Source organism: Trematomus bernacchii, unplaced genomic scaffold, assembly GCF_902827165.1.
Source record: "Trematomus bernacchii unplaced genomic scaffold, fTreBer1.1, whole genome shotgun sequence".
In the NCBI taxonomy this organism is placed as follows: Eukaryota; Metazoa; Chordata; class Actinopteri; order Perciformes; family Nototheniidae; genus Trematomus; species Trematomus bernacchii.
Genome location: NW_022987973.1, coordinates 12,009,473 through 12,235,314, shown reverse-complemented (window position 1 = coordinate 12,235,314; position 225,842 = coordinate 12,009,473). Strand labels below are relative to the sequence as shown.

The window sequence follows — 225,842 nt, the reverse complement described above, 5'->3', positions numbered from 1 at the left end:
CAAGTCCCAAGTCACTGTGGTGAGAGTCAAGCAAGTCAAGTCAAGTCATTGCTCAGGTCAAGCAAGTCAAGTCAAGTCAAGTCATACAAAATTCTGATGAATAAGCCCAGTTTCTGCATTTAAATCAGTTAAAAGACAGTGGTTATGAAAATGGATTCAACCCACACTATGATCTTCATTACATACACAGTTAATCATTTGAAATCTAATTTAGACCGATGACAATCATATCAGATTCATATTAACCCTAGAACTGCAGACAATATAGCTAGGACTCAATCAAAAAGTCTGTTCAAAAAGGCAGAATTCCAGGTAAGAAAATCATATATGGCATTTGCCATTACACATATTTAATTTAAACTTCTGTTAACACTAGAACCGCCAACAGCGTCAGCACCTACATAGATATCATTTTCAAATCATTTAATTTGTTCCTCTTCATAATTTCCTTATAAACTAAGTAGGACGATTTAAAACTCAGTTAATTGGCTTAATTTAGAAATTGCTTCAGTTTATCATCATAACAGATCAAAAAGTTCAGATTCATTTTACAATAAATCAAGGAATGATGCACTTCTACAAACAAACACAACATAATTAAAACATTTAAACAAACTACTAAAAGTAGATGAACTACATTATTCAAAAGTTTACAGTAACTTCTGATAATAACACAGGGGAAATAAACGAGGCATCTCTTTTCCTCTCTCTCCCTCTCCTGACAGCCCGTCAGTATCAGGGTTAGTACAAATCAATCCCTTGGAGGTTCTAGTGTTCATTTACCGTTTTGTCTTCTCTTTGCAATGCTTAATCGATTTGAAACCAAGTCTAACGTAGCTTAAACTTAACGTTAGCTTTCTGTGGGGTTTTTTGTAGTGACGAATGAAGTTGGATGTTGTGGTGGTCGTGTCACTGATCTTTATGTTGCAGACCCTGCATACCGCTGTTCTCTTCTTATTAGCGTCATCGACAACATAGTCCTTAGCCCCGTTCACACCAAGTACTTTCCTGTACTTAGTTCCGGCACTAATGGCGCGTTTCCACTACACGGCCTCGCTCGGTATGGCTAGGCCTCGTTAGGACTGGCTCACTTTATGGCGCATTTCCATTACAGTTTAGGAACTGGGGTAGTATCGTAGTATCTATAGTAACGCAGTGTAGGCGGAGCCGTGACGTCATCTTCAATGAGAACCCCAGAAAAACAACACAGCCGTTAGCTGTTAGCACTCAGAGCTCACAGCTCCTCATATATGTTCAGAAACTAGACAAAAGTTAAACAAGTACAAACCACAGACTGCCTGTGTCATGGCGAATACAGTCGCTGCTTTATTTATGTCTGTATAGGCCGTTGTTGTGAGTGTGGCCGGTCGGAGCATATACTGCGTTAGCTTAGCCAATCTCCATTTAGAAAACACGCATTTTAAAAGGTTTTTCGCCTGCCGTCTGTCTGCAGACTTGACAAAGCATTAATTCATGGTTTTTACTAACCGGTATCAGTATGTTGTTACTTCGGCATCATTTTGAAACGTGTATTACAATTAAATCACGGTCAAATATGTCCATCTTGTTGTAGTTGTAGCCCCCTTGCCAGCGATGCTCTCTCTAGTTTAGCATACTCAGCCCGACTCAGCCTCGTTGTCTCTGGCCCTAGACCCACGATTTTATGAGGCCAGAAAAACTGTTAGGATTAGGACCCGCCGGCCGGTACTAGGCCAAGTGGAAACGCAACCAAAGACGGGCCGCTGACGTCACAGCCCTCTTAAACCGTGCTCCGCGCTGTAGTGGAAACGCGCCATTTGGAGGTCCTCTACCTGAACCCCTGCAGCCATGAGTGGCTTTTAACTTGGAATAAGCCTGGTGACCCTCAATAAAACAAAATATTAAACCTAATTAAAAATTAAACACTATACCCTGCCTTCTTCATTGTAAAACCACGTTGTACATTTTACACATATATAATCTGTTCAATATTTAATATTTAATATTTAATATTCCATATGTCATATATTTTTGAATATATATATTTGTATACATAATATCTACATGTATGTTTTCTATTTCAACATGTATATTTTCTATTTTCTTTTCTTTTCTTTCTATTCTTGTTTATTTGTAGTTTTGTTTTATTGTAAAATGCCTTGTCTTTTATGCTGCTGCAACAAAAACAATTTCCCAAATTGGGATCAATAAAGTACCATCTTATCTTATCTTATCTTATCTTAATTACCAACATCCTATTGGAAAATTATTGGGCCCTTAGATATCCTATCAACACCCTTAAAGGTGGGGTAGGTAAGTTTGAGAAACCGGCTCGAGATACACTTTTTGTTATATTCCATGGAATGCTCTTAACATCCCGATAGCAATGAATATCTTAAGTGCTTTGACAAAAAATCCATAAAAAAATGTCATCTGTGTAGTGTCTCTACTTTAAAGAGTCCTCTCCTGCTGATGTTCAGGTGTACGTAGTCCCTCTACTTTAAGGAGCTATCTCCTGCTGATGTTCAGGGTGTACTGTATATCAGTATGTAGTGTCTCTACTTTAAAGAGTCCTCTCCTGCTGATGTTCAGGTGTATATCAGTATGTAGTGTCTCTACTTTAAAGAGTCCTCTCCTGCTGATGTTCAGGTGTATATCAGTATGTAGTGTCTCTACTTTAAAGAGTCCTCTCCTGCTGATGTTCAGGTGTATATCAGTATGTAGTGTCTCTACTTTAAAGAGTCCTCTCCTGCTGATGTTCAGGTGTATATCAGTATGTAGTGTCTCTACTTTAAAGAGTCCTCTCCTGCTGATGTTCAGGTGTATATCAGTATGTAGTGTCTCTACTTTAAAGAGTCCTCTCCTGCTGATGTTCAGGTGTATATCGGTATGTCGTGTCTTTACTTTAAAGAGTCCTACAATTAGATGGAAAACAGCTGCAAAGAGACAGAAAATTACAACAAAGAGACAATTAATCACCATAAAAAAATATTTTAGTAGAGAAATGTTTTCATTGAAGTTAATGTGTTGAAGGGAATCCTGTAAAAAAAAGTTTTATTCAAAATGGCACTTTATCAAAATGCAATTGAGTGCAACTTCAACGTAACTGTATTTTTGGTTCCTATTAGATAAGATGTACTTTATTGATCCCAAATTGGGAAATGTTTGCGTTGCAGCAGCATAAAAAACAAGGCATTGCACATAATTAGAAATTAAAAGAGTAGAAATAAAGATTTCAAAAATTTGAAAGATATCAAAATAGAAATTAAAAAGTAGAAAATATGCATTTGACGTGAAGATGAAACATAATAGAACATGTTGCTTACTTCCCATTGGAATTAATAAAGCATTTCGATTGTTTACATTTCTTTATATTATCTAAACACAATTGCGTTTCTAGGCAACAGCATGGTTCCATTCTTACTTCCTGTCAGCTGATGTCCTTCACTCGTTATTTGGAATGGAACCATCAGAATGATGACATCATCTTTTGCTTTCATGTAGAATTCTGAATTCTGCATTGATCTTCTAGAATTCATCAGAGCACCAGAGCAGCAGAGCAGCAGACAGAAGCAATTTGTCCAGCTAGTGTCAGATCATTGCAGAAATAGGTTTTGTTGCAAGCAAACATTAGGGATACTTGCAGTGTTTTTTAGCGAGATAATCTTCACAAGTGAACTCAACTTTTGTGGGATTTTTGTGACGTTAATTCAGTCGAACAATTACATTTAGTTTGCTAAACAACAGGTCATTTCGTCACAGCAGTAGAGATGGAGATGAACAATAGAGATGAGCTGGCAGTCTGGCTCGAGATTCTGGAAAAAGAAAATCAGGAAATGGAGTTGTTGCTGGAGCAGGAGAGGACTCCCTTAAGGGATAAGTTTGAGATTGAAGGCGCTAAAAAGAAGGAAGCGATGCTCAAAGCATATACAGCAGCTTTGCAGTTTCAGCACAATGTGAAAGTGAAAGCCCAGGAAGAGGTCGAAGCCGAGATGGCTGCCTTGAGAAAGGCAAACCAGGAACTCAAACAACTGAAAGAACCCTGTGTTGAGGAGCAAGATGTAGAGATGGCTGCTTTGCGTGAGACAAATCAGGAACTCCAACAACAGAAGCAGCGTTGTGTGGAGGAGAAGGATAAAGAGATAGCTGCCTTGCTGAAGGAAAACAAAACACTGAAACAAGAGAAGGAGCGTTGTGTTGAGGAGAAAGATGCAAAGACGGCCGCCTTGCAAAAGACTAACCAAGAACTCAAACAACAAAAGGAGCGTTGTCTTGAGGAGAAATCTGTAGAGATAGCTGCTCTGCGTGAGAGAAACCAGGAACTCCAACAACAAAAGGATCATTGTGTTGACAAAGCTGTAAAGATAGCTGATTTGCGTGATAGAAACCAGGAACTCACACAACTGAAGGAGCGTTGTGTTAAGGAGGAGGCAAAGATGGCCGCCTTGCAAACAACAAACCAGGAACTCAAACAACAAAAGTTGCGTTGCGTTGAGGAGAAAGATGCAGAGATAGCTGCTTTGCTGAAGGAAAACCAAACACTGAAGCAAGAGAAGGAGCGTTGTGTGCTGGAGGAGGCGAAGGTGGACAAGAAAGAGGTTGTGGAGGTGAAAGTGGAACCAGAAGTGAGGCACAATGTGCAAATGAATGCCCTGGAAATTGAGCAGAAAGTCTTGCGCGGAAACAATGAGGAACTGAACATGAAATATGGAAAGCTCCTCAAGATGCACGAGAAGGACAAAGCAGTGATGGCCACCTTGAGAAAGGCAAACCAGGATCTCAAACAACTGAAAGAACCCTGTGTTGAGGAGAAGGATGCAGAGATGGCTGCCTTGCAAAAGAGAAACCAGGAACTGGAACAACAGAAGGAACGCTGTGTGGAGGAAAAGGATGCAGAGATAGCCGCCTTGCTGAAGAAACAGCTGAAAAAACCACCACAGGCACTCTCCGTGGTGAAGGAGGAGCTTGTGGAGGTAAAGGTGGAGTTGGAGGTGGAACAGGAAGTGAGGGTGGATCCACCTGAGCAAACCAATGAGCCGATCCCAACAACGCAGAGGAGGACAACACCACGGTGGAGAAGATTCATCAATTCCTTTTCTTGTATCCGCCCAAACATCAACGATGACTAAAAAGGAAAACATAAGACTCAAAGGCAGCCCTGACATCGGCTTTAAAAACTTTAAAAAACAAACTCACAACATCAAAAATTAGTAAGACATTAAAACATTTCAAGTACAGTCTAAAGCTCAAAGTGAGTGAGCAACAACATATACTCACAGCCAGTCAGGATATATATTTAAACACTTAACAGTTATTAGATCTGGTTAGACATCAACAAAGGTTCCAGAAGAGACTCACAGTGATGTGCAGTTTTAGCCACTAGGGGCAAAAAAACAACCTTAATTTTAAAATAAATAAACTATTCCTTTGCTTCTAGCACCCCTAAATAAGAGGAACATTTAGTCATTACAAGCTATCAGGTTTATGTTATATCGTCATGTTTGGTTTATAGTGTTCATTTTCATATTTAAGTTATATTTTTCATATTTACTTAATAGTTCATTTTTATATTTATGTTATATTTATCATGTTTAGTTAATAGTCAATTTTTATATGTATCTTATATTTTTCATATTTACTTAATAGTACATTTCTATATTTATGTTTAGTCCATTGTTTTCTTGTTAAGTTAAAGTCTTGTCAATCAATAAAAAAATAATAATGATAATGATAACAATACTGACACGTTTGATTTATTTCACGTTTGTTTCTCCTGTCTAAGTTTAGCTTCTTGCTTTTAATTTCAAGTCACCAGAGATTTAGTCTGAGAATTCAACTAATAATAACAATCAATACAAAGACATTCAAATTCAAAATAACACTAGAATTCTTTCTCGTTTGTTCCTCCTGTTTTTGTCTAGTTACCTTTGTATTGAGTGACTTTAGCTCACCTGGCTCTGCCCTGATCAATACACTGACTTAAAGCTACTTCAGTACTTACTTTATTACCTTGTTTACATTCAACAATTATCATAATAAATATAAACAAATTAAAAAACAACACTATGTATTTGATTTCTTTCAAGTTTGTTTTAGTCAACTATTTGATTTTAAATGCAACAGCACCAGCAAAAGTAGATTTTCTTTTACATTTCTGCTGATGTCCAGGTGTACAGTATATCAGTATGTAGTGTCTCTACTTTAAAGAGTCCTCTCCTGCTGATGTTCAGGTGTATATCAGTATGTAGTGTCTTTACTTTAAAGAGTCCTCTCCTGCTGATGTTCAGGTGTATATCAGTATGTAGTGTCTCTACTTTAAAGAGTCCTCTCCTGCTGATGTTCAGGTGTATATCAGTATGTAGTGTCTTTACTTTAAAGAGTCCTCTCCTGCTGATGTTCAGGTGTATATCAGTATGTAGTGTCTCTACTTTAAAGAGTCCTCTCCTGCTGATGTTCAGGTGTATATCAGTATGTAGTGTCTCTACTTTAAAGAGTCCTCTGCTGCTGATGTTCAGGTGTATATCAGTATGTAGTGTCTTTACTTTAAAGAGTCCTCTCCTGCTGATGTTCAGGTGTATATCAGTATGTAGTGTCTCTACTTTAAAGAGTCCTCTCCTGCTGATGTTCAGGTGTATATCGGTATGTAGTGTCTTTACTTTAAAGAGTCCTACAATTAGATGGAAAACAGCTGCAAAGAGACAGAAAATTACAACAAAGAGACAATTAATCACCATAAAAAAATATTTTAGTAGAGAAATGTTTTCATTGAAGTTAATGTGTTGAAGGGAATCCTGTAAAAAAAAGTTGTATTCAAAATGGCACTTTATCAAAATGCAATTGAGTGCAACTTCAACGTAACTGTATTTTTGGTTCCTATTAGATAAGATGTACTTTATTGATCCCAAATTGGGAAATGTTTGCGTTGCAGCAGCATAAAAAACAAGGCATTGCACATAATTAGAAATTAAAAGAGTAGAAATAAAGATTTCAAAAATTTGAAAGATATCAAAATAGAAATTAAAAAGTAGAAAATATGCATTTGACGTGAAGATGAAACATAATAGAACATGTTGCTTACTTCCCATTGGAATTAATAAAGCATTTCGATTGTTTACATTTCTTTATATTATCTAAACACAATTGCGTTTCTAGGCAACAGCATGGTTCCATTCTTACTTCCTGTCAGCTGATGTCCTTCACTCGTTATTTGGAATGGAACCATCAGAATGATGACATCATCTTTTGCTTTCATGTAGAATTCTGAATTCTGCATTGATCTTCTAGAATTCATCAGAGCACCAGAGCAGCAGAGCAGCAGACAGAAGCAATTTGTCCAGCTAGTGTCAGATCATTGCAGAAATAGGTTTTGTTGCAAGCAAACATTAGGGATACTTGCAGTGTTTTTTAGCGAGATAATCTTCACAAGTGAACTCAACTTTTGTGGGATTTTTGTGACGTTAATTCAGTCGAACAATTACATTTAGTTTGCTAAACAACAGGTCATTTCGTCACAGCAGTAGAGATGGAGATGAACAATAGAGATGAGCTGGCAGTCTGGCTCGAGATTCTGGAAAAAGAAAATCAGGAAATGGAGTTGTTGCTGGAGCAGGAGAGGACTCCCTTAAGGGATAAGTTTGAGATTGAAGGCGCTAAAAAGAAGGAAGCGATGCTCAAAGCATATACAGCAGCTTTGCAGTTTCAGCACAATGTGAAAGTGAAAGCCCAGGAAGAGGTCGAAGCCGAGATGGCTGCCTTGAGAAAGGCAAACCAGGAACTCAAACAACTGAAAGAACCCTGTGTTGAGGAGCAAGATGTAGAGATGGCTGCTTTGCGTGAGACAAATCAGGAACTCCAACAACAGAAGCAGCGTTGTGTGGAGGAGAAGGATAAAGAGATAGCTGCCTTGCTGAAGGAAAACAAAACACTGAAACAAGAGAAGGAGCGTTGTGTTGAGGAGAAAGATGCAAAGACGGCCGCCTTGCAAAAGACTAACCAAGAACTCAAACAACAAAAGGAGCGTTGTCTTGAGGAGAAATCTGTAGAGATAGCTGCTCTGCGTGAGAGAAACCAGGAACTCCAACAACAAAAGGATCATTGTGTTGACAAAGCTGTAAAGATAGCTGATTTGCGTGATAGAAACCAGGAACTCACACAACTGAAGGAGCGTTGTGTTAAGGAGGAGGCAAAGATGGCCGCCTTGCAAACAACAAACCAGGAACTCAAACAACAAAAGTTGCGTTGCGTTGAGGAGAAAGATGCAGAGATAGCTGCTTTGCTGAAGGAAAACCAAACACTGAAGCAAGAGAAGGAGCGTTGTGTGGTGGAGGAGGTGAAGGTGGACAAGAAAGAGGTTGTGGAGGTGAAAGTGGAACCAGAAGTGAGGCACAATGTGCAAATGAATGCCCTGGAAATTGAGCAGAAAGTCTTGCGCGGAAACAATGAGGAACTGAACATGAAATATGGAAAGCTCCTCAAGATGCACGAGAAGGACAAAGCAGTGATGGCCACCTTGAGAAAGGCAAACCAGGATCTCAAACAACTGAAAGAACCCTGTGTTGAGGAGAAGGATGCAGAGATGGCTGCCTTGCAAAAGAGAAACCAGGAACTGGAACAACAGAAGGAACGCTGTGTGGAGGAAAAGGATGCAGAGATAGCCGCCTTGCTGAAGAAACAGCTGAAAAAACCACCACAGGCACTCTCCGTGGTGAAGGAGGAGCTTGTGGAGGTAAAGGTGGAGTTGGAGGTGGAACAGGAAGTGAGGGTGGATCCACCTGAGCAAACCAATGAGCCGATCCCAACAACGCAGAGGAGGACAACACCACGGTGGAGAAGATTCATCAATTCCTTTTCTTGTATCCGCCCAAACATCAACGATGACTAAAAAGGAAAACATAAGACTCAAAGGCAGCCCTGACATCGGCTTTAAAAACTTTAAAAAACAAACTCACAACATCAAAAATTAGTAAGACATTAAAACATTTCAAGTACAGTCTAAAGCTCAAAGTGAGTGAGCAACAACATATACTCACAGCCAGTCAGGATATATATTTAAACACTTAACAGTTATTAGATCTGGTTAGACATCAACAAAGGTTCCAGAAGAGACTCACAGTGATGTGCAGTTTTAGCCACTAGGGGCAAAAAAACAACCTTAATTTTAAAATAAATAAACTATTCCTTTGCTTCTAGCACCCCTAAATAAGAGGAACATTTAGTCATTACAAGTTATCAGGTTTATGTTATATCGTCATGTTTGGTTTATAGTGTTCATTTTCATATTTAAGTTATATTTTTCATATTTACTTAATAGTTCATTTTTATATTTATGTTATATTTATCATGTTTAGTTAATAGTCAATTTTTATATGTATCTTATATTTTTCATATTTACTTAATAGTACATTTCTATATTTATGTTTAGTCCATTGTTTTCTTGTTAAGTTAAAGTCTTGTCAATCAATAAAAAAATAATAATGATAATGATAACAATACTGACACGTTTGATTTATTTCACGTTTGTTTCTCCTGTCTAAGTTTAGCTTCTTGCTTTTAATTTCAAGTCACCAGAGATTTAGTCTGAGAATTCAACTAATAATAACAATCAATACAAAGACATTCAAATTCAAAATAACACTAGAATTCTTTCTCGTTTGTTCCTCCTGTTTTTGTCTAGTTACCTTTGTATTGAGTGACTTTAGCTCACCTGGCTCTGCCCTGATCAATACACTGACTTAAAGCTACTTCAGTACTTACTTTATTACCTTGTTTACATTCAACAATTATCATAATAAATATAAACAAATTAAAAAACAACACTATGTATTTGATTTCTTTCAAGTTTGTTTTAGTCAACTATTTGATTTTAAATGCAACAGCACCAGCAAAAGTAGATTTTTTTTTACATTTCTGCTGATGTCCAGGTGTACAGTATATCAGTATGTAGTGTCTCTACTTTAAAGAGTCCTCTCCTGCTGATGTTCAGGTGTATATCAGTATGTAGTGTCTTTACTTTAAAGAGTCCTCTCCTGCTGATGTTCAGGTGTATATCAGTATGTAGTGTCTCTACTTTAAAGAGTCCTCTCCTGCTGATGTTCAGGTGTATATCAGTATGCAGTGTCTCTACTTTAAAGAGTCCTCTGCTGCTGATGTTCAGGTGTATATCAGTATGTAGTGTCTTTACTTTAAAGAGTCCTCTCCTGCTGATGTTCAGGTGTATATCAGTATGTAGTGTCTCTACTTTAAAGAGTCCTCTCCTGCTGATGTTCAGGTGTATATCGGTATGTAGTGTCTTTACTTTAAAGAGTCCTACAATTAGATGGAAAACAGCTGCAAAGAGACAGAAAATTACAACAAAGAGACAATTAATCACCATAAAAAAATATTTTAGTAGAGAAATGTTTTCATTGAAGTTAATGTGTTGAAGGGAATCCTGTAAAAAAAAGTTGTATTCAAAATGGCACTTTATCAAAATGCAATTGAGTGCAACTTCAACGTAACTGTATTTTGGTTCCTATTAGATAAGATGTACTTTATTGATCCCAAATTGGGAAATGTTTGCGTTGCAGCAGCATAAAAAACAAGGCATTGCACATAATTAGAAATTAAAAGAGTAGAAATAAAGATTTCAAAAATTTGAAAGATATCAAAATAGAAATTAAAAAGTAGAAAATATGCATTTGACGTGAAGATGAAACATAATAGAACATGTTGCTTACTTCCCATTGGAATTAATAAAGCATTTCGATTGTTTACATTTCTTTATATTATCTAAACACAATTGCGTTTCTAGGCAACAGCATGGTTCCATTCTTACTTCCTGTCAGCTGATGTCCTTCACTCGTTATTTGGAATGGAACCATCAGAATGATGACATCATCTTTTGCTTTCATGTAGAATTCTGAATTCTGCATTGATCTTCTAGAATTCATCAGAGCACCAGAGCAGCAGAGCAGCAGACAGAAGCAATTTGTCCAGCTAGTGTCAGATCATTGCAGAAATAGGTTTTGTTGCAAGCAAACATTAGGGATACTTGCAGTGTTTTTTAGCGAGATAATCTTCACAAGTGAACTCAACTTTTGTGGGATTTTTGTGACGTTAATTCAGTCGAACAATTACATTTAGTTTGCTAAACAACAGGTCATTTCGTCACAGCAGTAGAGATGGAGATGAACAATAGAGATGAGCTGGCAGTCTGGCTCGAGATTCTGGAAAAAGAAAATCAGGAAATGGAGTTGTTGCTGGAGCAGGAGAGGACTCCCTTAAGGGATAAGTTTGAGATTGAAGGCGCTAAAAAGAAGGAAGCGATGCTCAAAGCATATACAGCAGCTTTGCAGTTTCAGCACAATGTGAAAGTGAAAGCCCAGGAAGAGGTCGAAGCCGAGATGGCTGCCTTGAGAAAGGCAAACCAGGAACTCAAACAACTGAAAGAACCCTGTGTTGAGGAGCAAGATGTAGAGATGGCTGCTTTGCGTGAGACAAATCAGGAACTCCAACAACAGAAGCAGCGTTGTGTGGAGGAGAAGGATAAAGAGATAGCTGCCTTGCTGAAGGAAAACAAAACACTGAAACAAGAGAAGGAGCGTTGTGTTGAGGAGAAAGATGCAAAGACGGCCGCCTTGCAAAAGACTAACCAAGAACTCAAACAACAAAAGGAGCGTTGTCTTGAGGAGAAATCTGTAGAGATAGCTGCTCTGCGTGAGAGAAACCAGGAACTCCAACAACAAAAGGATCATTGTGTTGACAAAGCTGTAAAGATAGCTGATTTGCGTGATAGAAACCAGGAACTCACACAACTGAAGGAGCGTTGTGTTAAGGAGGAGGCAAAGATGGCCGCCTTGCAAACAACAAACCAGGAACTCAAACAACAAAAGTTGCGTTGCGTTGAGGAGAAAGATGCAGAGATAGCTGCTTTGCTGAAGGAAAACCAAACACTGAAGCAAGAGAAGGAGCGTTGTGTGGTGGAGGAGGCGAAGGTGGACAAGAAAGAGGTTGTGGAGGTGAAAGTGGAACCAGAAGTGAGGCACAATGTGCAAATGAATGCCCTGGAAATTGAGCAGAAAGTCTTGCGCGGAAACAATGAGGAACTGAACATGAAATATGGAAAGCTCCTCAAGATGCACGAGAAGGACAAAGCAGTGATGGCCACCTTGAGAAAGGCAAACCAGGATCTCAAACAACTGAAAGAACCCTGTGTTGAGGAGAAGGATGCAGAGATGGCTGCCTTGCAAAAGAGAAACCAGGAACTGGAACAACAGAAGGAACGCTGTGTGGAGGAAAAGGATGCAGAGATAGCCGCCTTGCTGAAGAAACAGCTGAAAAAACCACCACAGGCACTCTCCGTGGTGAAGGAGGAGCTTGTGGAGGTAAAGGTGGAGTTGGAGGTGGAACAGGAAGTGAGGGTGGATCCACCTGAGCAAACCAATGAGCCGATCCCAACAACGCAGAGGAGGACAACACCACGGTGGAGAAGATTCATCAATTCCTTTTCTTGTATCCGCCCAAACATCAACGATGACTAAAAAGGAAAACATAAGACTCAAAGGCAGCCCTGACATCGGCTTTAAAAACTTTAAAAAAACAAACTCACAACATCAAAAATTAGTAAGACATTAAAACATTTCAAGTACAGTCTAAAGCTCAAAGTGAGTGAGCAACAACATATACTCACAGCCAGTCAGGATATATATTTAAACACTTAACAGTTATTAGATCTGGTTAGACATCAACAAAGGTTCCAGAAGAGACTCACAGTGATGTGCAGTTTTAGCCACTAGGGGCAAAAAAACAACCTTAATTTTAAAATAAATAAACTATTCCTTTGCTTCTAGCACCCCTAAATAAGAGGAACATTTAGTCATTACAAGTTATCAGGTTTATGTTATATCGTCATGTTTGGTTTATAGTGTTCATTTTCATATTTAAGTTATATTTTTCATATTTACTTAATAGTTCATTTTTATATTTATGTTATATTTATCATGTTTAGTTAATAGTCAATTTTTATATGTATCTTATATTTTTCATATTTACTTAATAGTACATTTCTATATTTATGTTTAGTCCATTGTTTTCTTGTTAAGTTAAAGTCTTGTCAATCAATAAAAAAATAATAATGATAATGATAACAATACTGACACGTTTGATTTATTTCACGTTTGTTTCTCCTGTCTAAGTTTAGCTTCTTGCTTTTAATTTCAAGTCACCAGAGATTTAGTCTGAGAATTCAACTAATAATAACAATCAATACAAAGACATTCAAATTCAAAATAACACTAGAATTCTTTCTCGTTTGTTCCTCCTGTTTTTGTCTAGTTACCTTTGTATTGAGTGACTTTAGCTCACCTGGCTCTGCCCTGATCAATACACTGACTTAAAGCTACTTCAGTACTTACTTTATTACCTTGTTTACATTCAACAATTATCATAATAAATATAAACAAATTAAAAAACAACACTATGTATTTGATTTCTTTCAAGTTTGTTTTAGTCAACTATTTGATTTTAAATGCAACAGCACCAGCAAAAGTAGATTTTCTTTTACATTTCTGCTGATGTCCAGGTGTACAGTATATCAGTATGTAGTGTCTCTACTTTAAAGAGTCCTCTCCTGCTGATGTTCAGGTGTATATCAGTATGTAGTGTCTTTACTTTAAAGAGTCCTCTCCTGCTGATGTTCAGGTGTATATCAGTATGTAGTGTCTCTACTTTAAAGAGTCCTCTCCTGCTGATGTTCAGGTGTATATCAGTATGCAGTGTCTCTACTTTAAAGAGTCCTCTGCTGCTGATGTTCAGGTGTATATCAGTATGTAGTGTCTTTACTTTAAAGAGTCCTCTCCTGCTGATGTTCAGGTGTATATCAGTATGTAGTGTCTCTACTTTAAAGAGTCCTCTCCTGCTGATGTTCAGGTGTATATCGGTATGTAGTGTCTTTACTTTAAAGAGTCCTACAATTAGATGGAAAACAGCTGCAAAGAGACAGAAAATTACAACAAAGAGACAATTAATCACCATAAAAAAATATTTTAGTAGAGAAATGTTTTCATTGAAGTTAATGTGTTGAAGGGAATCCTGTAAAAAAAAGTTGTATTCAAAATGGCACTTTATCAAAATGCAATTGAGTGCAACTTCAACGTAACTGTATTTTTGGTTCCTATTAGATAAGATGTACTTTATTGATCCCAAATTGGGAAATGTTTGCGTTGCAGCAGCATAAAAAACAAGGCATTGCACATAATTAGAAATTAAAAGAGTAGAAATAAAGATTTCAAAAATTTGAAAGATATCAAAATAGAAATTAAAAAGTAGAAAATATGCATTTGACGTGAAGATGAAACATAATAGAACATGTTGCTTACTTCCCATTGGAATTAATAAAGCATTTCGATTGTTTACATTTCTTTATATTATCTAAACACAATTGCGTTTCTAGGCAACAGCATGGTTCCATTCTTACTTCCTGTCAGCTGATGTCCTTCACTCGTTATTTGGAATGGAACCATCAGAATGATGACATCATCTTTTGCTTTCATGTAGAATTCTGAATTCTGCATTGATCTTCTAGAATTCATCAGAGCACCAGAGCAGCAGAGCAGCAGACAGAAGCAATTTGTCCAGCTAGTGTCAGATCATTGCAGAAATAGGTTTTGTTGCAAGCAAACATTAGGGATACTTGCAGTGTTTTTTAGCGAGATAATCTTCACAAGTGAACTCAACTTTTGTGGGATTTTTGTGACGTTAATTCAGTCGAACAATTACATTTAGTTTGCTAAACAACAGGTCATTTCGTCACAGCAGTAGAGATGGAGATGAACAATAGAGATGAGCTGGCAGTCTGGCTCGAGATTCTGGAAAAAGAAAATCAGGAAATGGAGTTGTTGCTGGAGCAGGAGAGGACTCCCTTAAGGGATAAGTTTGAGATTGAAGGCGCTAAAAAGAAGGAAGCGATGCTCAAAGCATATACAGCAGCTTTGCAGTTTCAGCACAATGTGAAAGTGAAAGCCCAGGAAGAGGTCGAAGCCGAGATGGCTGCCTTGAGAAAGGCAAACCAGGAACTCAAACAACTGAAAGAACCCTGTGTTGAGGAGCAAGATGTAGAGATGGCTGCTTTGCGTGAGACAAATCAGGAACTCCAACAACAGAAGCAGCGTTGTGTGGAGGAGAAGGATAAAGAGATAGCTGCCTTGCTGAAGGAAAACAAAACACTGAAACAAGAGAAGGAGCGTTGTGTTGAGGAGAAAGATGCAAAGACGGCCGCCTTGCAAAAGACTAACCAAGAACTCAAACAACAAAAGGAGCGTTGTCTTGAGGAGAAATCTGTAGAGATAGCTGCTCTGCGTGAGAGAAACCAGGAACTCCAACAACAAAAGGATCATTGTGTTGACAAAGCTGTAAAGATAGCTGATTTGCGTGATAGAAACCAGGAACTCACACAACTGAAGGAGCGTTGTGTTAAGGAGGAGGCAAAGATGGCCGCCTTGCAAACAACAAACCAGGAACTCAAACAACAAAAGTTGCGTTGCGTTGAGGAGAAAGATGCAGAGATAGCTGCTTTGCTGAAGGAAAACCAAACACTGAAGCAAGAGAAGGAGCGTTGTGTGGTGGAGGAGGCGAAGGTGGACAAGAAAGAGGTTGTGGAGGTGAAAATGGAACCAGAAGTGAGGCACAATGTGCAAATGAATGCCCTGGAAATTGAGCAGAAAGTCTTGCGCGGAAACAATGAGGAACTGAACATGAAATATGGAAAGCTCCTCAAGATGCACGAGAAGGACAAAGCAGTGATGGCCACCTTGAGAAAGGCAAACCAGGATCTCAAACAACTGAAAGAACCCTGTGTTGAGGAGAAGGATGCAGAGATGGCTGCCTTGCAAAAGAGAAACCAGGAACTGGAACAACAGAAGGAACGCTGTGTGGAGGAAAAGGATGCAGAGATAGCCGCCTTGCTGAAGAAACAGCTGAAAAAACCACCACAGGCACTCTCCGTGGTGAAGGAGGAGCTTGTGGAGGTAAAGGTGGAGTTGGAGGTGGAACAGGAAGTGAGGGTGGATCCACCTGAGCAAACCAATGAGCCGATCCCAACAACGCAGAGGAGGACAACACCACGGTGGAGAAGATTCATCAATTCCTTTTCTTGTATCCGCCCAAACATCAACGATGACTAAAAAGGAAAACATAAGACTCAAAGGCAGCCCTGACATCGGCTTTAAAAACTTTAAAAAACAAACTCACAACATCAAAAATTAGTAAGACATTAAAACATTTCAAGTACAGTCTAAAGCTCAAAGTGAGTGAGCAACAACATATACTCACAGCCAGTCAGGATATATATTTAAACACTTAACAGTTATTAGATCTGGTTAGACATCAACAAAGGTTCCAGAAGAGACTCACAGTGATGTGCAGTTTTAGCCACTAGGGGCAAAAAAACAACCTTAATTTTAAAATAAATAAACTATTCCTTTGCTTCTAGCACCCCTAAATAAGAGGAACATTTAGTCATTACAAGTTATCAGGTTTATGTTATATCGTCATGTTTGGTTTATAGTGTTCATTTTCATATTTAAGTTATATTTTTCATATTTACTTAATAGTTCATTTTTATATTTATGTTATATTTATCATGTTTAGTTAATAGTCAATTTTTATATGTATCTTATATTTTTCATATTTACTTAATAGTACATTTCTATATTTATGTTTAGTCCATTGTTTTCTTGTTAAGTTAAAGTCTTGTCAATCAATAAAAAAATAATAATGATAATGATAACAATACTGACACGTTTGATTTATTTCACGTTTGTTTCTCCTGTCTAAGTTTAGCTTCTTGCTTTTAATTTCAAGTCACCAGAGATTTAGTCTGAGAATTCAACTAATAATAACAATCAATACAAAGACATTCAAATTCAAAATAACACTAGAATTCTTTCTCGTTTGTTCCTCCTGTTTTTGTCTAGTTACCTTTGTATTGAGTGACTTTAGCTCACCTGGCTCTGCCCTGATCAATACACTGACTTAAAGCTACTTCAGTACTTACTTTATTACCTTGTTTACATTCAACAATTATCATAATAAATATAAACAAATTAAAAAACAACACTATGTATTTGATTTCTTTCAAGTTTGTTTTAGTCAACTATTTGATTTTAAATGCAACAGCACCAGCAAAAGTAGATTTTTTTTTACATTTCTGCTGATGTCCAGGTGTACAGTATATCAGTATGTAGTGTCTCTACTTTAAAGAGTCCTCTCCTGCTGATGTTCAGGTGTATATCAGTATGTAGTGTCTTTACTTTAAAGAGTCCTCTCCTGCTGATGTTCAGGTGTATATCAGTATGTAGTGTCTCTACTTTAAAGAGTCCTCTCCTGCTGATGTTCAGGTGTATATCAGTATGTAGTGTCTCTACTTTAAAGAGTCCTCTGCTGCTGATGTTCAGGTGTATATCAGTATGTAGTGTCTTTACTTTAAAGAGTCCTCTCCTGCTGATGTTCAGGTGTATATCAGTATGTAGTGTCTCTACTTTAAAGAGTCCTCTCCTGCTGATGTTCAGGTGTATATCGGTATGTAGTGTCTTTACTTTAAAGAGTCCTACAATTAGATGGAAAACAGCTGCAAAGAGACAGAAAATTACAACAAAGAGACAATTAATCACCATAAAAAAATATTTTAGTAGAGAAATGTTTTCATTGAAGTTAATGTGTTGAAGGGAATCCTGTAAAAAAAAGTTGTATTCAAAATGGCACTTTATCAAAATGCAATTGAGTGCAACTTCAACGTAACTGTATTTTTGGTTCCTATTAGATAAGATGTACTTTATTGATCCCAAATTGGGAAATGTTTGCGTTGCAGCAGCATAAAAAACAAGGCATTGCACATCATTAGAAATTAAAAGAGTAGAAATAAACATTTCAAAAATTTGAAACATATCAAAATAGAAATTAAAAAGTAGAAAATATGCATTTGACGTGAAGATGAAACATATAGTACAGCGGATAAGCACAACAATTGTGCATTTTATGAGAAAAGCATGACATTTCTAACATAGTTAGTGCATACCATAAGGTTTATTTTCAGATGTGGAGGGAAGTCAGATTTGACCTGTGAGGACCGTGAGAGGTCAAATCCAAGATGGCCGCCAGTCTCTCGGGTCAAATGTTCAAACACGTTTAATTTTGGAACCAAACATTGTAGAAAAACATTTAAGGTGTCATATCCAACTAAATTAGGGATGCCCAATCATTTGATGATACTTTTGAGATCGCCAGAATTCAAGAAAATGCATTTAGGTGAAGATAAAGGTAGAAATTGACCAAAAATAAGCTGTCAATCAGTTGAAATTTGGTGTGTGTGTGTGTGTGTGGTCACCCAGCGCTAGCATTAATACAGAGACTGGAGGAATATGGCTTTACTTGGCACAGTCTGCATGCTGAAGCAAACATTTGTTTTTGTCTTCAAATACATACTTACATGATTGTGACGAGCATAATATTTGCTCCCCGCCCAACTCTCTAAGTGCTTGAACTCCGTGACAGGAGGATGAAGTATGTATAAATGGATGGAACTATCAACAAAACAACAGCGTTTTATTCCCCAATGTCATATTTAATAGAAAAATAATGATGCACCACTTATTGGAGAAAGAAGAATGGGGAACAGAAAGGTTTAGAGAGGGACAACATGCTGAAACCTTGCAACTTCAGTGCCAGAGAAAAAAGGTACTGTGAGTACACTTGTGGTTATTGTCCTCATGTTGCACATAGAAAATTCAATTAAGATGTTTACCGCATGTGGGCAAAAATCCATCAATCTTTCAATTTTCTAAAACTTGTTATATCCTTAGAGTCATTTAAAATGAGTTTTTTTCTCCATGCCATGGAGTCTAAATGGGTAAACCTTTGTATTTGTAATTGTACAGCCATGCTAGGACAAACAAATCCCCTTTGCCAATGTTCTCTCTGCCACACACACAACATACATAACCCTTTCTTTGCATGACCTCTAAATGTCCATGTGAGCCACTAAAGAACAGAAAAAAAGCTGCGCTACCTTGGCTTTATAGGTGGACAGGCAGGGAATCGAACCCCAACCCTCTATAAGTGGAAAGGGACAGCGGTGAACCTTATAGTTGAGTGCAGCCCTTTGTTAACAGCGAGGGTTAAGAGAGCTGTTTGTGCTCTACATGGAACTGTTTTCCATCTCCCTCTTTGGTTTACATTATTATTATTATTTTTCTATTAAATATGACATTGGGGAATAAAACGCTGTTTTGTTGATAGTTCCATCCATTTATACATACTTCATCCTCCTGTCACGGAGTTCAAGCACTTAGACTTAGAGAGTTGGGCGGGGAACAAATATGATGCTCGTCACAATCATGTTAGTATGTATTTGAAGACAAAAACAAATGTTTTCATCAGCATGCAGACTGTGCCAAGTAAAGCCATATTCCTCCAGTCTCTGTAGTAATGCTAGCGCTGGGTGACCATAAATCCACTGGAATATACCACACACACACATTTTGCAAATTTCAACTGATTGACAGCTAATTTTTGGTCAATTTCTACCTTTATCTTCACCTAAATGCATTTTCTTGAAGTCTGGCGATCTCGAAAGTATCATCAAATGATTGGGCATCCCTAATTTAGTTGGATCCACCCACCCACACACACACACACACACACACACACACACACACACACACACACACACCTTATTTTTGGTCAATTTCTACCTTTATCTTCAACTAAATTCATTTTCTTGAATTCTGGCGATCTCAAAAGTATCACCAAATGATTGGGCATCCCTAATTTAGTTGGATATGACACCTTAAATGTTTTTCTACAATGTTTGGTTCCAAAATTAAGCGTGTTTGAACATTTGACCCGAGAGACTGGTGGCCATCTTGGATTTGACCTCTCACGGTCCTCACGGGTCAAATCTGACTTCCCTCCACATCTGAAAATAAACCTTATGGTATGCTCTAACTATGTTAGAAATGTCATGCTTTTCTCATAAAATGCACAATTGTTATAATATGAGAGCTTATCCGCTGTACTATATAGTAAATGTGAGGTAAAGTGTGTCGCCAATGTAACCGGTTAAAACTCAAAGTGGCGATGAGGTCTTAAAATGTATTAAATTTGATTCAGGATTCCTGCATATACCCTGTTTCTACAAAAACGTGTTGACCAGCATAGTTGAATATAGCTATCCAACTTCTAAGCACAAAAAATCATTTAAAATGCCATTTATCAACACAGTTGCATGATATATATATGTATATATGTATATGTATATATGTATATATGTATATATATATGTGTATATATGTATATGTATATATATATATGTGTATGTATATATATATATATACATATATATATATACATATATACTTAATCCCAGTATTTTTGGTGTGAACGCGACATAAGGGGTACTCACGGAACTAAACGCGAAAAGTACGGTGAAAAGTACTCCGGTGTGAACGCGGCTCTTGAATCCAAACTTCACTATTTTTGGAGTAACGCTAGCCGCTGCCATGTTAACTGACACTCCTGCCGTCTAGTGGGTTGCCAGGTTTGCGCGCATGGCGCTATAATCACCCAATCACGTTTTTCGAAAAAACTAAACGTAATATCTCACGACAAAAACAAACGCAAATATTTAATTTTAAACAGACAAGTCCTTTCAAGTCATCTGTCTCAAGCTTAAATCAAGTCTCAAGTCATGAATACCAAGTCAAAGTCAAGTCAAGTCTTTTATCAATGTTAGTCAAGCAAGTCTCAAGTCAAAAAATATGCGACTCGAGTCTGACTCGAGTCAAGTCATGTGACTCGAGTCCTCACCTCTGGTAGTTACCATGGAAACATGTCCTTAGTTCTGAATTAGCCTTGGAGTTGGGAAGTTTTAAGGCTTAAACAAAGTTTGTCTTTATTTATGTGAAAATATATACCTTGCTTCACCAGTTTATGGGCAACATCAACACTTCAATAAAACTACAAGCCAGTCTTTTTATGATTATCACCTCCATCCTGTTAATCATGTGGCCCATAAGGAACACACTAGGTGGTGCTATAACACTGACACTAGGTGGTGCTATAACACTGATCAGTCACACTTTGTTCTCTTTGCTCTCAATGGCTGACCAACTGATGTTATTCATTGCTGCGTTTGGCAATGCTGCTGCTACATTAACTACTTGCAAATACATCGATTTTTTACAATATTTTGAGACAACCTATTGTACATAAATGTCTAAAGATTTAGGTACATACACATTTATCAAAACAACTCTTCATGCAAACATCCATCATTTGAAGGGAAGCTGCTTGCACTAATCACAAGCAGAAATTGTGATTTAGGATAAAATATGTCTCACTCTTTATTCTGTTGAGTAAATGTTGTCTGCATTTAAGTGGTTTAAAAGAGACGGTTCTTAAACTCCTCTGCTCATAAAAGATCCAAGCTATCTAGGTAATAAAGAAGAAAACATAAACAAGGATGTTTTCATAGTGTCTGAAACGTTTACATTTTTTAGATTATCACATACATATCAGTGTACATTTCTTGTCTGGGGCTCAACCCTGGACTCAATTTCCCAGTTCACCTTCTTTCTCAGGTCGGCTTCAGCACATGCGTTTGCATCCTACTTTTCTTACATTGTCTAAACTACAGGTCACTTCAGACTCTAAATTTGAACTAAATCCAACATAAAATATTGTATGTTTTTATCTTTTTGTTCTCAATTTTTAATCAGAAACTATGGTAGATAAACAAAATGTTGTGTTTAGATAAATGTTAAGACCCCTGCTTTAGCTGAAAGGATTTATATTTGAATGTGTTGCTCATTAGTTTTTCTGTAACCCCACTACAAGCCTACAGCATGATTTCTGCTTTTCATCTGTTTATTTTCTACAGATGCAGTGTTGAGAATGAAGGAAGGAATAACCAACTCAGAAATAACAAGTTTGATCAACATGGAGGTTCTGCTTATGTTGTTTATATAAAGTGGTTTGATGTCCTTTCCACAAATCACAGGCATTCTTAAGGTGTTATTCATATACTATTCATGGAGATTTTCTTTTGTTTTGGTCCTAGAAAACCAGGATTAACTTTGAACATGTCAATCGCCATCTGTTCAACTTGATACCCTCTATCCCTCTCACATATATCCATACACAAAGTAGGTTGTGTGTGTGTGTGTGTGTGTGTGTGTGTGTGTGTGTGTGTGTGTGTGTGTGTGTGTGTGTGTGTGTGTGTGTGTGTGTGTGTGTGTGTGTGTGTGTGTGTGTGTGTGTGTGTGTGTGTGTGTGTGTGTGTGTGTGTGTGTGTGCGCCATGGTTGTTGTAAGTGTGCAGTTATTTCAAGTGTGCCAACGCCCTCAGACGCTGCTTTTGTGGCTAGCTTATGCATAATGAAACAACAGTGAGCATCCTTTCACTAATCTGCTTAGAGTCAGCATCTGCCTCATCTTCCTCTTTCTGTTATTGGATCTGCATTGTCCCACACATACACACATACTGTATGCAGGCACTTGTACAGACACTGTTTGATGCCAAGTTTATACTTGGACACATATTTTTATATCTTAGTAACATTTTTGTGCTTAAGATTAGTTAGACCTCCAAGGTTTGAGGGCCTTTTTCAACAACATTAACACTTGCACACACATACAGTTACACACACAAGCTTGTGGTTTACCACAGGGCGTAGCCACTTTAGCTAAACTGAAATAATTGTACGTCATAAACGTCTTTCCAGCATTATTTCCCTATGTGATGCCGTGCATGCAGCTACAAAAACTGTATTATTATCCTTCCCCTATTTTTACTTGCTGATAGGATACTACTTTGGTTGGTATGTCATGATAGTGGCAACCCTTGACTCTTGCATTGTAGTCTTATATTACAGCAATTTGACTGGTGTTACATCTGTACATGCAAATGTATATAACCTGCTGGGATAAAAAATGTATGTCAAGTAAAATCCCAAATCGCCCTCCCATCTCCCCTAAAGCTGCACAAACATGCAGCTGACAGGATGTGGCCAACATAAAGGACCTACATTATTGCTGTTTTCCGCTGTCATGAGAGGTTATACAGCTAGCTAATACCATGGTTATTATCTAGCCACACAGTTTTAGTGGAGATAGTCAAAGGCACAAAAAACGTGTTGCAAAATGTGTCACTGATATGCACGCACAGGCAAGAAATGCCCATTTAGTCAGTGGTGGTAAAGACTCAGATACTATACTTTCATGTAACATGTAATCAAAATATACTGACAAATAAAACATGCTTATTAAAATAACTTAAAAGCTGGTCGAGGTGGAACTCATTTTAAGTATTTACAGTTAAGTAGTTCAGTCCAGTGGCTCCCAAACTAAGGGTCAGGCCCCTCCAGCATCACTATGAGATAAAGAGAACAAAACATAGTTCTGCTTAACAAATCTGTACTCAATTTTGAACATTTCTCCAATTATTATTTTGTTTGTGAAGTATTGTATAACTTTAGACATTGAATCAAACCATGTGAAAAGTTTAGACTGGAAATGTCTTTTTGGTGTAACTGCTACATATCATAGACATCTGAAACGTGAAAAAAAAAAGCGGAAAAGTGGTCAAAAGCCATAAAAAGATTAGGAAAAACTCGATTGAACCACTGAACAAGTACCTCAACATTTTACATAGTACTGCATTTAGCAGTTAGTTACATCTCACCACTGGATGCACTTCCTACTACTGCATTCAGTTTGCTTTAGTGCATACCAGGATTGTTCGTGTATGTCAGTTCTCCCCTTGCTGACGGTAGCAATGAGACATAGCCTAATTAGATTTAGAGCTGTTCTAAAGGAGTCACAGCTAATCCCAACACTTCAGCTTGCAGCAAAAACACTGCAGCTAACCGTCGATATTAGTAAGACTGTCCGACTGTGCTTTTAGTCCCACATCTCTGCTGGGTTGGGCTCGGCCAGCTGGGTTTGCAGAGTCCTCCCAACCAGAGTCAGGCTATTCTGAGGAATGTGGTCATGGTGATCCCAGAGGCGTAGCCCAATAGGCTCAAGTGTGGGCTGATGATGACCATGTGTATTTCACCTGAATGGATGTTAAACTTTCCAGACATCCCTCCCATCAGTGCCTTTAATTAAGAACATTTCTCCATTGTCCCTATAAATATCTTGTTTGCATTTGCTCACTTTTGTCTGACACAAGTATAGTTTGATAACAGTTTTGCGGTCATGGTTAAGATATTTTAATTATATCTGTGAAAAGAGACAGCCCCAATCTTCTTATCCTGGTGGCATTTGACCATTCAAGAAGGGATTGACCCTGAAATTCAGATGATGTTAATCTGCGTGTTTGAGTATGATTCCTCCCATGTGTCAGTATTGATGTACACTGTTATGGAGGAAATGTGTGCTGTCTTAAAAGCAGAGCCCATCGCTTAAATCTTAAACGCAAGCTGTCATTTAGCAGTGAGGGACTTTCTTTTTGCTTTTTGCATCTCACACGTCACTTAAGGCCATGTTAGCCTATATAATAAAATGACCCTGACCCAACCTAAATTAACATTTTACTGAATGAAACATTTAGGTTAATTCATTTAAAGGTGGGGTAGGTAAGTTTGAGAAACCGGCTCGAGATACACTTTTTGTTATATTCCATGGAATGCTCTTAACATCCCGATAGCAATGAATATCTTAAATCTTAAAAAATCCATAAAAAAATGTCATCTGTGGAAGCCGTAGTACTGTAAAAAGCACGACCAATCATTTTAGCCGGCCCGGCTAAAACAACTGGATGGCCTACCTGCCTGTCAGCCTTCCATCTGTGCACAAACTTATCTCGTGCCCTCATTGGTTATGTGCACGTTCGTGTGTGTTGGAGGAGGGGCTCTATAAGGAAGTGGCAGATATTTTCCGGTTGTGTATTTTCAAATTCTAGCGCACTCAAGCTGGTTTCTCCAAAATTACCTACCCCACCTTTAAGGTTCCACGCAAAGTCCTGAGATGTCCTCACTTCTTGAAATGGAAGTGAGGCTAATCCTTAGTCATTTACGGCCTGTAAAGCTCAGATCATTGGAACAGTAATAGAATATTTACTCCACAGAAATACCAGTCTAAAGCTGTTTTGTTGCTTTTTGAATCTGCAGTCTATTTGATGTAGAAACAATCTGGCGATATCCAGTAAAGTTAGGCCCAATGCTGCTGCATGTGGGGCCCATGGAGGGGGAGAGACACTGAACAGCCACTGATGGTGCTTTGCCAGTTCTCAGATAAGAGAGGTATAAATAAAATGCTACGAGTATTATACGAGTATGGTCATCTAGCTCTGCCAGGAGCTACAGTTATGTATTTTATATAATTCAACATTATGAGCTAGTTCTTGTCAATTCAGAGTCTAGCCATTCTCATGATGTTGTAAACCAGTATGAGGGATGATTGATCCCATCATGACAACATAAAGACATGTCTGTTGGTTGTTGTCTGTCACCTATGTGATGTGTATGGTAGATGATGCTAAAGTAGCAAAATGTGAAGATTGCTTGCAAACACATTGCTCTGGTTATTAAGTGAGGAGATTCACTTTTAACTTAAGGGTAAACCACACTGTGGCACTTTGGAGCTAGACAAGACATCCTGTTTCGAGAAACTAGCTGCAATAGGTTGTGAGACAGGATTTTACTTAATCAATTCCTGGGATATTACCACCATGAGTAATCCAGTCAGAGTATATTTTTATTATGGGAATATTTCTGATAACTGGTGTGCAATATCAAACCTTGGATTTGTACCTGGACCAGTTTATATTTTAGCATTGTAAATATGTTTAGATGTGCACCTTACTGATATGTAATTTGTTGTTTTCTCACTTGTTCCTACTTTGCACTGCAACTGAGAATGTTGCTTGTGATTTTTCTTTCTTACCTAAACACATGGGATTCTGGTTTATATCTGGATATTGTTTAAAGAGAAACTTCGCTTATTTAGTGGTGGAATGTGCAAATGAGCAATGTTCGATTTCCACCATGGCAAGATGCATCTGCAACCTTTTTTGTTCATTTCCACAATATGTGTTTTTGTATCTTTTAAAAATCATGTTAGCAGAGTGGGCGGGACTTGGACTGTCTCCAGTTTCCCCATTGACACTTCCTTTCTTGTGTTAGTGGCACGGATTCAGCACGGATTACCCTCCATACCCATGTGTGGGCGGTGTTGTTTGGAGCCACACCCCCACTGGCGTTGCTGCTGCTGCTGAGGAGCTGGAGCTGAGTCTGCCCGCTTGTTCACCAGCAGCAGCCTGCAGAAGCAGCGATTGGGACCGGCGTGTGATCGCTGCCCGGCGAGCATAGATGTGCAAAACCCCTGGATTATCTGCGCGCTGGAGCCATTACCGACCACCGTGGAGGACTGTCTTTATCTAACCGTCAAAAGGGAAAGAGCCTCGGGGACAGCATGGCGGTAGAAGAAGAAGGTCTCCGGGTTTTCCAGAGCGTTAAAATAAAAATAGGTAAGAAAAGAGAAATCCCTACCCCCAGTCTGAGCGTCTCAATGGATGGCTCAATGCTAACGGGCCAGGCAGACAGTGAGGGCTGGAGGCTGGACAGATCTGTCCTGTTCCTGCTGCCATTGCAGTTCAAATCACACGCGTTCCTCTCACGCTGTTAACCGCAAACTGTAAACATGAAAAAGGAAAACAAAACGGGTGATAAGAGCTTGTGGAAATTTGGCAGCTGGCAGGAGAATCGTGTGTTAGAGGTATGGCAAACATAGAGACTTGGACTGCTGGCTGATAATAATGCTGTGCGACATAAAGGCTCCACAGTTGCACATACCCAGATGCGTTTTGGGGACACTTCAAATCAAATAAACCTTTATTATACCTTAGTTTCAGCCCCCCATTCATGTTATTGCAAACTCGTTTTTCTTTCTGGCCTCAACCTCCAAACATGCAGCTTTATGCTTAACTGTCTAGCTATTGATTGTTAGCCCAGATTTCTATTTTTAGATATAGCTGGTCTCCAGTGAGCTGCCACTGGTTTGTGGGAGACATGTGGTGCATGCATATCTTGTGAATGGAGCTATGAGGCGGTGTGCAGAAAGACAAAAAAATGGTCATGTCAGTAAAAAAAGTAATGTATGTATCAAATGGATTACAAGACACATTTATAACTATTCTAATACCTTATTATTATTTTATAATAATAACAATATTATTCTTCAAACAGAAGAGAAAAGCCCCCCTTAAGCTTACTTTTAAGATACACTCTTGACTTGAGGTTATGGTTACACAGCTTCTTTTCCAACATTTGGTCAATTTATTTTGTGACTTCAAATAACAGGTCTAACTTACAGTCAAATATTCAAAAACATTTAGTGATTATTTCAGAGCTGGGATCAGATAATTTGTTGTTGAAAAAGTATTTAAATGATAGATTGAGGATCATAATGATTTTTCGGTCAATCAACTAATTCATTACTTGATCATCTGTTTCAGCTGCATTCATAGTAGGCCTAAGTGTTTATTTGGTCCGAAATTATTTAAAAGGCCACACTCGATAAAATTTGATATTTTTTTAATCCTATAATATTCAAAACAAACAATAACTTCCTTTGTCTGCTTTGATCTGTTGTCTTGGGTCAACATGGGACTTTGTTAACGTCTGCTGTAGTTTCACTGACATCTGGCGGGCCATTCACTCTGGCTGTGCTGTCCCACTTTGTTTTGACTACAAACAGACAGGAGGGATGGGCAGAGAAAACAAAAACACACATACAAGCTGAGTGAGGATACCAGCTAGCGTCAGACAAAAAACCTTTTACAGTTGATCGGCTGTATTTGTAAGCTCCTTACCTTCTGTTAAAACTGTCTGTAAACAACTGGGGGGAGAACCACCCTGACTCGAGTTTATCAAATAGTTGAGCCATGGTGAGTTGATATGCTCAGATCTGCAGCTACACGTGTCATTTGATATCACAAAGGCCTCGTTAGATTGCACTTTCTGAATGAAATTACAATCTTCCAGCAGTGGTCAGTTCCTCTGAATGAAAACTGAATGTGTGGAGGACCCACATCTTTCCTGGATACAAGCCTGCTAACTGAACACACACACACACACACACACACACACACACACACACACACACACACACACACACACACACACACACACACACACACACACACACACACACACACACACACACACTATTTGAACAGCTGGGACAGAAGTATTGAATCTGCACTTGCAAACTGCCAATTCATTTTAAGAGGACCTCCATTACAGTTAAATTCAGGTGATTCACTGCACATGGTAGTTCACAAAAAGCCAATGGACAACATTGCATGCATGGGAAAATAGCTTGACATCATTATACATAATGCATCAATGTGTAAATAGCATTTTGCCATCAATATAAAGCTACTTTTACTTACTAACTAGATGTACTTCAACAATTATTAAATCAAGAAAAAAAAAAAATATTTAAAAAAAATGTCAAGGAAAAATGCAAAATAAATAGCTTTTTCAGCCTCTTACGTAGGAGTATCTGCATTTTTATCCTATTATTGTAAATTGAATATATGTTGGTCTTGGACTCTAAGTCGGACAAAACAAGATAGTTGAAGACATTATCCTGATCTGTTTTTATCAATCTTATGACATGTTATAGACTAGATGAATGACAAAACAAATGATTGACATTTATCGATAATGAAAAAAACGGTAATTGCATTAATAGAAATACATGTAGAGCCCTCAATGAAAAAGGTAGAGCATTGTAAACAGTCCTAATAAAGTGCGTTAAATGGAAATACCTAAGAAAAGTACAATACAAGTACAGTAGTTTGGTAAATGTACTGCGTTCCACTCCTTCGCCAGAAAAATGACATTATGTTACCAAGAAAAAAAGTTTACAAGCTTTGTAAATATGTCCGGACTTGTTCTTTAGAGTTAACCGATGAATAACATTTATGTTGTCGTCACTTCCAAGCCTGGACTCGAGTCTCCTCAGTTCTTCTGAAACGTCGTACAGTGCTGACAGCACTAGTTACCTAGCAGCAGTAATACTCGCTGTCAGTCCCATCCCCACGGCACTCTGCTCCTGCTAATGTCTGTGTAACGCTTGCATCACATTGTTTTCATTACAGTCCTCTGGCTGATGACTCAGAGCTTACAACCTGCCAGATATTAGTAGAAGAGACAGAGAGATAGAGGATTTATTATTGTTATGCTCCAGAAGGGGATGACTTTCCTCGGTTTCCTGGAGGAACACACGATCATCGGAAACCGAACAGGGCTACTGGGCCCGAGTCCGTTCTGTCTGGCAAACACAGGAAACAGGAAACTACCCCCAATTCACTTCCTGATTGGCTGGATTAGACTACAAAAGAATTGTGTTTTTTCCTGCATGGCAACAAGCTAATGCAAAGCAGATGTATGGAGACACAGAGTGAGGGACAGAGGTGGCGTCTCTCTTGCAGGGGCAGGCTGTGCTTCATCTGTCAGCGTCTGGGTCTCCGTCAGTGCTAAGACAGAGGGGGGTCTCAGTGGCACAGCTGGAGTTGGGACTTTGCACTAATTAACAACAACATATGTGCATTTGACTTCTCTGTCAATGCTAGAAACACCATTTGACAAACCTTGGGTGGAGTGAAAAAGACATCAAACAATTTACAGTATTGGTTTAAATATGTAAAAAACGAATAACTTAAAAGGGGAACTTGGTCCATTTTCAATACCCATGTATGTTATTTCAATTATCAGACAGCCAAAAAAGTTAGTGAACGTGAACAGATTTTTCTAAATCCAAAAAGTAGAAAACTAATTTGTAATATCACCAATTATAAAGTCTGGAACAGCTCCATAATGAATTGGGAAATATGTTATAGATGACATTAAGACATTTTTAGGCCTTGGAAATGACATATTGGAATCTTTCATTTTAGTGGTGTTCCCCTTTAACATCTTAAAAAACACTGCCAGTATAGTTCAGTGAGTTGCGGTACATGATGAAACAAATGATTGTCGGTGCATTTGCTGTTTAATCCCAGGTTAAAGGTTTAGAGTAAGAAGAGTTCAGCGAGTGCCAGGTAGCAGGTGTTGTGCCAGTCAGAGGATATAAGTTATTGGATTGGCCTGAGAGTAGATCTCCATTCAACATGGCATCAGGTCTCCTCTTAAGCTACTCAACATGCACTGCTGAGGTCTTATAGTGTTGCCGCAGCACTGTGCTGTACAAATAGAAGAGTCGTTTTCGATTAAGTGAACCACACAGTGGAAGAAACACTACATTACATAGTGTGTGCAGAGATGACGTGTTGTAGCTAAAGAAACAGGATTGGGCGACTGAATTCGGTGGCTTGGGCTGGATGGCTCGGGTCCGGGCGAGGCTGAGAGGGAAAAGTCTACAGTGACAGAGCTACCCCCCCTCCTTCCTTTGACAGCTGGCCAACAGAGGTTCCCAAACTCCCTCCTGTCCAGAGTAAAGAGGAGACATGGAGCAACAGGGAGAGGGAGGGGAGGAACATTTTGTGTGTGGAGGACTCCCGCTCTTTTTTGGGTTATGGGTTAATTTTAATTAAGGCAAATAACAAGCATAATTTAATTGAAATATATATATATATATATATATATATTGCATTCCAACCCTCATGTGTTCATATGGGCTTGTACAGTATGTATACATGAGTGTTGACTGTTGAGACGAATACTGTGTTTCGGGTACAGCAGCTCTCAAATCACACGGTTTTGAGCCATCCACGAGAACACAGTACCAGGAATACAGGAAGTAACGCTATAGACCCAGCATGCAGGGTCAGCGGGGTAAATAAAGGGTTGCTGCCCGCTCCTTCAGTATGTCCTTCACTTGCCCTGAAGTTGACGCAATCCCTCTTGCAACGACCTCTACTTGCTGACAATTAAATGAGCATGAAACATTCACCATGCTGTGAAAGAGAGAAGAAAGTGTCAGAAGAAAGTTACTATATTGTTTCCAAGTAAAATGTCAGTAATGTCTGCAACAAATGTCTCCACACACGGAATGAATCAGATATTGCAACAGTGTGACTACTCTCCTCTGGCAGTACAAGCAATGTCAGCTTGCCACATACATGGATTTACAAACAACCTGTTCTGCCTTTCCTGTGCATACAAAAGATTTCATATCTTCTCGGCATTGTGTGTGTCAAGTCTGTTTGTGTAGGGGAGAGTTGTTCCAATTCCACAGCTTTATTTTGGTTCCCAGAAGTTTAAAAATACAAACAGAGTATTCTGATAATTCTGTAAATGTTTGAGGAGGCTGGAGGGAGTTTCGAGGTTTAACAGACCAGAACACAAGGCCATGCAAAGTAGTGAACCCATCTACTTGTACCTCCATCATGACACCACACTGGTCTGAAAGATTACACTCACATCCTGAATACCAGGTTTCTGACCCTGATATCTGACATGCGAGCAGATCACAGAGCTTTCTCCAAACTGTGTTACTTCACGGCATATGCCCCTTTGTTAGCATGTTTTTGTATTTTTGTTTCTCTCAAGTTTTCCATAGAGACTAACTGATCTGTTTGAACATTAGCTCTAGGACGCGCTAGATGGAGAGGGAGTTTGATCAGTAACTGAACGCTGGTTTATTACAGAGACCGTGGCGTTCAGCACACTCAGTCTTTGAACACCATTTTTTTCTAACTATGTTCCTCATGCTGCTCAACTACTTCAGCACAGCTGATGTTCGATTTTTGTCAAGCAGTATTGCTTCCAAAGTGTAGTTTGACACAGTAGGCACAGCAGTAGGTGCTGCTATGACCAGCTTATAAACCAAACCAGCTGATACGTAGGAGAAATGCAACTATTGGCGCTCACACTAAAGCTGCTGACTCACCATTTTTACTACTTTTTACTATATTGTGTGCAGTTTATATTTATTCAATCCAGAACACATTACTAAAAATAATAGTCAAGAAAGTCTGGAGCGTTTTAGACACACAAAAAAATATGGTATTACCTGGTCCTGAGGTTACCCTCCTAAGGGCTCTAAAGCTCTTCCTCAAGTTGTGTCTTTAAGCCTAAAGCTGTTTTTGGCAAAACTGTGATTGTCAGAAACAAATTTGGACAGTGGTTAAGAAAATCATTCTACATTGGTTTACAATGTCAATATCTGACATCCCTTCAGATGACATCAAAACTGACCACAGAGAACTGAACTTTTAAAGCCTTCAAATGGATAAGGGTTTGTTACTGAAAAGAAAACAGGTGGAGTGGAAATATAAGGGTGATAGCAGGTTTTCATTGATAATGGGTTTCGAGTAAGCAATAGGGCATTCAAAGTGAATTTGGCTGCCACATTTTTGTTTTAGAGTTTTCATGTTCATACTCCAAGTTACAAGTGCTAACCTCGAATTAATAGAGTTAATGACAAAAAACAGATGTTCCTTAGGCCACCATTATTGAAGACTAAGGAACTTTTTTTAAACGTTCCTCAAATTGAGGAAAACCATTTTTAAACTTGTGATGTCATCTCTATTTAAAGTCTCTGGACCAAGCCGGCGACCACGTCGAAAACACTGCTGCCTTTTTCACTAGGAAGTAAACCCAAAAGCGGAAACTTTTGTTGTTGTTGGTCCAAGCATGCAAGTGCAAGCATGCTAAATACGGTTTTCAGACTTCCAGACTTTCACATTTCCATTGTTACTAATGGCTCCAAGACTTACTTTGACAAAACAAACTCATGTGGCCATTATGCCAAAATTAAACATAATTTAAAGCATCATGGGAAGTGTAGGATTCAGGGTTTTTGGAGCTTGGGCCACTTGTTGTTTTAACGATTATTGTTTGAATCGGTTTCTCCCAAGTGCCCTAACTTTTTAAAAGTGCAATACTAAATCACAGGAGAAACCCTTTAAATGTACTTTGGGATCTGCATATTGTTGTTGAATGTTGCTGTCATTTTGTGATATTTTGAAGAATAATTGCGTAAGAAATGAGCTGAATACGAAATTAAATGCAAGTTGCAGCCCTTATTTGATTGAGTGACAAGGAATATCTCGCTGTGGGATCTAATTCACTGCGGTGAATATCTGATGGGTGTGTGTGTGTGTAGTGTTCTTATGTTACGTCACTTTCAGAAAGACAGTAATGTCTTTCTGAAAGACTCTACTTAGGACCATCAAAGGAACTGAGTAATAACTGGCATAATAAATTGTCCTCTTACAAGTATCAGGTTTTCTTTCCATTCTCACAGTCACACACACACACACACACACACACACACACACACACACATACACATACACATACACATACACATACACATACACATACACACAGAGACAGACAGACACAGGGGTAACTGGGTTGTTCACTGCTTTTAAACTACATCTTGTATCCAGTTGAAATTCCTTTCTCCTCATCTCATTTCCTGTTGTAGCTTTCTCCGAAGCCAACCACTCTCAAGTTTTCTATCTGACTGACTTCTCTCTCTCTCTCTCTCTCTCTCTCTCTCTCCCGCCCTCTCTCACTCTGCAGTCTTCCTCCCCTCTCACCCTTTATTGAGTACACTGCTTGTATTTTTCTCACTAACCACCCCCCTCCCTCCTTCCTTCCCTAAAGCCTGTGTTTCCCAGGCCTGCTAGTCAAGCTCTTAGCCACGGAACGCATTCACGCCTGTGTATCCTTGAATGTGTTCATGTCAGAAAAGATTAGAATAACTAGTGGAGTGGTGCTTCTGAAACTGTACACACAAGGTTGGCGAATTGGAAACTAGTCAACAGAGGAGGAAGAGAAACAAAGCTTCACATTCACTGCGTCCATTGTGTGCTTCAATCACTCTGGTTCCCTCACTTCTCTTTCCTCTGCAGGAATGAAGTGTGGAGTCAACATTTTTGATGCTATCCCCTTCAATGTTGCCCCCTTTGGTTTGTTCTGTGATTCTCTGCAGCTCTGCTCAACGCCCCCATGTTTTGCATGCGCACCACCCCAGCAGACACACACACACACACACACACACACACACACACACACACACACACACACACACACACACACACACACACACACACACACACACACACACGGCAGTAGAGTTTTTGCACTGTTTGTTTTTGCTCAGATACTAGGGCAAGATATTCTCCAAGGGTAGCTGCAGTGATGCTTGATGAAAAGAGAAAACTGCTGTTATTGTTGTTGTTGTTTATTTTTCTGCTTATTTTGAATCTTGAGGGGAGATAAACACACCCTCTGGAGAAAACAGAGAGAGTTAGAGAGGGAGAGATGAAAAAAAGGGGAAGCAACCATAAATAGAGGAAAGTGAAATCAGGTTAAAGCTAATTTGGAAAACGAAACGAAAAGGGCAATTCAACACTAGATGAAAAATCTAAAAGAAAAGGGGGGTGGGTTTTATGCGAAAATGGAAAGAAGAAAACGGCAGAACATGGACCACTATGAAAGAAAGTATTAGAGAAAGATAGACATGCTGACACAGAGGATTACACGCTCTGGTTTCATAATAAAGTCTTTAATCTAATGTGTTGAATGGCAGGTTACTGGAGAGGCTTATCCTTTCTTTTGTAATAGACTCACTCTCACTCTCCATCGAACATCCTAACATGCAAAACGCGTTTACTCAACCATGACTGTTGTAGTAAACTTCCCCCAAAATGACAAACTTTGCTGCTCATCAACTCTTCCAGGTGTCCTTTACCACCTAAACAGGAAGTGTTACGATATCTCTGTATCTGTGGTATTGACTAGTGGTGTTGCATCTTATTAGCCATATAACTACAGATTGCAGTGCTAGTCAAAATGATCTATTAATTGCATGATATCAAAGTTGGAAAAACAGTTGTGAAAGGGATTGCGGTTTGAAATTGTTTGTTTGTTGGCTGTCTTGCTGGGAGTTAGATGGCTGTTTGATATCAGTTTTTTAATTACTGACTTTATCCGTCAGTTTTATACACTGATGCCAACTGACAATATCTGGTCTGTATTAATGTAACCCTAGGAGGTTGCACTTGGATCCACCTACGCAGCAAACATTTCACCTGCATTACCATACATCAATTAAACAGTGAGCAAATTGACAACATCTAGATGTTCATTGTGATGGATTACTTATCTCAGGCAAGTTTCAAGTCTCTGCAAGTTGATTTTATGTCATATAGGCTTGAGTAGAAACCTCTGGCTGCTGGAAAAACACAAAGAAATCCACACATCAATCTAAGAAAGGTTGGAAAAAGGTCAGCAGCAGTAATATACAAATTATACAGTTGCAAAAAAGATGCATAAGATATGCCAAACTGCTTGAACTGTCATTAGATTTGGAATAGTACGTAAGATGATGCTTAAAATATATAAATTGTGTGTTTTTGGCTTTCCAGTTGCTGCAATTTTGGCACAGAGATTTAAGTTGACTCTGTGAGTTGAGTCTTTAAACACACACAAAAACAAACACACACACTGCTGAGAAAGCTATGGTAATCCCATGATGTTTTGATTACTAAGAGTGCTTGGATGCTGCAAACTATCAGAGAGACCTCAGGTCATGAGTGAGAGCTGGAGGAAAACAGAGATTGGAGAACAGTCTGGAGCAGGAGAGGTGAAAGAAGAGGATTACAGGAGGAAGATAAAATTAACAAGAGGAGTATTGGAGGATAGGAGGAGACAGGAGGGAGATGTAATAACAATACGAGGTGAAGGGATAAAGAAGGAGATAAGAGAGCAATGCGTCATCTCTCACACGTAAACACAGACAGCGTAGGTCAGATTCTGAAACAACATATCAAAGCAGTGGAGCACGTGTTGTGTCTTACAGCTCAGGTGTCTTTCTGATTTATGAATGAATGTTGTTATTGTAAAATAGTTGTGTAATGATCCCCGTTCTGTATGAATCAGCCTCCAGAGATGCAGCCATAACACTGTGTTGTGTTACTAACCCCACAGAGAGACACTAAATCACCTCTGTTTATCTCTGCAGGTTTTATTTATCCTCTGTGTAGAGTTATGGACCAAAGGTAGAGATGAACCAACTACTTTTGTCCCCGGCCATTTGTCACTCTTATTGCCAATCTAACTTATGTATTTGACAAAGAAGTAAACAACACATTGAGCTAAATAGATACTCCTGACATTGTTTAGACAAATCCTATGAAATTAACCACAGGTGATATCCAAAAATACAACGTGTCATTGCATGTTAGTGTGTACTTCATGACTAGTGTGATTGCTCACATCCTTTTTCTTCTTCCTGCTCTGCATTATTTCAACACCAACTCTTATTCTCAAGTATTAAATGGATTGTTTGATAAGATTGAGTTCTCGTGAAATCCTAAACCTTAGTTTGTAGAGCTGAATGGATGCAATGTTCAGTATGTCCTTACATTACATTTATAATATATACAATTTTGAAGTGACAGAAAACATAAGTTTGACTAATTGTTGGACTCGATAGTGCACATTCAGCAAGCAGTCTTATGATACAATTGTCACCTATCTCCCCTACTCAAACACCATGCCATGCTCAAAGTCACTACATCTTGTGTAGAAGCTTTACTACTACTACTATACTATATATAGTTGTATAGTATAGTTGAATAACTAGTTACCTTGTGTAACAACATAAACCCTTTTCTTTGAAAAAACTCTAGAAATCCTTATTGGCAGTTTTTTTTGTGCAATATAAGTTTTAGATTTTCACTTTATTTCTTACTGTTCTATTCTAAAGCGCTTGTTACCAAAGTGACGGTTATATTCCAACATAAATACAAGGAGTCAACAAATGACATTTCTCTTAAACCTCACCTTTTAAGGCCTTTAAACATTCTTATAATACAACTATTTAAGAAGGAAAAAACACAAATAGACCTTGTTTATTTTGTATTGGGTCAAATCCAAAAATGTTGGCATCCACTTTAGGATCACATTTAAAAGAGAACGTTTCAGCTTGCAAACAGCAGCACTCTGCCGCGCAGACTCATGCTGACATTGTGAAGAAGTTGCTCCTTTAAGGCCAGAAATAACAGTGAGATGTAGGCTGAATGGCAGCATCAGATTCACGTACAGATAATGGAGCTAACAATGACAAAGTTGCACTAATACACGTGTAACTATAGACCGCAGAGTCCTGTGGGTCCTTAGGGGGAGAGAAACACAACCTGTGAACAGATGACTTAGTAACAGGGAGCCACATGGCTTTATAAAGGAGATGGTATTGCTCCTGAGGGACTGGAGCACCAACTTTGTGGTTTGTGTGTGTGTGTGTGTGTGAGAGAGACTCGGGTCTTGGTGGGTGGTGTGACCACATTCTTTTAAAAGGGAGTGCTATCTGTCACCGATGTCTGATGAGCAGATATTCTCCGGCAGGATTCAGGAAATGTCCCACACAGATTCTATTAATCACAGATCTGATAACATATACAGACTGACACACAAACATTTAAGCGCACATATGTTGTTTTTGAATGGTTCGTCTGTTTCTGAGAGCATGGCTTACTGTGTGTGTTTCCGGTATTTAGGTATAGTCACCTTTGCAGAGTTAAGCTCGTTATGCGTGCAGTCAGATTACTCAAAGCTCAAACAGGTGTGAACTTACATAACGCTATGTCTCTTTAAACGTGGCGTGCTTTCAGGGTTCTTAAATAAGTAATCACTTACAGCAGTGTGCCTGAATAAACACATTGTTACTGCTTACAACAGCGTTCCTAAGTAAACTGTTCTCTCTCTCCTCCCCTTGCTTTGTGCAGGAGAAGCAAAAAACATCCCTCCGTACCCTGGACCAAACAGGATGAGAGACTGCTACTGCACCGTCAACCTGGACCAAGAAGAGGTGTTCAGGACCAAGATCATAGAGAAGTCCCTTTGGTACGTTGAGGGGCCCTCCACCCTTATTTGTGTGCCATTCTTTCCATCTGTATACAGAAACGTGCAAACATGAATGTCAAATTATATCCACTTCCTCCTCGTTCAAAACTCAAGGTTGAGACACTATACAAACGTAAACACATGTCTCCCCAAATAGTAAATCCCTGCCTTCATGAATTTGAAGAAAACATTGACTTTAAATGTTATCACAACTATTATAATATAAGTATTTAAAGATAACTTTACTATTTGTGTCCCTCAAATAAATGCATTTTATATCAATCATTTTTCTTACTCTGTGTCATGGTGTGTTGTTATATACACAGCTGAACTTATAAGTAGGGGAAATAGATTATATATTAACGTAAGAGAAAAGCTAGTGTAAATGTATCACAAAAGGAATTTATTTACAAAGCTTTCAAAACATATAACCTAATTCACCCAGATGCTTTGCAGATACTGCGTAATGTACCGTAGTTTAACTTACAGATCATGGGTGGCTGAATAGATTACGGTCCCCTTCCTTCCACTTTGATTACACAGCCCCAAGCTTTCACATTTTTCATCCGGCTGATGAGGAAACAAGTACAATTCTTTCGACACACATGGTAGCCTGAATTCAACTTAATAGGTTTGTTTATAAATGCAGTCATGCCTGCCTATACATCCATCCGCCACCCCCCCCTCTCTGTGTGTCTTTTTGTCTGCTGAGTTACAGAAGAAGTCAGTAATTGTTAGCAGCGGCCCTGAGGGCTCCGCTCACGAGACTCACATTGCTGTAATGTCTCTATGGCTGAGGTTTAGGTGAGGCAGAGCCTGGTGGAGGATGTACCTTCCAGCCAGTCTTCACAAACGGGAGTATTGTTGTAGACCACATGACTCATGGCAAGATGTAAATGCATGGGATCTTTATTTGTTGACGACCCCATGGACAAAATCAATCATCTTTGGGCAAGAATGACAAAAGAAGTATATCTGTGATGTTTGCATGAAGGCAATTTTTCTGACCAGGATACCCATAGTAAGAACACACAGAAAATCATTCTGGGAAGGAAAGGAAGTGTTTAAATATGAACCAATTCATGAATTGTTGATTGAATGAGTAAACGCTTGAGATAAAGAGGTCAGTCACACAGATTATTATACCTTAACTAGCTGGTTGGACAAAGGCATCTCCTTGTTTCACAGAAATGTATCCTATATTCTTGTCCTTATTGACACACTCCGCCAACCTATGTTTTCAAGAGATTTTCCAGACATAACTCCCTCTTTTTTCCCGCACACGTTTCCTTCTTCCCATCTCTGGATAACTAAATATTTAATACTACATGTGTGTGTGTGCTAAAACATGCTCAAACAAACCAGAGGAGTCTCTAATCACAGTTTGCCTCGTCTTTGCTTTGACCTGCAGCCCATTCTACGGCGAGGACTTTTACTGTGAGATCCCGCGCAGCTTCAGACACCTCTCCTTCTACATCTTCGACAGGGATGTCTTCAGGAGGGACTCCAGTATCGGTAAGTAAACAGCACTAGTTACACTGTTGTGTTATAAATGACAGTATACAATAAACAGAAATAAGGTAACAATAAGTTTAATAAATATTGAATCCTTTTCTCAAGAACAACGTTTTGAGGATTAGCTGTGTTTCTATGTTATGTATGACTGTAAGTAACCTCCGCTTTCAATTTCCAATTAATAGATTAAACACTTCAACTTTTATCCAGGAAAATCAGAAGAGTCATTTATATATCGTTAATACATTTGAGTAGTTGCCTGTTTCACATTATCAAAAATGTAGATCCCAAGGTCTGAAGATTTAACATCTAATTTTCAAATGAGCCGTGTGTATTTGTCAAATACAGATTAGCTTTATATCACTTGGCCAATCACAACAACCATAAGCACAATTACACAAAATATGTTTTACTTAGAGTTGTGAGAGGTTACATACTAATGTTGTTACCCACAGACATAGCTAGTTGTTTCCAGTCTTTATGCTATGCTAAGCTAAGCTAACCTGTTCTGGCAGATGCCTCATATTAAACAGACAGATATGAGATTGGTATCGATCTTCTAATTAAACAAATAGTCATCTTTCACACATTGTTTAATTATTTCTTTTAGATCCCCTAAAGCACCACTGTGTCGGTGTGTGTGAGAGAGGATGACTATCAGTGTCATTGGGTGTGTCAGTGTGCCGATTTGTGTATGTGACCACAAACCACTAACTGAAAAATCTGTCTCAGGGTGGGATTTGTATCATCAACAGCCCCTGTTAATGTGTGTGTGTGTACTTGTGGGTGTGTTCGTGAGTGTTGTAAACAGAAAGTACCGTGTTAGTTTCAGGGTAGAGTTGTCATTTCCAGGCCACTGACAGTTATCAGTGTGAGCACCAGGTGCCCACACGTATTAAAGAGAGACTGGAGTGTGGATTGACAGCGTGTGAGCGGGTGTGTGGGTGTTTGAGTGTTTGTTGAAGCTTGCATCTGAGCACGTAGGTGGTTTTTCTTTTTTTCGAAAAATGACTTGTTTTTTGAACTCATCTGTTTTTGCCTGTTTGTCAATGTGTGTGTGTGTAGGCAAGGTAGCAGTGAAGAAAGAGGACCTGCAGAAATATCATGGCAAAGACACCTGGTTCCAGCTCCAACCTGTCAGCGCTGACTCAGAAGTGCAGGTCAGCACAGAGGGAAAACACACACACACATGCACACACCAGCATTTTAATAACAAAGCACTATCCCCTGATCTTCTATTATTCTCATCTTGCAGATCCTCTTGTTCTTTTGTTTCTCAGTTTCTTCACTGAAACCACTTGACACTTATTGGTCTGGTTTCTCTTTGGTGTCCTTTTGATACTCAAAGCTGGCATAGAAATCTTTTTCACTTAGTCTTGATTTCTTTGAAGGTTTTGGTGTAAATTCTGAATAGATTCCTTTGGCGGATTGAGCAAAGCTTTTATTTGGGACATGGTTTTATTAGAGGGAGAACTTTTTTGTATTGAAGTTTCACTGGATTTATTCCATCAGTACAAGCAGAAAGTCACAAGTCCCATTTTGCCCATTACCTTGAATGGTGTTAATCTGCTATTATTGAAACTTGGTGTGTCCTCTAGAACGAAAACCATCAGAGAATGTGGATTTTGATTGGTGGTAACATAACATCGATTAGGAGAATGGATTGACTTATATTGTTGCAATGGTGGAACAAGTGCTGTGAAAATGTACATTACAATGATTTATCATCTAGCTGTTCTAGCATGCTACAGGTTATTACATCCAATGTTATGTAATTAACTAGCAATCTTTTATTTGTTTATCATGGCCTGTATTTGAATACTCTCATATGGTAAATTGCAGTATGTCACTCTTAAAAGAGCAATCAACACACATCACATCACATTCTATCTAAAAAAAGTTTTACGCATTAAATACACCCTTGCTCATTTCATTACAGTAAGGGGTCTTGCCTAAACAATCCTGCAGTACTCGGTCTTGTATGAACAGAAGCTTCTGGAGCTGTATGTTAGCTAATGTTAGCAAGCTTTAGATTAATATTGTTTAATAGATAGCAACTTTACTAAATTGATTAGCTGACATTATGACCTCGCTATACTTAGTCTACAATCACATTATACATTTTCATTTTAACCCTAACTGTAATTTGTGGCCACAATAGTTTCTGTTCAGCAAAAGTAACATGAACTTGCTTTGAAATTACAAAATGTTGGTTTATTTTATTTAAAGGAAAGGTTTACATAGACAAACATGTTGTCCCTTAAACAAAAGTATGAAAACATTATTATTTTGGTTTCAAACGATACCAAGCCATAGACAATTGTCCTATTCAGTATGTGCATTGATGTGTGATGAGTGTGTCTGCATTTTAATGTTTGAAGCAAGGCAGAACCCAAACAAACACAGCGTGTGTGCACCAAAAACATCTGAGCCTGCAGGGTCAAAGTCATCTGGCTCTCAGTGTATACTGTAGATCCGTCTACCTCCATCCCAGCTCTGTTTGTGATCACAGGTTTAATCAGAAACACTATTTTTTCCACATTCTCAATTGTCATTAGTGAAGATGTGAAATAAAAGCCAACAGTGTGTGTTTGGGTCACAGGTTGTTTTTTAGATTTTCTGTAGTGGAATAATGACATCACTGGTTCTGGTTTAATGGAGTTAAAAGGAGACCGTTTTTTTGGCAATTTTGAGAGACAGTCTTCCTGACTGTAATGTTTACATTTTATCTCAATGTTTTCATTTTTGTCTTTTTTCCACTCACAGCTCTGTTTATGTTAATCCAATGCACAACCAAATAGACACATGTTTTTTGTAGAAAATCTGCTCAAGCTAATTTAGTAGCCTTTTGTGGTTGACATTTGTTTTTCCTGCCAAGCAGTTAACACATCTCATTTGTTGTTATCACCAAGTTGTAAACAAGCTAGGAAGTACATATATTATTGTGTACATACTGTAAATGCATTAATGTGACCAAATCTGTCATTTTTCTACTACCATTGAGTTATCTGTGAATCGTTCAATCTTCTAGTGATCCAGTCTGGAGCTGTTGCATTTTGCCTCACTTGTCTTACATGCAAATGTGCAAGATCTTCTTCTATTCTGTGTTCAGCAGTCTAACACACATGCATGGATACACACATTAATGCATGCACACACCAGAGTTCCCGTTAGCCGGTAATTACCGGACAATGACCGGTAAAATATGCTGAAGTCCGGCAAATCTAAATCTCTCCGGTCAAAATGTCCGGTCAAAATAATTTTCCCTTAGCGCAATACCGCATCAGTTGCGCCACTTATGTGACAGACAAGAATAGTATGTGACAGACAAAAGAGTATGTGACAGACAAAAATTGTCAATTCTAATGTCTAACACTTAATGTGGAGAAAGAGATGTCCTGTATGGGTTGATTGTGCGTTGATCTGTTGGTAATGCCTCGGGGTTCCGGTGGGCATGTAAACAAATGCATAATGCTGCGCTATACTTTGTGGCCTCATCCGGTTGCATAGCGACGCTTATTGTTTAGGTGTCTTTTAACAAGCAGGTAGTCATATCATTAGCTAGAACTAGCTAGATCTGATCGATATGGACATAAATGCGAGTAAAGTCTAATCTGACAGGAGAGAGAGATCGGCTGCTGCTGACGAGTCGACACGCAGCTCTGCATGATCCCCTGCAGCGGCGAGCAGAGCAAAACACACTTCAGGTTAGAAAATCACACGTAGCTATTTTAATTACCTCTCAAACTACCTAAACTAGTTATAGATATGTTTAGTTTTACTGTCGGGTCACTCATTACTGGATCCGCGAGCTGCATGATACTGACGGGCTGTCAGGAGAAGGAGAGAGCGCTCCGTTTATTATTCCCGCGTTTTTGTAAATTACTGTACACTTTTGAATAATGTAGTTAATCTACTATAATTAGTTTGTTTAATGTCGAATCATATCAATTTGTTTTAAAGCTCAATAAATAACAAAGAAGACCTTTAACCGGCACTTATCTAATTTTGTCCGGAAGATTTCAACTTTAACGGACATGTTGACCGGCAAAAAAATATTCTAACGGGAACTCTGGCACACACACACCTAGCACATAGTACCACACACACACACACACACACACACACACACACACACACACACACACACACACACACACACACACACACACACACACAGTCTGAAACACAGTGAACAGTAACATCTGCAGACAGATGGGTGTGAGCAGCCCTGGAGCAGGGATCTGAAACAGAGACACATTCATCCGAGGAGCCGGGGAGAGGAAGGATGTGTGAGAGATTGAGAGAAAAGAGAGAAAGCGAGGGAGATGGATCAAATGAAGTAGGAAGATAGAGTGTCTCTTTTCTCTTTTCAATAGAGGACACATTGTTTGGCCTGTGCGCACATGTGTAAGTGCGTGTGTTTGTTCCTTCTGCTTGAATCGGCCAGAAAGAGCAACGCCTGTGAGTTTGCATACTGATGCTGTTAATTAAAGGAGCTTTTCTAGACAGCTGCACCACTACACTGTCATTATGTCATTAATCCAATCACTTCAGAGGGAAAATAACTTAAGCATGACGCTCAGCCTCGCAGTTATTTACATACAGTGTCTCTGTTGGCGGAGGAATGCCTCTTTGTTCATGATTGTGTATGTTTTTGTTTTGTACTGGGATTTATCGAGGAATAATTATTGTAGAATGTATTTTGGGCTTTCCTTGGATCAGTTCTTCTCTAAAACAGTTTTAACCATTTAGAATAAAGATAGAGTATATAATTAAATATGTATATTGCGATACATTTGGAATTTCTATGTTTGGCACTTAGATCCTAGAGCAGAGCACCTGGACTCTACTCTGTCCAATGAAAACAAGGGATTTCCAATAATGTGTTTTCAGAGATAGTTTAACATGTTTTTATTGGTTGAGATACATGATTGAACCTGTTTCATTATTCATTGTATGATATGGATTGTCACCAAACCAGTTTAACTTACATTGGTTAAGGTTGCATATGTTGTCTGCAGAAATATGTCTTGTATCCAACTCCATTTCACATTTACACAAACACATTGATGAATGCATAGGTTTGTCACCTGTCTCTGGGCCGTGCTGAAGTGTTCATAAGACCTCTGCAGAACATTGAACATTTAAAGTGACTGTTTGTGTGTTTGTGTGTTGCAGGGAAAAGTACACTTGGAGCTGCGTCTGAGTGAAGTCATCACTGACACTGGAGCCATCAACCATAAACTAGCCACACGGTGAGACTGCACACACACACACACACACACACACACACACACACACACACACACACACACACACACACACACACACACACACACACACACACACACACACACATACACACTTTCCTGAGAAAAATACACATTTTCTGTAGAAGGGTATTTCATTGTTTATAAAACTTCCAAGTCAGTACATCCTGTGTGTCATGTCCACAGTAACTGCGACCTCTCTGCGTCCATTGCTCTTGTCCTAAATATCTTTAATCAAACTGTTAAACTCAGAGGATGTATCCCGCTGATTGGTGATCCTCTCATTTATCCCTGTAGCCCTTTGATGATAAAATGTCACTTTAATGACCACATTCCTGCAAAAACTGCAGACAAAACATTACCATCAGCGGCATCTGTACTTTGTGTTTAGCGCTAATTAGCAAGTGATAGCATGTTGGAAACAGACTAAACTAAAGTGGTGAACATGATAAACGTTAGCATTGTTACTTTATGTTGATAAATATGCTGCGGAGGTCATGGACTCATAAATCTGCCCCTACTAAATTGTTTCAGTGTGCGTTTTGCTATGTATAAAATGTTATTGCACACGCATGTGATTTTTGATCTTCAGTGTTTGCAGGGGATCAATTATGATGATATGCTTATAGTCTGGATGGATTATTGTGAGTTTGTGTGTGTGCTCTCCAGCTCTTCTTTTGCAGCATGCAGCAGTAAAGTCTGATGATGAGCCAGCATGGCCCTGTTCCCAGAGCGCATATTGGTTAAGGAGCTTAGAACAGGAGGTCATCTAGTCAGATTTCTCTAGAAAGACACGTGTACGAGGGAGAGAGAGAGAGAGAGAGAGAGTGTGTCCATTCAGCTCTACAGATCAAACTAACCGATCAAAAGAAATGTCATGTATTGAAGCATGTTTTATTGCAATTATACTTTGTTTAGTGTTGCTTACACTAAAATGCATTCATCTTAAAATGTGCTTAAGAGTACAATACATAAAATACTAAATAACAGCAACAAAAGAGAAAAAGACACAACATGCATACAAATACAAGAATACAAATAAACCAACCTTTAAAAAAAGAAGAAGAAGGATTTAATAACACTGATATATTAAAGTTATTGTTATTTCTGTTAAATGTTCTGATTATTGCGCAAGTAAAAATAACAAAATAATTTAAATAATATATTACAATTATTTCACTCTTCATATTCCTACTGATAATGACCTTTAACTTTATAATAACACAATTGATGTGGCAGAACCTGAGAAATCATCTTTTTTCATTCCACACATCCTTTTTCATTTTCGAAACACATTACCTAAATAACCCACAATGTAACCCGACCACCGACAGTAGTTTCGGAGATTTGGCTGGTTCTTTACTCAACACTTCCTTATTTTTCATATTCAAACTTGTAGTTTTCAGCTACTCAAGGGGACATCATGTGAGGCAATTTATCAGAGTTCAGAGAGCTCCCTCTTGGCCACAATAAGCTTTATCCATTTGTGGATAGTAATTGCAAAGGACCTTCATTGAGCTCTTTGGTAACTGGGGTTAGCTACCGATAGCTACAGAGAAAAGCGCTAACCTCTTTCCTTTGGCTGTAGATACATCTCCCATGTGCTGTTAATCCAATCTTCATATTCTCTGGTTTATAGATAACCAATCTAAACACAGGAGGTGTAGGTATTATCTATTGCTATCAGGAAAAACGTGTTCATGCCATTAATATGTTGAATGTAGGTTTCTAACTATTGAGCATTTTTACAATATAGCTTAGAGTAACTTTAAAACATCTAAATACTTCCTCCAATAGTTAAAAATACTGACAGACAGAAGAATAGGTCATTTTGTAACCGTGAATTACATCTGGAAACAAGAAACATGTTTTACCTAAACATACTATTTACTGTTCTGATTTATGTTTAATTTAACTTATTTGTAAGAGTGCACCCCTCAGTGACACAAACTCATCATAACATCTGCTTTTATTGTGTGTGGTTTTGGCCCTATGAGGTCATTAATTTCCCTCTTACTTGAGTCAAAATGTTTTTGACAGGTCACGTGGGTGCAGAATAGAAACACATTAACCTAAAATGAGGAACGTGGACTAAAAACAACAAAGTCTGCTTCACCACCGCTGTCTGGCCTGTCAGAGCTCACAGTGGTGATGAGAGAGAAAGGGGGGGGGGGGGGGGGGGCTGGAGAGTAGGCCAAGCAGGGGTTATATAAACAAGCTTATTGGACAGGAAGCGCTCTGGCATTAGTGATGCTTAACCCAGCCCTCTCCTTATTCCTTGTTAGGAACCTGTGTGTGGGTGTGTATCAGCAGCGTGGTGCAAGCTGTTGCTTGTGTAGTCAGTTCAGCTGGGGGCAGTGCATTGATTTGGTGTGTGTAATTCACCATACGGTGGGAGCGGGGGTGTGAATAGTTGTGCATCACCCTGGCACACAGGAAGTGATTCACCCCGCTGGTGTCCTGGGTTGCGGTCGAATAGTCAAAAAATCAGCTCCTAAGTTCTAACCCTATCGTCTATTCCTTAACCTCTGAGTGAAACGTCATGGGGTTAAGGGATAGTGGATAGGAGAATTCAAAAGGATTTAGGAGAAGAGACTGCGGTACTTTAGAGAATCCGACTGCACTTTCACTATCCGACGTGTTTATGATGCGCCAGCGGAGGTCATAAATGTGCGTCTGCTGCTGTGGGGAAACTATGGAAACTACAGTTTTCTATACAGCGGACTACAACATGGATGTTTAATAAGAACGAGGGACTACTGTAAACTCATCTAGAGACTCTGCACCGTGCTCTGATGCTGTTGTTTTATGCTTTATGAACGGGGACAACAGAGAAACATATTCTTCATGACCAAAGTTGGAATTGAAATAAACAAGGAAAGTGAAACTTATGCTCGTCACCCTCTCCCTCCGGTCCACATTAATACAAATGATCCCAATACGTATGACTGTATGAAAAGATCTTAAAATCAATACAAATGTATTTATTATAAACGTTAGTCCTTAACATCTATCACTGTGTATATCACCATTCAAACATATTTTAAAAGTTGAACAAACCCCACACAGCTCAGTAAAGACTGTGAAATGTTGACTTTATTTGATCATTTCAGTAAAAACTAACGTTCATATTTCTCTTTTTGATTATAATACTGATGAACGTTCAAAACAAAGCACTTTGGCAACTTACCACATACGTTTAATAAGCACCGTAACTTTCATGATATCATTTCTCGTTCATAATCGGTTGTTTCCGTGAACGGCCGACTGTTGTGTGATGGCAAATGCGGCGGCCGCAAGGCATTGTGGGGCAGCATTTTCTCCTCTCCTTTCAGCGAGGGAGGTCCAGTGGTTCCTAGGCTAAAGGAGGTTATAAAGGAAGTTTGAAACCTCCTTTCCTTTCATTTAGAGAATTCTAACGGCACTTATCATGGCTGCCACTGAGGGACTTCCGGGTCATTTCACTCCGTTAGGAAGGTTCCTAAGCTAAATGGACTATTCGACCGCAACCCTGGTCTGTTTGGGTGCTAATCCCCTTACAGCATGATGTCATCCATCACAGGAACGCATGGATGTCACCCTAATTCTCTACTTGTATCTGTTTTTAAATCAGCATGTGATAGTAAACCCGTTTTCTGAGGGATGTGGATTTTGTTGAATAACGGCTATACATTCAGACACTGATGATCCTCTATTCAGTGTAATCGTCACTTTACAGTGTGACAGTGAAATATCTGTTTTACCACCTCTGTCTTCCTAAGAATCTGCTATTCCTTTTCAGAAAACACCATATTAGAACTTTATGTTTTCTGTATGCATACGTTATACTACATTAAGGGTGTCAAGACACCCTTAAAAGCATAAGTAGCATATTGTTTAAATTGTAATGTATGGTTGTGCAGAAATCTTAAAATGCAGGAATCTATGCAGAACCAGAAAGAAACCAGAAAGAAAAACGTTATGCTGCTTTTCTTTTTTTGTTGATCAGGGATGTTTGAATCCTATTCTGGAAACACATTGAGGATTACATCCTACCTGAACCGTATCTCCCTTATGCTCAGTCTGCTCTGTCTGTCATAGAGTCAGAAGTCTGAGGATATGGTCTCAGCTTTTTATTTTAGTTTCTCTTCGGCCTCTCTCAAGTGGTGTTTGTGCCGTGTGTGTAGTTGCTGGATCACACTGGATTTACAGTTGGCACAACTCACCGCCAACAGCTCAAAGGGAATTACTTCCCTCCATCTCTTTTCATCTGCCCCTCTCTCAGCATCGGCATTTCTTACACACACACAGACACACCTCATATTGATGCAGGGGACCATTTTCACTTGCTGGGAAAACTCTCAGAGAGCTATATACTTGGTCCCAAATGTATTAACAAGACTCCCAGCGTAGGAGGGAACTAGAGTGTGAATGGACCAGATGTTTTATGTCTGTGAAAAGGGGGCGGTTTAATGGGTTGCCTGATATGATACATGTGTGTGTCTACATTTGTACATTAATGTGTGATTCATTCATGGTTTGTGTGTGTGTTTCCACAGAGTGTTGGAGTGCCAAGGTCTTCCTATCGTTAACGGCCAATGTGATCCGTACGCTGCTGTGTCCTTACTCGGCCCTTCAAGGTAAGATCTCTCACATGATTAGATGTCATTTTACCGTACTCAACTTTGTTTATCACACGTTTGATTTCTAATAAACATGTATTTTTGCAATCTCCATCTGCCTCTCTGTATCTCTCAGGTCGGAAGCCAAGAAGACGAAAGTGAAGAGGAAAACCAACAACCCACAGTTTGACGAGGTTTTCTATTTTGAGGTAAATATTTTGGTGTGATTTGTTTAACAGCAACTTCACGTCAGTGTAAAGATGTGTCTTTATGTTGGGTATCAATCCAAGTAGAGGTATAGTGAGGGTTAAAACAATTATGTGAAAGCTGAACTATACAACCATATTTCATTGTTGAGTTATTTTTATATAATTCTAGCACAGCCCCATCCAACTTCAGAGGTCGAAATTACCAGCATAGGTGGGAAATACACTGGTACAGAGCCTTCAATAACCACCAAACAGACCAAAAAAGGAATTAATATAACCAGGACTGGTCGAGTCATTTTGGTAAAACTAGGTAACAGTTAAGCAAAACATTTTTGAAAATCAGACATCCCAAATAAACATATATATTGTGTAGGTTTTTTAACCATGCCAGGTTTTAGGTTAAAAAAGTTAACTGGAAACACTGCATAATAGTTTTGTGTGATATATATATATATAGTTTGTCTTTGTTAAAAATCTCACAATTCATATTTCTATCATTAGTCAATATATATATATATATGTCTTGTGCACACATAGACACACTTACAATCTCCATTTCATGTCATTATTTTTAAATGGTTAAAATTAATGTGATAAAAGTTGAAATTATAAGAAAAAGCAACTGGAAAAACATAAATTCATGCAGTCTTTCACTGAATGTGTCAATGTTCACATTTTATCATATTCATGAGTTTATATTTATAGATATTTTTTTGCACACACACCCTCCCTGTCACACTGCCCCCGTTAACCCTCGCTCCCCAGCTACACTGCTCTGACATTTTTGTGTCGCTCCTCCCTATGGCCCCTGCTGCAGCGCTGGAAGACAGCAGGACAAGAGTATGATTGATTCGGACAAACCACCAAACAATCTAGCCCATTTATTTCTATGCGACAAGACTGTCTCATTTATTCCCGACCACCACAGGAACAGGACTCATACCCTGCGGAGCATTCTGCCCGCGGACCCCTTTCAGGCCCTGTCCTCACGCAAACAGAGACCATCTATCATGCTTTTGTCATGTGGTTGTCCCTGTTTTTAATTGTTTCAAATTGTATCTTCTCATTGCTCCATACTAACATAGACACTGCCACATTCTGATCTCTGATGGCTCCCATGTGGATCCAAATCTGTCAGATAGTGAGTTTAGAGTTTGATTTGGGCCATTTTTAAATATGTTTTTCAACTAATAATTTCAATCAAAATGAACAACTAGATTTGGCAAAAAAAGGAAACGGTACATAATAAATATAAAAATGTGTAAGCATGATGTGGGTCAAGAAGAGTGGCGTTCTCTCACTCTGAAAAGTATGTTAATCACAGGGACAGAAAGAAAGAAAAACAATTCCAGGATTTCAGAAATTCCAATGTTTCCTTTAATGCACGCTTTAACTGGATGCCAAATCTTATTGTCTGTTTTTTTTGTATCAATAAATATACTGGTAGATGAAAAATAAGTGATCCTCTCATTTGAGAAGCTAAAACCCATGACTGAAACAATACTGTATGTGCTTTCACCAGCTTGTTTTTTTGGGATAAAATGTGACTTCTAATCGTTTACTCTGTCTCCATTTCTAGGTGACACGGCCATTAAGCTACACAAAGCGTCAATTTGATGTAGAAGAAGAGGATGTTGACAAGTTGGCACTAAGGTGAGCCATTGGCAGCCTTAAGGGGATTTGAATAGTTTGGTTTGTTAAAAAGTTTCCCATGTTTAAATTGTACCCTTTGGTTTGTGTTCAGGGTGGATCTGTGGAACGCCAGCAACCTGAAGTTCGGGGATGAGTTCCTGGGGGGGGTGCGAGTTCCTCTGCGCGCGCTGGGCCAGGCTGGGGTCCACGACGCGTGGTGAGAGGAGCATCACACACACACACACACACACACACACACACACACACACACACACACACGTTACATCGTCACATACAGTGGAACAAAACCATAAAACACATCAAAATGATTGACAGAGTGTGGTCAATCATTTTGATGTGTTTTATGGTTTTGTTCCACTGTACCCTGCTGGGGCTGGGTGTGTTTGATTCAATGATCATTGTCCATTGACTTTCTGGGTATGTGTTGCTACAGCAACAGCAGAGCTGTAGTATCAACACGGACAACAGTCCTTTTTTTAAAGTTTTTAATTAACCAGGATCAGTGAAGGCTTTTTAACAAATAGCTGATCCAACAGACTGTTTTTGTATTTCATTTCTTTTGAATAACTAGAGCCTCCATTGGTTGTGGGAGCACTTTGTTGGAAATGTTAACAAAGAGAATGAACATTGAGTAGTCAGTGCAGTCCGTAACAGAAAGGAACAACATATAAAGAGAATATATTTAGCAATTATCAATATCTATGTGACAGTTAGACCTGCTTTATCTTGTTCTTTTCGGCAAAGCTCTTAGTCTTAGCACAGCATTAACACATTATGGCCTTTTTAAAATGAGAAGGTGAACAGTTGCCTGTTAGCAAATCCAGTTAACACGGAAACACGTTAGCCTTCACTTGGAGTTCCCCAACAAATGTAATTACAATATTCATTCTCGTAGCTCAGATTTGTTCTCCATCAACTGTTTAGGGACATATCTGCTGGAAGTGAGAGTGAACCACAACAATTGGGTTGGTTGCCTGAAAACCAAAACATTAAGACAATACCATTTAAAGATGCTTAAAAGATCTGTAGAGCTGACTGAAACTGCAGAGTTGTGTAGTACTTCTTAGTGGTGTTTTTTGCGACTACCAACACCTTTATAGAAAAATGTGGATTTGCTTAGCTTGCTATGTGTTAGCACTATTTAATGGCTGTAGTAAATAAGACAATTGTCTCCCATCCATCACAATCCCATCAGTGAGCAGAACTGTTGGTCTGATCTTTTGTATGTTTTCTCCTTCAGGTACTTTCTTCAGCCCAGGGAGAACGGAGGGAAGTCGGTGAAGGTGGAAGAGCTTGGCTCTCTGCGTCTGAACATCGTTTACACCGAGGACCACGTGTTCCCCTCCGAACACTACACCCCCCTCAGAGATCTGCTGCTGCACTCCGCTAATGTACAGGTGTGTGTATACGAGTGTCTCCGGTTTCCTGCAGCATCTTCACACCTCACTGTTTGAATGGTACATGTTGACTCTGCTCCTCTCTGTCCAGCCTGTATCGTCGTCCACAGCTCACACTCTGGGGGAGGTGTGTCGAGAGAAACAAGAAGCCGCCATTCCCCTCGTGCGTCTGTTTCTTCACTACGGCAAGATTGTGCCTTTCATCAGCGCCATCGCTCACGCTGAAGTCAACCGCACACAGTAAGTGTCCCTGAATCAATGCTCAACAATGATTACTTATAACATTTACAATTAAGTTCATAAAGTTATACCTGACAGTCCAGCTGTGCATTAGTCTCATCCTTTATTATAGATTAAACAACTCTCTAAGTTTAAGTTTGCTCTTTTGTGCTCCTAATCCTGATTGTTCTCTCTTATATTGTTTAAAAGTCTCTTCCCTTTATATATGTATCGTTTTTTTACTAAACTGCTGTTTTGATTTGTATGGAAAAAACACCCTGTCTCTCTGCGTAGGGATCCTAACACAATTTTCCGGGGAAACTCGTTGACATCCAAGTGCATTGATGAGACCATGAAGCTGGCAGGAATGCATTATCTGCAAGTCACGCTCAGACCAATCATAGACGAGGTATGACACTGCCAATCTTACTCTTGATTTCATTCATGTCACAAAGCTTTCTCTGTAGCACCTCTTAGAATATTTTGCTTAATCAGTCATCAATGGATACATCACTACTTTTGTAAATCTTCACAGATCTGCGCAGAACACAAACCCTGTGAAATCGACCCGGTCAAGCTCAAAGAGTCGGAGAACCTGGATACTAACAGGGTAAGAAGATGAGTGTGTTTATGTGTTTGTGCAGTGTGTGTGTGTGTGTTATCTGACATATCTGCCCTGCCCCCCGTCTCCAGGAAAATCTTCGCCACTATGTGGACCGTATCTTCAACGTTATCACCACATCAGGCGTTCGCTGTCCCACTGTCATGTGTGATATCTTCTTCTCTTTGAGAGAGTCCGCTGCCACCCGTTTCCAAGGTAACTGCCTGCTAATGGCCCATAAGAGATATAAGACAGAAAATAGGTGCTATTTAGAGACAGATAATAGGCAATAAAGAACATTATGTGCAATAAGTTTAAGGACACTCTCTGTTTTTCTGCTATTTGTGTCAAACCTGAAAACACTTAAGCCTCCCACACACTCAGTTTGGTTATACAGTATGTGCAGTATGGAGTATTTTACCCTGTGCTGCCCCCTGTTGGCCATCACAGGGATCTGCAGTTTTGCACGAGGAACATGCTGTTGTGATACAAATCTATTGTTGGTTAATTATAAGCTAACACAAATAACTTATTTTGTATTGAATTGAGACATCTCATTGAATAAAGTTGACTTTTCTATTGCAGATTTACTATACATATCATGTCTTGGGTATATTTTGAGCAAGTACAGTGTGTGTGATAAATCCCTATTTCTTTCTTCTGTCTAGTTGACCAAGATGTCCGATACACAGCAGTAAGCAGTTTTATTTTCCTGCGTTTCTTCGCTCCGGCCATCCTCTCCCCCAACTTGTTCCATCTACGGCCGCACCATCCAGTGAGTCTGATATCAAATAACACACATACTGTACATGAAACCTAAATGTGCAGATATACCTCTTTTAGTTGTCCTAACATTTTCTTTAAATTCTTTTTTTTCCTGTGAAGCTCAAAGTTTGTATTGACTTTGAAGACATCTCTTTGTTTTTCTGGCCCATCCAGTGTTTTTTTATGATGAACTCAAGTGTGAAATGTTCAAGATCTGATTTGTCTTCCTAGGATCCCGCCACCTCTCGAACCCTAACCCTCATCTCCAAGACGATCCAGACCCTGGGAAGTCTTGCCAAGTCTAAATCTGTACGTTTCTCTGAGTAAAGTGTATTTTCCTTTTTTCACTCCTGTAACTGAACTAGGCTTCATTTGTATTACTGTCTAAAAAATGAAATTGAAATGTACTAATCTTCCTCTCACTGTCTCTTTCTTTCCCTACCTCTAATTCCTTTCAAGGCCAATTTCAAAGAGTCTTACATGGCCGCATTTTACGAGTACTTCAATGAGCAGAAATATGCGGACGCTGTGAAGAATGTGAGTGTTCGACTTCCTCCCTTGTTTCATGCAATAAATCTCCAGCACTTTGTAGACTCATGAAATATTCTCTTTGTCTTGTATGTCAGATAAAGATATGCCGGCTCAGTTTAGACATTTGTAAGAACAGTAACATTTGCATGAAATGGAGCCAAAGTTAGTACCAGAGTAATCATGTTGTTATATCATATCCTTTACTTTCCTACACAGTTCCTGGACCTGATCTCCACCTCTGGCAAATGGGATCAGAAGAGTATTGAGACTCCAATCATGCTCAAAGAGGGGTGAGTAGCCAACATATTATTAAACCAAGATTCATGGAAAGTAACGGCCCAAAAACAAAATGTACTAACAGCTCTCACGAGTCCTTTATTTGTGATATTGGAATCATTTAGAGAGTTTATGAAGCAGTAATTTAGGATTTTGTAATTGTATTAAAACTGTATTATGAACTGTGGCTATTTCCTTTTCACTGCTAATTAAGCAGCTTTAATTTTTTTATTTTCACCATCCTATTAAGGTTCTCCTGGCACGTTATATTATAGCTTTAAAGAGTTAGGTTGACAATTAATGCTTCAAGAAGGAATAGTTCAACATTTTGGGAAGTATTCACTATATAGCAGGAATTCGATAATACCCACATGTCTGTATGTAGCTATGGCAGGCACACGGGTAACTTATGACACACATTTTGTATTCTTTGTTTAAATAGTGCCAAAACCAAAGTGTAAAAATGGTTACAGTACCCTCTGTGTTATGAGGTGATTTAAGCCATTTACTTGACTGACCTGAAACCAGTATCTGTGGTGTGTCTGCCATTGGCCTGGCAACTGTTCAGAAGAAAGAGGAAATAGTCTGGCACATAATCTCCTAAACTGCAGATTTTCACTTTGACAGTTTTGTTAAACAAACTAGATAGTTATCGGTGAACTTGAATTCCTTATTGTAAGTCGTTTTGGATAAAGGCGTCAACTAAATGCCATGTAATGTAATGTAATGCTGGCAACTGGAAACCTAACCCACACTAGCTGTTTCCAGTCTTTATGCTGAGCAAACATAGCTGGATGATATCTGTCAGTACATACGAGAGAGTGGTGTCAATCTTATCTTCATGACCAAAGTGAACAGTTACAGTATAGACAAACCCTTGGCTGTAAACTCCTCCAACAACACATGGGTGGTTGTTTTGATTATATTTCTAATGAGGGTGTAAAGGGAAGGAGAGTTTCCAGTTGACAGTAGGTGTGCCGGCCTCTTTATCAACATCCTCCACCCTCTTTTGTTTCTGCTACCGGGCATAGGAGTGTAAAACTCACTATAAAGAGGATTGATGGGAAAGGGTCAAAAAGCACGAAGGGCAGGTAAGAGCTTCTCAATATAAAGGCTTTGCCCTTGTGACCCCCTGTGTTTGCACTGTAAACCCCCCCCCCCCCCCCCCCCCAACCAAGCCGGCCGTGTTCTCTCCCCCCCGACATCATACGCTGCTGTAGATGCTGCTGCACTTTACTTTATATCTGGCCTGTAAGCAACTCTCTGTCACTCTCTGGCTGTTTGACACTGAGTGATGGATTTGAGTCTTTCTGCATTAGGCAGTGGACTGGTGCGTTCAGTGACTGTATGAAGTAAAGTGTTAACCTTAAAGCCTTCAGCCATCACTAGTGCTGGTAGCCCACCTCGATCCTTGACGTGCCAGACATGCTTGGTGTGATGGTGACAGCAGGGGTTGGTTGCTGTACAAACATTTCTGGGATCTTAAATCTGCCCGCATCCTGACCGTTTATACCTTTTGTCCAGACTGTGACCATATCGCTGCCATAACAACTTTTTTTTACAAAAGCATGCATGCAGATCCATGCTATAGCGCTCGGCAGAAAATATGTCAAAGACCAGAAAAATTGAGTCTGTACTAGTGGTGACGTTTTGCGCATACCATTATTAGCTTTATACTGGAAATGTCACTGGTGGTGATATAATAATATTATACTGTGTGTTCATGGAAGCTTTATTATCTATTTTTTCAGTCTTTTTCCTATCGCTACCATACACATAGAGTTCCCGGTACTCTCTAGATGTGAAACCAGCAGCTCAGTAGAAAAGTCTTCCTGTTTGACACTTGTAACTTTGGTGTTTCCTATTCCATGTATGCAATGGCCCTCAAACTGTTAAAGGTCCCATGACATGGCCATTTCTACTGATCATAATTCCATTGTTGAGGTCTACTAGAATAGATTTACATTGTTCAATGTTCCAAACTCACATTGGTTTCTCATACAGCATCTCTGTATAGTATGTGTATTCACTCTCTGTCCTAAATGGCTTGTTGGAGCTCCTGCCCCCCCCTCCCTATGAGCCCAGTGTGCTCTGATTGGTCTGCTCGCCCACTCTGTTCTGATGAGTCCACCACCGTTACAGCGGAACATCAGTGATTATGTGTTACAATGGCGTTTGTTAGCAACCAGAAAATGACACCAGTAATGACAAACAGATGAAAATGCTGCGTGGGGTCTGGGTGCCGTGTTGGCGGGACGTTGTGGGGCTCGCTGCTCCGCCCTTTGAGGCTCGAGGAGCGGACAGTGTGAGGTGGATTACTGGTGTCGTTTCCTGGTTGCTGCGTGGGGTCTGCGAGACAGCGAGACACAGCGGAACTCAGTGTGTGTGTGTGTGTGTGGTGTGTGTGTGTGTGTGTGTGTGTGTGTGTGTGTGTGTGTGTGTGTGTGTGTGTGTGTGTGTGTGTGTGTGTGTGTGTGTGTGGGTGTGTGTGTGTGTGTGTGTGTGTGTGTGTGTGTGTGTGTGTGTGTGTGTGTGTGTGTGTGTGGTGTGTGTGTGTGTGTGTGTGTGTGTGTGTGTGTGTGTGTGTGTGTGTGTGTGTGTGTGTGTGTGTGTGTGTGTGTGTGTGTGTGTGTGTGTGGTGTTGTGTGTGTGTGTGTGGTGTGTGTGTGTGTGTGTGTGTGTGTGTGTGTGTGTGTGTGTGTGTGTGTGTGTGAAATCCGCAGAACCGCGGCTGAGAAAAGATGTGTGTGTGTGTTACGGCACTATGACCCTTACGTCACTTAGACCAGGAAGAAAAAAAATGGAAAAATAAAAATCTCCAACGAGGCGTTTTGGGGCAGCATAGACAGGTCTTTTCTGTGTTAGAGTTTTACTCGCTACAGGGTGTACTTTGAGGGTTTCTGACTTTGCAGACCGTTGACATGCATAAAAAGCTACATAACACTCAAGGGGACGGGTAATAACCAGAAAAGCATGTCATGGGACCTTTCAATAAATTACAAATCCTGGTGTTTTCTTTCCCTTAAAGACCATACTGGTTGTTTTACATTTTTTTTTTTAAATGCCTTAATCACTCTATATTAATAAAACAGTTGCAGATTATCTTTTCAAGTCTATGCAAGTTAATGTGTTATAAGGTACTGAAAGAAAATGGTAGCCAGTAGCTGTTTGTAAAGAAACATATTTAAAATTGTGCGTTATTATTTGGTAAAAAAATATTGGTACACAATTTGTAGGTAATCGGGTAAACATGCAAAATGATTTACAGTGACAGTAACTGCAAGCATGTATACTGAATGATGAATGTAAACCGCACAGGATTCCTTTAAAAATAATGAAATGGTGGTAACACGTGTTTTTATGCAAAGTCATTCATTTACATTATTATCCATCAAGGTACTGCACTATTTCAGCACTTAAGACATGTCTATATATAGGATGCATTGTGCCAGATTAATAACAATATTGATATTGTGATATATTTTGTATTTCTGTGAACCATGAGCTCATCTGTCAAGTCTTTCATTGGTATGTTTCTCACTCATTTTCCTCAGATTTATGATAAAGAGGGCACAAGGGAGGAACCGGTTCGGAATGAAGAACTTCAAGAAGAGATGGTTTCGCCTCACCAACCACGAGTTTACCTACCACAAGACGAAAGGTGAGCTTGAATCTTTCTCAGGATCTTCCTTCAGTCTCATTGTTTCCTCGTCTGTCGTTGTGTGTGCTTGTGTAAGCAGAAGGGACAGAATCTGCTGAATGTACAGTTTGAACAAAATGTGCGTTTAACACATGTGGTGAAGATTAGGTTACTGCAGGAAATACATTTGTGCTGCATACAAACAAGGTCAGGCCAAAACACGCACACATGCTGTTTCCTAAATCCTATCCTACACTACATAAAAGCAAAACAAGAGGTTATAAGAAAGTGATGAAATCAAGTTTACTCAAATTAGTCAGTGTACAGCACAACTTTTTAAAAAAAACACATTTTATTGTGCTTTTGATAAACACTGTTGTTCTTCAATGCCTTTCACAAAGAAATGGCAGATTAACAAAGCATCTATTTGTATTACTTCAAGTTAATCAATGTAATTATCACACAGCAAAACCTGTATATTTGTTTACTCTCTAATGCTGGTTTATTTCTATTTCTATTTTTAGATGTTTATAATTTTAGAATTGTTTATTTCTACTATTTTAATTTTTTATTATGTGCAATGCCTTGGTTTGTTTTATGCTGCTGCAACGAAAGAAATTCCCAAATTGGGATTAATAAAGTACATCTTATCTTATCTTACCTTATCTTACATCCTTTACTTTTATTTCATGTCTGATGTATATTTCCTTTTATGTCCAGGTGAGGGCGCTCTGTGCAGCATTCCCATAGAGAACATTCTGGCTGTAGAGAGGCTCGAGGAGGAGTCTTTCAAGATGAAAAATGTAAGGACCACACACAGCCATGACATCTCTGGAGCTTTGCACATTTGGCCCAAATCATTCCTACATGTTTTTAGGTTCTTTCCTCACTTGCTGTCCCTTTTTCCCTCCTCCAGATGTTCCAGGTTATTCAGCCAGAACGAGCGCTCTACATCCAGGCCAACAATTGCGTAGAAGCACGAGACTGGATCGACATCCTGACCAAAGTCAGCCAGTGTAACCGCAAACGCCTGAGCACCTACCATCCTTCAGCCTACCTCAACGGCCACTGGCTCTGTTGCAAGCTGTCTGCAGACACAGCGCCCGGGTGTACGCCCTGCACCGGGTATGTAAAGCTGACAAAAATCCATCCAGCATCGTGCTCCTTTCCTGTGTTTCCACGCTCTCATCCTCCTGTATGCATCTGTTTTCAGAGGCCTTCCAGCAAACATCCAGCTGGACGTAGATGGAGACAGGGAGACGGAGAGGATTTACTCCCTATTCAGCACATACATGACCAAACTGATCAAGATGCAAGGTCAGTAGATGATTCAGTGTTTTTAAGTGTTTGTGAGCAGGTTGCATATTTTCCATATTTATCCTCACTCTGCTGTCTTCCCCTGCAGAGGCCTGCGGCAGTAAGTCTGTGTACGACGGGCCCGAACTGGAGGAGTACTCCACCTTTGTCATCGATGACCCCCAGGAGACATACAAAACTCTGAAACTGATTGTTTCAGCCGTGCAGACGTTGGAGCAGCAGCACACCAAGTACAAACGCGACAAGTTCAAGAAGACAAAGATAGGAAGCCAGTACGTGCAAACTACTGTTTTGTATTTGTAATTCAATTCAATGGAGGCTGAGAACTGTGGAAAACATGTTAAGTGTAAACTGTAGTTCAATAATTTCCCCCTTTGGGCCAGCAGATGGGACAGATCACAACGGCCTGTTATTAACAAGTACAAAGTGTGTCAGAGATTATATAAAGCACTTTTTAAATAACACAATATTGGCATCATAGTTTTGGCCGCCAGCACCTAATTATCTTGACAGAGACATTTTGTTATTTCTGTTCTATTTTCAGCCCCATACCTCCTGACACCAAATGAAAAACATGTTTCTTTTTGTGTCCTCAGGGAGCATCCGATTGGAGACAAGAGTTTTCAGTGCTACATCCGCCAGCAGTCCGAGAGCTCCACCTACTCCATCTAGCCCTGCGCACTGTTTTTATGATGCCCAGAACCAGCATATTTTTCTTCACTGCAAAACATCTTAACAATGCTCCTTGTCAAGTATTCAGTTTTAAAACTTAACGTTTCCTTAAAATAAGGTTTTAATTAACGTGAGATCATTTCACTTATTTCCAATGCAATGTATCCAAGCCTTGAAGGGCAAGATATCACTTTTTTAAAGACTTTTCCGGAAGCAAGTGATGCTGTTTTGGAAACAAGTGTCAAATGACACATTTATTTGATCAGCTTTAAGGAAAGTTATTTTTAAAAGTCAATACCAGACTGAGGGCGCTGTGCAGATGGACTTTGTTTTTGGCCAATGTTTCAAGATGCATCACTCCAAATCTGGAGAACAGACCTCAGATGAGCATGAAAAGGAATGGGTTGTGGAGGAAAGGAGGGATACGATGAAGACATAATCATACCCACATATATTAGGGTCTCCTGTCTGTGATCTGACGAGAGAACAAACGTTTTCACTGGACAGTTTTGGCAGTGACCAGTACGCACTTTAATCGCCTCCAAATCTATGGATGAACAAGCCTCGCAGCACACTTTCAAAAGCTTATTTTATCCTATTTGTATTTTGTTATTTTAATGGTTGATATGTTGAAATATTCCGTTGTATTTCACTCCAGAAGGAAGGGAGTAAGGAAGGACTGTAATTCTTCCCTTTTTTGAGTGGTGTTTAATTTTTGTCCCCATCCTCCTCAGGAAGGTTGTGAAGGTCGAGGGCACACAAGGGATTGTTGGGACCAAGCACAGCCAAGAGCAGCATGATTTTGTCAATGTTAGCAATCACTTTTATCTCGTATTTTTTATCCTCATCATCCATGTGCTAACGGAAGTTAAGGGTTCACATTTACTCGTTTCGTTTGAAGCCTTGTCATGCTCCTGTTTAACAGTAACCTGTACCTGTACACAAATCCATGTATCATTGTTATGTTTTTATCCTTAAGGGTGTTAAAATGAAGCTTCTCTTTTTTAAGTAGGACAAAATACACTGGATAGCTATTAAGTTATAAACTCCTTCTATGACCAAAGAAAATAGATCATGTCAACATTTAGTCGTCGTTTTGGGTTGATATCAGGGCCATATTACCCACCAGAGGCTCATGGTAAAAATGTGTTTGCTGTGGGCCCCTGTTTACAATCTTTGAATTTTACATTTGTGTAAAAGTACAAATATATACTGAAAGAAATAATACATAATACACTCAGTGGCCACTTTATTAGACACAATAGGACAATAAAGTAGATAGATCAAGTGTCTCTTTGAAATATTCAACCTTTACTCAGTTAATGATGTTACATTTGTGTAACATTGTCAGTGATAATTGTTTATTATAGAAGGCAGAAGTTAATGGTGGTGTTGTTCTGGACTAGATATAATTGATGTTTCATCATTTGATTTGGAAGAAAAAAAACATCTCTGAATACAACGCACTCCAGAACAACACCATCACTTACTATGACCTCAATAATACTCATATAACTTTAGTAACATATCCATGATGTTGTCACAAAGCCTGAACGTTATAGTCATAATGGAAGTGGTCTTTATGGAAGAAAAGTTATATTTGATTGCTTTTAGCTATACATAATAAAGTGGCCAATGAGTGTAACACATTTTGGAATGAATAACTTTAATTTACCAGAAACGATTTGCCACCTTGGCCAGTTGCCTGTTGGTAGCCTGAACATGGTTAACATGCACACAAATTGATGGTGGATACATATAAGTGATTTGCAGCTTCATACAAATACAGTGTATTTTGCTGCTTTCAAGAGGTGCCGATATTTGTTCCCGATGTCCATTTATTGAGCCTTGGCTACGATAAGCATTCATTCAACACACAAACTGCATGCAGACACGATATGTTTGCTTCACTCTGTCTTAGTAAAATGTTCAAGCTAAACTATCCCTTCATCCATCACAGAGCATAAACCATATGTTTGCACAGCTCATCAACACGGACAGCTTTTAGCTTTACTTCTAATTAACTGATATACTAACTTTTTAACCAGTCTTGTCTCCAGTTATGATTGTGAAATGGATAGTGTGTTACTGGTTGTGTTGCCCTGTTGGCTGCCTAATAATGTTCATTTCTGTTTAGTGAGTTAGCTCGGTCTTACTTTGGAAAAGCTGCACCCTGTATTTGAAAGTCTATTTATATGCATTCCTCTGAGAAACTGCCTGCTGTGAATCTTAGCGCTCAGCACCCCAACATCTGTTGAAGGTACGGGATTTATCGTTGTGAACCAGTCGTGTTATGTTCTACGCTTCCCAAAGGCAACCACTCTCTTTGGCATTGATATTCATCAGCACTCACTCTCGCCAAAACCAGTGCATGTGAAGTATAGTTGTAGTCACATTGTATGTAGCCTGCACAGTCACTTCTGTGCGACCAGGTCACTACAAACCACAACAAATTTTGTATTTTACACAAAAAAGTACCTGGTTCAATAGCCTCATGTGTGCTCTAGTGATCACAGGATCCTAAACAGTGCCAGTCATCACTTTTTTTAAATTCTCTTTTTGAAAAACAAACAAAAAAATCATTGTTTAGATATGTTTTTTTATAAACTGATACTGTTTTAAAAACAGTAAAGCAATTATTCCAATGACATATTTTTCTTTGTCAAACGTGTTGATCTCTGAACTAAAGGAAGGAAGGTTCTCAACACTTTGACTCTGTTTTCTATCTTTGTCTTCATACAGAAATATTTGCTGTGTATCTGAACCGAATGACTGAGATGTGTGTGCGTTTCTGCGTATATATGTGTGTTTGTGAGCGTGCATTTGTCGGCATGTGCATATGTGAGTGACATGACGGGTTGAATTGCCAATTGATTTACCCCAGTGTTACAGGTGGAGAGAGTCCCACTTCAAAACTTCTTAAAAAGAGAAAATCACTGCCTGTAATTATACTGAAGAGTGTAGTACTCTGGCCTGACATCTCCTCTTTCCTCTTGTATAGAACCACTGTTCCATCTCAAGGAACCTTTGCCAATATATTCTCCACTCATGTTATGTATGTAACACAGTTATTCACATTGATGACACATTAAGAGAGCAGCTGTAACCTCTAAACTTTGGTGAGTGTTACTAACTCTCCTCAGGTTTATGAAACTCAGCACTGCGTGTGTTATTTTGCGACTGAAGTATAAGCCACCAAACATTTCTGTCACTCATCCCTAATTTGGTAATCCTATTTATCATTTCTGAAAAACCTTCCCAGAAACATCGGCTGGGGAGAGGGGGGGGGGGTTAATGTCAGTTACATTAACGACAAACCCTCTACCCGGAATCCCACAAAGGAATGACTTATTATGCAATAATGGTGTTTCAGCATGCAATAATTGTAACAACCCCTCAATAAGCCCCTCAAATTATGAACGCGCATCTGCTAACCTTTTGCAGTGAAATTCCTCAAATAAACCTAATATAAGGGAGAACAGTGTATTTTGTAAAAATATTTTCAAAGTATTAAAAAAAGCCTGTTATGTGTACATAAAACAGTTGAATGAATGGTGAAAATGTGATGTGTTTTTTCCTGAATAACAAAATGAAACCAATATTAATGCAAACATGGTGTCTGTCATTTGTCGTTCAAATTCGAAACTAAACCACTCAAGACTTTCATTTTGTTTTAACAAGTATAGCTATTTAGATCAAATAAGTCAGATAACGGGCAAGAGGTTTTGATGTTTGTGTCCATTATTTGGGTCCAGGTGTTGCCTTTTATGAATGAATTATTCTTAAACTTATTCACAGAAAACATGTTGACATAACAGCTGATGTACATAGATGTAAATTATAGCATAAATAAATATACATGTTCTTGGTATAGCTTATTGGAACAAATGGATAACGGCTTTAATAGTTTTGTTATTGCTTCCACCTGTGGTTTTTTTCCCACCATGAAAAGTCAAAGGCCTACAATACATTTGAGAAACATGCCTCCCAAATGATGTGAAGCTATTTTCCCATGCATGCAATGTTGTCCATTGGCTTTTTGTGAACTACCATGTGCAGTGAATCACCTGAATTTAACTGTAATGTAGGTCCTCTTAAAATGAATTGGCAGAAACAGTTTGCAAGTGCAGATTCAATACTTCTGTCCCAGCTGTTCAAATTGTGTGTGTGTGTGTGTGTGTGTGTGTGTGTGTGTGTGTGTGTGTGTGTGTGTGTGTGTGTGTGTGTGTGTGTGTGTGTGTGTGTGTGTGTGTGTGTGTGTGTGTGTGTGTGTGTGTGTGTGTGTGTGTGTGTGTGTGTGTGTGTGTGTGTGTGTGTGTGTGACTGACTGACTGACTGACTGACTGACTGCAGAAATCAGTGACCAGTGCACACCGCCTCCATGCTACAAGGAGGGATCAGTGCGCTGCGTGGACGGACAGGCCACCTTCACCTGTGAGTGTAAAGAAAGGGCCCATGTTTGCTGTGTGATTCATTGTGTGTGCACGTACGTGCGCGCGCGCGTGTGTGTGTGTTAGCAGCGCTCCCTAGCTGCCTGCTCTGCTCTCCTGGCAGCCTCCTCCTCTCCCCCTCTCTCTACGGAAACACTTTCGGGAAGAATAAGGTTTTTCCTGCTCTCAGCCAGTCTTTAGTCGGAGCCGTGGCCTAGCAGGAAGAACAGCTCGACTATGTGGAGAAAGAAACGGGACCTTTGGGATTCCCTGGCGTGTCTCGTATTTCTCGTGACGCTCGTCGATGCTTATCGATGTAAGTATGCGACTGTTGGGCTTTTGCGGTGTGCAATTTTCAACCCTACGTACTTGGAGAGCAGTTAACGGAATTGCGTTTTGCAGTGTGTTTACAGTCCGCAGATTGCATTCTGGATGGGACCAGTTCAGGATTTGGTATAACTTTTTAAGCTAACAGACAAAAAAGTGTGAGGGGGCATGTCTCATTACTATGAAACAACGCTTGGACAACATGAGCTGCTCTCAACAACAACTAGGGGGTCATTTCTGGGAAGTAACGGTTTCGCAATTACCTTTTTTTTTTTTTTTTCAAGCCTTTTCAAAGAATGTGGTAGTCAACTTTGTGCATGCAAGCATCAGCCGTATCAGCCATCTGTCATGAGGACAGTAATTCCTGCTGGGATCAGTCATATTGTAGCTGCCTGCTGGTATTAATCAGTAAAGTATCACTGCACTGTAAACAGCTGTGTTCACTTCTGATTGATGTGATGGCAAGCACTGACATTGGAAATATAGCTGCAGATTGTGTATTTTAATGAGTAGGCCTATGTGTTGTTATGGCTGCACAATGTGTATCTTTATCAGTGTGTGTTGTTATAGCTGCACAATGTGTATCTTTATGAGTGTGTGTTGTCATATACTCATATATTTCCCTAGTCCTGAGCCAGAGCACAGCCTCGCAGTTCCTGAGCAGGCACCGGAGAGCCAACTCTCTGTTTGAGGAGAGCAAGAAGGGCAACCTGGAGAGGGAGTGCATCGAGGAGCTGTGCAACAAGGAGGAGGCCAGGGAGATCTTTGAGAACACGCCGGAAACGGTGAGAGAGAGGAGCACAATGTGCTGAGGGCAGGGAGCCTGGGTAAATTTTCTTTGGTCGATTTATGTCATGAAATACTAAAACACAAGTCAAAAGAGTTTCCAAATGTTTTCTTTCAGTCTTTAACCCAAATATATTCACTTTCAAATGATATAAAACGAAACAGCCCATTTCCATAAATGAGGCGGTTAAAACAGCATATTCTGACACATTTAAATAAAAAATGACCTTGATTATTTATCAAATTATTAAATAATTTGCCATTCTTTTTCTGCGACTTTAATCGTTGAAGATGTATTCTAAAGGACCTCTAAAAAGGAATGAGAAAGAATAAATTGAAAGTTATAAACATTTCTGTTTCAAGCAGAGCATTTCTTCACAGCACAGAGCTGGCTGCAACCTACTTTCTTTATATTTCATTCCTTTTTGTCAAATAAATGTGAATTTTAAATCTCTTTTTCTCCAGGAATACTTCTACCCCAAATATGTTGGTAAGTCTGCACCTTTTTTCTCTTAATATGTTTTAATATCAGCTTTAATTTGCAGTTATCAGTCTGTTCTAATAACACATTAAAAAAAATGGTTGCAGCGTGCCTGGGTTCACACCGTGTCGGCATCAACAACCCAAACTCAGACGCCATCCCATCAGACCTCCGCACCTGTGTGAAGGGTGAGGGCCATTTTAGTAGAACATGCATTTTTATGTCAGTTAGTCCTTGAAACTTATTTAGGTTTCCCTACCTGTGAACGTTTTTTGTCAATGCTTTCATTAATGTGTGTGTGTGTGTGTGTGTGTGTGTGTGTGTGTGTGTGTGTGTGTGTGTGGTGTGTGTGGTGTGTGTGTGTGTGTGTGTGTGTGTGTGTGTGTGTGGTGTGTGTGTGTGTGTGTGTGTTTGTGTGTGTGTGTGTGTGTGTGTGTTGTGTGTGTGTGTGTGTGTGTGTGTGTGTGTGTGTGTGTGTGTGTGTGTGTGTGTGTGTGTGTGTGTGTGGTGTGTGTGTGTGTGTGTGTGTGTGTGTGTGTGTGTTGTGTGTGTGTGTGTTGTGTGTGTGTGTGTGTGTGTGTGTGTGTGTGTGTGTGTGTGTGTGTGTGTGTGTGTGTGTGTAGAATCAGTGACCAGTGCACACCGCCTCCATGCTACAAGGAGGGATCAGTGCGCTGCGTGGACGGACAGGCCACCTTCACCTGTGAGTGTAAACCTGGATGGAAGGGGCGGCGCTGTGAAGACGGTGAGTTGTTATGCGTCATTTAGGGTTTTAAATATTTGTGTTCATCTTCTCAATATTTACTCGTCTCTGTGCTTTTTGGCTGACATAAACATAACACACTTTATCTATATCTGCTGCTGATAAATGTTGTTGTGTTATGTGACCACTTGACAGACATCGACGAGTGTTCAGACCCTGAATTTCCTGCGGGATGCAACCAAAAATGTTACAACATACCTGGTAGTTTCCACTGCATGTGTGAAGATGGCTACTTCCTCAATGACAAGGTCGACTGCAGGGGTAAGTCTCCATTCATTTATGATGCAATTTGTGCTCCTAAACTGCAATAATGTTATGAACCATTAATCTTTTTTCAATCAAACCAAAGGACAGAAAAGTAAAGTGTGTGCGTGTTTGTTTGTGTAATTGTTGCTCTTATGGCACATATATGTAGACACCCAGCAGTTTTTACTGTTCTTATGGAAGAGGGACATATAGTGCTATAGTGCTACTAAGCAGCTGAGCAAACACATGTTTCTTCCTCTTCCTTTTGATAACTTCCTTTTAATTTTTTGATATGGACAGTGGAACCCTACGCACTTCATAACAAAACCTCTGTTGTCCAGCTGTCGTCCTCAGGGCCTGAATTTATTATTTCTAAAGCTGACCTGAGGTGACCTCTTATGCAACTGAATGAAAAAAAGCTTTTATCATCAGAAAAGAGGGTCCATCCTTTTTTTCTGTAAAAATCCCACCAGTATCACATCTCTGAGCTGTGAAACTTGCTAATAGATTGTAGATGCTTGTTTTCCCATTGTTGGCCCGTTTCCATCCGTCCATTTTGTTTGGGGACATCACAATGTGTTTATCTTTGTGTGTGTTAGGGCTTGTTGAGTACAAAGTCTTCACAAACATGGTCTGAGTCATTTTGGTAAACTTATTTTGACCTCTACTTTTTGATGGGCTGCTACGATTAAGGAGACCATACAAGGATTGATGAGGTTTCAAGCAAACACTGATATACATTTTTTTTTTTTGGAGCATACAAGTTAGTTGCAAATCAAACACATTTGCAATTAATTAATGCCGCAAATACTCCCATTGTCACTCTTTTCCAGATAAGGATGAATGCCTGCTGTACCCCGGGATCTGTGAAGCACCGGCTAAATGTGTCAACACGCCGGGCATGTTTGAGTGCAGCTGTCCTCAGGGTTTCAAATACAACTTCACATCAAAAACTTGTAACGGTGAGACTTCAATCTGTTGTTCCTATCTTCTTACCAAGAGCCATTTTGTCAGAAAGTCCACAAATCAATAAAGCTACCAAAGCCAATGTACAAATGATCACCGCTCATACGTCTTTCTCTTCCTTTTTTTTGCAGATATTGATGAGTGCCTGTTAAATGTGTGTGACGGGACTTGTATCAACACAGTGGGCAGTTATGCGTGCCACTGTGATGGTCGTCAGGGTCTTCGTCTGGCCGAGGGTCAGCGGTACTGTGAGAGTATCCCTGTTTGTGTGGAGCTGTATGACCACAGACACCCTGAGATGCTGTACCTGGGGGAGCAGTTCGCAGGACTTCCTGTCATCTATCTGCGCTTCCGTCTGCCAGAGAACACCAAGTGAGAGGCTACCAAAAACACACACACACATAATGTAGTGTACTTTTTTAAATGAAGTAAGAAGTGATATTTGCCCCATTTAGCATGAGGATAGAAGTAGAATTTTTTTAATAATTGAGATGCTGGGATTTAGATGTTTGCAAGATGCAGCTCAAGGCTCCAATTCAGCCCATTTGAACTATAATAAACATATTTTATGTAAATTCCATTACTGAAAATTACGAAGTCAGGAAATGCCTAGAAAGTGAGTGGGCTGCAACATTGTATTGTCAATTTATTTACATTCTCTCTAAACTCTTATTTCTGTCCTCATGTTCTTGGCAGGTTCGCAGCAGAGTTTGATTTCCGCACATTTGACCCTGAGGGAGTGGTGCTGTATGCCGAGTCCTCGCAGGACTCGTGGTTTATGTTGGGACTAAGAGGCGGACGCATTGAAGTCCAGTTCAAAAACCAGCACACCTTCAAAGTCACCAGCGGAGGAAAGGCCATCAATGATGGACAGTGGCATGTGGTAAGAAAGAGCTTTTAGTGGATCAGTGGTAGAGCTTTTCATAGTTAAAGTGCCTAATCGATAAACAGAATTTACGGAAAGTGGTGTGTGTTGCGTCTAACTGTTTGCTCTGGTGATTAACTGTTTAGATTGTACAGTAAGAGTTATAATGATACAAACTGTGTGAAACATGCAGATCTCTGTGGATGAACTGGAGAGCAGCATCAGTGTGAAGATCAGCAAGGAAGCTGTGATGAGCATCAACAGCCCTGACAGTCTCTTCACTTCAGTTAACGGCAAACTGGAGACCAAGGTTTACATCGCTGGTCTGCCCAACCGCACTGACAACATCATCAAACCTGTAAGCAGAGCGTCACACACACACACACACACACACACACACACACACACACACACACACACACACACACACACACACACACACACACACACACACACACACACACACACACACACACACACACAATGAAACACAATGAAACACACAGCAAACATGGGCCCTTTCTCTTGTGACCACATCTAATCGACCTTACTTAAACACACAATATGTTTCCTACTACACTAGTTCTCTCCATCAAAGCAATACAAAACACAAGTTTGGTGGCACAGTGAAGTTTTGAAAGTTTGGCATTGCAATCTGTTTTTACATGTCAGGACTCCATCATCGATCATTGTTCCGTAGCCAAATTATCAGCAGAGGTCTCTTCCTTTCCAGAAGAAAAAATCCTGGTAGCCGTTTCATGATAAAAATCAGTGTTTCCACAATGCTGTTCTGCTGCTGTTCTGCTGCTGTTAACGTCTTTTGACTAAAATCCTTCATCCTTGTATATATAAAGTTTAAAGAAAATTGAGAAATCTTAAAAAGTGTATTGTGAAAATGTAGCTTATGACTTGAAGTTATACGCCTCATTGAAGCCACACTGTTACTTTATGACAGCTTCTAGCAGACAACCACATCGCTGACACATGCCCAAAGGCCATACAATATTAGAGGCAACCAAATAAAACAGATTTTTATCTTGATTTCAGATTTCTCTAGGTCTGAAAGACATTTGTAAGTTCACAATTAGACAAAAAATATCGTTTATCGCTTTGAGACATTTTAACGCAGATATGTTACATAATATACCTTTAATAACATATTGAAATCAATATACCAGGGTTTACATCAGACCTGCTCTAAGACAGTGTTGTACTCAGTGTGTACCCATTGATCCACCAGATCAACCCTCGCCTTGACGGCTGCATCCGGGGCTGGAACCTGATGAACCAGGGAGCGTCTGGGGTAAAGGAGGTCATCCAGGAGAAGAAGAGTAAACATTGCTTTGTGTATGTGGAACGAGGGTCTTTCTTCACGGGGGCAGGACTGGCACAATTCAACATTGACTACAGTGAGTAAGTTAAGTTATACTTTATCAATCTTATATTTTAGGAGCATTAAGCAGCCACAGCGCAATTTTGATGGCAGAAGTACACCAAATTGTGCAACAGGAGAACATAAGCACATGTATTTATTGCTTCAAAAAACCACATGTAACATTTACACTGAAATCCTGTTAATTGTGACGATTTCTCTTGGACCATGTGATTTTGAATTTTCAAAGAAATTCACAAAACTTAGTAAACATACTTTAAGATCCTTCAATTCACTTGGAAACTTGGAAATGCCCAATGTTCTTCAAAGTCCAACCTGACAAAAGAGATGTATTTGTGTTTTCCTTTGTGTGTGTGCATGTGTGTGCGTGTGTGTAACTAGGTGATTCTGGCAGCTGGAGTGTGGATTTAAGGATGAGTATTCGTCCATCCAGCAGCACAGGGATCATCTTTGCTCTCGTCCAAAACAACACAGTCCCACTGTCGGTCGCCGTGGTAACACAGGGAGAAGAAGATGCTGTGAGTTCATTAACACTTTAGTTGTAAAAACACACATCTGTGTATGTCTTCACAAACATATAGGAACACGAGCACCCATGACTAAACATGCCGATGTTTTTGACCTCCCTGCTACAGAACCTGCAAGTGTTCTTGTACGGCGTCTCCGTGGCAACGCTGGACTCACTGATGTTGTGTTACCCCGAACGGCTGACGCTGCAGCTGAACGTGACTCCAACAGACATCCAGCTGACAGCCAACTCCTCCACCGTTACCTACATGAAGTCTGGTGCCCTGCTGGAGGCCCTGCAGCGCCTCAACAGCACCATGCAGGACCCCGTCAGTACATACGTTGGTGGGATACCAGGTTCGTTGAAGTGGCAGAAGAACTAAGAACATCATGTTTTAGATATATATGGTCACAATTAAAGAGCCATTGTGGCTTCTCGCTACAATCTTACAGTAAAAATACAAACAAGTCTGCATATATTTCTAAGAAAGTTTCTCAGAGATTTCCTTATAGAAGAAAAGAAGAACAAAGCAAAGTAACAAAGGAATATTCTCTCAATTGTGCTGAAAAAGCACTACTGCTGGCTTTTCTCCCCAGCAGCTAAATGAGGCTGCACTCAGGCGCTGTGGGGCTTTTAGATAAATGCTTATGTCATTGTGCTGTCATACTCTCAGTAACATTACTAACCAGTGTTGGGAAGGTGAGTTTTCAAATTCAATAGGTTACAGAATATTTGTTCACTGGTTAACAATGAAATAAGTAATGTTTGTATTTGATTACCTAATCAAAGTAATGCAACTTATTACATTTGATTTCATTTTGATTACTTTTCTAACATAATTTTTAAAGTGGGCAATACAGCCAAATGTTTCCTCCGGTTTGACATCGAGCAACATCAATGATGAGATTTTTTTTACTGCTGGTAAAATAAATATAAATACTGCACAGTTTACATTTTTGACCAGATGATGGCACTAGATTAAAAGTAACTTCAAGTGTTCAAAGTGGTTGAAATGCAGCCAAAAGCCGTTTCATGACAAACAGTTTTGGAGCAACAGACAACCCAATATTGGAATGCTTTCCTCCTTCTTGTTCAGATTGGTTGTAATAGGTATGACACAATATAACTTCAGCTAAGTAATTCCCTCCTGATGTGGACTACAACATTTGAAATGTCATTGTAAGATTGTTTAGATATTGTTAACTAAGTCAGAAGTTTGACTCATCTCCATCCAGTATGATGGTCCATGTTGTTAAACTAAACCACATGAATGCAGTTTAATCTCTCTTTGACCTGTGAATGTGTTTGTGTAGCATGTTATAACCTGGATATTTGAAATGGCTATATAAATCATCATCTCTCATTATTCTCATTCTCACTCTCCCTCTCTTTTAGAAGATGTCCCATTACCTGCCACCCCTGTGACGGCCTTCTACCACGGCTGCATGGAGATCACTATCAACAGCCAGCAGCTGGACTTTGACAATGCCCTCAGAAAACATAACAGCATTAAATCCCATTCCTGTCCACCTGTGTCTGCCCCTGAGAGTCGCTCTGCCGCACCGCACCCGCACTGAAAGTGACCTAAATGAACATCACATTGAAAAGCCCTCACTTTTTAAGCATCCCACAGCGGCCACTTCTTGGGATATTTTGGAAAGAGAGATATAGAATAGAAGAGGAGAAGGGGGCGAGGAAGGAGAAGAGAAAGAAGTGAGGTAGACAGTTATAGTCATTTTTGTCGACTTTCTCTGATGGGTTCATTTTAAGCTTTGTCTTATGCTTTTCAACCATACAGTGTTATAGTCCTGTCTTGGGAGTTGTTGTTTTTTTGTGAGGCATAACGAAAGCTGGCTTGCCAGTGAGCTAGTGGGAAGCTAGATGGCTGGATGACGTAGTTGTAGCAGTTTGTTGCAATGAGTAAAATGCTTTCCAAGAAATGCTTGAAAAGAGCTGAGCTCTGTGGCATGCATACCATGTGTTGAGTGAAAGCGATGGTTATGTTTAATGTAGAAAAATAAACAAATGGTCACTGTTGACCAGGCTTTGAGACCACCTGCATCTCTTTCCCTGTTGTTGTATTGGTACTGGGTCTAAATTCCATGTAATTTTCCACTTGTGGAGGCAAACGTCTGGAGGCAACTACAAATTGTGGTTGTTGGTTGTGGCGATGAAACCATAGAGGAGAAGCTTAGCCTTAAGCCTTTATTTTATCTGGTTTCAACCATTATCTGACTTCCTGAGGTGTTGCATTGGGTTAGTAAGTTTAAGAAACTGACTTAATGTTTCATTTGTTAAGCACAGCATACTAACTTATTTCCAGGTATTAGGACTTATTCCTGTATCACTCTAGGTCTTGGAAGACGATCTACAACTTCTGCTATCTCTGTCCACATATAAGTTCAGGTTTCTCCTGGTTGGTCCCTCTGTTCAAAACAAGCCATCTTTAATATAACTTAAATGTAGATGTTCAGTGTTGTGTTTGTTTAATTTTTGTTTTAATAAAATTGGTCAAAGCAATCGGATAGTGTTTATTTTAAAATTGCATCTATCTGTCCTCTTGCCACAGAGAGTGGAATGGGAATACAGAAGAAAAGTGAGCAGATCAGCAAGGCAATTACATAATGAAAGTGCAATGAGACGGATATTTTGGTCAAACAAGATTCAGGAAAAACAAAACCGAAAGGAAAATGACTTGGAAAAATAAGAAATGGGTGTGAAATAACTGCACTGAAAGTTTTGTAATGACAGCACCATTAAAGTAGAGGAAGAAGCTCTCAGGTCCTTTAGATAGTACATATTTACTAAGATTGTAATGGCACAGATTAAAAATACTACTTGTGTATATAAAACAATGCTTTATTACAAGTATGTTAATATTATCAGCATAGTACTTTCAGGTATGAAAAGATACAATTAGTAATATTCAATATGCAGAATGGCCCCTTGCAGGCCCCTTGTCATTATATGTATTGCTAGATAAGTATTATTGATGCATTAATGTGTAAGCAACGTTTCAATTGAACAACTTTACACTCTGTTGGGTAGTTTAATTTGTGAAGCAAGTATTATTTCTGATGTATGAGTTTTTACTAGGTTTGTAGGCGGGCACATTTAGAAGAAGCATCGCAGAGAAGAGAGAGAAAAAGAGCGAGAAGAGAAGGATACTAAGAAGCGAGAGAAGAGAGAAGAGAGGTAGATCGGAGCAAAAAGTCGAGCAGTAGAGAAAGAGGAGAGCGACTCGAGCAAAGATATTCTTCTCTCTCTCTCTCTCTCTCTCTCTGTCTCTCTCTCTCTCTCTCTCTCTCTCTCTCTCTCTCTCTCTTCTCTCTCTCTCTCTCTCTCTCTCTCTCTCTCTCTCTCTCTCTCTCTCCTCTCTCACACACACTCCCAAACACACCACACCACCCCACACACACACACACACACACACACACACACACACACACGAGCACAGAGAGAGAAGGAGTGAGGGAGGCATGGTTACAAACTCCTGACTGCTCCCCCTACTGAAGCACAGAGGCGTGCTGCTGCTGTCTTTTCTCCGCAGAGTGGGGACTCAGCCCGGCCAGAGAGGGCTCACACAAGAGAGGAGGGTCACACAATAAAGTACAGACCGCTATGGGGGACGCGCAGCACCGCAGAGAAACGAGAACGGTTTCTTAGTTTTCCTGTGTTATGAAGAACATGCGGGAGAAACTCACGACAGTTTAGGTGATTTCGCATCAAAACGTTAAGGAGCACCGTTCGGAAGTACCTGAATACCTGCAGTGTGTTTCGCTCTTAGCCTCGGTTCGGTGACATTGAGAGACACACAGAGGGGGATAGAGGGACTATAAAACGGAGCAGGAGGAAAGTTTCTCAAGCTTGGCGCAGACACAGCGGTGAAACAATGCTGCTGACCCCGACCAAGTGCGTTTCATCGGCAGCCCTGCTAATCCTGCTGGTTGTCCGATGGTCCGACAGCAGTAAGTAAACACTCACATGCTAGGTGGCTAGCTAGCTCGCTAAGTCCCCTTTGACATGTGTAGCTGATGATGATGTTATTAACGGCTTTAACTGTATATGTTTAGCAACCTTCATGAAATGTTTTCGTTTTTGAGGGCCAAAATATAGCTTAAATCCCGAGTTGTTTGACCTTCCCTTGCTCTTGTAGATGAATTCATGTCTTTTTGGGTGTCTTTTTTTAGTTTCGTTGTCTCCCCAAGAGGCAAACCAGTTTCTGAGCAGACACAGGAGAGCAAATCAAGTTTTCGAGGAGACGAAGCAAGGGCACTTGGAGAGGGAGTGTGTGGAGGAAAAGTGCTCCAAAGAGGAGGCCAGAGAAGTGTTTGAGAACGACCCGGAGACTGTGAGTATATTATATATTTCTGCACCAAACCGCCACTAAAAAGTTATGGTATTTAGTCTAAGGTTGCATAGTTGCAACCCAAACACCATTACAACACCCCAACTACCATCCTCTGCATTGAGTCAGTACTAAAAAGTAGTCGTTGACGGTCTGGCAATTTATCAAAACACTATTACCTTTCGAAATGGGACCATAATGCTAGTGTTATTTTGAAAACAATGTTGGTTGTTGGCATGAAGTTGATATTGACAGTAAATTCATGATGCAACAGCAGAATGATTCATTGTCTGGCCCCGTGGTGTTCATGCTCCAATAAGTCCTCATACTTGTCAGTGCACATACTATTCCCATGTCAAGGACTTGGCATGTTTTCCCTCTTCTTTTGTTTGCTCCTGTGACACTGAATCAGCGTGACTAAGCCTTAGTTTATGAAATACAATTTCAGTGAAGACACTGCACTCCTTTTCATACTTGCACACAGTGCACACTGGTGTTTTTTGCAAAAATAAAATGGCACTATTTCACATTAATACTGTAAAGTCCTATCCTGCAGATTAGTTTCCATTCTGCTTTAATAAATGCAAAGAGAAGCCTCTTCATCCATGTGAATGTCAACCTATTTAATATGTAAAACATATGCTGAATATGCAAACAGGCCCAGAGATAGAAATTATGTAATGTCATAGAAAACATCTCTACAGACACCTGTGTGTAGTCACTGAGCAGTTATATTATGTTATTCTTGCCCAAACCCCTTTGAGTAGTTAGCTTTCAAGAAATAAGGTCAACAAGTGTATCCTGACAGTGTTGAATCTATTTTTTTCCGACTGCTTGATTTACAAGTGAGGGATTTAAAAAAAAAAAACGGTACCTGTTTGTTGGCAATGCGCTGGTGCTCCCTCACTCAGGAAGTTTTGCTGCTGTGAATTGCGGCGAAAGAGTGAATGAGGCAATCGATGAATGTGAGATTACTCATAAGATTAGCCCAGTGGACTGACATGGAAGCTGAGGGAGAGAGGATTAAAGCAAAGTTGAGCTGGGTTCGAGAAAAATGTGAAGTCAGGTCAGTTTGAGACAGCTGGATGCACATCACTATCAGAATTGTGATAGTGTGCCTGTAGTCTTAAACCATGTCGTGCCACAAAGCTGCAGTCTCATTCATAGCTGCATTATTCATTCTGAAAGGGCCTGTCTCTGACTCTGCATTTTCTTCTACTGCTGCAGCTTTCTGGCTCTGCAGAGAGAGGGTGTTCCTGGATACTCATGATTATCTTTAGCTACACACGCAAGCATGCAGTGTTTCTGGTCTCTCACTTGTTAGGTGGAAGAAAAGGTGTCAAAAGTGCTTTATTATGTCAGGATTAAGTTTACTAATAGCCCCAAACTAGTTCTGTGACTGACTGCTGCAAATGATTTGTTGCCGCAAATATGAGTTATAATCAGACTTGTGTAAAATGCTCCTAGCTTTATATGACTTGTGTCTGATAACTAATTCTTACAAAGTATTTTTTGCCTCAGCTCACTCAAATCTCTGTGCCTCCATAGCCATTTTTCATATTGGTAGATCATCCCCAAGTTTTGACCTATATGTTCAGAAGTACTGCAGCCAGGAGGAGGGAGTGATGCTACTACTATCAGGAATGCAGAGAATTCTCAGGGAGCCTTTGGCAAAGGGCCGCACCCGTTAGAGAGAAGACACACACACACACACAGATTACAGATAAATCATGTTGTTATCTCTCTCCAGACATTAAACACATACACACCTATCAGAATTAACGATTGTTTATGAGTCTCTTCGCACTCCCCTGAGTGTAAGCACAGAGATAAGGCATGAAGCAAAAACAAATCCTAGATTATGTCAAATATTAGCAGAACTTCCCGTACTAACCATATATATGTATTAAAAATGTTCTGTTCTGTTTCAATTTTTGTTTAATACGCCTACGTAACTTTTTTTCTCCTCTTTTTCCACTTCTTCCCCCTGATTTAGGACTACTTCTATCCCAAGTATTTAGGTAAGTTATCTAAAGTTGCATACATCTTTTCATTTCTACTGATAACATCCGGTCTTGATTTAAATGTTTGTTTCTGTCTAGCCTGTATGGAGAAGTTTGGAGATGCTGAAAAGAAGAAACAGGATCTGATAACGTGTGTCCATAGTACGTTTTATGCCCTCTTATCTGTCTAACAATGTATTTCAAAGCTTGATGGCAGAACTGAGGGAAGTGTTTTTTTCTCACCTTTCAGTCTTTCTTTTCTCTGTGCTGTGTAAGTAGTATTAGGTATAGAGAGAGGTTGCAGTGTGGGGTTGGGCTGCACTGCAGTATCACCCCTCTGCATCAAACTAAGGCACACTCTATAGGCAGAAAAAGAAAGCACACAGCTGAAAAGAAATGCTGAATTTCTTAGGCAACTCCAGGTCAGTTCTTGCAGCGTGACACACCTGAGTGTGTGACTTTGAAGAGTGAGCTGTATGATGTATAGGTGTCTGTGAGTAATATTGCAGCACTTTGCTACAGTGATGCTGCAGATTGGTGAATGGGGGACACACCCCTTTTGTCGTCACATACTCACTCTCTCTGCGTGACTGCACCAGCGTCTTCCTGAGCTTGCTTAGTGGAGCAGTGACGTGAAACAAAACGACTGACGTGAGTGGAGCACGGGGTTTCTGCTGCATGAGGATACAAGAGAGCAACCGGCTTCATTGCTATTGGCTGAGGAACCTCGAGGGGGGGTTCCGTGACTCAGCTGCAGCATCATGACACGGCAGCTCAGCAGCTATCTCTCTCTCATCACTTTTCTTTCTCTCACTGCAACTCTCTTCCCGTCTGTCTCTCGCCTCACTGCACACTCATGGTGGGTGGTATGCTGGTTTTAAAGCAATCTTGACATTCCTTTTATGGAATACTTCAGACATGTCATGTTATGGAAACATACAGTATCAGCTTCATATTTGCACATACCAAAAGCACAGCAGAGACTGTTTATTCTCCCACTCCTCCTCCTCCCTGTTTCTGTTCCCTTAGTCTGCAGTTTACACACTCACATCTTTTGCTGGTTCTTTTGCAGAAAATAGAATAATCAAACACGCATATTCCCATCATCTAGCATTTACTGAAAGCGACAGTAATTGTTCCTGTAAACCTTTGGGGGCCTTATTCAAATTGACATTGTGGTAGCCCATGGTGTCTGCTTTATTAAATAAAATCAGTTGCACATAGGACCTCTACATTTTTAAGCCTACAAAAGTGAGAGTCCTGTGGTTACCCTCCCCTTAGAAGGTGACATATTTTTGTTCATGTTTCTGTGTTTTCAATTGGTGACCTCCTTCCTTTTTCTTCCCCTTTTGTTAGGTCCACCTCTTGTTTGTTTTTTATTACCCGTTAGTAATTAGAAATCGTCTCCAAAACCTCTCACACCAGGAGCATGCCATTTATAATGATTTAAGTTTGCCACCATTTGCAGCAGTCGGTATGATACCAGCCATTGTTAACCAATCAGAAGTGGCCCATGATAGAAGGTGATTGAGAGATTGATCCAATCACCTGCCAAGTATTTTTGAAAGTGCCTGCCCTTTTCCAAATGGCTTCCAATGGAGCTGTCCTAGATGGTTTGGTGAAACAAACCATCTGAGTCAGGTTAGTAATGCTCCATCACATGTTTTACATCTATTACAGGGTGAATCTTAAACTGAAGCTTGACTTTAAAGCAACCCAACGGAAGTTTCATGTAAGTTTAGTTCTTTCACTCGTAGCTCTGGCTGCGGGGGTGCTAGAGACGGGAGCACGTTGATACGACCTTCCTAGCCGGAAATATGGCCGCATTTTACAATAAACTTCCGTTGGGTCGCTTAAAAACAAATATCGCATATCGAATCGCAATCGCAATATCTGTCAGAAAAATCGCAATTAGATTATTTCCCCAAATCGTGCAGCCCTATATGATATGTGATCATATGTGAATTGTTAATAAAGGTCAGTCACTAATTGCATAAGGGCATTTATTATACAGCGTTGCACATCATTCATTGGAAAAGTTGTGCCTTGTGAGCTTATTTCCAGGCTGTTCCCCTAATTCTCTCCACACACTGTCTTCCACTCTCTCTGAACTCCAGCTAACATGCCCAGACATGTCGAGCAGTCACACTCCACTGCTAGGAAAACAAAATTGCATTTGGGAGAGAAAAAATTGGCATGAGAGCTTGTGTAAGTGAAAATATGTATTAGAAAAAATAGATATTCAGAAAAGTTGAATATCCATTTGTTTTGTTTTTAGCTAGAGGATAGGTATGCTGGGAAGGACGGAATAAGTGCATATCAGGCTGGAGGGCTTAGCCAGCATAAAGTTATTTATATTGAACTCCTGATGTGCAGAACATAAGAGGCGCCCTTCCTCTGTCTGGTGTCGATATCCAGTCTGTTATAATCCCTGTATGCATCTGGTTTGAATTAACCCTTCCATTTCTCTGTGTTTTCCTGTTTTTGTTTCTCTCTCACTTGAAGATATACCGGATCAGTGCTCCCCTTCGCCCTGTTATCCCAGCGGTACAGTGCGCTGCGAGGACAAAAAGGGCAACTTCCTCTGTCACTGTTTCACAGGCTGGGCAGGAGCCAGATGTGAGAAAGGTACTGTCATCGCTATGGAAACAGTTGGACAGTGTGTGCTAGAGCTCAGCCAAGGTTGAATTTGTGCACCGTCACTCCGTGTCATCTCCAGCCTCACTCAATACGTTTCATAATCTGTGTGACCTTCTTTCTGACAGCCTGTCCTGTGGACTGATAGAAAGATCTGGCTTCCCATCACTTCCAATAGTCATTTACTGGAATTGTCAAATAGTTTAATTGTTTCTAATTATGTTCATGTGAAGGTTTTTGTTTTGACCTTTTAGAACTCTAAACTAGTGTTTCCTTTCGCTCTTATCTTACAATTGCAACTGCTGTTGTTGACATGCCTCTTTAATATCAACTGTTGCCGCTGCAGCTCATAATGATGTGTGAATTGTGTGTCAGGTCAATATGAGCTGCATGTGCGGGAACTCACAACAGCAATCTATTTCTCTCATTAGAGGTCAAAGCTAGTCACTGTGTATGGAGGCTTACATTGGAAATCACAGCAAGAACTCCATTTTACAAGGGGAAGGTGTCAAATATTAAGTTTACATGCAGGAACTGAAAAACACACATATTACAAACAGAAACACTGAGTGAGAGGGAAAGTGGTTGGTTTATGGCACAGCATCATTTCCACTGTGACTCATCCTGCCACCTTACTGCGAGAGGAAACCCCGACAGATTCTGTTTGACTCGGTCTAAGCCTTTCCACTTGATGACCGCACTCTTCCTAAACACTCCGCTGCAACACAGCCACTATGACATAGGCTGTACGTTATTTGTGAAGTGTTTAACAAAGTACAAATAGAACATTTAGGTGAGCTTTTCAAACTGTATCAAACTTCCCCCTTTGGCTCCTGTTCAGTATTTCAAAAGTAAACTTCGAAACTGTTTAAACACAACATGATCCTGAATTCCTGGGAAAAGCTTTACAGAAGCCAAAGAAGCTAATGTTTTCACAGCCCATGATGATGTTTTTCCTGCGTTGACTGTACTGTACGCTCTGTTTTGCAGATGTCGACGAGTGCAGCAAGAAAAGCGTAGAGTGTGAACACATATGCAACAACACTATGGGCAGTTACCGCTGCTCCTGTCGCCAGGGCTACATGTTGGTAGGACGCCACACGTGTAAAGGTGAGCACATCCTCAAAAACTACCGTGTCAATACTGTCACTGCAGCATCACTTTTTGAATCAGTGTCTTAATAATTGTGAATCCACTAGAAAAAAATAAGGTTTTTCAATTTGAACATTTCTGTGGCTGCAGTCCCATAATCCAGTGGCAGTGTTTTTCTCTCCTGTGACATAATTATCATTTTGTTTCCATAAAGAACACATGGTTTATAAGTAAGGAAAACACATTTCAACCTCACAGACCCTTAGTCACGTTCAGTATTGCAAACTCTTGTTTTGCAAGCAATCTTTAATTAAACCATGATAAAGACACATTGACATTTCTATTTAATTGCCTTTAAAATCTTTGATGGACATAGATTTGGTGAGTGCTGTAACAAGTGTCTCATTTATTTACTTTAAAGACAGTATTACTCTGACAAACAGTTTGAACCAAATGAATCTGTTGACCTAATTTTAAAGCTGCTTTGGGTTCATTAATGAGGTCATTTTGATTCAAATAGCTCAAGGGAAACTTTGCCAATTTTGCTCCGGCTATGTATTGTTACGGTCTGTGTACAAACTTGCAAAATAAACGGCATGTTTCTCAGCATCAGCAGCAGGGATCACCGGGCGCAGGAAACACAAAGAGGAGCCAAATATCTTTCAATCACACACACCACCCACATTCCAACGCTATAAAGCCGTTTGACAAATCAAATCGAGAATTTACCAGCAATTTCTTTTATGGCTGATTCTAATTTCCAACTCCTTAAATGAATTCAGTTTAGTCTGACAAATGTGGTTCCTTACACTAATGAGCGAATGCACAACAAACAACCGTTTAGTGTTTCTGGTTCTGATTCCCAGAAGACTCCAACCCCTCCAGCTGACATTTATTTTGTCTTCTTTCAGATGTGGATGAGTGCGAGGACCCAGGTGTGTGTGGAACCGCACGATGTGAGAATAAGGAGGGCAGCTATGATTGCTTGTGTGATACCGGATACGTCTACGACAACGAAACCAAAAGCTGTGTTGGTAAGTGTGTATACAAACAAACAAACATAGTTTCATGAGAACTGACCGAGGAGCAGCTCCAGCCGCAGCAGGACTTGATGCAGCTGTGTTGAGGGGTCAGGAAAGGAATGCAAAGATATTTGGAGAAATTCTGTTTAACTAGGTAACAGGTCATGTTCTCTATGCCTTAGAAAACCGTTTTTTTCACAGGAAAATACACACAGTGACCCTATTCACATATGTCTGGTACACAGACCTTTGAAAGTACCTTTTTTTTCAATTTCAAATGCGGTTAGGTCAGAAATGAATGAGGTAATATAAAGGGCAGGAATCAGAATGAACTAACACATTAGATATGCTATAGGTGTTTTTCACTTTTGACAGTCAGCTTAAACTCACCAAGTCTTGCTTTATATGCATTGAGCAACATTAGCAATCCTCATCTTCAAGTAACCTTTAGTAAATGTGATTTTAAGAGCCCACCATGTACAAATATGATATTGTACAGTATGTCAAACAAGTTTAATCTCACCTTGTCCCCCTACATTTGCAGCAAAAGTCTCACTGCTCGCAATACATTATAATACTCAAGAATCTAAGAATATCCAAAACAAAAGCCATACTGTCTGTTATTTGATAAGATAACATTCTAAGATAAATAACTACAACATTATGTATTTTGGTAAAACATTGAATAAGAATTCACTGTTTGCTCGGCAGTGGAACCAGACTTTTTATAACCTCTGCGTCCCTCCTCTGAGAATTAATGTTTTTTTAGCTAGCTCTCTCATGGCCATGTATGGTTGTACATGAAGCGGGGAGATACCACCCAGTCACCTTCAAACACCACTCGACTCAAGTGTTGTTTGCATTCCCTGATATGTTGACAGGAAAGAGATGTTTTTTTAACGCTCAATGATAACATCATGAACTCTCTGTCTTTGTAGCCCTTTATACCTCACATGTCTTTTTATCTCTTCCTAAACTCCTTCAACCTGCTCTGTCCCCGTCAGATGTGGATGAGTGTGAGACGGGTGTGTGTGCAGAGGAGTGTCTGAACACGCCGGGGAGTTTCCGTTGTTTCTGTGATGGACGTCAGGGCATGAAGCTGGGCCAGGACCTCAGGAGCTGTAAGGTGAAACACATGATCTGTGGCCAATATCAACCAGCTATTTCATAGTTCAGTTCAAGCCTATGTTGTTAAATATGAACTATATACTGCATTCCTGATTTGTTAAAGGTCTCCTATCATGCAAAATGCACTTTTTGATGTCTTTTATGCATAAATATGTGTCCCCGGTGTGTAAGGGAACTCACAAATTGTCAGAAAACCAAACCCTCTTTCTTTTCCTCCGTACCCAAATCTAAAAAAACGGGGGTACAACGGAGCTGTTCCAGATTTTCTGCCGATATTACGTAATATCGGAAATGTGGGCTGGCTTCACGGCAGCATTTAGCTGAGTATCTGGGTAGAATTCTCCTGCATAAGGATGCATTTTTTTTAAAGCTACGGACCCAGAATCAGCAGTTCTCTAACAGGGCTGAAATAGAGGGGTATGAGGCATGGCTAGAATGGTTGATCTGTTTGGTATTTTGAACAAAACACTTCATATACATGTTTTCGATATATGTTTATATATCTGAGACCTATAATATGTGCCTAAAAATAGCATAATAGGAGACCTTTAAGTAATTTAAGAGTCCAATGGTTCTCATGGAGTAGCAGCATGCCTTATCCACAGTTTTCTATTTGTGTTTCACAGCCTATAACCCCCTGTATGTCGCCGTCTCTGAAGAGGAACCCTCGCTCGCTCTACCTGGGCCGCATGTTCAGCGGCGTGCCAGTGGTGAGGCTGCGATTCCGTCGCAGGATTCAAACCGGGTAAGAACATGTTACGCTGCTCAACACTGTCAACAGTTGTCTCCTAACAAAACATCAACAGCTCTGCACTCATGCCTTAGTTACAGTAAGTTTAATGACAGATACGGTATTAAAAAGACACTTCCTGTAGCCTGCTGGTAAGTCCTGTTAAGAGTGTTTTAGTTTCACTAAAAGACTAGTCTAAGGAGGTCTTAAACATTTTTCTTCAAGGTTTTGAATAATAATAATTTGCGGGTGAAGTGTTCCTTTTAAGTATTTCTCTGGCATCTCAGAGCTGCCCAATAACCTGGATTAAACTCCAAATCTGTTGCCTAACTTTTTGCATTTTTGTTGATTTATATGCATTAGAAGCTCAAATAATTGAAGATTTGGCCTATAATCAAATACTTTTAGAAGTTTTTGTTGATATTTTGTTTTTATATGGGCATGTTTGTAATAAAGTCAAACACCGGGCTGAACAGTCTCTTGTTTAAGATAAGATGGAACTTTATTTATCCCCTTGGGGAATTTCAGGCGTTAATATTAGCAACAGTGTCAGAATGAAAAACATGATTCACACAGGCTAAAGATAAAATAGAATACAAATTAAAATAATAATACAGCAAAAATAAAGTAACTATTGAAACAAGATATCACAGTAAAAAGTTGTGATAGGGAAAATAGTTCCTGTAAGTTTGTTACAGCTAGAAATAAAGGTCTAATTTTAGCTGGGAAAATGCCGCCCACTTGTTTGCGTGCCAAGTGGATAGCAGATTCAACTAGAGAATGCAATTCCTGAAGAAATTGCTAGTGGGAATGCTTTATGCTGAAAAGCTGACGCTAAACTGCTATGCTGAAATGTAATGTGTAAGAAGAATTTAGATTGAAATGATACATGAACACTGGGGGCTTGAATGTGTGATGAGAGAAGAAAAGAAAGTAAAAAGGCTTGGAAAAGCAGCAGAATATTTGAACTGCAAACTTTTGAACTAACTTGATGGTGAATGATCTGTCGCCATGACAACGGCATTTGATGGCATCCCATAATACGCTTAGATGCGTGGATGGCTGCATCGTTACCAAACCTGTGAAGTTTTGGGCCGTTTGGAGCATTTTCACTGAAGTTATGAGAAAACCGTGTTTCATGGTGAGCATTGTGTTGCCATGGCAACGGCATTTGAAGAAATCTCAAAACTGTCCCGTAGATGTATTCACGGCTGGACTGTTAGCACACATGTGAAGTTTGAGCACTTTTTGAACATTTTCATAGGAGTTATAGCAACATCGTCTTTTATGGCGAGGGATGCGTTACCATGGAAAGGGCATATGATGACACCCCACAATTGGCGTAGAGCTGTTGAGGGCAGGACCATTAACCATTATCGGAAGTCTGCTGCTCTGAGCATGTCAGTTGGAGTTATGACATCATCGTGTTCCATGACACAGGTGTTTATATTTGAGCTAACGACGTGTCCAGAGATCAAAGGTTTCCATGGTGCAGTAATCAGTGAGAGGAGAGCATTTGCATTGTTCTGAATGAGAGATAAACCTCTTACATGTGAACGTTTTGTTGAAGAACCGTAACAGATATCGGTGAAATTTCAAAGCGTGAAGCATGTCAAGGAACTTGAGTATCTGAAGTGTACTTTTTGTGTACTTTCGGGTCAATAATGTGGCCTTTTTGGCAGATTAACTAAAGGTGTGCGGCTGCTGTGGTGGGGGAAAGATGAGGCTGAACTTACAATGGGCTTTAATGTTGAACGTTTTTGTCACTTCATGCCCTCAAGAGGCATTTTGTTTAATTATTTTGCTTAATCTTTTTTAATTTTTCAAGCTACGAGATGTTTTCCTACGTTTCTCATGAAAAATTATGTCTCAGGAATGTAGGGTTTGGGAATTATGGCAGGCAAAATTAAATCTGTCCTCCACTCTAGCTGTGACATCACACACTCTAAAATATGAAGAAGGCCTCTTAACCGAGGTCTGAACAATGTTTAATATCTCTAAAAGTACGAATCAGATTTAAAAGTTGTGTTACACGAATAATGTCAGAAAGATGTGTCACATTTTAAAGTTGGAATGAGGTTTCTGAGTGAAAGTATGAAGGAACAGTTAGCAGTTGAAGTTGCATGAAGATTGTTCAAGTCTGAAGAGTTTCTCCATTGACTTCCATGTTCAAAATGTGATGAATGATGGGATGTATCTCTGGAATTATGAAAGTTATGAATAAGAAAAGTAATAGCCATCGATTCCCGACCGAGCTGAACGTTTTGATGTTTGAACGGAGTTTCTGCGATGTGGAATGTGGGAGAAGAAGAGGTGCAAAATAACCCGGCGGAATAATAAAGAATTTTGTGCGTAGCATAACAAGTAGTTGGAATGCTGTGTCAACATTCCCACTAAATTATTTTGGTCACTCAAAGGTTTTCTTTCCGGTTCGGTCTATTCTCAATTATATTTCTCGTAAAAAAAGATAATTGAAATAAACTCTGCTCCCCACCTTCCAGCTTCTCTGCAGAGTTTGACTTCCGCACCTACGACCCAGAGGGGGTGATCTTCTTTGCCGGGGGTCACCTAAACAGCTCCTGGATCGTGCTTGCAATGCACCATGGGAGGCTGGAGCTGCAGCTGAAGTATGGCACAGTCAGCAGGGTCACCAGCAGCGGGCCCATCGTCAGTGACGGCCAATGGAGAAAGGTTAGACTCTTCATGAACAGTGATATGCTTCTGCTTTAGCTTCATTAGCTGAACGCTTCTTTAAATGTCTTCTTGTTTTCTCTCCAGATCTCGGTGGAGGAGCAGGTGCGCAGTCTGGTGATTAAGATCGACAGGGAGGCCGTCATGAAGATTGCAGTAAACGGTGATCTGTTTACGCTAAAGAAAGGCATGCATGAACTCAACCTCACCGTGGGAGGAGTCCCGTTCAGAGAGGACGGCCTCGTCAATCAGGTGTTTATCTCGATGTGCTTGTGTTTTTTAACTTCCGCAGAAGGAGTTAGGCAATCTGCTCGGTTTGTCTGTCAGCATGATGATGGAAAAACAACTAGCCCAGTTTTCATTAGACTTAATGAAAGAGTGAAGCCAAGAAAGAATCTTTATTTGAAGAAAATCCAAGTTTGAAACATCCATTAGGCCTGACATTGAGATTGAGTTTTGACTGATGTAGTGTTATATACTGACAGATTGTTTTGACTACGTAGGTAAACCCCCGCCTGGACGGCTGTATGAAGGACTGGAAGTGGTTGACGGGTGAAGATACTTCCATACAAGAAACGGTTCGGTCCAACGACAACATGCAGTGTTTCAGCAGCGAGGTTCCTGGAGCGTATTACCCCGGCACCGGCTTCGCTCTCTTCAACATCAGCTATGGTGCAGTGTGTGGATGTGTGGGAGTGTGATGCAGATTTGAGCCTAATGGCAGTTAGTTAATGTTTAATTTGAATTGGGGAGTGTTCGTTGGCTACCGTCATTGTCCTTGAACTGCTGTTCTCCTACTTCCTGTTATCTTCACAACAGAATCCCAGAACCTGAGCGTACAGTTGACCCTGCGTCCGACCTCTGCGATCGGAGTCCTGTTTGCACTCGTTCACCAGGACAGAGTCCCTCTCTCCATCGTGCTGGCCGACTACCACCCCGGCACCGATGAATGGAGAGATGTAAGTGTTTAAAATCTCAACTTGTGTATGTTTGTTGTCTGTGTGTGAGCTATTTACTGACCTGTTGTGTGTTTTCAGTATATGCTGGTGTCACTAGGTGATGTCATCATTGCCAGCTCTCCGGCCCCCCTGTGTGACGGGGACAGTCATGACATCCAGGTGACGCTCTCAGGAAACCAAACCCTGCTGCTGGTCGATGGCAAGGCTGGACGCAGTGAAGACGCTGACATTCCTTTTGACATCCTTTCACAGTCCAGCATCTTTATAGGAGGCCTTCCTGGTGAGGACACGTTCTTCTATAAACACATTTATCAGATTAATGCAGTATGTGGGGATTTATTTCCACAGTATAAAGGAAAAGTATTGTGCAGATGCTACACACTTAAAGTGGAGGGTTCAAAATTGGCAGAGTGAAATATAAAAATAATAGTCGGGCATTTTCTCTTTTTTTTCTGTATGTGAGAATATGGTCTTATAACAAGCACATGCATATGGACATTAGTGTTGGCATGCATTTTACGTCAGTAAATTCTGGTCTAGAACATGTGGCAAGATATTGTTGATATGTTGCACATTTAGATTTCTTAATTGCATAGCCACACAAGCCTTGTTTTATCCAGTTTCCTTGAGCAGATCAATTGAATGATGTAAAGATTAAAAAGTCTTTCACACCGTCTTGTTCAGTTAATAAAAAAACACATAAATCATGACTGGGTGATTATGCATAATTATGGAAATGTATGCGATTTATAAATGGCTCACTTTCTTTTTTTGCACCGTATATGCAAAAAGAGTCGACAGAAAAAGAATCCCCTATGGATCCAAATACTTATATAATTGATAAAAGCGCTACGTGTTGGGGTTGTTGACTCTGATTCAACACACTGACTAATGCTGTTTGCACTCTGGAAAGTAAGATCTCCTACACAGTGCATGTTGTTTTCTGCTGGATGACATGTTGTTGTTGTTGTTTCTCCCTCAGATGTCCCTCTGGTGTCCACGCTGGTGTCGGCGCCCTACAGCGGCTGCATGGAGGTCAGTGTTAACGGACACCCTCTGGACTTGGACCAGGCCCTCCACAAACACAACGACATCCGCTCACACTCCTGCCCCCTGCTGGACTCTCGCCAGTGACCACAGCAACTGATGCATTAGCAGTTCATTGAGGCTATGGGGATTATTTCCAATATATTTATAAAAGCTTTGACCAGTGATGATTTAGATTGGAACACACATAAAAGCTTTGCCAGGTTTCGGGGTTCAGCTAAAGCCTTAGCCCAGGATCACCCTGTCCTGTTACTGTGACGACACTGCTGCCTTCAGGCATCAGTGGGGATTCACAGTATTCTCTAATGACTCCATAAGGAGTTAATAAGCCAATCAGCTATGTCCCCTGTACAATTTCTTGGAATAAATGCTGCACAACATTGCCTCAAATACTGCCCATGCATCACAGCATTGTGAGCCCATTAGAACACACAGGGCCTTATCTAGAGCTATGTCCAATGATTGGTCTGGGGTCAGCACACTACGCCTGGGTCCTGTGCTCAATCAGATATGACGGGACCTCTGTAGACACAGTGACTCCGCTGACAGAGCTGCGGTCGTGTTGCTTTCTTCCATTCTACACAACGACCACGCTCATGTAGAATCTGATGAAATGAAAAAAATGGGGACCAGATCATAAGAGTTTTATCGGCTTCCCTTATTCAAAGGAAATCATTGAACATTGCTCAGATCTCCATGAGTGTTTGGTTCATCATTATTTGAGGGGTTGATCAGGGACTTAATCAATCTTATTTGTTCCTAAGAAGATCAGCCCCCTTTGTGTAGAAAACTTTGCACATTGTTGCAGGTAGCAATGGACTGCGCGTGAAGCCGTTTCCCCCCCCCCCCCACTAAAGCAACACTCCATGTCTGCCTGCAACCTTAAAAATCAACCGTGTGCCTACAAAGAACAACCAACCCAAACTTCGCAGCAGCTTCCCTCCAAATAGGTGAATCATATCACACGGGTGCAGTACTGTAACACACACACAGAGATAATGCTTTGCATTGCAGACACACTATGCATTTCCACCAGTGCATTCTGCAGTACTTCAGTCTTTTAAAGATTTGACTGACACCCTGATTCTCAATAATCCTCAATCACATGATGATAGATTAGTCTCAGAAGCACAGACCGGAAGGTGCCCTCTCCATCCAGAGAGTGAGCACTGCATCGAACGCACCGCAAAGCTACTGAGGGTAAGAAGAGTGCGCTGTAATATACTGAGTATGTAAATAATGTGACTGTACAATGCTTTATAGAAGACAGAAAAACACTACCTTCTGCTCACTGAGGTTTCCTGCACATTTAAGTTGATCCAGTAATCTGAGTCTCTCCACTTCTCTTCACTTCATCTGCTTCCTAAAAACATTTGGATAACAAAGACACAATTCCTATCATGAAAACTGAAGGGGGAGACTCTAAAAGCGATATCCATGGATCAAAGGGTCGTACATCTTTGGGGACTCCATTTTTAATTTGATTTTACAGGTGCTGAGCAAATGAAAACACAATTAAAAGAGAGAATGTCAGGAGCATTGTGACAGAATGCCAAAAGGGCTCCAGTGTTATTTTACTTCGCTCTGTATTGTATCATTTTCTAGATTTCTGATGAATGAATGCCAGAATATAGAGCTTGATGAGTTATTGTATTTTTTATCATGTGTTGTATATTGAACTTGTCTTTAGTTTTCATTTTTCACTTTCACTAACTGCCAGTATGTGTACAATGGTGAGAGGAGTCTGCCTTTTGAGTTTTAACCTCCCTCAACAGTGAAAATGCTATTTAAACAAAAATAAAAGCAGTTGTATGAACATCATAGTAAAATTGTATTTTCAAAAAAAAAAGTGTTTTGTGGTTTTTGAAGAAAAACAGACAATTGAAACACATGTTTTATTTAATGCGAACAAAGGTTTAAACTTTTTATTTGAGGAAGAATTGTTTGATTCACATATATAGTCTCTTTAAGGTGAAGTAATACAATGAAAACACCTGGTTTTGCTATTAAAAGTTGTACTGATGATTCTAAAAATGTGACGGTTAAAATAATTTGTTTGACATTTTGGTAAATACAATTATTCACTTTCTTGCCCAGAGATTAGAATATAAATAAATGTCCTATTTAACTCTCGGAAAGCAGACGAATAATCCTATTTTCTAACACTTCCCTTATATCAGAGATTCCAATTGACTACACATTCATTATGCATCAGTGAATAAATATTTCTTAAAGGTACCTCTTTAATACATTATGTATTTATAGCAGCTACACAATCCCATCCCACAGCAGTTTAACATCATGCATCATCAATAATAAATACATTATACTGACTTTAAAAGTGCACATTACACAATTCACACAAAACATAAATAACAGCAACGTCAGTGTCAACATTTACTCTCCAGTTCAAGAAAGCCCTTTGAATGACTAATACAGTAGTTAAGTGAGACGATACACAATAAGACCTGTAGTCCAATCGACACAAGTTAGCAAGATCAGATCCAAGTGTACGACGATACGATTATTCATATGAAACAGGTTAGCATGGGAGCTCTAGGCTTAAAGAAGTGTGACATTTTGTTTTTATTTGATTTCACCAACTTCCCCAATAAAAGCACATCACCAATTTACAATAACGTTTTTGTAAAGATGAAGCTAACAAGATAAAAAATAAAATTGTTGGTGAGGTTTAAAGGTGTTGTTTGGGTGATTTTCTCCATTATATCCAGACTAACTGTTAGCCACCGTTAGCAGTTTGATTTTGAAGCTAAAGATTCATTTCACCTAGAGATACAAATGTGTACCAATCTTATTACTCTATTCAAGAAAGCAAATTAGATTATTTCCCAAACAGTTCCCTTAAAACACATGAAATATCTTAATGTCTGTATACTCACACTTCATAGCCATACCTCTGTATCTCCTCAGTGCGAACACAGAAACATGTATCAGTACAGAGTGAAGCCCACTGTTTGCTCTCCAAGGTCATCTATGAAATGTCTTGTGCTACTTTCAGTCCGACAAGGTCTAGATATATTTCCTCCAACAGGCCCCAGGTGTTGGGCTGGGGGCTCAGCAGGCGTAAGGTGGGGGTTTTTCAAAGGGGTTGTAGGCGGAGCCGTAGAGGACCGGAGCGTTGGGGGTCAGCATGTAGCCCCCTGGTTCCTGGGTGCCCCCCTGAGGCTGGGGCTGGTTGGGGGTCTGAGAGGGGGGCTGGCTCTGGTTCTCCTCAGACGGGCAGGGGGTGGAGGCATTCCCCCCCTCAGGGACCATCTGAGGAGTGGCAGGGGGCTGATAGCTGCTGTTGTGCTGTGGGAGAGGGGCACACAGGGAGTGGTAGCCTGCATCGCTACAGTGTATGTGGAAGTAGAGCCAAAGATAACCAAATTCATTTGAATGTGAGGTGTGGCTTTTATTCTTTGTGTAGTTTGACACTGAAATATAAGTAATCAATAAATCTGTGGGACTAATTTCAGACAAAATCACCATGATATAAATAAATGAAATTGTATCTGTGGATTTAAGGTGATTGTTTAAATCCACAGCTAATGTATATGTTATTATAGTTTTCTTAAAATAGTTTGCTATCTCTGTTTTTAATTTTTTACTTTTATGTATGCATCACAATACCAAATCGAATTCCTCGTACGTGTCAATCTACCTGGTAATAAACCTGTTTCTGATTCTGAATCTGATATAAAAAAGAAAAGTACTTCTGCCTTTTTTGTCAGAAATGTCATGATAGGAAAAGCAATAATAACATCAACAATGGCTCAGTTGTATTAACACGTCACAGTGAGACTGAGCCAGCATGCACAGAAAACCTTAAACTGAAGCAGCCTATTTGAATTTAATTAAAATCTTTATTATACCTTCTGTAAACAAAAAGGACCTAAAAATTGTTATTTCTGGGCCATTACCTGCATGGGGATTGGATAGTTGGGGTAAGCGGGCAGAGTCTGTCCCGATGGGCAGTAGCCTGCGTAGGTGAGCATGTGCTGCGTGGGGTTGTACAGGATGTGGGGGGGTGGTGCGGGGCTGGGAGCCATCTGAGGAGTGGGCTTCTGCTGCAGGAAACAATAAAAAGGATTTGGATGAGATGAGAAATTATCAAATGAAGCTCAAAGGAAAACGTGAGTGAGTGTGCAACAGTTACTCATGAAATGCACACATTATAAAGGAAGTAATGAACTATGCTTGCTGCTCAATGTTCTGTATGGACATCTATCCTAACACCAGGACCATTAAATACAATAAAATAAGATCAGAGATATCCATGTCTCTGAAACATCATAAACTGCATTTACTGATGAAATTGAACTGAGGGAAGCGGTGAAACTAAGAGATATCTGCACACTTGCCACATATACTCATTGTCCTAAGTGTTTGTTTTTTTAGGTTTTAAGGTTATTTGTATAGTTACGTTTAAATTTGGTGTAAATACTTGTCTTTAATCCTAAATTGTTTCTTAAAAATACTTATTTCTTTATTATCCTTATATATTTCTTTTTTTTTACCTACTTTGCAACTTACTTTTTGAGATTGTTTATGTTCACACCACCAGATACCAAAGCAAATTCCTTGTATGTGTAAATAAACTTGATTCTGATTCTGATTCTGACTTAACACGTAATATTAGTACTTAAAAAAAGAGCCTTGGTAAAGTAACAGATTCAAAAGTTAAACACAAAAGAAAATTAAGATTCCAGTATAAAAAAAATGCTTTTCTCTTGCATTTAGATGTTCTTTCTGATTATTTTCTTTGCCCTTCACTTCAAAGAGTACTATGTTTTTACTCTTTGTCTCTGCTGTAAAGAAGCTCTCTCTCTCCTCTCCTGCTCACCATGTCCTTGTACGCCCCGAGCACGGCGGCGGTGATGATGCCCAGGAACAGGCAGAAGACGTTGAGCACCACGGCGGTCCAGAGCAGGCGCTGCAGGTGGATCACGTCCCAGCAGCTGTTGACCCCCGTGAACTCGTAGTACTGGTTGTGGAACTCCGTGCTGCAAGAGGCAGAGAGCAGGACTCAGATCTTAACGTGGTAAGGATGTTGTTCTTGTTATAGATCATTAAGCAGGTGTTCTTAATATGCAGAGGGGATTGTCACAGGAGAATTTGTTTTGCCCTATGAGAATTCCTCGCAATGTCCATGGCGTGTTCCCATTTATTTTAAACTCCCAGAGACTGTAAGTGCATCCAGCATTGAAATCTAGGATGTGGTTTTAACTGCTCTCTACTGTATTATCACAATATTATTATAACATTACAGTTGGAAGAAATAGTCAAACATGTTCACTGTGGAGGACACCCTGAATAGTAAGAGTCAAGAGTCAGTTTGTACACACACACACACACACACACACACACACACACACACACACACACACACACACACACACACACACACACACACACACACACACACACACACACACACACACACACACACACACACACACACACACACACACACACACACACACACACACACACACACACACACACACACACACACACAGCAGGTGTGTCTCACCTGGCACAGTTGTACAGGTAGCAACAGTAGCATGTGTTGCTCCTCAGCTTCAGTTTACACGCTTTGTTAAAGGAACGACACGTCACCTGCAGCGTCAGAGGATTTATGAGTTAATCATTTTTTAGAAACCTTTTTATTCAATGTATGATTACAATTATTTCCAGAACTTTGAATAGCTTTTTATTTGATACGTCTCATTTCAGTGCAGTGACCTTATGAGACCACTAGATGCCACTAGACACTTGGTGAATGTTTTTGGTGGGCACCAAAAGGCTGCAGAATATAGTCGGCTTAAAATGCATTTCAAGCATCTTTTACACATTATTTTTAGAAGAAGATATAAGTAAATAATGAGGAGAACACACAGTAGGTGAGGTGAGGTTAGGTACTCAGATTGTTAATTGGGAGATAATGGTATGTTTTTAAAAACCAGACAATGGCAGGTGATGCATTTAGTGTGTGTGTACAGTGTATAAATCACCTCAGTGTAGTAGTTGTCGTAGGCGTAAGCCGCTTCGCTGGCGTAAAAGTCACACATGTCCTCCTGCAAGGGTCTTGTGTCCTGTGTGTGGAAAATACAAAAACATTAGAAGCACATATCATCAGTAGAAACACACTGTGACTTAAATGTTTTTTCTGTACTTTTTTAGAGTACATCTCCCAAGTTTAAAGGCTTCCATGATGCACATTTAGCCAGAACCCTGGTTTGTGTTACTCTGTCCGTCCTCGTGTAGTTTCTGTGTGACTGCAGCAGTGAGAGTTTACAACATGTGTCAGAGCCCTCAGCTGCACTCCCCCACAGACCCTACAGCATTACACCTCACTGGCTTTATATAATGTGAACAGTAATATAATCTTTTTTCATTGTCCAAAGCTTGAAGGTGCAATAAATATGACTTTTACTGTCCCACAAGCACAAAATAAAAATATCTGCAGTGGGTTTGATAGCACTGTTGATCAATATCAGTGACTGTGCCAGCTTTTTTAATTCTCTGGTCCACAGTCGTTAAGATGCTCAATAAAGTTCAGGGTGATGGGACAAACTGAGGGGTTCAGAGAGAAATCTAAGATGGAGCTTTTTGACCTCTGCATTTTCTGCTCATTCCCATAAAATGTCAACATTTCGAACACATTCATTTAGTCTGGGAGTTATTTAAGATCTAGTCAGTTTGAAATGGTCTCCTGACTGATGGCATTGGGGAAACAAATTATGTTGAAGTGATATATCAAATGTTCTGGAGTAATTACAACTCCCTCATATGAAAAGAAAGAACTAAATGCTGGCATTATGTAACACATTTGCAGTGGGACAAATGAGACGATGAGAATGAAAGTTGTTTTACTTAAAGTTCCCCAATTATACTGTTTTTCATCAATATATTATAGTTCCCAGTTAACACATGTATCTGAAGTGTTTGGCTCAAAATACCAATTAGATCATGCATTGTAGCATCTCATCTGTTTCCGAGCTGTTTCAAAAGTGCTGATTCTCTGTCTGTTACTTTAGATGAAAATAAGGAGCCACTCCCCACGCCCCTCTGAGAGATATTAAAAAACACACAATGGTGCTCTAGGAGGAGATTCAGGTGATAAGGTGTGGGGGGGGGGGGGGGGGTTACCTTGGTTGGTTATTGGCTAATGGTTACACAACCCAAAAGATCGTTATGACATCACAAAGTGGCCAAAATCTGATCAGCTAATTTTCAGACAGGTTTTTATATAAATGGATAAGGACAGAAAGAGAGTGAATCCTTTTTCCTGAAACTTTCAGAATCTCTTTACACAGAGGGGACACATGTTTATCTATAAAAGACATGAAAAAGTGGATTTTGCAGAATAGGTGACCTTTAATTCAGGAGTTCTGTGGGGAAATGTGGGTAACTTTTGGATACATACAATCAGCCCTGTTCTGCTGAATGTTTCCGTGGCAACTGTCTGACTAACCCTGAGGTCAGTGTGGTGTCGTGTTGGTAAGATCTCTCTGATGTGTCTGCAAACCTCCTGATCTCACTGATGTGTGTGTGTGCCGGCTTCAGCATGTGTTTCTGCAGGCTTCTCTCTGTTCTTCTTGATGTGTGGATTTGGCATGTATTTGTTGTATTTCTTTATTTTCAGTTTAGGCGGGTAAATTCCTCTATTACTTACAATGAACTCTGACGCGATGATCCCGTCCACAATGGCACAGAAGAAAGAGGCGACAACTCCGATACTGATGAATATGATCGCTGCCACCAGCTATAAGATATGAAGAGGGGAGAATCAGGAGAAGTTATTTTGGAACAAAGATGGAGAGCTCAAGTGAGTTTCATCAGAGTCAGTACAGTACATTTTGGTTGTGTTGAATATACAACAATATGGAATTGAAGGAAACATTTACCGATTTCAAAATAAAAGAATGAGCATATTGAGCAAACATTATCAATAGGTAAATATGAAAATAAGATGGGAATCAAGTTGCAAACAACAAACCTCTATCATTTATACAAATGTCTATGTACTTTACTCTTCAACAATAACCGTACATGTAGATTTCACAGAGATCAGGGGTGAAAATAGAGTGAATAATAAAAAAAGATATAAATAATCCTCAAAAGTAATTGCTGCATGTAGAACTTTTTCTTATCACAGTTTATTTTCATTTTCTTGAGTGTTCTGTCCTTATGAATTCTGATTTATTAATACATGTGCTAGAAATGTTATTTTATAAAAGTAAAGTACACACACACACACACACACACACACACACACACACACACACACACACACACACACACACACACACACACACACACACACACACACACACACACACACACACACACACACACACACACACACACACACACACACACACACTTTCCGCATGTGTGTCCTGATTGGTCGTCTGCAGCGTCTGGGCTTTAGGACGATAAAAGAAATGTACGGCTTCTTGCTCTGCCAAAGTAGAGGTGCTTTGTGGGTAATTTATGAGCACAGAGGCGACGTACAGGACAGAGAGACGGCCTTTTGTACCAGCAAGGTCAATTTAATTCTCCCAATCTGATACACACACACACACACACACACACACACACACACACACACACACACACACACACACACACACACACACACACACACACCACACACACACACACACACACACACACACACACACACACACACACACACACACACACACACACACACACACACACACATCTGTAAATTAGGCCCAACAATCTGAACAGCCTCAAATCTGTGACACACACCTGTGATTCCATGTAGCTATTACTGTAAGAAAGAGCACTTCTAATTTAGTACACACACACACACACACACACACACACACACACACACACACAGCTGGCTGATCACAGATGCCTGATCATGAACTTTATCACTGAGCATTGTCTGATGTCTGTTCAATCGCTCCTGCAGGACGAAGCCTGCTGTACTCAGGCAGGAGATTAAACACACTCTTTCTTTCATTTTGTCTGTCTAACGAGATACAGCATTTTCTCCCCAAATTGAGTTTAGTTTGTTTTATAATATACAGTATATCTAACAATCCTACAATGATATGTCTGTGGGCATTTCTTGAATTGATACCATTTAAAATCTTCAGTTATTCTGAAAGATTAAATACAAATCCTTTTCATCCAGAAGACATTTTCCAGTGGGATTAATTTGAACCATTAAACAGCTGATGATCTTCTTTAATATGAAATGATAATTTGTGAGAATCAGATGATTAACCTGAATTCTCCAACATGCTCTTAATCGTCTCAAGTGTAAAAGCTCACTGTAGAAGGCGTGGAACGGATTTGGAAAAAGGTAATATTAAAAATGAATTTCCCTGAACAAAGTGAAATAAGAGCTGGGTTGAGGAAATAAGCTTTTCTCAGGGTGGGTTTTATCTGCCTCTGGCCCAGACTCTCCACTTCATTAGCGGTTTAAATGACTCTGCTTTTATGGGCTGCAAGCGGGAGATGAGGCCAGCAGCAGAGACAATAGAGCCTGACAACTGCATTACTTCACATTACCTTAGCACCAGCTGCCAGCCCATAAAACACCTCGACACACACTCTGCCGTCCAAACCTGAATCTCCCCTGACACAACTGAGGCAGGGAGAAGAATCAGAAGCTGTGAAAGATTAACACTCACAGCCACACTGTAGATGGTTGTCTCTCTCAGGAGTCTTTAAGTGAGGAAATATTCAGAGGGAAGTGGTCATGTGAAGTACATTTACTCAAGTACTGAAACATTGGCTCAGCTGGGAGGTATTATTTGATCATTTAGTGCTACTGCTACTTTGTGATACTTAGTATTTTGCTGTTAGAATTTCTGTGATTTTAGATCAGTAGAATTTTCAATGGTACTTTTACTCGTCCTGAATCATTTTTACTTCAAAGTGTTGATAGTTTAATAACTGAAGTTCATGTAGGAGCAGCAGAAACACGTTTAACCTGATTTTAGCATCGTGCATATTTTGGATTTGCGTTCTTTATTGCAACTTCTGCAACTTCCCTCAGGATGAATACAGTGTTATTTTAACACTAATATATGAATACACATTTGAAGTGAATATTGCAACATTGTTAGCAAACAGTTGCTTTTTTACAAATTCAGAAGTAATAAAGCAACATTAGCAATTCATTCGATTTGTGTGTGTGTCCACCTGATGAACGTCAGTCCAACTATTTTTTTAACTCCGTTTTTTGGTCCTTGTAAACTCCCAATGGAAATGTCTCACTCTTTAGTTACTAAATGTTCCACTATGTTCAGTAACGGTGTCTGTCTGCTGCTTGGTGCTGAGAAGTAATAGTGCATTTCAGAACAGTTTTGTCATTTGTTTATCACCAATGCTGAAAACAAAGCTATAAGAGCTGTGAGAGTGAACCAAAACAGTAACATTAGTGTGGGAGAGACAGAGAAATAATGAGCTGAGATCTGTTAATAATCTTCTTAAGTGTTAAGATGCAGATTCAGGTGATTTAATTGAAGCGTTGTTATAAAAATGTCCAGTGTAACCACTTTAAGAACAGAAAAACAGAGGGAAATATCAATAGAAGACAAAGATGTTTTAGTTATAGAGAAGGAGATCCATCAGTGATGAAGAGGCGAGAGGAGTTTTATGGCTTCAGTTAAGATATCTATCAGGTAATGTCGCTGACCGCTGCAAGGTCTCCTTCCCTGTTCAGTGGTCCAGTGACCAATCACACCTCAGCTGGACACAACGGTAATAAGAAACTAGTTGGGTAAAATACGGCTCTTCAAAGGTTCACCGTTCTGCTCCCTGAAGGTGACCAAGAGGACGGCAGAACGCGAGCTACATGGAGCATTTAGTCATAAATTAATCTCTCAGTGTTTTAGGAGCAGCCGAAAGGAGGAGAGTTTACAGACAGGATCTCCAGCATCCTTTCATGTTGGAGGACAACACGAGACAAAATGACAAATGTCAGTGGAGCACATGTTTAACCTGCAACACACCTCACCTTCATCAAGAGGACGGGTCTTTTGGAATATTTGTGATTAGAGCACAATGTCACATTACATTAAAATCTAAAGAGACAAAGTTTCCCACTAAGCAAAGAATCCCAACTACCCTATGGTTAAATATTCATTTGTGGAACAATACAGGTGATATATGTCTTTATTTTTTATTTTCTCACTGTCTACCATATTTTATTACCCCATGACTGCATCTTTAGCTTAGTTTTGACCACAAACCACACATTTTGTCTGTTTATGCCAATTATTTCAAGGTAACTTAAACCACTAACAAGCAGATCCAGTAAAAAAGAAATGGCACAGGCGTTATTTGACGATAGTACTATTTTGTAGGTTTTTCTTTGTTTTATTATCATTTTAATATATATTTTAATTGTTGTTTAGTTTTGCTGTGCACTAGTTTATCCTTTAGACTGTATCAAAGGTGCTTAACAAATATATATTAAGCTATTGTAGTCCACTTCCACAGAAGGCAGAGATTTAAAGTTGTTCATTCTTGTAATCTCTGGCTGCAGTATTTCAAGTTGTCACTCCTCTGTGTGTTTACAGTTTAAACAACATCAAACCCTCCATCTGCCGCTTTGTGACATCAGGGGAGAGAAGGCCTGTGAGATGCAGGAAGTAAAAGAAGAGCTCTCAGATGTCGGGGCATTAATGTCAGTGTGGTTGGTTCTTCTTTAATGAGCAGCCTCGCTCTGCCAGCCGGCGCTCGTGTTTCAGCGCTGAGCCTCGGACACAGGATGGGAAGAAGACACCTGTGTGAGAGGGACATTGTGCCACATGTGCCTCATAAGAGACACCGTAGACCGGGGCTGGTGTGGCAACGATCTCACCATTAAAGTTTAAAGCACAGATCTGGGAGCTATGCCGGAGAGGCAGACAGAGACAGCTGGTAGTAAATGTCTTCCCCTCTCACATTTACAGCCACAGCTCACAATGCAACTGAACAACAGCAAGAAGGAGTGAGAGCCTGCAGAACATATTCCTAAACATAACAACATAACCTGTCATTATGATGCTTTATTTTGAACTAGACTCTGCCTCTCCACATGTGTAAACAGCTATAAGGAGTGTATCTGTTCAGGAGTAGATTCAGTACACTGTAGCGTAACGTAAGACAAGGACACCCTGCACGCCACATGAAAAATTCACAACTCACGCTGATATACCAGTCATGGTGATGGGTTTACACCTCTATCATGCCAAGACGATATTTCTCTTTCTCTGTGTTGTTATAAGCATGAAAAGTGTCTTTAAAATGGCTCAAAAATGTCTGTAAGGAAATTATTGAGAAGAAGGTTCAGATTGCTTTCATTTTGTTTTGCTTTAATACATTGAGCAGTGCCCAGAAGTGACATGCTCAATAATTTAGTGGGAATGCTGTTAACAGCATTCCAACTATCTGTTATGCTACGGACAAAAAGTTTATTATTATTCCGCCGGCTTATTTTGGCCCTCTTCTCCTCCCACATTCCACATCGCAGAAACTCCGTTCAAACATCAAAACGTTCAGGTCGGTCGGGAATCGATGGCTATTACTTTTATCATTCATAACTTTCATAATTCCAGAGATACATCCCATAATACATCACATTTTTAACCATTGAAGTCAATGGACAAATTCTTCAGACTTCAACAAATCTTCATGCGACTTCATCTGCTAACTGTTCATTCATACTTTCACTCAGAAACCTCATTCCAAGTTTAAAATGTTACACATCTTTCTGACATTATTCGTGTAACACAACTTTTAAATCTGATTCTTACTTTTAGAGATATTAAACATTATTCAGACCTTGGTAAAGAGGCTTTCTTCAGATTTTAACATTAACTAGAGTGCGTGATGTCACAGCTAGAGTGGAGGAAACCTTGAAATTTGCATTCATATTTTTTTAAACTGCCATAATTCCCAAACCCTACATTCCTGAGACATATTTCATGACAAACGTAGGAAAACATCTCGTAGCTTGAAAAATGACAAATAATTAAGCAAAAATAATTACACAAAATGCCTCTTGAGGGCACGAAGTGACAAAAACTTTCAACATGCCTCCATTAAAGCCCATTGTAATTTCAGGCTAATATTTCCTCACGGTAGCAGCCGCACACCTTTAGTTAAACTGCCAAAAAGGCCACATTATTAACCCGAAAGTACACAAAAATTACAGTTCAGATACTCAACTTCCTTGACATGCTTCACGTTTTGAAATTTCATAGATATCTGTTACGGTTCTTCGACAAAACGTTCACATGTAAGAGGTTTATCTCTCATTCAGAACAATGGAAACCTTTGATCTCTGCACACCTCTTTAGCTCAAATATAAACACCTGTGTCATGGAACACGATGATGTCATAACACACAGGTGTTCGTGTTTGAGCTAACGACGTGGTCACTGGAGTTTAACAGACTGTCTGAGCCTATTCTTTTCTGTCTGATGGAGACTTCATACTGACTTCAACATGTTCCACCTATTTTATACATTATTGGTGACACACAGCTGTCGTCGTTAGCTCAAATATAAACACCTGTGTCATGGAACACGATGATGTCATAACTCCAACTGACATGCTCAGAGCAGCAGACTTCAGATAATGTTTAATGGTCCTGCCCTCAACAGCTCTACGTCAATTATGGGGTGTCATCATATGCCGTTTCCATGGAAACGCATCCCTCGTCATAAAAGACGATGTCGCTTTACATTAACTCCTATGAAAATGTTCAAAAAGTGCTCAAACTTCACATGTGTGCTAACAGTCCAGCCGTGAAAAAAATCTACAGGACGGTTTTGAGATTTCTTCAAATGCCGTTGCCATGGCAACACAATGCTCGCCATGAAACACGGTTTTCTCATAACTTCAGTGAAAATGCTCCAAACGGCCCAAAACTTCACAGGTTTGGTAACGATGCAGCCATCCACACATCTAAGTGTATTATGGGGTGTCATCAAATGCCGTTGCCATGGCGACAGATCACTCGCCATGAAACACGATGTCGCTGTAAGTCCAATGGACACGGTCTGATCGTCCCCCAATCTTCACTTGTATATCACCGGTCCATGCCTCAACAGCTCTACGCCAAATCTGAGATCTCACCATATGCCGTTTCCATGGAAACACATCCCTCGCCATAAAAGATGATGTGGCTATAACTCCTATGAAAATGTTCAAAAAGTGCTCAAACTTCACATGTGTGCTAACAGTCCAGCCGTGAAGACATCTACGGGACAGTTTTGAGATTTCTTCAAATGCCGTTGCCATGGCAACACAATGCTCACCATGAAACACGGTTTTCTCATAACTCCAGTGAAAATGCTCCAAACGGCCCAAAACTTCACAGGTTTGGTAACGATGCAGCCATCAACATATCTAAGCGTATTATGGGATGTCATCAAATGCCGTTGGCATGGCGACAGATCATTCACCATCAAGTTAGTTCAAAAGTTTGCAGTTCAAATATTCTGCTGCTTTTCCAAGCCTTTTTACTTTCTTTTCTTCTCTCATCACACATTCAAGCCCCCAGTGTTCATGTATCATTTCAATCTAAATTCTTCACTTTCTTCTTACACATTACATTTCAGCATAGCAGTTTAGTGTCAGATTTTCAGCACATTCCCACTAGCAATTTCTTCAGGAATTGCATTCTCTAGTTGTTTCTGATGTTCAAGGTTTCATCAGTCTTTAGTAATAACATAAACTGATACAAAAATATATAGGATCTAATGTTTAATATTTCTAGACTTCATATATTCCAATTGCCCAGCTTAGTCCCCCTTACTGATGCTACATTTCCATTCTCCTCTCCAATAATAACAGCAACAGATTGACATAGTTACTTATTATTAAATCCTTTCTTAAATATCAGCCCTTGATTATAAACGTAGGTAGACGCATTTTTAGAAAGTGATGAAAACTGTTGCTAGATGGATTTACTCAATGTGGCTAGTTATTTAATTCAGATAACACTGGCTAAAATATAGAATGTGGCTGTCTTGTTAATTCTTCAAACAAGAATCTAGGCTGAAGTTAAAACTATTATAAGATTGATGGGGTAAAAGGTTCTTATTTCATCTTCGCTTACAAGCGCAGACACAGAAGAGTTAAGATGAATGCCTAATGCTTTGTATTCTGTGTATTCAAGTTGGCAAAAAGAGCTTTTATGGAAAGCACTAATCCAAAGAAATTGTCTTCTTAAAAGTTTGGTTAGAGTTACTAGTCCTACTGTTAGTGTAGTCTAAAGTGTAAACTAGATAAAAACTATTGGAGCAGAATAGAGCCGCTAATGTTATCTTTCACTTGGAATACTTTAAGGTCAACGAAATAGTGAAGAATCAATCCCCATCCTCAAAGTCATGTTCATGTTGAAACAACATTTAGTAAGATATACTGGGGGGGAAAATGGAAAAAATAAACTACAACCGTTGTGAGGGGGGTTATGAGTTAATACGGTTGAATAAACCTCTTTTTAGGACAGTGGGGACTTGTAATGACTCATTGATAGACATCTTCCTGAGTCTCGTGTTAGCTTTGTTGCACCTTTTAGGGCGGGACTAAGTAAACCTTACACATTCTCATTAGAAGATTAATTTACCTGATACATTTCCATCAAAGCTCCTCTTAAAGTATTCCATAAAATCCTAGTAAAAACTACATTATTTCCTGGAACTTTAACTGAATCTTTGGTTTCTTTTTCTTTTTCCCTCCCTTATTTCTTAACAAACATTTAAAGTAATGTGTAGTATATGATGAATGCTAATTGTTATTGTAAAATGAAAAATTAATTATTCCTACAGAGGATCAAATGAGACATGAATCATCAAGAAACTCCCATATTGCACTGTAGTCTCAACTAATTTCATCAACTTGGAAACGTTTTAACATAAAAAGATGTGTACCACATAATAATTCAGAGTTGGTAAACAAGGACTGGCAATCTGCTAAAGTTTCTGTGTCACTGGTGTCCACTTCAGCCCTTGATGCTGGGTTTCATGTCCTGCGAATGTGATACTGACTATACTTTAATGACCGAGGAACAGTTCCAGATACTGGTTGCCGCTGGCTTTTAAGACGCATTTTCATTTGTCGACCTCTTGACTATTGCCAGTTGGAAGTCTGTTTATGCAGATTTTTATTTTATTTTTTAATTCGGTTTTAGTTGTGTAGGTAGAGTCTGAACTCTCAAACTGTGTTCTGGTTTTGTTTGTTTAGCACAAGTTGGAAAATGTAAGATTTTGAAAGAGTCAATAATATTTGGTCGTTGTTTAACCTATACAGTGTGTGTCTACTCTGTGTCCCTGAAATAAAGCAGCCCTGTCAGGACCGACCAATACTAATACAATCTTCCCTCTTGTCATAGAAGTCCAGAGCCAATCACATCCACTTCCCCCGTCCACAAATCCAGTCACATCCTCTGACCCGGGCACAAGGAGCAAGAACACATTACTGCCGCCATCGAGTAATCGGATTTGCTTCTTGCTCATAATAGAGCAATTTCCCGTAAAACAATTTAGTGAATTCACAAAGTCTGTAACATTATCCATCATTTATTGTGTATATATGTCCTGTCTTCCAGGAACAACGCCTAATTTTTAGAAGATGAATATCATGAAGCAAATAATCATAACAAATGATTATTCTTTCGAAGCTGCCAGCTGTCTTTAAAGGAAATAGAAATGTTCCAAGAGTTGCTAATAAATATATTACTAACCGTGTATGGAACAATTAGGCCTTTTCTGAAGTCTGAAATACACATTGCATGAAGTTAACGGTTCTAAGACCATAATTGTGTCAAATAGATGCAATGACTGTTATCCTAATTATAATTTAATTAAATTTGTTGCAAAAGCGACATTACAGACAGAGGAACAGACTCACCATAGGTCGGCGGTTTTCAACCAGGTGAATGCCAACAATGCCCAAAAACGCTCCAAAACTCAGCTGGAGACACAAAGAGAGAGGGACATGTACATGATTAAAAAGACAACGCAGCCCCTAACATAAAGCAACAAACTTAAGATGACATTATCTGTTCATTTAGAAATATCACATTTGAGACATGAATGGCATTTCGTGTGTGTGTGTGTGTGTGTGTGTGTGTGTGTGTGTGTGTGTGTGTGTGTGTGTGTGTGTGTGTGTGTGTGTGTGTGTGTGTGTGTGTGTGTTTAGGTTGATGTCACTCATTCATTTTTTTGTTATGATTGTAATGTTTTGTTATTGTTTTTATAAGGAAGGGTCTAGGAAAGTAAGGTAGGGGGAGGGGGAGCGAGGTTTGTTCTTGTCATTTGAAAAACAATAAACAATGTTTACAGAAAGGACAGCACATCGTCTCCAAATCATGCTGTTTTCATTGAGATATGAGATATTGTGAAGTTGAAGAGACTCACGGTGATGCCGGAGTAATATCCAGCCACAGGCACGTTGTCGGTGCGCGTGGCAGAGACCAGACCCACTGTCAGCACCACCAGAGCCAGAGCCAGCAGAGACACCGTCACCCAGAGCGCCGTCTTCCTCCGACGCAGGTAGTGGACTGGGGATGGACCACAGGAGGACATCTTTACTCTTATTAGATACAGATGACCTCTCTAAATTACATGCCTTTCTCAACCTAATTCTGATCATAACATGCAAACCTCCTTTTGCCCAAGACAACATGCACATATTGAAGTGATCTTTTTCAGGTCTTTGTTCAAAATCTTATTTAAGTCATTTTCTTAAAATATATACTCATAGGGTCAGAAGTAAAAGTACTCGTAGCTGGCTGTGTTGAAGCTGTTTTATATGCTATTGTGTGGTCTGAATCACATCATATTTAATGTTCTTATTATTGTTGTTTTTTTAAGCACCCACCAATAATCTATTATATGTGCAGGAACTATGTGGTCATCAGTGGTAGAAATACTTAACAAAAAACAACAACATGGGTTACATATATTCAATTTTCTCCATCTGTACTCTATTAAATGTAAAAGTCCTGAATTCAAAATGGTACAAAAGTAGGCCATTATTAGCTAAGTATATACTTAAACTATTAAAGGTAAAAGTAAAGATTATGCAGAATGGTTCCTTTCAGAGTTTATTATTGTTATATCATGTGAAATATAACATGTCAGAGCATCATAATGTTGTATTCTGTCAACATGGAAACAATTTGAGATACTATGTTTACTACAGAAAAGCATTAATACTGCACCATTTACTATATTACAAATAGAATGTAAAAAGAAAGAAGCAACAATGATTGTCAAATAATTGAACACAACTAATGAGCCAATTAAATGTATTCAAGGCCTGTTTCATTGTTTTCTAGACATATAGCAAACATATGCCTTGTATAACAGAACATAAATAGTGTGACACAAGATGAAACTGTAACTGAGGTTCAGGTTAGAAGATTAAACCCGACATGTTTGTACCTGCTGGATCCGGTATTTCTGTTGTCTGCTGAGCTGTCTGCGGGGGTTCAGGTTGCTGCATTTTGACTTAATCCTGATGAAGTGTCCGGAAAAATGAATAAAAATAAGAGACAGCTGAGGAGACCCTCTGAGTGTTTTTCTCAAGGTGGGGTCTTTGTTGAATCAAAACAGATTCCTCACCCTGCAAAAAAAGTCTATTTTTCTTATAATTTAAACATCTGTATGATAAACAGGTACAACTTCATATAAATGTTTACAGCTGACTCTGAGCGCAGGCGAGTTCAACTTTTCCTGATGCATGAGAGAGAGACAGAGAGAGAGACAGAGAAAGACAGAGAGAGAGGGGGGAGCAAGAGGGAGAGAGGGGGAGAGAGAGAGGGACCAATCAGCTTCCTGTATTCACCTTATTGATACATTATTAAATTATCTGTCTTACATAAGTATAATGCAGCTTTAATACAGGATCCAGTGAATGTGGCTGTACTATACTATTTATACTGTATATTATAACAATAAAAAGAGTGGTTAAAGTGAGTTTTTAATGTGTTTAATGTCTACAGGCTGTAAGGTGACTGGTCATGATGCTGCAGGGTTGATGGTATTTGAGTGTACAGCGCCCTCCATTGGTAGAAACTGGAAGATACAAACCTTGTAAACACTAATCCTTTAATTCAGTGTATTTTATATAAATAACAAATATCCACTCTACCTCTACAAAACTGGTGTCTTTAATGGCTTGAATCAAGTTGAATAAATAAGAATGCTTGCATTTGTTGAATGACACAACTAACTTGACTATAAGCTATAAAACAAGTTTCAATGTTTCACTGAGAATCTTAAAAACCTGTCAGTATATTTACCTTTTCTCCTCGGGTTATGAATGGTCCTTTAGCAGCCATGAACTTTGATTGACCCTCAAAGTGGAGTAATCTACAGAGTATTCTGAGCAGAAATCATACTCTCCTCTCAGCAGCTCAGAAGCTGGTGAGATAAAGAGGTCTCAGACCCTCAGTTTCAGTACTTTTTAGACAAAAAGATGTACATTTTTTATGTAAACAGCTAAATAGCTCTAAAATGAATCTAAACTAATAATGACTTCTTAAAACTACTGATCTATTCAAATGAAAATGCTGGGATAAAAACATTACGGCTATATTACAGCTGCTACGGCTTAAATCTACATAATACTATAAGTAAAAGCTATTTAGGGAACATAATATATTCTAGTGGTTTCTGCAATTTACTTATATATTTTTTCATAGCAACTCTAAATACTACAACATGTATTGGTATTCAATTACGTATCTGTAACAAGTTGATGCACCTGAAACCACAGCATTAAGGTACCCCAATAGCCAATCAATATAGAAAAAAAATATATATATATGGAGTGCCCTTTTACAAAATAACTAGATATGTATATGTTTATACTATAAATGAATGCTGATGTATTTTATGTATATGTGCTATATTAAAACATTGAGCTCTTTTGTGTAAAATGGCTGCATAGTTCCAGTCAGTTACCTGGCACTGGTTGGGTAATGGCACCCGTACAGTGAGGGTTAATGTCATATATTAATTACTGAATACATTAGGTGTGTGTGTGTCTCATCACAGGTCTGTGAGAGCAACTATGACCAGTTTGCTGGGTTTTGCGTGGTCTGTACCTGGAGTCCCAACGTAACTCTTGATTTTAAACTGATAATGGCCCAAGCTCCACAGCCAGTCCAAGGTCAGAGAAACGAACGTTACCTGTGAGAACAAACACACACGAGAGTAATGTCAAGAGCTGTGCACGTCACAGATACCAATGTTGACCTGCGGCACTACGTCTCTGAGTCGTAAACCTGTGGAGCCGTGATAACTGAGAGACGTCCTTGTGTTAAGAGCAAAGACTCAGGCTCAGTGTGTATTGCATGTGTGAAGGGTGTGGGGTTAAGGCGGTTCATGTGTGTGTTTTGACCTCAGAAGGCCAAGAATGGGACATCATTTTAAAGAAAAGGGTAGGGACTTTAATTTGCCAGTCGTCTAATGTACATTAGCAGAAATAGAGCCAAACTGGCTGCATTTAAAACACGGTAACTTTGGGGAGTTTTGGATTTGATGCGGTGCAGGTTGGCCACCTTTATTTCTAGATATTTCTTGCCATAATTCCCTTTTCCCTATAAACGAAAAGCCCAAAAAATTCCTCTCCCACGGGCTGTGTCTTAATTCACTTCCACTGCAAAAACCTTTTCAGACACACACCCATCCAGTAAGAAAAAAGTGTCATGCATCTACTTAAAAAAGTCCATCACATTGTTCATGGTCTCACTGAAAGTATCCTCCCCGGCCTCTTGGTCTTTCTCTTTAACCCTCCACTAGAACAATTATTTTCATGTGTAACATTGTGACACACAATACACATTTCTAACTCAAATCAAATATTTTGTTTTTCGGCAGTTTCTCGCCTCTGGGAACATTTTTGTTGAGAAATGTTAAATAGATTATCTGTGAAACACAGCAGCTCTTCCCTTAATATGTCTCCTTTTTTACTTTGTACAGAATCAGTCAGATCAGCGCAGATTTTTGTTCATGTGTGTCAATCATTTGAAATATTAGCAGATCAAATGCAAGCGTCACCTTGGTTTTTTGTCTTTATTACCAGCTGTCTGGGTGTTCAAGGTGATCCTTGGGTTCCTCTGAGGAGTGAATGACGTCGTGCTGAAGGAGGAACTTCACCTGTTTCTTCGTTGGCCCGCCTCAGCCTCCCTACAGGAAGTAGGCCCACCTTTTCATCGGCCTTATAAATAGTGAATAAGAGATAACTCATTCATCACACTCTGGAGCAGCGACCAGGGAGTGAGTTTTAGCTGAAGCTACTGTAAAAGAGAAAGAGACAAGGGACAATACAAGACATTAGCACATAGTTGCCTTAAAATCTTTGGGGAGGGACAGGTAGGAGAGAGGAGAAACACATATTACTGTAAGTGAGAGGAGAAAGAAGTGTGAAGGAAAGGAGAGGTCTGCTGTGGATCCTGGTCAGCACAGAGCTTCATCATGGCCGCCTTGAAGGAGAAGAGGACTTGTGGGCAACGATGTGAAGACTTTGGCCATTTTGTCTGGAACTCAGATGAAGGGAAGTTAATGGGCAGAACACCAGAGAAATGGGGTAATTATAACATTGTTATCCTTTTTTGTGCAACATTAAATAAACCTTAAAAATAAACCGTAAGTGGCTGAAACACCATTAATATAACAGCACAATGGCTCAGTATTACACACAAGGCAGGGCAGTATCATTTATAACGCTGTAGTTTCACCACTGACAATAAGTGTCATTCACACATTAACAGTCTACTTGTCTCTTTGCCATATTTGTATCATTTTTAATAGCTGGTGACCAATGTCTCCAAACATTTAGGCAATCATCTTTCTCAACAACAATGACTGAAAAATACTTTACTAGTACTTTTTTGCTAGATATTACTTTAAACACAAGAAGGTCATTCAAGTTGAAGACAATGTCAAAATTAATCAAATATTGTTAACTGCTATAATTAGTTATTTATGTCATATGTATCACAGTTACAGCGGCAATGACGTTTTTACATTTCAAGCTCAGCTGAAATGTTGTAATACAATAATATTTAAAAAATATGATATAATAATACTGTGTAAATATATATGGTATTGTTTTATCCATCTTGGAAAACTGCAAATATAGTTTAGCGTAAGATAATAAGGCTTATGTTTAACAGTCTTATTAGGCAATTAAAGCAGCTTTTTACCAAAGTTATTTATCTTTTCAGTACAAAATTAACTTTTCATATTAGGAAGGGATATCTTCATGGCCAGTATGGAAAGGAAGGATTACTGAAACCCATTTCTATGTGCATATAGTATGGGCAGTGGAGGAGCACATAGCAATACTACAGCTTTTTGAAATGCTAGCAAAGTAAATAATCTTGAGTTTATGAAGATATTGAGTTTATGTGTAATGGGTTCCACAGTTAAAGAGCGACACACATCATACTTGTGTGTACAGTTCAGTTTGACATTTTCTGTCCTTCCAATATCACCACAGTGAGGTGTATGTTTGCAGCATGTGGGCACAGTGAGATAAGCAGCTGTGGTGATAAGCTTTATTTCTTTCTTTTGTCAGAGTCCTTCCCCCCTGTGTTTGAATTCACATTCAGATTAAAGTGCTCATATATACTGTAGACAGAGGACACCTTGACTTCTGCCAATTGAACCTGATCTGTGTCACAAGTGTTATCACATTTAACTAGTGTATACTGTCAATACAAGGATTTCACCTTTATCTTAATGTACACACTGAATAACAATCAGAAAAGGCCTATGAAATTGGAGATTTTACAAAATATAAAGGGTTATGGACAAAAAGAGACGCAATGCTGCCATGACCATATAACTCTCATCATGCCTCGTAGACACAGCACGTTGCATATGTTGTACATATTTATATTGTTGTGTTTTTTGACTCTGCAGTACTTGCTATTGTCATTTATTTCTCTTACTATATTTGTTGATATGCTCCAAAACAATGGGTCAAATTCTCTTTTAACCACCATTTTTAAATCCCTCTGTCCTCCACAGTGTACATCAGTCTCTATTATGTGGCCTTCTACGCGGTGATGACCTCCCTTTTCAGCCTCGCCATCTGGACGCTCATGTACACCTTGGATCCGTACACGCCGGACTACCAAGACCGACTAACATCTCCGGGTAACACATAATCAATAAGGAGTTAGACAACGACTTAAATGAAACTTTAAATAACGAGCTCTCTGTTTGTTTCTCTGTTCAGGGGTGATGGTGTGGCCGGACACTTATGAAGAGGAAGTTATTGAAATCACCTACAACACGTCAGACAAAGCCAGCTGGATGAAGATGACCAAAATCCTCAATGAGTTCCTGGAGCGTTAGTATTAACTCTGTTGAAGCTTTTATACAGATACTAACATATTTATAACACAAACAAGACATCTTAATCTTTCTCTCTGTCTTTCTCTTTCAGCCTACAATGACACCAAGCAGCTTGAGTGTAACAACTATAACTGCACAAAGGGAAAGTACTTCCTCCAGAAACACTTCCTCGGACCTCACCACACCAAGTACTCATGTCCCTTCCTGCAAAGCATGCTGGGACCCTGCTCAGGATTTGAGGACCCAACCTTTGGCTACAACTGCTCCATGCCTTGTGTCATCATTAAGATGAACAGAGTACGTTTAATGCATTCAACCTTTTCTGAGCCCTTTTGGGAAAACCTGAATCTCGCAGTACATTAAAAACAAGCTCGTTTAATGAAAATGACTAAAGGTACAAATGTTTGTCTCCGCAGATCATCAACTATTTGCCTACTAATCGCACAGACGTTGCCCCTTATGTAAACTGCACTGTACTGGTGAGCAACAACTCCATATACTGATTTTGACAGCACGCATTAAAGAAAATTAGTCATAGGTTTTACGTTTCATTTTCAGAGGTACTCCAGTGATTAAGGCCCAATCCCAAACCGCCCCCTACACCCTACCCCTACACACTACCCCTCCTCCGCGCGTTTGCGCGTTCGTGCGGAGGGTCCGCCACATTAAGTGCTGTTCCAAACCAACGAGTGTGGAGCGGTGTGGAGGGTGAGTGGGCTATCAAGCCATCAAACAGCGAGTCTGTATTGGTGTGGACTGGAGACTGGTCTCTACCTGACCGGTCTCAACGCTGTGTGTCTCCGGCCCAATCCCAAACCACGCCCTACACCCTACCCAGTGGCGTAACAAGGTTGTGATTGGCCCCGGTGCAAATATTGTTTTGGGTTTGGAACAGCACTTAATGTGGCGGACCCTCCGTACGAACGCGCAAACGGAGGGGTAGTGTGTAGGGGTAGGGTGTAGGGCGTGGTTTGGGATTGGGCCTCCGTCAGGAAACGCGCTGTTTACAAGTAGTTCCAGCAAACATCCACTGATAAATTGCGACGTTAACAACCTCATGATAACCTCATATTTTTTTAATTTAGGATCATACCTGTGTTTAGTCTAGAAAAAGGTAAATGTGTTATAAAGTTGTGTATATTTACAGACTGTTGCAAAAACTAAGAAGCTTATAAAAATCAGGTTTAAAACTAAAAGAGAACACAATTAAAGATGTTTGGAGTTTTATTTTAGTTATTCATTTTAATTTTTTGTCTAAGAGATGCTGATTTGAAACCGTTGTTACAGTTACGGCATTTCCTGTTTCTGCCGGAGAGAGGGGAGTTTGTCCCAAAGCTTGCCGCTGTATTTACTCCCTCCATCTGACAGGAGGGAGCCTCATTCACTCCGTCACGGAGGGGGAGTGTGTAGGGGTAGGGTGTAGGGCATGGTTTGAGATTGGGCCTTAGTATTGCACTTCCATAAAGTTGGAGGGCTTCCTGAGAGACAAATTAAAGATCATAATCAATGCAGCAGAGGCACAGATATGCTGACTTTTATGTCCAAGTGTGAGCCAAGCCATAAAAACACTTGATACTACATTTCCCATAATGCATTTCTGTTCATATAAACCTTCAAGTTTGGTTTTCTTTTTTTTCAGTTTGTAACAGACCTTCCCTTATATTTTAGTCTCGGTGCTAAGGGTTATTTTCTCATATGACAAAGCTCCTCCAGGGTCACATGAGACATTATACAACAGTGTGCCCAGGCTGAGTAGTAGTCCTCTGGTGATGCCCCATTAAATATGACTACATCTGTGTCTGTGTGTTTAGGAAGGGGAAGGAAATGTGGCCAAAATTGAGTATTTCCCTGAAAAGGGAAATATGGATCCCTCTTACTTCCCTTACTACGGGAGGCTGGCACAGGTAAATCCACATCTGAATATTGAAATAACATTTGTTTTCTCTCTTTAAAGGTTTTAGGCAACAGTTTCACACTCATGTGTCAAAAGTAAATGTTTCAACTGTTGTAGAGGGGCCACGATGGAGAAAAAATCACTAAATTAGTAGGCTATTTGCAGAGTTAGCTTAGTTTAGCACAAAGACTGAAACAGGGGAAATAGATAGCCTGAAACGACTTCCCAAAATAACACAAACTGTTGTCATAACACTTCTTGTACAGAATAAATTAACAATCTGGCATTACAATTTGTTATTTAAAGATTATTTTAGGGAATTTTGTTGTTTCCCTTTTTCCTTTCTTTATGCTAACTAGATTATAGAAGTAGCTGGTTGTTTTGATTATCTCATCTGTAAATGTAATCTGTAAATGTCCTTAAAAAATTGAAACAAAAAAACTTAACTCAAGCACTTGAGCATGAATGGTAAGCATTGTCTCTTTCTCCTTTCCTTCAGCCTTCTTACGTCAACCCGTTGGTGGCTGTTCGGTTCAGCCTGGTCGGAGGGAAGTACGCTAAGATCCAGTGCAGAGTGGTCTCAGAAAAGATCAGCTACGAAAACTACCACGACCCCTACGAGGGAAAAGTCATCTTCCACCTCAAAGCATTAAAATGAGAAACAGTAGAGAAGATATAGAGAAATCAGTAACAACAACTAACCTTTAAGTATCAGAGATAGAGCAGCTGACTACAGATAAACTATTATTTAACGACCTTTGAACCACTTTATTCTTTTAGACACAAGAGGTTGCAGTGAAACTATTGTAATGTGCAGCTGTATCTTGCATAAACAACACGTTCAATAATAATCAAGCACCGGAAATATCCTTTTTTTAACACACTTTAAACTCCTTGTATTGAACATAGTGTAGGCCCATTGTTACATTTCTGTGGTGCTTTTATGAACATGATTGTCATGCTTTGCTGAGTGATTCATGACACTCTTTGTCTTATGATTTTACATGAAATAAAAATAAAATCTTCATATTGTCATGTAACCTGATTAAGGTTTACCAATTTAACCATCTGTCTGCTCGTCCACCTAAGTATTATACCACAGTTGACATCACCAAATCCAAAGTTACCAGTTATAAAGTTGTTAAATAAATAAACCTCCAAAAAAGGGTGTTGAGATTATCTTTGGGATTCAAAACTCTAAAAAAGTCTACATTACAACCATGACTCATGAGAACAAATTGTTTTTATTTTGAAGGGGTCACAAGCCAAACAAGTTGTGAAATACTGGATTAAAAGACTCATAGTGACATTTATTTATATGGAGTCATTAAGTCTAGCTTTCTACTAGATGTGTTTCCTGCACTATTTATTAATGTCACTAATGCAATTAACATTGTCTTGACTTTGACAGTTGCCATATTTTTAAATGCTGCAAAGTAAACGTTTACCACTATAAAATGTCATAAATGAAAGAAAAAAATGAAGGCACGAAGAGCCTGACGTGGAGTTAAGAGGGGGAGGTCATGTATGTGAGTATTGGCGGCAGAGTAAGGAGGTAACAGAGAGATTTAGAATATTACAGCTTTATGGTCGGACCGAGGGAAGTCTAGAAATTCCAGAGATGCCTCAGATCACTGACTAACTGGATGGAGTTAAAAACTTCAATCAAAGCAATGCAAATCAAAAGGTAAGGAAACATGGGCATTAAGATCATCAGCAAATAAAAAATTCCTTCATATCAAGGTATAATACGATATTCAAGTTCAGACAATAATCAGGATTTAAAAATGTTCTTCAGAGAAAGTAATGCAATCTGAGAACAGAGTGAATACAGACTCAAATCAATAAAATAATTATGTATCTTCTTGTTTTTAATAAATACATTATCATTGTTAGTTATGACCAACAACACAGGAATGAAAACTCAATCCACTACACAGGAAAAGAGAAAAATACCCCTCTGTTTTGACAAAGGAAAATGTGAAACATATAACAAAATATAACATGTATATAGCTCATACTGTACATACACTTACACATTGCACATTATGAAAGATAAGACACAGACACTTACAGCAGAGCAGGCACACACGTTTAACATTCAATGGTAACCAGTGCAAGATTTTCCTTTTAATGCAACATCAGTAAAAAAATACTGATGAGCATGTTCTTGTGATCCCCTCTCTAATAATTAATTATCTCCATTTGTTACTTTGAACTAATGTACCGGTTTACATAGATTTGATCAGAATGAAGAGCCTAAAAGAAGAACGAATAAAGCCTGTTATAGTCTTTGTAAAATGAATTGATGTAGTTTTTAGGTAACACTAAAGAGTTTCCTCAGAGCTAAATTCACAGTATTACAATGATTACATTAAATAAACTACGACTATTAAATACAGCAGATACACTTCAGTAAGGATTGAAGCTTACATTTGAATCACCTAAAAGTCAGAAAAGTTACTTCAGATGGTCTTATGTAAAAATACATTGAGGCAAAATAAATTATACAAAAAGTTTTCCCCATTTAAAGGGGACCTATCATGCAAAATGCACTTTTTGATGTCTTTTATACATAAATATGTGTCCCCGGTGTGTAAAACCCTCTCTCTTTTCCTCCGTACCCAAATCTCTAAAAACGGGGCGACAACGGAGCTGGTCCAGATTTGCGTCCGATATGACGTAATATCGGAAATGTAGGCTGGCTTTACACCCACGGCCTTATCAGAAACAATGCCCGACTGTTTTTACTGTGTTTACATTAGCATCGCTAACACTCAGAGCTAACCTGTACTGCACAGAGCATGTGTGTGAAGAAGCAGGAAATAAAAAGGAACTCACCTTGTGGTATAACCGGCAAGAGAGAAAGCCTTTGAGCTCCATACTGTTTCAGAAATAATCCTTGATAATCCATGATATGGCATTTCATCACCGCAGTATCTGCCGGTAGAATCTCCCGCATGAGCTCAGCCCCCTCCTTTTTTTTTTTTTTTAAATCACTTTTTTTTTTTAAAGCTTTATACCCAAAATCAGCACTTTTGAAACAGGAAGTGAAATAAAGGGATATGAGGCATGGCTAGAATGGTTGATCTGTTTGGTATTTTGAGCAAAACACTTCATAGACATGTTTTTTATATATTTTTATATATCTGAGACCTGAAAATTTGCCTAAAAATGGCCTAAAAATAGCATGATAGGTGCACTTTAAGTAATCCGACCATTTCTCTCATTCATGTAAAAAGAGCCAACATATAGAGTTCAGATTTTGTTCCATAGATTGTTGCAAGGAATTAGAAAAACTTGAAGTTGAACGTGCAATAACAACTGAGGAGGATGTAGTTCAGTTGAATTTCTATCATCGGGACAGTAGAGAGGGAAAGTTTCTGTATGTTCTTCATAATGCAGGAGAAAGTGCATTAAAACCTTCGGAACACTAGGAAGGATATCGAGGACTTGTGCTTCTTCATTGAACTGATCCTATTGACGGTTATTTAAAGTCACAGATGATGTTGTGCTTTTACGAAGAGTGGACGACATCAGAGGCGTTTACATTTCATAGATTTGTTGGGAAATCATTTTGGCCTGTGCTATGAAAAAAGCCATTCAACAGTATAAGGATTAGATGGTCCAGGTTTAATGTTTGTGGTAGGAAGGAATCAGTGTCTTTTAAATGAAAAAGAAGTAGTTTTGGTCCAACCTTTCTGAAAGGCCAAATAAGACTTAGCTTCTGCTCCTCAGAGTTACACAGGGACGTGTTTTTCCAGAAGCTCATGTGGTCATGTGATTGTTTTTCGTTCGACCCGGGGAACCCATTTATGTGTGGTGACCTTCCACAGCACCGGGGCCAGCAGCAGACTGAGGGTGGTGACGCTGAGAACCAGCAGGTACACCTGAGCAGAGACACGGAAAAAAACGGAGAGTGAGATAATTTAATATTTTATTCAATCTTACTTTTAATAGAATATAATCATGAATGTTAGAGTTAATTCAGTGTTTCCCCCCACAGAGTGAATAGCTGTTGTTTTTAAAAGACAAAAGAGGAACATTTGAATGGTTGATTTTCTTATATAACATGTGGTATATGTGGCACGTAGACCGCTGTGGTTTGATTAACCCTCATTTTGAGATACAAGTCTCAGAGATTTCTGTGTCCTCTCCATTATGAAATATATTTGAGCAGCTCAGCGTTTAACAGATTAGAAACCTCAGTGGACGTATCTAAAAATCCGGATACATAAAACAAAACTTCCTCTAGATAAAAAATATTACTGTACCAATTGTGATGTAATCAGATAATTGCTACAGATGTTTCATTAAGCAAACATTTAAAATATCATTTTGTTTGAGCATTTTAAATGTCAAAATTATTTTTCTGAGTATTTGAAAATAACATTTTGGGATTTTATAAATGTATAGAAATAATTCAAAAGACTATTCAGTAAAGAAAACAATTGTTATTTGTTTTTCAAATGTTGTGTATTTATAAAAGACCTTACAAAGTGCTTCATAGACATCGGCAAATAAAAAAATCACAATAATTAAATATCACTGACCTCTCTGGAGATGATGCCAGCGCGGCGCGCACGGCTGCCCAGGACGAAGGAGAACTCGCTGACCTGAGCCAGGCCGGCTGATACGATCCAACGAATGTGTCGAGAGCCTGGAGGAAGGATGACCGACAGCACTAGGACGGCCATCATGAACTGGGAGGAACATGATGAGAGGAGTCAGTGGAAAGAAGGAGGACTGAGAGTGCGGCAAAGAATAACCAGAGAAGAAAATGACAAACAGAAAGAAAAGTTCTGTACCTTCATAATGACGAGTGTGAAAGTTAACACCAGCAGGATGGTGAGTTCATACAGCACAAATGTCGGGAACACGTGGAGACCTGCGGAAAAACACAAGCGATGATACAGTCAAAGTCTGACTAATAAGTGTACCATGGTAATAAAGCTGGGATCTGTCTTAAACGGACCGATGGAGGCGAAGAAGATGATGGCGAGGAAATCTCTGATGGGCTCGATGCATCCCATGACCTCCGTGGTGACCATGTGACCCTGTGTGGACAGCAGAGCTCCAGCCAGGAAACAGCCCAGCTCCATAGAAACATCTAAAAACTCTGTCACCTACCGTATCAAACAGCGAGAGAAAAATCAACACAAACAATATCTTCGTAAAAAGTTCAATAATGCTGTGGTGTAAGAGGAATATTAAACATTTGTAGAGAAATGCAGGGCAAATAATAATACATATATAAAACGTACCGTCAGCATGAAAAAGACAAAAGCTGCCATCCCCAACACGAGGATCTCCTTGTTGCCTTTGCTCTCAGCATGCAGTTTCTTGTAAAAGGGGGCAATCAGGAAGGATTTGAGTAACAAACACAGCAGCAGCACAGCGGCCAGAGACACCAGGATCTGGGCCAGGAGGTAAAACACACGCAGACTCCCCAACAGGAAGCTGTGTTTCACAAAAGAGACAGCATGTTTAAGTAAGCGGTGTGTGCTTCTTGTTGAGGAGAGGACGCATGCAGAAAAAAAGAAATGAAAAAACGGACCTTTCCACGTCTCCACTCTGTGCCTGGATCAGCGTTGGCATGGCGGCGATGAAGAGGCCGAGCTGAACATCTTGCATCACTAACATCCCGAGGAGAACGCTGCTGTAGTCCAGTTCACCTTTCTCACAGACACACATTAATGATCATTGTGCTCAAGAATTTCTCTAAATACATTATTTACATTGTTGAAGTGTGTGTACTGTACTTTTAGGTAGTGAGACTAAATCCTGTTCCACAGCTGCTTTAGATGAGATCTCTTCTTCAATTATTTCTGTATTTAGGCTTATTGGACAAACACAGCTGCCTACAGAGCAAAACAGGTCGAAAGTCACGCCTAACACTATGATGATATGACGTCATGGGGTGTTGCTTTAATAATCATAAAAAAATAAAAAAATAAAAAACCCAGAAGTATCCCATTTGTTTTTTTCAAGGGAACCAACAAGGTTAAAGGTGGGGTAGGTAAGTTTGAGAAACCGGCTCGAGATACACTTTTTGTTATATTCCATGGAATGCTCTTAACATCCCGATAGCAATGAATATCTTAAGTGCTTTGACAAAAAATCCATAAAAAAATGTCATCTGTGGAAGCCGTAGTACTGTAAAAAGCACGACCAATCATTTTAGCCGGCCCGGCTAAAATAACTGGATGGCCTACCTGCCTGTCAGCCTTCCATCTGTGCACAAACTTATCTCGTCCCCTCATTGGTCATGTGCGCGTTTGTGTGTGTTGGAGGAGGGGCTCTGTAAGGAAGTGGCAGATTTTCTCCGGCTGTGTATTTTCAAATTCTAGCGATCTCGAGCTGGTTTCTCCAAAATTACCTACCCCACCTTTAATGGCAATGTTATTTTTTAGGTTGGTTCACAGAATGTCATCCTTGCAGTGATCTATGTTTATCTATGTGCACAAAGACACCTACCTTCTTTTTCTCGTTCCCCTCTGCTCCCTCCCGCCAGGAAGCGGGACACCAGTGGAGTGCTGGACAGGGACAGGCAGGTGGAAATGAAGACAGTCTGGGTGGGTCGAATATGTAGGACTTGACCCCACAACAGACCGGCCCCCACCATCATCAGACTGAGGTAACACGACCCCTGGACTGATGTCTTCCATACCTACACACACATCCACACACAGAGTATATATCAGTCCACCTTATGGATGTAAGCAGCTTACTAAAACAGATATATTTAACAATTGAAACTCTAACAGAAAAATGTCGAACTAAAACATTTGAGGGCATACACATCATGCTTAGGTGATTCATCAGGTACCTTGAGTTACACAATAGGGAAAGTTAGAAGTAGGTATACCAACAAAAAAATGATGGTAGCAGGAATAAACATTAAGTATAAAGTCCCTTCATGCAAGGTAAAGTCAACGGGTTTCAGATGTTTACAGAGTAATGTGGATCAAATGCCAAACTTTTTACTTTTGTTAATCCTAAATTGAAATGATTTGGTTTACCTTTTGAAGTCGCTCAGGTGAGAACTCAAGCCCGACCACAAAGAGAGTGAAGAACACACCCAGCTCCCCCAGAGTCTCCACCTGGACCATAGACTGCACACAAACAGGGAAATCAACAACTAGAACGCACTGGCATCGTTCTTTAACTCTGATCTGACCATCTGACCTGCGGACCACACACACACACACACACACACACACACACACACACACACACACACACACACACACACACACACACACACACACACACACACACACACACACACACACACACACACACACACACACACACACACACACACACACACACACACACACACACACACACACACACACACACACACACACAAACACACAACACACACACACACACACACACACACACACACACACACACACACACACACACACACACACACACACACACACACACACACACACACACACACACACACACACACACACACACACACACACACACACACACACACCTTGATGCTGTTGAGGCCTGAGGGGCCGAGCAGGACCCCACAGATGATGTATCCAAACATGGGAGGAAGACCAATCAGAGAGCAGATCCAGCCACAGGGCAGCGACAGCATCACCACCGACACCAAGTCCTGCACACACAGTTTTTTGTGTTCATTTAAATCAAAGTTACCCAACCCTAAACATCACATATTCAAGAAAAGCTTTAGAACATAAAAATAATTTTAAAGGAATATCTAACTATTTTAATAAAAAATAAATAAATGGAATAGACAGCAACACAAACATTTTATTTTAATATAAATAGATATTTTAAATAGATTTTTATTAACTTAGCTCATAACATCCAGCATGAGCACTTTCCAGGAATTGCATGGAAGTGTCCCAGATTTACTCAAAAAATAGTGTTTGTGTTTGATTTTGGTTAAGGCAGGATGCAGTATCCCCGAACAAAAACATAGCAGTAAAATGTTGGTAACGGTTTAATGTATCACATACTAAAAACGACCCTGTTTGTGCATTATCAAGGACAGTGGCGAGCCGTGAGCTTTATACATAGGCCCTCTGACCCCCACCCCTTCCCTCGAAAAAAAGAAAAAAAAATTGTTATTACGTCACAGCTATACTTCAGCGGAATATCAAAACAACGGCCCAGGGTGCAAAACGCATCAATGACAGCGACCCTCTACCACACAAAACAACACCTGTGAACCCAATTTGTGTTCTTTGACATTGAAAAGGATATTGCATTGTGTTTGTTACTTTCGTTGCAGTTGTATGTCTTAAGTGTAATTTGGCATGCTTTTATTTTGAAGGCGAGTTCACGCTGTTGACAGGAAGTTGTTGTTGTTGAAACAAGAAAAGTTTCACAGCTTGTCATCTAGTCTGCGATAATAAAACCCACCCATTTAGAGGGAAGATATGATTGGTCAATTGTACTGTCATTTGACATTACTCTCTCGTTCAGTTACTATAGCGGGCCCTCTGTGAATCGCAGAGAGGGCCAGACGAGCTTCTTTCATGTAACCCACATTCAAACACAGACTGAACAGGCAGATTCGAAGGATTTATTTATTTGGAAATGTTATTTTATTAAATCAAGTTTTTTTTCGGTAAAACTAATGAAAAATATAACAAAAATAATATTAAAAAATATATATTTTTAAAAAATATATTTTTTTTTAATGTTTTTAAATATTATTTTTTGGAATATCTTAGGCCCTCACAGAGGGCCTAGAGGGCCCTGACGGCTCGCCACTGATCAAGGATTAATACCTAAGGAGCAGAGAGTGAGTGTGAGGCACGGACCTTGATGAGGTGGTGGTCTGCTCTCGGCATGGTGGAGTCTCGTGGTTTGGTGAGGACGTACTGGTTGTTCTGAGAGTCGATGAGCATGCTCAGTCCCAGGTCATCCTCCACGTCCTTCTGCTTGGACTTGTTCTTCCTCTTCCCTCCATTTTCCTCGTCTTCCTCCACTCTCAACACTGCCTCCACATTTACTCCTTCCATCTATACAAACAGAGGGTATTTAAGGAGTCACAGATTACAAACTACTCTACTTTGTTAAAGGTCCCATGTCATGGCCATTTCTACTGATCATAATTCCATTGTTGAGGTATACTAAAATAGATTCATATTGTGCAATTTTCCAAACTCACATTGGTTTCTCATACAGCATCTCTGTATAGTATGTGTATTCACTCTCTGTCCTAAACGGCTTGTTGGAGCTCCTGCCCCCCCCTCCCTGTGAGCCCAGTGGCCGTCTGCGAGACAGCGAGACACAGCGAAACCCAGCCCGAGCACACACACACACACCCGCAGCCTGGCTGGGAGTTTGTGTGTGTGCTCACACACACACACACCCACAGCCCTGCCGCGTCCCGCCGTCTCAGGGAGGAGAAATCGGCGGAGCTGCAGCTGAGAAAAGATTGAGTGTGTGTGTGTGAGGAAGACTTAACGTAACGGCTCCGCGGACGTAACGTAACGGCTCCACGGATTGGTCCATTTGGACCAATGGGTCCATTTGGGTATGGGTACGTCACTGTACCCAGGAAGAAAACAATGGAAAAAGATAAATCTCCAACGAGGCGTTCTGGGGCAGCATAGACAGGTCTTTTCTGTGTTGGAGTTTTACTCGCTACAGGGTGTACTTTGAGGGTTTGTAACTTTGCAGACTGTTTACATGCATAAAAACCTTCATAACACACAAGGGGACGGGTAATAACCAGAAAAGCATGACATGGGACCTTTAACACGTGACTGATGATGGAATAATGACTATTCAAGCTCCAGGAGTCTGAATTATATCAAGCAACCAGATGTGTTTTCTGACCTCTTTGTTGTTGTCAAAGGCGTGTTCCCCGATCTCCTCTTCCAGCCGGTCTGCTGCCTTCCTAACATCCTCCAGGATCTCATCCAGCATGGACAGAGTTTTATTTTGAGCTAAAGCGCTCTTTAGAGCTGCCTGCTGGTGCTTCTCAGCAGCCACCAGTTCAACATACTCCTGCTCCTCCTAAAGAGATGGGTGTGTAAAAACAAAAAACTATACAAACCTGTTTACACAAACAGAAGACATTCAAGGATATATAGGAAACAATACACATGATATTACTCTGCCTTTCAGGGTTGGGCAATGTGCTTGACAGCAATATCATAATATTTGTCTGGCATTGTTATACATGTCATCAGGATATGACAAATGGGTTCAGCCTCACCTTTATGGCTGCCTCCCTGAGGGCGGCCAGCCTCTGTCTGCTGCTCTCCTTAATGTTGACCACATCCCTGTAGTCTCCCTGCAGCGCCCTCTGAAGGCTGTGCACCGCCTGGAACACCAGGTGCTCGCTCTCATTCAGCTCCTTCTGGAAAACCTCCAGGGTGTGAACCTGCAAGCAGACAGGGAGACACCAGTCAGTCATTTAAATTAATGTTATATATCTGGCATCATCTGTACTGAAATAAGGTCTTTATTTGACAAACTAGACGAGATAAATTAAGGTGTCTTCATCAGATTAGCCAAGAGATATATGAATATGTCAAAATAGATCCAGATAACATGGCTTGAAATGGGATGAATTGTGTTAACTGAGAAGAAAAATGCATTTGATTTAGCTTAAAACAATCACACAGGACCAGTGTGACAGATTGAAGTCGCATTTAGCAGTGAGGTTGCAAATTGCTCTGGTCCATCTGGTATTTTTTTTTTCGTGTCAAATTTTCATATAATCATTTAAATCATATATATAGATTATGTCTTATACTCTGATTGCCTTCTATTCGTTTAAATTGTATTTTTAGTCTTTTATGTGTTTAACAGAGACATATGTATAGGGTTGACATTTCAGGAAGGGCAAAAGGTGGATTTGCAAATGGTTAAGGACTGTGGGGTTTTATGGTTTAATGGTGGGGAAGTTTAGATAATGCCTAAGAGAATTGATGGGTGGGACCAGTTGGCTATTCTCTCTACTATATAGTGTGACTGTAAGCTGTGTTCTGGGTGCAAAGCCATTTTATCCTTTGAGGATGAAGTTGCTCTGTTCCTGCATTTGAGATCGATTTCAATTATATATAGACTTTCTTTATTACTTTATTAAATATAAAAAAAGACAAACTTTGTCCATGAATCATTTATCAGTTGAATTAGAATTTCCTCCACACCTGGAAGAGCCTCTCTGGATCTGAAAGGGTCCGGTCAAGTCTAACAGCATCAGCAGCGGCCGCCAGCTTCCTGACCGCCACATTCTTCTGTCTCAGGAGCCCCACCAGACGTTTGCAGTTGTTGTTCACCCAGCTGTGGCCGTGTGTCCCTCCTTTGCCCAGATAAAGCTTAATGGCATTCTTGGCCACCTGGTCCTTGCGCAGCACAGTGAGCGCCCCCACCGTGCCAAGGCACAGCAGCCAACATACAACCTGCATCCAAAGCTCTACCTCTGTCTTCACCTGTATGTGAAGATCGATGAAGAGAAAGAGATCTGGGGATGAGAAAAGAAAAAGGATGTTTGTTACAATGATCAACAGGAAAAAAACATCAGGAGGAGACTAATTTAATGGAGATGTCAGGATCATTTTTTAGGTTAAGTGACTTAAGCGGGGATTATTGAGAGAAGAACAAACAACTTGTTTTGGTATTTATGGGACGTGTTGAAGAAGGGACTTGAGAAAGCCAAAAATTGTTCTGGAAGTATTTGTCCTTAAATGTGATGTAGATCATCTCTTTATGTTTTACTCTGAGCTTTGTGTACTCAGTGTTTCTTTCTTTCTCAAGAGATGTCTAAATATTTGAATGATAATGTGACATGATATAAATGCCTGTTATACTTGCTATTCCACATCTTCTAATGGGATTGCATTCCTACCTTTAAATACAAAAGTCTATTTTAGGAAACTCCTTTATTACGGCCCTTCTCTGACGACATGTAGTTACTTACAAATTAACGACTGTGTGCATTTATGCTGTACCACACCTTTGAGAGCATGAGTGAAGTTGAAGGATTTTTACTCTCCAAACTGCTCCTCTGTCCTTCTTTCAACAGGACTGCTTCCACTCAGATACAGTTGCTAGAAAACAAAAGCACAATTCACATACTGTTATAGATTGTTTTATGAAAATGCAGTACAATTCATAAAATTATTATAAAACTGGCTTGTGGATATCAGAATCAGAATCAGAATACCTGTATTAGTCCCACAGAGGGGACATTTGCATTGTTACAGCAGGAAAGAGCCACAGACAGCTTAATGTTATATATGTTAAAAAAAAACGTAATCTGAAATGTAGTGAACTAGAAGTATTAACTGGCAGTATAAGTATAAGAACTTTTTTTTAAAAGTACAGTACTTTTTAGCAGTGGTGGGGCCACCACTTTTCTAACACATGAAGTAATCTTGACAATTTGGATATTATTAATCGGAAAATATCATAAAATGATGATATTATATGTTTAAATACCCCACAGTATTACAACTAGTTAGAAGTATCTACACCTTTACCAAATACAACATTAAAGTTATGGAGCATAAATGCATCAATAAGTATGATTAATACTGGTAGATGCATGTACATATATACAATTATAAATACCAACACCTCCATGCCAAAGGGGAAATAAATAATATATCATCCATTCCCTACAATCAAAACCATGGCAGTCAAGCGTCACATCATACAAACCAGAACACTCAGCCCAGTCATGACTGACGTTTCAGGAAATGCCATGGGGAGGTGAAATTAAGAATTAGCTCAATGTCCCAAACACTTAAAGAACAACAAATAAATGAAGATAAAAAGAAAGAAAGGCAGTAGGCCTACCTACCTGTGAAATATGTGACCTGTCCCGGTTTGCAGCTGTACTCCACGACTGAAGGAGAAGCTGGAGAAGAAGGGAACAATCATGCTGTTGTACCGCAGCAGCACCGACACCCCCCCTCCCCCTCCCCTGCTGCCACATAGCTGAAGCCAGCGTCGGTGCAGGCGTTCACCGGCTTGCGACCAACTTCATGTTTACTTCGACCTCAAGCAGTTGGTAACACTATTCTTGCTAGCAAACTGGGTGCTAGCGTAACTTCATCCAGGTAGGTGCGACAAAAACCCTGTTAAAGTTGGACCATTCTTTAAAAATGTGTACAAAGTTCAACCTGTTTTCTCTTCTGGAGCTAAAGCGAAGTCGGAATCCTTAAAGCTGTCAGACCAGCTTCAGCCAGCTGAGTCCACACACTCCCATGACACCGAGGCTAAGGCTAACACTACAATGCTAACATTAGCTGAATAAGTTAGCTACACGTCTCAGCAACATTTATGAGATAGGGCTGATCAAGACGTGTCAATGTATAACTTTAACACTAACCGAAACTAAACAACTGCTGCATTGTTTTCTGATTTAACTTTGATTTATATTAAGATTAAGTTACTTCCGAAACATCTTGATCAGCTTTTATATGGGAGTTGTAGTTTTTATGATGTTATGTTTTCTTACGCGATCGTGCCAACTGCATTGTGACAGCTGGTTAAATCTACTTTTATTGGTCTTAACTCTCGCTTAACATTATACACTGACTTTTCCAACAACAACAACCCCGTTTACATAAGCTCAAAGACGAGTTTCCTCGACTGTCCTGCTCAAAACTTGTATTTTGAATGTGGTGGTAAACACAGCTACACATAGGTTTTAATGTCACTTTTTTTAGTTTACATACTATTTGTTAGAAGTATTTTGAGAATAAATCCATATTTTGCCGAAACAGGGGTGTTTTAATGCAGTAAAGTATTGAAAAACACAGACCCTGTGGCATTACAGCACTACGGAACTACACTTCCCATGAACAGTGTGCCTCTACTGTAGCGCAGTTCTTTTCACGCATGCGCACCAGGGTAATTGGATATCAAGTGGGCCAAAACAGCGTGTGATAAAATGGTATGTAGAATAAAAATAAGAAAACAGTGCTAATCTCTAGCTCCGTTAAACAAGTCCATAACCCGATAACGTATGGCACTACCGTAAAGCGGGGGGCACACCGATACAGGAGACCGGGGTGTCCTCTGCCAAGTGTCGCATAGCCAGGGTGATGTATGTCGGGAATATGAGGGAAATGGAAGGTCAGTTGTTGGTATTTTGAGATCAGGACACCAGCACTTGCCGCACGTACCTTTCCCTTTTTGGTAACTCGCCTGTAGTGTGCCCCGGGTCAGGAGAGAGCATGCCGGAGCGAAACGTCCAGGGTCACCACACACTGCTCTGTCACCGTGAATCTGCTGTTTTGATTATCGGGTGGGTCAGGTCTGCAGTTCTGCAAAGACGTGCAATCCTCCCGATGACTGTCTAGTTTAAGTGAACACAAGGAGGTCTTTTTGTAAACTAACGGGACCTTACGGTGGGCTATTGAGTGGAGGTTTTGGTTTCCCGTAATGTACTAATGGCTGATGCACGCATGATATGAGTCCTACTGATCAGGTCTAATGGCAAGTGTTATTGTGTGTGTGTGTGTGTGTGTGTGTGTGTGTGTGTGTGTGTGTGTGTGTGTGTGTGTGTGTGTGTGTGTGTGTGTGTGTGTGTGTGTGTGTGTGTGTGTGTGTGTGTGTGTGTGTGTGTGTGTGTGTGTGTGTGTGTGTGTGTGTGTGTGTGTGTGTGTGTGTGTGTGTGTGTGTGTGTGTGTGTGTGTGTGTGTGTGTGTGTGTGTGTGTGTGTGTGTGTGTGTGTGTGTGTGTGTGTGGTAGGTACAGAAAGTTTAGGCTGAGTGTTGCCGATGTGCAGCCTCAACTATACATGCATATCTATGCATCCCATTACCATAACACTAGATTACCGCCTGTATACACCCGCAGGTTCCTGCAGCCCCCAGGTTGTGTGTGTAGACAATAGTTAGAAATCATTTATTTGTTAATATGCACCATTCAAACACAATAACAACTGAAATTATAAAGGATTCTGCATTTAAACAAAACATTACATCTCTGTGTTAAAATTCTGCTTTAATAATTGTATTGTTTCACTTGATGCTGTGCTTACATGGTGCACATCCTGACACAGCCCTTAATGTATCTTGTGTACAACTTTGTTTCACAGCACAAGTTGAAGTCATCGCAGAAGGACAAGGTTCGGCAGTTCATGTCCTTCACGCAGGCCGGGGAGAGGACAGCCGTGTACTGCCTGACGCAGAATGACTGGAAACTAGAAGTCGCCACAGATAATTACTTCCAAAATCCAGACCTATACTACAAAGAATCCATGAAAACCTCGGTGGACCGCAAGAAGCTGGAACAGCTCTACAACAGATACAAAGGCAAGTGTTTCAAAACTAATGTTAAAGGTCCCCTATTATACTGTTTTTCATCAATATATTATAGGTCTCAGATATATACAAAACATGTCTCTGAAGTGTTTGGCTCGAAATACCAAACCGATCATGCATTGTAGCATCCCATAAATCCCTCTGTTTCAAAAGTGCTGATTCTCTGTCTGTTACTTTAGATGAAAATAAGGGGCCCCTCGTCCCCACGCCCCTCTGCGAGATATTTGGTTAAAAATAACACAATGGTGCTCTAGGAGGAGATTCAGGTGATAAGGTGGGCGGGTGTTACCTTGGTTGGTTATTGGCTAATGGTTACACAAGCGAAAACATCGTTATGACATCATCAATTGGCCAAAATCTGATCATCTCATTTTCAGACAGGTTTTTAGACGAATGGATCAGGACAAAAAGTGAGCAAATCTTTTATCCTGAAACTTTCAGAATCTGTTTACACAGAGAGGACACATGTTTGTGTATAAAAGACATGAAAAAGTGGATTTTGCATAATAGGTTCCCTTTTAACATTAGCACCGTTTACCTTGCTAGTCTGTAACACTTTGGCATCTGTGTTTGCAGACCCCCAAGATGAAAACAAGATAGGCATCGATGGCGTCCAGCAGTTCTGTGACGACCTGATCCTAGATCCAGCTAGCGTGAGCATCCTTGTGGTGGCATGGAAGTTCAGAGCGGCCACGCAGTGCGAGTTCAGCAGAAAGGAGTTCCTGGATGGCATGGCTGAGCTAGGGTGAGCAACACTGGTACTGAAATCTACAACATTTGATTAAGAAGTCACCTCATTCTCAACATTTCATTGCCATGTTAATTGAAATGTAAAGACGTTTTTAGAACTTTTGTTTTTTATGATGCCCAAATATTTAAGCTCAAGCTGCACAACAATCACTATGTACAAAATAACAGTCACTTCAATATTATGAGAATGCACCAATGTACATTCTCATAATATTGAATTGACAGTTATGTTGTACATAGTGATTGTTGTGTTTTTATTTAGGTCTTAATGTGTGCTCATGTAAAAATGTGTCTTTGACTGTATATATATATACATATTTGCACACATTTTTATATTTTTATAAACATTTGTTTTTATATTCGGGATTGTGGGAAACGGTATTTCGATCTCTCTGTCTATACACACAAACTGGAAGATTTATAATAAAGTTGACTTTGACTTTGATATTTTGTTAAAATGTTTAATGATTCCTAATGTTTCCTTTAGCTGTGACAGTCCAGAAAAACTCAAGGCCATCCTTCCCAGACTAGAGCAGGAGCTGAAAGACACTGGGAAGTTCAAAGACTTCTACCAGTTTACCTTCAATTTTGCCAAAAACCCAGGCCAGAAAGGTTTAGGTAAGTTTAAGAACAAAACATGAAGAATAGAAGAACATGTATACAAAGTGTGTTACTTGTTGTTTAACAGATTTTATCTGGACAAAAAATGTAAAAGTCTTAATCTACTTTGTGTTTTAGACCTGGAGATGGCTGTCGCCTATTGGAATCTAGTTCTCACTGGTCGCTTTAAGTTTTTGGATCTCTGGAACCGCTTCCTGGTGGTAAGCAAGAACATTTTATACATTCAGAATAGTTCTTCCGCATATTCTGTCCATCTCATTTACAAAGTCCCTGTGAAGAAGAACAATACTAGAATCACTACAGTCAAAAATCAACAACAGACTCAAAAATAACCAGTACATTAAACACAATTTTGACACATTGCCAACAACCACTAAGGTTCATAAAAGCTGTTGAATGGACTTTTACTGATTTTGTAATAATGTTTATCTCTCAATGTTCCTGTCACTGTGCTGCATTCAGGAGCATCACAAACGCTCCATTCCTAAAGACACGTGGAACCTCCTCCTTGACTTCGGCAATATGATCACAGACGACATGTCAAACTACGATGAGGAAGGTGAGGTTTTTAAAGCAGGATAAAGTCATGTGAACACATCTGAGTGGTTAATTCAACACTGAAAGATGAATTCTGGCTGATCACATACACTTTTATTACTGATAATGCAGTTAGTCCCCCTGATTAACCCAGACTACAGCCAACATCTTTTCAAGTTTTTACTGCTTGCATTAAAATCATCATTGTGTGTGTTGATAACAAGATTTCATTGAGATGTAACTACTATTTTTCTCTCTCTCAGGGGCGTGGCCTGTCCTCATAGACGACTTTGTGGAGTTTGCTCGGCCGATTGTGACGAGTAAGCGCAACATGACATAGTGTTTGTCCCGGCTTCATGCAGCAAATGGAGTTTGTGTTTCTCCCAATTTTCTTCTTTTTTTAAATGAGGATTTTCATACAAATGAGCCAAAAAGAGAGTACTTCTCAATAAGCCTGTCTGCAGCTTGATGTTAGGATTGTTCCTCAAACTGTATAAGATGCCTTGACCAGGAACAGTGCAAGAGGAAAACAGGAGGGGAATCAACAGGAGAAAGATTAATTATGTTTTTTTTTTGGCAAAGACAGACTTTGTTATTGCAATATGGAAATGTTGAGTACCCTGAGAACTCATCACCAATGGGTGTGGCTTGGAACTGCTGCTGACTTTCTCACTAAGCTGCACCCTCGGCACAGTCAGGAGGGAAGGTAACGGTGAACCCTCAGCACACGCAGAAGATTAACTTATAGATGCAGTAGGATGTGGCCTCTTACATTGTCAATCGTGAATGGGACAGTCTGTTCAAATCTGCATGTTTATGTCAGCTAGTGTGAAGCAGTGCCACTGATGTTGAGGAGGGGAGAAAAACATAGAAGTCTACATTATTTTCACTGAGATTGCGAGTGTGGAGCTCTCTTACAATCACACTGAGAGAAGAGAGAAAGTGTGCTAGCTAATGTTTGTAAGGGTGTGTGTGTGTGTGAGCATTTTTTTAAGGGAGGTAAACATATGGCCTCCTTTACAATGCTTAATATTTTCATTTGGTTTTATGATGATTAGAAGTTAAGAAATTATGATTCACCTTAACTAGCCAGAGAGAAAGGGTTCAAGTCAACATTTTGTATTCACACTATTGGACAGAGCGGCATGCTTTTCAAGCTCAGCACCAGCAGAATCATGTTGTTACAGCCGTAAAACGCTGTATACCAATAGGAATAAGAAAGATCCAATTTTAAAGAAACCGAAATGTATATCTGAGAAAACAGGTAATGACATTTATAATGATGATTGGTACATACACAGCGATTAGATCCTCATTTTTTAAATGCTTTTGCATTAAATACTTGACTTTTATTTTGCAGTGTGTGAACTGCTGTACAAAGAGAGACTGACTGGCACATTGACTGTTTATCAGCCAGGTGATTTGCCAACTGTGCAAACTGCACTGATTTACACTTTTCTGTTGTAGGACTTTTCTTTATCAGGCAGTACTGTACACAGCTACTCAGTTTACTTGACTGTAGCTTCACTAACACACTAGACTTTTTAAATGAACATCTACATCCGAGCTAAGAGTATTTGAACTGTTAGTTTACACTGTTTGAGTTTTAGTCTGTTGCTTATCATGAATTCGTGACTGTAGTGCAATGGTGGCATGTTTAAGTAACTACCACAGAGCAAAACATGTCACTTTTTGAGAACAGTGCTCAACAGTACTTGCACTGCCATCTAGCGGTGCAATGCTTTTCCTCCAAACAAGATGTAGTGTTGCTCTTTAAGTGCAGTTATGAACTCTAAATGCACCACGCTTTCCTGGCCTAAAGAGTGTGGCAGAAGGTAGAGCTCAGGTACCAGTCGTCCTCTCTCACAGTGCAGGTGGCTTCCTGCACCTGCATCACTATTTGCCATCTAACTATGCTGTCTAGTTCTACCAATTGTCACCATAATAAAACCATGTTATTAAATGAGGATGTATTACCCTGCAACAAATCTCAAATCCAACTACAATTGTAATGATTGCCTTTTGTTTTTAAGTAGACAAACTTGTGTTTAAGTTTGCATATATGTAGGCACAGGTCATAACTAAGGTGGGGTGTGTTAAGTTGACTTTCAGAGTGGATCGGGATGGGAATTTATTATTATTTTAGTCCCTGATTGAATGCAATCGAGTGGCAAATGAAACAGCTTTATTATGACTGTAAAACAGTCACTGTAGCAGCTGGTACATATATCATATGTGTTGGTGGAATCAAATATCCTGTATAACCTTCTGACTGTTGAAGTTGTGCACAGACCACCAGCACAGCCAGATGGTGTGAAAGCTTTTCCCAGTTGATTGTGGACAGAATTATCTGGCATCCTCTGTGGATTTGGAGCAAGAAAATGTAACCTCTTTCGGTTGTTCAGTTTGCTCACATGGTACATTTGGTACGTGTTTATTTATCAAATGTCTGGTCAATTGTGTCAAGTCATGCAGATCATTCTTATCAAAACAGTATTATTGTTGCCAGCAAGAAAACAGGTATTTACAGAATATTATGTTTTGTCACAAAAGCATTGTTTTCTTTTAGAAAGTTGTGAATAAAGCATGTTGTTTTTAAAGAGCCTTGTGAATGGTTGTCTCTGTCTAACAAGTACAACAGTACCCAGGTTAGTATATTGCACAGTTAAGCAGAGTTGTGTTGTGCAGAAATCAATATCCTCAGATTCATATTTTTCTGAAAATCAAGAAGAATCAGGACATGGCAAATGCAAAAATGCAGCTAAAATATAAAAGTTGATCTTCAGTTTGAAAAATATGTTGTACATTTAATCAAACAAAACTGTTATTAAGCAAGTCACATGTTAAGCAAGAACATCAGGAACTAATATTGTTAGTTTTTTATTTAAAACTTAATTCTGAATAGTTAATTTGGATTGGATAGCAGTATTCTGTAACATTTAAACTAATGTGATATCACTAAAGGTTCACTGTGATAATACAGAGTTTGTCTCAGCTATTGCTTTGCTCTATTCAGAAGTTATTCAGGAGGTTTTTACACAGACTGATTTTAGTGATATAGAAGGTGGAAGTAATAAATCAAACATAATATCCGTACTTCTGATTGTGTGTTTACAATGAAATATGTCAGCTTGGTAACAGTTGTCCATTATCAGGTTGCATTCCTGCATCATATCATCATTGTCCCCTCTGGTAATGTCTACTGTTACTGAGTATGTGAAGGGCGACATTCAAAAACATATACATACAAAAAATGAAGGGTTGGAAACGATGTCACAAAAAAGGTGTGAAGAATAAAATAACCCAAGGGAGGGGATGTCATGGATGCATTGCACATAACTGCAGAGGAGATCAACAGATGTCAGTGCAGGAGGTGCGTAATAAGTCAGTTTTTAAAAGTGAGGTAAAGATGAGAGAGTTGAGCTTCAACAATAAAGAAGGCAGGCTAATGGAGCAGGGATGATGCTCCATTCTTACCCTCCTCCCATGGGACAGCTGGGATGTCAACAAGGTCCACACCAGCTGACGAGCCTGCCCTCCACCCAGCAGCATATTAGCATCTCTTCCAGTGCGTCCAGCCCCCATTACCACTCCACACCCAGCCTTCCAGCTTTTAGGCTTTGGGGCCATGGGGATTGCCTTTTTAGGAGACACCTGATCACTGCTGAACTACCGGCTGCCCAACACAAAGAAACTCTTGATGCGTTTGTTTTCACATCCACCTTGGTACTGAGAAACTCTACAAAGCTCCACGAGTGGGAAGAGAGATTTTATTGAAGTGGAGACAGGTGGTAGCTCCACATCAAGCGGAAATCTTCATATTGTGAGAGCCGACGAAGTTGTTATTCAGGATGTTTTGGGGCAAGGGAATTTGTTCTTCTTCCTTGGTTCTGTGACCGTGAGTTTGGTTGATGTGCTGAAGAATTACAGCTGAAAGGAGGTAATACTTCAGCGTTTGTTTGTGCCAGGAGCCGTCTAGATCCCAGGAGAAGTGACCACTTCATTCAAGAGAACAACCTCTGTTGCTGTCCAGTATGATGGAGAAATTCAAGGCCGCCATGGTTTTGGGAGCTGTTGGTGATGCTTTGGGCTACAGAAAAGGAAACTGGGTAAACTGCCATTCAGGCAAGCAGATCCAAGAGGAGCTGGCCTCTCTGGGGGGACTGGGGGCCCAGAAACTGGACCCGGAAAACTGGCCCCTGAGTGATGCAACGCTGATGCACATCACCACAGCAGAAGCACTCATAACAGGTACGTTTAGGATTGATGTCAAGAATGACAAAGGATTGATGATTGTCTAAGAGGCAGATAACGGTGTGTAACTCATAACATTACTATATCATCAATTGCTGATTTATTCTGTTTTGCAATGTTGAATATCCAATCAGAATCAACACAAATGCCTTCATACAGAACTGAAACCTGTAGTTTTTTTTATCTGTTCAATAAAATACGGACCTAACATCACATCTGTTTTCATTTAAGACCAGAATAGCTTCTTCTGTACAGTCAATGGAAGCTGCTAATCGTTAACTGGCAGAACATTTTTGAAAGGAAAAACCTGCCTACATACCATAACCCATCACCCAATAGGTCATCAAAGACATAATCTCAGTAGAAGCCTTACTATATATCACTCAAACATCATTTCAAGCCCCCGCAGGGTGTTGCCGGGACAGAAAAGTCCAAAATAGATTACTTTGGAAAAGCGGACCCTCAGCTCTCCTTAACGGAACAATAGCAGGTCAGACTCCTCCATAATCTACCAGTATCAAGTTTGGCTGCAGACTTGCTTCAAAGCCGATGACCGTGGTCCTGTGAAATAGTGATGACATCCATTGAGATTAGGAAGCCCTATTTAGCCACAATCCAGCATGCCTGCACACACACTCACACATCAGCAGACTATATATGATGGAGTGGAATGAATGTTGCGAATGTGAGTGTTTGCTTTGTCAAATATCTCACCAGCATCCAGAAAGACAATGTGTAAAAATAAGGATTCTTTTCTCAGCTCCCTCTTAACACACCTTTATTGATAAATGTATACATTTTTATATCTTCGCTCTACCTCCATGTAACAGAATTAGCTAAATCCAGCCAAGAGGGTGACAATCCCCGTCTTTCATCAAAAATGTTTGACTACTTAATTATACTATTTTGTCATCATAGGCTCTCTTTCTCTCTCTCTCTCTCTCTCTCTCTTACTCACTCACATGTACCCACACAAACAAACAGTACACACATAAACCATTTCTAGCAGGATGGCTGGGGGCTCTGCTCGTGGATCCCTGTTGACCTCATGGTGTGTGGAAGTGACTCCACTCGCTCTAAAGGCATGCTGGTCCTAATCTTTGGTGTGGCAGGCTGAGGCTAAACTTAGCCTTCTGCAGCGCCACTCATCTCGCCTTGCATGCCAATCTTGACTGACTCTCAGTCACTGTGTATGTGTGTGTATGTCTGTGTGTCCAGATTACTGGTGTCTGGAGGACCTGTACCGGGAGCTGGTGCGCCTCTATGTTGAAGCCATGGTGTCGCTGCAGGGCAGAGCACCTGACCCGGCCACAGTGGAGGGATGTGTTCATCTCAAACCTCACAACTTCCTGCTCGCCTGGCATACACCCTTCAATGAAAAAGGTCATTGGAGATTGTAGAGATTTTCTTCTAAAATAACAACAATAGGGTCCCAACCAACACATTTTATCATCCATTTATTTGCTTATTCTTTTCTTGATTCCTCAAATTATCTTTTGGTCTAGTACAAAATGTCCATCCTTTCTCAAATGTCTCAAAGTCAAAATTACTTATACTATGAATTGATTATCAAAGTAGTTGGTGATTATTATTCTGTTTCTGTCTAATACAAATCATTAGAGCTATACACTACCTATTATGAAAATGTTGTTGTGGAAGTGTCCACTTGCTATACGTCTACTTTATGTCCAGGGTCTGGGTTTGGGGCGGCTGCCAAAGCCATGTGTGTTGGTATGAGATACTGGCAACCTGAGAGGATCAACAGTCTGGTGGAGGTCAGCATTGAGATTGGAAGGATGACCCACAACCACCCCACAGGTGACGATGTCAGCTTGTTTGAACCTTTCCAAACAAATCTGATTAGACCCCAGGCTGATTATTGTGCTGCATATCTAATTATACTTTACCTACAAGAACATGGATTTAATACTTTGGTGAGTTGTAGTTGTCATTACAGTAGAAACAATTGACTTCTGGTGTCACTCTTGGATTCAGGTTTCTTAGGCTCCCTGACAACGGCACTGTTTGCATCCTATGCCATCCAGGGGAAACCTCTGGTGACTTGGGGCCGTGAGCTCATGAAGGTCATCCCTCGAGCAGAGGACTACTGCAGGAAAACAATACGACACCTGGCAGGTTAGATTCTGTTTCTGTCTTTGTTAGTGAGGGACGAAGACACCATTTTACAGCTTGGTGGATTTATTCAGGTCAAGTGAAGCTTATGTAAAAAACAAAACAAAACCAGTTATATCAAAGGTCACCTATTATGCTAAATCGACTTATTCATGATTTGTATATATAAATATGTGTCCCCTCTGTGTAAAGAGATTCATAAAGTTTCAGGAAAAAATATCCTTTCTATTTTTTTCGTGATCCATTTATATAAAATCCAGTCTGAAAATGAGCTGATCAGATTTTGGCCACTTTGTGATGTCACAATGTTTTTTAGGTTGTGTAACCATTAGCCAATAACCAACCAAGGTAACCCCCCCAACCTTATCACCTGAATCTCCTCCTAGAGCACCATTGCTTTTTTTTTTAACCAAATATCTTGCAGAGGGGCGTGGGGAGTGGGGAGTGGGTAGTGGCACCTTATTTTCATCTAAAGCACATGTGTCAAACTCAAGGCCCGGGGGCCAAATCAGGCCCTTGGTGGATTTAATTTCGGCCCGCAGGATAATTTCTAATTACTATTAGATCTGGCCCGCGGGTATATTGCACGCACACCTTCACTCAATCCTGAGGATTTCCTCAGCTCAGAGCCTGACCCAAAACATTGATGAACTTGCACCCAAGATGAGATGCCAAGTATCTGGCTTAGTGTGCATCACGGAGTAGCAAACTGAGTTTAAATGTTTCCTTCTGCACTTTTTTTCTTGCGACAACAGGGCATGTTTGGTTTTTTCTTTGAGGGAAATTGTTTTTTTTGAAGCTGTTGTTGGCCTGTGGGAAAATGTAATCATAAGAAATGACTCAGATAGAGCCATAAGAAATGAATGCAACTGATTATTTAATGTTTAATGTTGTTTAGGCAATAATTTAAGCTTTGTTAGTTCCAGGTTTAATATGTGCAATAAGTTCATTTCAATAAGTTTTGCAATAAACATTGAACCAGTCCGGCCCTCGACTAGTACCGATTTTTTTATTTTGGCCCACTGTGTATTTGAGTTTGACCTCCCTGATCTAAAGTAACAGACACAGAATCAGCACTTTTGAAACACTTACGAGACATGTTTTGTATATAACTGAGAACTGTAATATATTGATGAAAAATATTATAATAGGGGACCTTTAACATGTGTTTCTTCGGTATAAGTCCAATTTTATTTTTCTTACATGTAACTGAGAGAGCATTAATTGAAACCAGTTATGTGTGATTGTGTGCAGAGTATCAGGAGAACTGGTTTTACTTTGAGGCCAAGTGGCAGTTTTACCTGGAAGAGAGAGAAATAGAGAACGAAGACCAGAACAAACCCACCTTCCCTGATCGCTATGACGCTGAGGAGACAGACAAGGTAAATACTACTTCTCTCTCACAAAAAAATACACATACAGTTTAGCTTACAGAACCCCTTACAGGAACATTGTGCCGCTGTTGCATTGTCTTCATCCTTACAGATTTATAAGCGCTGGAGCTCAGAGGGCCGTGCGGGCCGCAGAGGTCATGATTCCCCCATGATAGCCTACGATTCCCTCTTGGCAGCAGGGGGTGACTGGGCAGAACTGTGCAAAAGATCCATGTTTCATGGAGGTGAGTGCCTGCAAGACATTTCCAAACACAGATAGATCAATCACAGAGCCTGCTCACAAGTGACTTGTGTGAAAATGCTCTGTTTTGTAGGTGAAAGTGAAGCCACAGGCCTGATCGCAGGTTGTCTCTATGGCCTCATGCACGGCCTGAGTCAGGTTCCCCAAAGCCTGTACCAGGATTTGGACAAAAGGGAGCGTCTGGAGGAGCTGGGAGAAAAGCTTTACAAAGCAGCATCTGCAGAGAAGTGCATAGACATGTAATCCTTCTCTACACTGGCCTGAACCCTACTGGCTATCAGGGGAACTGCACAAGGCTGCTTCCCTTTGTCCCACACTTCCCTCTCTTTCTTAGAATCCTAATAGTCTATAGGGGCACCATGTCCTTTCCTTGCCTGTACTCCCCCCCACTCTTTGATTTTGCTTTGAATTGGAAAATAATGCAAATTTGAGGCAGAGGAACATCAAAAGAGAGACCATTTAGGGTATTGAGGTTCAGCCTTTGTCATGACTGCTTTCATTTGAGGTCATCTCTCTGGAGCTGCATCTGCACTCAGTTGCATATTTGTCAATTGATGGCAGGGAGGAATAACCTGTCTCCAACTCATATTATTCTGACAGAACTGTGAGGAAAAGAAAAACTATTCTGCTTTTTTAACTTTTATTTTAACTGAATAGTAAACCTCTCAAAATGAATACACGATAATTTCCTTCTCTGGCATTTTCCCTCTTCTAAAGCTAACCAGCATTAACACGAAGCACAAGGTTATGTCGTGTCATGGAGGATCTATTCCTTCAAAACATTGTGCAAACCTTTAATAAACTAACAGATTTTAAGATTCAGTAGTTTTGCATCTATATACATATTCTTTTAATAGTTTGAATACATAACATTGTTGATTCGTGCAATAGTATTACTTTTATCTTATACTGTGATAAACTATTATTTGCACTGTGATGCTCTTATCAGGTATAATATTAGTGTACTATTTTGTGAAAGTTACTAGCAATTTCCTGGTGAATATATAATGTGAATATTAAACTGGACTCAGATATATATCATGCATGAAGTGCCTGTCTTTTTTTTATCTTAACTACAAAATTAATTTTGATGAGCAGCTTGTATCCTATCTTAATTTGCTACCAGATCGCCTCAGAACCCTACTCTGCAATCCCCTGCACTAATAACAAGTAACAATTTCACGCTGCTGGAGCACCTCACTTCAAGTCTGAACATTTATCTGCTCTACTTTGCTGCGGGGCTGGGAGGAATTCTGGTATGTCCAGTTCAAGCTGAAGTTCTGTTTATTCACTCAAATAGAAGATTAATAAGTGAGAGACAACATCAAGCTTTTTGGAGATCACTTGGACTAGTTTTACCGCCCTTATTTAAAAATTGTGAGGTACCATTTTTACATTCTATAACCTGTTTAGTCTATTTACTACGTTCATTCTCAAAATAGTGCAAGACCAATAAAATGCTCTTCCAAGGTACAATTTATTAAAACATAATTGAAGAAAAACATTTTGTTCAATAATTGAGTTCTGTTAAAAGTCTCAGTGAGAATTAAGTCCAATTTTAACTACATTTTAACTAAATCAAATATTGAAAATCTCAAAACCCTGTGTTCAGTTGACATCACATTGTTGGTTATAAGTGACCTGACTGAAGTAATTACACACCTCCTTACAATTATGCATCCAGCACTGACACTGATTTAATGATTTGCCAATCAGCTGTCTAACTATTCAGGTATGCTGAAATCCAGATTGCTACAAGGATTAAGTTTTGCGTGTCCTTTATTCTCCATAGACCAGATTCTCGGAAAAGCAGTAACAGCCCTGATGCCAGTAAGTTGAGGAAGTTGATTAGAGACCGCAGCTGCCGTCCTGTTCTCCGAGGGATTCTGGAGAGTCTCCTGCATTACCTTACAAAGGATCTGCCCATGAGGACCAACGGAAACCAATATGGAGAGAAGCCATGGTTCGATGTTGTAGGCGAAAGTTACACAGATGTGCCTGATCAGGAAGTTGGGCAAACTCAACTTCATATAAGTTGCATCATTTTTCAGCCATCTGAAGAGCATAAAACGACCAACGGAAAGAGTGCTGGGACCAGTTTGAAAATTCCTGAAAGATGCTGTACAGAACGACCGAAAGACAGATGGCCAAGCAAGTACGGAGGAGATATAAAAACAGGAGGCTTAATACAACGACGTCTTACCACATTCCAGCTCCTCCAATCCAAATTCATACGCTCCACACCTAAACCTCCCATCACCCACCAAAGGGAAGTAGGAACTCTGTGCTCTGGCAGAGCATTGGCAGCTAATGTGAACCACTGCAGAGACAGTGAGAATGTCATCCACAAGAGGGATCGGACTAGAAGAGGACAAGGAATGAAGACAGGGGCCAGTGTCAAAGATATTGTGGCCAAGTTTGCTACAGCTGAGCAGAAAGAAAAGGGAGAGAACATGCTGAAGAAACAGCCAATCAAACCAAGTCTCATCGGAAAAGGGATACTCCTGTCTTCATTAATGGAGTGGTTTGAGAACATTGCCACTGTATGTAGGGGATCTGACTTAAGAGGTTCACATGAAAAGCCTTCTGCAAAAGTCAAGGTGACAAGTAATATAAAACAGAGGGTATCTTCTCATGAAACACAGCACCGAAAGGCACCAGATCTGCCTGTTCACAAACACAACCAACAAAAGCAGAAGAAAAGTAAATCTGTTGGACATCAGTTGAATAGAAATACATCTACAAATGGGCAAAACAACAAACAGCAAAGACCAGATCAGGCCATAGACTTTTTGACAAAAGTAAACTCAAGCATGGAAGAAAAAGATAATTTGAAAGCAGAACAAATTACGCAAACAGTGGGCCACCAATCAGGTCAAAACTCTGAAAGCCATTGCTCATTAAACCATACAGAACAAACTTCCAATAATGATGGTAAGGGTTGGAGGACAGAGGATTATGAGGAAATTCAGACTATAGCTGAAGAAACCAGTATCACCATCAAGTTCAAATATGGACATCCAGAGCTGCTCTGTCTATCATCTGTCACTGAGACGTTGCTCACAGAGCCTTGTAGGCTTCTTCCACAGGTAGAAGACGAGGTGATGTTGCATGTGGCGACCATCGTGACCTGCTGTCCTGTGTGGTCCACCTGTGTAGATTATTCTCCTAAACTATATTCCCTGGAACAATCAGAAAGCCCAACCTTGGAAAAGATACCAAACATGAAGATGGAAGTTTGTCATATAGATCTACAAAATGTGAGAATAAGTGACACAGCTCCTTCAGGGAGATGTCAAATGAAGCCGAAGATTGAGGAACTTTCTTCATATACAAGCCTCAAACCAATGGAGAAGAGAGCAGTGGAAGATCCAAGTGACACTGCAGCTCTTTCAGGGAGATGTCAAATAAAGCCAAACATTGAAGAACTTTCTTCAAATACAAGCCTTAAACCAATGGAGGAGAGAGCAGTGGAAGATCCAACCAAAGCTATGAACGTTCAAAGAAGGACGCCCATGTACGTTATCCCATGTGTTCGCAGATTTGGATTAGATGCTGCGGATGAGAGTCAATCAGGACCGCACCCAGAAATCATAACTCCTTTGGATGGAACAGGGACACTTAAGTCTGATAGTTCTATAACTGCTTTTGACCCTGGATCGGTGCCAATAGGAACAAACGTATTTCCTCCTAACAAAATGAAAGGACAAACCCTTATAACTGAAAAAAAACTAACCGGCAGTAAAGCACATGAAAAAGACAAGGAGGCCGGAGAGGGAAGAGAGGATGTAACAACAAAGGACATCAAATATAGTGTGCCACAAAGTTTGAGACTTTCTGAAGACAGTGCCATTAAGGATGCATTTGAAGACACCAGGATTTCTGCAGTAACATTAGCAAACATTCAACCTGAGAGACACAGTCCTAAACAGAGACCAAAGTACAAAACAATCAACTATGGGGATCCTTCAGTCAAACAAATATATAAACCCAAAACCATACGATTTACTGACACCTTTAACTTCTAGTTTGGTAGTATTTAACAGTGAGTGATGCACACACGAATGTTGTACAAGGAATTCAAATTAGGATTTTAGTTCATCTGAATGTACCCTCATGCGTTAGCAACAATACAAAGTTAATACAAAGTAACAGCTACAGAAACGCAGTGCAAACAAGTAATCTAATGTATAATTTAATAGGTTGACATATTCATAAAAGCGCTTTACAATATAGTCCACCTCAATATTTATTTATAGCAATGATAACGTCCAAATAAACTACTAGTTACACTGGCTGGCCAAGAACTTATCAGGTTGTTACAAATAGTAACGTTCCTCATATTATCAGGACTGTTAACTTCTTAGGCTGCATGGAGCCTTACATGTTATGCTGTATATATATATTTACATGTATAAACATATATGATAGGAGGACTCAACGTAGAAGTAAAGAGCTAAACAGTTTTACATTTGGAAGGTGAATTATGATTTAATTCAGTATAAATCTATGTTAATCCATCCATCCATTTTCATCCATCCCCTCTCCATAGCATCCTTTTCCAGCTCCTCCTATGCGCTCACAAGCCAGATTATTTCAGTGTCAGATGCATGCTGCTTACAGTTTTTTTCAGTTGCTAACACATTAAAATGACACATAAAGCATAGTTATTAAAACTCACACTCAAAGAGCAAAACCTCAGCTTAAATCTCCAAAACTCTAAACACATTTTCAGCTCCCCAATTTGCAATTCAACTTGGTACGTTTTGCAAGACACGTGGTTCTCTAAGTAAGACACATTTTCAAAACACTGCCATTATAATTGCTACACACATGAATCAATTAACAAATATACATGCCAAATGACCATAAAAACAGAACTTAATTTTGTAAAAATGTTAACTCTTCACAACAATGGATATATGGATAGCAGCAAGTGGGAATATGTAGAGGGAGGATAAGTAGTTGAAGAGTTATTTGCAACGGTTGAAGCTGTATGACCGTCAGGCTATAGGTGCATGCTTCTTCTGAATGTTGATGAGGGGCTGTGGCCAGAGCCAACTAGGGGACGAGATGCAGCCTAAGCACTTTTCTTTCCTCTGTTTTTTGTTAAAATATTTATTTTTCCTCAAAGTTTTCCTTTCGATTTACTGTATTTGACAGAGGCATCATTTTTGTTTACAACTGTAACTATGTGTTGTGCATGACTGTTGCACCAATTTGTTTTGGAGAAAAATAAAAGTATAACAACAGTATATTTTTGTTCCTGCACTTATCTTTGTAGACTTGAAAAAAATGTATATGCAGAATTCTCTACATACAGAATGACCTTAAAAGATGAGTGTGCTTTTGAGCACAATGGTGTGTAGTTGGTTGGACAAAGTGTCTTGAACTGTAAATAAAGTGTTTGCCAATTGGGTGCAAATGTTTGGTTTTGGTAAGTGCACTTAGTAATTCTGCAGGATATATGAGGTGTTTTGCACTTGTTTTGAGAAAATGAGCCATGTTTTCAAAAACGTGTGTAAGCAATTAAAAAAACCTTTATTCAATGATTTTAAATATGATAAATTGCATTTCAAACCATGCTTGAAGCTCAAATGCACGAGTGCAAAATACATTATACAAACCGGCTGCAGTGTATACAGACTCACTGACCCAGACACATTGCCAAATACATGGTCATGAAGGTTACAAGGCTTTTTATAAATGATTTTCAATCAAATATAAAGAGGATACTGTGGTGATGCCCACAGATGAAAGGTTGCAAACAGCTTTGACAAACATGTCACATGTGGCTGGAAACTCATCCTATTCAGAGATCCTACCCCACCCATCAGCAGGATTACATTACTGCTAAAACATGAGTCTGCATTTGCACTTACTTACTCTGGTATTTTCACAAGAGGATAAGAGACCGGGCCTACATGATCCATCATCCGTCCATCACAAGGCTTATCCTGATACGTAGCAGTGGCGATGATCAGGAGTATGGTGTTGTTATTTACTGTCTGTGTAGGGCAGAAACGCTTAAATCAAATTTGAAGTAATTTAATTTACTGTAAAAAAAATCTGTAATGTAGGCAGTAAATTGCTGTATTACCCACAGTAATTTACTTTTAATTTGTAATACAGTGTGATACTGTAGATTATGCTGCATTGTGGGAATATTATCCTTAGGCGGGAAATGTATACAGCACTTTAAAACCATACTGTAATATTACAGCACTACTGTAATGTTACTGTACAATGTACAGTAACATTACAGTATTGCAGCACATAGTTCTGCTGCATTGTGGGAATATTATCCTTAGGCGGGAAATGTATAGCAATTAAAAAATTATACTGTAATATTACAGCAATACTGTAAATAGTGTTGTAATGTTATGCGTCCCCAGCTGAATAATGGTCATACTCTCGAACTGATGGTATCCTTTTATTGTACACCCTTGCATGTATACATTAAGTATCAATGTACCAACGTAAGAGCTATGAAAAGAAAGAAAACACAATAATTAGCCACCATCTCACAGATAAAGCATCTCCATTCCTTGCATTTATAAACGTTACATTTCTAATACAAACTAAATAATGCAATTATAGCTCACTACTGCCCCCTAACTAACAGAGCAGAATAGCAGAACACATGTAGGCTAATATAGCAGTTTTGCTAATTCAAAAGCATGGACTCAAAACTCTGCAAAACTACGAAATAACACCACATAATATCAATACACATATTAATTAAAGTAATAACAAACCTTGTGCCCCTATCAGCCAGGTGCTAAAAAACCAACGTAACTAATTATTTTATGTTAATTTCTCCGTCATTCATCCGTCATTCAGGCTGCTTTTACACGGGAACGTTTGCGTTTATGCACAGTATGTGCTTTCAAAAAAATCTTCCGTTCACATGCATTCGTTTCATTTAACGTGTCTGTTGTGGTGTTTATGGAAATGAATACAAAAAGAACATATTAGTGCCACATGAAACATACATCCTATTTAAAAATGTTCCTTACTTAAACTAATTTGAGTACAAATTAACACACTAATAACATTTATTTCACCACGTGGTTTCCCCCTTTCCCCCCTCTAAATAGGAAACTACAGGAAACTGTTAAAATACAGCAATACGTAAACAGAACAACCCTTAGTAGGCTGTCATTTTACTGCAGTCCTGCCTGGAAGTGGATGACAGCTTGGAGACACAATAAACTCTGCTCCAGATTCTCTCATTAGCACATAATCAAATTGGAATCAATCTGGTGATTTCATTAAGTAACGTTTGCGTCATTTTCAATTGCTGTCACCTTTTCCATTATGAGTAAGATGTTCCCCTCTGTGATGTGCTGATGCCAGACCAGACAGAGACACATTTGACAGATGGGTGGAATATGTTTGAATTCATTTATTTTCATAAACCCAGGGCCAGAGCGGAGTACGACTCCTGACTTTTCCTTGTGTTTTATTTTTTATATATATCTGTTGTAATTTATTGTCTTTTATTGTGATTGTAGTAATGTGTTTTTATTACATGTACAGCACTTTGGCTCGACCAAAAATCGCTTTTAAATGTGCTTTATAAATAAAACTTGATTTGATTTGATTTGATTTTGTTTAGCTTGTCATATTTGCAAAATCTCTGAATCACCTAAAGACTGTGTATATAAAAGGAATCACCCAGGCAGCAGATATGTTTGAGTCAGGTATATTTGACTGACTGTAGCAACAGCTCAGGTGAGCAGGTGGCTGCATGCAGGTGCTGCTACGTGGCTGCGCTGCGAAGGGCGCGGCTACTTAGCATGTTTGCTGCCTTTATGTGTCGTCGGACACACAACACGTACCTCGTCGAAGTAACCACCAGTTATGTAACTGCTAATCTACATGTTGAGTTAAGCATAGGAGCAAAAACATTAAGATCAGATGCATAACAACAGTTTTGAATATAACTATATTTCAGACACATTGGCCTAGATCAATATAAGTAAAAATAATACAATAAATACCATTAAAACATAGATGCGATCATAGAAGTTGACAAGTAGGCTATACAAGTTAAGGCTACATTAACAGAATCTTCATATAACATGTTGGTGATAGGCAAACATATTGGCAAAATGAGGAACGCTTCAAGAATTTGGGTAACTCGGTCTATCCATACACTCTTCTCAGATGCACTTCTTTTTCCAACCAAAGTGCCGTGAATGCACCACAGAATCAGGACAGCATCTTGCCTTCCCTTGAGGACAGCACTGAAGTGGGATATTCCGGGAATCACTCGAAAGCAGCATTAGGTCTGATTGACGTGTGGCGTCCTGGGGCCATTACGTCACGAGTCCGAAATCTTCCATGGAAGTAGTAAGTTAGTTCGGACAACGAGAGTAGAAGTGACTTGTATCATGTGGTTGCATTAATGTAGTGGTTATCGGAGCTTCAGGCCGGTTAGTTGCACTCCGAGCAGCAGCAGGTGCATGCGGATGGCGATAAAACTCAACTCTACTCTCTACACACGGCTAAGACATCGGCGGATCATTAAAACAACATTTGACGAATTGAATAATACGAGTACTTTGCTCAAGGAATCGCTAAAGAATGTTTTTCCCGTCTTTCCCGTTTCGGGAATAGCATGGAAAATTGCAGGAAAAAAGGCAGCGATCTCGTCCCCGTCTTTCCGCACGCAAACATGGAGAAAAGTTAAAAGCGAACTTTAACTTAAACCAACCGTGACTCCGACGTTAATGTGAAGTTTATCATTGTTGTTTTGACATATCTTGGGGGAAACCAACAACGGTGGATTCATGGTGAGACTCTAGCACAGATTGTCAGGATATCACCGGAGAAGAAGAGGCAATGGAGAAGAAGAGCAAGCCAGCCCAGAGGACCCGCTCCCCGGACGGTAGCGCCAGAGACAGGGTGGACAGGTAACCAGGGCTCTCTCAGCCTAATAAAACCTTTAAAAACATGTTTGATCGATATCTGGAGGCCAGTAACTGAACTGAAAAGTCAACTCAGAAACAGCCAATTGTTTTATTTCTCATTTTGTTCAAATTGGAAGCAGTAAGGTTAGCTAACTGACGTAAACTACTTTAAACCGTTGACGTTACTTGAGTTGTTAACTAGCGGCTACTCTTTAATGGTTACAGGTTGTGGTATTTTAACAGCTTTCAACACATGTTTGTAGTTTTAAACCCATAAAGTTCAGTATGCAATGTGTATGACTACTGAAACATTGTTGTACTAAATACACTTTACAGAAAGATATGTATAGTTCCCTTAAAAGTGAACTCAGTTGTAATGATCTGATTTAAACAGACATATTGGAACATTGTAAACAACTTTACATTTAAAATAAAAAAAAACTACCTTCAGGAAGATGATGTTCACTAAACTGTCTTAGAGTGGTGTTGATTCAATGGTATGGTCATCATAGAGGTTGTAGTTTGTAGCTCTATTGCAGTTAATAGTGGTGTTCCCAATTTATATCAATGAGGGTAGTCTAAGTATTAGAAACTACAGCCTCCAAAATGAACATTACGTTCAATCAACACCTTTCTAAATCGGAACATAACCTTCAAAAAGGTATACAGTTGTACCTAATAAATTGGCAACTGAATGAACATGGGACTGGAGTGGATTTGCCCTTGATAAAGTGCAGTTGACTAAATCTGTCTGCAAGTAAACTTAGGCTAATTATCTATTTTCTGTGTAGATGATTGAAATCCACGCTCTTCATGGCAGTACATGTTGAATGACTTATTTTGTTAAAGGGAGCTGTTGCACAGTTCACACAAACGGTGATAACCTAAACTAACACCTGGAATCAGGTGCCACATTCACACACTCCAGGTTGATAACGTGTGCCCTTGCTTCTGCTTTGACAACAAAGTCATGTAAAACATAGCATTTGCATGATGATGCCTTCCTTTTCACCCAGTATTTGGAGAACAACACTAGTTAGAGCCTGTGCTGTGTGTAGTCTATACAGTAGTAAAGGGATTAAGTCTGTTAAATATTTTCAAAACAGATGTAGCAGCCTGCCACACTGCTGGTCTAGTAACTGCATGTATTCTACAGGGATGACTTTGCTCTTGTAAAAGGGTTAAGCTGCAGGAAGATTATGGTGTTACCTAAGGCATTAGGTTGAGCCACCTACATACACAACTTTTTCATTTAGAACCAGATGTAGATGTAGCTAATGTGAATACTAATTAATGACAATAACTGTTTGTTTCAAGTGCTTTTTTACATTACTTTTTACAAAATGTTTATAATACCAAGTTCAATATTTGAACTGCATTATAAATTAAATGTTATGTTCAGCCAAAGTTGTTTATTTGTCTTCAGTCTTTCTTTAAATTCAATCAATTACATCATGGTTTACAAGGAAAAGCACATAAACAGCTGACACTGCTCTCATGTGAATGCTTGGTGATTCAGGTGATGATTGTGATAAACTAAATCAAAGAATCATTCATCCTTTTGAAGTGTTTCATTAAACAGTTTCTAACTCTTTTTGGCACAGCGTGGATCCGTATGGCTTTCAGCGCTCTAAGGACTTTGATTACGAGTCATATGAGGAGCTCATGTCTGAGTATCTAGTGGTGCTGACCCGACGTACCATCAAGTGGTCCAAACTACTAAAGGGGAAAAGAAGAGTGCAGAAGAATGTAAAACGTGAGTGCTAAAATTGAACACGGCAGGATCTTCACATACTGAGCACACAACATAAAACTGAACGAAACCTAACCTCTCCTTCAGTGAAGCGCTACGTACGCAAGGGGATTCCCAATGAGCACCGGGCTCTGATCTGGATGGCCGCCAGCGGGGGTCAGGACCAGCTAGAGAAGAACCCAGGATACTACCAGTCCCTGCTCGGAGCCCAGCACGACCCCAAACTGGTGGAGACCATCTGCACAGGTCAGACTGCAAACTGTTTCTCATTCACTCCCACGGCATTCAGTAGAGATGCATCAATCGATCGGCAGCCTTTCAGAACTGTTCGGCCATGCCCTGTGACTGATCAGTCTCTTGTATTTCATTTTTGGCCTGTCAAATTGAAACGCATGGCAAAGAATGTCACTTATAGTTCTTATAAAGAAAGAAAATCAGAATCAGCCAAGACAAATATTAATCAGTGCATCTGTACCACCCAAACATCCTTAAAGAAACCTGAAACTAATGTGTTTCTTTCCCAATTTGAGTCTGAAATATATTTCCTGTAAAGTTTTGCTTCGCATTGCCATTTTCATCATGTGGTCCAAATGAATAAAACAACATTTTACAACCCCAGTCAGGGAAATCTTTCTAACCCTCTGAGGGTGATTGAGTCAGTGTGCTGATGTGGCTGAATGCTGGCTGGTTATTGCTGACTGTAGCCCACAGTGGCAGACACACTACAGAGCCACAGCCAACAGTCGGCTACACTGATGATTGGTGTTCAGAGTCATGACACTTTGTATTTTCTGGCATCCCCTTTGTGGCTTTATGAGTAAGTGAGACTGTTCTACAACCAGACCAGCTCCCATGTTGATGTTTCCTCCTGTCAGATATTGACTTGGCATACAGACAGAAAACTGCAATGTGTTAATGAGTATGTGAGATAAAGGAGTCCAGGAAAGCCAGCTTGAGTAATAAGTGTGAAGTTGAGTTATATGCTTAAACACTGCTCAGTGGGTTATAATAAAATGACCAAGGACTGTGTAAAGTTATCCTGAGCACAATCTTTTTATCCTCTCTCTGAGATCACAAGGTAAACAACACTTTAACCGTAAGGACCTGGTTTCAAAATAATAGACCATGAATGTGTGCTCGTATGTATTTGAAGAGTCTCCAAGAAATTAATCTTTGCACTAGCCATGGGCCCCCCCATGTAATATTTATTGTGTATTCAGTCTGTAAACACTGGAAATACAGTTAATATATTTGAGCCAACTGTGTGTGTGTGTGTGTGTGTGTCCAACAAAACAACGCAACAAACAAGAGGAAATGAAAATGTATCGTTGTATGACCTGCAGTGTTTTACTTATTGTCAAAAAACAGCATACCGTTCTGTTTCTAATTCACATAATTTCATCTTTGTTGTTTTTTAAAATTGTATTCTTGTAAAGTGACTTTGAGTGCTTAGAAAGAGCTTTAGAAACCTAACGTATTATTATTATTATTATTATTATTATTATTATTATTATTATAACTGGGTATATAGCATAAAGCAAACTGTTGTGCTCTTTATTTTAAATCAACATGCTCTTATGCACCGATCAACACACAAACACACGGCAGCTCTGAATACTTGTTTCTTTGGTGTGTTTTTTTCCTTTTAGACTTGAACAGAACATTTCCAGACAACGTGGCGTTCCGCAAGACAGCCAACCCATGTATGCAGAAATCTCTGTATAACGTGCTGTTGGCCTATGGCAACCACAACCCAAATGTGGGCTACTGTCAGGTAATATCACTGCAAAGATCCAGCCTTAAGTGTATTTTGATGAATATAATTTTTTTTACAGCATCTTACACTTTTGATATCAAATTATGCAGTTTTTCATATAGTTTCTTTATTGTTTATTGTGCTGTATGACTAACATTTTCAATGAAGGCTTAGGTCTGTTTTTGAGCAGGCTGTTTGTGTCAGTATTGCCTATGTTAATAATTACCATGTGAATGGCAAATTTCATTCACCAAAGTGCGTCCAGCTTGCTTTGCAATTCAAATGACAGCAGGGCTTTGTTGATGTCTACATTTCTTATGAAGTATCACTCGAAAACATCCGTCTGTAACCAAACTCAGGAAGCCTGATCTGGATTGAATGTTTTTGTTTTGGTGCCGCTTTGTTTCATTGCCAGCGTACACTTCCTGCTCTCTCTCCTGGATGCTTTATTAAAGAGCTCTAGGGCAGGATTTCAAGATTCATGTGACCATGACCTGAGTTTGTGTCTTTTTCTTTTTTCCTTCAGGGGATGAACTTCGTTGCAGGGTATCTACTTATCATTACAAAAGATGAAGAGAAGTCCTTCTGGCTGATGGATGCACTGCTTGGTAGAATCTTACCAGGTGTGTATGCGTCTTGATGTATGTGTGTGTGTGTAGATGTTGTAGTTGTCCCTTTTCTCTGAGCTAAGAATAATCCTGTTGGTCACATGGTCTTTATCTGGCCAAGGCTTAAGACCTACAGTACACTTCCTTTGTATCATGCACTCACTCAAAGTAGTAAATGTCACTATGAATTCAAACTGTTTTCCATTTATCCTGTTGTTTACATTGATGTATTCAAATTTGTTTGGAAGAGCAATGTGTAACTCACAATGATGCTTCTGTGTGTGGTTTCAGACTACTACAGTCCCGCCATGATGGGGCTGAAAACGGACCAGGAAGTGTTGGGGGAACTGGTGAAAGTTAAAATCCCCGGAGTGTGGCAGACCATGATGGATCATAACGTCATGTGGAGCCTCGTGGTGTCCCGATGGTTCATCTGTCTTTACATAGACGTCCTGCCAGTAGAGGTGAGTGGTTCTGTGTGTGTTTCATAGTGCGGACACGAGGGAAGATTTGACATTTCCACCGCAATGTATACAGCACATTGTATCCTGATTAATTCAACATTTTAGGAAAGCTTGATAACCGACAGTGTGGAAAGACAGACGTACTTTCTGGTCATTTGCATCGGAATCAAGTTTATTGGTGCGTTTACACTTACAAGGAATTTTCTTTGGTGTCTGGTGGTGCGAACATAAACATTCTAAGAAAATATGTTGAAATAATAGGTAAAAAAATAAATATATAAGGATAGTAAAAAAATAAGTATTTTTAGGAAACAATTTAACATTCAAAAAGGATAACAAAGACAAGTATTTACACCAAATTCTAATTGAACTATACAAAGAACCTTAAAAGCTAAAAAACTCAAACACTAAAAATAGGACAATATATGGCAAACTACAGTGTATTATATTTTAAAGTTTAGGGCTGCGCAGACATGAGTGCAAAAATGTGCAAAATGCAGTCAGAGAGTTGAGCATGAACATGGCTCACAGTATTAAGAAAGAAAAAAAAAAAGTTCACATGATGTGCATTAATGTAATCCATAATGTTTGTGGGGTGGATCAAAAGTCACTGTTCAGATGACATGATGTAGGACTTTATGGGATAGATACGGTATATGAGAAAGCAAAGGTGTTATAAACTTAACATTTTGGTTGATAAATTGTTTCTCATTTCTCAAACAATAAAAGCTCTTCATGTGATTTATACGAGAGCTGCTTTTAGTGGATTCAGATATAAATATAAATATATAACTCCTGTTGTTCCAATAGCCAGCTCACCATGTAAACAGTCCTTGCTGTTGCTCACTCCCTCTGTTGGTCTGGGGATGGGCGTGCTCTGTTATGTCTGTTTTCCAAATAACATACACAGAGCTCCAGGAGGAGGGCGTAACACTTGCAGATGTTCACATTATTCACTCCAGATTCCCCCTCCCCACACAGACACTGCACTGACACTAAATACTGCAGCCACAAGGATTCCTCACTAATGTCCCACCCCTAGATTTATTTAAGGGTTCCTCCGGCAGTGTCCAAGTTATACTCTGCTCCATTTGAAAGGAGTAGAGGCCATGGTTGTAAATGTATAGTTTAAAGGTAGCTGGTAAGGAGGTTCAATGTAAGGAAAATAAGAAGAATTGGAGTAAAGATAATACAAAGAATACATTCCTCACTTCCCTTAATCTTTACACTGAAAAGTGCTTTCTTATTTGGTGCATTAGAAAGACAGCGAATTTAAATCACAATTTTCCTTTGGTTTGCAAAATAAGATACATTAATGGCCCAGGTACTTGTTTGAGGACTCAGTTAATGCTAAGTAAATTAATATAAAATGCTGTATGCTGAGGTAGCCAGTTTCATTCTTGTTGTCTCTCTGCAGACAGTTCTGCGGATCTGGGACTGCCTGTTCTACGAGGGTTCTAAAATCCTGTTCCGCGTGGCCCTGACTCTGATCCAGCACCAGCAGGCTCTGCTGCAGCAGGCCCAGTCCCTGCCGGACGTCTGCCAGAACTTCAAGCAGATCACCCAGGGACCATTTGTGGAAGAATGTCACACTTTCATGCAGGTAAAAAAGGAAGGAGGAATCACATCACTGCTTTTTATTTAAAGGTCACCTATTATGCAAAATCCACTTTTTCATGTCTTTTATACATCAACATGTGTCCCCTCTGTGTAAAGAGATTCTGAAAGTTTCAGGAAAAAAAGATTTGCTCTCTTACTGTCCTGATCCATTTATATAAAAACCTGTCTGAAAATAAACTGATCAGACTTTGGCCACTTTGTGATGTCATAATGTTTTTTTGGCTTGTGTAACCATTAGCCAATCACCAACCAAGGTAACCCCCCCCCCCCACACCTTATCACCTGAATCTCCTCCGAGAGCACCATTGCATTCTTTTTAACCAAATATCTCGCAGAAGGGCGTGGGGAGTGGCTCCTTATTTTCATCTAAAGTAACACAGAGAATCAGCACTTTTGAAACAGAGGGGTTTATGGGATGCTACAAGTCATGATCTGTTTGGTATCATGACACTTCAGACGCATGTTTTGTATATATCTGAGAACTATAATATATTGATGAAAAACAGTATAATAGGGGACCTTTAAAATGTTATCCACTGGAGGAAAGACCAATCCATATCAAACGGATGTCCATTGTTACTTATCAGCTGCCTTTAATCCGATAATCCTTGTGTCTTTCCTAGAAAATCTTCACTGAACCAGGAAGTCTCTCCATTGCAACCTTGAGTAAGCTGCGGGCGACTTGTCGATCTCGCATCAGTGCAGAAGAACACTGAACCAACCTGTTGCGCCATTTCAATACACATTCCACCGGGATGAGCCCCGAGCGCTCGTTTGCACCTTCTTCTTTTTTACTGACACATGAATGTCACAGTGACTCTCACATGCTGTTGAGGTTTTGTCATATTTAAGACAATTCTACAGCCCAAGTGTAATTATGTTGTGAAATGAGAATATTCTTAGCAATGTATGAGCTGAGCATTCCATTGGGAATTAACTTGTAGTTGCTTGCTTTTGTTAAATGATGCACTTTACTCCAGAAAGTCAGAGACACTAGAGAAAAAAAAGATTAGCAGCCGGGTCAGATAAATGTGTCGGCCTACTGTATTTCAAATTGATGGTAAATGAAGACTGACAATCGAATGCTGTAACTGAATGAGAGTTATGCAGAAACAGATTTTCAAACATTTCAAAATCTGAATAATGCATTATTGTCTGTGTTCAATATTTGAGCAAATGTCATAGTAAGCATAATTGAAGTGTACTATAATGAAAAGATTGAAGTGTAACTAAGAAAAAGCTGCTCTTTTCACACAAAGAGGTTTCCTGTTTGTTCTGTGCAGGGTTATTATCCTAAACTAACACGAAAATAAGCAGTTCAAGTTCAATCAATTTGTGATATTGAACCACAACAGATGAACACACTTGACATTCCAGGAGATGGTGATATTGCTTCACAATGAATCCCTGATGTGGATGCTGTCTAGTTTTGTAGAGTTTAATGACATAACCATGATTTATATTGTAATAGATCAAATGTCATTTAACCAAGCAATTCCTCTCAGGTGTACTGTCCTATTTCAAAAATATTTAAATATTATGAACATTCCTACAGTTTTCTAACCCATATATATGTTGGTATGTTAATCATGTCACATGCTTCTGGGACATTCAACCTGGCTCTAACCAAACCGAACCTTTGTTGGAAAACTGACACTCTTACTAAAACTGAATTAAACCAAAAGAAAAAAAAGAAATTCAAACTATAATGTCATTGGTTCTATGTTTAGGTTTTGTTGACCGTAACATTTTATAGACGTGATATCAAATGTTGTTTCACTGTTCCTAAATAACCCTGCATTGATCCCAGCTCTGAGTATTAGGTGTTAAATACCACACACAGCTCAGAGCAAACTCCTTTATGACTTCATACTCAAAAAGATATATCAGTGCCGGAGTTTTAAGATTTTAATTAACTTTCAGTAGGATGCATAATAGAAAACGAGATCAAAACCATTTTCTATAAAAATAAAAGATCAAATCACAATTTATATTAACACATCTTTCAAGAGAGTCGGGGAAAGCAAGAATGGAAAAATAATCCATACACCTTATTACTTGGGATTTTAAATACATTTTAGTAATGCAAAGTGTCACACTGTGTCGAACCACAACACATTGTTCACACAAAGCAGCTCTGCACATAACAATAACCCGGCTGTGTTTAATAATCAGAATGAAACTGCCTCAGTGCGCTTTGCGGACAGTCTTCACTGTGGAGTATTATGGCTGGAAAACAATAAGAGCTTTCCCTTTTCTTGGCACAGGATTATCTTTAGCTCATAAGCTTTACAAATAATAAGCATGTAGGAGTAACTCCACCTAACTTTAAAAATGTTTTTACTTGCACACAAATTCCTCTTTATTTGTATGGGGTATTTCATGATGTTTTATAAATAATGACAGATAAAAACAGCAGTTCAAGCAATTCAACCAAATCCTAGAACTTAATGGAACAAAAGAAAACAGCTTACAATGGACTTGCCACAGCGAATTCAAACTGCCTCCCTCAGTGATTCTCTGAAGACTCTCATCAAGTTGCACACTGTCTAAAACTAGCAGGCCTTTGGCTTCTCATCATCTCACAGAGAAAGTGAAAGAAAAATATCCAGAGGTCACATAGGATATGCAAAAACATGCACTCTCGCCCCAGAGTAACTGCTTTCATTCAGTCATGCTCGTGTCCACAGTGTATTACTAGCTCTTTCTCACACGCTGGTTCACCACCCCCCCCCCCCCAGTCTGTCAGGCTGAAGTGAAATGAAGGGGTCCACTCAGATGGTCTGGTATCCAGCATGGCTCCTTTTCCTTCCTATTAGATAAGCGATGAGGACGATCAGCACCAGGCCGGCCAGAGCTGCTCCGACGATGATGGGGATGAGCATCAGGTCCTGGTCCATCTGACACTCCTCCGCTGGAGACAAACAGGACAAGTTTGTGTCACATTGCAGAATTTTGGATCTATATATTATTATGGTTGACCACTTCTAGTGCCTTTTTTAAATATTGAAATGAAATGCAACTTGAATTGAGGGAGGGTGCTTGAGTCCTGCTCAATATTCAAATGGTTCTGGTTTTGTGATTTTTAGTGGTTGTTTCACCAGTTGGAAAAACGACCAGTGTGGATGAGCATAATGCAACAAAAAAAACGATTAGAAGAATAGCTTTACATTTTGTGGCATGTGGTAATTCACTGTCCTGCCAAGAGTTAGATGACAATACTACTTCAATGTCAGTACCTTAAATTGTCCCTAAAGTTGTGATTATAAGTGGTTACATGCTTTATTTATTTGTATTTTCACAGACATAACAAGTGGTTTTAATCTTCTCACCCAACTCTTATATTCTCACTGTAAGAAAGGAGTTTTCTGTTAAATATGCGTACTTCTTCCAACATGACTATGTTAACTGCAGTGGTCTGCGGTACATCTGTGAAATGGCACTTTGCAGAGGGCAACCTACTCCTAACAAACAACAAGGCCATCACCTCAGCAGGGATGGTTACACAAAGTATTTGTACCTGTATCAAAACTGGTCAGTGGTGACTTGAAATGGCTGGACCTGCAGTCTGAATGTGTTGAGAGAAAAGCTTGGCACCACAGCCAGAGTCTGCTCTGCGTTGCACATGTAGGAGCGTCCCAGGGTGCTGCGCAGGTAGTCCAGACTGCTGTTACTGGCAGAGATGAGAGCTGTGGAGAGGGAAAGATCAGTCATAGTTGAATTAAGCTAATCAGAGCCAAGACAAAAAGTCATGTTGCCTCTGACAAATGACGTACCAGTGGCATCAGCCATGTCAGCCAGCAGGGTTATTCCACTCAGGTGGTACTTTTTGCTTGTGGAGTTCTGAGGAAGCAATTTGAATTAAAGAAAATGTGTATCCACACACACTTAAATGAAAACACATTGACTATAGAGCAACGTGCACAACAGGCGCAGGAAGATCTTACCAGAGTAAAGGTGAAGTTGAGCGTGGTGATTTGCCCCTGTGTCAAAACCAAGGAAGCACTGCTGGCTTCACATGAGCCTGATGAAGTTGTCAGATTGGGAGTCAGGTTTAATAATTCCTGGACAGTCTGGAAAAGTAGACAAAGATACATTTAGTTTACTTGAAGGTTATTATACATAATAGACTGAAGGGGGGGAGGTTTCTAAACCTTTGCAAATAAAACCAAATGATGTGCACTAAAACTAAACATCGATTGCACCCCTAACAGCGCTGCCAAGCCCTTAATTCACAAAAATCAGCACTTCATACTCGATGCAGTTAAAGTGCTAGATTTGTTGCTGTCTCTACAAAAGTACGCACTCGGCATACATGGAAGTTAAATGTTGTTCTTATCAAAATATATAATAGGGGAGATACACCATTAAGGATGTAATAACCAGTAATCCGTTCTCAATCCTGGGCTAACATTATTTCCCCCTTTTCTATCACTTCATTGCATTCAGGAGCTTTAGATGGAAGTGGCTCTCTGGCTAAAACTGACAGGTGCGAATGATGCGCACTCCATTGTGCTCTCAGCGGCCATTCTTCATCAACTCGCCCCAGACAACATGTTTATTGTGTTGCTTGTGAAGCTAACTGTTACCTTATTCTGAGAACGAGAGAAATAGGTGAAGTTGAGCTGCAGTCCCATTTGGGCCATGAGACACAGAGTGCCGTTGCCGTTGTTCACAGAGTAGGTGCCTCGCTCAGGTGTTCCTGGGGGGGTGGGGATGGGGGTGGGGGCTGGAGCTGCGGTTGTTGTTGTTCCGGCAGTGGTAGGTGGAGCTGTAGTGCTGGTCGGATCTGCCATGCATATGCTTTCTGTGACGAAACAAATTATAAAGAAATGTGTAATCCACCATCAAGAAGCAGGTCAGAATAACCCACAATCCCTCCCAGTGGTACCTGTTGGACTCAGCTCGTTTCCTGGCATGTACGCCTCCAGCCTCATGTCAGAGAAAGTGACAGTCGCTCCACCTAATGCAAAAGTGGAGGGGCTCACACAGTGGTAGGTGGTGTTGAGCGTCGCCGAGATCCCAACTGAAGCTGACACCACAGTGATTACACCTGGGACAAAATCAAACATAAAAAATCAATATGGTGCCTGAGGGGTATAACTGCATATGTTGTTTTAATGTAAATTCACTAGGAGCTTTACAATGTGTATAAACTTGCTAGTTGCAGAAAATATAAGCACACTCTTTTACTCATTTTCTTCACTTACTTCATATATTAAAATATGGTGTGAATTTTATTGTCAATACAAGGATCGCGTACATTTTACCACACCACACAAACTGCACTGCGCTGGACATTTTGTTGACATGTTTTTCTCACCTGAGCTGTTGGCATCAGGAAAGGTAGAAGTGTCGCTGAGGTTGTACTGCAGCGTCAGGTTAGCCACACTGTACAGGCTCCCATTGGTCGAAAAGCTCAGCCCGAGCGCGTGGCCGGGCCCGAACACGGCCACCAGCCACGGGGAGCTTTCCTCTGTGCCACAGGAGCTGCTGGCTGTATCCACCGTGGTAGAGTCGGGAAGAGGGAACTGCAAGGTTCTCTGAGGAAAGAGAACCCAAGTTTACAATCAGATACATATCAAGGTAATCAATATTAAAGCTTTGGGAAATGATTATACTGTGTTCACTGTACGTACTGTGCTGCTGGAGGTGTTGTATGTGACGGAGAAGGATGCAGAGAGCTCAGCCTTAATGCAGGTGGAGTTCCCTTCCTTCACTTCAAGGGTAACAGCCTGAATGCAACCTTTGGAGGAGAACAGGGAGGCCAACAGTAACGATTAGGCATACAGAAGACACAGTTTAATTCATACCTGGGCATGTTTTCGTAAAAATGCATAAGGACACGAGTCTTCAATGTCTTAAACCACATGTGTCAAACTCAAGGCCCGGGGGCCAAATCAGGCCCTTGGTGGATTTAATTTCAGCCCGCAGGATAATTTTGAATTACTATTAGATCTGGCCCGCCGGTATATTGCACGCACACCTTCACTCAATCCTGAGGGTCTCCTCAGCTCAGAGCCTGACCCCAAACATTGATGAACTTGCACCCAAGATGAGATGCCAAGTATCTGGCTTGAACTAGCATCACGGAGTAGCAAACTGAGTTTCAATGTTTCCTTCTGTACTTTTTTTCTTGCGACAACAGGGCATGTTTGGTTTGTTCTTTGAGGGAAATTGCTTTTTTGAAGCTGTTGTTGGCCTGTGGAGAAATGTAATCATAAGAAATGACTCCGTAAAAGCTGCAGATAGAGCCATAAGAAATGAATGCAACTGATTATTTAATGTTTAATGTTGTTTAGGCAATAATTTAAGCTTTGTTAGTTCCAGGTTTAATATGTGCAATAAGTTCATTTCAATAAGTTTTGCAATAAACATTGAACCAGTCCGGCCCTCGACTAGTACCCATTTTTTAATTTTGGCCCACTGTGTATTTGAGTTTGACACCCCTGTCTTAAACAGTAGACAAAAACAGACAAAATCCTCTTAATTGGGGGTAGCATTTCTCAATGCTACCCCCAATTAAGAGCAACAGAACAAACACAAACACTTTGACAAATGTCAAAAGGTCAATAATAGGCTTGATTACCGAACGCTTGTGCATCTCTTGGGCTATAACATTGGAAATATGGGTCGCTTTGCCCTCGACCCAGTGGTACGGCACATCTGGATGTAACCATGGAATGTGTATTCTACATACTAAAGAAAATACTTATTTTCAGCTGTCTTTCTACTTTATTCTGGAGAAATATACAACTTAGTGATACGACTCGAGTGTCAGATTTTCGTTAAACTACAAACATGCCACAATGATAAACAATATGTATAGATTTTTTATTTTGCAAACCACAAATTATTAATCCACAATGTGACCTGAATTGTATTTATTATCTGGATTTATATTTGACTTGCCTGGTTGGATTAAGGCTAAAGAATAAGTACAAATGATGGCAATGACGATTATTACAACATAACCAGTGTTACATGGTAGTTCCCACAGACACCATCAGAGGTCAGCAGACAAGTAACATGAGAGAGAGAGAGAGAGAGCGAGAGAGAGAGAGAGAGAGAGAGAGAGAGAGAGATAAGAGATAGAGAGAGTATAAGATATAGCTAGATCTAGATATAGATAAGATCTATATATATCAGATCAGATCTATCTATAGCAGATATATAGAATCGAGAGAGAGAGATAGAGACGTATATATATCTCTAGATAGAGAGAGAGATGATATAATAGAAGAGATATACACACACACACACACCAGCACACACACACACACACACACACACTACACACACTCACACACTACACACAACACACACACACACACACACACACACCCACACACTACACACACACACACTCATACACACTACACACACTACACACACACACACACACACCACACACCACCACACACACAAAACACACACACACACACCACATAAAAACACACACACACACACCACATAAAAACACACACCACACAAACATATCTACTTTCAACATTTTTACTTAACCTGATTCATTTTATTGCCGTCAGGCTTTGGAATCGGCCAACTCACTGTTACGTGTTAATGGGTGTGTGATGGTGGCTGGGATTCTCAAACATGTTGTTACAACACAATACACTAGTTTCCCAATTTTCAGACTTCCCAGAATGTCTAGCGAGAAGTGAAGGCAGTTTGTGGCTGATGTATGACTGCTTGTGGTTCACTTTTGAACAGCGCATGTTCTTTTATTTTAGTAATTGTGCTGAACAATATTTTTGTAATTGTATGCCACTGATGTAATGATAATATAATAGTATTATATTGCATGAATAGCCTTTCAAAGTGAATTTATTTTTATTGAATAACAATTTATTTTTTTATAAATTGAGAAGAAAAAAAAGGGTAAAACCAGACAACCAGAACAATAAATAAAATGGATCCTCTGGCTTAATCTACAAAAATTGCACTCAGTAAACATTAACAATTGTATCTATAATTTAAAAAATTATCGTGACAGGCCTACAGGAGATAGATCTATTGGAATATGTCTTGTAGGCCATAAGTTCAATAAATCTATCTCACTACTCACTTATTACTGAGCGGACTGACTGAGATCTATTTTTTACACATTTTATTTATCTCATATCCTTTCCCTCACTTCCTTTTAACATGAGCTTTTCCAAATGTATTGATCACTATGGTAAAAGCCTGTGCTTCAGTCCTGTGTGGTTTTCTGTAAATCACACACTCCCTCTGCTGCTACTTTGCTGAAACTTGACCCCGATGTCACCCCTCTGTTCACCCTGTAAACACACAGCAATGGGTTTACACAACACTGCAATCTGATCTTGAGGTGAGAGCGGCTGCGTGTTCAAAGTATCAAGCTGCAGAGAGCAGCAATAGACAGTCGGCGTGGAGAGGATAACAAAACAGAAAGTGACTTCACTCTGCTGCTTGTATCGAAGAAATGCTGCGTCAGGAGGACTGAACTCTAAGGTCACCAGGGGCTGTGGAAAAATCTAAACGGAATGCCCAACTACAGTTATCCAATGGTCAGTTTTTGAGTATTACAATACTCAATACTGCAACTACTCAACAACTTCACTGGCCTGTTTTCATGTGTCAGCATTGTGTTTGTGTGTGTGTGTGTGTGTGTGTGTGTGTGTGTGTGTGTGTGTGTGTGTGTGTGTGTGTGTGTGTGTGTGTGTGTCAGGCCAATTAAAAGGTCATAAACCAACACTGTCAGTAGGCCTCTGCTGGGCTGTGTGTGCAACACAAAGCCATATAGCGGTCATGTGAAGCTCTCAAATGGCACAACAAAGAGGCCAGCCTGCTGGTCCACAACATTAACAAAACCTGGCTGATATATCAGAATCGAGTGAAATAAGTCCGGGGACTGTTTTGCCATTGCTACATGCGGAAAGATGACCTTTGGATTATTTTACAACAGGGAGCTACATGAAAATGTAAAGGGCAGTGGATCCATCAATCAGTTTTTGCCTGTGTCTTTTTTAACTGGTTACTTGCCGACACTATGAGGTCCCTTATTATATTATTCAGTTATTATATAATGAAGTCAAGCCATGAATGAATATAGAACATTTCTACATCCAATGCTGGTAGTTCAAGACTTTTTTCCTTGCCTCATTACTAGCCAACCTTATATATTATACACATATTACTAGCTATACCTGTTGCTACTACAACATACTGAGGATCATTTTTCTATTTAATTACATTGTCAATCATCATTCTTCTGAATTTCGTCAAGATAGTTTATTTTGTCAATTGTCAACTAATTTATCAAATATCGAAAGAATTGTCCAAAGTGACATCTTCAAATAGTTTTGGTATTTTTAAGTCACAAAAGAGTCAAATTATTCAAAAATGTTTTATATTATACACACATTTTTCTGCACAATGATAACTGTTAATGTTTATACTTTAAGTACATTTTTCGGATAATACTTTTGCACTATTACTTAAGTAAGCATTTGAATGCAGGACAGGAATGCAGGAAGTATTTTGACAATAATGTATTGGTACTTTTACTCAAATGCATCTGGATATTTCTTCCACCACTGTGTCTGACCATCAGTTCACACTTACATGTGTTATAATGAAAGACAAGGGGGAGGGGTCCCATGTTGAGAAGTTGTAACTAGAATTTGATCAATCGATACAAAAGTTTCCATCCATTCGATTAATCGACAGATGGAACGTTTAGCATTGAGCTTCATGTTGTCACTAACGGACACCACAACAGACCAAGGTTATGTTATGTTTTGTGACCTATACAACTCACCTAAAACCGCAAGCCAGGCGATGATAAGCGCGGCGGAAGAGTAATAGACTTTCATATTTTCCGGTCACAGTTCTCCTCTCTTTCTTTCCTGGCTAATAGATGGCGTCGAGCCCACAAAGGTGGTGTTGTGTCGGCGCTGCGGGCGCAGGTGGGTCTACGCAACGTACTGCACTTGACTTGACGGAGCGTTAGCTTAAAGCGAGGCGTCACTGTTGTTGTTGTTTGCGTGTATCTGCTGTCCAAAGATGCAGGAACCAGTTGTTTAGTAATCCTAAAGCACGTCCTGCTGGTATTCTCTCGGTAAACGCGTTTAGCTGTCGGTCATACAGCCACACAGACTGAATAAACCATGTCTCGTCATGTGAACTGGTAGCAGTAAGCGCCACCCACCCAGTCACGTGAGCCCCCCCCCTCTCCTCTTTCTTTCACGAGCTCTATCAAAGGCAGTCCTAATAAACTGTCTTCGGCTCCATTTACATGAATGTCACAAATGTAGTCCACAGAGTAACAGTGTAATGCATTGTTTACTATGTAACTGCGTTTGAAAATGTTTGCTGATAAACATGACTTATTAAGAAGTTACATAACTGTACATAATGACGAGTGGGTGTAAAGAGAAACATAATGAGACAAATAGTGCACTTCCAGGAATAATATTACACTTCTCCTTCCGGGAACTCACACAAGCTACATGTGCCAAGGCTACAAATAATTAAAAATGTAATAATGAGGGAGGAGGGAAACACCAAAACAATTTCAACATTTTACTTTGGTTTGTTTGCCTTCTCTTTCTGACACTTTTCAAACAAACGCATACCAAAGCATAACATTGTTAATGCAATAGCTGCCTGGTTAAAGGTATGGAAATGGGAAAGTACACTTTAGCATGCCATGTAAAATATTAGCTATATTACACATCCTGTATCATCTGAAGAACAACGTCAAGATTGCAATATAGGAAGTCAGCATGTGAGTCCAGACAGACCCTGTGCAGGCTGCATGTGTTGTGGTGGGAAGTCAGCTGACACCATCATCAATTCACGAGGGTGTGCAAACCCTAGAAGGAACGCAGAGGCTGCTTTAATGCTGCTGCACAAGACTTATCAGGGCCCTGCTAAAATCTCCCTGCATAGTTCAACTTGTGTTTTAACTAAATACGTGACATTTTCTTGTTTTATTAAGACTAGAATGTCAGACAACAATTTGTCATTGATGTAATATCTATTTCTAAGTGATATATACAAAGATGTACATTCCCTGCCGTGATAGTGAAAGTATTAAGAAATATGCTTTCATTTCCATCTTCCCTTAACTTAGATATTAAAATCCAGAATGGCTAGTTTATCGGAAAAGTAAAACCCAATAATAACTCAAAACTGATTGGAAAGAGAACGGACAACTTACTTTTTGTATGATTTAGGGAGTGATACGAGGCGGGAAAAGGACATTATAGTGTTTAAATGACTTCTGATCTAAGTAATGTCAATGTTTTGATACTTAAACTGCAAACCTCAATGATGCCTACAAGACAAGATTCTTGATACATTAAAGCCCATCTGCTCTGATCCCATTGAAAATTGTTTTGTTTTAATCAAGATTCACCATTTGATGAAATCATATTGGACTGAATGAGTTGCACACTGTTCGCACACTGAGCTATGTAGCATGATCAAGCTGAAAAGAGGCAAGATGGAAGACATGTATTCAAATAAAGAAAATATCAACACTACTACTAGCTATTTATCTACAAATTATGAATTGAATCATTAAATATCCATTTATTCAGGTTCACTTTTTCTCACTCTTACACGTAATACAATCTGATCTACAAAAACGTCAGCACATGACATTTGGACATTTTGGTCAGAACATAGAAGATACCCAAAGAAATACCCAAGTGGCCTGCCTGCATGTTGTTTAGCTTCTGAGCAATAAACCCTCCCCTCATACCAAAACACGTCTGACCCATTTCCTCTTCTTAAGTCTTTTTTTGTCCTTAACAGCTGTTTCTCTGCCATACCAACCAACCAACCAACCAGGTTTACACTCAGCAGTTTACGCAGCCATTCCCAAGGGGAACGCCTTGAACAAAAAAAACAATATAAACTTAAAACTCAAGACAAACCAACTATAGTAGAAAATAAGTGATTTTAGAACAGCGTGATGGAGAGGGGGAAACAAATCAAAATCCTGGGAGGGAAAAAATGAAACAAAAACAGAGGAAAGTGCTAATCATTTTCAGTTGAGTTTTGCATTAGCAGATTTGTAAGTCACATAAACCAACCATCAACAACCCGGGCCACTCCCCCAGTCCCGAGTCACTAAAGGTAACGCAGAGTGGGAACGGTACAGCCAAGTGTCTCTCGTCTCTCTGGAGCTCTGTGTGATCGGGACGATGCGTCCAGGATCCTGGATGGAGGGGAAGATGGGCACCAGAGGAGAGTCGGGTGGCTGGAGGGCCGTTATGCTGTGTTTAGGGGGGCCAGCTGTACGCTTGCTCTGAGGAAAGCATGGCAGTAACAGCTGTATCCCTTCAGGCAACATAGTGGTACTGGTTAGGAGTCTCCTTGTCACGCTCCATGTAGTCTCTGTCTATGAGCGACTCGATCCGCTTCTTCAGATCGCCCGGCTGCAGACAGGAAAGAAAGTCAATTATGAGCTTCGTTCGTTCGTTCGTTCGTTCGTTCGTTCGTTCGTTCGTTCGTTCGTTCGTTCGTTCGTTCGTTCGTTCGTTCGTTCGTGTGTATGTGTGTGAATAAAAAATATCTAGAAAGGTAACAGTTAAATTACTTAATGATTGTACCATGGATTTGACTTACAATGAGTTATAATGTGCTTAAATAAATGTCAAATTTAAGTTAAATACAAATATTCATAATATAAAATATTTTAGAATGAGTAACAAGGCACAAGTATCATAGTACTTTCAAAAGGGCTGGTCCCATTTGTATAGCAATAGTGTATTAGAGTGAAAGAAACATTAAATCTATGCAAAACACAAAACGTTGTCAATATGTATTTTTAATTCACCTTTAAATATAATTAAACCATGCTATAAGCAGGTAATAATGCATTCTAAGTGTTTTCATACTACATTCTAGAAATGGACATTAAATCAGTTATCAATTCAAAGAATAAGAAGAAGCTTAGGATTGTTCACCTTTACGGGGAACTTGAGCTGGTTGTAGAGCTCTGACACCAGGAGGTTGTGACTGAGGGTCTTCCTCATCTTCATGATACGCACCACAGCTGCATCGATCTGATACTGCCTGTCTTGAAAGACGCGCTCTGTGGTGCTTACCTGCTCCTCTACCTGTAAGAACAATGTGTAAATATGGATTAAACCATCCTTCTGCATAGAAAAACATACATTGCAAGAACAGCGTCAAGCTTTCTTTGCTACTAACATCCATATGTCAAAACATCAAAAGAAAGAACGATTTTTTTACCGTTTCCTTCATCTGGATCTGGTTGATCTTGATGCGGAACAGTTTATGTTTGAAATCATTGTTGAAATTGAAGCGGTCTCCGTCCTCCACGTCCTTCCCTCGAGGGTTCTTGTTGAGGACGCGAGCCTTTCCGCAAGCCAGGGACTGCAGCGTCCGCCTGAGCTCTCCCTCCTCTGTGCAGGACAAGAGACAGTCTGTGACACCCAGGCCCCTCTCACACAATAGAATAGTTGTACTACATGTTTGAAGACGTGTTTAACCTATGCCTGTGGCAGTGCGGATCTCATCCACGCTGAATTCCTCTCCCTCATTGAACATCAGCAGCACCAGCGTCTGGAACAGCGACACCTGCAGCTCTTTCTTCCCCTGTGGCAAAAAGGAATGATTGTAAGTGTGAATCAGAGGGTTTCCCAAGCCTTTTCGTCTTTTCTCTATCAGTGTGCATTATGCCCTTACCTCCTTAAACTCTGCCTTTAGTACAGCGTGGCCTAGTGTGGGCTGCCACTGCAGCTTCCTCCCACTGTGCTTCCCCAGGTAGAACAACTTGAACACCTCCTGGAGTTTCACCATCTACACAAACACAAAGAGACAGTCTGTTAGGGATCGGCTGATGACTCTGCTAAGTTAAGAGATCATCAGTATGAAGACACAATAAACTCTGTGAAACCAGATTTCATGTTGTTTACAACTATTATTCTGAATATGACAATATTCAGAATTTTGTATGGGTTTTATATACAGCATATAATGTAATGTTATGAATTAGGCATTCAAATTAAGCATTTTTTGGTTAAGACAAGATGGATATGCTTAAAACTTAGAAAATAAGTGGTGAGTATTTCCATTAGCCATGTAAGCAGCTTAGCAGGAATATTTTTAGGAGAATGTGGGCTAAACTGATTATTTTGTGCATGAAAATGAATAGTGTTTCCCAAATAACTACTTTAAATCATCACACTAAAATAGAACAAATGAAAGGCTAAATATTGTTTAAACAAATAGTCTGATGCTCAAACTGTAGTTCACAAACAAAATAGAAAACTGCTTCCCTAGATGCTTCAGTGTTTTTTGTCAGACTTAGCACAGAGTGCACATTAAGGAACCCAAACAAAGACGTGCGTACCTCTGGGGGCAAGTGGACCTCCATGGGTATGTATGAAGGCCAGTAGCCCATAGTGAGGATGTTCACAGTGAGTTCAATGTTGCTCGGCTCGCTCTGGTTCTGCATATGCTGAGCAGAAGAATCATAGATTTTATAATAGTGCATGTAAAAACGCATTTAATGACACTCAGAATGCATACAGATACTGAAATACGGCATCAATATTTGTATTCTGTTAATATTGGTATTTATGTGGAGTACCTGTTTGAACTGGATCATGATGTCTTTGGACAGTTCCATGTCCTTGAACATCCCCTCCAGCTTGCTGGTGAAGGCTGCTCCGCACTCTGGAGGAAGTCAAAACCACAAAACATTGAATCATTCTCACACCTACACATGAGCGCTCGTCATGTTGACAATGATCATAGTGATAATGAAACTTCATGATCAGATAAAAGTCTAAAAATGTTGTTGCACCACAGCAGTGCCATTGAACAAACACAACATATGTAAGACAAAAATAACAAATACATATATTTAAAATGTTTATCATCATAGCAGACAATACATTCAAGACCCTTCAGCCGACATCTGATCTTGGATTAAACTGTCTATCTAATTTTAGTATAACCATGCATCTCCAATAATGTGATGGTATCCGTTTTTATTTGCCGTTCAGGACATGATTGGACTTCAATACAGTGTTGTACACCAGCATTAATATCACGAGTCATAACGTTCCTCAAGGGATTGACCTACAATCTTTGAGCAGATTTTCATTTCATTTTTGACTTCAATGAGATAACAGACTATCCCAGAAAAGTATGAAACCATGCCATGAAGCCTAATAACTGGCAGGTAACCAACAGAACCATGCATTCAAATCATTATCTGTGTGCGGCGCTGCGGTGATAATCTGACATTATTTTCAGTTTGTCAGCTCTATTCCCAAGCTCTCTGGCACAGTGGTTGGTTTTTTGGCTGCAGTGGCTGCATGCTCTAAATGCCATGAAAGACACTCAACGGACAATCATTTTTTTTACTAATTCTGGAATTTATATTTAAGACAAAAGAACAGCTACTTCCTTGACTTTCGACTCACCATGTTTGAGCTTGGAGAGCATGGACTTTTCAGCGTCAACAGAAGCACTCTTTCCAACCAGCAGACGCTTGGCCAAGTCCTTCTTATAAAAAGCCTCAAACACATCTTTTCCTGGAGTAAAAGACAACACAGATAAAAAGCTCTCATCACAGTGTTAAACGCTTCATAGTGGTTGAGAGCAATATTTGTCTGAGACAGCCAGCATTGACGACGGAAGTGAAACTGACCGTGTATGAAACGGAAGATTATCATTATCTTATCCAGGATTCTCTCCAGCTCTTCCTCTGTAGCCTCTTTGTTCCCCGCTCTCAACTTAGAGTCCACATATTTAGCTGGATGGGAAGCAATGTATTATTACAGACAACTATTATTACAGGCTATAACTAAAGAAACCTAATTAAAAGGTATGTTTATGAGTAACAAGTGCCATGTCATTCATTTGCCTGACTCACCAATAAGTTCAGCGGGTTTGTTGGGCCTCTTGTTGATGAAGGTCTCGAAGGCCTCCTTCATGGCGTTGATGAATCCTTCATTCCGCACAAAGCAGTTCTGTGCAACGTTGTCCATCTTGTCTTTGAAGTCCAGCAGGTCTTGCACCATGTCCTTGTCTTTCTCTGGAGTGCAGACAATCTCTCCACCGAAGGACTGAGACCAGGGACAGATTCATCAATGTGCAAATGCATCTCTCAGACATAAAAAAGGCCATGTTTTTCTTGATAGTAATGCTTTGTGTTGTGTATCTGTGTGTATGAGGTATGTATGTTTACCTTAATGTAATCCCTCCAGAACTGCAGCAGTGTGGGGAGTCCGCCCTTCACCTTGCTGAAGAGCTGGTAGAGGAGGCACAGCTCAGTCACACGATTCCCATCCAACATGGTGCTCAGTCCTGGAATAAAACAAATTACACTATTATTGCATATTATGTTATGTCCATATGGAAAATGTTACAGCATTTTAGCAATTTCACATTAACAACACTTAATTCACAGATTTCAAAAGGGATGGATGTGTAAGTACAGGAACGCAGACGTACCTTTTTGTAGCATTGCAGTCATGTGTTCTCCTAAAAGTTGTTTCTCAACACAGCTAATAAGTGGTTTCCTGCAAGATACGTGGGAAAAAGAGAGAACATGTATCAAAAAGATATAATAAACACATACATGAAAGGTTTGTCCATTTATTCATTCAATAAAATGACATTTTAGCATAGCAAGTTTTCCAGGTTAAGTTTCTTAACTATTTGTGGACTTAAGAATAATAAACAAAGCTGTAACCTCTGAATAGTGTGGATTTTACCATTATTAGACAATTAGAGCTATACACATGCTTTACTAATGTGGGTTATTAAAAATCAAACAAACGGAAGATAGTAAAAAGAATGACAAAGAAGATGTTAAGGGAATTTAACATAGGGCTCTGTACTAGAAATGTAAGCAAACACCTGACACTATAATGAACCATTTGTCTACAAAAAGTACATTTAAAAACACCAGGCTCTTAATGGTATTGTATTATAGGTTTACCCTGTGTTAATGTTTGGGAAGAAATTATAATGAATGGTTATTTATGTTCTCTTTACTTGTTTCTCTTGGTATGCACATGCGTTGTTGTTTTTTATTAAAAAGTGTTAATTATGGAATTTAGATTTTAGAGAGTTAAACATTTAAAAACAAATTACTGAGTGCTCTGGTCGAGGTAGCTCATGATTCGATCGTTCTCCTCCTCCAGCCGACGAGCCACGTGGTGCAGGTACTCCGGCACCTGGACACATAAACATGAAGATTCAGAGCAGTTGCATGTGATGGCATCAAGTGTGTGACGGATTAGTGATCAATACATCAAATATCCATGAATCCTCCCACTCACATCTCTCTGCTGCATCAGCCGCTGTCCCTCTGCAGCGTACAGACGATTGGTCTCGATCAAAAACCTCTCCTCAAAGGAATCTTTGTAAACCTGAACAAAAAATAGAAAGTTTCTGGGTGTAAAAACAATGACATAAACTCAAGTCAACTAGTTTGTTAGTAATAAACCAGGGGCTTAGGTACCTGCAGGTCTGACAGCATGCCCAGCAGACTCCTGATCAGACTCCGGTCGACTGTCTCTCCGTTCCGCTCCAGTTCTATCTGCTCCAAGATGCCGTCTACTGTCCGTTTCTGAACCCCGCTGTCACTCACAATGTGGGTACGAAACAGCTCCAACCCAGTGTCCCTGCATGGTATAAATAATAACATCAGCCTCCTAATACACCAGACAGACAGAATAAAGAAAATGTGTTTGCATAAACTGTAGCTTTACCAGATGGAGGGGAGTAGGGAGTTCTGAAGCACATAGGTACGATCCAGGAAGAGAAAGATACTTCGGATCATTATCTATAAAGAGAAAAACAACAAGAGTCTTAAAGGAAACTTTCTTAATCAAACAGGTTTGATATGCATGCTTGTCAAACATCACACTTACAGTTTGCCTGCAGTGATCCTGCCAGCAGCGATTCATTCGCTTCAGGAAGGAAAGGTTGTCCAAAGACTCTGTGAGCTCCATGTTAAGGAAAAACCTTCACACATGTTCAAAGTATCCTTTTGTTAGCAAGCATGAAATAAACCATTTATCTCACTTATTTGCTCAAAAAGATTTGGGGTTCAAGTTAGGTAAAAGTAATATTTTTACTCTTTACTGAACATTCTGTAGATCTTATTAGAGGGGGGCGGGGGGGAATCTATATTTTGGGGCCATAAATCAAGTCCACCTAAATACAGAGAATAAAAACAGTTATTTTTGCAAATGAAATACATGAAATATGATTACATTAATTAAAAGGTCCTGTAATTGCTTTGCCTATAACAGACAAACAGCCCTTTTGTTTAGGATTATAAAGCTGTCAAACTTGTTGTATGTTGACCTCTTGTGAGAAAAGACTGCAACAACACCTGAGGTGTAACAGGAGAGCCAAAACTTTCTAAATTAAGTTGAAAGCCATCTGTTAAATCTCATATACATGTACAAATAAAGCTACAAGTTTGTGATAAATATTAGCACTGCATTTTGGCTTAAATCGCTACAGTAAGTAAAGGCTGGTCCAACTGTCTTCTCTTATATGAATCATGGGCTGCTTGATCTGAAGAGGATTACTAAATGAACATTTCTGCAGCGCAGTATTCAACAGGGCTGAGAACAGGCCAAATGCAGTTTGATTTCCAAAGTTTTGAGATAAGATACTAACTGCCAGGAGAGACTCAGTGACACAATGCATCATGATTCGAAATGTTTTCACAGCTTCAACACATGGCTTGCGTTATGCGTCTGTTCACAAAAAAAGGATATTCTCTAAACTGTTTGATCTGGGCCTGCACATGATCTTCACACACTTGCCGTAGCTGCTTGTACAGCGTGGGGGAGACTTTATACGAACACAGGTTTTCTACCGCCTTCAAGAAAGAGAGACAAGGGAGAGAAACAAGAGCAGAAAAAAAAAGTTAATGTTTGTCACATTATTTCTTGATTTAAAGCTATTCTTGGTAATTTATTGCAAATTATGAGTACCACTTTTGATATGTAGAAATTGTAGTTGTAGCTACCTGATAGAGCTCCTCCAGATTGTACTTGATAGAGGTGCTGTTCTGGATGGCTCCCACTGCATCTCGTAGCTTCAGCCATGTATCCTCGGTGTAGTTCTCGGCTAATTTTGGCCTGTCTGTTGGAGAGAAAAAAGCAACAATGTTAATGAATACAACTTAGATATTGCCAAAGAAGATAAAAGGAAGCATATAATGAAAATAAAAAATATATTTGCATCTTAAAACATGGTTTCACGTGTTTAACCGAAACATGATAAGTTGCAGGTTTGTAAAACCACAAGCTTTTTTTTAAAAAATGTGTTTTTAATTGTCATTTTTGGGATAACGGACAATAAACCAAGGCCTACACCACATACTGTAGACCAGGTGAGAAAGTAAATACTTATTTTTAATGGCAAAAGGTACTGAAGTATAGTGCTTTATTTTGTGACTTGTTGTTTAATAAATAGTACATAAGTTGGATATACGTTGTTCAGTAGAAGTTTGCACATATGTTGTCCTAAAGAAATGCTTGGCTGCCTGTATTAAAAGTAACTGTTTGTTAGCTATAAAGCTCTGTCACAATTAGTAGTTGATAAACAAAAACAATATAATGGCATCCTATCACAAGTTGTCAAATGATTGCGGAAAATTACTATTTAATCTACCAATAGCAGCCAAAAGATGCACAGTCATTGTAACAGGTACATGTTTATGTATTTGTTATGTGGGTAAAAAAAAAGAGAAAGACAAAATAAAACGTCACATTATCAAAGTCTTATTTATTATATTATTTTTATTAATAACTGAATTAGTCTACTACACCCAATGCGTGCTCAAATCTGATGGGACAAACAGAAGTTGTGACGCCAAATAAATAAATGAATCGAACAAAAAATGACTAGGAGATGTTAGCATGTGTGGTTACAAAATCAAAGCCTATTAAAATCGGACATAAGATAAGATGGTACTTTACTGATCCCAATTTGGGACATTTTTGAAATTGCTCTAATCAGACCATTTTGGGTAAATGAAAACAATATGTACCCAACTTTTTTTGACAGCATCATCTAAAAGTTACACGCTCAGTATTATAAAATATATGAAGTGACGCTGTTAGGTAAAGAAGCTGAAAACGACCAGGGACAGTACCTTTGAAATTCTTGATCACTAATTTCTTTGAAGCGCCACTCTTGCTGGAGGCCACGGCGGAGCTCCGGGCCATCCCGTTGGTGTTGTGCTCCGTCAGGGCCGAGAAGCTGGCCCTCTTGTCCTGTCGGGTGTCCTCTGCCATTATCAGATTAGCGTGAGGGTTCAACGCTGTATGCTTATTTTCTTTCTTAGTTACTGTTTGATAGTCCAGTCGCCTGTTTATTACTCACTGTCACAGACTCTTTGTTGAACCAGTTGTCTTTGGTGGGCAGCCGAAGTGTATTTAAAACACATTTACAAACACACACACACTGACTAACGTGAATCAATCAGAAAAAAAGCCCATAACTACCGTAGGTGAAGTAAACAGATATCTAATGTTAGCTAACAGTGTGTTATCTGAAACTGCAGCACACTTTAGCTACCAGCTACCGTCTTCTTCTAAACACTTCAGCTTGTTTTCCGGATAACGTTAGTCCATGCCAGTGCTGCCTACTTACAGAGGTATATCACTGCGCCGGTAAAGAAACAAGGAAAAACGACAGAGTTAGCGTTGATGTAACAGACCCATATTTTTAGTGGCTTTCTTTACCCACATAGCGTTAGCTAGCTAGCACAACAAAATGGCTTTTCTCAGACAGTTCAGTTGGACAGGTGCATCCTGGGTGAAAAGCGGCCGAGGTGCGTTCAGTGACAGTTTGACCTTTCACTGTCATTTTCTTTCTTCCAGTTTGTTGGAGAGCTCAAACATTAAAAACATCAAAATTAATTTATACCGAGCAATAAAGAGTATTTGAGGTAAAGTTACTCAAGTCACAGTATTATTATTATTGTTGTTACATATTTAATATGATTAAGTTTCATAAATATTTCTTCGATTTATCACTGATTACATTGAATTGACAGACCGAAGAATCATGCAAAAATCTCAACTTTAAGCTTATGTTTACAGATGTGATTAAACATGAAACAATTATTAATATAGTTGACCATTTATTTTCTATCGATTGATATAATATGATTTATGGACTACTTGTTTTATTTCTTACATAGGCCTGATTAATATTACTGGAAAATGTGTAGTGATGAATCAATATGTACATTGACATTTTACATTTCAATAGTTCCTCTAAAACACTGCTGAAACCAGGACAGTCAATGTTGAAGGGGAGTAGGCCTATAGGATATATCAGTCTATGCGATAATGTAGGCTTAAAAGTTCACTGAAATTTTGTTTCTGTATTTTATTATGTTGACAAAATGTATTCATTCAAACATGGTACCTTTAAACTCCACTTCTTTTATCTTGAATTACCCTCAGAAATTGTAAATCCCTTTTAGTCATAATGATAAAAGATAATTTATTACTATTGTAAAGTTTAATCGGTCTCTTGGTGAAATTCCCACAATACCTTGCAAAATTATAAAAAATAATACAAATAAATATTTAATAATAATAATAATAATAATAAAAATTATTATTATTATAAATGAACACTTCATCCATCTATAACCACCTCTGTCTTTCATTGAATATTATTGACTTTACTATGAAATATTTAAGAAATCAGTTTGAAAAGTATTAAGAAATCTAACAACTTTTCTCGATCCTGAACGCACCCTGTGTAGCAGGGGAATCACGGTCTTGAACGCACCCTGTATCACCTGCAGCCAGCAGGACTTTCAGTGCAAATGGGCGGTGTTTTACAGTGGACAAGGAAGACCTGAACGCTCCCAATTCAAGCTGTATTTTACGTTTGTCGCTGCGGTGCCGACCCGAGCACCATGGCAGTAATGTCTGACTGTACATTTATGTCGGGGCGGCTGTTTGTGGAGTGGTGAGCCTGTTGGTGTTGATCCGGCCTGCCGTCCTGAGCGCTGTCTGTAGCGGTAGGTATGCTAACAGAAACCAGGGAGGGAGCATCTTTTCCAGGGAGGGCAGGCTGGTTGGAAACTAATCTCGGGAGCTTTTTCTTTGGACAGTCACCCAATGAGACACATTATGAAAGCCCCTCCTTTAGCCACATACAAAATATAGCTGTGCTAAGTGTTAATTAGCCAGCTAGCATTGAAATCACTGGTCTATATAAGCTAACGTTAGCCTAGCTAGCTCGTACAGAAATCTAAAATAATACCTATACGACCAAGTCTTCTTCACATGTTTAAGTTAACTCTCCCAAACGTAAACCAAACACTCTTCCCACAGACAGCCAGTGCTAAACATTGAACTTTGTGTTTTGCTACTGTCGTTAGCCTCCATGGATTTGTCGCTAGCTAGCGTTAACAATATTAGCTGCTGTCACCACTCCAGCAACCTTACGTTACATGAGAAAAAGTGTTAGCTAATGTTTTTTTTAAAGAACTGGCTTGGAAAGATGATTGACTTATATTTAAGATATAACAGAATATTTGTGTAAGGAGGTGAGTTAGCTATACAATGGTAGTAAAGGAGCTTGTTACCATAAAATGACATACATTACAGATACCTTTAACAATTATATCTAAGGAAATAAATACTCTTGTAAAATGAACATAACACATCATATTTATGAAAATGGGGGTAAGCCAAAGTATTAGTACTATTCAAGTATCACACCCCAAAGCCCAGCCCTCTACTTGCATTGCAGGGCAAGGAAGAGCAAAACAGACAACAAGCACATATATTTTCACATGTGTCAGAAGAAGATAAGCTATACACATATTAAACACAAAACACTTTAATATGTGGATGTTAAGTTCTCAAAGACTAAGCATTGCCAAAGTCCTACTTTTAAAACATGTATTCATATCTATAATAATCATCACACCACAGCCAAAGGCTCAGTGCCAGCTTGTCTGTAAAGACAGCACAGCTCTTTGCATTTTTTTATTTAGTCAATAACTTGTTAGATCTTTAAAATACCAAAACATTGTAAGACATGTTTGACACAATTTACAAGAGCCCTTTTCTGTCTTTAAGTAGAAGACATGCAGTTTGTTGTGAGTGAGGGACACACCCTTGCTGCAGTCTATCCTATTTTTAAACAGTAATATATAGCCAGTGATTTCTTTTTGACGTTTTTCAGTATCCTTTTGATTATTGAATAAGTCTGTTGTGTTGAAGCCTGTCTCTTTTGTGTCTTCCAGTGTAGATGCCGTGACTGAGATGAGTGTGAAGGCGTTTGAGCTTGTCCCCGCTGTGGAGAGAGATCTCCTCATGGGGGACAAGGCTCGCATCAACATCGAGTGCATCGAATGCTGTGGAAAGCACTTGTACATGGGCACCAACGACTGCTTCATCCACCACTTCCTGCTGAACGAGGTCACTTCCTCCAAAGGGAAACTGACCTACTCGGCGCAGAAGCTGCTGCACAAATATCTAGGCCTCAAGAAACCCGTTGCTGAGCTGCGTGCCGCCTCCGCGTTGGAGCGTCTGATTGTGCTCTGCGATGGGATTGTGTTCCTGGTCGACATGGTGACACTGGAGACCGTGCCGTCGGCAGCAGGAGGCGGAGCCAAGATCAGAGGAGTGACAGCGTTCTGCGTTAACGAGAACCCGGTGAACGGGGATCCATTCTGTGTGGAAATGGGTGTGATCTCCTCCAAGAAACGGACGGTGCAGATTTACATGGTGTATGAGGACAGAGTGCAGCTGGTCAAAGAGGTGACCACCCCTGAGCAGCCCTGTGCTGTCAGTGTGGACGGTTACTTCCTGTGCCTGGCCCTCGCTACACAGTACATGATTCTGAACTACAACACAGGAGCCTCCCAAGACCTCTTCCCTTACAACAGCGAGGACAGGAGACCCATTGTGAAGAGGATCGGAAGGGAGGAGTTCCTCTTAGCAGCACCAGGTGGTCTGGGTGAGTCAGCACAAGAAAAGGTCTTTAAAGGATTAATTCAGTCCCCTCAGAGGAAAAGGCTTTGATGTTATTGCCAAACCGTAAACGTAATTTACAAAGGTTGTAAATATTTGCTGCATTGCGTTTTTATAGAGAAGGAATTTTAGCATACCATTTTTTTGGGATAATTATAAATAGAAAACTTTTTTTCATAACAAGGAAGTACCAACAACAATCTGAATGTCCATACATTTGTGTACTTAAAAATCAGTTGTAAGTCTTACTTTCTTTACTGGTTTTCCATCATCCTTCTACCTGTATGACTGTGATATTAATACAATCACATATTTTTAAATCCCAGTTACAAAGGGCTTCACAAAGGCAGAACAAACTGATGAGTCTTGAATCACCAGGTTTTAAAATAAAACATAAATCAAATCATTGGCAGTTTTTCATAAATTTGATGTACCCATTTTTAACAGTCTACTCAATCGTTGCATCTAACAGTTCCACAATTGTCCCAGCCTGTTTGCAACTGCTGGTAAATTGTTTTGAAAATGATTTCTTTTTAACTTTAAAACAAGTGTTTGCATGACATTTCCCTGTTGTTTCTCAAACTGTTTCTCTGAATCCTCTCCCAGGGATGTTTGCCAATGCAGAAGGAGTATCTCAGCGAGCTCCAGTCAACTGGTCGGAGAGCGTGATTGGTGCTGCTGTGAGTTTTCCGTACGTGGTGGCTTTGGATGAAAGCTTCATCACAATCCACAGCATGCTGGACCAACAACTAAAACAAACCCTTTCCTTCAGGGATGGACACATTCTGCAAGACTTTGAAGGTATCCTCACATATTGGACACCTACGTTGTCTAATCAAACAAACTATATACATGGTTTTAAAGGAAAACTCGACCAATTATCTTCATTCAGAGATTTGGGTGTTTTATGCTAGTAGCTGCTAATGTAGGTCAGGCAGAGATTAGGGGCACCAACAGAGGTCTCACTTCTTTCTAACTCCATTCATCCAGAATGTTGTTTATTTTCCAGCTTGTCGTTCTCATCCCCAATTAACGCTGACTTGAGTGACATCACTTCAAGCAATTTGTCAGATTTCTCACAGCTCACTCTAGAGACAATTCATTTTTTAATTCTAATTTGTCCATCACATATTGATTATAGAGAATGGAGATACATTTGGACTTTGATTGTCAAATGCTTCATCGTTTGAAATTGGAAAATAGCCTCTGTTATTAAATAGACCTGGGATGGAAAGTGTCACTGCTTAGCTGGATAGAGCTGTGCGGTGGTGTCTTGATTCCTAATGGGATCTGGATCACAAAACCTTTTTCCATTAAATGGAATATTTCATTTCAACAACCAACATTTAACTGAAGCTGGCTCTTTCCGGAGCTAAATAAATTTAAGAGCTATGGGATTAAAATCAGATAGAGTTTGTTGGGTTTATTTAAACAAGCCAATTGGTGTGATGTCATAGTGCTTATCAGTAGCTGTTGGTTTGAGAGTGTGGAAGTTTTGACCTGTGGGTGTTGTTTGTTTTAGGAAAGGTCATTCTGGCGTCCACTAAGGCCGTGTACGTGCTGGTTCCGCTGCCTCTTGAGAGACAGATCCAGGACCTACTGGCCAGTCACAGAGTGGAGGAGGCGCTCATCCTCACAGAAGGAGCACAGCAAAATATCCCCAAAGACAAGTTCCAGGTAACAAACTGTGTTGCTTTGAATCTATGGCTGAAATGTTCTTATGTGTGATTCAAATGCCCTTCGATGATTTTGATATTACAAGAAATGAATGATAATATGATGGCTTTGCCTGGACTGTGACCTTCAATGTAAACTGTTACATTATTGACCATATTTTTTAAAGTTAAAAAACGATTGTCTCATATATTATCACTTTCTACAGATTTTGCACAAAAGGATCCTCCAGCAGGCAGGGTTCATACAGTTTGGACAGCTTCAGTTTCTGGAAGCAAAGGAACACTTCAGGTGAGAGTCAGACTCTGGTGTTTCTTAAACTGCTCTGTTGTGTCAACTCAAGAACCATTTAGGTCCAATGTTTTCCTGAAAAATATCCTTATGTTAACTCAACCATTAATATTCGTTAGTGTTTATTTCAAATACCCATTGAAATATCCTTTTCTATCACAACAGATATTAAAGATGGTGCAGCTATGAGGAATGATCTTCCTTCTATTACTGCGTTCTAGTTCCTGTAATTCCCTGCTTTTAGATTTAATCCTTGATTTATTTGTTCACTAATATTCTCAGGAATGGTCAGCTGGACGTTCGGGAGCTGATCTCTCTCTACCCTCTGCTGCTGCCAGCTTCCTCTTCCTTCACACGCTGCCACCCTCCTCTTCACGAGTTTGCAGACCTGAACCACCTGGCGCAGGGCGACCAGGAGAAAGTGCTGCGATTCAAGAAATTCCTCATCAGTTATTTGGGAGAGGTAAATGGAATGATAAAAAAAGATTGATATGCATTTTATAATGGAGAGAGTTCTCTTCTCAGTAGTCCATGTATTACTACATCTGTACCCATTGTTTGTCTTCTCTCCACACACAGGTACGAAGCACAGAGGTGGCCAATGGCTGCAGAGAGGACGTGGACACGGCTCTGCTGAAGCTATACGCTGAACAGGACCATGACAGCCTCCTCGACCTGCTAGCTTCAGACAACGCCTGCCTGCTAGCAGACAGCGTCCCATGGCTGGAGAAATATCACAAGTGTGTATACAATCATTTTGGTTTCGAGCTCTTACTTTTAAGATAAGTTTGTGTAATTTCTTTCAAAACGCAAAGGAAATGCCTGTATTATAACGCAGACATTTTAATTTGTTTAGGCCCTTCACATGTGTAGATGGGCTCATATAATTACAATTCATCTGAAACAGCAATCAAATATCATTACTATATATTCAACAGTCACCCAACTCACAAAACACATTTTAGATGGATAAATAGCCCTTAAGGTAAAGACAATGTAATGATTTGATATTGAACTTTCCCTTTTACATCTGTATCCAGTTTAGTCCAGCTAATTTCATATTTTGTACAGAAACAGCCTTTGCTATACTCACTGTCTTTTTTCCTCTTGTAGATATTTTGCACTTGGGCTTCTCTATCATTATAATAGTCAGGATTCTGCAGCACTTCAGGTATGTGCACCTAAAATGAGTCTTCTGAAGGAATCAGCACCACCATTTTGTGAGACATTTAACGAATCCCCTCTTCTTTTCTGACAGCTGTGGATCCGCGTTGTAGACGGGGATCTGCAGGACTCCACCAGGTCCGGCCTCTATGAGTACATCGTGGACTTCCTCTGCTCCTGCTCCAACCCGGACCTCGTGTGGAAGTATGCAGACTGGGCCTTGGCTAAAGATCCCACGGTACGTCACCAGAGCTTTAGATTACCTCAAGAATAATTATATTATTCATTGTAAAAATGTAAACACAAGTATAACTTCTCCATTGTCCACATTATTCGAATGCAAAACAATGGAGTCAAGGAGGGCAGCAGAGATGTGATCAGTTTTTTATTTTTTCAGTTCCTTACAAAAAACAAGGAGTTCTCATTTAGCACCCTTATATGTACCGATATACAACTCCATTTATGTGTGGATTGTATAGATACACTTACAAATGTTTGTAATACAATACTTGTATCACTCGTATTCTGCATGCTTTCTCCTTCATGCCTGGTTATTTCTAACCTTCGTTTTTGTTCACAGATAGGTGTCCACATCTTCACTAAGAGGCCAGTCAGTAAGGATGTGACGGAGCTGAACCCTGAGGATGCCATCACATATCTGGGGAAGCACAGCCAGGCGCTGCTTCTCTTCCTGGAACACCTGGTGCTGGAGAGAAAGATAAAGGTACATTCCAAGTGATTCAAAACATATCCTAGATCCTAGGATAGATCGTAGATCACGTGTCAACAAGTGGTTGGCTTTCTCCTTGAGCAATATACACAAAATGTGTGCAAGCGATGCTGATCCAAATGAGGGTTTCTGCAGGCTAGCAAGCAGCATTAGATGAATTCCCAAGCAGTATCACTTCTCCAAAGTACTGAGTTGCATTATTATTACGGATATTTACATGAACTGAAACAGACTCTCTATTGACCACATTCTAAATATGAAGCTTGTCACATGACACAGTGGCTCACTTTCCCTTGACTTACAATTCTTTAAAGAGCATGTACATGATTCATTTCTACCTGGCTCATCACTGCAGTACTGCGACACATAAGTACTGGAAGGACGAATTTTTGTATGTGCTTTTAAAACTTAATTTGAAAACGATTCTCCTGATTTATTGATGGTTACAAAGGTGGATCCTGTTAATGTCCAAACATAGTTTTTTCTTTTTAGGCCTCGCACTGCCCACAACAATGGGCTTTTTTTTGTTTAGTCAGTCTATCCTATTCTTATCAATGTAATGTGTCAGCAAAGCTTTGGGGGAATTTCTTCAAATTTACCACAAATGTCCTCTTGTGCTCAAAGATGGATGGATAAGAAACTGGTGGTCAAAGGTCAATATGTCCTCAAAAACAAGTTTAGGTCATTACTTGTTAATCTGTATGCTAATTATGACAATCTCCCACAAATATCTAATATAATAAAACATGATGACATTTTGGACAGACATGGATGTAAACTGCAACCTGATTGGTTGGCGAAGGCATAAGATTGTGAGGATTCAAGTTGTATGTAATGCTGTACTTTTGAGCCCATCTTTCATTGTCTTTCAAGTAAGCTTGTTAGAAAAATGCTCTTAATCAAGGTTTTATCTGAATATTGAGTGAAAATTGTTTTTATTTGTTTACTGTATCTGCTTGCCGTGTCACTCAAGCCTTTCCTATTGAACTCAGATAGTTTTCTCTCATGTTTGTGTCTGCAGAAAGAGAAGTTCCACACTCACCTGGCCGTGTTGTACCTGGAGAGAGTTCTGTCGCTGCTGTCGGAGGCGCCAGCAGATGAAGAGCGCCTCACCAGAGCGAGAGAGCGGCTCCAGGCTCTGCTCAGGGAGTCCAACCTTTACCGGGCACAGTTCCTTCTAGGTGAGCCACAGCTCGGAAGATGCCACAACACGGACATATTTTAATCCTATGATGGATCTCTCTATTTTTGTGTAAAGTTTGACGTAATGTGAGGATGTTTAGCTTGTTATAGTACATCTAAAACTGTATCATCTTAGACTTAACACATATAGTTTGACAGTTGTGGAATCAAAAATGCTATGCCGGCTTAGTGCTGCTTCGAGGTGGAAAGGTGGAAAATCATTTATAGAAAGATGTGATACAGTAAGTCTCAACAAGAGTTCACATGCAGGTTTTGTTAATGTTTCATTTCCTCCTGCTCTGTTTTAGGTAAGATGGAGAACTGTGAACAGCTGCTGCTGGAGCGTGCAACACTACATGGTAAACTGGAGGAGAATGACAAAGCTCTGCACATATTGGTGCACAAGCTAAAAGACTTCTCGTCCGCTGAGGCCTTCTGCGTCTGGGCCTCTTCTTGTCGGGATTCTGCATACCAACAGCAGCTCTTTCACCTGCTCCTGGAGGTGTATCTAGACAGGAACCTTCCTGGAAAGTCCCAGGCAGCAGCAGGGGGTGGAGAGCTGGAGATGGCGGCAGTGGATCTCCTGAATCGTCATGGCGAGGTGTTCGATGCAGTCCGTGTGCTGCGCATGCTCCCTGAGGGCTGGTCCCTGCAGCTGCTGCGGCCCTTCCTGGGCCGAGCCGTCAGGGCCAGCATGCACGCCGGCCGCACCGCGCAGATCGCCGTGGGGCTCGCCCAGTCCGAAAACCTCCAACTGCTCCACGACAGGGTGAGGAACAAATGACAATACCCAAAAACATTAAACTCAGTCAAATACCTTAATGATACTTTTTAAATGTGATGTTTTACAGGCTTTGGTACAAAACTGTTATTTATTTAGTTAATGTTTTGATACCGTTATGTTAGTTGTCACAATATGAATAACTCATTTATCAATCCTGAGTTAACCAAAAAATTATAAATAAACAACTAAAAGCTGCATATTTAAGGATTGACAAAACATGTGTCTGCCTTTTTATATTTATTATTATTTTAAGGGTTTTACTCATGGTCCACCCCAAAAATGCCAACCATTTAAAAGAATATACTCTATGCTCATTCCTGCTTTAAGTCATCTTAACACTGCCCTCGTGTTTCTTTCTCCTCAGTTGAAAGACCGGAAGAAACCGATCTTTGTGTCTGAGAAGAAAGGATGCCACCTGTGCCACAACACCTTCAGCGAGCCCGACGTGGTGTGTCTGCCAGGTGGAGCGCCTGTCCACACACACTGTGTCGCCCAGAGAGTAAGAGACTCTCCCACTAAGAGACAGTTAACTAATAGCAGTAACCACACGTGAGACTTGACCCTGTAAACTACCATGTGACTGTGATCGGAGGCACTAAAGCAGGACGTACTGAGGACTGTGGGGGATAACAAAAGCACAGAACATGATGAGAAACACAAACAAAGCTGTGCGCATGTGTGAGAGTGCAAGGGAGAAACCGATGATTTCTTCTATTTATTCCTGTGCTGCAATTGTACCACACTTTCTGAAGTTAGAAACAACAGCAGTCCGGCTGCCCAATAATCCACTTATTAAAGAGGGGCCTCCGTGCTTATCCGTGGACTTCAGGGCGGTCCCGGTGAACTACAGAACACACAATATTTGAAACCTGCTACAAATATTTCTGAAGCATGCATATTATTACCACTCTTACAGTTGTGGTCTAATCCCCTCATATGGGTATTGTATTAATATTGTCCTAACTTGCACATTGCATCGTTAGGTTTTAATGTCAAATACTACAACCTTCAGTGCTGATGCAAACAGAGTCTCTGGCTGTCTTTTACTCTCTGTGATCTGGTCTCCCTGCTGCTTTATTTCCCCCTCAAATGGCCCTGGATGTTGTACTCGCAGTGTTTCAGTTCAACAGTTTGATCCGGGGACTTTTGGTTTTCAACCTTGTGTCGTGTGTGGAGCAACAACAGTGAAATCTACACTACATGAAATCACTCAAACTGCTTCAAGGACCCTCAGACCAACCAAAAAATCTTTACCAATAATATGTCGGTAGGTAGGAAAAATATCATCTAATCATGTGAAATCAAGCTTCATACATTTTGTCTATTTTTAAGTTACAAATGAAATAAATCAAGAGGGATATTAACCACTCGCCTGCTTTCATACCGTATATATATTGTGTTTGATTGGCTCATGTACTAAGTGATAACGATAGTTCATTTTAAATCCTGTCAACCACAAAACAAATGTCAACCAGAGGCGAAATGTAATAATAATTAGAAAGTCCAATTAAAGATATCTGTTATTCTGTCTTCTCTTCAGGAAAGGGCTGGGAGGTAATTTGTTCCAAACATTTACATTTGTATAATGTGAGATCGTTGTAATGAATCTACTTCATTACTACCTGTGGGCTAATAAGATATGTTAACTCCTTACATATTATGATGTAGAGAGATGTACAGTTTTTATTTAGGCCGTAAACAAGTATTTGAACCCAAGAAGGCAGTTATGTGTTTAAATCAAATGAGTTACAGGTGGAACCTAATGGAAATGACTTAATGGTATTCTTTATCATTACTCAATATGCCCTGAATGTGCTTTTTATAAGAGTGAAAAAAAACACGAGAAATATATTAAGCTGTTTGGAACAAATACTCTAAACCTGATCCATCTTTTATTATTCTACTTCAGATCACAATCTATTACCACAACCCCTGGTGGTCCAATCAGTGATTACAAGTATCGTGTATAGCAGGTGATATGGATAAGGATGCATTTCTACCACATTCCTAACAAAGGCCAAGGATGACTAAATGAAACTGCTGTCTCATAATACATTATATTGCAATGCAAAAAACTGATTCACTTACTTATGTTTGAAAATTAAGAAAACACAAAACATGGCTTTGATGCACCGACAACATCTTGCTACATCTCTACTCATTTGCAAAGGGTTTGATCTCAGACTGCATGGAATTGCTTATAACGAGAGGTTTACAACCCTGGCAAAAACACAGTTATTAAAATAGCAATATTGACAGTCGTATGTGGAAAGGAATCCTTACTCACTACACACTTTATACAAGGGTTTCATTCAAATTTGTTCTGAAAAAGAGAATATTGGTACTTCCAAAAACAAGTCTCCATGAACCCCGATTGTTAAACATTGCTTAAACAAGTTTTCAACAGAAGCAAAGACCAGAAGAACATAAGCGCGTCTTTTATATTTTAATTAATTTACAGGTATTTCTTGTTTCTCTGCTGCCTGTGCTATTGATTCTAGCCTCTTGTAATTGCAACACATTTCTGTGAGGGAACTTTGTGCACTCATGGGACTATTTTTCTAACATGGAGATCTAAGTATTGTAATTATTTTTTGGCTTGACTCACTTTCTTCGACAGAAACTCACAGCTTATGCACAGCATCCTTCTATCTGGACAATGTCAGATTTTGAGCAAGCTACACGCTTGCTCAAAAAGCATCCTAACCATGACATAAAATAATTAAAAGAAAAAACGTGTGTGAAAAAATACTATTGTATTTTATAAATATATGTATACTTGTATGTATATACTGCATTTGTACTTGTTTGTTGCTTTCTAAATCAATGCCAATGTGGATGGAGTGTACAAACTGTAAATCCGTCCCATTTTAATAAACATGAAACTGTACATCAACTTATGGTGTTTCAATTTCACACCTAAAAAATATTCCCCTGGTGTTTAGACATGATTTTTAAAGTATTGTTTTCTTCAATAGCTTTTTTTTCATTTGACCAAGGGAATCTGAATCAATGCAGCATTGTGTTTCAACACTGGACTAGTAGGACACAGATATTTTAATTGGATATAAGTGGGGGTTATTTTAATATTTTATTGAAACTCCAATATAGAAGTCTTGTTTTTACAATAGCTTCAATGTATCATGTGACTAAGTGATTCCATATAAATGCATCATTGTAATACTGCACTGGACGACATACCTTTAGATTTTAGTGTCTTTTACATTTGATATGAATATTTTATTGAAAATTCAGCATTCTCTATCTAAAGGTTTTTTTTCCTGTGTCATGTCACTCCATATCAACGAAGATTTGTAATACTAGGCTGAACAAGTAGGTCCCCCCTATTGGATTTGGATTTGAGTGTTTTTAATATGTTGGTTTTGTTTTAATTTAGTTATAAAGACATGATGTTACACACTCCGTACAGCAGGTGGCGACATGCAACTATTGGTTGCATTCAAACCGAAGAAGAAGAAGCAGCATCACAGCAATGGCAGCGACCTTGTACAGAGCGTGATGTTAACAATGCTTTAATGAGTTACCACCTTATAATGCTCTTATATCGACCACACACAGTGACAGTTTGGTGTTTATAGTGTCCATTCAAAGGGTAATATCATGTTTTCCATCATAAAGGCTGCTGTCGGCGGATTGACTGCTTTGTGTCGAGTGAACGGTCACCAGCAAGGTAACAAGTCAGCTCAGTTCATGTGTTAATTCTTCCTTTATTGCGTTAGAAGTTAACAAAACAAGCTAATGTCTGGTCTTTATTAGGCATGACATGTTTATATGCATATTCATTGGTTTGTTTCACATAGTCCGTAAGCATGTGCACTTAAGCTGTATATTTCAGAGTAAGCGAGTACAATATTTAAACTCATAGTTTTTGCACAGGTGTTATAGTCATTTTCAAAACTATTTGAAAACATTTGTAAAGGTAGAGCATCAGAATGAAGAGCAATAATTAAGGCACAACCAACTACCAACACAGAGCAAAGCTAATTATACTTATATATATTAAGACATTTATAAAGTGAAAACAGTTTTCACTGTGGTTTTAAAACAGGTAGGCCTACAGTACATAGAGAAATTAGAGATGAATGAAGGGGACCAATATTAACAACAGTCTACTTAAAAACACAATTTAGACACAGTTACGTCTAAAAGTCCAAAATAATTGTACTTTCAAATGGGTCTTGTTCTATTCAAATAGGAAATATCAGAGAAAAACGAATAAAATTGCTACAGTTTTTCTCTCTCTGGCTGAGGTTTGGCTTGACGTTTTTCCAAAGCACATGTGAACTGAGCAGTAGTATTTATTTATTTATTTATTAGCAGTAATAAATTACAGTTCTGTAATCTGCTGTTTGTTCCACAGGTCTTTTACACGGCCACCTGAAAGTCCTGGCTGCTGGCCTGAAGACACATGAAATTCCTCCAGACCACAGTGGTAATCATTTAGTTTCTACATTAGGACATTGTTATATTTACACAATAATGCATACAGTAGTTATCTGTCCTTGCTCCAGTCTTTGGACTTTTAAAATCTTACATCGACATGCTTGCCTGATGCACTATGAAAATGTTCATAATTCCTCACTTGTTTTTTCCTCTAAAGAGGTGGTGCTGCCAGACAGACGCAAACTGAAGTTTTTGAACAAGATGCCTAACTTTAAAAACGCCAAGAAAGCGATGAAGAATCTGAAGGATATCCAAGGCCCAGCGACGGCAGCCAATACTTTCACTAAGGGAGAGTTTGCTATTGTGGTGAGTGGATTTAATGTTAAGAGACTGCTGATATCTGCAGCTGCTTAAACCTGTATGTGGGAGTTCCCCTCGATTCCATTGGCTCTGACGGTTAAAAGGAGATGTCAATCATCAAAATCGACCAAGGAGGGCCAGAGATATGGAAAATCCACCCAAATGACCCCAGAAGTGTTTTTTTTTTGCTAAATCTCTCTAAAAATGTCAAATTTAACTTGTTTTGCATCAATCTTGATACAGGGTACTTATTATATGTTGTAGTTTGGATTCCTAAAGCTTTTAGTCTACCATCCCATAATTCAAGGGTGGTTTTCACTATAAGTAATTTTTTTTTTTGGACGGACACTATAATTTACATTTTTTTACTATGTTCAATCTGAATTTACTTTAAAATAAAAACATCTATATTGATTCTGACACTTCTACATCCAACTCACAGATGTAACCTTGCTTTGAGAAAAAAGATTATTAATTTAACCCTTTTAGAAGTTAAGATATGGTTATTTGTTCTGGGAATGTCATTTTCGAGCCTGAGACCTGAAAAACAGGCTCAGGGCTTAAGGCATTCAAGCATATGAAGATCATGTAACCTGCAGTATTTTATTACTTGAATTTATTATTTAACCTTGTGTAACTGTATACAGTATAAGCAGGTTCTTAATGGCACTTATTTCAACGTATTATACAACGTAAAATAATGTTTATTTTTACTTAGCTTTCTTCTTCACAAAAAGTATGTAACTATATACTTATGCAAAGTTTAAAAAAAATACTATATAACAAAAGATGTACTCAATACTCATGTGTATTTGTATTATTTTATGCACCTAATGCCAAGAGAATAATACATACTTTTTTTTAGACCATGAAAAAGTGACCTCCCTCTTGTCTGTCTCTCTCTTATGCTCAGGCCATGGGAGGAGGCTACCTTCATTGGGGTCACATAGAGATGATCCGTCTAACCATCAATCGCAAGATGGATCCCAAGACTACATTTGCCCGTTGGCGTGTCAATGGCCCATATAAGCCTGTCACACGTAAAGGTCTGGGTATGCGCATGGGCGGGGGCAAGGGAGCCATCGACCGATACGTGACACCTGTGCGCTACGGCCGCTTTATTGTGGAAGTCGGAGGAAAGGTGGAGCTTGGAGAGATTCAGCGTATCATGACTGAAGTGGCACAAAAGCTACCCTTCAAGGCCGAGGTGAGATGACTGATACTGTATATACTGAACTTCAGACATACACTCTTACATTCACTTTCAGAATATCCGTTAACTTTGTTTGTGCACTTTTTTCAAAAGCATATTTTGTTGAATCATACTTTATTTATATAAACAGCTGCCAGTCGATTAGTTATACTTTGCTAAAAACAAATGCAGAAATACAACAAGTCTGCAATAAATCATACCTCAATGAAGATCTTGATAAGGGATCCGTCCATATAGGGTTGTATCTATATACTAGAAGACTCCTAAAAAGATTACAGAGATAATTTAAAGAACATTTAAACACAATGTTGCTTTCTTTGTTTATCGCTTACATTATTCAAGCATAAATACACTTGAGGATCCATATAAAGTATCAAAAAGCCAAAGGGAGTGTATCAGTAAATTCTTAAAAACAACCCATTGTTCTTTGTTTTGTGGACTTCCTATAGGTATTTAGCAGAGTGAGCCTAGCAGCCTTTCAGAAGAAGCATGCTGATATGGAGCAGAACAACCAGAATCCCTGGACCTTCAAGGAGATAACGCTAGGCAACATGTTGGGGATCAGGAAAGTGCTCAGCCCCAAAGACCTGTGCCACAACGGACGCTTTGCAGGCAAATTTCACCTCCCATGGAGGGTGTGACAGACCTGAGGGACATACATGGCTGCAGTGTCTGTCATACCGTTTACCATCCAGACCTAAATATTCAGTCAATTTTGGGAATCTTCCTTAATTTTTGTTTTTTTACACAGGTATTAGTGGAGTTGACATTTGTCTAAGGGATATTTCTTTAATTTCCTGCTTTAAAATAGAAATAAACTAAATAATTCAATCGCATTTTGTCAATTTTAATTTAAAGCTCTTTATGTGTAATCTGCTGAAAAAAGGTGTGAAACGGAAGTGAAAATAAATCTCCTGTCACTGAAAAATACCTGTTTTTATGTATGGTTTAACAAGTAATTAAAGGGTGAGTGTGAAATTCCAATTGTTCTTTTGCTGGAATAATGTAAATAGAGTATATGGAGTAAAATATATGCATGATAATAATATTTGGCACAATTTTAAATCTATTTTGAGCAGGGAGCATCAATATCTAACAATATTTTACACTTATCTGGTATTCAAAGATGGTTTAGCTAGGTCAATATCAACATTTACATATTGCAACAACTCTGCATGAACCTGCTGTCTGAGAAATTAAAGCAAAACTCATTAATGAAAACATTCTTCAAACATACAATGTTTTCAATACACTGCGGCATTGTGTTTATTATGCCCAGCGTTAACTTAATAGGCGTTTGAGTCCTGACATTGTGACCATGCTGGGATCATAAATGGATTACTGAAGGAACCTACTGGTCCTTCACCTACAAAATGTCACTCAAAGAGACAAAACAACCTCTATGGTAACAACCAGGAAAATATTCTAAATAACCGCAAAGAAACATACAACAACTACTAAGGAAGTTTAAGCAGACTCATGACCACTGTTAAAATAAAAAATAAAAAAACGGACTACAAAAAGGGGCAAAACAATCACAAACAAACATAACAACAAAAAGACCAAGACAATTTCAAAGAGACACAAATTGAAAAAAAAACTTGTCTTGTTCCTATGTAGGAGATGGGATGGGACCTTTGTCATGTGGGTTTTGTTTTCTCAAAGAAGTCTGCTGTATTAGCCATTGTATGATTCATACAATAAAAATTATAGTGTGAATATGATGCCTTAAAATGTTGTGTTAGTTAGGCCATGACATCTTAGCCTAAGATGAATAGCTGCCTGTCAGTCTGAACTCTGGGGAGAAAAAGCACACCATTGACGCATGCGCATTACGTGCTAACCTGTTCGAAAACAGCAGCGCGGTAAAGTGCCTCAGCTGATGACAACAAGTCCAGTTTACGATTTCATTTGTATAAAGTTGTATATCAAGTATTAGGTATTCATTTGTCCAACAAGGGAACTTCGTTTTAATGTTGCTATTGTTATTTACGTTAGCCTAGCCAGACGCTATAACAGCTAACGTTACATTAGCTTTACATTCACTTCATCGTGATCTAAGCTAGCTCACGTTAGCAGAGATGAAGCCTTTAAGAGGCTCTAACCAGGCCTCTTCAAAAGCACCTAACATGAAGAAAAATAAAAAACCTGACCAGGAACAACAATCAGCAGAGAATCAGGTAAGATCAGTTAATACTCCAGCTGATGTTGGCTCCTGTCTGCAGCCTCCTGTTAACGTCAACAATGTTTGTGTAGGACCCAAAGCCCAATGGCAAGAGCACCCAGCCAAAAGCAGCCAAGAAGAGGAAAGGTTAGAAAAACCCTTCATAGCACAATGTGATGTCATGTCTCTTCAGATGTTGAATATAAATACGTTTCAGCCCACAAAGCAAGCCTAATGCAATGTTGTTACTTTCTCTTGTCATTGTGTTGTTCCTGTTTGTGTCCTGAAATAGCTGAGGTCTCACCTTCAGTCCCTGACAAAGTCAAAGGAGAGGAAAAGTGGAGGCCGATGCCAGCATCCTCCATCATTGCTCTGGAAAACATGATGGATTTGTCCATACTGTGAGTTTCACTTTTCACTGTGTTGTTTTACAGCTTACTACTCCTGAGTGTTACCCTTAAAAAGTAGTATTTTCTTATTTTCGGTATATAGACTCGGGCCACTTTGTAAGGTATACATGTAAAAAAACTATTGATTGAAGTACACAATCAATTATAGATTTTATCAATAGTTATCAGTTATGGTTTACAGTCTGAGACATATTTTAACTTTACATTGTTTTGTTTATTTATTGTGCCTAGAGTTATATTGATAAACGGGCCAGTTTGTTGCCGGCATGTCAGTATTGGTGAAGAATAAGCCTAGTGACAACTCGATTAACAATAGATTTAAGTACAGAAATGCCAACTATTTATGAGGTTTTTTAGAAAAAATGTCCCCTTTTACATGATGTGTTAGCCAGAGATAACCAGTTGATTAATTGTCATTAAGTTTTTTAAACTTTCAAATATTGATAAAGGTGGGATAGGTATCAGCTTAAAATATATAGCTAGGGGAGGCTGTGGTGCAGTGGACTAGTGCGTTGGTGTTCGGATCAGGGGAGCACAGGTTCAAACCCCACTGCAATCAGCATGTCGTTGTGTCCCTGGGCAAGACACTTCACCCCAAATTGCTCCTGTGGGGATTGGCCACAGTATTGAGTATGTAAGTCGCTTTGGATAAAAGCGTCTAACATGTAATGTAATATACCTATAATAATAATTGAAGCCAGCCATTTCCCCCTAAAGACTATGAGGCATTTGAAATACAGCAGAAAAAATGGTCAACATCTTTATCTTCTTGTCCTGTTTTCCCAGAGCAACTATTGCTTTGAGGCGGAAAGAGAAGAAAGAGAGCCGGGAACATCTAAACATAATTAAAAGCAGGTGAGAAAGTATTCTGAAATAAGGATAAAAACGAATTTCATGTGCCTGGTATCTTGTAATTACAGGTTACATATTTCCCTAACTTTTTTTTAGGTTTCTTGCTAAATGTGCAGAGCTCAAAGTTCCAGTGCAGAAACAAAATGATTTGGAGCGTTTTTCTCAGAGCCACCAAGAGGAGGCCAAGAAGTCAGGGGTGGGGAAGACGACCCTGAGCACAGTGGAGGTGAGAAACACTGGAGTCTGGTGAAGAGGCTGGAATATTTAAAAAATGTAAACCTTAATTTACATTTCAGTTGGTGCTGAAATTATTAGTTGATGTATATGTTTGATTGGAAATACATGGACAGCATTACAAGTTATTTCTTAAAGAATTAAAAAAAGCAAAACATGTTCAGCTCTTGATATCTAATCTAGTTTACCTCACTGGGATATGCAAGGAGGGTCATTTTTAAATAGGTTGTGGCTATCTATTGACTAAATTATAAATTAATTATGGAATAAATAATCACATCATGTATGAAGATAATTGTAAGCTTCAGTCCTATATGCAATAAACCTTAAAGCATTTAAAAAAGCTGCAATGTCGTCCATCTGCCTTGAAAATACATAATGTTTGAGTATTTCAGTGCATTCATTTATCTGAAATATAAATGAGTAAATGTCTGTTATTGCGTTACATGATGTCTTGTTGTGTTTTCAGGAAAACCTGAGATCTGTGGTCCGTGCTCTGGAGAAGAGGGAAGAGCAGGCCGACTCTCTGGAGAACACATGCAGCCTGCTGAGGGAGGAGGAGGAGGAGGAGAAAGCTAAAGAGGTGCCAGCATACAGATGTATTTTATTTTATTTTATGAAATGTCTTTGTGTCCTGAGCTGTAAAAAGACGGTGTTATTTTTATATCTTTATTTCTTTATTCTATAACTCATTGTTACTAACTTAAAGTGCACCTATCATGCTATTTTTAGGCAATAGCATAGGTCTCAGATATATAAAAAACATGTCTATGAAGTGTTTTGCTCAAAATACCAAACAGATCACCCGTTCTAGCCATGCCTCATATCGCTCTATTTCACTTCCTGTTTCAAAAGTGCTAATTTTGGGTATAAAGCTTTTAAAAAAAAATTGATACAAAAAAAAGGAGGGGGCTGAGCTCATGCGGGGCCCGGCAGCTACTGTCTAAACTAAATACTGCCGTGATGAAACGCCATATCATGGATTATTTCTGAAACAGTATGGAGCTCAAAGGCTTTCTCTCTTGCCGGTTATACCACAAGGTGAGTTCCTTTTTATTTCCTGCTTCTTCACACACATGCTCTCCAGTACAGGTTAGCTCTGAGTGTTAGCGATGCTAATGTAAACACCGACCATATTATGTCCAAAACAGTCGGGCATTGTTTCTGATAGCAACGTTTCTGATAGTGCTGTGGGTCCGCCGATTTGACGTCATATCGGACGCAAATCTGGATCAGCTCCGTTGTACCCCCGTTTTTAGAGATTTGGGTACGGAGGAAAAGAGAGAGGGTTTTATTTTCTGACGCTGCGTGAGTTCCCTGACACACCGGGGACACATATTTATGTATAAAAGACATCAAAAAGTGCATTTTGCATGATAGGTCCCCTTTAAAGCAGCTAAGAATTCCTTATTGTTTTAATTTGAAGGCATGAAACTGGAGCTGCAGCAACTGATTTTTATTCATATCGATTAATCTGCAGATGTTTTATTTTTATTAATATATAATACCCTAGTCTTACACATGGAACAATTGTATAGTTCACAGAATCAAACGACTTGTTTTGTTTGACTAAAATGCCAAATGGCCCCAAAATTTGTTTACAATGCTTTGTGTCAAAGAAAACCAGGAAACCTCTGATTATAAGATGCTGCATTCAGATACTGTTTCACTATTTCTGCTTGAAAAATGATTGAAATTATGAATCACAAATAATTGCTAACTTTATTTCTGACAATCCACAAATCATTTCAGCTGTTATTGAAACACAAATGAGAGATTATTGGTGTTGCTTCCTTTTTATCCATCCAACTTCTGGCCTACAGTGTTACATCTGATGTAATATAGCACTATTAACCCCAAGTGCTGTACAAAGACATTTAAACAAAAAAAAACATTACAACATTAATTTGGCTGTTTCAGTAAAATAGGTGACGGAGAAAAACAAGTGGTTAACTGCATTTCTCCATATTAACATCAGCCTGTCGGTCAGAAGTGAACAGCATGTTGAAATGTGGCTGTTCTGTGGAAGCTGACACAATGGGTGTTAGCATTAACCAGAGGAAATGACTGTGTGAGATCTGTTTTTATGATATACTCTATAGAATATAACAAAGCAGAGATTTGCAGCATGTCTTTTTCCTTCGCCTCATCTATTAGATACAAATATGTAAACCTTTTCTAATGCAGTCCAATTCTCCTTCTTTGTGTTCATGCAGATCCAACAGATAGCTGAACAAGCAAATCTCAACCTTCCCTTCCTCCCTCCACAAAAAGATCAATCAACATTAGAGGTGAGCAAGGGTGGGGAGCACATTCATGAAATCTAGCATCAGCTTTGACTTGTTCCTGTTGCACAATAGCTGTTTTCACAAGCGTCACTCATTGTTTGAAACTTTTTCCTTTGAATAAGACTTTGTCAAAAATGTCTGAGTGGGCACTTCTCTATGCTACAGGAAAGTCTTAACATGTTCTGTGTTGGGCAACAAGATATGAAATCTGTCTTACGAAATGCAGAGAGAGAACAATTGTGCTTCTGTTGCGTCAGAGATACATTTTTACAAAACTGTCTTAATACATATCGTTTAAACAAAATCACACAGCCACATGTTTTGGTTTTCCTCAGGCTCGATTGAGAAAAATTATACCAGAAAGTGACTGTGAAGCCACTGCCCGCAAACTTGGAGAAATCCTGCAGGAATCAGAGACCACTGAGGGTACCCAAGCGCTTCTTCTGCAGGCACAGAGACAAGCCAATCAGCTGTTCAACCCTGGCTCCGCCCACATCTGTAGTGCACCGTCTTCTTAGACAGGTCTGAAATGTTAAGGATATTTATACATGTAAGAAGAAGAAGAAGTGTGTACGCATTATTTTTCCTGTGCTAATATTACTCAGTTCTACCTTTTGTGGTGGTTAAACACCTGCAAAAATAACGTGGCGCAAAAAATGTGGCAAATATGTGAAGAACTAGAAAAAAGTCTAACTGGCAGCAATGGAAACATTACACAAAGAGAGAAACACCTGCAGACTAAATCATAAGGTTTCTTTAACATTTTGTCTTTATTGTGAAGCTGCCAGTACAGAGTCAGAGAGGAAACGGGGAGAGATGGGGAGGCATGATATGCATCTAAAGTCTTCATTGAAACCGGAATAGAATCATTTTGCGGTTATGTGGTATACACCTTAACCATTCCCCATCCGAAGTGTGCAGTATTATTTAAAGAATTCGCTGTCGAAGCATTTTTGCGTTTTTTTTTTTTTCATAGAAAGTCCAAATTCTTTTTATTCATCGTTTGTGCCTAAATAACAGAACACATAAACTTCATTAAAGAAATACTGTAACGGCAAATAAAGAGTGACTTGATGTCCATAATCAGAACCTTAGAGACACGAGTTCATGTTAAAAACATCTAATTTACTTTTGTTCATTAAAGGGGACCTATTATGCAAAATCCACTTTTTCATGTCTTGTATACATAAACATGTGTCCCCTCTGTGTAAAGAGATTCTGAAAGTTTCAGGAAAAAAGATTCACTCACTTTTTGTCCTGATCCATTTATATAAAAACCTGTCTGAAAATGAGCTGATCAGATTTTGGCCACTTTATGATGTCGTCATGATTTTTTGTCTTGTGTAACCATTAGCCAATCACCAACCAAGGTAACACCTGCCCACCCTTTCACCTGCATCTCCTCCTAGAGCACACTGTGTTCTTTTTAACCAAATATCTCTCAGAGGGGCGTTGGGAGTGGCTCCTTATTTTCATCTGAAGTAACAGACAGAGAATCAGCACTTTTGAAACAGGGCTGAAACAGAGGGGTTTATGGGATGCTGCAATGCACAATCTGTTTGGTATTTCAGCCAAACACTTCAGAGACATGTTTTGTATATATCTGAGATCTATAATATATTGATGAAAAACAGTATAATAGGGGACCTTTAATATTTTTAATGTAGGAATTAAACACATTTAAAGCATGACCATTCATCCCTTTTGTCAACAATAACAGAATATATAATATAGGAGAGTTTTAACAAAAAACACATAAAGCTATCTGTGAATAACTGAAGTCAAGTCAGACATGTTAGTGGTGCATTCACCATAAGAGGATCTTCCTGCAACATGTTCACGTCCTGCTCAGTATGAGGTGTTTAGTCTATAGAGCAGGAGGTGATCATGTTGATGGATCTGACTCAATATTGATTCTGATAAGATAACATTCATTGAAACATAGCAGAGGTAGTATGAGCAAGCTTAACGGTGAGTCATCTTGGAGGAATCCAAAGGTTAACAAAGACTCTCCTGGGGCTAGGAAATTGGCATTGAAATAATCCTGGGTTCATTCGGCTCGTTATTTACCATCAAAGTGTTCCCTGCCCAAGAAACTAATCGACAAGATGATTCATGAATTCATTTTTATGCCCAATTATGACCCTGCCTTCAGCGTGCTGCAACAGAAGCAGCATTTCTGGAGTCTTCAGTCATGTACTTTCACTGATGACACCTGCAGTCATATATCTTCTTGTTCTCAGCTGACAGTTGAGGAACCAGGCTTGTGTCAGTGTCTGATGAAAGATGTATCGCTCCTATTTGTCAAATCCTGGGAGATACGCTCTCTGTCTCTGAAATCTCAAATCAGTTTCTGGAACCATTGATCCAAGAATTTAAATCAAACCAGGAGGAAGAATCACCTTTCCAGGAAAAGTTTGTTTCATGAGGAGCTGAGATGTGGTACTAATTAAACTATGACCCAGTTAAGACTATTTTAATCAAAATAAAGTTAAAAAAACGCAATTGCTTTTGACATTAGAAAAAAATTGAAATTATTCTTATGGTCAAATCTATCAAGATCACATATTTACATACAAGGAGTGTAATATTAATGCTGTTGACTTATTTGTCCATTTGCCGTGGCTAATTGGTTAACAGTAACTTAACCTAAAAACTGTCTTTGTCTTATTTACACAACTCAATTTAGGTGGGTATGAGTAAATGGAGAAACCCACCAGTAAAGAGATTTCTCATTTTACAAAAACCAAAGACATTTCTGGTTTTAATATAAAAACTACAACATTAATGCATTTTTGACATCCTGGCTACATCTGTGAGTTTTTAAGAGAGTTCTTAAGTGACTTCCTTCGAAATGACTCTGAAGAGTCATCATTGAAAAGTCTTTCTAGGGTGGAGACAACTGAAGCTTTGATGGCACGACTTAAGCCTCGGGCAGCGAACACGTACAGCACCGGGTTGAGAGCGGACTTCATGTACACCAGGAACAGAGATACGTATACGCCCCAAGATGCTCGGCTATACAGTGTCAATCGGTCAGGGTGCCCCACGGACAAGCCCTGCAGGAACCGACAAACAAAATATGGTACCCAGCAGGTGAGAAAGAGGAGCATGGTGGCAAAGAGCACGTGGTACATTCTGGTCATCCTGCGGGCATTGGAAGGGCTGGAGGATGTCGGTGTTAAGGGCACTGCTTTCTGAATGGTGAGCACAACAGCCAGGTTGCTTCCCAGGAACACCAGCTGGGGCAAGATGAAACCTGCTATTGTTTCTGTGACAAACAGCCCCATGTCAAAGTTCCCGCTCTCCCTGCAATGGAGTGTCCCGTTAAAGTCGGTCAGCACAGCAGTGAGGAGGTAGGGGGCAGAGAAGATGGTGGCTAACAGCCATATGAGGCCACAGGCCAGAGGAACAGCCCAGGAGGGGCGTCGCAGGCGAGCCCACATCGGCTTCAGCAGACACAGGCATCGCTCCAGGGCCACAGCACAGAGGAGGAAGGCAGAGGCGTACAAGCCCAGGCCTCGCAGGAACATGACCAGCTGGCAGAAGACGAGGCCGAACGGCCAGCTGTAGTTGTGAGCCACGAAGCCCAACATTATGGGGGTGCGCAGGAGCAGCACCAGGTCAGCCAGGGCTAGGTTCAGGACATAAATCCTGAAACTGCTGGCAGCACGTGTCTCCTCACAGCTGCCTCTGCGTGCCAGGTGACGATTATGCCGCAGTCCAAGTGTCCAAACCACCAGCCCATTCAGAGGAACGCCAACCTAGAGACACCACGAAAACCAGGCACATTTAGGACGAAAGCCTTAGAGTAACAGACATAATACAGGGAATAATCTTGTTTGTTTTATTTCATTTTACAAAAATATCGACATCACTCTCATGTCATCGAAACCTACAGCCTTTAAGCTTTACTTAGCATTAAAAATAACTCCAGGAAATGACTGCCTCTCTCCAAGAAATAGACTCTCCAAATGGAAATGAGCTGATGCGGAACAAGGAAAAGTTTGATCTTTTTTAATACATATTAATTGTACAGATATGAGAGTGGTATCATCAACTCATCATCTAACTCTTAATTTAAAAACACATACAGTACATACAAGAATAAGTTTGCAAATCACACTCTAGTGAGCATGTTGTTTTCTCACCTGCAAACTTCCTAATCAACAGATTATCGAAACTATTATTATTTTTCCTATTTAGCAGCCCCTTATTCAGTGTTTTCCAGCGCTATGTGCAGTAGTAGTGTACAGTTTTATTAAAGGATTGCTCACCAGGAAGATAACCAGAGTAGCTGCCATTTGGACGCCCCTAACTGCCTCCACCTGCCATGAGTTGCTGGTGTTGGGGCTGATTCCTGCATGGACAGTCCCATTCATATTGGCCATTGAGGTATTGCGCTGAAACACAGTAAACATTTTTTGATGATACAGTTGCAAAGATTTGTTTTCTTTTCTGAAATTTGACAAAAAATATTAAATGTCACAAAATTAAAACACCTTTTTTATTGTATGATTTATGTAACATGCATGATTGCATATGCATTTCAAATGTCTGTCTTAAACATAAACAGACTGATGTCAACATCACACGACAACCCACAGACTTCCTTCCGTTTGCCACGGGTTTCATTGCTGAGAACCATAACCATTACTACCACATATTTACCCTGAAGACTTTCAATTGAGTCCCAACGCGCAATAAGAGCATGTAGCCTCAAATCTTGTTTGGATGTGCAAATAAACTGCATTTGAGTGAGCTACTTTGTGTGGACCTTTGATAATGTTTTAATTTCTGTCTGACATAAATCCAGCCCCTGCGGTTTTTGGATGTGCACGACCTCTATGTTGTGTTAGTCCCCACAATACAAGCATTCACATACACAGACTTGCAGGACTTGTGTCAGGTGTTGTATTAGCAGCAATCATCACAGAGAAAGTCATCTCCTATATTTCTTCTGCGGCCTCAGGGCCAGCATATACATCTAGACCGGGCCTGTTTGCATGCAGCTGGAATGAGAACACTCCTCTTTAGCCTCCGCACAGTAGCAGAACCACTTACCTGTGCCTAAGTTACTGATGGCAGCCGTGGTTATCTGATTAAAAGCCCATAATCTACATTAACGAATACATTAAGGACTCAAGATCTATCTCTGTTTGAAAGTCTGTGTTAAAAAGCTGCTTCAAATCATTTGGATGTCAATTTAAAAAAATGCTTCTTACCTGCTTTATTTGCCTTGCGTTGAAGAGAAATGGGGCTGGAGATAAAGTAGGAAGGAGTGCCTACTGGTGTTGTAAGAACTCTCTCTCTCTCTCGCTCTCTCTCTCTCTGTGAGTGATTGCAACACACACACACACACACTCCTTCCTATGAACATATCTATTAACATCTAAGCAATAGTTTCGATCATAGCAGTCTTCAACCAATGAAAGGTAATTTCCTTTGTGCTCAGCCGGCTGTATTACCTGCAAGATTCAACAGAACATTAACCTCAGAGGGGTAACATACAAAGTTACTCATTAATCTTCAAATCAGCGGTGCACTTTAATGCTGTTTCCTCTGCTTGTTCTTCTGGACAAAATACTCCCACACACTTTTAGCAACATTTTCATCATTCACCTTTTTAGACTCATAGGTATGTTTGCCCTAATTATATAGTAGATGGTGAGAGATCAGACAGAAAATGAGGGAAAAAAGTGAGAACAACATGAAATAATGGTCCTCCTGATGTCCTTGGTCAGTAGATGCACCATGATATCTGTTTTCATTTATGTAAAGCTTTTGTGTTGCTATATACACTGTTGCCCATACAGTTAGAATGATTCAGATTTCAGACACCTCCCTCTTTTTATTCCTATTTAATGTTCACTGTGATATGCTTGGAAGAGAATGAGCCATAAAGGGTTGAGAAGATATACACTTTTAAAACATATTTTATTCTGACTTTATGGGCAACAGTGTAGTATCTGGGACACTTCGTGAGAAACTGTATTTTTTAAACACCCTACACAAATATTAAAGGGGACAAAAATAAAAACGAACTTTTCAGTGCTTGTGCGGCAATGGGTGTGAATACCAACCCACAGAATCTGAAATAAGACAACCATATCTGTTTTCTGTGGGATTGTCCCTGCTGAAAAAAACAGCTTAGACCAACAAGGCTGGTCTGGCTGCCAGACAATATTAGGCTGGATTAGTTTGCTGGTTTAGAGGGGTTTTGGACACTTTAGCTGGTCAGGATAGCTGGTTTGGTCACAGTGGTCTAGCTGGTCACCATTAGCTGGTCAGACTGGTATGATCTTGAGTAGAACTTTAGCTGGGATTACTTGATGGTTAAGCTGGTCATATATGATGATGAAACACTCTCACCCAATTGCAGTAGCTCAATGAACATCTATCATTTCAGATCAGAGCGTCTACCTTACCAGAAAGGTACCAGAATGTATAGAAGCTTCAATGCACGCCGTCGTGTGGACGGGCCGTTAAAACATACCGCTTTGTTTCAACCACTGCCGTCTCGCCGTTCCCCCGTGTCCCGCCCTCTGTCTGTCTGTGTCTGTTTCAGTTTCGCCAGCAAGACTGCTGGTAGACCAGCATAAATACCAGCTTCACCAGCATAGACCAGCTTAACTACCAGCTAAAACCAGCATAGACCAGCATGACATCCATGCTGGGCTATGCTGGTTTAGCTGACCAGGCTGGTCTTGAACCAGCAAGAACAGCCTGGCCAGCCTGGTAAACCAACTAAACCAGCCTAACACCAGCTAAAAATCAGCTAAAACCAGCTAAAACCAGCTAAAACCAGCTAAAACCAGCAACCATCTTAAGCTCTATGCTGGTTTTTTCAGCAGGGGTATTATTCAGAAAACATTATATTCAACAAGCTATTGAGATTTGGACTTCCTGTGACTTGGCCTTTTCTGGAGGTGGGCTTAAAAAGACAGGCACTAATACGTAGCATTGCAAACACTTATATTCAGTATGACAGTATGATATTTCTCTTATTCCCTTTGCAGGGCAACAGTTTAGCTCACTGTTGTTCTTTCAATAGTTTTGTTGGAGTCGGTGGTAATTCGTCAGATGTATTATATAATACCAGAAAATAAAGAAGGACTGAAGGAAATGTCTTCTTCATTATCAAAGTCCCTATCATAGAAGTTACAAAACTCCGGATCCAGCAAGGTTTGCTCATGTATCACGGTTTGCTTCAACAAGTGACTGCTCTGTTGTGATCTGAAGCCTCGATATTTGTTTTTATAAAGATGCAGAAGTCGACCTTCGCCACTAGGTGTCAGTGCTGCTCATTTGTTTAACTGAGGAAATCTCATTCATAATTTATGTCTTTGGATGTGATTTTAGGATTCGGAGTTTTTCTCAGGAGGCTGTTTTTTGTGATGACTCTAGCTACATGAGCAGCTGTAAATGGCATATACAATGAATTGGACACTTGCTTCAGTTATTGTAAGGGACTTTCATTGTCACATTTGACATGATTGGGACATTTGGTCATATCTAATAATCAATTAATAAAATCCCCTGACCAGGAATGGAAGCATTAAACAATGTTATCATAGTATTTTTCACTAATATTGGTGATTGTCACCAAACTTGTGTATTGGAGAAGCCAGAATATCAGAATTTGGTGTACATATGTTCATGTCAATGGTAAAAGTGTTGAGAATGTCAGAATCCTATATTATTACTATTATTAGTGATACATTAATGGGTAATTGCTTTAAAGTTTCAGCTGATAAAGGTTTACATTATTATATTTTCTTTAAACACTAACTGATAGCTTAACCTACAAAATGATTTATTATCTAACTTGTAATTGGTGACTAAAGTTAAAATTGTTTTTGAGTTGAACAAAGTATCAGTAAATTGAAATGACATACATACATAAATACTTTATACGTTGAATTAGCAAAAAAGTGACATTTAATTGTTATAATAGTCTTAGTATTTGTGGTTAGTTGAATCTGTTGATGTGGATTTTTGTTAAATAAAAATAAAACAGAAATTAGCTTATTTAAAGTAGTTTTTGGAATTGAATCATAACCAGCTCGCCCACACTTTCTTTTAACTTGCTAATTTTAGCTGCAGGGGTTTTAGTCGGGGAAACCAACGTCTTGCTGTGAGAGCAAGACTTTCTGATTTGGTACTCATAGTGTTTCTCAGTTGTTTCATTCTGTTAGGAGTGAACATAATTGATACTTTTGGTCTGAAACAGTTGTTAGGAATGATGTTTATAATAAACTATATATCTCCGACACATCTTCGTCACACTTTGAAGACACGCACAAAGCACAAAGAACGGAAACGCTATCAGATCATATCAGCTGTGGGTCTGCCCACGTGGAAACACTGAGCTCTGCTCAGAGAACTTTTTTTTTTAACTCGATACAACACATAAGATATGTTTGCTCTAAAGGACAAGCATTCACACTTTCATTTCTGGTTTCCACAATAGCAGCTTAAAAAAGAATTGAAAGTACACAAGGTTATGATTGGTGTGATAAAAGTATTTCTGACAACTTTTGCCCTTTCACCTGAATTTCACAGGAAGATTAGCATCTGATTTGCCCTTAACATTAACATATGATGTCAGTTCCTCTTTGAGTAGACAGGAACACTATAACTGTCCCTCAACATTTAAATTGATAAATGTGTTGATAAAGTATCTTCCTCCATAAATGTGTAATATCTAAGAAAGAGACAGAAAGCCAGACAGAAGAAGTGACGATTGTGTCTGAAGTCTCCCCAGCTGGCATATTACACCTTGTGAATTTCCATTTCACCTAAGGGAGGGTCCCTGCTGCCTCTGTGTTTCTTCCCCCACCTCCTCATGTTCTTTCAACATTTTCCCTTCAAATACAACACAGTCGATTTGTATTTTCTAATATGTCACCTCTTTTACATGCTTATAGAAATTATACAGTGGAGGAAATAAGTATTTGATCCCATATATAACATATATAACCAGTCTGTCGGAGCCTGGGGATCAAATACTTATTTCCCACAGTTAAATGCAAATAGATTTTTATCTTTTATATAATGTCAATTTCTGTCAATTTTTGATATTCTTACTCTCACTGTTAAAATAAACCTACCATTAAAATGATAGACTGTTCATTTATTTGTAAGTGGGTAAACTTACAAAATCTGCAGGGGATCAAATACTTATTTCCTCCACTGTATATACATGGCTCGTCACCTTAATGAGTTTAAGAAATGAGCTATGCAGAAAGAGTCAGAATCAGAAAGTGCTATAAGAGCAGAATGACAGGGAGGGACATTCAGAATAGATGGGGAGGCACCTTTTTGTAAAAAAAGAGCAATATGACATGGTTGCAAGGTTACAACAGGCAAACACTGCGGCCAGTGAGATTCTGGGCCGTTTTATAGGTGGCATCTGAGAAACGTAACCATGACACTGTGCTAGATCAGTCATTTCGTGCAAGAGGGTCTCAAAATCCCCACTGACACTCCTATAACTGTCAAACAGAATTCCAGTTCATCTCACGACCCTGCGCAGTCAGAAGTGACTGTACACGTGGCTTGATAAGAAATGGATGTCGTGCAATAACTGTGAGGAAAGATGTATATAAGAAAAATTATGTGATACACTTTTTAGCTTATATTTTTTAGGAAATGATTACAGATAGAAAATCTGTTAAAAAGTTCAATATGCTCCATAGACATCCGGTACACACTACTTTGACTTTTCTTTAAATGCAGCATCGAATTGTCATTAGTTTCTTTTAGTGACATATCCCAACTTTCTGGAAGAGTTAAATGTGGTACAGATATATAAGATTTTTTGGTGATCCCTTGATTTTGTTATCCAGTGCCACCAGCAGGTCTACATTTTTTCTCTCATCCATTGAAAGGTTTTAATATCTCTCTGATTGTGTGACCCAAACGTTTAAGAGAAGAAATTCATGGTTCCCAGATGATGTATCGTTATCTCTATCTCTACAAAGTAATTATACTTCTTCTTTACCTTCAGCTTATTCTATCATGGCAGTGAATAGGAGGACTCTTTAAATCCTCTTTTAGTAAATACAATGGCGTTACTGCTGCTTTTCCTTCTACTAGCCTACTACTAAGTCTACTACTACTTTGGCGGTATAACACTTTAGGTAGGCTAATGCGGTTCAGCTTCCAACTCTGCCAGTTTTACATTTCATCTGCTTTTCAGTGCCATGCAGTTCATTTAGCTGTAACATTTAAAATGTTTAGCATTTACATTTCTGCCTATTGAGCAATATTTGCCATTTATTTCAGCCACACACTTTCTCTACAGGAAATGCATTTTCTATGTCGCAAATGTTAGAATGCTAAACAAAGATGGTGAACACAATAAACCATATTTCCCCTAAACACCAGCATGTTAGCAATGTTGTTTGTGATCATGATGTCAAGATGATGGTAGCATCCTTCATCCATCAATAAGTACTTGGTAGCAGAATGAAAGTTAAATGCTTTTTTATATATATATATAAAGTGTGTTCACAAAAGTAACCTACTTAAACCAGACCAACGCAAAAAGGAGTTGGTCAGAGCTGGACATTCTTTTAAATACGTTGTGGGTGGGGTTCTAACTACTAAAACTATAATATCTTATGACAATTAGAAAATAAGACATACTGTATAGTATAGGGACTCAACTTCAATCTTAGATCTTAAGAGAAAATAAGGACATTTGAATAGTTTTTAAGTCCTTTTATCAACCCATTCATATTGTGGCAGTATGACATGTGAGTGGAGCCAATGTGGTTTGGCTCCACAAGCGGAGCTCATACTTTATTTATAAAGTAAGTTTGTTAACATCTGATTCATCAAATGTTTAACTTTTATATCTGTTTCATCTCTTCTCAGAATATGACATTAAAAATCATTCCATATATGTTTTATAAGGTTCTAGTTCTAACACATTTCATTTAATAATAGATCATACAATTAAACTACCATCCCCCTTTGATATTACTGTAAATAACCTGTTTGAATCCAAGAAATGAAAATATTTTCTATACTGTGGGAAGCATTTACATATAAATGAAATGTGTTCTTGATTTTCACTTTAATAGTCATTCTGTTGGATGGGGAATTTCACATGAGTCACCTGCGTAGTGTATAAAGACGTGCAAACCCACATTCAGCTTACTGCTCAACGGGAGACAGAGAGACACACGGAAACTAGTGGAGCGTTAACAGAAGAGAGAGAGAGAGAGAGAGAGAGAGGCGCCCAGCAGAGAAGGAGAGAGACACCAGTTGCCAAAAGAGGAAGTGAAGACAGGTCGGTAACTACCTTACTACCATTACAACACACACACACACACACACACACACACACACACACACACAGAAAAAAATCAATTTCCTTACATTCTCTCAGCTCAGATAAGCATCTTGATACTCAACCAGAGTCACAAACAACATAACCTGTTACATCCTGTTATACCTCACAATGTCTCTGAAGAGAGATAATAGTAAAAACTTTACTGATAGTTTGCAGCCTCACAACAGGACTGTTTCAGTCTTTAAAGACTCGTCCAGGTACCTGATTTAAAGTGTTTCATCTCACAGACACTTGAGAGGGTCACAAGCATATTTTACAGAAATGTAGAAAATGTATTTTGGTTTTCTGATCACAAACTAGTTACCAAACAAACGGACCAGTCTAAATGACAGGGGATGGTCACACTTAAAGTATGTCTTATCAAACTTGAAAAAATGAAGTTGTTTTAGGTTAAATATTGAGAGGGTAGTGGGAGAATTAGTGCTGATTTGTTTTCCTCATTAATGTCGCAATTGCAATCCTACATGTAAAATATCCTTAATCCTAAATAAAAAAGATTGTTTTAGTTAATTAAATGACAGCCTACTTACTTTTAATTCACTCTAAAGTATATTGCTGTTGCCAATATATAGCCATAAAGTCACAAAAATGTCCATTTATTGACATAGATGGAAGGAGTGCTCTGATATTTCACTTAATTAAAGAAATAGTCTCTTTCAAGTACAGTCCTATACTTTAAAACGTAACTAGGTCACTGAGTCAATTTTAGATGAACATTTTTAATATTATTTAAAAAAATGTATTGATGGTTAAATGTATAAATCAATAATGTTGCAGCTTATATGCAGTTTTTTTATCATGTAAAAGGTAGCAGAAAGTACAAGTACCTGAACATTCTACATAAGTACAGTCAGTCATATTTCATCTCTGGATGGTGCCATGTGTAGTGAGTACTTATGAATGAACCACACAGATGACCTGTGATCAGTGTGCCTCTGTCCCCCTCTGCAGGACGTCCTCAGCAGCCTGATCACCCACTGGGAGGAGAGCATGTGGATGAAGAATCTAGTCCCATGGTGAGGTTAATGCTAATCGTGATAGGGGTTGTTTATTACCAGACACCTAACATGTTAGCATTAGCTTCACTCTGGGAGATCTCACATTAAAACTAACCAGAAGGAGCAACATCCGAGAGTATGTAAGAAGTCATTCAACTCAATGATGCAAAAACAGGCACAACGCATGGACCAACACTCACTAGAATATCCATCTCTGAAGATGTCGAGATACTAAGTTCTTAGCTTTGATTATTATTTGGTGCAACACATATTAGAGATCAAAAAGTACAAACATTCTGTTGGTACAGCAGTTACTTGTGACTTGTTACAGGGACTTATTTAACTTTCACTTATGTGCAGATTGACTTCTTCCTGCATCCTTTATTATTCTGTTTAATGTGTATTTCAAGTTTACAGCATAACTCTGCTCATTTAAAATATAAAAAGGGGTCCAATTAAGGAAGTTGAAAGCAGCCAGCATGGTGAAACACGTGTGCCATGAGCTCATGAAGAGAGGAAGAGGGTAAACTCACACTCATTGACACAATCCCAACCATGTGCTTTAAATCCTTGCTGTTGAATGTAAATGAAAGATTAAGTGCTTCTTTTGAAGATCCTCATGTTGACAGAGATAAAACATAACAATTAACACGTGACAGTAACATCACTGCCACAAGTTTTTTTAAACATAAAAATCTTGTACTTTGCATTTATGAAATATGGCATTCACAATATGATATTAAACATGTTGTTTTTAGAGTTGAAGAGGATTGTTATAGCCACTTTTAACTCAGATTGTGATCGATCGTTGTCCCTTTCTTTTGTGTGTAATTTACCTTTTTGTGAAAAATGTGCTCCACCAGAGATAACTGTATATGTAAGCAATTATAAACTAAGAAAATAAACTCATAGCAAACCCAATAATGGTTTGAACTTTAAAAACATTTAATTTTCAAACCAGAGAATATGCTGAGACTTGGTTCTTAATAATTCACCTTTGTCATATTGTGTTTATTTTACAGTATGCTTGTTGCTTTTTCTGAATGCAAGTAAAATCATAAATAAATAAATAAAATCAAAGACAAACATCTGAATTCTTTCCTTTTCTGATATGTATAATTTTATGTTTGCATCATAAATTAATTTTGCATCCAGTTTCCCTTGTGAAGTCCATGTCAAAAGCAAGAAATAGACCATTAAATTATAAATAAGAAAGATGTGGGCGGCACTTTGAACCCCCATCCAGCCGAGTCGCAGACATTTCTGCAGTTCAGCCGTTATTTGTGCTGCGTTAGTCTTGTGACAGAAGCCCTATGTAATCTTTTAAACCACTTTATCATTAGTTCAGAGTCTCTGAAAATGAGAGGATTACAGCCTTGGCTCCCTAAATGCAGACTATACAGGATGTTAAAGAAAATCCACTCATACTGACACATCCATCCAAAGACTATTTTAAAATGCATCCATTGAATAACAATTCAATATTGAGCTCAGGATTCAGTGGAGGATTTTTAAACTGTTCTTTAATTAAGGAGTTAACTTAATGTTAAGAAGTAAACGTGTCCCCTATGGTCTGTGCATGCTCGGCACAGTATGGTTCATTTAAGGTGATCTCTGAGTCGTTTTTCAGTTTGTCACCACATCAACAGGGCAGACCACAGACATATATCCCAACTTATGTTGCAGGTCAAGCCATGTACAGACAAAACATGTATTATTAAATTAAACTCAGATTAAATGATCATGAGAAATCATCATTAATGCAAGCAAGAGTATAGAATCCAAATAAACACAAATAACTTTCTGTACAGAAATCACAGTTTTTCTCACTAATTATTCCCATATATCATAAGATCTTAGGCAACTTAGGTATATGATTAATTTGAATGAAATGCCTTTACAGTACATAGAAAACAAACTTGATAAAACAAGATACATTTAATAACCTTTATCATAATTATCAGCTCACAGAGATGGATATATTCAAACGTGACAAAAAGAATGTTTTTGGGAAAGTGGAGTTGGAGTAAAATAGTTTTACAGTGTGAATAGATGTTTCTTTCAATCATGTACTATACAAGGCGTTGAGAGAATACACCCAACCTCCTCTACAATGAACACCATATAAAATACAGCCTCTCATGCCTTCGGTATTTAGCTCAGTATCTGTATGTGAACACAAACTGTGCCAACCAGCCAGTGTATGGGCGGACCGGTCAGTCAGCTGATGACTGAAGTACTCCTCACACTCTCTGTCCTCAATACATGGATTTCGTCACACGGATGATTTTATAGGCAATAGCGCACAATGTGGAAAATCTCATACAAGTGCAGGAGGAAGACTCGCCGCTGTGTGGGATTTCACTCAGGAATGCGTCCTGTGTGCGCACCTGGAGCCGCCGGAGACATGCAGAGTCACCACGTTTTGTCCCGTTTCCACTCTGCTTTATGATACGGAGCCGCTGTTATCCTGGGATGGGGAGACTCGCATGGAGCTGCTGTGCCGCGGCGCTGCTGGCCATCATTAGCTCATGTCGGGCAGTCACTCTGGAGTCCATCCAGTGGAGCAGCTCCAATGCAAAGTAAGTGATGGAGCAGCTTCACACAACTTTCTGCTGCTGCTTTGTCGGCGTATAGTGGGACCTCATTGATGGAGTAAATCACGACACCACAGTTTGGACGTTTCATTTGAATGGCTGTAGTGCTAAAACTATTAGTTCATTCATTACAGAATCCTTTTGATTCATTGTTTAAATTAATTGATACATCAATGCCAATAGGGCTGCAATCAACATTTATTTTCATCATGTGTATTTTGTCAATGTTCTCAATGTCCTGAAATCCAGTGTAAGATGTTGCCTTCAACTAATTTACTGAATAAACTCAACAATAAATATACATTTTACTGTCACATAAAAAAAAGATGCGATGTTGAGGCTTCAATAAGGTAATTTATTGGTATATCTTTTTTAATGACTTAAGGATTAATCAATTATCAAAATAGTTGAAGATACATTTTCTGTCACTCAATTATTCAACTAAATGTGCATCTTTTAAATGTAATATTTTTGGGGTTTTGGCCAGTTCTTCCAACAAAATCTTTGAATATGTCCCCTTTGGACCTTCTTTTTTTAAACTTGTGATGGCCATATTTTATTCCTTTATTAATTGATCTGATGCAAAGGCTTTAGTGTCTGAGCATAAAGTATATCTTATCTTATGTTGCAGTTGATTAAAAAAACGTTGTTGAATGCAACAGAGATGCTTCACTCAGCATTTTCTTACACTTCATCTTTTCACCCACTTGTCTCTCACACAGATTTATTCCAGGTCAGGGTCTGGTCCTGTATCCTCAGATCGGGGACAAGATGGATATCGTGTGTCCCCGGGCAGATGCCTCCTCCGGGGGGAACGAGGAGTTCTACCGAGTGTACCTTGTCTCCAGAAGTCAGATAGAGAGCTGCACCATCCACAAGACGGACACGCCCCTGCTGAACTGTGACAAACCCCACCAGGATGTAAAGTTCACCTTCAAGTTTCAGGAGTTCAGCCCCAACCTGTGGGGCCTGGAGTTCCTGAAGGGGAAGGACTACTACATCACCTGTGAGTCCCTCCTGTGAACACGTAGAAATCAGTAACACAGAGCCACAAGCTGCTGGTTCCTACAGGTGGAATTGAATCAATGTTAACAACTGTTTCTTTTTTCTGGTGAAATAGAAAAGGAAGCCGTCCTCCTATGGGCCCCAACTCAGTTTGTCAGCTTGCGTGAGAGTCATAAAAACGTGGCCTCGTTATTGGCCCGCTGTCGGTTAAACCAGCATCTTAGTGGCAAGTGATGCATGAGATAGAGAGCAAGTCTGACCATGTAGCCTCATCCTCCTCGCCACGATCTGACAGCACACTTCGCTCTGGCAGGCCAGTGTGATTCCAAGGGCTTACATGCCCCAAATCACACAAGGCTTTTACAGCATCAGGCAGATTTGATGGGAGCTTTCATGGCAACGTGGCTTGTAGACTGTGAGATGTTGTTATCTGACCTAAATGCTGCTAACAAGTCTATGTGTGTGTGTGTGTGTGTGTGTGTGTGTGTGTGTGTGTGTGTGTGTGTGTGTGTGTGTGTGTGTGTGTGTGTGTGTGTGTGTGTGTGTGTGTGTGTGTGTGTGTGTGTGTGTGTGTGTGTGTGTGTGTGTGTGTGTGTGTGTGTGTGTGTGTGTGTATGTGTGTGGGGGGGGGATGTGACGGGGTGAACTAGAGTTCTTAGTGTGTGTGTGTTTTTGTATATGCATTTATTTGGTCATTTCTATGTTGTTTAAAAAAAAAACACATTTATTCTCTTTGTCAAGCAGACATTTTGCATTTACAGCCGAGACGTTTAGTCAGTTTAACATGAATATTTATGTGCAACTATTTTGATAATCAGTCCATAGTTAACTTCATTGGGAGATGCTGCATCTGTTCTGGTTCTAGCTTCTTAAATATGAGGAGTTGCTGCTTTTGCTTCTCATAAGTGAAACCAAATATATTTTATTTAAAGGGGGCCTATCATGCAAAATGCACTTTTGTACGTCTTTTATACATGAATATGTGTCCCCGGTGTTCCAGGGAACTCACCAAGTGTCAGAAAACACAACCCTCTCTATTTTCCTCCATACCCAAATCTCTAAAAAAGGGGCTGCAACGGATCTGATAAAAACTGATCCAGATTTGAACACTGTCCTGACGTCAGGACAGTGGCGCTAAGGCTATTGGGCCAACTCCACCAATCAGGAGGAGACAGCCACGGCCATTGCCGTTTGAAAGCGCTGGAGACGCTGTAGTACATATGCCAGGCCTGTAGATGGTGCTGTTCTCACAGAATCAGCCCTTGCAAAAACAGAGCTAACATTTTTCAAATTGAGCGAAATGAGGCATGGCTAAAATGCATGATCTGTTTGGTATTTTGAAGAAAAAAAAAGTATAAATATGCCTTATATAGGTATGGTCCTACACTATATTATTCAAATATAGCATGATAGGTCCACTTTAAGGACTGTTGATCAGACTCTGCAAACAATATGAAGACTTCTCTTTGGGCTCTTGGGATTTTCTGACAATATATAAAACAGTCAATCAATAATTAACATTTGGTGCAGCCCTAGCACAGGATCGGTTGTTTGGTTGTTTATACGCTTGTGATTATCTATACACTGCAAGTAACATCTGCATTCTCTTGCCTGTGATGCAACATTCGGCAACTGGCTCAAATGTCTGCAAAGATCATAATGGGACCTCGCATTTCTTAAATATCTATAATTATGATGATTGCATGAAAAATAAAACGTTAATGTTCTCCTCTCTCTCTGTATGTCAGCCACCTCTGCAGGGTCTCTGCAGGGACTGGATAACACTATTGGAGGGGTGTGTAAAACCAAATCCATGAAGCTGGTGCTGAGGGTTGGCCAAAGTAAGTGCTTTGTGTGTGTGTGTGTGCCAGCATGTGTGTACATCTGTGTCTGCAAATAAAAAAAGAACCACAGCTATCTGACTAACAAAGTTAAAGTAGTGATGACAATAGTTTTATTCTGGTTATGTTTAAAGCAAATAGTATTACCACCTCGCTGGTGTTATTAAGTGGTCAGATAGTCTTGATGATCTATTCATTCTCTCACAGAGAGATTGCGTGAATTATCTCAAAATCCCTAATTCAAAGCGCTGGCAGCTTAAGGCTTCAGTATTATCCCTCATGCAATCATTCAGACTGTGGCGTTCAATAATCTTTCTTTCCCCTGTATTAACATCAGAATAGCCAGTGGACCGTATCATTCTTGTGCTCTTATAACATACATTAACATTTAATAAAGCAGATATGGAACATATTAACTGAGGTCACTATAAATGCCCTGCGTTTAAATCTCTCTGTTACATATTATGGACACAGAAACCTAGCGTTTTTTAATTTGTTTAACTGTCATTACAAACCTTAAGGAGGTTTAATTTATTTAGCTGCACGAAATCAGAGTTAAACAAATTCTGTGTGTTGCTAAAAACTTTAAAAGCTGAATCTCTTAAAGCTCCAACATCCAATCTTTGACCTCAGAAATGTGAAGTATTATTCAAATAAATTATTCAAGGGTTTGAGGGGGAAAATAAACATTTAGTGTGTTTCTTAACTGATCCTTACTGCAAATATGGGGCTTTTTTCTTGCTGTGTCTGCTACTGATGTAAATAAACCTTTTAACAGCAACAGAAAAATTAATCACTCAGATTTAGATTTAATCTTTTGTTAATCTGTACAGAGTTTCTGCAGTTTAAGGTCTTGTGTTTAGATTAATTTGATGTCACTACCCTTCTGTTTAGATTTGGATTTATGAGTTGTGCATTTTCAAACCCGAAAATATGATGTGGCGTACATTAAATAAAAAGGATATGTGAGGAAACATTTTATTAAAGCCAGTTTTGAATTAGTGCTACATACAGAAATGTTGATTAATGTGTGTTGTCCTCATAAAATATACATCTAATCCTGAATTAAGAGAGAGGATTTCAAATGTTATTTTATTTAACAGGTCACTGAGAGGCCAAAGTATGTGCGTCTACTGCGGTACTTTTCATTTGGGAAACTGCTCAGTGTGGACACTTTGCACATACAAGAATATCTGAATCTATGATGTCAAATGAATTCCTACAGTCCTTCTTTTACGTGAAGTGTTGTTTGTATCTCTTGTCTGCAGGCATCATGTTTTCCGCCATATAACTCCACTTATGTCATATTGTACTTATAAAGAAGAGTCTTTTGAGAGACTTACAAAATAGTTTTTCTAGAATTATCCAGAACTTCACTTAAGTAAAAGTAGCAATAAGCAATTTAAAATTCTCAATTAGAAGTCAAAGAATCCTGCATGAGTTCTGTACAATTACAGAAGTATGATCAACATTTTTTTTAATATTCTATTGCTAATAACGATTCTTCAGTGTGTAAGCAGCATTTATGTTGGAGCGGGTTGAGGGGGGGCTGATTTTAACTTTTTAAACACAGATTCCTACACTCAAAACTATTTATCCGTTGACTTAAATAAATGTATTATGTAAACAGATAACACATAATTGTATTAGGTTAGTTGATAGTAATAGGTTCAACTTAATACTATTGCTTTCAACTAACCTAATACAATAGTGTGGAACCTGTTGACATGATACATTTAATTGAAGTTGCTGATCGTGTTTATCAATTATTTTTTTAGACTTTGCACAGATTTTGATTGCTTTCTTTTGTGAAATATTCAATTGCTTCTCCTTTTTTTGACCTTGAATGGTATGAAAGGGTATATGTCTTTTTGGTTTAACTTCTAAATCTCAACATCTGAATAGTGACAAAGAGCCCAACTATAAACCCTTTTTGAAAGGGTTTTGCCAAAAAAGCTGGAAACAGCTGTTTGAATCCAACAATGTGTATTTTATAGGCTTATCATCATTTTTTAAAAGGTAATTAGTAACAGTTGTCAGAAACATGTAGAGGAGAAAAAAGTATGATTTTTAACTGAAATATAGAGAAATATAAAACAATACTGGACATGGTTAGCTCGGTAAATGTTTTTTAGGCTGTCATTTGATCTTATTTTCTATAGAGCTACAGAACATATTATTCAACAACGTTTTGATTCCCAAAGTTTCTTTTGGAAAAACCCCAGTGAATATGAAGACACAAATGTGTAGGTGGAGAAAGTGAAAGCATTTTCTTTTTGTTAATGGTAGTTTTTCCAGGCAAGAAACAAAGAGTTTTGTGACTCAGAACAAAAAATGTATTTTGTTCAATAAGGTTACTGACGCATTTTTACCTGAATGACCTTTCAGAGTAATATAATCAGAAAACCAGGCAGAACAACCTCTTCTATGACTCTGACACCATCACAGATTATGATTCAACAGACTTCATTATAAAGAAACATTTTTCACATGACACATTCCTTCCTACATACCGCCATATGGGGAAAGTTAGGAGAAGTGATGAATGGCACAACAAGCTATATGTGATTCTATTTCCAACTCACTTTTCCAGGCTCTTCAGATCCACCTTCAACCCTCCAGGAGTCCCCCACCAGATTCCCACCCACACGTCCAAAGTCCAAGAACCCCTCTGCAAAAGACAAGGATATAAAAAGCACAAATGGTATGAAATCAAGACAAAGATATTACCTTAAAATAAGTATACGTGTGTAACATTTCAAAACATAATGATCTTTAAGAGCTTTACAATTATTATACCATTATTATATTTTGGCAGTTTTAGCCAAATAAATCAATTGGCTTTCCAAAGTTTGACTGAAACAACATCCCAGATATTGTATATTTCGGGATGTTAGTAGGAACTTGTATGTAAGATAAGAGTATATAACATTGTTAGCTATTTCATTAGACAATAAGGGACAGTCTTATTGTTTCCACACTCCGATTTGTACAGGGAGACTGTATGGTTCTCTTTATGGTTCTCTGCCCTGGGGCAAAATGACAGGAGGCCAGTCACAGGCAGCAGCCATGCGAAGGTCAGATGGATGCAGGGGAGTTTAAGGATTTGAGGACATCTGTTGGGGGGAATGTGAACTTTTTTAATTTTTTATAAACAAGCTCTTTTTGTTTATTATAGGTTTCATGCAGTACCTTTAAGTTAAAAGTTAAAAAAAAGATTCACATCGTGAGATAATTTATTCGCATTGTTAATCCGAGAAAATGGCCCCCATAAATCGACTATCACTGGATTAAAGCATATTCTCTGATGCTTTGCCTGAGGCTTTTCATGTTAACACATTATGATCATGATTCCCCAGGGCATTAACTGAGAGAAAATGTTTTCAAATCGTTGTGCCGGTTGCCCAAGTTCACCCTCAGTGTCTCCTCTTTCTCTCCCAGCAGGACCAACAGAGCCCAGCTCGGGGCCACCACTGCTAATGTGGGTCATCTTTGGAGGTGTTATCCTCCTTCTCGTCATCATCATTTTGGTGGTGGTGCTCTGGAGGCGCCGGAGCCGTCAGCGTGACCGCGTGCCAGACAGCCATCAGTCTGCCTCCGTATCCCTCAACACTTTGTCTGTGGCTAAGCGGGACAGCATCAGCAGCGAGAACAACGGCTCGGACCCCAGCGACGTGGTCTTCCCTCTGCGGGCATCTGAAAGCATGATCTGTCGGCATTATGAGCGTGTGAGTGGGGACTACGGGCCCCCTGTGTACATAGTTCAGGAGATCATGCCCCAGACTCCCACCAACATGTACTACAAGGTCTAATGTTTGCTGCTCTAATGCCAGACTCTGACTGATGTTCCTAAACTGTCTGGGACACGAAGCATCTCTATTGCTTTAGATTTAAATTGTGTTGCACAGTAGGTGTGAAGAAAAGTCACATGGGGATCATACATACAGATAGCATTACTGCACTGCACATACTTTTTCTTTTGTGAAGAGAGACAATCAGAGTCAAAGTGTTGCGTCTTACACATCATCCAGCAAACGCCACAGGTAGGATGTAACTTAATAGCCCACTGTACAATTTTGAGGTAAAATTGTAATCTTTACAGGGGGAAATATTGTGCTTTTCACCTTACTACATATACACGGCAGATTTTACACACAAAAAAGAGAGATCATAAATGATATTGCATCTTCATTTAGTCAACTCATCAGTATGTAAACTGCTTTATTTAAGTTCCACTTTGGCCAAACACAAGGTAACAATATATTGGTAATAATGACAATTAATATATATATATATATATATATATATATATATATATATATATATATATATAGTAACATTCTCATAGGGTCCCTTTTTCAGGGTACTATTACTTTTGATACGTTGAGTACATTTTGCTTATAACATTTACGTACAAAACATATGAAAAAATAAATAAAAATGAGGCCTTGTAAGAAATGAATCTACCTAATATTTATACAATTTGAGCAAATTATTATTCAATTATTTGGTTAGTTTAAGTTGCCGCTAGCAGGAGATACAGAAGTACGCGCTGTCCAAGCACCGGGCTACTGAGCAACTTCTTCCCTCCGTCTTTGAGACTCAGCAACTCATCCTTTTTTTACAAACAAAATAATAAATAAATGTTGTTCTTATGTCAAATTAAAGGATAACAACTGCATTCCTTTGTGCAACCCTGTGTTGTCAAATGACCGTAAATTAACTTTGAAATGAGTCAGTGACTGTTGGATAACTGATCATCTGTTGATGTCATGGTTTAAGATTTTCAAATGTGATGCTTTGCTGCTTTTCTTTGTCTTAAATGAAAGAAACTGAAACATTTTCATGTCGGAACTGTTGGTTAAACAAGACAAGACATTTGAAGATGACACTTAAAACACTGGGTTGTTGTAATCTTTTCTCACAATTTTTTTACAAACCAAAATGTAAATGGATTAGATCAAATAACAAGTAGATCATCCAAAATGAAAACAACAGTTTTTCACTCATGAACACTCATTGTTCTCTACATAGAACTCCTTCCTTTATTATTTGAATACGAAATTACGTTTTCCTGATACATTTTCTTTCAAATGCTGAACAATAACTTGTGAATGAGTATTTTTTAAAGTGGTGACATTTTTATTTAAGTGAAACATCTGAGGACCTCCTCCACAGTATAATTGTTTATGTTTTTATTATTCAAGATCAATGATTTTATCCCTCACTGTCACTGCACATGGCAGCTTCAATGAAACATATATGCTTTTTATTTAATTATATTGGTACATTTGTAAATGGATTGGTCGTGCACTTTGTTCTAAATGCTGTTGGATGATCAATCTCTCATTTCCGGGCCTTATGTTTGAATATGAATCTGTTTAGCTGTGTTCAATAAACAGCCAGGGGGCCATGTTAAAAAAGAAATGTAATTACTCAAAATCGGATGTTATTATTTTTTACTTGTTAAAGGTGTAAAAGTAAAAAAGAAAAACTCCACAACAACTTAGTAGCCTCTTGTTCAGTGTCTGCTTTCGCTTTAAGTGTTTTACAACGAACAAGAGCAACAGCATAGTGATGGAAACACAGCAGGAGAGTTATGGAGAATAACTCACAGCTTTTCTTGGACTAACAAATTGACTGAGCGTCACAGTGTGTGATGACTTCATGCACAGCAACTTTATTTGCAAAAAGTGAGTGTAAAGACCTTCATAGTTCCATACAGCAATTGTAACCACTGCATTATGTTTAACAGACTTTTAGACATTTTCATCGCCACATGTTGGTTAATTTATTTTCAACTCAAAACCGTTCTCTGAATAATTTGGGTGGGTAGACACTGCTCAGAGGAGCATGTCTCATCATAACTTAATGGTGCTCATGGGAAAGTGACTGTCATTCTGAAGTGAACAGCACCGTGGTGAGTTTTTTGCAATGTCTTATTAGGTTGAATGAGCAAAAAAGACACAAGATCCAAAAAGACATTTAAGCATAAATATCTCTGATTGTTTTGTACTAAACCCTTTTCTCATGTAGAATTAGAAGTGTCATCTTTGCAGTTCAACACGTGTATAATCTCACTTGCAAACTGTCAAGCGATCTGGAAAGGTAATGAAATTCCTTTTTATATACATGTTTATAACTCTCAGCATTTCAATTTCTCATTGTGTCTCCTGTGGTTCTGTGAACGGCATCCCTGGGTAAACATGTTTCATGCTCCTTCAGCCACATCATGCCACAGATTTTCAACCTGTCAGCTTCCATGAGCTTCCTCTCCACCGGGGACACTGTTGCCTCAGAAAGCCAGACTGAAGGATCTCCAGGACATGTGCTTTGTGCATCAAACAAGGAGACTGCTCATCTAACATTAAACAGAACATTAAAGCTATTTTTGTTCTTTGAAAGTCTACTGAAGGAGAACATTGTAAGGTAAGTAAACACATTTCTGTAAAACAGGCAATTCAAAGGGCTGTAGATAAAAGAGCTAAAGCTCTGAGACAAAGGGCAAAAGATTAAACCTTAAATAAGATGAAAAAGAATAAAACAGCAAAAGTGCATTGTAAGGAAATTGTTTTATTTGGCCCGTGATCTACAGCTCTTGATAATAGACTTCGTAATGAAGAACTGCACGTCTGACATGGATAGTGTCATTCTTACCCTGCAGCAAAAAGCTATTTCCCCTCAGGCAAGTGATGTATTTAAAAATATCTGAGTAAGAAAATGTGTCAAAGATAACTTCAGAACCGCTTTCTATAATTGGCTTCCTTAATAGACTAGCGGGTCTCGTCTAATTTAAACCATGATGTGTTGAATAGGGAACACATCCTGGCTATCCAATGATACAAATTAGATTTCCAGAATTGTAATTGTTGAATGTTTTACTAAAACATATCTCTTTGGGTTATTGGCTGACAAAACATGTCATTTAAAGACAGCTGGACTTTGACAAACAAGGATGGATATTTGTCATCATTTTCTGACATTTTATAGTCCAAATGTTTTATTGATCAATTGAGATAATAATTGCTGCCTCGCTGCTATTGTGCAAAAACAATGCAACACAAATGAGCTTCTGACTGTGAAACATTACAGAGCATGTTTGTTGTGTGTGTGCATGTGTGTGTGTCCTCCTATCCCCTCGCCTCAAGTGATCCTTGCTCTTGTGAGATGTTTTCGTCCTATGGAGTTTCACAGCTGAATAGGCCGTGGTTGGGCGAGGTGAGTTCAGTTGACCCCGGGGTCAAACAGAGACAATGGTGGTCAGGCTTCCTTAGGAAGAACAAAACAGGGACCCCCAGGCTCATGGCCCCTGTAGTGGGAGGGGCTTGGATCCAGCAGGCCATTTTGAAGAACGAGGCAAAAGTGGTGCTGCATGATGCATCCGACGGGATGTTTTGGGTTTTAAATAAAGGCCTGAATATCACAAATGCTACCAGCTTGGTGTTTTAAGATGCACATTTTACCTTGGAAGTCATTTGGAGAAATATATGGATTTAATGCATGTGTTGCTATTCGTCCCTGACAGCATTTCCTTATTCTTTAAACATTTATATAAAATGTCTTCTACATGCTTTTGCAACTGATATACCTAAGTCTTTGTGCAGAGAGCATAAGAGGAGGGGGAGGTCTTATAAGGAGAGCTGCAAGCTTTTATCTGACCCCATGGGACGAGGAGAAGTCTGCAGCCTCCCTGCGTCCACCCACCCCCCACCTCACTTCCATATGCAGAGGAACTGGCCCCACCGCTGCTTTTGTGTGGGGGGTTGTGGGTCATGACTGAGCGCTCCTACTCCCACCGTGTGCCCAGAGATGTTGGAGAAGAAGAACAGATATTCTGGTATCAGGTTTAAGTTTTATATGTGTTGGTCAGTTGGAGGAGTGAGTGTGAAGAGCAAATCACACACACATTTTCATTGAAGTGACAACCAAGAGTAATTTACAGCAACATGCAGAAAATAGATTTTACAGTTAAATAACAAGATTTTTCAGCAGCTGCGGAAACACGCGGAACATTCTTTGAAACTCAATAAGTTGCATAAAGCCGACTCTTTCTTTAAAAACAGAAGCTGGGATGGGGAAGTTGTGGTTAGTGCTTCCTCTCTACAGTTGAAAACCATTCATGACTTTACAGTAGTTAGTTTGCTAGTTCCCTCTGCTGGCCACTATCGTACTGTATCACTACAGTATCAAAGTGGTGATTTACAGGATTCAACACATGATAATAATAATAATTTAAAATAACTAACGGAAAGCAGAAGATGGTTTGATTCTTAAACAGCACATCTGGACAATAGCAATAACCCGCTTTTCATCAGAAACAGGTTCATTTGCCTTGGTGTATATGTTGAATACAAAAACACAGTCAAAGAAGATATATAGTACGAAAAGGACCAAAATAATTAAACTATTATAAAAAACTATTTTAAGAAAACTATTATAACATTAAAATATAGCAATATTTACATGAGATAGAGATCAAATATAGATATACCCGCGGAAATTAAATTAAAATAGAATTATAAAAAAAGAACTCAGACCTCCATCTAATTACCCAAAGGTTGCATTTGTGAATTTAGAAGAGATCATCCCTTGTTTCTTTGTAATTAAACTCCAAAGAAAATGGACCGGAGTAATCTTGAAAAACACTTGTTTAATAATTTATGCAGTGAAGTTGCATATTTGTGGTCTAAACAAAACAACCTAATTGGAAGGATTGGTTTTACTTGCTCTTATAGCTGCAGGGGACATATAGCTTATAGTGGCTTTTTGTATTGCTCTTGCTATCTGTATTGTTATTATGTTATTATGTTGCATTGTTGGAGAAGCCTGTGACATAAGATTTTCAACAACATAATTACTCTGTAGCTATGTCAGTTTGACAATAAAGAACCTTGAACCTTGAACCTTGTGGTGTTAAAAGTATTCAAAACCTTTAATAAACTTTAAAAGAACCATGACAACAATGTGGAAAATGTAAATGATTCTGTTTTGTATTCTTTACGTCTTTTTTTGGGCAGCTTCATTTAAAAAGTAGTAATGTGTTGTTGGACAAATGATGTAGAGCAAAATGTGACAATGTTTTCCTCTGAAATGAAGTAGCATAAAAAGGATATACTTGAGAAAATGAAAAAGAGCTTACCAGTCAGAGAGTGGCAAACAAATACATGTGAATGAAGTGGCTATTTCAGTTATGTCATTTGAATAATCTTACATTAAAATATATCAACCTTACCATCCAATTGGTACAATTTTCTAAAAGATTTTGTCTCATAGTAAATAGCTGTAACTCTTTTTGGGAAAATTGCAAATTCAAACTTATTAGAAAAAACGAAAAACTGAAGGTTGGGAGCTTGAATTCAATATAAAAGTCAGTTCTGCAGAATGCAACAAAACATATGAAACATGCATTATTGTATCAACGTAAGCTTTGTGTTTAACTGCAAAACAATTTTTGAATTATTTAATTTCATACATTCAGATTACTGTACGGTTAAATTGCTAGGCAGTTTTAACTTATAACTTAAGAAAGTGTGGAGTGTGGGCCCTGCATCCTGTCTGAGGGCCCGAGAGTGTTGTGGTACTCGACACTTCTGTTGTGGTTTTAAGGCTTCTGCCTTTAGCTGTAATGTCTCCATAACATCCAGACGTTTCGTTAAGAATAGGAAAAGAAAGAAGGACCCAGGATGAGCTTTTTGTGATGTTACTGAAGGAAAATGTTGGAAACAAATTGTTTATTTCATAGTGGGATTATAATCACAAAAGGCAGTCATAATTATAAACAATTTATCATTTGTTTCATCTTCTACAGTTTTTCATGATGCACAAACCAAATATCTATTGTTCAAATAATTTGGATAATATTAAAAGAAATAGGACTTATTATTGTCTTTTGTCTTGAACCACTTTAAACACAAAATGTGAAAACATTTTGGAAACATTTGAAAAAACACTTGAAAAAAACAAACATAGTACTTACTCCTTTACTAAAATAAATGTTTAAATACATTGAAAAATATTTTCATTTTTATTCTTCACACCTTTTCTCCAATTATTATTTCAGTTTCAAATGTTGCTTTAAATTATTTGCTTGATTCATTAAAAGTGTATCAACATATTTTGGGGGTTTTCTGTTGAAAATAAATAAAGCAATTTGAACCTTGCCCCAACACAGATTACTACCATCTTCATTGTTTTCTCAACCAATATTTGTTTAAATTAAAATAAGAACAACTTCCAAAAGAGAAGCAACTGTACTCTGACATCACTGTCAGCCCTTTTCTATTGAAATAACTGATTTATATTCCTTTGAACATTTAGGTAAGACTAACGAAAACAACATGACAATGATCCCTGTTTTTCTGTTTTAAACACTCTGGGTTTATGGGTGCTTAATGTTTTTTTTAAAGATTTGTTTTATTATGGAAATGTTTAGTAATACTAAAGTGTTATAAAGCAAACACAAACTGTATAACTGACCAATTGTTGTGTAATAGTGTCCTTAAATTAAGTTTGGATAACAGTTTTTCAAAAACAAGTGTAACATTTTGAATTTTAGAAAGGAAACATTACTTTTATTTTTCGCTCTTTAAAAAAATAAAATGCAAATCATGTTTATATGATGAGCTCCAGGTCAACGAGAACTATAGGCTATGTAACGCGTTGTGCAGCAGCAACAGGTTAATTAGTCATTTTATTTTTTAAGTAAACGAAGAGGCAATGAACCTTAAGAATAACACCTATCATATAAATACATTAAGTTCACAACTCAGCACTTTTTATAGATACATTTTTTTTTTTATGATACATTTGTAATATAATGAACAACTTTAATGGACATTAACATGTATGATTAAGCAGTCTGTGTGCCGTTATGACGAATTCATATATAATTTTATATAAAAGTACGTTGGAAACCCTCAGTTATTGATGACTGTTTCCCTCTCCTTCCTCAGGAGAGGTGGAGATCTGTGTCGGAAGTACCGTAGTTTATGTATGCTAATGTGTAGAGTTGGGGGTTGTAGCTAGATATTTACGTTCAGAGGGAGCCGCCCTTCATTCACCCACATGGTTACCAACTGGTCGCCTTCGCGCCACTTTCCTATCCCCGCAATCATTTTTAACCAGCCTTACTGGGCTACAAATTGACTCCCGATCGTCTCGGATTTCTCTTTATGTTTCGTTGTTGTGCGCCGGTAGAAAACTTTCCGGAACAGTTTCGTATTTATTCCTCTCTTTTGTCGGTAAGAGACTACACGGCAGCCCAAGCAAGTGAGCGAAGATGGTGGATTTCGGCTGGTGAGTGTCTGCCGAGCGCATGTTTATCAGGCAAGGAAGTCGGGTTTGGGGTTGTTTATTATCTCTGTTTTGCTGCACGAAATCTCTAAACGATGTGTTTTATGCCTGTTTTAATGTGTCTTAATATCGTACTACTGGAGGGGAAATGCAAACATTAAATCCTAAATGATATGCTGGCGATGAAAACAGTGTAACGTGAGGCGCATGGCAGCCCCCTCTGCTCCACCATTGAGGGAATGAGGGAGATTTGAAAAGCTGTCCAGAGCCTTTCTCCTTAGCAACTAGTTGAGAAAAATCCGAGCTTCTCGTAACAACACCCGAGTTTGTGTAAACATGCGTGTCCAATATTAGTAAGGAAAGTTTGTAAATGTGGATAATTTGTTGCTCAGTCTCGAGTGCAGTGGTGTGTGAGTTAAAGTGCCCCCCAGAACAAAGCAGCAGCACATGGGG

General features: G+C 39.4%; 17 protein-coding genes across 21 annotated transcripts; 12 read left to right on the top strand and 5 right to left on the bottom strand.

Annotated features, from left to right (window-relative positions):
- Window positions 1–11,295: 11,295 nt before the first annotated feature.
- LOC117471391 (trichohyalin-like) lies at window positions 11,296–26,323 on the top strand. The gene is made up of 4 exons (XM_034116362.1): window positions 11,296–12,201; window positions 15,364–15,773; window positions 15,873–16,010; window positions 26,138–26,323. The coding sequence occupies exons 1-4, from the start codon at window positions 11,361–11,363 to the stop codon at window positions 26,321–26,323; spliced, it is 1,575 nt and encodes a 524-aa protein (XP_033972253.1). The 5' UTR covers window positions 11,296–11,360.
- rasa3 (RAS p21 protein activator 3) lies at window positions 26,234–64,596 on the top strand. Its single transcript, XM_034116593.1, has 24 exons — window positions 26,234–26,481; window positions 37,708–37,825; window positions 39,237–39,340; window positions 40,406–40,500; window positions 44,522–44,598; window positions 49,152–49,232; window positions 49,351–49,423; window positions 51,003–51,076; window positions 51,168–51,272; window positions 52,317–52,473; window positions 52,565–52,713; window positions 52,987–53,101; window positions 53,228–53,302; window positions 53,386–53,509; window positions 53,962–54,068; window positions 54,290–54,367; window positions 54,518–54,595; window positions 54,806–54,879; window positions 58,420–58,526; window positions 59,226–59,308; window positions 59,422–59,630; window positions 59,719–59,822; window positions 59,911–60,094; window positions 60,419–64,596. Exons 1-24 carry the CDS (start codon window positions 26,427–26,429, stop codon window positions 60,492–60,494), a joined length of 2,502 nt encoding a protein of 833 aa, XP_033972484.1. The 5' UTR covers window positions 26,234–26,426; the 3' UTR covers window positions 60,495–64,596.
- Window positions 64,597–64,958: 362 nt separating this feature from the next.
- On the top strand, window positions 64,959–73,776 carry pros1 (protein S). The gene is made up of 14 exons (XM_034116592.1): window positions 64,959–65,240; window positions 65,879–66,036; window positions 66,503–66,527; window positions 66,626–66,705; window positions 67,140–67,263; window positions 67,417–67,542; window positions 68,361–68,489; window positions 68,625–68,865; window positions 69,190–69,376; window positions 69,552–69,716; window positions 70,599–70,767; window positions 71,133–71,269; window positions 71,387–71,615; window positions 72,655–73,776. Exons 1-14 carry the CDS (start codon window positions 65,162–65,164, stop codon window positions 72,834–72,836), a joined length of 2,031 nt encoding a protein of 676 aa, XP_033972483.1. The 5' UTR covers window positions 64,959–65,161; the 3' UTR covers window positions 72,837–73,776.
- Window positions 73,777–74,719: 943 nt separating this feature from the next.
- On the top strand, window positions 74,720–90,765 carry gas6 (growth arrest-specific 6). Its single transcript, XM_034116590.1, has 15 exons — window positions 74,720–75,227; window positions 75,450–75,610; window positions 77,604–77,628; window positions 77,710–77,772; window positions 80,116–80,238; window positions 81,238–81,357; window positions 82,251–82,373; window positions 83,366–83,487; window positions 84,116–84,234; window positions 86,721–86,910; window positions 86,998–87,162; window positions 87,414–87,582; window positions 87,730–87,869; window positions 87,948–88,149; window positions 88,852–90,765. Exons 1-15 carry the CDS (start codon window positions 75,152–75,154, stop codon window positions 89,001–89,003), a joined length of 1,950 nt encoding a protein of 649 aa, XP_033972481.1. The 5' UTR covers window positions 74,720–75,151; the 3' UTR covers window positions 89,004–90,765.
- LOC117471512 (transmembrane protein 255B) lies at window positions 90,607–107,417 on the bottom strand. Its single transcript, XM_034116591.1, has 9 exons — window positions 107,357–107,417; window positions 106,328–106,470; window positions 105,819–105,881; window positions 96,598–96,687; window positions 94,934–95,014; window positions 94,453–94,538; window positions 93,763–93,922; window positions 92,840–92,986; window positions 90,607–92,228 (listed from the first exon to the last, which is right to left on the bottom strand). Exons 1-9 carry the CDS (start codon window positions 107,415–107,417, stop codon window positions 91,992–91,994), a joined length of 1,068 nt encoding a protein of 355 aa, XP_033972482.1. The 3' UTR covers window positions 90,607–91,991.
- A 2,978-nt stretch (window positions 107,418–110,395) lies between these two features.
- On the top strand, window positions 110,396–114,837 carry LOC117471901 (potassium-transporting ATPase subunit beta-like). Its single transcript, XM_034117161.1, has 7 exons — window positions 110,396–110,507; window positions 111,956–112,084; window positions 112,167–112,280; window positions 112,377–112,582; window positions 112,702–112,764; window positions 114,097–114,189; window positions 114,679–114,837. Exons 1-7 carry the CDS (start codon window positions 110,396–110,398, stop codon window positions 114,835–114,837), a joined length of 876 nt encoding a protein of 291 aa, XP_033973052.1.
- A 2,476-nt stretch (window positions 114,838–117,313) lies between these two features.
- tmco3 (transmembrane and coiled-coil domains 3) lies at window positions 117,314–128,660 on the bottom strand. Of its 3 annotated transcripts, none has more exons than XM_034116504.1 (17): window positions 128,333–128,660; window positions 127,003–127,059; window positions 126,154–126,247; window positions 125,348–125,661; window positions 124,408–124,575; window positions 124,026–124,205; window positions 123,002–123,202; window positions 121,696–121,824; window positions 121,202–121,294; window positions 120,657–120,849; window positions 119,942–120,040; window positions 119,737–119,854; window positions 119,444–119,639; window positions 119,155–119,305; window positions 118,988–119,067; window positions 118,733–118,882; window positions 117,314–118,069 (listed from the first exon to the last, which is right to left on the bottom strand). In XM_034116504.1, the coding sequence occupies exons 4-17, from the start codon at window positions 125,603–125,605 to the stop codon at window positions 117,956–117,958; spliced, it is 2,130 nt and encodes a 709-aa protein (XP_033972395.1). In that variant the 5' UTR covers window positions 125,606–125,661; window positions 126,154–126,247; window positions 127,003–127,059; window positions 128,333–128,660; the 3' UTR covers window positions 117,314–117,955. The 3 variants fall into 3 exon arrangements, with proteins under 3 accessions (XP_033972395.1, XP_033972394.1, XP_033972396.1); XM_034116503.1 differs by lacking the exon at window positions 128,333–128,660 and adding an exon at window positions 127,325–127,586; XM_034116505.1 differs by lacking the exons at window positions 119,942–120,040; window positions 128,333–128,660 and having other exon boundaries at window positions 127,003–127,120.
- Window positions 127,023–133,985, top strand: dcun1d2b (DCN1, defective in cullin neddylation 1, domain containing 2b). The gene is made up of 7 exons (XM_034116506.1): window positions 127,023–127,261; window positions 129,250–129,466; window positions 130,052–130,220; window positions 130,713–130,843; window positions 130,964–131,046; window positions 131,309–131,405; window positions 131,647–133,985. The coding sequence occupies exons 2-7, from the start codon at window positions 129,292–129,294 to the stop codon at window positions 131,721–131,723; spliced, it is 732 nt and encodes a 243-aa protein (XP_033972397.1). The 5' UTR covers window positions 127,023–127,261; window positions 129,250–129,291; the 3' UTR covers window positions 131,724–133,985.
- A 1,036-nt stretch (window positions 133,986–135,021) lies between these two features.
- adprhl1 (ADP-ribosylhydrolase like 1) lies at window positions 135,022–140,421 on the top strand. Its single transcript, XM_034116817.1, has 7 exons — window positions 135,022–135,634; window positions 136,856–137,020; window positions 137,330–137,455; window positions 137,633–137,773; window positions 139,025–139,152; window positions 139,256–139,388; window positions 139,479–140,421. The coding sequence occupies exons 1-7, from the start codon at window positions 135,418–135,420 to the stop codon at window positions 139,646–139,648; spliced, it is 1,080 nt and encodes a 359-aa protein (XP_033972708.1). The 5' UTR covers window positions 135,022–135,417; the 3' UTR covers window positions 139,649–140,421.
- Window positions 140,422–147,628: 7,207 nt separating this feature from the next.
- On the top strand, window positions 147,629–156,227 carry grtp1a (growth hormone regulated TBC protein 1a). The gene is made up of 9 exons (XM_034116432.1): window positions 147,629–147,763; window positions 148,165–148,326; window positions 149,928–150,079; window positions 150,164–150,322; window positions 151,726–151,850; window positions 152,359–152,455; window positions 152,732–152,904; window positions 154,322–154,507; window positions 155,148–156,227. Exons 2-9 carry the CDS (start codon window positions 148,256–148,258, stop codon window positions 155,238–155,240), a joined length of 1,056 nt encoding a protein of 351 aa, XP_033972323.1. The 5' UTR covers window positions 147,629–147,763; window positions 148,165–148,255; the 3' UTR covers window positions 155,241–156,227.
- A 191-nt stretch (window positions 156,228–156,418) lies between these two features.
- lamp1a (lysosomal associated membrane protein 1a) lies at window positions 156,419–164,709 on the bottom strand. 2 transcript variants are annotated; one of them, XM_034116431.1, is made up of 9 exons: window positions 164,327–164,709; window positions 160,164–160,270; window positions 159,848–160,067; window positions 159,416–159,577; window positions 159,114–159,331; window positions 158,472–158,597; window positions 158,301–158,367; window positions 158,053–158,213; window positions 156,419–157,445 (listed from the first exon to the last, which is right to left on the bottom strand). In XM_034116431.1, the coding sequence occupies exons 1-9, from the start codon at window positions 164,379–164,381 to the stop codon at window positions 157,299–157,301; spliced, it is 1,263 nt and encodes a 420-aa protein (XP_033972322.1). In that variant the 5' UTR covers window positions 164,382–164,709; the 3' UTR covers window positions 156,419–157,298. The 2 variants fall into 2 exon arrangements, with proteins under 2 accessions (XP_033972322.1, XP_033972321.1); XM_034116430.1 differs by having other exon boundaries at window positions 156,419–157,438; window positions 158,045–158,213; window positions 164,327–164,706.
- Window positions 164,710–166,088: 1,379 nt separating this feature from the next.
- Window positions 166,089–175,332, bottom strand: cul4a (cullin 4A). The gene is made up of 20 exons (XM_034116553.1): window positions 174,686–175,332; window positions 173,555–173,670; window positions 173,301–173,404; window positions 172,440–172,509; window positions 172,278–172,351; window positions 172,028–172,190; window positions 171,846–171,935; window positions 171,658–171,740; window positions 171,013–171,080; window positions 170,747–170,865; window positions 170,432–170,624; window positions 170,207–170,311; window positions 169,980–170,090; window positions 169,139–169,224; window positions 168,899–169,006; window positions 168,232–168,345; window positions 168,036–168,141; window positions 167,776–167,948; window positions 167,487–167,639; window positions 166,089–166,955 (listed from the first exon to the last, which is right to left on the bottom strand). The coding sequence occupies exons 1-20, from the start codon at window positions 174,825–174,827 to the stop codon at window positions 166,860–166,862; spliced, it is 2,274 nt and encodes a 757-aa protein (XP_033972444.1). The 5' UTR covers window positions 174,828–175,332; the 3' UTR covers window positions 166,089–166,859.
- A 1,002-nt stretch (window positions 175,333–176,334) lies between these two features.
- tgfbrap1 (transforming growth factor, beta receptor associated protein 1) lies at window positions 176,335–187,262 on the top strand. 2 transcript variants are annotated; one of them, XM_034116570.1, is made up of 13 exons: window positions 176,335–176,575; window positions 177,817–178,527; window positions 179,148–179,342; window positions 180,064–180,218; window positions 180,424–180,506; window positions 180,789–180,969; window positions 181,086–181,246; window positions 181,620–181,677; window positions 181,765–181,908; window positions 182,251–182,394; window positions 183,422–183,581; window positions 183,891–184,351; window positions 184,731–187,262. In XM_034116570.1, exons 2-13 carry the CDS (start codon window positions 177,831–177,833, stop codon window positions 184,917–184,919), a joined length of 2,628 nt encoding a protein of 875 aa, XP_033972461.1. In that variant the 5' UTR covers window positions 176,335–176,575; window positions 177,817–177,830; the 3' UTR covers window positions 184,920–187,262. The 2 variants fall into 2 exon arrangements, with proteins under 2 accessions (XP_033972461.1, XP_033972460.1); XM_034116569.1 differs by having other exon boundaries at window positions 177,812–178,527.
- Window positions 187,263–187,803: 541 nt separating this feature from the next.
- mrpl16 (mitochondrial ribosomal protein L16) lies at window positions 187,804–191,327 on the top strand. Its single transcript, XM_034117149.1, has 5 exons — window positions 187,804–188,057; window positions 188,748–188,819; window positions 188,988–189,136; window positions 190,044–190,337; window positions 190,793–191,327. The coding sequence occupies exons 1-5, from the start codon at window positions 187,988–187,990 to the stop codon at window positions 190,982–190,984; spliced, it is 777 nt and encodes a 258-aa protein (XP_033973040.1). The 5' UTR covers window positions 187,804–187,987; the 3' UTR covers window positions 190,985–191,327.
- An 868-nt stretch (window positions 191,328–192,195) lies between these two features.
- On the top strand, window positions 192,196–197,486 carry LOC117471542 (centromere protein Q). Its single transcript, XM_034116633.1, has 8 exons — window positions 192,196–192,523; window positions 192,600–192,654; window positions 192,800–192,908; window positions 193,704–193,772; window positions 193,866–193,995; window positions 194,473–194,586; window positions 196,220–196,294; window positions 196,627–197,486. The coding sequence occupies exons 1-8, from the start codon at window positions 192,425–192,427 to the stop codon at window positions 196,807–196,809; spliced, it is 834 nt and encodes a 277-aa protein (XP_033972524.1). The 5' UTR covers window positions 192,196–192,424; the 3' UTR covers window positions 196,810–197,486.
- A 455-nt stretch (window positions 197,487–197,941) lies between these two features.
- On the bottom strand, window positions 197,942–201,585 carry LOC117471231 (C3a anaphylatoxin chemotactic receptor). Its single transcript, XM_034116086.1, has 3 exons — window positions 201,517–201,585; window positions 200,569–200,694; window positions 197,942–200,055 (listed from the first exon to the last, which is right to left on the bottom strand). The coding sequence occupies exons 2-3, from the start codon at window positions 200,680–200,682 to the stop codon at window positions 199,099–199,101; spliced, it is 1,071 nt and encodes a 356-aa protein (XP_033971977.1). The 5' UTR covers window positions 200,683–200,694; window positions 201,517–201,585; the 3' UTR covers window positions 197,942–199,098.
- Window positions 201,586–211,004: 9,419 nt separating this feature from the next.
- On the top strand, window positions 211,005–218,152 carry LOC117471734 (ephrin-B2a-like). Its single transcript, XM_034116935.1, has 5 exons — window positions 211,005–211,236; window positions 211,974–212,257; window positions 214,005–214,097; window positions 216,691–216,837; window positions 217,539–218,152. The coding sequence occupies exons 1-5, from the start codon at window positions 211,103–211,105 to the stop codon at window positions 217,907–217,909; spliced, it is 1,029 nt and encodes a 342-aa protein (XP_033972826.1). The 5' UTR covers window positions 211,005–211,102; the 3' UTR covers window positions 217,910–218,152.
- Window positions 218,153–225,842: the final 7,690 nt, after the last annotated feature.

What these genes read in the sequence shown, in the direction of transcription:
- tgfbrap1 (XM_034116570.1), top strand. Translation starts at nt 177,831, where the DNA reads ATGAGTGTGAAGGCGTTTGAGCTTGTCCCCGCTGTGGAGAGAGATCTC. An exon ending in TGGCTGGAGAAATATCACAA is followed by an intron (nt 181,247 to 181,619) that starts GTGTGTATACAA and finishes TTCCTCTTGTAG; the next exon opens with ATATTTTGCACTTGGGCTTC. An exon ending in TCCAACTGCTCCACGACAGG is followed by an intron (nt 184,352 to 184,730) that starts GTGAGGAACAAA and finishes CTTTCTCCTCAG; the next exon opens with TTGAAAGACCGGAAGAAACC.
- lamp1a (XM_034116431.1), bottom strand. Translation starts at nt 164,381, where the DNA reads ATGAAAGTCTATTACTCTTCCGCCGCGCTTATCATCGCCTGGCTTGCG. An exon ending in ACAACACCTCCAGCAGCACA is followed by an intron (nt 160,068 to 160,163) that starts GTACGTACAGTG and finishes CTCTTTCCTCAG; the next exon opens with AGAACCTTGCAGTTCCCTCT. An exon ending in AAACGAGCTGAGTCCAACAG is followed by an intron (nt 159,332 to 159,415) that starts GTACCACTGGGA and finishes GTTTCGTCACAG; the next exon opens with AAAGCATATGCATGGCAGAT.
- cul4a (XM_034116553.1), bottom strand. Translation starts at nt 174,827, where the DNA reads ATGGCAGAGGACACCCGACAGGACAAGAGGGCCAGCTTCTCGGCCCTG. An exon ending in TCTGGAGGGATTACATTAAG is followed by an intron (nt 170,625 to 170,746) that starts GTAAACATACAT and finishes CCCTGGTCTCAG; the next exon opens with TCCTTCGGTGGAGAGATTGT. An exon ending in AGCTCAAGTTCCCCGTAAAG is followed by an intron (nt 166,956 to 167,486) that starts GTGAACAATCCT and finishes TCCTGTCTGCAG; the next exon opens with CCGGGCGATCTGAAGAAGCG.
- LOC117471231 (XM_034116086.1), bottom strand. Translation starts at nt 200,682, where the DNA reads ATGGCCAATATGAATGGGACTGTCCATGCAGGAATCAGCCCCAACACC. An exon ending in CTACTCTGGTTATCTTCCTG is followed by an intron (nt 200,056 to 200,568) that starts GTGAGCAATCCT and finishes TGGTGTCTCTAG; the next exon opens with GTTGGCGTTCCTCTGAATGG.
- tmco3 (XM_034116504.1), bottom strand. Translation starts at nt 125,605, where the DNA reads ATGCAGGTTGTATGTTGGCTGCTGTGCCTTGGCACGGTGGGGGCGCTC. An exon ending in CACCTGAGCGACTTCAAAAG is followed by an intron (nt 120,850 to 121,201) that starts GTAAACCAAATC and finishes ATGTGTGTGTAG; the next exon opens with GTATGGAAGACATCAGTCCA. An exon ending in CATCTTCTTCGCCTCCATCG is followed by an intron (nt 119,068 to 119,154) that starts GTCCGTTTAAGA and finishes GTTTTTCCGCAG; the next exon opens with GTCTCCACGTGTTCCCGACA.
- grtp1a (XM_034116432.1), top strand. Translation starts at nt 148,256, where the DNA reads ATGGAGAAGAAGAGCAAGCCAGCCCAGAGGACCCGCTCCCCGGACGGT. An exon ending in AGTGCAGAAGAATGTAAAAC is followed by an intron (nt 150,080 to 150,163) that starts GTGAGTGCTAAA and finishes CCTCTCCTTCAG; the next exon opens with TGAAGCGCTACGTACGCAAG. An exon ending in GGTGGAGACCATCTGCACAG is followed by an intron (nt 150,323 to 151,725) that starts GTCAGACTGCAA and finishes TTTTCCTTTTAG; the next exon opens with ACTTGAACAGAACATTTCCA.
- mrpl16 (XM_034117149.1), top strand. Translation starts at nt 187,988, where the DNA reads ATGTTTTCCATCATAAAGGCTGCTGTCGGCGGATTGACTGCTTTGTGT. An exon ending in AATTCCTCCAGACCACAGTG is followed by an intron (nt 188,820 to 188,987) that starts GTAATCATTTAG and finishes TTTCCTCTAAAG; the next exon opens with AGGTGGTGCTGCCAGACAGA. An exon ending in AGGGAGAGTTTGCTATTGTG is followed by an intron (nt 189,137 to 190,043) that starts GTGAGTGGATTT and finishes TCTTATGCTCAG; the next exon opens with GCCATGGGAGGAGGCTACCT.
- adprhl1 (XM_034116817.1), top strand. Translation starts at nt 135,418, where the DNA reads ATGATGGAGAAATTCAAGGCCGCCATGGTTTTGGGAGCTGTTGGTGAT. An exon ending in ACGCTGAGGAGACAGACAAG is followed by an intron (nt 139,153 to 139,255) that starts GTAAATACTACT and finishes TCATCCTTACAG; the next exon opens with ATTTATAAGCGCTGGAGCTC. An exon ending in AAGATCCATGTTTCATGGAG is followed by an intron (nt 139,389 to 139,478) that starts GTGAGTGCCTGC and finishes TCTGTTTTGTAG; the next exon opens with GTGAAAGTGAAGCCACAGGC.
- pros1 (XM_034116592.1), top strand. Translation starts at nt 65,162, where the DNA reads ATGTGGAGAAAGAAACGGGACCTTTGGGATTCCCTGGCGTGTCTCGTA. An exon ending in TGACAAGGTCGACTGCAGGG is followed by an intron (nt 67,543 to 68,360) that starts GTAAGTCTCCAT and finishes ACTCTTTTCCAG; the next exon opens with ATAAGGATGAATGCCTGCTG. An exon ending in CGTCTGCCAGAGAACACCAA is followed by an intron (nt 68,866 to 69,189) that starts GTGAGAGGCTAC and finishes TGTTCTTGGCAG; the next exon opens with GTTCGCAGCAGAGTTTGATT.
- LOC117471542 (XM_034116633.1), top strand. Translation starts at nt 192,425, where the DNA reads ATGAAGCCTTTAAGAGGCTCTAACCAGGCCTCTTCAAAAGCACCTAAC. An exon ending in AGCAGCCAAGAAGAGGAAAG is followed by an intron (nt 192,655 to 192,799) that starts GTTAGAAAAACC and finishes GTCCTGAAATAG; the next exon opens with CTGAGGTCTCACCTTCAGTC. An exon ending in CGACCCTGAGCACAGTGGAG is followed by an intron (nt 193,996 to 194,472) that starts GTGAGAAACACT and finishes TTGTGTTTTCAG; the next exon opens with GAAAACCTGAGATCTGTGGT.
- dcun1d2b (XM_034116506.1), top strand. Translation starts at nt 129,292, where the DNA reads ATGTCCTTCACGCAGGCCGGGGAGAGGACAGCCGTGTACTGCCTGACG. An exon ending in CCCAGGCCAGAAAGGTTTAG is followed by an intron (nt 130,844 to 130,963) that starts GTAAGTTTAAGA and finishes TTTGTGTTTTAG; the next exon opens with ACCTGGAGATGGCTGTCGCC. An exon ending in TCTGGAACCGCTTCCTGGTG is followed by an intron (nt 131,047 to 131,308) that starts GTAAGCAAGAAC and finishes TGCTGCATTCAG; the next exon opens with GAGCATCACAAACGCTCCAT.
- LOC117471512 (XM_034116591.1), bottom strand. Translation starts at nt 107,417, where the DNA reads ATGCAGCAACCTGAACCCCCGCAGACAGCTCAGCAGACAACAGAAATA. An exon ending in ACGACAACTACTACACTGAG is followed by an intron (nt 94,539 to 94,933) that starts GTGATTTATACA and finishes CTGACGCTGCAG; the next exon opens with GTGACGTGTCGTTCCTTTAA. An exon ending in TCGGGGCGTACAAGGACATG is followed by an intron (nt 92,987 to 93,762) that starts GTGAGCAGGAGA and finishes TGTTTCCTGCAG; the next exon opens with CAGAAGCCCACTCCTCAGAT.
- gas6 (XM_034116590.1), top strand. Translation starts at nt 75,152, where the DNA reads ATGCTGCTGACCCCGACCAAGTGCGTTTCATCGGCAGCCCTGCTAATC. An exon ending in TGTCCGATGGTCCGACAGCA is followed by an intron (nt 75,228 to 75,449) that starts GTAAGTAAACAC and finishes GTCTTTTTTTAG; the next exon opens with TTTCGTTGTCTCCCCAAGAG. An exon ending in AGGAGCCAGATGTGAGAAAG is followed by an intron (nt 80,239 to 81,237) that starts GTACTGTCATCG and finishes TCTGTTTTGCAG; the next exon opens with ATGTCGACGAGTGCAGCAAG.
- LOC117471734 (XM_034116935.1), top strand. Translation starts at nt 211,103, where the DNA reads ATGATACGGAGCCGCTGTTATCCTGGGATGGGGAGACTCGCATGGAGC. An exon ending in TGGAGCAGCTCCAATGCAAA is followed by an intron (nt 211,237 to 211,973) that starts GTAAGTGATGGA and finishes TCTCTCACACAG; the next exon opens with ATTTATTCCAGGTCAGGGTC. An exon ending in AAGATATTACCTTAAAATAA is followed by an intron (nt 216,838 to 217,538) that starts GTATACGTGTGT and finishes TTTCTCTCCCAG; the next exon opens with CAGGACCAACAGAGCCCAGC.
- LOC117471901 (XM_034117161.1), top strand. Translation starts at nt 110,396, where the DNA reads ATGGCCGCCTTGAAGGAGAAGAGGACTTGTGGGCAACGATGTGAAGAC. An exon ending in AGACCGACTAACATCTCCGG is followed by an intron (nt 112,085 to 112,166) that starts GTAACACATAAT and finishes TTCTCTGTTCAG; the next exon opens with GGGTGATGGTGTGGCCGGAC. An exon ending in TCATCATTAAGATGAACAGA is followed by an intron (nt 112,583 to 112,701) that starts GTACGTTTAATG and finishes TTGTCTCCGCAG; the next exon opens with ATCATCAACTATTTGCCTAC.
- rasa3 (XM_034116593.1), top strand. Translation starts at nt 26,427, where the DNA reads ATGGCGGTAGAAGAAGAAGGTCTCCGGGTTTTCCAGAGCGTTAAAATA. An exon ending in GAGCGTTAAAATAAAAATAG is followed by an intron (nt 26,482 to 37,707) that starts GTAAGAAAAGAG and finishes TGCTTTGTGCAG; the next exon opens with GAGAAGCAAAAAACATCCCT. An exon ending in AGTCTTTCAAGATGAAAAAT is followed by an intron (nt 59,309 to 59,421) that starts GTAAGGACCACA and finishes TCCCTCCTCCAG; the next exon opens with ATGTTCCAGGTTATTCAGCC.
- LOC117471391 (XM_034116362.1), top strand. Translation starts at nt 11,361, where the DNA reads ATGGCTGCCTTGAGAAAGGCAAACCAGGAACTCAAACAACTGAAAGAA. An exon ending in GGATGCAGAGATGGCTGCCT is followed by an intron (nt 12,202 to 15,363) that starts TGCAAAAGAGAA and finishes GTGTTGACAAAG; the next exon opens with CTGTAAAGATAGCTGATTTG. An exon ending in TGATGGCCACCTTGAGAAAG is followed by an intron (nt 15,774 to 15,872) that starts GCAAACCAGGAT and finishes CTGGAACAACAG; the next exon opens with AAGGAACGCTGTGTGGAGGA.